General features: G+C 40.0%; 1 protein-coding gene and 1 pseudogene across 6 annotated transcripts; one reads left to right on the top strand and one right to left on the bottom strand.

The window, feature by feature from the left end:
* Positions 1-33,476: 33,476 nt before the first annotated feature.
* RASA2 (RAS p21 protein activator 2) lies at positions 33,477-160,635 on the bottom strand. Of its 6 annotated transcripts, XM_086373592.1 has the most exons (25): positions 148,296-148,509; positions 148,099-148,203; positions 133,632-133,749; positions 127,846-127,949; positions 118,308-118,402; positions 108,300-108,376; positions 87,663-87,746; positions 85,985-86,057; positions 82,753-82,829; positions 80,812-80,913; positions 73,422-73,578; positions 71,415-71,563; positions 69,194-69,308; positions 68,628-68,702; positions 68,064-68,187; positions 65,170-65,276; positions 61,529-61,612; positions 60,997-61,074; positions 56,920-56,993; positions 56,253-56,359; positions 41,581-41,663; positions 40,523-40,731; positions 39,715-39,818; positions 38,130-38,319; positions 33,477-36,546 (listed from the first exon to the last, which is right to left on the bottom strand). In XM_086373592.1, the coding sequence occupies exons 3-25, from the start codon at positions 133,706-133,708 to the stop codon at positions 36,519-36,521; spliced, it is 2,373 nt and encodes a 790-aa protein (XP_086229718.1). In that variant the 5' UTR covers positions 133,709-133,749; positions 148,099-148,203; positions 148,296-148,509; the 3' UTR covers positions 33,477-36,518. The 6 variants fall into 6 exon arrangements, 5 of the variants coding, with proteins under 5 accessions (XP_086229718.1, XP_086229477.1, XP_086229559.1 ...); XM_086373351.1 differs by lacking the exons at positions 148,099-148,203; positions 148,296-148,509 and adding an exon at positions 160,071-160,238 and having other exon boundaries at positions 56,250-56,359; XM_086373433.1 differs by lacking the exons at positions 148,099-148,203; positions 148,296-148,509 and adding an exon at positions 160,071-160,238.
* A 3,854-nt stretch (positions 160,636-164,489) lies between these two features.
* Positions 164,490-165,352, top strand: LOC147379214 (translationally-controlled tumor protein-like; annotated as a pseudogene).
* The last annotated feature ends 54,586 nt before the right edge of the window (positions 165,353-219,938 follow it).

The following is a 219,938-nucleotide window of genomic DNA, read 5'->3' as shown; positions in this document are numbered from 1 at the left end:
TACAGAATTTTGTTGTTTTTTGTCAAACCTCAATATAAATCAACCATAGGTATACATATATCACCTCCCTTTTGAACCTCCCTCTCATCTCCGTCCCCATCCCACCCGTCTAGGTTGATACAGAGCCCCTGTTTGAGTTTCCTGAGCCATACAGCAAATTACCATTGGCTATCTATTTTGCATACAGTAATATAAGTTTCCATAGTCCTCTTTCCATACATCTCACCCTCTCCCCACATCCATGTCTATTCTCTAGGTCTGTTTCTCCATTGCTGCCCTGCAAATAAATACTTCAGTACCATTTTTCTAGATTTTCTAGATTTCTAGACTAGTGCATAGTCTATATATGCATTAGATTATGACAGTTATCTTTCTCTTTCTGACTTACTTCACTCTGTATAATAGGTTCTAGGTTCATCTACCTCATTAAAACTGACTCAAATGTGTCCCTTTTTATGGCTGCATAACATGCCATTGTCTATGCTGCTGCTGCGACAAAGTCACATCAGTCGTGTCCAACTCTGTGCGACCCCATGGACAGCAGCCTACCCGGCTCCTCGGTCCCTGGGATTCTCTAGGCAAGAATACTGGAGTGGGTTGCCATGTCTTTCTCCATCCATTGTCTGTATGTACCACTAATTCTTTATCCATTCATCTGTCGATGGACATCTAAGTTGCTTCCATGTTCTAGCTATTGTAAATAGTGCTGCAATGAACAATGGGATACATGTGTCTTTTTCAATTTTTGTTTCCTCAGGGTATATGCCTAGGAGTGCGATTGCTGGGTCATATGGTGGTTTTATTCCTAGTTTTTTAAGGAATCTCTATACCATCTTCCATAGTGGCTGCATCAATTTACATTCCCACCAAAAGTGCAAGAGCATACCCTTTTCTCCACACCCTCTCCAGCATTTATTGTTTGTAGACTTTTTTTGTTTGTTTGTTTGTAGACTTTTTGATGATGACCATTCTGACTGGTGTGAGGTGATATCTCATTGTATTTTCGATTTGCATTTCTCTAATAATGAACGATGTTGAGCATCTTTTCATGTGCTTGTTAGCCATCTGTATGTCTTTGGAGAAATGTCTGTTTAGGTCTTTTTCCCACTTTTTGATAGGGTTGTTTGTTTTTCTGGTATTGAGTTGTATGAATTGCTTGTATATTTTGGAAATTAATCCTTTGTTCCTTGTTTCATTTGGTATTATTTTCTCCCATTCTGAGGGTTGTCTTTTTACCTTGCTTACAGTTTCCTTTGCTGTGCAAAAGCTTTTAAATTTAATCAGGTCCCACTTGTTTACTTTCGTTTTTATTTCCATTACTCTAGGAGGTAGGTCATAGAGGGTCTTGCTTTGATTTATGTCATTGAGTGTTCTGCCTATGTTTTGCTCTAAGAGTTTTATAGTTTCTGGTCTTACATTTAGGTGTTTAATCCATGTGAAGAGTTGACTCATTGGAAAAGTCTCTGATGCTGGGAGGGATTGGGGGCAGGAGGAGAAGGGGATGACAGAGGATGAGATGGCTGGATAACATCACTGACTTGATGGACATGAGTCTGAATGAACTCTGGGAGTTGATGATGGACGGGGAGGCCTGGTGTGCTGCGATTCATGGGGTCGCAAAGAGTCAGACATGACTGAGCGACTGACCTGAACTGAACTGATGGTGTTAGGAAGTGTTCTAATTTCATTCTTTTACATGTAACTGTCCAGTTTTCCCAGCACCATTTATTGAAGGGGCTGTCTTTGCCCTATTGTATATTTTTGCCTCCTTTGTCAAAAATAAGGTACCCATAAGTGGATGGGTTTATTTCTGGGCTTTCTATCTTGTTCCATTGGTCTATAGTTTTGTTTTTGTGGCAGTACCATACTGTCTTGATGACTGTAGCTTTGTAGTATAATCTGAAGTCAGGAAGGTTGATTCTTTCAGTTCCATTCTTCTTTCTCAAGGCTGCTTTGGCTGTTTGGGGTCTTCTGTATTTCCATACGAATTGTGAAATTTTTTGTTCTAGTTCTGTGAAAAATGCCACTGATAATTTGGTAGGGATCACATTAAATCTGTAGATCGTGTTTGGTAGTATAGTCATTTTCACAGTACTGATTCTTCCTACCTAGGAATATGGAATATATCTCTGTCTGTTTATATTATCTTTGATTTCTTTCATCAGTGTCTTACAATTTTCTGTGCACAGTTCTTTTGTCTCCTTAGGTAAGTCTATTCCTAGATATTTAATTCTTTTTGTTGCAATGGTGAATGGGATTGATTCTTTAACTTCTCTTTCTGAATTTTCATTGTTAGTATAAAGAAATGCAAGTGATTTCTGTGTACTGATTTTGTATTCTGCAACTTTGCTAAATTCACCGACTAGCTCTAGTATTTTCTGATACTATCTTTAGGGTTTTCTATGTACAATATCGTGTCATCTGCAAACAGTGAGAGCTTTACTTCTTCTTTTCTGATCTGGATTCCTTTTATTTCTTTTTCTTCTCTGATTGCTGTAGCTAGGACTTCCAGAACTATGTTGAATAATAGTGGTGAAAGTGGACACCCTTGTCTTGCTCCTGATCTTAGGGGAATGCTTTTAGTTTTTCATCATTGAGAATAATGTTTACTGTAGGCTTATCATACTATGTTGAGGTAGACTATGCCCATTTTTTGAGTTTTAATCATAAATAGGTGCTGTATTTTGTCAAAGGCTTTTTTCTGCATCTGTTGAGATTATCATATGGTTTTTATCTTTCAGTTTGTTAATATGGTGTATCATATCGATTGATTTGCGTATGTCGAAGAACAATTGCATCCCTGGAATAAACCTAACTTGATCATGGTGTATGATCAAGTTGTGTTGCTGAATTCTGTTTGTTAAAATTTTGTTGAGGATTTTTGCATCTATGTTCATCAGTGATATTGGCCTGTAGTTTTCTTTTTTTGTGTTGTCTTTGTCTGGGTTTGGTATCAGGGTGATAGTGGCCTCATAGAATGAGTTTGGAAGTGTTCCTTCCTCTACAATTTTTTGAAAGAGTTTTAGAAAGATAGGCATCAGCTCTTCTCTAAATGTTTGACAAAATTCTCCTGTGAAGCCATTTGTCTGGGCATTTGTTTTTTGGGAGATTTTTGATCACAGCTTCAATTTCAGTGCTTGTAATTGGCTTGTTCATAATTCTTATTTCTTCCTGGTTTAGTCTTGGAAGGCTGAACATTTCTAAGAATCTGTCCATTTCTTCCAGGTTATCTATTTTATTGCCATATAGTTGTTCGTAATAGTCTCTCATAATCCTTTCTATTTCTGCATTGTCTGTTGTAACCTCTCCTTTTTCATTTCTAATCTTGTTGATTTGATTCATCTCTCTTTTTTTCTTGAAGAGTCTGGCTAAAGGTTTGTCAATTTTGTTTATCTTCTCAAAAAACCAGTTTTTAGTTTTATTAATCTTTATTTCTTTTTCATTTATTTCTGCTCAGATCTTTATGATTTCTTCCCTCTACTAATTTTGGGGGGGGGGTTTGTTCTTCTTTTTCCAGTTGTTTTAGGTATAAAGTTAGGTTATCTATTCGATGGTTTTCTTGTTTCTTGAGGTAGGATTGTGTTGCTATAAACTTCCCTCTTAGAACTGCTTTTGCTGCATCCTATAGGTTTTGAGTTGTCGTGTTTTCATTGTCATTTGTTTCTAGAAATTTTTTGATTTCCCTTTTGATTTCTTCAGTAACTTGTTGGTTATTTAGAAGTATGTTGTTTAATCTCCATGTGTTTGTGTTTTTCACAGTTTTTTTCTTGTAATCGATATCTAGTTTCATAGTGTTGTGATCAGAGAAGATGCTTGATACGATTTCAATTTTCTTAAATTTACTGAGGTTTGATTTGTGACCCAAGATGTGATCTGGGTCATATTCCATGTGTACTTGAAATATTCCATGTGTACTTGAGAAGAAGGTGTATTCTTCTGGCTTTGGATGGAATGTCCTGAAGATATCAGTGAGATCTGTCTCATCTAATGCATAATTTACGGCTTGTGTTTCCTTATTAATTTTCTGTTTTGATGATCTGTCCATTGGTGTGAATGGGGTGTTAAAGTCTCCTACTATTGTATTACTGTCAATTTCTCCTTTTATGCTTGTTAGTGTTTGTATTATGTATTGAGGTGCTCCTATGTTGGGTGCATAGATATTTACAATTGTTATGTCTTCGTCTTGGATTGATCCCTTGATCATTATGTAATGTCCTTCCTCATTTCTTGTAATCTTTTTTATAGGGTCTATTTTGTCTGATATGAGGATTGATACTCCAGCTTTGTTTTGCTTTCCATTTGCATGGAATATAATTTTCCATCCTCTCACTTTCAGTCTATATGTGTCTTGAGGTCTCAAGTGGGTTTCTGTAGACAGCATATATATGGGTCCTGTTTTTGTATCTGTTCAGCCAGTCTCTGTCTTTTGGTTGGAGCATTTAATCCATTTATATTGAAAGTAATTATTGAGATATATGTTCCTATTGCCATTTTCTTAATTGTTTCGGTTGATTTTGAGGATCTTTTTTCTTCTCTTGTATTTCTTGACTATATAAGTCCCTTTAACATTTGTTGTAAAGCTGGTTTGGTGGTACTGAATTCTCTTAACTTTTGCTTGTCTGAAAAGCTTTTTATTTCTCCATCAATTTTGAACAAGATTCTTGCTGGGTACAGTAATCTTGGTTGCAAATTTTTCCCTTTCACTACTTTAAATATATCCTGCCATTCCCTTCTGGCCTGTAGAATTTCTGTTGAAAGATCAGCTGTTAAGTGTATGTTACTTGTATGTTACTTGTATGTTACTTATTGCTTCTCTCTTGTGGCTTTTAATATTCTTTCTTTCTGTTTAGTCTTTGTTAGTTTGATTAGTATGTGTCTTGGTGTGTTTCTCCTTGGGTTTATTCTGTATGGGACTCTTTGTTCCTCTTGGACTTGATTGACTATTTCCTTTTCCATTTGGGGAAATTTTCAACTATAATCTCTTCCAAAAATTTCTCATACCCTTTCTTTTTCTCTTCTTCTTCTGGTACCCCTATAATTTGAATGTTGGTGTGTTTGATATTGTCCCAGAGGTCTCTGAGACTATCCTCAGTTCTTTTTATTCTTTTTAGTTTATACTGCTCTTCAGAACTTATTTCCACCATTTTATCTTCCAGCTCACTGAATCGTTATTCTGCTTCAGATATTCTGCTATTGATTCCTTCTAGAGTATTTTTAATTTCAGTAATTCTGTTGTTTGACTCTGCATATTTATTCTTTAATTCTTCTAGGTCTTTGTTAATTGATTCTTGCATTTTCTCCATTTGGTTTTCAGGGTTTTTGACCATCTTTACTTTCATTATTCTGAATTATTTTTCAGTTAATTCGCCTATTTCCTCTTCATTTATTTGGACTTCTGTGTTTCTAGTTTGTTGCTTCATTTGTGTAGTATTTCTCTGCCTTTTCCTTATTTTTTTAAAAACTTATTGTGTTTGAGGTCTCCTTTTCCCAGGCTTCAAGGAAAGTTGAATTCTTACCTTGAAGAAGGTTGAATTCGTTCTTCCTTTTGGTTTCTGCCCTCCTAAGGTTGGTCCAGTGGTTTGCGTAAGCTTTGTATAGGGTGAGATTTGTGCCGAGTTTTTGTTTGTAGCTTGTCTTTCCACACAAGGCTGAGTGAGGTGGTAATCCTGTCTGCTGATGACTGGGTTTGTATTTTTGTTTTGTCTGTTGTTAGATGACGTGTCCGGCACAGAGTGCTGCTCCTGGTGGTTGGGTGATCCTGGGTCTTGTATTCAAGTGGTTTCATTTGTGTGAGTTCACACAATTTGATACTCCCTAGGATTAATTCTCTTGTAGTCTAGAGTCTTGGAGTCTGTGTGCTCACTCCAAAGGCTCAGGGCTTGGATCTCTGGTCAAAAACAAAGATTCCACAAGTGGCATTAAGTGAGATTAAAACAAATATCCAAAAATGAGAAGCCAAAGATGAAGCCCAGACAAATGGCAAAATAAGTCAGGCAAATAATAATTAAAATAATGGAATATATACGTACACATATACACCCATGAGCAAAGTCAAAACAGTCCAACAAAAATAAAGTACAGTAGATTGACCCAGCAAACAAAGGAAATAAAAAATTATATTTACCAGTTAAGAACAAAACTAACTAAAGCACAAACTGCAAAACAAAACTAAAGCAAGGTGCCAAGTGGGGAATAAAGCAATGAAAACAAAACAAATATGCTGTTCAGTTCAGTTCAGTCACAGTTGTGTCCGACTCTTTGCAACCCCATGGACTGCACCGTGCCAGGCTTCCCTGTCCATCACCAACTCCTGGAGCCTACTCAAACTCATGTCCAACGTGTCAGTGATGCCATCCCACCATCTCATCTTCTGTCATCCCCTTCTCCTCCTGCCCTCAATCTTTCCCAGCATCAGAGTCTTTTCAAATGAGTCAGTTCTTCGAATCAGGTGGCCAAAGTATTGGAGCTTTAGCTTCAGCACCAGTCCTTCCAACGAATAGTCAGGACTGATTTTCTTTAGGATGGACTGGTTGGATCTTCTTGCACTCCAAAGGACTCTCAAGAGTCTTCTCCAACACCACACTTCAAAAGCATCAATTCTTCAGTGCTCAGCTTTCTTTATAGTCCAACTCTCACATCCATACATGACTACTGGAAAAACCATAGCTTTGACTAGACAGACCTCTGTTGGCAAAGTAATGTCTCTGCTTTTAAATATGCTATCTAGGTTGGTCATAACTTCTTCCAAGGAGCAAGCGTCTTTTAATTTCATGGCTACAGTCACCATCTGCAGTGATTTTGGAGCCTAAAAAAAATAAAGTCTGTCACTGTGTTCATTGTTTCCTCATCTATTTGCCATGAAAGTGATAGGACCGGATGCCATGATCTTAGTTTTCTGAATGTTGAGTTTTAAGCCAACATTTTTACTCTCCTCTTTCACTTTCATCAAGAGGCTCTTTAGTTCTTCTTTGCTTTCTGCCATAAGGGTGGTGTCATCTGCATATCTGAGGTTATTGATATGTCTCCTGACACTCATGATTCCACCTTGTGCTTCATCCAGACCAGTGTTTCTCATGATGTACTCTGTATATAAGTTAAATAAGTAGGGTGACAATATACAGCCTTGATGTACTCCTTCCCTGATTTGGAGCCAGCCTTTTGTTCCATGTCCAGTTCTAATTGTTGCTTCCTGACCTGCATGCAGATTTCTCAAGAGGTAGGTCAGGTGGTTTGGTATTCCCATCTCTTTAAGAATTTCCCACAGTTTGTTGTGATCCACACAAAGGCTTTTGGCATAGTCAATAAAGCCAAAGTAGATGTTTTTCTGGAACTCTCTTGCTTTTTCAGTAATCAAACAGATGTTGGCAATTTGATCTCTGGTTCCTCTGCCTTTTCTAAATGCAGCTTGAACATCTGGAAGTTTATGGTTCACGTACTGTTGAAGTCTGGCTTGGAGAATTTTGAGCATTACTTTACTAGCGTGTGAGATGAGTGCAATTGTGCAGTAGTTTGAGCATTCTTTGGCATTGCCTTTCTTTGGGATTAGAATGAAAACTGAACTTATGCAGTCCTGTGACCACTGCTGAGTTTTCCAGATTTGCTGGCATATTGAGTGCAGCACTTTCACAGCACCATCTTTTAGGATTTGAAATAGCTCAACTGACTTCCATCACCTCCACTAGCTTTGTTTGTAGTGATGCTACCTAAGGCCCACTTGACTTTGCATTACAAGGTGTTTGGCTCTAGGTGAGTGATCACACCATCGGAATTATCTGGGTTGTGAAGATCTTTATTGTATAGTTCTTCTGTGTATTCTTGCCACCTCTTCTTAATATCTTCTGCTGTCGTTGGATCCATTTCTGTCCTTTATTGTGCCCATCTTTGCATGAAATGTTCCGTTGGTATCTCTAATATTCTTGAAAAGGAAAGAAAGAAAAAAAAGGAAGAAGAGATATGCAAAGTTAAATAGAGGTATATGAAGAAGATTTATATACATTAAAGATTAACTGCAAGGGGAAAAGAACAGCAGGAAAGGCAAACAAAGGAATATATGTAGAAAAAATATAATAGGTTTTAAAAAATTAAAAATTAAAATGATAAAAAAGAGAAAAAAGAAAAAAAAAAAGATGAAAGAAAAAACAGAAAAAAAGGAAAAACACCTCAGAACTGCAAAAGCTCAACATAGAGGCAGAGATTTATTACATTAAAAATTATGGCTGAATATACACATATACATATACATCCATCGGAGAAGGCAATGGCACCCCACTCCAGTACTTTTGCCTAGAAAATCCCATGGATGGAGGAGCCTGGTAGGCTGCAGTCCATGGGGTCGCTAGGAGTCGGACTTGACTGAGTGACTTCACTTTGACTTTTCACTTTCATGCATTGGAGAAGGAAATGGCAACCCACTCCAGTGTTCTTGCCTGGAGAATCCCAGCGACGGGGGAGCCTGGTGGGCTGCCGTCTATGGGGTCACACAGAGTCAGACACGACTGACGTGACTTAGCAGTAGCGTATACATCCATAACCAAAATCAAAACATTCCAACAAAAATAAAGTACAATAGATTGACTTGGTGAACAAAGGAAATCAAAAATTATATCTACCAGAACAAAACTAACTAAAACACAAACTGCAAACAAAACTAAAGCAAGGTGCCAATAGGGTAACAAAGCAATGAAAATAAAACTAACAAATATGTTGAGAGGAAAAGAGAGACGCAAAGAAAAAAAGAATAGATATGCAAAGTTAAATAGAGGTAGGTAAAGAAGATTTATATATGTTAAAGATTAACTGCAAGGAGAAAAGAACAGTAGGAAAAGCAAACAAAGGAATAAATGCAGGAAAAAGTAACATTAGTTTTTAAAAAATTAAAATTAAAAAAAGAGAGAAAGAAAGGAAAATTCCACAGAACTGCAAAAGCCCAACAAGTTAAAACATAAGAATAATAAATGTTTTTCTTGAGTCACTGCTGTCAGAGTCCTTTCCCTCACTGGGAGTCACAGTCCACCTCACCTCCCTAGGATGCCCTCAGACACTGTGGTGATCTCTGGACCTGCTGTGGGGGCAGCTCAGATTCTAATCTGGTCCTACTCCTGGGTGTTCTTGCCTCCAAAATCCACAGCTATCAGAACTAGTGTGTTTTCTTTTGTGGGAGCGCTCAATGACTTTTTGTATATTCCATAGACACAGAGTCTGCCTAGTTGATCATGTGGATTTAATCTGCAGCTTGTAGAGCTGGTGGGAAGGTTTGGTTTTCTTCCTTAGCCACACTGCCCCTGGGTTTCAGTTGTGGTTTTATTTCCACCTCTGCATGTGGGTCGTCCACTGGGGTCGTCCTGCAGCTGCCCTGGAGGACTTGGGCTTGTCCCTGTGAGGGCCAGGTGTGGAGATGGTGCAGCTGCTTGGGTCACAGGGGTTCTGGCAGCACCAGGTACCCAGAGGGGTTGGCAGCTAGGGCAGCAGGAAATATGGTGCTCTAGAAGGGTATGGCAACCAGTATTGGCCAATACACTCCAGTACTCTTGCCTGGAGAATCCCATGGATGGAGGAGCCTGGTGGGCTGCAGTCCATGGGGTCGCTAAGAGTTGGACAAGACTCAGCGACTTCACTTTCACTTTTCACTCTCATGCACTGGAGAAGGAAATGGCAACCCACTCCAGTGTTCTTGCCTGGAGAATCCCAGGGACGGGGGAGCCTGGTGGGCTGCCGTCTATGGGGTCGCACAGAGTCGGACACGACTGAAGCAACTTAGCAGCAGCAGCAGCAGCAGCAGAAAGGTATGGCAACCAGTATTGGCCAATACACTCCGGTATTCTTGCCTGGAGAACCGCCCTCCCTGACAGGCCTGGCAGGCCACAGTCTTCAAGACTGCAAAGAGTCAGACATGACCAAAGCGACCCTGCGTGCATAGACATAAGACTATTTTTGCCTGTGGCAGCTCTGCCCCAGTGAGCCCTGAGCGTGAAGGCGGCTCAGCTGCTTGGCTTGTGGGGACCCTGGTGGTGCCAAGTGTGTAGGGACACAGACTGTCTCCACTGCAGGAGTTATGGCCGTATCAGAGTCTTTTTTTGAGCATCTTGTAGCTGGTGTTCAGAAGGCCTCTTCAGCCAGTCTTTCTCTGCAGCTCCGCCTGTTCAGGTACTTAGAGGGCTCCCTTGCCTGGGGTCCTTCTCTGTTGTTCGGCACATCAGGCACATAGAGGGGCACCCCTGGCTGGGGCCCTACTCTGTAAATCGGCGGTCAGGCATTTAAAGGGGCACCCTGGGTGAGGTCCTATGCTGTAGTTCAGCGCATCAGGCCTTTGATGGACCAGCCTCTCTATTGTTCAGCTGCCTTTGCTGGCGTGTGAGGTGAGAGAGGCTATGGTGATGGCTCCACCCTCTATGTGTGACTAGCAGTACCGCCTTGCTTCCATGGCTGCCTGGCTTTTCTCTGCCAGCATTTCCCATCACGATCTCCTCCCTCACTTCCCCTTGATCTGTCTCTCCGCAGTCAACAGCAGCCCTTGGCCTGGGATTGCTTCATAATCCTGAAACTCGAGCTCCCAACTGCTGCACCTTCCAGGGGTCCCTCGTCCCCGTCTGGGTTTTGTATGGCTGCAGCAAGGACGGTCTGATTCTCATTCCATTTAGGCTGCCACAGATCAGTTGTTTCACTCTCAGCTTTGTTTCTCCTCTGACTCAGACAATTGCCTTGTGTGGGGATTGGACCCCTGCTTCAGTTCCCCCACCCGCTGAGGGCAGGTCCGGTCCTACTAACACTCCTGTTTTCCCCCTAGTTCCTTTGTCCTGCCGAGTTTTGCGTGGTTCTATATATTCTTTTCCACTGGTCAGGTACTCCTGTCCGCTCTCAACTGGTGTTCTGCATGCACTTCTGTGTCTGAAGGTGTATTCCTGATGTATCTGTGGAGAGAGATGTACTCCTCGACCACCTACTCCTCTGCCATCTTTTTCTTCATTCAATAACACTTTTTTTGAATAGACTTGGTGGATATTTAGGATATTAGGATGCTCATCGTCTTCTGCCATTTCACGTGGGGCTGCAGAGAAAAACCTTGTGCATAAGATTTCATGCTCATGTCTGTCTATACACTCATAGGACAAATGTCTGAGTGAAACTTGCTTCATCAGTAGGGATGTATATTCATAATTTGATTGCTATTGCTGAATTACCCTCTGTATCAAATAATTCTTACAGCAACTTCTAAAAGTAATTGTTTCTTTACACTCTAGTGAATATGGTATAAGACTTTAAAATTCTTTTTCAAACTGGTAGGTGGAATATGGTACCTTGTAGTTTGTTGATGAAAAATCAAATAACAATCAAGCTATGAAAAAGGAAAGAGAATTTTGAGTCAAACTGAGGACTCCAACCCAGGAAACAGGTTCTCATCCATGGATCAAGAGTTAGAGATGCAGTTTTATACATATTTGAAATGAAGAAATTATGTATCATACTGACAGGTTAGCATTGTGTAAACAATTCATCAAATTTTTTTTTTTTTGTCAATAATGCATGTACAGACAAGCCTTTGGGCAATGCAACCCCTTATTTCAGATGAAAAAAAAAATACATTAATCATAGAATTATAATGCTGGCACCTGAAGAAAGGGGCCAACTTTTTCTCAAAGGTTGATTTCATTCTCCTGCTTTGAGGTCTGGTTAACATATAATATAGATGCACACTGAGCTTTGGGAAAGGCCTTCCACAAAGGGAGCATGTAATTTTTTTCCCCTTTCTTTTTTTGATTGTCTTGCCATAGAAAATTTATGATATTCTTCATCAAGTTTTAATTTGTATTTTTTATTACATGTGAGATTTAGCATTTCTTCATATATAAAAAAGCCACATTTCCCTTCCTGTGAACCTACTGTACATATCTTTTTATTATTTTTTTTCAATTTTTTTCTTATTTTGGTGTTTATATTGATTTCTGGAAGCTCATTCTATATCAGGGGAGATGGAATATTTTTATACTGAGTAATTAGCAAACATTTGGCAGATACCATCTACTCCCCAAAATGTGTTCTGAACTAATTTTTCAAAGCAATTTCTGTTGTATTGATTGTGATCAAATATAACATATGCCATGTGTTATTGTTTTCCCTCTACAACATAAATGATATAGTACCTTTCAGGAAAATCTAGAACACACCAACAAACAAATCCACCACCCAGTATTTCATAAGATACTTTTCACAGGCATAGAGGCATGCTTTTAAGGCTGTATAATAGTCTAAGTGTGCGAATCCTTGGGGAAATTACTACATCCAACAAAGGACTTTTATGGGTGTCATAGTCAGGCTCTCGTAGAAGGCAAACCCATTGCAGCTAGTATGAGGCAAAAGGCCTACAGGGATGAAGACCGAGTGCAAAGTGGTGCCATCCTGAGCAGTGCAGCTCTGCGGATGTTGATGGCCCCAGAACTGGCGGGGAGGAGCCAGGAAATTCAACTGTCAGCTCTAAGAATCAACTTTTTGGTCCTCCGACTTCCAGGTAGTGCTCTTGGGGCAGCAGTTCCTGGGGAGCAGATCCCAGGCTCTGAAGCATGTATGTCATCTGAGGTGAGAGGGGGTGGAGGTGTAGAGTCTCAGGGGGTTCCGGCATCCAGGGTTGAACGAGGCCAATCCAGAGAACAGCCTGCATGCTGGAGCTGAGACGAGGTGACCACAGCGTGGCTGAGGTCTTTACTGAGAAAGCAACTGAGGGCCAAGAAGGCAGGTGGGAAGCACGGACTTCATAGACTCATGGCCACTAGTGTGTATTAATGTCTGGCTTTCAAGTTTCAGTCCAAGTTGACCCACCATCATCCCAGGGAGAAGCTCCGACAGCAGGAGTTGGCAAACTTTTTCTGTAAAAAGCCAGACAGTAAATATTTTAGGCTTGCAGGCCATCATCTCTGTTGAAATCACTCCATTCTGCCACTGGAGTCTGAAAGCAGCAACCAGATACGTAAATGAATGAACATGCATGTGCTCTAAGCAAACTTTCTTCCTGACACTGAAATTCAACTGATATGTCATGAAATATTATTTCTCTTTCAACTTTTTAAAACCATTTAAAAATGTATAGGAAAGCTACTATCAACAAAAACAGAAAATATGTGTCGGGAAAGATGTGGAAACATTGAAACCTTTGAGCGCTGTGGGTGAGAATGTAAACTGGGGCAGCCACTTTGGAAAACAGTTTGCAGCTTCCTCAAAAAATTAGAAGTAGAGCTATCATATATAATACAGTAATCAACTTTCAGGTATTTATCTTAAAAAAATGAAAATACTAATTCAAAAAATGTATGCACCCCCATGGTCATTGAAGCATTATTTATAACAGACAAGACATGGAAATAATGTGTCCATTGTTGGATGAATAGATAAAGAAAATGTGATATTTATATACAGTTATCTATATATACACAATAGAATGATATTCAGCTATAAAAAAGAATGAAATCTTGCTATTTGCAACAACATGAATGAAACTTGAGGGCATTATGCTAAATGAAATAAGTCAAACAGAGAGAGACAAATACTGTATGATCACACTTACATGTGGCATCTAGAAGAAAAAACCAAACTCAAGCTCATGCAGAACAATTGGAGGTTGCCAGAGGCAGGGGGTGAGACGAGGGAGAAGGTATGGTTATAAAATAAGTAAGTCATAGAGATGTGCTTCCCTGGTGGCTCAGAAGGTAAAGAATCCACCTGCAGTGTGGGAGACCTGGGTTCAATCCCTGGGTTGGGAAGATCCCCTGGAGGAGGGCATGGCAACCCACTTCAGTATTCTTGCCTGGAGAATCCCCATGGACAGCGGAGCCTGGCGGGCTACAGTCCATGGGTCACAAAGAGTCAGACCCGATTGAGTGACTAAGCACGCATGCATAGAGATGTAAAGTACAGCATGGTGACTGTATCGGATAGTACTGTACTACATATCTGACAGCTGCTAAGAGAACAGATCTAAAGGTTCTCATCATAAGAAAAAAGATTTGTAACGACGTATGGTGACGGAAGTTAGCCAGACTTATTTTGATGATCATTTTGCAGTGTGTGTATTGACTAATTCAAGTTATATACTTGAAACAATATAATGTTATATGTCAATTATATAGGAAAACAATATGGTAGTTCCTTAAAAAATTAAAAATAGAATTACATACACATACGTGTGTGTGTGTGTGTGTACTCAGTCACTCAGTTCTGTCTGACTTTTTGTGACCCCATGGACTGTAACCCGCCAGGCTCCTCTGTTATGGAATTTTCTTGGCAAGAATACTGAAATGGGTGCTGGGCTGTGCTTAGTTGCTCAGTCGTGTCTGATTCTCTGCAACCCCATGGACTGTAGCCTGCCAGGCTCCTCTGTCCATGGGGATTTGCCAGGCAAGAATACTTGAATGGGTAGATGCTTCTCCAGAGGATCTTCCCAACGCAGGGACTGAACCTGGGTCTCCCACATTGGAGGTGGTTCTTTACTGTCTGAGCCACCAGGGAAGCCCAATCCTCCCTAATTCAGATAAAAAATCCCATATGGCAAATAATTAAAAATGTCATCCATAAGGAAGAGGGTAGATGAATAATCTTTATTCATAGTGAGTGTAAGAAAAATGTGCTATGTTATTGAAAAGCAGAAATAAACTTTGACACATGCTCTGCAAACATCACCATGGAGAGATCCTTACGAACTTTTCCCTAAACCCGGTGGCCTTCCTCCTCAAGGACAAAAGAGGTAATGCTGTCGAGCCTTTCCCTGTTTTGAGCTGGGATGTGGATGATCTGCCTCAAATCATCAGAGCATCTTTCCTCTTCTGCTTCTCTCTCTGCTATTTTTGAAGACCACTATAAGTTACCAGCTATTGTTTTGGTTCCTTGACAGATAGCATGGTTTTCCATAAAAACAGACCGAAAGAAAGTGATGGCTAAGCAAGTGACTATAATACATCAATTGCATGAAATATTACATATCTCTTTAAAGAATAAATGAGAAGTCTATGTAACAGTATGGAAAACATTGCTCCACTGGTCTAAATAGAAAATAGAACAGTCGGTGACAGACGGCCAGAGTGACTCCAGCTATGTTAAATCCGTGCACACACCTCCTGGACTGGAAGGGACTCAGGGAGTTAAAATGGCCATGCAAGCATTTGGTGGACATGAAATCTGGGTCCACGAACATAAAAAGAACAAGTGTTCCACACACAAAGTGTTCTGAGTTCACATTCTGGCTCTTACACTTCTTAGCTTTGTCATTTGTGACACAAGCTCATCTACTCTTGAGTCTCAGCCTCAGAGAAGAGGAATAATTAGGGGCTTCCTTGGTGGCTCAGACGGTAAAGCGTCTGCCTGCAATGCGGGAGACCTGGGTTTGATTCCTGGGTCAGAAAGATCCCCTGGAGAAGGAAATGGCTATCCACTCCAGCACTCTTGCCTGGAAGATCCCATGGACGGAGGAGCCTGATAGGCTATAGTCCATGGGGTCACAAAGAATCGGACATGACTGAGTGACTTCACTTTCACTTTCCCTGGCGGTCCAGAGGCTGAGATTCCACGCTCACAATGCAGGGGGCCCAGGTTCTATCCCTGGTCAGGGAACTAGATCCCACATGCCGCAACTAAAAAGGATCCTGCATGCTGCAATGAAAATTAAAGATCCCATGTGCCACAACTAAGACATGTTGCAGCCAAATAAATAAATAAAAATAAATATTTAAAAAGAAATTATTAAAAGAAAGGAACAATTAAGTATGTGTTACCTAATAGGTTCAATAAGCAGTAGGAACTACCTATGCTGCTGCTGCTGCTGCTAAGTCGCTTCAGTAAGCGTGTCCGACTCTGTGCGACCCCATAGACAGCAGCCCACCAGGCTCCCCCGTCCCTGGGATTCTCCAGGCAAGAACACCGGAGTGGGTTGCCATTTCTTTCTCCAATGCATGAAACTGAAAAGTGAGAGTGAAGTCGCTCAGTCGTATCCAACTCTTAGCAACCCCATGGACTGCAGCCTACCAGGCTCCTCCATCCATGGGATTTTCCAGGCAAGAGTAGTGGAGTCGGGTGCCAGTGCCTTCTCTGAGAAGAAATTTTCAAGTGTTGTTACCAAGTGATTTTAATAACTTTAAAGACTAAAAGATTTCTGATTAATAGTAATTTATTTTCTTTGTAGAAAGTTTAAGAAGTACACACAAATAAATAAATACCTGTTTCAAATCCTGAATCTGCTTGCCACTCCTTAGGATGTCAGGTATCTCCCTTAGTCTGCTCTTCTGTAAACTGAGTCCAATAACATCTATTCTCAAGGTTGCATGAGTATTAAATAAGGTAATGTACAATGATCAGCCTGGCAGACAAAAAATGCTCAGATTGGTGATGATTAATAGCACAGTTGCTATGAAAGAGATGTATTTCTTCATTCCCCTGCCCCACAGACTCATAAACTCTTGTTCCATTTGTCCTGAAATACATACTCTCTCTCTCTCTTTAAAAAATATCTATTTATTTAATTTATTTGGCTGCACCAGGTCTTGGTTGCAGCATGCAGGATCTTCAGTCTTCAGCATGTGAACTCCTAGTTGCGGCATGTGGGGTCTAGTTCCCTGAGCAGGGGTTTAACTTGACCCCCTGCATTGGGAGCACAGAGTCTTAGCCACTGGACCACCAGGAAAGGCCCCTCACTATTTCTCTTGATGTCAACAAGAATCTATTTCCAGTTTAGCCAGAAAGAGGAGGGACTCTAGCAGAAATGTGACCAGTTTATCCAAGAAACAGTCAAAATTGCCAACCCATATATTTAAAAATTTCACTGACATCTAACTGGTATATAATAGACAGTATATCTTCAAGCATATAATTTGATAAAATTTGACATATGTAAATTTCCCGTGTGACCAGCACCCCAGTGGAGAGGGTGAAGGGATCCAGCCCTCACCAACATTTCTTTGTGGCTTTGTGACCCTCCCCTAGTCCCCTTTCCCTCCCCCAGATAACCACTGGTCTGCGTTTTGTCACTGTAGATTAGTTTGCACTTTCTAGAATTGTATACAAATATATCACACAGCACATTATCTCTTATGACTGGCTTCATTCGCTCAAGACGGCAACTTTGAGATTGACGCCTTGTTGGCTGTGTTGGTTGTTCGTGTCTTCATTTTGCCGGGCAGCGAGTACTCCATCTTTGGGACAGACATATCACAGCTTCGTTTTCCATTTACCTGTTAATGAACATTTCAGTTGTCTCCATTTTTGGGCAATTACACTAAAGCATTCCAATCCCAAAGAAAGGCAATGCCAGAGAATGCTCAAACTACCACATGATGGCACTTATCTCTTACGCTGGCAAAGTAATGTTCAAAATTCTCCAAGCCAGACTCCAACAGTACGCAAACCATGAACTTCCAGGTGTTCAAGCTGGATTTAGAAAAGGCAGAGAAACCAGAGATCAAATTGCCAACATCTGTTGGATCATTGAAAAAGCAAGAGAGTTCCAGAAAAACATCTACTTCTGCTTTATTGACTAGGCCAAAAGCCTTTGACTGTGTGGATCACAACAAACTGGAAAATTCTGAAAGAGATGGGAATACCAGACCACCTGCTCTGCCTCCTGAGAAATCTGTGTGCAGGTCAAGAAGCAACAGTTAGAACTGGACATGGAACAACAGACTGGTTCCAAATTGGAAAGGAATACATCAAGGTTGTATATTGTAACCCTTCTTCAGTTCAGTTCAGTCGCTCAGTCGTGTCCAACTCTTTGAGACCCCATGAATTGCAGCACGCCAGGCCTCCCTGTCCATCACCAACTCCTGGAGTTCACTCAGACTCACGTCTATCAAGTCAGTGATGCCATCCAGCCATCTCATTCTCTGTCGTCCTCTTCTCCTCCTGCCCCCAATCCCTCCCAGCATCAGAGTGTTTTCCAGTGAGTCAGCTCTTCTCATGAGGTGGCCAAAGTACTGGAGTTTCAGCTTTAGCATCATTCCTTCCAAAGAAATCCCAGGGCTGATCTCTTTCAGAATGGACTGATTGGATCTCCTTGCAGTCCAAGGGACTCTCAAGAGTCTTCTCCAACATCACAGTTCAAAAGCATCAATTCTTCGGTGCTCGGCCTTCTTCACAGTCCAACTCTCACATCCATACATGACCACAGGAAAAACCATAGCCTTGACCAGCCGGACATTTGTTGGCAAAGTAATGTCTCTGCTTTTGAATATGCTATCTAGGTTGGTCATAACTCTCCTTCCAAGGAGTAAGCGTCTTTTAATTTCATGGCTGCAGTCACCATTTGCAGCAGAGTACATCATGCAAAATGCTGGACTGGATGAAGCACAAGCTGGAATCAAGATTGCCAGGAGAAATATCAATAACCCCAGATATGCAGATGACACTACCCTTATGGCAGAAAGCAAAGAACTGAAGAGCCTCTTGATGAAAGTGAAAGAGGAGAATGAAAAAGTTGGCTTAAAACTCAACATTCAGAAAACTAAGATCATGGCATCTGGTCCCATCACTTCATGGTAAGTAGACGGGGAAACAGTGGAAACAGTGGCTGACTTTATTTTTTTGGGCTCCAAAATCACTGCAGATGGTGACTGCAGCCATGAAATTAAAAGACGCTTGCTCCTTGGAAGGAAAATTATGACCAACCTAGACAGCATATTAAAAAACAGAGGCATTACTTTGCCAACAAAGGTCCATCTAGTCAAAGCTATGGTTTTTCCAGTAGTCATGTATGGATGTGAGAGTTGGACTGTGAAGAAGGCTGAGCGCCAAAGAATTGATGCTTTTGAAGTGTGGTTTTGGAGAAGACTCTTGAGAGTCCCTTGGAGTGCAAGGAGATCCAATCAGTCCATCCTAAAGGAAATCAGTCCTGACTATTCATTGGAAGGACTGGTGCTGAAGCTGAAACTCCAATACTTTGCCCACCTGATGAGAAGAACCAACTTGTTGGAAAAGACCCTGATGCTGGGAAAGATTGAAGGTGGGAAGAGAAGGGAATGACAGAGAATGAGTTGGTTGGATGGCAGGAATGGATGGATGGACATGAGTTTGAGTAAACTCTGGGAGTTTGTGATGGACAGGGAAGCCTGGCGTGCTGCAGTCCATGGGGTTGCAAAGAGTCAGACATGACTGAGTGACTGAACTGAACTGACATGTCTCTGTGTAAACATATGTTTTTGTTTCTCTCAATCCAATCTTAAAAATCACTCTTATCTCCAAATGCCACACACGTCCAGCTTTACTCTCAAGGATATAGAGTCAGAGGAGGCACCTTGTCTTTGGGTTTAACTTTGCTCATGTGTTTAATAGGCCTTCACCATCACAGGTCGCAGGGGCTCCATTTTCTCTTACATTTAGTGCACGAGCCCTGTGGGTCAGTTGGAATTTTAGGCAGGAGGTTTATGGCGATCACTGTAGGGATCCATACTCAAGGATTTCCTGAGAGCCTGGCTGTAGACAAGGTCAGAGGTCTGAGTCTGCAGTGCATCTGGCTTCTCAGCTCCACCACGAGGCCAAGAAACAAGGCGAAACTGAACACAGAAAAGGCAGTGTGATTTGAGATTGCTGGGCCAGGCACCCTCTGTCAGGACTGCTTGCCTCCTCCCACTGACCTGCTCTTGCTTTTTACTAAGAAGCAAGATGCCTGGAGTGACGTGACTTAGAAACAAATGGGACACGTTGGGATCTTTTTAACCAGAAGGAAATGTCTACATTATTTACCAATTAACTCCTTGCTCCTCCTCAGGGGCAGTGCTTTAGCTCCAGGGTTCTATAATCACGTAGGAAATATTTCCACTATCACGATGCTCATCCAAAAATAAATAAATATCAGCACCCCCACTGATGTTTCCTTATTTGCTGAAGGAAAAAGAAGATAAACACAGTTATTGTGACTCACAATATTTGTGTAAAAGGCACCACACTAGCGCCTTCCTAAGTACTCCCAACAATAATATTTTGGAAACTTTAATTTTTTATCTCTGGTGGCTCCATGCCAAATTGATTCAGCTTCAGGCTTTTTCCCTCAATGTTAACACCTAAGTAAGTCAGAGAACATTGGGGTGTCACCTGGTGCTTCTAGGAATAGCTTCTGCCCCCAGACTTGGACCCCTCTACATGGAGTTGACAGCACTTGAATCTGTGCAGAGCAGCTCCTGATGGCTAAAGCAGGGACTCTCCAACTTGAGTTAACTGTCAGAATCTCCTGGAAGGCAGGTTGACCAGATGGCTGGGGTCTGCCCGAGAGCTCTGACTCAGCAGGTCTGGCAGGGAAGGGTCTGAGCATTTGTATTTCTATTAAGTTTCCAGGTGATATTGATGCTACTGGTCCTGGGTCCTCACTTTGAAAACCACTAGTCTAATGTTTCTCTTTCTTTCCAAAGTTCCCCAAAATGTTAACTCACAGCTGGGGAACTGACTCGCAGAGCCCCGAGAAGAGGTGTTCCTCCCTCCCCTAGGGATTTGTGCTTAAATGGGAGGATTAGTAGGGAGAGGTAAGAAGCTGGTTCCCAGGCCTGGATAAAGGGGGGTTGTCTGAAGGGGCTCAAGAGTCCGACTATGGTCGCTGACCATGTTCTAGAAGGTCCCCAGAAATGGTCACTCCCTGAGAAGAGGTTTATCCTGGACTCTCTCTGGCCATCCAAAGTGCAGGGTGTCTGAGCCAGAGAGAGGAGGGAGCCTGAGGCCTGAGCCTTGGGCCCTAGTCTGTCCGTCTGCCCCAGAATGTGTCCACAGACTGGGCAGGAAGCTCCATCAGTGAGCCAGGCCAATGCATATATACATTGGGAATGTGTCATGGTGGGGAGTCCAGCCCCCTGAGATCTGGGTTTGTGTGGGGATAAGAGGCTTGCCAGGTGGGCTCACTGAGGAGCTGGCAGGCAGGTGTGGGGAACCATAGCTTGAGGGTAGGGGTGACTCAGGCCCCATCCCAGCTCAGTGCCCTGTGTCTGGGCTCAGCAAATGAGGTGTGTGTCTAGCCCTTAGGGTGCTTTGTTGACCTAAGTGCTCTAGGTCCCAGAGCTGCCATCTTGGCCCACCTGTCTCCCTGGATTCTGGCCCAGCCTCCTGATCGCAGATTTTGATAGCACCCCTTTATCCTGGCTGTGGTCCGCACTCCCCCAGGTGCACACAAACCTCTAATGGACACACTCCTGGTATTTCTGAAGTCAGACACCCTGGAGGCGGACCCTTGCTGCTTCCGTGTCTCCCCGTCCGGCTTCCAGATTCCTGGTCCCTGGTGACCCCTCTGGGTCCCTCCCACTCAGAGGCTGGGCAGCGAGCTGGGCCAAATCCTACCTCTTGCTTCATGGTAGGAGGGGACTCGCTGCCACTGAGGCTCTCATCCATCTGTTTTCAAGTCCTGAAGCCTTGAGTTCCAGCTCTACCCACTGGTCTATCGAGCAGGACACCTCTGGACCCACACTTTCCTCCCTGGGCAGGTCCCTCAGCCTCTCAGGATGAAGACTCTGACGTGGTGTCAGGAATCTTGTGAAGATTCCCTAAGAGACTACTCAGAACATGCATGGTAGGGCCTCCTTGGTCTCTGCCCCCACTTATAGCACTGTGGTCCACTTTGACCCCTGTGTCCAACACTAAAACCTTGCCCCCTGGTTGGCAATCTGGAGCATGGGCTGGGTGCTGGGGAGACGTGGGCATTGAGACAGAACCCAGTGAGGCTGAAAGGGTGGTCAGGACTCTCCCCCAGGTTGTGAAAGTTCAGATGATGTGGGAATCTGAAAAATGGTAGAAGATACTCTGAAAATACAATTCCTGGATATAAAGACTCCACAGAGAGGGTTCTTAGACTGGAAGGAACCAGGGGACTGAGGCAGCCATTCTACTCTGAGGGAGCACTAATTCTGGTGACACGCCCCCCAGGAAGATCATCTTTTCCCTTAGAGTTTAAGGGGTCCTGAACCTCTCCCTCAGCTATGGGGCCTCACACTGCATGGATTCTTTGTGTGTATATATGTGCGTGCTCAGTTGCTTGGTTGTGTCTGACTCTATGACCCCATGGACTGTAGTTCGCCAGGCTCCTGTTGTCCATGGAATTTTTCAGGCAAGAATACTGGAGTGGAATTCCATGCCCTCCTCCAGGGGATCTTCCCAACTCAGGGACTGAACCCAGATCTCTTGCGTCTTCTGCATTGGCAAGCAGGTTCTTTACCAGTAGCACCACCTGCACCGATGCTTTATGTTTCAAATGGGGAAGAACAAAGAGTAAGTGGGTGGCCCCTTGCATGGATTGGATTTAGGGACCCAGAGGACAGTAGCCATCCTGACACAGGCATCATCCTTTACCGCTGACCACAGACTTTTGGCCCCTGATGGAAGCAGCACACTCACTCTCCAGTCTCTGGAGGAAGGAATGGAGGCTGATGCCAGCTGGGGACCTGCCTTAAGGGCACAGGCTGGCAAGCAATGGAGCCAGGCTCTGGGATGCACCCACAGCAGCCTGGATTGCTGTTCCCATGCTCCTTCATCTCAGGAAGAATACCTGATTCCATCATCGGAGTGAGGGCTGGGTGAGTCGGTGTCTTTAGCCATAGACTTGAAATTAGGAGCTACCGAGGGAAGAGCACTTCTTCCTATGGACTGTCCTCTAGAGGCATGTGGAGAAGCTGGGGGTGCCACAGAAAATATGGAAATACTGCATGGAACCTACTTACACTAAAAAATTCATTGTAGTTTCACTAAAATCCCAACTTGGATTTCCTGTCTTTTCTCCCCTCCCTCCTTCCTTCCTTCCTCCCCTTAGTGAACATCTTGTTGGAGAAGTCTGGTAGGCACTTGGGTCTGCAGCTGCATGAGCTGGGAGACTCTGGGCCATGAGCCCATGGCAGTGAGTGCAGAGACGGATGCCCCCGTGCCCTGGAGGAGGGCATCACCACCACCACGAACTGAATCCCTGTCATCAGCATCAGTGATCCGGGGAGGTTTCCTCTGGACCCTCAGGACAGAAGCCTGACTCAAAGGAAAAAGGAACCTTCTCTGTCACTTAGTCGGAAGTGTCTTCAGGGGCATCCCAGGAGGCTGCCAGGGCTCTTCCGTAGGGCAACTGGGGGACAGGAACACAGGTAGCACCACGATAGTCGCAGGTGCCACTCACGTGGCATCTTCCAGCCCCCACCTGTTTGTGTCCCTGTGGAAGGAACAGGCCTTCTTGGTAGCATGGGTCAGGACCTTTGGGTCCCAAATGCCTCTGCCTGTGGACAAGAACATCATCATGGGTTCTACCCGTGAGGCTGAAGTCTGGGAGGAGAGCTTCAGGCACTTGGTTGGGGTGGTGGGGAGGGGGTGCTTGCCTGATGCCCTGATCTGTTAAGATGAGGGGCTTATAGTTCAGACAGAACAAGGTGATATCCCCTTCAGAGAGAACCTGAGGGGCTGAAGGAAGTGTCATCAGGGTTTTGGGCCGCTCTCTTGAGACTGAGGCTTCTCAGTCTCAGGCTTCGCAGTCTTAATGATGACATTTGTTTAGAAATGTATCGTGTGCCTAGTTCAGCAGAGGACACAATCGCACAGACCCCCATGAGCTGACCCCTGTGGCATATTAATAATTTTAAGAATTTATTTAAGCAAAAATCAATTCAGATGGGGCTGCACCAAACTGGAAGAGGTTAAGATGGCTCTGCAGACGGGAGCCAGGGAAAGACTTTCATGTCAAGTGCAGAAGTGAAGAAAGGACACTGATTTGTGATCACTAAAAGCCTGGTTGGCTGTTTCTGATTCGTTGTTCTTAGCATTGTCAGGATGCTGAGGCATTTACAGTCTTGGATTTTGGATTGCTTATGTGGATGCCATGGCATTGGAGTCACTTAAATATAACAGACTCCTTGTTTAATTAACACCTTGGTGGGTATTTCCCACACCAGACTGTTTCATTTGTAAATCAGCTGTTTCAATAATGTGTGTGTGCATGCATGCTAAGTCGCTTCAGTCATGTCTGAATCTGTGCCACCCTATGGACTGTAGCCCGCCAGACTCCTCTGTCCATGGGATTCTCCAGGCAAGAATACATGCCCTCCTCCAGGGGATCTTCCCAACCCAGGGATCAAACCTGCATCTCCTGCATTGGTAGGCGGCTTCTTTACCACTGAGACACCTGGGAAGGCCATTAATTCTTTAAAGGATGATAATACTTTAAAGGATGATAAAGGGTCTAACAGGGTCTGCACTGCTGGTTTGGTTCATAATCATGGAGCTTTGGGTGAGAGCTGGGAACATTCTGCCAGGAAAGGGCCATGAAGGAACTGAATTACTGACAATTAGTTGAGGTAGTGGGTGTGTGGGAGGGCCCCCGGGGTTGCCTGGGTATTGAACTTGTAGAAAAACCTCAGGTAACTCTGCTCCAGTCTTTGGCTTGATTGGAGGGCAGTATCCCAGGGGCTCCTGGGTTTAGCAGAGGGCTAAGTGCATAGCAAGGGCCCAATACCTTGTTCTTGAAGATACTTTTACATTTTACATGTGTAGGGAAACCAAACCCCCAAGGGGTTATCTGACCAAGATCATGAAGGTTGTTTCCAGTTGACTCGTTGACTTTCTACCACAGTCCTTGCTTCTCCATCAGCCACAGAACGTCATTCATTCACGGAGTATGTATTCAGTCTTCCTCATCTAAAGGGCGAGAAGCTGTGGGTACAATGGAGGTCCTCCCTATCCTTGGAATCACTGACCATCTAGTGAGGAAGATGCAATAAGGACATAAACTACATGCTGTACTTACCAAGTGATTTAAATGGACTGGCTTTCAGCTCTCACTCACATGAACACAGCTGACTCTCTGGGAAGCCAAGTAACACCCAGAAACGGAGACATGGGGCTAGCGTGTGGGGCCTGCACCCACCACCTGTCCAGTGAGCTGCTGGCTCCCAGCTGTTTCCTCGTTCCCCTCTGAGGGGACCAGGGCCTCCTGGTAGGGGGATTAGCTTTGCAAAACCTCTCCTCCAGCAAGTTCATGTTATAAAACCTTCTTTTAACAGGATTCGTCTTACAGTCCTATTTTGGGAGTCACCTGTGAGACCTGTTGTCCTGATGTGGGTTCAGCATCATGTCACCGGAGCAGCTTTCCTGGGTCACAGTCACCGCTTGGTCATCCACTCCCAGCTCAGACCCAGAAAGTCTCGCCCCCTGAGCCCTATGGCTCTGCCTGGGCACCCACTCCCCTCCTGCCTGGTCCCTCCTTCCCGTGTCCACTGCAGGGTCACCAGGAGCTCCCACCAGCCTGGGGCAGGCTGTCCGTTCTGTCCTTGGGAGGCTTCCGTGGTGTCAAGTGGATGAAACAAGAGGTACCTGTGGGGTCTCCCTCATGTCTCACAGCTGCCAGGTCTCACCTATTGTCCTTCTTTATTTAGATGGGCCCAGGGGTGCTCTGGAGAAGGCAATGGCACCCCACTCCAGTACTCTTGCCTGGAAAATCCCATGGACAGAGGGGCCTGGTAGGCTGCAGTCCATGGGGTTGCGAAGAGTCGGACACGACTGATCGACTTCACTTTCACTTTTCACTCTCATGCATTGGAGAAGGAAATGGCAACCCACTCCAGTGTTCTTGCCTGGAGAATCCCAGGGATTGGGGAGCCTGGTGGGCTGCCGTCTCTGGGGTTGCACAGAGTTGGACACGACTGAAGTGACTTAGCAGCAACAGCAGCAGGGGTGCTCAGGGCCTGCAGGATCTCCTGGTTCTCATCCCATCCCAGCACTGCCCACAGGTGAGTCACTAAGCAACTCTGTGCTGGCTGCAAAGAGAGGCTGCTCATTCACATGCCCCTCCTGTGTACAGGGCTCTCTTGGGCAGGCGTCTCCCAGGATAAGGAGCTCACCTGGGCCGGCACTGAGCTGCCCACGGGGCTCCAGAGGGGAGGCCCCTTCCAGAGGCTAGGACTCACCTGGGCAGCTCACGGGGCTCTTCTGGGCAGGCCCCTTCCAGGGTCCGGGGCCCTCCTGGGTGGGCACCCTGGCCTGGGTCGGCGCAAAGGAACCATGCACAGAGCCCTTCGGCAGAGCACCCCTAGCCCCACCTGCTGGTCAGAGCTGACCCTGAGCAACTCAGAGCAGGACCCAAACTAAGAAGCAGCAGCTCCTGGACAGGTCTGTCACCCTGGGCTTCATTCTGGGTAGCCTCCCTCCTCTGGCTCTTCCAGAGGCTTCCACTGCCCTGGGGCACAAGGCCTGTCTCCGCCCAGCCCCCTTCCTCTCTTGACTCCTGGGATTGTCTCGCAAGGAGTTGCCTCCATTCTGGAAGTTGCCTCCCACTTGTGGGCCAGGTAAAACGATTAGAAAACAAGCCAGAGCTGCAGATCATGTTCATCCTGACCCTCAGAACCCCACACTCATTCCTTGGAGCAGGCCAGCACAGCAAAACCCATTTTCTATAACGGTGAGCCCCTGATGGGTGACAGCTGGCCGACTTGGGCAGCCTGACTGGGCTGGCCAGCCCTTCCCAGGTGTGCCTCCCCGGGACTGTGAGCACCGCCTCCGGGCAGCAAGAGCACCTCCGGGTGCACCTCAAGCCATACTTGCTGCCCCGTCAGCCGTGGATGGGCTGGTAAGGGACCCTGACTGTGAGTGTGGCCTGAGAGGGCCTGTCAGGAGTTGCCCGGCTGCCACCTACCAAGAAGAAGAGGATGTATCGCCTCACCTGCTGCTGGAAGTTCTCGATAGACAGATTCGAGGAAAGAAAAAAAGCAGTGGGGGCGGGGGGCCAAGAAAGGAGGGGTAGCCCAGACAGGTAAACAGAAAATTTCCAGAACACCCAGGCCACAACCATCCGTGTGGCCTGCGATTCAGCACGCGAGCTGTCGCTGGTGTTGCTCCAAGCCCTTTCCTGCAGCCCCTAAGGTCCTTGCACATATTCGGGTGTTTTACCAGAAAGGGGAGATAAGCTTCAGGAACCACTAATTCACGGGTCAGGTAATGTTTACTCAGGGACGCCTCCACACATGCACCAGCTTTCCAATGAGGACGCTCCCTGTGGGGGGCTGCTGGCCCACGTGGGAGAAAGTACCAGAACTCTGACCAACCGCAGAATTCTCCTCAGCATAGCAAGTATCCCGATTGGGTTTTCATCTGTGTAACTGCCTGCTTATTCTTTTCAAAAAATATTCACGCTGTACCAGGTCTTAGCTGTGGCATGCGGGAATCTTTAATTGTGGCATGCAGACTCTTAGTTGTGGCCTATGGGATCCAGTTCCCCAACCAGGGATTGAACAGGGTCCCCCCATTGGGAACGTGGAGTCTCAGCTACTGGACCACCGAGGAAGTCCTGCCTGCCTCTTAATTAGTGATTTGAATGGTAACGTTGAAGGTTCTCAATCAGGAGCCTGAAATGCTTCCAGAAGTCTATAAGGCAGGGCCTGTGTGTGTGGCTATCCTGTGGCTTTTATGACAAATGACAAGCTGGGGTTTTTAAAACAACAGGAATTCATCCTCCCCCAGCTCTGGAGACCAGACCTCTCAATCAAGGTGTGGGCAGGGCCATGCTTTCTGAGGAGGCTCCAGGGAATGTTCCTTCTTGCCTCTACCAGATTCTGGGGGCTCTGGGCATCTCTGGGCTTGTGGCGACCTCCCTCTCAACTCCATCTTCTTGCGGCTTCTCTCTCGGGCTCTCCTGTCTCATATGAGGACACTGGCATTGGATTTGGGCCACCCTCATCCAGGATGACCTCTTCTCAGCTTCTTCACTAAGTCTGCAATGACCCTTTGTTTCGGGTAAGGTCCCTTCATATGTTCTGGGGGACACACCTTTTGGGGCCACCATTCAACGCGCTGTCTTTGTAATAAAACAACCCTTGCATGTTAGACGACTGAGGTCTGTATAACCTGGCGTGGCAGCAGCCATGTAGGTGGGGCTCTGGGGAGAATGAGGACCCTGGAGACATGATGGGGTGTCAAGGCCTTGTGGGGTGAGTGGCCCCAGCTCACTTCTTCCCAGCTCACCTGTGGTTTTTTCACTTTGATGGTGGCACAGGGTTGGCCTTGCCACTGGGTTTTGTTTGTTTTTAAGCAGTCGGATTATCAGTCTTTCTGTGTGGCTTTCGATTTTTGACATATTTGAAAAAACCTTCCCTATTCTGATAATATAACAATTGTTATACCTTGAGTTCTTTTAAAATTGTTACGTTCTTGGTTTCACATATTTGGTCGAGCTGGAGTGTGTGTGTATCACATGTGAGATAGGAGACTTTTTTTCCTAGACAGTTACAATTTTCTCAATAAAGATCCCTCTTTACCCAACTATCTGCGATATTAATCTTTTACTAACATCATGTATGTTTGGAGGTTTACGTATGACGTTTTTATTGTTTTGTTCGTCTGAGAATCCATGAATCTAGATGGAGTTCAAAGACAAAATCAGCTTCATTTTTATTTTTGTTCATCTGAGAATCCATGTTTCACAGCAATTCCAAAGCACATGTCTTTTCACACTGTGAGATCTTTGAATCAGGAGACATCTAGTAGGTCATAGATTAATTGGTTTAATATCAGAGAGTGAGTTTCCTCTAGCTGCTGGTGTCCTTTCTCAGGTTCCCTTAGCTGTTCAGAGTTCTCTGTGGTTTCATACAAATGTCAGGATGGTTGTTTGGTCTCTGTGAAAAATGCCATTGGAATTCGGCTAAGAATTGCATTGAAAATTATATATTCTTTTGGGTGGAATGGACATTTTAGCACTACTGATTGTTTTTCATCCACGAACACAGGATATCATTCCATTTATTTGCATCTTTGACTTCTTCATTAATGTCTCAATATTTTCAGTGTGCACGTATTTCAAGTCCTTAGTTAAATTTATTCCTTGGTATTTTGTTATTTTTGATGCAGCTGCAAACTGATTTTCTCTTTCTGATGGTTTGTTATTGGTGTTGAGAAACACAGTTGATTTTTGTGTGTTGATTTGGTAACTTTACTGAATTCCTATATTAGTTCTAATAGTTTGTTGTTGGAATAATGCAGAAAATTGGAACTGTTAAGAGTTCACTCTTAAAAAAAAAAAAAAAAAGAGTTCACTCTTTGTCACATCCTGGTCATCTGCAATATGGAAGACACAGTGGCTCCTGATATAACCTTCTCACAGTTCCTGTCAGTTACATGTGAATTCCTAGGAGAGCGGTGATGTTTCTTTGTGTGAACTGAAGTGGGTAAGGCTTGGACTTTGTAGAGAATGTTTTTCCCTGTAACGTGATGTTTTCTGTGTTTTCTGGTGTGGTACTGACATGGGGTTTCGGAATGTTACTGACTTCCCAGTAATTTCAAACATAAAACTTTGCATTAACAAAAGAAAGTACTTTTATCTGCATGATTTATTGATTTTTAATGTGATTACAAATTCTTTATAAGACATGTGTTTAGCAAATATTTTTCTCCCACCATGAGGCTTATCTTTTGGTTTTTGAATTTAGTATCCCTAAGTAAAAATTTTTAGTTGTAGACAGTACATGTTATTAATTCCCCACTCCCTTTTCTGTGTGGGCTTTTCATGCTGTACATTAAAAGTCAAAGCTCCTGACCTATGTGACAAACCCATGGCCGTGTTTATTTTCTTCTATAATGTTTATATTTTTAAATGTGTCTGTGGACAATTTTGAGTGATTTTAGGTGTGAGTTGTAAACTTTGTATGTACGTTCATTTCATTGCGTATGGTTTCTAATTGTTTTAGAACTCTTTGAGAAATCATGGGATACTGGCCTCCATCTCTTTGAATTCCCAAAGTATAATAGATTCAGCAGGACTGTCAGCAGGGATCTTGGCCTCCATGGGAACTGTTGAGCGGGTGAGGCCTGCATTTCACAAGTGGCCAGCAGAGGGCGATAAGCCTACCTCTCTTAGCAGTGCAGGACCTGCCTGACTTGGCCGCAGATTTGGCTCTGTGCACAGCTGACAAGGAGGGCTTCCTAGGTGGCGCTAGTGGTAAAAAAAAAAAAAAAAAAAAAAAAGCCACCTGTCGATGCAGGAGACCTAAGAGAGGGAGTTCACTTCTTGGGCCAGGAAGATCCCCTGGAGGAGGAAATGACAACCCACTTCAGTGTTCTTGTCTTGAGAATCCTGTGGATGGAAGAGCCTGGTGGGCTATAGTCCATGGGGTTGCAAAGAGTCAGACATAACTGAAGTGACTTAGCACAGATGACAGGACATGCCAGGGATTTGGTTTCATGACAATTCAGAGTTGGAACCACATTTAGTGGATCTGTTCTTCAGGACCTGCTGTAAGGTTATGCCATGGGAGAAAAAGTGGTGAAAAATTGGGGAGAATCTTCTCTAAGTGGCTGACTGCTGGGGGTCTGTCATTAGAGGACTCAGCAAAGGAAGGGCTTGATGTGCACAGTTGTGTGTTTAGTTTTGTGTGCAAAGCAGATGATATGCAGTGTCCTTTGGCTTGTGATGTTCCATTTTCCAAGCATTTATTGAGGGACATATCCTTAGGGTGTGAGAGTTGGACCATAAAGAAAGCCGAGTGCTGAAGAATTGATGATTTTGAATTGTGGTGCTAGAGAAGACTCTCGAGAGTCCCCTGGACTGCAAGGGAGCAAACTAGTCAGTCCTAAAGGAAATCAACCCTGAATATTCATTGGAAGGACTGATGTTGAAGCTCCAATACTTTGGCCACCTGATGGAAGAGCTGCCTCAAGACCCTGAGGCTGGGAAGGATTGAAGGCAAAAAGGGAAGGGGGCAGCAGAGGATGAGATGGTTAGACAGCATCACTGACTCAATGGACATGAGTTTGACCAAATTCTGGTAGTGAAGGACAGGGAAGCCTGGCGAGCTGCAGTCCACGGGGTCGTGGAGTTGGACACGACTTAGTGACGAACAACATTCTTTGGCTACTCTATGTCCTTTATACGGCAGCTTTGTCATAAATTAACTGACCACGTATTTGTGGGTTTATTCCTGGGCGTTCTCTTCTATTCCTCTGGCCCATGCATCTCTTGTACCATTTCTACACTGTCTTATTTCTGTAGCTTCAGAATATGAAGTCAAGGGCAGAGTTTCCTCCAGCTGCTGGTCTCCTTTGTCAGGCTCCCCTTGGCTGTTTGGGGTCCTCTGTGTTCCATATGAACCTCACATGATTCAACCCAATCTCCAACTGCCTCCTATGCCTGTGAGACTTCTCTCAGCCAGAGCAATCTGAAAAAGCCAAGTCCATCATGTCACCCCACTGCTCAAAACCCTCCCTCATTGCAGGATCTTACCAGACCCTCTTACTCATTTTGTTCTGGCCACACTCATCTCCTTGCTGTTTTTGAGATGGGAGGATCTTTCCCTACATTTCTGTAAGACTCCCTTTCCTCATCTTCCTCAGATCTTGGTTCAAATGTAACCTTCCTAGTGAGGTCTTGCTGGAGAATCTTAGAATTCTAAGTTTATTTTAAACTTAGAATAAACCTGTTTATTTTTAAAATATTTACTCATTTACTTATTTGGCTGTGCCAGGTCTTTCTTCTGGCACACGGGATCTTTGATCTTCACTGTGGCGTGTGGGGTCTTTTGTTGAGGGATGCAATCTCTTAGTGGGAGCATGTGGGATCTAGTTCTCTGACCAGGGATTGAACCCATGTCCCTTGCATTGGGAAAGTGGAGTCTTAGCCACAAGACCACTAAGGAAGCCCCTAATTTTAAACTGTATCCCAGCCCCTCCAGCTCCATACACAGCACTGTCTCCCTTCCCTGCTTTACTTTGCTCCATAATACTTCTCACCATCAGACACATTTTACCTCTTCGTCTCATCTGCCTCCTCTCCTCAGAATGCAAGCTGCAAGGAGGCGGTGGTTGTGGCTGTATTCTTACCTGACACCAACTTCTGATGTAAAGTTTGAGAGACTGGGGATCAGGATTTGGAATTCATGTTAGCCCATATTGCAGTGTTTCCCAAACTTCTAAAAAATGCCCCATATTAACATAAATATTGCAGGCTCCATACTGCAAAGGGCCTCTGGATGAAAACTGTGGTCTCACCTACGCATTTGTATGGGTCAAGATTTTGTTGAGATTTTTCTGTAGTATGAAGTACAAAAACAGGTGTTTGCACTTTCAAGTGTACGAATTTTATTGACTATGCCTTTTCAAACTATGTCTGAGCCCTCTATCTCCTCAGGGAGATTCTGACATGCCTCTCGAAGCATCCCTCAGTCTGCCCAACACCGAGTCTGTCTAAAATGATGGGTGCTTTTTTAACAGTGCAGTGTGGCCTTCTCAGTTCTGGGTGGAGTTGAGAATATGTGTTAAATTTGGAAAACAATGTTGTCTACTCTAGACAGAACTTTTTTTTGATGAGCAAAAACTCCATGTATCTAAGACCATGTCAAAAAGTAGATCAATACAAAGAAAGCACAAAGGCTTTGATAGTATGAAATAAAGACAATTTGAGACAACGCAGAAAACTAAATAAATCCAAATAGGGCTTTAAGCAGGTTATACCTTCTCTGCTGTTAATACCTAGACATAAGCTTAAAACATGGCACCAAATGGCTCACCAAACTAAGATGTCACATGGCAAAACGATAAGCTACAGAGACTTTCAGCCACAAGAGACTAAACCTCAGGTGAAGATGTGAATGAGGAATGAAGACTCATGGTCTCTGGACACGGTCTCTGGTCAGTTTGTTTCTAAAGTACATCAGGTATACCCAAGGCAGGTATTCTCTGAAGGACCACGCTGGCCATTGAGACTTAGGGTAGTAGGGAAACTCACATGGCAACTGCAACAGGAAGGGACTCTGCTTGGCCTCAGGTGGCTCTTATTTTGGAATCATGAAACTTGAAAAGGGAAACCCACCAAAAATATGGTCTCCTCTATCTGAAGAAATAGCTTGTATCATGAATAAAACTTGCATAGAACCTCTTGATGCTTCTATTCTAAGGTCTATTCTTTTCTTTAAAATGATGATTCTATAGATGCCCATTATATCCAGTTGACCGATGGCGAGTTCAACTATGCCCTTACCAGTTTTTCTAAGGTCTGTTCTAATACATGGGCTTATGTGGAAGTCTGGTATTTCAATAAAAAGAAGATGCGTAAGAGATTCAGAACCCTATTCCTTCATCTTTACCAACCTGCAATTCCTCTGGGGTTGCAGGGGCTAGGTCTTATCAAGGTTTGTTTAGAAATAATAAGAGGCTGCTGAGGCTAGTAATGGGGAAGATCCTGGCTCCTTTCACTGGGGGCACAAGTCAGCTCTAAACTGTGGACTCAGATGAGTGGAACATACCCCCACATACTGGACGTGCACGGCTCTCGGGAACGACGGGTCCTGCACAGCACCTGCACACAGCAGGTCCTCCAGACAAGTCTGCTGAATGAACAAACAAGGGCCTCGGTCCAAACAACCAGCCCAGATAAATGCCGCAGGAGGTTTCTGCACCCTTTTCAGATGGCTTGCTCTTCTGTTATTGAGGACTCCTCACTTGCTATTCCCTTCCTAATAGGTGAGTTATGGTCATTCTAATGAGCAGAGATTCTCACATCAGTGAGAAAGTGAGGTCACGCAGAGAGTGGACAGGCTTCTTGTAATTTATTTGTTATTTCCAAGCAACAGCTACAAAAGTTTTTAATTTTTATAATACTCTTGATAAGAAAATAAAATTTAAATAAAAATACATTCTCAACAGTACAACATGGTTACACAAATTCACTACATTAAGTTTTGATAACTTACATTTTCAAACTGGACACTGTAAAAACCAATATTTACTAGCAACATATTAATTTCCAAGTTAATAAAAATGGAAGCAGATAGTATCAATCGAGACTGGTAATTTAGAATGAGTCCTGTAGTTTTCACATACTGTAAGGACACCTAAAAGGCTTTGAGGCTTTTTGTCTTTACAGGATGTACCGTTAGAACAAATTAAAGGTGCTTTTACTTAAAAATGACATCTGTCTTCTAAAACCTGGCATGAATAAGCCTTTCTGAAAAATGAATGAAATTAGGCTTCAGAAACAGAAACAAAAGCTACATCATTCATCACCCTTTTTTTTTTTTTTTTGTACAATTAGCAAAGCCTTGTTTTGACACTTAAATCATTACCCGTGATATTATAAACATACTTCTTTGGCAAAGAAAATAGTTCAATTTGATAAATTATATTCCTGGGAGTAAAAAAATGTTGCTATTGCCTATTATCATATTAAATGAATATTAAAAAACAAAGCTAAACAAAGAACAAACGATGACAACAAAACAAGCGACACGCCACCATAATTTCAAATGATGGAAATGGCTAAACTAAGAACCAAGTCGGCATTTACGGCAAGAGTTCCTCCGGATCATCCTTTGCTTGCTTTCTTGGGGTTTTCACGGCGTTAGGGTAAAGTGAGCTGCCATGTATTTTTCAAGTTTGGAAAAGGGAGAGAAAGCAGATCAGGTAGTAAAAATCAAAGTACTCATAAGTAACAGCGGAAGAATGAGGCCCTTGGAAGCAAGTAGAAGTACCTCGGTTATCTTTGGGTCCCACTGACATGGTCTCTTATTTCAGAAGACTTTCAAAGAAAATCTCATTTCACATTACTTGTTTTTAGGCTGTGCCAAGGTGGTTAATTCCAGTCAAACTGGCTGTTTAAAAGTGAAGAAAAGAACTAGTAACTGAATTCTTTTCAAATTCTGAGTTACATATTCAGACAGCCTTGGTCCCTTTGAGAACACTGTGATCTTTAAAAACAGTCATAACTTGGTATTATGTTACCAAGGGCTTGATATTAGAAATGTCAGAATATAAGTCAAGAAGCCACTGGAGAGCAATGAGTGGTACCTGGCAATGCTCACATGGCCTTTCCAGGCGGACATTCAGAGACTCTGAAAAGGAAATTTCAATCTGAATAAAATTCAACAGTGAGAAATGGATTAAAACAGTAAAATTCTTTCACACTGATTAATCAGTGGAGTTTATGGAATCTACAAATTCATAAAATTTAAAAGTCTTTTTCAAACTTGTCTTTAAAATGGGCCAGGAATAACTTAATGCAGACTAGGACTGATCCTTAAATAAAACTAACTGATTTTTACAAGTCCTTTAGAGAAATACATTGCTTAGTTGTAATCATTTATGGAACTTTGATTGTTTGCCAATGGTCTTTAAAAGTAATTACCCAGTAACGTTATAATTTAAAAACAATTACTCACCAATAACATAATTGGCAAAGTGTATCTTGAAATATAGCTTATGTTCAGGGAAACAAAAAAGCACTACTAGCTAGACTTACATTAATAAGTCACAGTTTTAAACAGAAACGTGTAAAATACTCCAAGGTTCAAAGTACCACATTTAGAAAATGTTTTGAATTTAAAAACACATAGTAAGAGTACCATGGTTTTTAATACTGATGAAGCGAAGTGTATTCCTCTTAACTTCAAGGTGGCCACTTGCTTCGACTGCTTATTTACAGTTGTGATTTTTAGGATAAAGGTAAATTATTAGGGAAAAACAGGATTCAAACAGTTGCTTGCCCAATTCCATTTGGCTAGCAGGCAATAAGGAAACAGCAGTGAAATATAAACATTTTCAAGAAAGCATTATTTCTAGACTTAAACACTGATCATTCAACTGATCATAAAGGTTAGATACCATGGAGTATCTGAAGCATAATCTGGGGTCGCCCAGATGAGTAAAGTGCACCGAGTGACTGTCCTCGAGTTGGATCTCACCCTCACGTGGGGAGGAGGGCGTCCCGTGGTGGCGGCCCTTATAATGACGGGGCAACGAGTGAAGTCAAGTGATTGTACCACCACCTGTCCCCACTGTTTACTTTCTCTTCTTTTTCAGAAGTGAAGTCCTTAGAAGTCACAACAACCTGAACTCTCAAATCAAAAATATGAGTACCTGATGTTTAAACGGTGAAAAAAAATTTAGTGGTCTGGTTGTATTTCATCTGCCATCACTCATCCCACATGTAAACAAGATGCAGACAACAGTACATGTTCCCTGATTTCTCCTATCTGAGCTCTGTTTGCATCTCTAAATGGGTAAAAGGGTCCACCAACTTCCAAGGATACTGTGGTAGTTTCTAAAGTTTCTGTCACTGTCTCTAATGTAATCTGTAATGACCGATGGGCCAAAGGAGATCTTTTTTGTTTTTTTTTGAAGAGGAAGGGTCTAGATGAACTAAACGGAAAGCTCTGAATAGTCATGGATTGAAATTTTCTAGTAAAACACAATGTTGGCAGTATAGAGCAGGCACTAATGGTAGTGAAAAGTCCACAGAACATGGAGTGTTACAAGAAGAGATGGTTTCTTGCTATGGAGGAGTTCTCCTTTTGTTATAAAGCTTCTTTAGGAAGAGTCTTTCTATTAAAAAGAAGTTGCAGAAACATGGCTTTCGACACATAAGATATGAAGGGAATCCTGGGTTTTAAATTCTCTAGTGAAACATCACACCAGAATTTCCAAACAGTTAGTTTCAATTATTAAATATTAAATACAATGTGAATGCAGATGACAGTGAAGCCGATGTTCATTCTTAAATACTATGAACAAAATACACGATGAATTGAAAAACTCCAACTAAAATATCTTCCAGTTCTTCCGAATCAATTGGCCAAACTCTAGAATATTTTCCCGATTGGATTTTCCCTAGAAAATAATAAAAATAATTTTTCAAATGTTGAAGAAAATTGTAAAAAGTAACAAATATCTCATAGTATCCAGTGTCTGTAATTCTCTCTTGCCAAGTCCTACGTCACTGATTCAGCAAGCTTTTTGTGACTACCCAGTAAATGTCAGGCACTGTTTGAGCAACTGTGGACACAGAGGTGAAGACAAATGACAAACCCTTGGCCCTGTGGAGCCTATATTCTGCTACAGAGAAAATAAGATAAACAAATAAAATATTTAGCACAAGAAAGAGTGCTAGGTTTTAAGTGAGAAAAATACAACTGGAAGGGGTATAGTGTGTGTGGGTACGGTGGGGGAGAATACTACTTAGGAAGGATGCCAAGCACTGGCTAGAACCTCATGGAAACCTGCCATGGCTCCAAGAAAACTGCATTACTTTACCGCTGGAAGAGAACAAAATATACTAATGTAGAAAAGACAGTAACAGGATGCTTACAATAACCTTTTTACTGTACTGAGCCTTCCATCTAGGCAGAACACAAATATTTATACCGGTCAAACTGATTTTTACTGTTTATAAAACACAATTAAAATGATCAATCCACGTAAGTTAATAAAAATACTTAAAATGGTTGGGGCCAAGATTCAAAGCCCCCTTATGAATCAGCTCTATGGGTTCCCTGATAGCTCAGTTGGAAAGAATCCGCCTGCAACGCAGGAGACCTGGGTTCAACCCCAACTGTACCTCTGTGCAAACAGAAGCCTGATTCTAGTGCTGGTGCTGGGTAGCCCCCATGGTTCAGGGGAAGCCAGGGTAAATTCAGACAAGGTTTCTTTCCTTTTGAGGAAGAAACAGCTCTTTCTGCTTCTAGACACTATTATTATAAATGTGAACTACTGCAGCCCAGCTGTGACCATAAGGGCACCAGCCTGAGGAAGACAGAAATCATCTTGTTTGATTTCTAATGGCTGAGTGGCTGGATCATCCTTGATGACAGTGTTGAGCTAAACTAGCTAAATGTAGAAATCAGGACTTTTAATTTGTGAGAGTAAATGTTTTCCTATTATTTAAGCCATTGAGATTTTGTTACTTGCTGCTAAAAAAAATCTAATTGATGGAATGTAAAGTACTTGGCACAGTGTCTAGTGGTGAGGAAGAAGGTCCTTAATAACTGTTGTTGCTGTTCCTGTCAGTGTCCATCTGCCTCTGAGATGGATCCAAAGCATCAATTATAAAATACTTCTAGCACTGTCAAAGCTAATTTTTTTGTACTTAGGATGTATAAAGGTACTCTGACAGATAAAGAAGAGGATCATTAAAAATCAAAACAAGAAGCTACTAAGTATTCAATTCAATGATTAAACTGAAATATAACACTGAAGGTGACGATAAGGTACTGCCCCAACACAATGAATGATGCTAGCATTGAAAAGACTCCTGCAGGAGTGACTCCGGAGATTCCTGCACAAGAGAAAGGTTCTAAGTTGGTCTTGAGAGAGGAAGGTAGGCAGGAGACCTGCACTTCGGGTGTGAGTAGAGGGTAGCAGAGGAAAGTGCAAACTGTGTTCAAAAATGTCTGAAGTATCTTAACAGTACTTACTTGCTCCCGTATTTTGCACTACTTGATCTTTTCTTCCTATACTTTTCATGAGGTTCATCTAGCTTCTCTATGACACTTTTTATTTGTTGAATTGTCTTGAAGGTTGTTACAGAATCCTCAATTACAAAGTTGGAATAGTCATCAGGCTCTTTCTGTGGTCCTTGATAGACTGCTATAGTTCCACAAGCCTCTACAAGAAGAAATGAAATCTCTGATCAGACAACTAAATCCATTAAGCATAATCTGTAATATAAATAAAGAACTTTTCAAGAGGGGCTCAAGCTGGGAAAAGCTCCCTTGGAAATGCATAGACAACCAAAATCCATACATTTTATTAATTATAATTACATATGCAAAAACAAAATTTTTATTTAAAGAACTCCTTTGGGAGTTTGTCACCTTCCATATAGGTAACATTTTGATAAATGCCTTTGACTGTGTGGATCACGATAAACTGTGGGAAATTCTGAAAGAGATGGGAATACCAGACCACCTGACCTGCCTCTTGAGAAACCTGTATGCAGGTCAGGAAGCAACAGTTAGAACTGGACATGGAACAACAGACTGGTTCCAAATAGGAAAAAGAGTATGTCAAGGCTATATATTGTCACTCTGTTTATTTAACTTATACGCAGAGTACATCATAAGAAACATTGGGCTGGAGGAAGCACAAGCTGGAATCAAGATTGCCGGGAGAAATATCAGTAACCTCAGATACACAGATGACACCACCCTTAGGGCAGAAAGTGAAGAGGATGAGTGATGAAAGTGAAAGAGGAGAGTGAAAAAGTTGGCTTAAAGCTCAACATTCAGAAAACTAAGATCATGGCATCCAGTCCCATCACTTCATGGGAAATAGATGGGGAAACAGTGGAAACAGTGTCAGATTTTTGGGGGCTCCAAAATCACTGCAGACGGTGACTGCAGCCATGAAATTAAAAGACACTTACTCCTTGGAAGGAGGGTTATGACCAACTTAGATAGCATATTCAAAAGCAGAGGAATTACTTTGCCAACAAAGGTCCATCTAGTCAAGGCTATGGTTTTCCCAGTGGTCATGTATGGATGTAAGAGTTGGACTGTGAAGAAGGCTGAGTGCCGAAGAATTGATGCTTTTGAACTGCGGTGTTGAAGAAGACTCTTGAGAGTCCCTTGGACTGCAAGGAGATCCAACCAGTCCATTCTAAAGGAGATTAGTCCTGGGTGTTCTTTGGAAGGAATGATGCTAAAGCTGAAACTCCAGTACTTTGGCCACCTCATGTGAAGAGTTGACTCATTGGAAAAGACTCTGATGCTGGGAGGGACTGGGGGCAGGAGGAGAAGGGGACGACAGAGGATGAGATGGCTGGATGGCATCACCGACTCAATGAACATGAGTTTGAGTGAACTCCGGGAGTTGGTGATGGACAGGGAGGCCTGGCATGCTGCAATTCATGGGGTTGCAAAGAGTTGGACACGAATGAGCAACTGAACTGAACTGAACTGAATGAGAATCTTTTGACTTTAAGATAATGCCAAAGCAACACTTCAGGTACTGGTAATGAAGGATCATGATTATATAAAAGAATTTTAATTATATACTTACCTTCCATTTTATGCAGCTTAAGTAAACTGAGGGTGAAAAGGGAATAAATTCTTTCTGTTTCTCTGTCTTCATCAATATCTATTTGTATGTCTGCAGGGACACCTCTGTGTAAAAATGAAATAAAACACACTGGAAAAATATCATTTTGTTAACATGCTAAAGACTTCTGACTGTTTGAGACTGAAAACAGAAACACAGAATTTTGTAAAAGGAACCTTAGGAATCTAGTCTAACTTGATAATTAAATAGATTGAGATTCTTAGGTTTGGTCATTATGTGACTATACTCAAAAGGAAGAGGATTTTAAGTGCAATCATTTTCACTACTTGTGCTTCATCATATTACTTTATAAGTCTGTAAAGCTACCATGGCTGTTCCACGCAATTACAACAAGAATGCTAGGCCCTTCTTCCTCAATACCTTGCTCAAGTTTGCACATCTATTTAAACACTGCCCTTTTTTTGACTTGTGAAACCACAATTTACTGAGAATATTTTCATCACCCCAAAAGAATCTCTGTATTCATTAAGTACTCCCCATTGTTCCCTCCCTCAAATCCCTCACAACTGCTAATCTACTTTGTCACCATAAATTTACCTATGCTGGATACTTCATGTAAGTGTTACCCTGAAGTACATGGCCTTTGTGTCGGACTTCTTTTAGCATGTTTTTCTGGCTTTTTTTCAGCATGTTTTCAAGGTGCATCCATGCACGTATCAGGACATCATTCCGTTTTATGGATGAATAATATCTCATTGTATGGATACAGCATTTAAGACACTGCCTTTGTAATCAAAAAGAAACTTACGCAGTACACGGCTTACAGCCGAGAGCATTTTCACTAGTCTCCAGACAGCAGAGCCAGTTTCCATTTAGATATGCGGAGGGGTGATAAGAGCTGAGTCTGTTCTGATTGCATCGGCTCACCCTGCAGAGCACATCTATCCATTCATTAGCTTCTACACAATTATTTGCCTGGACATAGAGTGGTTTCTCCGTGTGTATCACTTGGAACATCTTCACAGACAATTAAGACAAAAAGTTAGTAACAGTCTAAAAATCAAACACAGTACAGAACACAAGAAGGTACGTAGCAGAAATGTAGTCTGCGTGTAGGTAACTGTTGCTCAGGTACATCATAAACGGTTATGTCCCCAGGACTGCTGGAGTTATACGGTACTCAACAGTACAACAGAATATAATGTTTAGAAACCACACAAGTCCTAGGGAAGGGGCTATCATACACATAGGAATAAAGGGAGAGAATTTCAGGTAGAGGAAAACCTATGGGTAAAGACAGCAGTGGGCAAATAGAAACAAGGAAATCATCTTGGTTACTTGAGTGCACTGGTATCTATTGGTATGTACTGAAGGGCAGCAGAGGATTAGGCTGCACAGACAGGCTGGGACTATATTCTGAAGGTCAAGCTGAGAAATTTGATAAAACTCAAGTACTGAGAGAAGTTGTTTAGTCTCTCAGTTGTTTCTGACTCTTTCGACTCCACGGACTGCAGCCCACCAGGCTCCTGTCTATGGGGTTTCCCAGGCAAGGATACTGGAGATGGTTGCCATTCCCTTCTCCAGGGGATCTTCCCAACCCACGGATCGAACCTGCATCTACTGCACTGGCAGGCGAATTCTTCACCACTGAGCCCATTGAGCACAGAATTCTTAAATGAAAAAAGTGCCTTTAACTTAATAGGTGAGGTGGACTATACAAAGCATCAACAGTAATGGACAATTTTAAACAGAGTTCCAGCTACGAATTATAAGATATTAATGATTAAAAACAAATACTAAACTTCTTGTAAAATTTTCAGCTAAGTAATATATGCAGTTTAAAAAACTTTAAATTATATAACTTACATTTTTCTTGTTGAAAGAGCTCTCTTCCAGTTTTTCCACAGCAAGAATGTTTTTCACTGGAATTGTGTAAATTGCATCTTTGCCTAAATTATAAAAGAAGATAAAACTAAAATAATTTTCATCAATTATAAAGGTGAAAGGTTAACTCTATATGGTTTAAGATCATTCTCTTGACGGTGGGTGTGTAAGTGACCTACACATTTCCAAATGGTGCACCATAAATATGTTTTATGGACCAAATGAATCTTGTTTTCCACGATATGACTTCCTCTTTAATTAAAATTAAAACATTTTCATGGAAAAATTAGGGAATAAATTTGATCTCTGTAGAAAATAAAAATATTATTGTACTTTGTAACATTAATTATATGGAGACTGAAAAAATACACAATTTACAATAAAGGCCTACTCAAAACTTGCTGAGACATGGAATTTTCTTCATGGAGTTATTACATAAACAAAGAATCTGACTGTACCTAAGTGGATTTTTCTGCTTCTCCAACCTAATATTTAATTAAGGAACTAACCCTCAAAACAATTATTTGAAACTGAAAAATTGTTCATTACTTTTGCGTACTGTCTGGTCAGCTGACTAGAGCTACCAAATTTACTTTAAGAGATACAGGGAATAAAAGTAAAAATTTTACTTGGTAGAGTGAATCATTAACCTAATTTAAGAATTTGGAAATTTGTTTGCTAAAGGGGCTCCACAATAGCATGAGGCTATGATGCATTTCAACTTAAAATTTACTTGAATAAAATACATTCATATAATCATGCTGCTGCTAAGTCACTTCAGTCGTGCTGGACTCTGTGCGATCCCATAGATGGAAGCCAACCAGGCTCCCCCATCCGTAGGATTCTCCAGGCAAGAGTACTGGAGTGGGTTGCCATTTCCTTCTCCAATGCAGGAAAGTGAAAAGTGAAAGTGAAGTCGCTCAGCTGTATCCGACTCTTAGCAACCCCATGGACTGCAGCCTACCAGGCTCCTCCGTCCATGGGATTTTCCAGGCAAGAGTACTGGAGTGGGGTGCCATTGCCTTCTCTGTCATATAATCATAGAAACTAAGCAAATATAATCATGAACTTTTCTGTCATTTACATTATAAAATGTGGTTCTTAGAAAATGAAAGCTTTGCTTCCCTCCTCCCAACAAACTTCAGTTTAATGACTTGTGGGCTGAAGTGCTGAAGGTGAAGATCTTTTATATTATTCATGGATTAATGTACAGCTTTGGGGTTAAAGACACTAAAAAGGTATTCTTTATTGAACAGAGAAATTAACAAAGAGTATTTGCTAAGCTTAGTTCCTGCTGTAAAATCTAAAATACATGTGATTCAAGCAGATGTGTGATATACAATATACAGTCACTTAATTTAGCTATCACGTTTAGCTATCCTATACCAGACACTATCCTAACCACTTGGGATAGAGCAGTGAATAGAACATATAAGGCCCCTAATGGAGTTTGCATTTAGGTCTGGAAAGACTGACGAGGACAAATATTAGGTAGAGATAAATGCAATAAAGATAGCAACATAAAGTGATGCGACAGGAAGTAATTGGGATGTTACTTTAAGTTGGGCAGTTAGGGAAAACTTTTCTGAAGAAATGACATTTAAATACAACAATTACAAATTATATATACATGTGAAAATAGGAAAAGACTATCAGCGGTCTGCTGGAAACAGACAAGATCAAATTTATGAAGGGGTGAGGGGAGGCGAGGAGGGAAGAAACTGCAAGAAGCCACAGCTGGAGCCGCATGGAGGAAAAGACACATTTGCAAAAGGAGGGCTGGTCAGAAGAGCTTCAAGCCAGTCACTGGACACAGCGAGCTGGGGGGAGGGGGGGGGCATACTTAGATGTCTATCAGGATGACTACGTGGTAAGCTGCATTTGGAGCAGCTGGGTCAATTAGGTCCTCACATACTGTCCCCCTCAACCCGCTTGTACTAAGCAGCAGTCCACAGAGGCACAGTCCCAGGTTGAAGCAGTGAAGATGCATACTGGCTGGAAAGCGGGGTAGCCACAGGCTGCTGACAGTGCCTATGCCAGGGGACGAGCACCAGCACCCCTGCCCATCAGCAGCTCATCCTTTCCCTCCCTTGATCACACTGGCCATGAGCTACTGGATCCTCAGGCAGGTGAATGCACTGTAACACAAAAATGAGCAAATTGCCAAAAAATCACCAAACGGATGAGGAAAATCAGCACTCTGAAGGAAACACGTACAACAAAGAGAATAACATTGGAGGAGATCAGGGGTGTAACACATGAGGGGGCAGAGGAGACATGCCTTTGGGTGCCAATTTACATGGGGCACCACAGGGTCCAGAGAATTTAAAAATTGTGCAGGAAGTAGATTTTGTAGATTTTCAACAACTCTTTAGATTTGTTGAATACACAAAGCATGCCCACATCCTAGAATTGCTGTGTTTGTTCATTTCTGGACAAATTATATCACAGCATACAGAGAGAAAATGCATTGTTCACAGGCACACATGACGTTATTATTATTAGAGTTAACTGAAATTAACTGAAGTTGCTAATGTTAACTTGAATGAATTGCAAAGTGAATCAGTAAAACAGAGGATTGTACTCAGGACTCTCCAAATATATAGTACAAAAGGACAGAGCCATGATGGCTGAATTTAGAAGTTTTGAGATCAGCTGTAACAAGCATTCCAGAAACAATTGAGTTGTTCAGAAGAAAATTACTAATGAAAATGTCCAAGAATAAAGATAGAAATCTTAAGACTGAAAGGACCCATCAAGTGCTGATGAAAGTGTAGGAAGAAAGAAAGGTGATACTTAGACACTGGGCAGAATTTTAGAGCTTGAAGGTTAAAGAAAGTCCAGAGGGTTTCCAAGAAGAATCAAGACTAAGAATGACATCAAAATCCTTACCACCAACAATGGAAACCAGTAAATCGTGGAGAAATATCTTAAAAATCTTATAGGAAATGATTTTAAATCTGGTCTTGCTTATCATTCAAGTGTAAGGGTAAAATACTTTTTTTAATATGTAAGAACTCTGAAAACTTATCAGCCCTAAAGCTATATGGAGTAATTCCTTGAGGACATAACTCCTGCAAAATAAGTAAGAATCCAGGAAAAAGACAAGTATGTTAATATAAGAAATAGTGTTGGGCAAAGACATCAGAAAAACTGATAAGAATGCTTAGAAAAGGGCTTCTCAGGCGGCACTAGTGGTAAACAACCTGCCTGCCAATGCAGGAGATGTAAGAGAACGTGGGTTCGATCCCTGGGTTGGGAAGATTCCCTGGAGGAGGGCATGGCAACCCAGTCCAGTATTCTTGCCATGGACAGAGGAGCCTGGTCGCAAATTCCATGGACAGCATGGTCCACAGGGTTGCAAAGAGTTGGATACGACTGAAGCGACTTAGCACACATGCATGCTTAGAAAAAAATGATGAAAACATAAAAAGGTAAAAGAAACAGAAACTAGTACTAAAATTTAAGATGACTTCATTAGGTAGTGTTAGGAAAAATAAATTTGAAAGCATGCTATGGTCCTTCTCCGCTTGAATGGAGATGGTGATTAACTACAGACAATAAGATGAACACGCAAGTTTAAACCTATCTTTTAACAGTTTAAAAGTAGAAACAGAATGTCCAAATTCTCTCACTAGATAAGACAGAGTGAATATGTGTGGGACTGATTATTCCAATAAAAATGCAGGAAAAAAAAAAACAATCCCAACGAACAGAAGAGCTTAATAAACAGAAAACACAAAACAAAATATTGGTTACAGTAATCACAATAAATGTGATGGTATTAAGTTTCCCTATTAAATGCCAAATCCAGTTTTAGTTAAAAATCACCATCACCTTCTCAAAAAGTTAAACATAAAGTTAGTTACTATATGACTCAATGATTTCACTCCTAGATACAGACCCAAGAGAAGTGAAAATATATGTCCACACAAAAAAGTGTATGTCAATGTTCACAGCGGCATTATTCATAATAATAAAAAACTGGAAACAATTTACCTGGAAATCAGGTACATCAACTGATAAACTGGTAAAATCTGGAATATATCCAATGAAATATTATTTAGCCATAAAGTACTGATTCATGCCATATCACAGATGAACTTTGAAAACATCATGCTAAGTGAAAGAAGGCAGTTACAAGGGCTGCGTGCTAATGCGTGCTCAGTCGCTTTAGTCGTGTCCGACTCTGTATGCCTCTACAGATCGCAGCCCTCCAGGCTCCTCTGTCCATGGGAGTCTCCAGGCAAGAATACTGGAGTGGGTTGCCATGCCCTCCTCCTCCAGGGGATCTTTCCAACCCAGGGATATAACCCACGTCTCTTATGTCTCCTGCGCTGGCAGGAAAGTTCTTTACCACTAGGAAGATGGCAAAGTCCAAAACCTGGGAAGCCCAAAAGGTTACTCTTTAAATGAAATGTCCAGAACAGGCAAATCCACAGAGACAAAAAGCAGATTTGTGTTTGCCAGGGGCTGGGAGAAGGAAGGACAGGGCAGTGACTGTTAATGGGTACAGGTTTTCTTTCTGGGGCGATGAAAATGTTATGTAACCAGTGGTGACTGCATAACTTTGTGAATATACTGAAAATGAATTATATACTTTCAATAGGTGAATTTTACAGTATGTGAATTCTATTTCCATTAAAAAAAATTACTATCTTTCTAAATTCCATATATATGCGTTAGTATACTGTATTGGTGTTTTTCTTTCTGGCTTACTTCACTCTGTATAATAGGTTCCAGTTTCATCCATCTCATTAGAACTGATTCAAATGTATTCTTTTTAATGGCTGAGTAATACTCCATTGTGTATATGTACCACAGCTTTCTTATCCATTCATCTGCTGATGGGCATCTAGGTTGCTTCCATGTCCTGGCTATTATAAACAGTGCTGCGATGAACACTGGGGTACACGTGTCTCTTTCCCTTCTGGTTTCCTCAGTGTGTATGCCCAGCAGCGGGATTGCTGGATCATAAGGCAGTTCTAGGAAGATGGTAACAATAACCCTGTGTACGAGACAGCAAAAGAGACACTGATGTATAGATCAGTCTTATGGACTCTGTGGGAGAGGGAGAGGGTGGGGAGATTTGGGCAAATAGCATTGAAACATGTATAATATCATGTATGAAACGAGTCACCAGTCCAGGTTCGATGCACAATACTGGATGCTTGGGGCTGGTGCACTGGGACGACCCAGAGGGAGGGTATGGGGAGGGAGGAGGGAGGAGGGTTCACGATGGGGAACACAGGTATACCTGTGGCGGATTCATTTCGATGTTTGGCAAAACTAATATTGTAAAGTTTAAAAATAAAATAAAATTAAAAAAAAAAATTACTACCCCAAGAAAAACAGAAGTCCAGCTAGATACTGGTCCTAAGGAACATAGCTGAAATAAAGTAACTGTTAATCTTTTTTTTGATAGTATACTGAGGTTGCATACTTCTATTCCTCAGAAAATAAGTATAAGACTGGGAAAATTATTAAAAACAACCACTTCAGGGTGCTGGAAAATAACCAAACGCAAGTAAAAATCTGAGAAGTGTTCATCCATGAACAACTGCTATAGCATAGGTTAGAACCTGTGGATTTATTGTCTTCCAGGGAGGAGGTGTTTCCATAACTCCTCAGTTCAATGAAAACTCGACAGCTTTACTGGCTGAAGGTTACAGATTCAGCCTAAGGGTGAGATTTTAGAAACAACAGAGCTACAGAAAGGCTGAGATCATAAACACACCACATCCCTGGCTGACTGCTAAAGACGCCTGTATATGGATCATCCCAGAGTCTGGCAAAAGTGGAAAGCTTGGGAAGACTTGTGAATCTGCTGTGCCTTTGAATATGTTCTGATTCAAAAACAGCACAGGCGGTAAAAGGTAGAAGACTTACTGACTTCAGGCATTTGAGCTCTATGCGCAAATCATTGGCTGACCACTAAGCTAAAAAAGCTCAGGTGAGACCCCTAGGGAGGCAGCTAGGATTAGGGAATAAAACAGAACCTGAGTAAAGACAACAGCAGCTATACAATGAGAGAGCGAATGAGAGAGACAGACAGACAGACAGACGCACAAAACAGACACTGCAGTGTGAATCTAGGCAAGCCCTCAGAAGAACAAACAGAATCCAGACACACTTTATTACAATACAACGCTCAGTTTTTAACCAAAAAAATAAGATGTGAAAAACAGAAAAGTGTGACCCATACTTGGGAAAGAAAGTAGCCAACAACCTGAGTCTGAGTGGGCTCAAATGCTGAATTTATTCTATTAGCGAGCAAAGCCATTATTATAAATGTTTAAACAATTTAAGGAAAATATGCTAATGATGACTGAACAAATGTGGACTTTAAACAGGAGAACAGAAACTATAAAAAGAATCAAACAAATTTTAGAGCTGAAAAGCACAATAAATGGAATGACAAATTCATCACATTTAGCTAAAAAGACTTGAGATGGTAAATAAATCAATGAATGTAAATAGAAATTATCCAAGCTAAAGAACAAAGATAAAGAATGAAGACAAATGAACTGAGTCTCACAGAGACCTGTGAAACGGTCTCAAGCATGCCTGGATAAGTATAACTTGAGTCCTAAGAAGGAGAGAAAATGAACAGAAATAAGTGAAAAAACTTTTTTAAGTTTGGGTTTGGTGAAAACCCTTAGCTTATGGCTTAAAGAAACTCAAATCCCAAAAACCTATTGAAAAATTTCAACTGCCAAGCAATACATTTTATGCCCATGATTAGAACAAAAAAGAAAGAAGGAGCAATGATAGAAAGGGGGAAATATGGAAAAGTCTTACTTTAATGAAGTTCAATTTATCTTAAAAAATGTTCAGTGCATTTAATATCCTAAGAAATCATTGCATACTCCATGGTTGCAAAGATATTCTCTTATGCTTTCACTGATCCTCTTATCTTGAATTAAATTTTGTGTGTACTATGACATAAGATGAAGTTCACTTTCTGTGTTTACCCAGTTGTTCCAACACCATTTGTTGAAAATACATTCCTTTCCCAATTGAACTGTCTTGACACTTCTGTCAAAACTAAACTGACCATATGTGTGTGTGTCTTTCTGGACTCTTGACTGTTCACCTCCAGCTTTTATGTCAAAATCTCAGACTTGAATATTGTAGCTTAGTCTTAGTCCTTCAACTTTGTTCATTTTTTTCAACACTGCTTCAGCCATTATAGTCCTCTGTTCCCCCACTGACATCAATTTTAGAATCAATTTGTCAATTTTTACCAAAAAAAACTTGTAGATTTGTAGTGGGACTGTGTTAAAATCAAGATGAACTTGAGAAGTGAATTCTTAAAAAATATCCAAGCTTCAAATCCACAAACATGACACATTAAAGAAAAAAATACTTCAGAGCCCTGTGTATCAAAATGTGTGCTCAGTCCCTAAGTTGTGTCCAACTGTTTCATGACTCCATGGACTATAGCCCACCAGGCTCCTCTCTGTCCATGGGATTCTTCAGGCAAGAATATTGGAATGGGTTGCCATTTCCTCCTCCAGGGGATCTTCCTGACCCAGGGATCGAACCTGCATCTCCTGCATTGGCAGGAGGATTCTTTACCATTAAGACATCTGGGAAGCCCCGTGTGTCAAATTAGGAGCAGGTAAAAACCAAGTATTGAGATTTGTGTTTAAAACATCATGAAAACTTCTTTTATATTGTCCATCGATTATATGAGCTAGAACACAGAGAGCATATGGAAATTGTGTAGGCTCTACATACATATCTGTGTATAAAAGGTCATCCTCAAGTAGACAAGATCTAATCAAATTTGGAGAACACATATGGGATTTCAGAGATGAATTTGTTCATCATATATTATTAGTAAGCTTGGTGGAAATTTTAGAAAGTGGTTCTTAATATAGAAAACAGCATATCTGGAAGACATGGTATTTTCTGAAGAATACCATTTATTACAAATTAATAAATGCCTAATGAGAGCAGTAAAAACATGGTCCTTACCCACTGAGGATCGTGAAAGACTAGGGTGAAAGACATAAAAGTAATGACCACACACTGTGACAGAAGTTACCACTAACATGCTACAGAAATATAGTAAGAGAATACCCAACTGAAGTGGCCAGAGCTTTATGAAAATGACTTCCATAAAGAGCTGACATTTGATCTGAGGCTTAAAGGACAACAAATTACACAGGTAAAGAAGGAAAGAAAGATTTCTCGACAGAGCCAATGCAAAAGCATGAATGTAAAAGAGCACAACTGAAAGGAACTTCAAGAGTCAACCTGGCAAAGCAACATACGGAGAATGCAAAAGATGAGGCTGCACCGAGAGACGGGAAAAGGCTGCAACGTGGATAACATCTGATTACAGCATACAACTAGAAGAACTACTTGTAGAAGATGACCACATTACAGTAGAGCAATATAAAACAGTAATCACAGGCACACAGATCCATCCAAACTGTCAAGGTAACCATGGTGATAGCTGGACGAATGAATGCCTATGATATTCATTTACCACGTTAGTTTTGTGATATTGAAGATTAGTTGCTTACTCTGCTGGACCATGGAAAAAGCAAGATCAGATCAGATCAGTCCCAGTCGTGTCCGACTCATTGCAACCCCGTGAATCACAGCACGCCAGGCCTCCCTGTCTATCACCAACTCCCGGAGTTCACTCAGACTCATGTCCATAGAGTTGGTGATGCCATCCAGCCATCTCATCCTCTGTCGTCCCCTTCTCCTGCCACCAATCCCTCCCAGCATCAGAGTCTTTTCCAATGAGTCAACTCTTCGCATGAGGTGGCCAAAGTACTGGAGTTTTAGCTTTAGCATCATTCCTTCCAAAGAAATCCCAGGGCTGATCTCCTTCAGAATGGACTGGTTGGATCTCCTTGTAGTCCAAGGGACTCTCAACAGTCTTCTCCAACACCATACTTCAAGAGCATCAATTCTTCGGTGCTCAGCCTTCTTCACAGTCCAACTCTCATATCCATACATGACCACTGGAAAAACCATAGCCTTGACTAGACGAACCTTTGTTGGCAAAGTAATGTCTCTGCTTTTGAATATGCTATCTAGGTTGGTCATAACTTTCCTTCCAAGGAGTAAGTGTCTTTTAATTTCATGGCTGCAGTCACCGTCTGCAGTGATTTTGGAGCCCCCCAAAATAAAGTCTGACACTGTTTCCACTGTTTCCCCATCTATTTCCCACGAAGTGATGGGACCAGATGCCATGATCTTTGTTTTCTGAATGTTGAGCTTTAAGCCAACTTTTTCACTCTCCTCTTTCACTTTCCTCAAGAGGCTTTTGAGTTCCTCTTCACTTTCTGCCATAAGGGTGGTGTCATCTGCATATCTGAGGTTATTGATATTTCTCCCGGCAATCTTGATTCCAGCTTGTGTTTCTTCCAGTCCAGCATTTCTCATGATGTGCTCTGCATATAAGTTAAATAAACAGGGTGACAATATACAGCCTTGACATACTCCTTTTCCTATTTGGAACCAATCTGTTGTCCCATGTCCAGTTCTAACTGTTGCTTCCTGACCTGCATACAAATTTCTCAAGAGGCAGATCAGGTGGTCTGGTATTGCCATCTCTTGAAGAATTTTCCACAGTTTATTGTGATCCACACAGTCAAAGGCTTTGGCATAGTCAATAAAGCAGAAATAGATGCTTTTCTGGAACTCTCTTGCTTTTTCCATGATCCAGCAGATGTTGGCAATTTGATCTCTGGTTCCTCTGCCTTTTCTAAAACCAGCTTGAACATCAAGAAGTTCACGGTTCACATACTGCTGAAGCCTGGCTTGGAGAATTTTGAGCATTACTTTACTAGAGTGTGAGATGAGTGCAATTGTGCAGTAGTTTGAGCATTCTTTGGCATTGCCTTTCTTTGGGATTGGAATGAAAACTGACCTTTTCCAGTCCTGTGGCCACTGCTGAGTTTTCCAAATTTGCTGGCATATCGGGTGCAGCACTTTCACAGCATCATCTTTCAGGATTTGGAATAGCTCAACTGGAATTCCATCACCTCCACTAGCTTTGTTCGTAGTGATGTTTTCTAAGGCCCACTTGACTTCACATTCCAGGATGTCTGGCTCTAGGTGAGTGATCACACCATCGTGATTATCTGGGTCATGAAGATCTTTTTTGTACAGTTCTTCTGTGTATTCTTGCCATCTCTTCTTAATATCTTCTGCTTCTGTTAGGTCCATACCATTTCTGCCCTTTATCGAGCCCATCTTTGCATGAAAGGTTCCTTTGGTATCTCTGATTTTCTTGAAGAGATTTCTAGTCTTTCCCATTCTGTTGTTTTCCTCTATTTCTTTGCAATGATAGCTGAAGAAGGCTTTCTTATCTCTTCTTGCTATTCTTTGGAACTCTGCATTCAGATGTTTATATCTTTCCTTTTCTCCTCTGCTTTTCACTTCTCTTCTTTTCACAGCTATTTGTAGGGCCTCGCCAGACAGCCATTTTGCTTTTTCTCATTTCTTTTCCATGGGGATGGTCTTGATCCCTGTCTCATGTACAATGTCATGAACCTCATTCCAGAAAAACATCTATTTCTGCTTTATTGACCATGCCAAAGCCTTTGACTGTGTGGATCACAAAGTGTGGAAAATTCTGAAAGAGATGGGAATACCAGACCACCTGACCTGCCTCTTGAGAAACCTATATGCAGGTCAGAAAGCAACAGTTAGAACTGGACATGGGAACAAGAGACTGGTTCCAAATAGGAAAAGGAGTACGTCCAGGCTGTATATTGTCACCCTGCTTATTTAACTTACATGCAGAGTACATCATGAGAAATGCTGGGCTGGAAAAAGCACAAGCTGGAATCAAGATTGCCAGGAGAAATATCAATAACCTCAGATATGCAGATAACACCACCCTTAGGGCAGAAAGTGAAGAGGAACTCAAAAGCCTCTTGAGGAAAGTGAAAGAGGAGAGTGAAAAAGTTGGCTTAAAGCTCAACATTCAGAAAACAAAGATCATGGCATCTGGTCCCATCACTTCGTGGGAAATAGATGGGGAAACAGTGGAAACAGTGTCAGACTTTATTTTTTGGGGCTCCAAAATCACTGCAGACGGTGACTGCAGCCATGAAATTAAAAGACACTTACTCCTTGGAAGGAAAGTTATGACCAACCTAGATAGCATATTCAAAAGCAGAGACATTACTTTGCCAACAAAGGTTCGTCTAGTCAAGGCTATGGTTTTTCCAGTGGTCATGTATGGATGTGAGAGTTGGACTGTGAAGAAGGCTGAGCGCCGAAGAATTGATGCTCTTGAACTATGGTGTTGGAGAAGACTGTTGAGAGTCCCTTGGACTGCAAGGAGATCCAACCAGTTTTAGCTTTATGCTAAAGCTAAAACTCCAGTACTTTGGCCACCTCATGCGAAGAGTTGACTCATTGGAAAAGACTCTGATGCTGGGAGGGATTGGTGGCAGGAGAAGGGGACGACAGAGGATGAGATGGCTGGATGGCATCACCGACTCTATGGACATGAGTCTGAATGAACTCTGGGAGTTGGTGATAGACAGGAAGGCCTGGTGTGCTGTGATTCACGGGGTCGCAAAGAGTCGGACATGAATGAGCGACTGAACTGAACTGATTACTAAGTGGGCATCAATTTTTAACTAATTTGAGAAAAACCCTTAAAACTGAGAGAATTCTAATTATTTTTCTAGTAAATTAGAAAAAGAATCTTTTATTTGATTCTAAGTGACAGAAATACTTCATTCAGAATATTAGTGTCCAGTAGGAGCAAACAGTGAAGACTCAATGATTTAAAGCTATGTTACAGAATATCTGGGAGGCACTCTTTGAAACACCAAAGTCATAAAGTGTAATAAGAAACTACCTAACTAGCAGTCTTAGCTATGCAGAAAATTGCAAGGAACCAGGAAGTAAGCAAAACATTTGCAGAGCAACCAAAGGGAGAATCCAAAGCCTATGTATTTTAGTCAGAGAGGAAAGTCCTGAAATGTTCAGTCAAAGCCTTTTAATCATATGCATAATTTTAACAAACACAGTACCTACATCCTTACTCACAGTATATTAGCAGTAAAAATGGAATTGGGGGTAAAGATGGGAGTGAGATGTTACATTACCATTCACTGACAGCACAAGAAACTTAAGGTGACAGCCTGAACATAAAGGGGACAATGAAAAACTGTATAAAGCAAACACAGGAACACAAAATAGCACAGCAGTCCAAGGCATGTAGCTGGGAAGTAAACAGCTGCACACATCCATAAGCAGCCCTGAAAACATCACTAAATCAGAGTACTAAATGATAATTAACATTATCAATGACAGCCCCAAGTCATCTAGAAAATGTTAACTTACGTTCAATGAACTCTTTTTTAGAAGGCAGGGAAGCATGTAATACATTTTGGAAAAATCCAACAAAACAGTTAAAAACAAAAAGCATGGGTGCTTAGAACTGTTGGCTTTGGTAAATAATCTCGAAACTTCATGTAACAGAGCTCATTCCTCCAATGCCATTCCAACATGTTAAATTTCTTAAGGCCTGAAAATAATGGAACTTCCAATGTGTCTATTCTATAGCTTAGACCAATCTAATCATTCTACAGAATTTTATCCTCATAAGATCACTGGATAGAACAGAAGTTCCTAAGAACTGTGTATAGCCTCTGGAACTATGAACTTCCTGGAATTATATGTGAGACCTTGTGTCTCTTGTGTGTACATGCATTTTTTTCTAGAGGAAAAGGATCTGAAACTATCATCTGATTCCTGAAGTCTTAAAGCAAAGACTTCAGAATATTGGTTTAGATTAGAAAATACTTTAAATGAGGAGAAAACAGCCAATTTATTCATAGAGAATGACTAACTTATGAAAACATAATCAGCATATTATACCAGCTATTATTAAAATGTTACTATATATGCGAGAGCATTTATATAGTATTCAATATAAACTATAACCACTAAAACTTTAAGAAACGTGTAGCTTAAAGAATGCTGTCTGGAAGTGCAGGGATGCAGCCTGCTGATCTTTAGTCATTAGAATATTCATATTCCACAACAAAACATCTAGGTGCCTAAAAATATAGTGCATCTGGCTTCATATGTCTTACTACTGTATTTGGACATATTTGGTCATTCTGGCTAAAGATTCTAAGGAATTATGAAACAGAATTTCTTTTCACTTTCCTCCTTAAGAATTTCTACTGAAGCACCCATACTTAACTGAAAGGACATTCTCTTGAAAGTATCTTATGTCTAGTGTTTATCATTTCAGAATTTATACCAGGCACTCTTTACCTAACAGATTTGACAGATTAACCAAGACTCCATTTCCTCTGTCAAACATCCTGAGCGATGCTCATGAGACACTGAATCCTTGTGGCTGCTAGGGTTCTATTAAGCTTGTACCCTTTGATCTCCACTGGTTAGGCTGTTTTGATTACAGAGTCCACTAGGTTTGTTCCCAGACTTTATGCCCTTTTTCCATGCTGTAATTATAATTTACTTAACATTATGTAAAGTGACACAGTAAGTGTCACAGTAAGTGTCACACAGTAAGTGACACCAAGCGGCATATATTTATCTGAAAATCAGGCACTCTGAAAAGCTTTTCAAAAAAGGAGACCAGCACCCACACAAATCAAATTGATTTATATGGTTGCGAGACAGTGGCAAAAGCTTAGGGTAACTATTATGACTCTAAAAGGATTCTATAATTGGATCACTTTTCAAATATTTATTAATAATTTCCAGCTTCACTTTGGAGAAATCAACCAAGAAAAGATCTTGGCTCTCTATCAAAAGACTGGTAAACAAACATATAACTACTTAAGCTACGCATGCATCTTTTGTTCTTGTTGTCTTAAAGTGATTCTTGCTTTAACTGACCTTTTTGGCTAAGTGACGCTTTGGGTCCTGATCACTTCAAATAGAAGGGATTTTACTGTATGTGACCTATGATCAAGATACTAAGTTCTTGCCAAGGTATCAGAGGCTAGTGGCCTTCTATGGATAATGCTTTACCCCAAAGGAATACACTCAAAAGGCAGAGATGATAAGTATTATGTCAGTCCACTGAGGGACAAACTTTGCCTCTCTGAAACTCTCAAATCACACTATAGGAAGATGGCTTTCTTTACCCAGAAAGACAATTTGTGCCTTTTCAGGAGGCAAATTACTAGAATTTTCATCTTAAGAGTTAGCCAGGCTAATATAAATGAATGAATGTTTTAACTGAATAGGAAACACTGTCTATGGTATAAGTGTGGGAATTTTTGGCAAACTACTGAAACACTCTCATTTATTAGAAACTGATTCTTGCCAATCTGATTTTGGAAGTTCAAGAAACCTCTAAGTTCTAAAATATCTAACTGTTGTTCTTTATATACTAATTTAAAAAAAAATGGATTTACCATGGGTTTTTAGAAAACAGAGCATACTGTAGGAACATCATTTTTAAGTAACACAAGACAGTCAATGTAAGAGAAAAAATGTTATTTACATGGTGTCATTAGTCACATATTTATTATATTTTTAGGGTGTATGCGTCACTGTAAGAAACCATAAACTATTAACGTTAGTAAAAAGGTTCACTAGTCACACTGAGCAGCGGGAAAAGCCATCTTCACTGGGAAGCAGGAGGAGACCCCACAGAAAAGCATAAGCACAACTACCTGGCTGCTTGTGGTAGGTGAGCTCTCTGCTTGTTAAGCAGAACCACCGTTTCTTGAAATTCTTTTTTCCAATCCGAGTTCTTCCCTGAGCTCTTTTATACATCTCACTGCCAAAACAACAGATGTAAACATTTAGCTACAAATATTAAAAGAATTAATCCAAAACAAAAAAAATTTGCACAGTCATTTCCTCTTTTAATTTTAAATGACATGAACAGTTGTCAAAGACTATATTAAGTAGATGAAACGTCTTTGCCATCTATAACTGCTACATTTATTTTGGCCATACTAAGGGAATAAAATCTTCAAATAACTTAATATTTACAACTGTCCTATCCAGAACTAAAAAGGCCAAATGAGTAATTTTCCCCTTTAACTTCCAATGAAAACACTAAGACTGAACAATGCTGTTACTTTTTTTTTTCAAAGTACTCTAACACCCACCATCTCACTATTTTTGAAAACAACTCTCGCACTGTATAGAAAGAAGTCATGTCCATATGGCATGAAGTTAATAGGACAGTGAGGATGAATTACCTGACTGATGTTACGGGCAGTTTTAGCACAGAACAAAACCCAGTCTTCTTCACTTCTGCACCCATGCTCTTTGTACTTACTTACTGTCTATACTGAAATACGACTTTAATATCTAATTTCATTAAATTACCCTTCTTTCAGGTGCACAGGCTCACTTGTACCACTGGACTCTTTAGTTTCAGTAGATGAAATTTCATCCAAGAACTAAATGAAGAAAGGGGCAAATGTTACACTTTGTGATAAGGTACATCATAAATTCAGTTTATCAGTGTCACAGATAGATAATATCGTGAAGTTCTTCATTAAGGAACAAAGCAAAACACATATTTAATTGTAGAGGAGACCCCAAAATACAGCTTAAAGGTACTTAAAACCCAGAATATGTGTCCCTATAGGAATAACTCAACCCACAATCCCTTAACTGCAACTCTGAAACCTATAAAGTTCTGAGTACACAGACCTTTTTGCTTCTGATTTACAGTAAACTCACTTACAGTAACTTAATGTGAACTGGGGAAAGGCTATTTAAAGCCATTTATCCTACTTAGGGTGGATATTCACTAATATGCTACATAAACACTGATATGTTTGATTACGGGGTGTTATAACATGACCCCCTATAATATATAGCATATACTTATTATCTTTCAAAGCTCTGAAAAACTGAATTCTGAAATACTTCTGTTGCCAAAGATTTTTGACACAGGTTGTGAACCTATATTGTGGGTCAGGGATCATCAAACTATAGTTCAGCAGGCCAGATTCAACTGGTTTTTGCAAGGCCCACAAGTTAAGAACATTTTTAAAATTTTTAAAGAGTTGTAAAATCATAGCGAAATATGCAGCACTGCCTTTACGTGGCCATCAGTCTGAAGTATTTACTCACTGGCCCTTACAGAAAAGTTTGCTGACTTTTATTATATATAATTGACTTCAGCCCGCAGAGCTAATATTTTCAGTTATGACTAAAGTATAATTTGGGTTCTCTGGAATAACCTGGAAATCTAATAACCATTTAGAAACTTCCTATGGAAAACGTGAGAATGTGGTGGCTTAAGAAAATCTGGATTACCCAAATCCAGCAATGGCAAACCACCCAATGAGCAGCATTCAGCTTCATGAATATGTTACCTCAACTGGTCAACAGATTCCTGACATGTGGCCTTCTCTTCATAGGAGAGGAAAATTCAGGGTTCAGGGACAATTCCTGTTCTTAGAAAAGACTCCTATTTTGCCCCATAAGTGAACTATTTGTTTAGTCCTTGTTTTTTCCTTTATACTTTTCTGTGTTGTCCCGCTTAGGGTTTAAAACAAAAACAAAGTACATTCCAGTAAGGACGATAGTGAAAAATCTAAAGCAGAATTTGTGGGCACAGTCATTTTCTCCTAAGACTGGCTATCGAGTGCCCGTGAGAATCTCCATTTGTGGTATTTTCCAGTATAATGTTTACTTCAAGTTCGCTGGAAGAAATCTTGGTAAGTCAAAGAACAAGGACAGAGTTTCTTTTGAAGCATATGTGGGTGACAAAGAAGAAGTATTCAAGGGAACTAAAGAAGTGTCCTATTGCGTCTTCAGTTCTCACAAATGGACCACCCACTAATGGACTGAGAAAGAATTACTTGAATATTTTATTTCTTAGTGTTTGCCTGTGGGCACTGATTTTCTTATTTAATATTTATTATTTATTTATAGTTATTAAGTTTATTACTTATTTGTTATACTGTTAAGGAATATGAGGTAAACCTAGTTATATAAAGCAAAAGGAAACATAATAATTAAGGTAGACTCTAGGCAGGGTGAACATAGGCCTCAATTTGTTCAGGGCCATTCTGTCTACAACTTTGGTCCTGGCATAATCAAAGTACTTCTTTTTATTCTTGAGAACTTTGTAGGTTTGGACACTAAATTATATGGTCAACCTGTTTATAGACCTATTCTGGTATTCTTCCTAGACTTTGTGGAAATTAAGTATAGGATTCAGAGTTATAAACTATTCTCTTCTGGAGCAGTGACCAATGTCATTAGTGAGAGTACTACTAATTAAATAAGAAATTGGGTTTCATAAGCTTTTGCTATTCCTAGTGCTGCACATATCTAGATTTAGCCAGTAAATAATAAAATTCATATGTTAGGGCAAAATATCCTATACAAATCTGAGACAGGAGATGTACCACAGTGATAGTTCACGGGAACGTGAGTGGGTGACTCAGAGCAGATCATGAGCAGACTAAACTGACACCCTTAAATACTTTCTCCACTGACATTACCCACTACACACATTCTGATGATTGTATCAGCAAAAAGAAATCAGATGCTGCCAGAGCCTAGGTCATGGAAATGGAAAAACAGCCCCCAAAACAAAAGACAGTACATTATAATCTTGCCAACAGAAGTCTGCCCACACTGTCCCACAACTGTTTCAACAATGTCCTAAAAATAAAAAAGCCAGCTTGTTCTTTGCATATTCTTTTTTTTTTTTTTGAACGTTTTTTAGTGTGTGTTTTTTTTAAAGGGGACATGTGAGTTACCTTTTTTTCTTTTAAATTACGTATTTATTTTCCATTTTGGATGTGCTGGGTCTTTGCTGCTACATGTGGGCTCTCTTTGGTTGTGGTGTGTGGCCTTCTCGTGGCAGTGGCTTCTCTGTGGCAGAGAATAGGCTCTAGGCACATGGGCGTTAGAAGCTGCAGCACGCAGGGGAGTAGTTACGGCTTGTGGGCTATAGGGTGTGCAGGCGTCAGGAGCTGTGGCGTGTGAGCTTAGTTGTTCCGCAGCACATGGAATCTCCCCAGAGCAGGGACTGAACCTGTGTCCCCCACACTGGCAGGCAGATTCTCACCCACTGTACCACTCTGCATATTCTTTTGAAAGACTTCTTCCTCAAAAGCATTCAATCACTGCTTAAATAAATAAATATATATTTTTTTGGCTGAACTTACATTGTTATTCTAGATGAAAAAGTTCCAACTGGCTTTAATTTTTTCAATAATCATTTTCAGTCATGAGTCTCTGTAAGAATTTTTATTTTTATTTTTTGTGTGTGTGTGTGTAAGAATTTTTAAAGTGCACACACAAAAATACAAACAAAATGTGCTCTTCAACAAAATATACTCTTGGCTGCTGCTGCCACTGCTAAATCGCGTCAGTCATGTCTGACTCTGTGTGACCCCATAGACGGCAGCCCACCAGGCTCCCCCTCCCTGGGAATCTCCAGGCAAGAACACTGGAGTGGGTTGCCTTGTCCTTCTGCAGTGCATGAAAGTGAAAAGTGAAAGTCAAGTCGCTGAGTCTTATCCGACACTTAGCGACCCCTTGGTCACCAGTGAATCACTACAGAACTTGAATGCAATCTTTAAAATCTGACCTTGTTAGTTTGGATTCATTAAGTGAGAATTGTGAAAAATAAGACAGTACTTTCTTCAAGCTAAGCTTAGATATACTTCAAAATAACTTTTCTTTACAAATTTTTAGGGTTTTATAACAATGGCATATTTTGTTTGGGATGACTCAGAACTAAAGACTCAGAAAGTAAAAATCTTCTCAAAACATTCTCAGCTTCTAAGTATAGCAACTGTGGTTTGTTGTAGGCCTTTTGTTAGGATATTATATTCTGTAGGCTTTCATACATATTAAATTAACTTTCCTCAGGTTACTAACCACAAGCCTATACTGTATATGAGATATTCAATAATTCATATATTTTTTCCCGTGTCAATTAAGTGCCCACTTTATACCAGGTACCATTAAGCCTTTCTCCCGAGACCAGAGATCCTCAATCAGAGCCAATTTTGCTCCTCAGGGGACTTTTGGCAATGCTTAGAGACAGACATTTTTAGTTGTGAAAACCTATGCCACTTGCATCCAATAGTAGGGGCCAGGGCTGCTGCTAAGCATTTTACAATGCACAAAAAAGCCCCTCACAGTAAGAATTACCCAAGCAAACTGTCAACGGTGCTGCTGTTAAGAAATCTTAACTCTAGATATTTATAATTAGTGTTGCTAAAACTCATTTAGGTATTTCCATAGCTAAAAAACCCATAGTTATGTATGGAGGGAGAACAGCTGAAAAAGACAGCCTTTTTATATTTGACAGATAGTTTAAATGTATTTTTTTTAACTGGGGATTGGTTCCCAGGAACAATATAAAATGTTATTTCCCTAATGCTATTTGATAAGTTAATATTTCCAGAGTAAAACAATCATTACCTTTTTAACTGCCATAATATATCCTTCTTCTTGAAACATTTTGAAAAATTCACACATGAATGTCTCTTTGAAACTTGACTAAAAAAAAAACACACACACACACAGAACTTATATATGTTAAGTAGAGAACTAAGAATACAGAATATAATGGGCTGTATTTTTAAGCTTAGGATTAGGGCCCAAAGGGGTTCAATCATATATTTCAAGAGAGTTATGGGGTTTGGAGCTAAAGATTTTTCTCAAGAGCTGCCTGATGATTATGGCACAAAAAGATAAAGACACGGCTCTTACATCTGTTAACTAGACCCTCTACCCCATCTTAGACACAATAGTTTAAATGAAACTGTCTTCTTTAACAGGTGACTAAGATAAGACATTTAAAAGACAACTATCGCATCTCTCTCTCTATATACAGTTTTTTGATTTTGCTTTGTTTTTAATTTGGAAGGGAGGGAGCAGTGAGTGAGCAGGGATCATAGGGTTTAACAACATTTAGAAGTGTGAACACAAAGCAATACAAAGTAACACTCACCTTGCTTTTGGACAGACTCCCCCAGCTTCCCAAAGTCTGAATAGTTTTTGAGATGAGAGTTAATGTTCTGATTGTCTGTGGATCCTAAAGAACATAGAAAAGACACAAAAAGTCTTGTTAGGTTTTCAAGGAATAGAATTTGTGTAAAAAGTAGAGTGAATGGGCTACAATGCTCTAAAACAGTGACTCAACAATGTGCATTCAAACAAGTTAAAACATAGCAAAAGATGGGCACAGCTCACTGGACTAAGGAATTAAAAGACTAAAGAAGCCATATGTAATTGATAATCCCTCCTGAAGTAAATATATCTAATGATGTGTTACTTTTGAAAGTCATAATCAATTATTTTTTAGGGAGGGGTACAGTATGGTAGTGGAGAAGGCAACGGCACCCCACTCCAGTACTTTTGCCTGGAAAATCCATGGACAGAGGAGCCTGGTAGGCTACAGTCCATGGAGTCGCAAAGAGTCGGACACGACTGAGCGACTTCACTTTCACTTTTCACTTTCATGCATTGGAGAAGGAAATGGCAACCCACTCCAGTGTTCTTGCCTGGAGAATCCCAGGGACTGGGAAGTATGGTAGATGGGACTACCTAAAAAAAATTTTATTTACTTTTGGAATGTCAATGGCATCTACTTCTTTTTACTTTATGACTTAAAATGGCAATTTCCAAATTTTTTGTACTCAACTCACTTGTAAGCATATTCAATAATCTTATGGCTTCTGCAATCAATTGTTTTCACCATGGAAACAAAAACCTAACTTCAGCTTAGGAAATGAGAAATCATTCAGTTCATGTACGATTTTAGCAGAAAGTAACTATGTGAGTCTACAATCCAAGGTGTTTTCCAGGGCTGTCTGCTAGAAAGAAGTAAATATAAATAAAACTGACCAAACAGTGTTCCCTAACAAATCCTTGCTGCTTTTTTTTTTTTTTTTTTAAATTGAGGTATAATTTACATACAGTGAAATGAACAAATTTTAAATGTATATAGTCTGATGAGTTTTCACACATCCATACATTTTGTATAACTAATTCCTCTATCACTATATAAAAACATCTTTTTTTGTTCTGGAGATTCAGATAAACAGTATCTGCCATCAAAAGCCATATTCAAGAAAATTTAGATACAGAAATGCTTTTGTAAACTAAAGTGGTTGATACTCCTTAATATTTTAGTATCACCGCACTGAAAATAGACAGTGACTGTGAGGTGAAGAGATGGCTAAGGATGTAAGGCAATTCTGAAAAAGAAGGAATATCTGAGATATGATAAGTTATGATATACTTATGAAATAGTTACACACCTTAATTATAGTTATTCAGAAAACATTTTAGCTACAACATCCAGGATTCCATTATATCTATAAAAGGTCCCTCCAATTCTCTGCCTTTGAAGAATATAAAATTCTTAACAATCTGCTAACAAGCTGAATTTGAACTGAATTTCATCAAGACTTCCCTGCTCAAATTTGGGTAAAACTGCATTTATCTACTTATTCCTTAATCTTTTTCAATTGGATTTTCTTCTTTTCTCCTCTACTAAAACTGACTTCTCAAAATTCAAAGAACCCCTAAATGGTGGTTCTCCTCTTCAATCACTCTGTAACTTTCATTACTGGTCCTGACAATGTCATCACTCTCAGGTCACCAGGATTATTCCTTGCTCTCAATTTCTGTAGTATGAACTGTCTGTACTGCTCACCTGGTACTAATCAGGTGCTAGATTTATGCTTGCAGTTTTAGACTGTGTCTTAAGTGTTTGCCTTATTTCCCCAATTAGAAGGAAAGGTTCATTTAAAAACAATAAAGAAATAAAATAAAAACAAACAATAAAGTTATATGACAGTGTGAAGCAGTCCTTCTGGCATACTGATTAGAAAGGTGACCTAAAATACAGAGTCTGTGATCAGAAGGATTTTACTGCAACCCATCTGTTATAGGGATATGCAAATCCAAGTCTGAATACAAGGCAAGGTCACATGTTCAGAGGTAGGAGTTCTGTTTCTGTCCAGAATGCCATCACGCTTTCGCTGCTCCAGAGCTCTGTACAGAACCACAGAAAAGACAAAGGACACTGGTCCACTGCAGCTACTCACAGATCGATCATTCTTTGACAAGAAAAGGTGTGTTACTACCACAGCAGTGTGGTTATACTCAGTTCTCAAGTTAAATGAGTGGCCAATGTGTAGTTGCTAAGAGGAGAGGTGGCCTTCAGAGCCTAGTTTAACTACAAAACCTCTGTGTCTCCCCTACACTGTATTAGCAAGTTTCCTTAGGGGAAGGTGTGTCTTCCTCATCAATGCCTCTCCAGGGCTGAGCACAGCATTGAATACACTGCAGGTGTTCACACACCTGACCTGCTAAGAGGCAGTAAGGAACACGGGTAAGCTCACAGTCTGGGAGGACTGAATGGGTCAGAATTCTCATTTAATCCAGTTCAAACTGAGATCAAATCGTAATATTTTAATTGTACAACCCTAAAAAAATTCTTGAATTGTGGTTTTCTAATCTATAAATGGGGCTTCCCTTGTGGCTCAGCTGGTAAAAAATCCACCTGCAATGTGGGAGACCTAGGTTCGATCCCTGGGTTGGGAAGATCCCCTGGAGAAGGGAAAGGCTACTCACTCCCGTATTCTGGCCTAGAGAATCCCATGGACTACACAGTCCATGGGGTTGCAAAGAGTTGGACATGACTGAGCAACTTTCACTTTACCTATAAATGAAGATTATAACAGAGCCTACCTCATAAGGTTACTGGGAGAACTAAGTTACAACATGTAAAGTACTTAGACCAAGGTGTAGTGCAAAGCAAGCACTAAATAAATGTTGGCTTTTATTATTATTACTTGCTACAAAAATCAGCAAAAAAACAATTAGATAAGATTATAAAATGTTTGGAACATAAAAGGTTATAGACTTAGCAAAAAAATACTGTATGAGAAGGAAAAAGAAACAGCAAAATTAATGAGTTTTAAATGTTAACGATGGGGAACCTGGTGTGCTACAATCCATGGGGCTGCAAAGAGTTGGACACGACTTAGTGACTAAACAACAAAATGTTAAGAAACATGTCAATCTACGTAGTGTTGATTAAGATTTAAGTAAATATGACTTTAGAACAAAAAGATTATATGCCTTAAGTTTTAAATCTCATACATTTATAATATCTCAGGTGAATAAAAAGTAAATATGGAGATACCAAATTACATTCCAATGAAAGTTTCTACACCTTCAAGAAATGAGCCTCTTCAAATGTCTGTGAGATTTAAAGCTATCCGCAAGATTAAACCTACAACTAATGAAAGAAAAAAAAAGACAACCCTGTTGTAAAGAAATTTACAAATGTACACAACAGCAGAGGGAAAAGATGATGAGCTCTCTTCCTGCCCATCACCAAGCTGCAACTAGCACCAACACTGTATTACCCATGTGTAAGTATCTTTTAACAACAAAAATAATGGGACTTTCAGCCTTTTCTGAAAGAATGAAATGGCTAAGGAAAATAACCAGTTAAATTTAAGTACTGGTTATAAGAAAACACAGCCAAGTGCAACTGGCCTGTTATTTTGTTTTTTCTTATTTTAATGAAAATAAACAAAAATGGAATAAAGCTTTGAAAAGAACAACACTTACTGGATGATGAGGTCGCAAATGAAAAGTATGAGGTGATACTACTGCTACAGCAAAGAAACGAAGAAATACAAAGCTGCTCACTGCAGAATACTGAACATGAGGGTCATCTGCAGGAAAAAAAATGGTGAAATGTCATGCACAAAACACTGAATTACAAAACGAAGATGACAAAAAGTATTGGAAAAAAGCATGTAAACTTAATAGGAGATAAATATAACCTGGCTAGTAAGAACTGAATTGATGAAATGATAGTAATGGTTATGACCAAATTAAAGGGAAAAAATCCTATGACTAAAAAAATGAAACTTGAAAAAAAATAGTAAGAAATAACAAAGAAAATGAAAGGCAAAGCTGCTAGGTTGTGAGAAATAATTTAATTTGGAAAAATACCTCTTTCCTCATCTATAAGAAGAAACTCCTGAAATTACAACAACAAAAATAAAAGTAGTATCTAGTACTATCTAGTACTCTTGCCTGGAAACTCCCATGGACGGAGGAGCCTGGTGGGCTGCAGTCCATGGGGTCGCTAAGAGTCCGACACGACTGAGCGACTTCACTTTCACTTTTCACTCTCACACACTGGAGAAGGAAATGGCAACCCACTCCAGTGTTCTTGCCTGGAGATTCCCAGGGACCGGGGAGCCTGGTGGGCTGCCGTCTATGGGGTCGCACAGAGTCGGACACGGCTGAAGCGACTTAGCAGCAGCAGCAGCAGCACTATCCAGTAGTAATAATTAAGCCCCTAAGACTAGGACAGGAGATTGTCTTCAGTTTCGGGATACTGTTTCAGTTCCCCCTCAGAAATCTTGATAAAATCAAAGGCTGGATAACAAAATAATTAGAAATCTTTACTTTTAAAAATCTGCCAATATTACCTATAAAAATGCAGATGAACTGAGACAACTTGTGGCTTTGATCACTCAGCTACAGCTGAGTAGCTTTCAGACTGGAGTCAACACTTAACACAACAATCAATCAGATGGCAGAGACGCAGGTGGTGAGGGAAACAATGTCTGCATTTGGTGTGAGTAACTCTTCTGAGCCACTCAGCACGTAGTCACCAAGTCATTTACTATGTAGTTCTTTACATAATAATATACTAATATACTTTATGGGCTTCCCTGGTGGCTCATTGGTAAAGAATCCGCTTGCAATGCAGGAGACCTTGGTTTGATCCCTGGGTTGGGAAGATATCCCCTGGAGGAGGGCATGGCAACCCACTCCAGTACTCATGCCTGGAGAATCCCCATGGACAGAGGAGCCTGGTGGGCTGCAGTCCATGGGGTCACAAAGAGTTGGATATGACTGAGCGACTAAGTACAATATACTTTATAGTAATATAATAACGTTTGCTTCCGTGACTGCTTCCTCCCCGCTCCCCACCCATCTTTCCAGGATAGTTAAGTACAAATGAGAAAATAATGCAAATACTTTATGAGAACAAAACTATCACTACTGGGGTCTATAGAGAATAGGAAGACACGTTAATATTTCAGGACAACAAAGAGATAGTTAAGGAAATACATTTACATTTATTTAAAATATTAAAAAATGTATTTTAGATTATCCATATAAACAAGAATTAAACAGCTAATGCATATTGAAGGTCAAAATCCCTGGGTAGACTACAGTGGTTAGTAACACATTGGAGTGCGTTGGGCCCAGGTTTGAGACCCAGCATGCCTGCTGGCCATGTCACAGGCCATTTGGCAAATCACTTGACTTCCCTAAACCTACGTTTCATTAACTGATGAAGGAGAACGTCCCTGCTTCATGTGGTGGTGTGCAGGTGAGAGAGGAGCTAATTCAGGCTAGCACTGTCCTGCTCACTAAGCCCTCCATATGGTTATTATGGTCTAACTCACTATTTAAAAATAAAATCTCAGCACTTCACCCTTCTATATTTTAATGTCTCTGCCCACCCCCCTGCCTCCGATATTTGTTACAAAGTCTGGGTTTAGTATGCTTATTTCAGGCCAACTGTTTACAGCCTTACTGTAATTAGTAAAGACGTCTAGGGCTGAATTTATCTACTTGTTAGGTAAAGAATTCAGGCTCATTTTAGCTTTAGTGGAGGGGCAGATAACTGCAAACACCTGTGTGCACATGCACACTTGAAAAATATGATAAAGTAGCAAAATCTCTTTAGATGGTTACAGAAATAAACTTATAGTTTCACACAGCTGGGTAAGACTGATAATTTAAGTAGCTGCCTTATCTCCTTTACCCTCCCCCCATTACAAGCAGATCAGGAAAGAGCCATAGTAAATAAGTTTATTTACTTATCAGAGATGCATATAAACAGAATAATTCCAAGTGTTGACAACCAGAGGTAGCAACTATTAATTTTATGAAATGTTGCTAAGCAAAGCTTGGACACAGCTGCTCTTGCAAAATTAAAGCATGACAGTTATTGATATATGTACCTCAAAATTCTAGGTATATTGCAACGGAGATGTTTCTAATGTCTAAAGTCATTTCTGTAAAAACCACTCACCAATAAAACCTTAGCATTCTCAAACTGTCAAATCTAGTCAGTTGTATGGAACTAAAAATTCTCACTATTTTGAATGCGTGCAAGTGGAAAATACAGCTGGCACAAATGACAAAGGTGTTTTTATCTATCATATTTAATAGTCTTATAAGCACCCAGTATAAATGTTTACTTATATAATATGTAGTTTGTAATCTTTGCCTTTCTTAAAAATAGTGGTGATTCTGATTGGCATGTAAAAAGTTGCCATTAAATCATACATTTCATTAATGAGCTAGAACTATTTTTAAAAACAAACTGTACTTAAAACCTTAAACCTTTTACATAAACCAAATACATAAGTCTACATAAAATCATACAGTAAAAGAAATGGCATATTTTAGTAAAACAAGGCACTTACTAGGAAATCTTTGAGTAGCCATTTGCCTTAGAGAATAAAAGATATCACACATTACAGTGGGGCAGCTCATACTTGATTTGACAATTGTACTGAACAACTTGTCTACATAGTAGCGCAGATTCTCCTGCAGGGTTTAAAAAGGTGAACATTAAGATTTTGACTTTTACACATATTCAATACCCTTTATGGAAAAAAATGCAGTGAAAATGAGATATACTAGTCTATCTAGTATTCTAAAGCTTTGCTTCCCTTCTATAAATTCATTCAGTGAAAGGACAATTTTCATCCTGACCTCATTTAATAAGTTAGATTTAGACTAGTTAGATACAAGAGGTGAATGTATAGAAGAAAATTCACAGGAAGCAACAGAGAATAAAACGATACAAAGAGAAATCAGGGAAACAGCATTCTGAAAACTAGACGGAGGCAATGCTGCTAATAGTATGGGCATCCTGTAAGTAAAAGCACTGCTTCCCTCCAAACAGCATTACTACAACACAAGTGAGAGACAGATACACCATTAAGACCAATTTTAACGCAGTTGTAAAGACAGCAAAGGCTTACCTTATTATTTTCTACATTATCTCCCTCTTTCAATTTAATAGGATCAATTTCACAGGATTTTGAGGATTCACATATCTGGAAAACAGGTAATTTTTCATTTAATGCTCTTTTCTAAATAATTTGGAAAAATGAAAAATTCATAGTGGCCAAAAAGTTTTTTTGGTTTTTCAATTAACAGCATAAGGAAACTTTCTGGCCAACCCAATAACTATTATTTTTCTGATCATACAAATTAATTATAAAAATTTAAACTGTAATCAAGTTTAAAACCCTCATCCAGAGATAATGTAATACACCTAAAGAACTATATCAAAAAAACTTTCACATATTTGAAACTCTAGCTACTATAAATCTGGTAAGGAATAAATAATTATGTAGAGTACATTATAATGTGCATTCAACTAAAAATACATTAAAGGAAAAGTAAATCATTTATTTTACTTTAGTGTTCAGCCTTATGTTTTCAGTAATGTATGAATGGATATGTCATTCATATCACCAGATCACTTGATGGAAGACACACTATAAGAATGACAAAATATTACTATCTGAGGTATATTCTGTACCTCATCTAGAATAGGTTTTAATGTTACTTTCAGGTAGTGCCCTCCCACTATTTTCATCATCTCATCCAGGCATCGGGTAGCCAAGGAGTTTCCTCTAAAAATTGTGTTTGCATCTCTGAAATACAAACAGAAACAAGGTAAAACCAAGCGCAATAAACAAAGGCTGTAAAATCAATAACCAGGCATTTGACTTTGACCGTGTATACAATTTTAATAATTTTTACCAACCATTTAAAAGTTTGCTACTCTAAGGATTTTCACACTTATAAAAATCCCTTAACAAAAATATAAAAAAACAAGCTAACAAGAAAAGCAACCTGTATTTGAACTACAAAAGTAGTGTGTGTCTCTAAACAAGTGTTAGACTTGATAGAACGGGAAGCCATCTGATGGCTTTTAATAACACATGTGCATCAGTTCAGTTCAGTCGGTTAGTCGTGTCCAACTCCACAACCCCATGAACTGCAGCACAACAGGCCTCCCTGTCCATCACCAACTCCTGGAGTTCACTCAAACTCATGTCCATCGAGTCGGTGATGCCATCCAGCTATCTCATCCTCTGTTGTCCCCTTCTCCTCCGGCCTCCAATTCCTCCCAGCATCAGAGTCTTTTCCAATGAGTCAACTCTTCCCATGAGGTGGCCAAAGTATTGGAGTTTCAGCTTCAGCATCAGTCCTTCCAAAGAACACCCAGGACTGATCTCTTTGCAGTCCAAGGGACTCTCAAGAGTCTTCTCCAACACCACAGTTCAAAAGCATCCATTCTTCGGCACTCAGCTTTCTTCACAGTCCAACTCTCACATCCATACATGACCACTGGAAAAACCATAGCCTTGACTAGACGGACCTTTGTTGGCAAAGTAATGTCTCTGCTTTTCAATATGCTATCTAGGTTGGTCATAACTTTCCTTCCAAGGAGTAAGTGTCTTTTAATTTCATGGCTGCAATCACCATCTGCAGTGATTCTGGAGCCCAGAAAATAAAGTCTGACACTGTTTCCACTGTTTCCCCATCTATTTCCCATGAAGTGATGGGACCAGATGCCATGATCTTTGTTTCCTGAATGTTGAGCTTTAAGCCAACTTTTTCACTCTCCTCTTTCACTTTCATCAAGAGGCTTTTTAGGTCCTCTTCACTTTCTGCCAAAAGGGTGGTATCATCTGCATATCTGATGTTATTGATATTTCTCCTGGCAATCTTGATTCCAGCTTGTGCTTCTTCCAGTCCAGCGTTTCTCATGATGTACTCTGCATATAAGTTAAATAAGCAGGGTGACAACATACAGCCTTGACGTACTCCTTTTCCTATTTGGAACCAGTCTGTTGTTCCATGTCCAATTCTAACTGTTGCTTCCTGACCTGCATACAGATTTCTCAAGAGGCAGATCAGGTGGTCTGGTATTCCCATCTCTTTCAGAATTTTCCACAGTTTATTGTGATCCACATAGTCAAAGGCTTTGGCATAGTCAATAAAGCAGAAATACATGTTTTTCTGGAACTCTCTTGCTTTTTCCATGATCCAGCGGATGTTGGCAATTTGATCTCTGGTTCCTCTGCCTTTTCTAAAACCAGCTTGAACATCTTGAAGTTCACGGTTCACGTATTGCTGAAGCCTGGCTTGGAGAATTTTGAGCATTACTTTACTAGCGTGTGAGATGAGTGCAATTATGCGGTGGTTCGAGTATTCTTTGGCATTGCTTTTCTTTGGGACTGAAATGAAAACTGACTTTTTCCAGTCCTGTGGCCACTGCTGAGTTTTCCAAATTTGCTGGCACATTGAGTGCGGCACTTTCACAGCATCATCTTTTAGGATTTGAAATAGCTCAACTGGAATTCCATCATCTCCTCTAGCTTTGTTTGTAGTGATGCACATGTGCATATCAGGGTGATATATATATATAATGGATAAGGGGAAAAAAATCTTCTGTCCTGGTGTTTTATTTGTGACACATGAATCATTACAATGACAAAGCAAAGATCAGGAACAGGAAATTTTGACACTAAATGGAAAAAAAAAAACTTCATTACTTGTTAAGTTTACTGTTGGCGGACACTGCTTGTTAACTTAAAGAACTGCCTTTTATTACTTGCTTCGTAGTCCTTTTAGACCTCTCTACAGAAAGGCTGGTCAATATAAAAAAACTGAGACTGTGAAAAATTTTGTTAAATTAAGGCCCAATTTCAGTGGTGCATAATTAACACTTAATAAAATAAAACTCTTACTGTGTTTCCTTCAAGTCTAGTTCCGCCACTGCAGTGGCAAAAGGAACAAGTTTATCATGGTGGAGCAGCAGTCGTACAAGGGGCAAAACAGCATCATTTTTATCTCGACATATTTCACCCAAAATGTAAGCAGCTGAGGCAGATATTGGCTAGAATACAGAAAGGTGGAAAACAAGCACAAAATCAGAGACGCATGATTAAATGTTCAATCACTATCCATTAAAAAGTAATTCAAATATGCTCATTAACTATAATTATTATATAGCATAATATTAAATTTTTTAACTTAAAAAAAAAAACTTTATTTTGTACTGGGGTATAGATGATTAATAAACAATGTGATAGTGTCAGGGGAACAGCAAAGGGACTCAGCCATACATACACCCATTCTCCCTCAAACTCCTCTCCCGTCCAGGCTGGCACATAACATTGACAAAAATAATTTTCTAACTTTTTATCAGAGATGAAATTTGGAGCAGATATTGGTATATAGTACTCTGGTTCAAATAAAACACACAAAAACATACATACGTGTAGAGTATGTGTGTGTATATCTAGACACACATATCAGTTCAGTTGCTCAGTTGTGTCTGACTCTGCGACCCCATGGACTGCAGCATGCTAGGCCTCCCTGTCTATCACCAACTCCTGGAGTCCACCCAAACCCATGTCCATTGAGTCGGTGATGCCATCCAACCATCTCATACTCTGTCATCCCTTTTTCCTACTGCCTTCAATCTTTTCCAGCATCAGGGTCTTATCCAATGAGTCAGTTCTTAGTATCAGGTGGCCAACGTATTGGAGTTTCAGCTTCAACATCAGTCCTTCCAATGAACACTCAGGACTGATCTTTAGGATGGACTGGTTGGATCTCCTTGCAGTCCAAGGGACTCTCAAGAGTCTTCTCCAACACCACAGTTCAAAAGCATCAATTCTTTGGTGCTCAGCTTTCTTCACAGTCCAACTCTCACATCCATACATGACCACAGGAAAAACCACAGCCTTGACTAGATGGACTTTTGTTGGCAAAGTAATGTCTCTGCTTTTGAATATGCTGTCTAGGTTGGTCATAACTTTCCTTCCAAGGACTAAGCGTCTTTTAATTTCATGGCTGTAGTCACCATCCACAGTGATTTTGGAGCCCCCCCAAAATAAAGTCAGCCACTGTTTCCACTGTTTCCCCATCTATTTCCCATGAAGTGACTGGAGTGGAATTGCCTTTCTTTGGGACTGGAATGAAAACTGACCTTTTCCAGTCCTGTGGCCACTGCTGAGTTTCCCAAATTTGCTGACATACTGAGTGCAGCACTTTCACAGCATCATCTTTTAGGATTTGAAATAGCTCAACTGGAATTCCATCGCCTCCACTATCCACTAGCTTTGTTCATAGTGATGCTTCCTAAGGCCCACCTGACTTCACATTCCAGGATGTCTGGCTCTAGGTGAGTGATCACACCATCGTGATTATCTGGGTCATGAAGATCTTTTCTGTATAGTTCTTCTGTGTATTCTTGCCACCTCTTAATATATTCTGCTTCTGTTAGGTCCATACCATTTCTGTCCTTTATTGAGCCCATCTTTGTATGAGATGTTCCCTTGGTATCTCTAATTTTCTTGAAGAGATCTCTAATCTTTCCCATTCTATTGTTTTCCTCTCTTTCTTTGCACTGATCGCTGAAGAAGGCTTTCTTATCTCACATATATATAGTTTTAATAAAATTTGATACTCTGAAATCTTTTTCTCATCATTTATAGAATTATTTTAGCCTTTTCATTTTGGGCTTCACAGGAGGCTCAGTTGGTAAAGAATCTGCCTGCAATGTGGGAGACCTGGGTTTGTTCCCTGGGTTGGGAAGATCCCCTGGAGAATGGAACGGCTACCCACTCCAGTAATGTGGCCTGGAAAATTCCATGGACTTCCCTATAGTCCACAGGGTCACAAAGAGTTGGACACAACTGAGCGACTTTCACTGGACTATTAAGTAATACACAAGATTTTTAAAGTACCTGAACATCTGGTGATTTTAGCAGCAGTGTTTTCAAAGGACCATAGTACTCTGAAGGAAGCACATAGTCTTCTGTATAACATATATTCAATCGAAGGGACCCCAGGTCATCAGTTTTAGATGACTTGTTTCCATTGTCTCTTGGTTGTAGCAAGTACCTAAAGAAAAAATACAATCAATTCTATGCAATGATAATGTGCATCAAAGCTAGAGAGATAATTAAACAGCTAAGCTATAAAAAAGAATCAAAAAAGTCAGTATTTAATGTTAGGATAATTCATTAAATAGCAGAGTATTAATTTTCAGAGGCTAAGTGGTAGCTGTAAATGGAACTAGAAAACTAAAAATAGATTTTTATCCAGGAAACAAAAAAGAAATAGATAGTACAAAAGTCAATATCTCAAAAGGACTGAGTAAGAGTTTGATTAGCCTGCAGGTTAGGAAAAATATTATAAACGATTTAAAATCCAATGTATTATCAAAAATAACTTTTCATTAACTAAATTTAAGAAAGATACATTTGGTTAAAATATATAAGACATACTATAAGAAGATGTAAGTGATCTCATTTTAAAGTAAATCCTATATTGTAAAAATTTGAACTAATTTTTTAAGAGTAAGTGGTTGAAGGTTTATAAAGAGTTTTTTATATTGTTAAAGGATTAGCACTGCAACTATATTGAAAATGATTTCAGCTGCAAAAATTGGATTCACATGAATTTGTAGGATCAAAACCAGAAATCTAAGTTAAAGACTATTTGTCATGGAAATTTAAAAATCATACAAAAGTAAGAAGAGCAGAATACTGAACTTCCATGTACTCATCATCTAACATTATTGATTATCAGTTCAAAGCCATTATTGTTTTAGCCACATCTCTACTCACTCCTCCCATCCCACTTATTATTTTAAAGCAATGTACAGGTGTTTTCTAATTTCATCTATAAATATTTCGGTATATATAACTACATTATCCAGTCAGTATTCAAATTCTCCTGAACTTACTGAACAGTTTTCTAATAGTCTATTCAAATCCAAGTTCACAGACTGTAATTGGTTGATGGATTCAAGCAATTAAGAAATCAGATAATTTATCTATAGAATTTTCCAGTCTTAGGACTATGTTAACTCTATCCCTATGGTATCATTTAACATATTCGTCTGTCTCATTTCCTGTATCCTGGAGTATATTGGATACTGGAGTATATCTAGGGGCTTGGTTAGATTGAATTTGATATTCTGGTAGGAATACATTGATAGTATTGTGTAGTTACACCAGGAGGCAGTGATGTCATTGTTTTCTCCTTTTTGTGATATTTGCAATTATTGATGATCACTGCCAAGAGTCATTAATCTGCACAGGTTTCAAAATGATAACTATAATTCTATCATTCCTCCTTCAATCATTAGCCAGAATGTTTTTTTATAAAGAAGTCAGTAGTTCTGATATTTACTCCTGACATTTACCACTTATGTCCTCCCCTAATACACTAACTTGATTAAAAATAGGAGAGGAGGTTTTAACAGAATACTAGCTTTGAGAAAGATATGATAAAGATAAATGAGAATAGAGAATTAACCAAGCAACATTTAAAAAATGAAGGAATGGTAATATAAGAAGAAATTATATAGAAATTATAGCACTACCCACAAAAAAGGAATTCCTGTTTCAGAAAATCAAGCTTCAGAACTTCTACTCTCTGATTTGAGAAATAATGATGTAAATAATTTGCCTATGGAAATAACTGGAAATAAGCCTGTCAGCAAAGATGACTCTGAAGTGCCTCCAATGGAAGTCTAGGTGGCAGATCCCCATTCTGGCGTGGGCATCACTTTGGTCAATTTCCCACAGTGTAATATGTATGTGTACATACATACACTACACAGTGTCGTGCAGTATGTTCTGTAGCTCTGCAAATTCAGATACCTAGTTCAATCAGCAAATCTAGAAGTGAATCTGAATCACAATGACGGAGCAGAGACCAATATATTTAAAATAGAAGGCCAATTACTAAATTTATGGCAAGAAATACTGCTGACATGCAAACAACATGGGTTCAAACTACACAATTCCTGGAATACACAATCCCCCACGAATACAGAGGGAAGACTGTACCGCATTCGAGTGGCAAAGATACCTGTACTTTATCGTGACTGATGTATTTTATTACGGAAATGTTAATTCACAAAAGTAGGGAGAAGAGTGATACTATTAACAAGCAACACCCTCACCATCAACCCCATGCATTTATCACCTGGCTTAACTATTATCACCATTTTCTACAGTGTTTCATCTAAATCTCTCATTTCAACTAGTACTATTTTTTACCTGTTAACATATAGTTTTTTATGTTTGGTCAATACATTTTTTTACCTACTGGCAAGCTATGTGGAAAGTCAAATTATCTATCAGAAGGTGTGCTGTGGTGACTACAGGGACATAACACAGAGATTTATGGAATTTAATCTCTCAGCTAAGACAACTTTGCCAAGGAAAGAACAATGCTTCTAGAACAGATTGCTCTTACCCCACGACTGGGCTTGAATGGGCAGTACTCACCCATGTTTGCCTCTTTGGGAGCCTTTTTTACTGTTCTAGATTAACTGCCCCTTCTATTCTAACTCCTGTTTTTCATATATGGTAGAATAAGATTACTTGTATTACAGTTAAAACCTGCTTCTGCCTCCCAGGGACTGCATCTACCCACTCTAAACAGTATCCTCACACTCTAATCAGGTTTACAGACTCTATTTTGGTTTGTTCTATAGAAATTATCCTCAGAGTATATTATTCCCTTATCTCCAAATTGCTGGGGGAAGGAATGCCTTATCCCTCTGGTATTCTCATAAAACTACAAAATATCCGCAAAATAGGTCTACAGTCCTAACAGGGAGGGATTCAGGCAGTGATATGACAGTTACTGATTTTTATGTATACACTGTTTTAGGATGCTCAGGAACTCCAGAAGGGCTCTCTCCGGACACTCTTTTTAAACTTGCCTCCTTGGGTTTCTTTGGCAGGAACGGGAAATTCCTATGGACAAAGTATCTCATCCATGTCTACTGGAACAAAATACAGAATTACAAAATTGTCCTACCCATTCCTTGAAAAGATCTTTTTTTTTTTTTTTAAATGAGAAGGGATCACTCACTTGATTTCTTTTTTAATAATATTAAAAGGGACACTCAAATATTTGCTGGCAATTTAAAACAGAGTATTTTTGAGTCTTAAACATACTCAAAAGCATTTAGGTGAAAAGTACTAACTTATTATAGTATACTGGTTAAGAGCACAAACTTTGGAGTCAAAAGAATTTGGTCCAAATTCCAGGTCTGCAACCTTGGGCAAATTGCTCAATCTCTCTGTGCTTGCTTCCTTATCTGTTACATAAGGAGTAAAAATAGTATTTAAATGATTAATCCTTATAAAAACCCTAAGGAGGTTATATAAGTGGAGCACTTAGAATAGTGCTTTGCACATAGTAAATGTGATTTATAAAACATTTATATACATATAACTGTTACCACTTAAAGATGAAAAGTTATTTATATAATTATGTAAATGTGATTAGTTGTTTCAAAATACTGTTACAAAAAGCTCAGTTTCAACCAACTGAAGGATCCCTTGTGAATTAATCAATCTTGTATGAATTAGAGTTAAAGAGAAAAACCTCAAGATTTGTTACATTGAGGGTATCTGGTGTGTCTAAGGTCTAGGGATACAAAAAAAAATCTCAAGTATATTTTTCTTCAGTTTTTAAATGAACTGTTTCAGTTTGAAAGAATAAGGAACAGGAATTAAAAAGAAGTTATTAACTGAAAAGGGCACTCAGTTGCTCACATTTTTTTTTTTTCCAATTTATAGTTGGGCATAAAAGCAATTCTAATGATCTCAAGAGTCAGCCTTTTAAAAGAAAAAAAAAAAAGCATTTGAAAGTTTTAACAAGGCTGTATAATTAAAATTGAGGTATGTAGACAAAGATTACCATTATTTGTGAATAATGCTGCCTAAGCTGGAAAACAACTGTTCAGAGGCAGCTTTTCCAATACGTGAATGTCACTTCTGGTTTCAGAAAGATAATCACTGTCAATGGATTTTTACCAAAGACAGGTGGCAAAACTAGCAAACTAGAAAACCAATTCATCTTAAGTAAATATTAATCCAGTTTTATATTTGTATAAAGTGCTTATGTTGAAAAAAACCCTCCAACCATGTGCTTTATTTCTATTCGAATTTTACTTTCAAAATTAAAAAATTATAACATGAAAAGATCTTTGCATCAATTTCCTTAATGTTCATTTTGGATCATCTAGGAGGAAATGATTGTACCAATATATACAATCACACAAAGGTTTCGCACATATTAAGTTCTCTGACACCAGGTTACTGGTAAAATAAGACAGAACTATATTAGCACTAAGGTTCTCTTCATTTATACCATTTCACACCAATGGAATACTGGTACCAAAGGAAAAAAAAAGATGCAGAAATTCTGTATGTACTGATGCAGAATAATGGTGATGACAGCAGCAATAACTGTAATGATGAGTGTGAGAGATACCCATGGTCACAGCACTTACTTTATGTGAAACCAATTCATCCTCTAGTGTTGGGAGGCAGGTATTAAGTGTACCACCCCCATTCCATAGCCAAAGAAAATAAAAGCATTCAGGTGGAACACCTTGTCAGGGATCAGCCAGGTAGTTAATGACAGAGATGGGATTTGAACCACGGTAGTCTGATTCTAGAATCCATACTCTTAACCACTATAAAAAGTCAACAAATACTTAATGAAGTTCTACTAAACTGCTAACTGAAAAAAAGGTATAGAACATGATACAACATGTGTCCATTCATGTAAAGAAGAGGAAAGATGGACATATCCACATTTGCCTGTATTTACATAAAATATTTCCAGGAACTCAAAACAGGGGCTGCCTCAGAAGAGGTTAGCTGCGGGACAGAGGCAGGAGATAAGATTTTTATCTTCTGAACTGTGAACCATGTGAATGAGTTCTGTTGTTTACATATGTGAAAGTTAAAACTAGCTAATAGCGATAATAACGAGCTAATCCTAACACTTTAACAGAAGTTTCAGAATAAAGAATACACACTATCACTAAGGAACTGACTAGTTAACAAAGGAAAGGGAAAGTAACTGAATCATGTCATAATTTGAGAACAAAATTGAAACCACAAAAGATCAGTTTTCAGGGGACATCCCTGGTGGTCCAGTGGCTAAGACTCCATGTTTCCAATGCAAGGGGCCTGGGTTCCATACTTGATCAGGGAACTAGATCCCACATACCACAGCCAAGATCCAGCACAGCCAAATAGATAAAAATAATAAATATTTTTTTGAAAAAAAAAAATCAGTTTTCAGGAAAAGACTCTAATAGTAAATGCTAAATAGAAATAATGTGGAAAGGGAAAGCAAATGAATACTTCTCAAACAACAGAATTATATTACTGATAATTACTTTCTTTCCTACTATTAAGATTAGAAAAAATACACTTGAAATCCTGAAGGTAAAGCTTTTCTTGAGTTTTCATTTAGTTACTAACAACCCCACAAGGGGACGCTGCAGTTCTACAACTGACAAAGGAGATTGTGTTTTAATCTGACTTAAAAGGAAATTGCATTCACATTTTTATATTTCCTCACGTATAGGGAAGTGTAAATGAACGAGCAGGATGTTTCTATTTCACGCTGCATAAATTTTAACACATACTTCTGGCACGTCACCTTTAACATATTAGTGGCCAAAAATAAATCTATAGGAATAAAATTAATTTCTGTTAGTGCTCATACATCCTGACTTGGTAGTTCGACAAACTGTTGCCAAATTTGGAGGGCCTGTTTGGAGACATCTTATTTAAAATACAGGCTATAATGGCGCATTTCAAGTTCACTTGGAGGAGCCTTGGGAGGCACAACAACTTATCTGTTATTTTGTACCAAGCAGCATGCTATGGACTTCCCTGGTGGGTCAGTGGTAAGTCTGCAATGCAGGAGCCACAGAATCCCTAGGTCAGGAGATCCCCTGGAGGAGGGCATGGGAACCCACTCTAGTATTTTTGCCTGGAGAATCCCATGGACAGAGGAGCCTGGTGGGCTACAGTCCACAGGGTTGCACAGAGTCGGACACGAATGAAGTGACTTGGCACACATGGCGTATCACTTTAAAGACAATGAACTGAGTTCAGAAATTTTCATTTAAAAAAATGTATGCTAACTTTATATAAGGTGGAAGAAGTTCGGCAGGAGGGAATGACAAGCCTTAAATGTTAATAAAAAAAATGACTTTTTTTTTTCTTTTTTTCCCCCCATCTATGGACACGTTTTGGAAGTTACAGCATATAAAACGCCACCATAAAGACTAATCTTAGATCTGCATTAGCAAAAGGTAAAAAATAAAAGAAAAATTTTGAGACTACACAGACAAAACTGAAGAATGCCTGACGGCAGGCACTCAGGAGAGGCAGGATCCTGCAGACAAAGGAGACTGCTGCCCGCAGTAAGAAAACATCGGAACAGTTGGTTTCAAGTCCTCTTCCAGGCAACTGAAGCTGAGCACTAAAAGGGGGCCTCACAAGGCAAATGAGAAAGGCATGTTGTTTTATACTCAGTTGAAACCCAAGTTTAGCATGATGGCTACTGGGCAACCTACTGGAGGGGAGAGGACATACCTGCTCTTATGTGCTGTAGACAGGGGGAAAAAAACAATAGTTTCACACTGATTTTGCTAAGGAAGCTAACATCAGTTTAATGTCTGAACATTAACATGAATTTAAAAGTTAAGAAAAGGTTTAATACTGTAGCCAATACTGAGCCACCAGAACCCCTGAAAAGCTCATTAACTGAATGAGCTCAACATCTAGATCCCAGACATTAAGAAAATAACACCAGAGCCAGTCACAGTACATTTCAATGGGGTTTGGGGAAGAAAAATCACTGGTGAGATTTCATAACAGCTGAATCTCTACAATAAACCCTTTGCTTTCAAACATTCACAATTCCCGTGCCTGTTAATAAAGTTTTTGAACTACATATGTTGATCTGTGATCAAACTTTCTCTCACAAGAGCAACTTTTATGTAATGTTTGAAATGTTCTACATTTTTCCTTCAGAGTTAAGATTAAGTTTTTGAACAGGAAAATATTCCAGACAATTCAGTTCTTTTATCTCAGTACCAGAGGGCAAGTCATAAAACAAAAATAATTGTACTTCTATTTCTGCGACAATAAATTAATGGCCAAATCAGTGTTAATGACTTTGGGCTTATCCATTCAAAACTTAAAATATGCTTAGAAGAACCGTTTATTTGCATAGACAGTGAATGAAAGGGGCTGACCAATGTGTAGTTCACTACAGCATCGGTCTTCTTACCAGGCTTGGTGAGAGGCATCATTTCTTAATACATTCACAGGAACCTTGATTTCACCGAGGAAAACATCTTGGACCAGGTTTCCATTGTTCCACAAGTCGATCCTGAAAATTTTCAAGTTGGCTTGATTTTTTTTGCAAACAATGTGTAAGAGAACAAACATGACCAAATAGCTTCAAACTACTATGATTTGTATTATAGCATTAATTTAAGGTTCTGAGTACTTTTGCCATAAGCACCTTTGCCACAGACATCTTTCCCTCAAGCATTTTTGCCACACACATTTTCACCACATAACTAACTGGTTATAAGGCAATTCTGTCATAAAAAGATAAAGTAAATAAATAAAAGAGAGACATTACAAAAGACACAAACATAAAAAATAAAATTAAAAAGACTTCATTGCAAAATACAAAATTTTAATACATTCAAAAAATGTATAAATTCATGGCAATAATTCATAAATAACTGACTTTATTTTGTGGGCTGTACCTAAACACTTGTCTTCTAAGTCCTTCGTTCACAGTATTTTACACATTGTTTTTATTTTGGCTTATTGATTGGTCTCCTTATTTGGCATTACACTGTTTTGCTAAAATTCCTTCCTTTGTTAAGAGAGGTGTCCATTTCCAAACACTACTTGCTTCTGAGCTTTGTACTGCGTTGGGAAAGCCATCCACACTACTGTTCATTCTTGGCACAGTGTCCCATGTCTATTGACAGATGTTTCCAAGTTCTATGGGAAATGTGGGTTCAACCCTCTGCCTCTGAGGCCCTCAGACTCTCCTCCAATGTGGTGTGTTTCACATAAGAAACCAACTCCTGGGGCAAATCATTGTCACCTGTCTGATCAATAAAGCTATCAATTACATAGATAACTAGAAGAAACACTAATGTAGGTCAACCAGTTGAAACCAAACTGTCAACCAGTTATTTTATTTTTCACAGCGAAGTTGACTTATAGCCAATTAGTTATGTGGTGAAAATGTCTGTGGCAAAGATGTTTACAGTAAAGGTGCTTATGGCAAAGATGCTTACGGTGAAAGTACCAGACAAGTAATTTCACATGCTTAAAAATAAGAGATGTTAGCCATACACCTCACTAGCTAAACTAAGACAGCAGAATACTACAGAAAACTATACTAGTTTTACTTAAAAGCACAGAATTTAACTATCTTAAACAATTTCTTAGTTCCAAAATCTAGGTTTTATTTTAACCTGTAGAAATAAGGACTACAGAATTACATTTTTGAATTTGAGAAAAGAAACCAACACAAGACTATAGTTTCTTTCTCAAAACCAGTTAATATGTAAAGATAGGTGATTTTTAAAAAATACATTACCTGATCATTCCAAACATGTGATTAATACACCCTTCAGATGAACACACTGTTAACACCACACCTATACATGCATTTACAAAACTTTCACCTCCCAAACAGCATAGATATTTAAGACCTAGGAAATAGCACAAACTTCAAACACATGCACCTGATGGGTTATCTTACAAGACTTCTTACCTCACTGAAATTTCTGTTAGACAGCAGATATGTTAAGAAGAATAAAAAAATTATTTCTAAATTGGCTAGTATATAATTACTTTTCTATATATTCTTCGCATCCATTATGTTATGATTTAAAATTTTAAGGAGCAATTAAATTTGGGAAAAACTAAAAATATAAATAGGTAAAAATAAAATGGGTGAAAATAAGGTCATTTTTAAAATAAATACACCTTGACTACTTCTGCAAAGAAATGAGATTTTGAGAAGATAATTTGGATTTAAATTAGAAGATAATTTAAATTTAATGCACATTCCTCTAAGTTTCATTGATGAACTTGCTAAAGAGAATTCTGTTAAGCTTGAGTCATCTTTTTCAGTTAAATTTAGGATTTTTCTTTTGGCACAGAAAACAGCAACTCTAAAATCCAATTCACATACCTAATTTCCAGCTTTTCAATGTCTTCCTCTTCTACCTGGAACTGGGACTTTCTGGTGTAACTACTGGATCTCGTCACCTATAAACAAAAAATTTTAGTAAAAAAGTTTTTAATGTTTTTCCTACACAAACTTTAAAAAACCATCCCTAAAGTGTTTGTGTTTCTTATAAACAGAAGAAAATGCATATGTAATATCTGACCCCAAATCTAAATACACAAACAGCTATGGAAGTAGCAGAGAGAGGTAAAGATAAGGTGGTAAATAAAACATCAAAATCAACTTTACCTCCATACCCTTCCTTATCGATTCAATATGTAGGAACACTGGGTTCTCTGGTTCATATGTATCTGTTGGTGACTCAGAGTAAAAGTGTTCTATTTCAGTGAAACTGCATAAGCTAGGAACTGTTTGAAGACTTTCCCACATTTCTCAAGATAACAATGCCACCCTCACACTTCCTTCTCACATTTTTACTGAAAATATCAAGGCCATTGACAGGAACTTCCTCAACTACTGTCCACCTGAACACGTCCATTCCCATAGAGGCCTGTTTCCTGGATGACTTTTCTCACCCTTTTCTGAATCAGAGGGTGAGATGATCCTCCTCTTTTCTGAGACAGCTCCACCCCCACATGGTATGCAGTAAACACGCAGTCAGCATTCGATCTATTTTAATTGCAGCTTTCTTGACCAGACTGTTCACCTCATTCAAGTCTAAGAAAAATTCTCCCTTTAAATTATGGTTTTCCTATCTCTTTCCTTTCACAGACAAGTATCTCAAAACTGCTACCCATCCTTACAGCCTCCACTTCCTCACCACCCACTCACTACAGTAACTCCTTATAATCTGGCTTCCTCATAGATCATCCTCCTAAAACCCCTCTCTTAATCATCAAGTCTGATGATGAAATTTTGAGTTCTCACCTTCCGTGACCCCTTTATCTGAATGAGTGACCATACAAACATCCTCCATTTTCCCAGAGATATTCTCTTCTCTGAGTTTACCCAGCACGATCCTGGCTACCTTCTGCTCTCCTTGCTTCTACCTCTGCCATTACTTCTTCCTCAGAACATACAAACATGGGTTTTCTCCAGGGTTTTATATTTTATTTTGCTTTAAGCTACACAGGGCTGTATGGTTAACAAAGTGCTTTCATGTTCATTATCTTCTGTGTTCATCAGAACACTGCTCTGAGGCAGGCAGGGCTAGATTTATTATCCTCATCTTGAAAATGAGGAAGCTAAAGTACAGAAATTAAGAAACACATTCAAAGTCAAATATTTAATATGTGGCAGAACTTAGCTGGTTCACTTCTCTCCTTTCTTGCATACCTCTACGCCCTTGGCTTGCTTTCTTGACTCACTGTAAACAATTCTTGAATCTTTATCTACAGTCATCACCCATCTTAGTCATGAAGTTCTTATGGGAGGATTTTACATGTCAGAGCTCAAGCTCATTATGCCCCACACTGAACCACTTGTTTTCCTTCTTAACTTTTCCAGATTTGAAATCATGAGGACAACATCTGACTCCTCCTTTTATCTTTTCTTCTGTAACCAATTTGTTATCTTGCCATTTGTAGTTTCTCATCTTTCTCTTCCGCCCTGTTTCCATATTACTCTCTTGAGTCAGACTCTTCCCCCGCTTTTGCTTTTTCCTTTTTTAAAAAAAACACCTAGACTACAATAGTCTCTTGATCTCTGTTCTCTCTCGCAGCCATCTGGCCAACAGATCATGGTTAATTCTTCTCAAAATACTTCATTACTCTTGTTACCTCTGGGCTCAACAATATTCAATGTCCAATACTCCAACCTGCTCTCAAGGTCTTTCATTAGTTGGTCCTACTTTATCTTTCTAAGCTTAACTCCCTTTATTCCCTTTCAGTCAAATCACTACTTGCTACTCTTTGGACATAACTTTCTATGTCTTTGTTCAAAATATTCCATCTCTAATACTCTTTCCCCTGGCTTAACTCAGTGGCAGCAGAGCTCCCCAGCATCTACTACTGCATTTTACTGCTGCATGTCTGCATGCGTGTGCATGCTTTGGGTCTCTTATTCTAGCTAGAGGACAGAGACTGAACTTTTATCTTTATAATCAACTCAACAAAAGGGCCCTTCGAATGAATGTTTTGAGGCTTGATATGCATGCTTGCATATACCAAACAGGTCAGGTCTTGATTTTCAAAGGACCATCTGCTTATTGCTACATGTTGCCCCTTCTTGGATTTTCTTCAGGCTAGATGTAATAGCCATTTTTAAATACGGAACAACTGAATTAAATAAGTCCTTGGCTGGAAAATGGAAAAATCTCACACTGGTACATTTTCTTTTGTTTTTCTTTTTTCCTTGCCTCCACCCCCACAATTCTTCCTACTTCAATTCTGGCATTTCTTCAACTGTGTTCCTTTATTAAAGCACAGTAATCAGGCATGGCTAGATGTGCCCTCACTCTCTTCACTTCGAAATATCAAAAAAACAAAAAAACCCATGTAAAAAAAAGGAAAAGCACAAAATGTAACTTAAAAAAACCAAAAACAAAACTTTCCTACAGGTTAATTTCAACTGCAACATATCCTATGGGCAGAACACAATCTTTTAGAATAGAGCTTAATTATTTTTGTTTTTTCCTGTCGTTTTCTAATAAGAAAAAGGATTTATTTAACAATGCTCCATAGTAAGGAACTTCAAAGCCCTGTATTTTGGGCAACTTCAAGGCAGCTGAAGTTCTCTATGAAAAAAGCATGTGTCCTTAGAGTGATTTAGCTAATAACAAGGCCTTAATCATATTGTACTTTATAATCTCAAAGCATTTTCCCATTTGAACCTCATAGAAACTCTATGACTTAGGTTGGGATGCTATTGTTCTCTCTGACAAAATTATCCTTTCACAAGAAATTTGAGTCTCTCATGTAGTGATCTGTCCAAACTCAACTGGGACTAGAACCCAGATCTAACAAGTGGATGTTGTACTTATTTCACTAATGGCTTTCAAGCAGTATTCTGCCAAAGAGTCCTGGGGGGCTGGATAAGGTGGGGTTCTGTGTGAAGTGGGGTGTGATACCACGGCTGACTGAAGAACGGGTGTGGTCCTAGACCTCCCCCTCCTCAAATTAATCAGACTCTGCCTTCGTTTTATGCACTGGGCCTCCACTGTGTCACACCATGAACCCACAGTTTTCAGGGAAAAAATGCTTAGTTGTATTAACATTTAAATAAAACAAAAAGTTACCTCAAAATAAAAGATTTCATTAAACTGCGGATTGCTTGTTTTCTTCTTTACTTTTGTCTTCTTTTGGTCATTCCTGTTCCAATGTGGTAGAGTTTTACCTTGTAGAACTTAACAGTACACAATTATAAAACATGCTATTTCCAACCAGGGAGCCAGGCCTCTTTCTGTTTAACTGTTAGGATGATTCAGGGAAGGCAGTAGCTTTAAACATTACTTGAGGGGAAAAACTGATGTGTCTCTAAAAACTCAAACCAAAGAAGATACAAATTTTGTATATGTGATATATGCCAAGATTTTATTATTCCATGGCTATATTAGATTGACTGCCAAGTTTCCTTCAGGGGTTTTTAAATAACACGTTCCATTATATAAGCAACTCAAATAAATAGCAGAAGGAAGACAATGAGATTCAAATACCTTATTCTATGTTGAAAAATACCCCAGGAACACATTTAACTCAGTTTACCTCTTGGACTTTGGCTACAATGTGGCTTTTTTTTTTAAAAACTTTTTACTTTGAAATAATTAGAGATGCAGAGGAGGCTGCAAAGAAATGTACAGGGAAGTCCCATGGAGACTTTGACCAGCTCCCCAACAGTAACATCCTCCACAACCATAGCACAGTATCAAAACCAATAGTGACTTTTTAAAACAAACTCAGATGCTAAACAGTTTCTATCTGTACATTACTAAGCATTTACACTAAGGAATCTGTTGGGCACTGATTATAAACAAGAACAAAAACCAAGAACAATTCCACTAAACACTTGAAACATGGAGAACTAAATCCCTTTGACAGCATGAATATTATACAACTGAGTATCTGCTTTTAAATTTAAAACCATCTTACTAATAATAGGATACTATTGCTTGAGACCCAGTAAGTACCAGGCATGGTGCTTTACATACCATAGGGACAAATACATTTTTCAAAGTGACTTACTGGTTATTTTCTTAAAAATAAGATACATAGTGAGTTTGGGGCTGGGAAGAAGCAGTACATGTATGTATGTATGCGTATGTATATATATATATGTTTCTGTGTGGCACTATTATGCTCTTTGTTTCTTGATTCTAAGCCTTCAAGTTGTAGACAAATTTCAACTAGTCAGGCTCTGAAAGAAACCATAATGAAATTATAAAATAGAAAATACTAAAAATTGCTATAGATGTTCTATAAATTATTGTTAAGTAATTTAAATCAATGATACAGTGTGCATCACCATGTTCTGGAATTCTCTCTGAACAGCACAGATGGCACAAGCAGAAAAGGTATTTTTAGTCCTGAGTTGCTTTCTAGATAAAAATATTGAAACTTCCTTGCTATTTTGAGCTAACATTTCTTAAAACAGGATTCTACCTGCAATAAAATCTAAGACATTTGAAAATAAGAAGGCTGATGATGAAAGAAGGTCAAGTTCATGTTTTAAAGTACATTTTAAATACTGTAAAAGAGGTTGCTCCCCATAGCCTAAGAGTCTGGCAGATTTGAAATGGCACTTGTTTTCCTTCATAAAAGAAGAGTTGGCTATTTGCAAGTATATAACAGAACTGAAGATTTTTCTTTCAAAAAGCATTCATTAGTCTATTTCATAAATAGATATTTAATATGTTCTCTTAGAAACTTAATTTGTAATTTTTAAACTTAAAAATCTAATACTAATTCAATAAACATTACCTGGAAGGGCCCACTAGAGAAACTGTTGCATAAGGGTCACAGCTTTGTCCATTTATTAGAGGCAACCCATGGCACGCCTTGACACTAAGGAAGAATAAGGGAAAATTAACATTATTACACTCAGGTTAAACAACATAAAACATTATCTTTAAATACAAGTTAATAAAGTCAAAGGGTTAAAATTGATTTTCACATGTCTAAAGTTGTATGCTGCGATTCATGGGGTCACAAAGAGTCAGACACGACTGAGCGACTGAATTGAACTGAAAGTTGTATGCCTATATATATATCACTTATCCCAAACATATGTATGCATGCACTTATTTTTTTTAGATTTTTTTGGATAGTATAATTGCTTTACAATGTTGTGTTAGTTTCTGCTGTACAACAACATGAATCGGCTATATGTATACATATATTCCCTCCCCCGTGAACCTACCACCCCTCCAACCCCCACCCCTCTAGGTTATCACAAAGCACTGAGCTGAGCTCCCTGAACTCATTTTCTTATGCTATACTTCCAAAACAGGACTAGACCACCACAATTAGTACTGAGACTACCAAGTAATATTTAGCACACAAAGCATATCCAACAAGGTACATGCTGTGGTTTGCTAATACATTAAAACGACTGTGGCTTCTAAAAAGGAAAAGAAAAGGGTGTTAACCTTAAAGGAGAAACTACAAACCAAGTCAAATCTGTAGCATCATATCCTCTGCTAAAGCATGAATGAGAAACAAGGAAACAACTGTGGTTTCCACTTAAAATCTGATTCATAAATAAAGAGCAAGCCACATACAGTCCTGCAAGTTTTATTCTGACTCTCAGTAACAGCTCCTGCATCATTCTGCAGAAAATGATTTAGACCATAAAAACCAAGATCATCTCATCTACTTCATGGACAATGGTCACTGGTATTTACAAAGAACACTGAATCTGACTTAATGACCTGCTCCTCAAATTTTCTCTTTATTGAGGTTCACAATTCAGTTGACCATCTAAGGGTGTACATTTCCCAGTGCCTACAATAAATTCATGACTGTTGGTGAAAAGCATTCTTGGCTGAAAGATATGAGCTACTGAACAACATTCTAATTTCTCTCTACAACCCACAGATCATATATGTGTGTGAAGTGCAAATGGTATGCTGCCGAGTAAAGAAAGAAATGATAATATGACTCATTTCTATTAAACTGGGTATCAAAAATCAAATTAAAAAAATTTCTGAAACTAACTGATGAAAAGTACAGGTCAAGACAACAATTCTGGTTATTAATGTCAGGCTTGGGTATAGTCAAATTTTCCCACTGTACATACTGTTTAAAATGTATACTTCTTAGGCTCAATCTCAAAATGATACCTGATTTTTATACAGTTTTTGCAGTTTACTATTTATTTTCACAGAATGCACCTAATTCTCACAACTGTCTTTGAGAAAGGTATAATCATGTCATTTTAAAGAAGAAAGTAAGGCTAAAAAATTTATGTGAGAAAATAACAAAATAATGCTTAAGAGGTAAAACAACTTGTAAGAAGTGGGACTCAACTTCTACTTTCTTAACTCCATCTCTAAAGTTCAAAGTCCTCCTACATTCCCACTGTGCCAGAATATACTGTATTTGCTTGGCCACAAAGTTTGTTTGGGTTTTTCCGTAACACACTAAGGAAAAACCCGAACGAACTTTGGGGCAACGCATACTTTCTTCATAATACCAAATTTATCTGATGTAAACACTAATTATGAGAAATCTTAATTATAAAAAGTCACTATAATTTTATGAAGTATGAAAATAATGAGAAAAATGCTTTTCAGTATACAAACCAAAAAAACACCCATAACCCAAAAATATGAGTCTATAAAAATCATCAGAAGTACTCTTAAATAATTTTAAAATATAAGTATAAAAATTAGGTTTTCTGACAAACAAGTAGTAGTATTAAATACAGAATATTTTATTTGCTACATATATTATGAAATATTTTCCTATTTAACTACACTTCTAATTGGTAAATCAAACAACTTCACATCGTAAACCATGAATGAGTTAAAATTAATGTTAAAATAACCTTACTACACCAAATTATCTTGTATTTTATTTATATATGACATATAAAGCATTAGATAATGACACATTTTCTAGAAATTACAACGGAAAATAAATTTAGTTCAAACTTGTTTATAAAAGAGAATGATTTGATTCTTTGCCTAGGATTTTTAAACTAAAAGACAAATATTAACTTCTACATATATTAAGAAGAGGTGGCAAGAATACACATAAGAACTATACAAAAAAGATCTTCACAACCCAGATAATCATGATGGTGTGATCACCAACCTAGAGCCAGACATTCTGGAATGCAAAGTCAAGTCAATGGGCGTTAGGAAGCATGACTATGACTACGAACAAAGCTAGTGCAGGTGATGGAATTCCAGTTGAGCTATTTCAGATCCTAAAAGATGATGCTGTGAAAGTGTTGCACTCAATATGCCAGCAAATTTGGAAAACTCAGCAGTGGCCACAGGACTGCAAAAGGTCCATTTTCATTCCAACCCCAAAGAAAGACAATGCCAGCAAATGTTCAAACTACCACACAATTGCACTTATCTCACATGCTAGTAAAGTAATGCTCAAAATTCTTCAAGCCAGGCTTCAACAGTACATGAACCATGAACTTCCTGAAGTTCAAGCTGGATTTAGAAAAGGCAGAGGAACTAGAGATCAAATTGCCAACATCCTTTGGATCATCGAAAAAGCAAGAGAGTTTCAGAAAAACATCAATTTCTGCTCTGCTTTATTGACTATGACAAAGCCTTTAACTGTGTGGACCACAACAAACTCTGGAAAATTCTTCAAGTGATGGGAATACAAGACCACCTGAACTGCCTCCTGAAAAATCTGTACACAGATCAAGAAGCAACAGTTAGAACTGGACATGGAACAACAGACTGGTTCCAAATTGGGAAAGGAGTCTGTAAAGGCTGTATATTGTCACTCTGCTTATTTAAACTTATATGCAGAGTACCTCATGCAAACTGATGGGCTGGATGAGGTACAAGCTGGAATCAAGATTGCCGGGAGAAATATCAATAACCTCAGATATGCAGATGACACCACCCTTACGGCAGAAAGCAAAGAAGAACTAAAGAGCCTCTTAATGAAAGTGAAAGAAGAAAGTGAAAAAGCTGGCTTAAAACTCAACATTCGGAAAACTAAGATCATGGCACCCAGTCCCATCACTTCATGGCAAATAGATGGGGAAACAATGGAAAGAGTGAGAGACTTTATTTTGGGGGGCTCCAAAATCACTGCAGATGATGACTACAGCCATGAAATTAAAAGATACTTGCTCCTTGGAACAAAAGCTATGACCAACTTAGCATATTAAAACGCAGAGACATTACTTTGCCGACAAAGGTCTGTCTGGTCAAAGGTATGGTTTTTCTAGCAGTCATGTATGAATGTGAGAGTTGGACTATAAAGAAAGCTGAGCACTAAAGATTTGATGCTTTTGAACTGTGGTGTTGGAGAAGACTCTTGAGAGTCACTTGAACTGCAAGGAGATTCAACCAGTCCATCCTAAAGGAAATGAGTCCTGAATATTCATTGGAAGGACTGATGCTAAAGATGAAACTCCAATACTCTGGCCACCTGATGCAAAGAACTGACTCATTGGAAAAGACCCTAATGCTGGGAAAGATTGAAGGCAGGGGGAGAACGGGACGACAGAGGATGAGATGGTTGGATGGCATCACTGACTCAAAGGGTATGAGTTTGAGTAGGCTCCGGGAGTTGGTGATGGACAGGGAGGCCTGGCATGCTGCAGTCCATGGGGTCGCAGAGTCAGACACGACTGAGTGACTGAACTGAACTGAACTGACAAACAAGAGTATGTAGTAGTACAGGGAGTTAACATTTATCCTCCCACTTCAATACCTTTAAAAAAAAAAGCGTAATTACCAGAAGTTCAGGACAGTAATCTCAAGGGGATAATAAACAAGGTGAGCCCTCTAACTGTCTCAGCCTACTGCTAGATGGTCTCCTTGAGAAGGAAGAGAGAGGCTGTCAGTTGGGGAAGGCCAAGGTGACTAGAGTACCCAGGACAGAGTACTGGAGGAAACAGAGCTGCACAGAGTGAAAGAAATCGCCAGAGAGCTACAAAATTACCCACACCACCTGCCCATCCCCAGTCTTCAGCTGAGTGCTGATAAACACATACATGTGAGGAAACTGTATGTGCTAATAAGCACATACATGTGAGGCATTGGGGGGGAGTTAGAAAGAACAGAGGGGACAATTCCTGAAGCCTACAAATGACTATCAAGAGATCCCATGGGCATGGTAAAAAGCTGGTAATTTATGGGTGCTGGCCTCAGTAGTGGGAAAATATTAGCCACAGGCTAAAAGGCCATTCTGGTTCCAGTTAACAAAGCTTAAATGTAAACCATAAATGAATCAAACTGTTTCCAAATAATTTAAGTCTTCAAGTATATTCATAAGCATACAAAAGTATCCAGCAACTTCACAATGTCTAGCATCCAACAGAAAATAACTAGAAACACAAAGAAGTCAAGAAAATACAACCCAGGATGGAAAAAAGCCAAATCAACAGTAACAGATCCAGAAATGACACAGATGATAGAATTAGTAGATGAGGACATAGAAAAAGTTATTATAACTATATTTCATATGTTTGGTAGAAACACAGAAGACATTAAAATCTGAACGTCCTCAAGTTCTGATATGAAAAATACTGAGTAGGATTAATAGAAGGTTAGAAATGGCAGAAGAAAAGATTAGTAAACATGAAGGTAGAGTAAAAGACACATTATACAGATATGTAAATGGTCTAAACATGTCAACTAAAGCATAAATTTTCAGATGGGACAAAAAAATTATACTCTGTCTTTAAGAAATTCTTTTAAATATAAGATAAAAATAAAAGTAAACAACAGAAAAATATATGCCATGCTAATACTAACTAAAGGAAAGCTGAATGAATGAGTAATGACAATCCAAATACCCATTAGCAAGGGTCTAGCTGAATAAATTATGGTAAATCTATACAATGGAATTCTACATAGTTGTCTAAAGAATGGAGTAAATATCTATTCTCTGATTACACTGATTATGGAGAGATCTTCAGTATATATTCTTAAGTGAAGAAAGAAGTTACAGAACTCTATACTTTGTATAAGAATGGAATGGGAAACATTAATATATTTTTATTTATATCAATATATGTGCATAAATCTATTTGCTTGTATTTGTAAAAATACTAAAAAGACTAAAATTTGGGAATGGGGACTTATTCAGATATATCTGACACAGTTTTGAGTTTGCAAACATAGAAAACTTTTACATTTCAAAAGTGAAAATAAACTTAAAGAGAGAACTAGAATTAGTTCAAAAGACTAGAGCACAGTATTTGATTCTAATCCATAGTGATATACAGTCTTAGAACAAATAGAACAGTTAAGACCTCTAAAACTTCATTCAGTAACCTAATCATCAGTGGTAATACTGGTATTATTATTTTGAATCTACTGTCTCTATTTTATAAAATAATGTAAATAAATAATCATATTGTTAAGTATATAATGTTAAGGATTAAGATTTTCAATGTAAGAGGAAAGAAATACAAGTATAAAATCAAAGTTGGACTAAAAATCTTCTAGTATTAAATTTAAACTACAAACGTGAAAAAAGGAAGAAAGCAAGTGAAACAACCAGCCACGGAGCCAGAGTGGGCATATTAATATCAAACTAGATTTCACAATGAAGAATATTACCAATATTAGAATAAAGAGGGATATTCTATAATAACGAGTTCAATATATCAAGCAGACATAAAAATACAATATAAAACAAAACAAACACACTCCAGACCCAGATAGCCTCACTGGTGAATTCTTACACTAATCATGTAAAAAATAAATTACATGAGTTCTATAAAAACTTGGAAAACTGAAGAGGAGAGACTATTTCCCAATTCATCCAAAGTGACCATTAACATCCTGATTACAAAACCAAAGACATTATAAGAAAACTACAAACTAATATCTTTCATGAACAGAGATGCAAAAATCCTTAACAAAATTTCAGCAAATCAAAGCCAGAAATATGTAACAATATTAACACAACATGACCAAGTGGATGTAGTTTAAACATTCAAAAATCAGTCAACAAAATTCACCATTTTAACAGATAAAAACAAAAAATAAGTGTTAAGATCATCTGAATATCCATCTCTGGTAAAAATTCTCAGTAAACTAGGAACAAAGGGGGAATTTTCTCAACCTGATGATGGATAGCTAACATTGTACTTGGTGGTTAAAAAATTGAAAAATTACCCCCTAAGATAAGTAATAAGACAAGAATGTTTGTTCTCACAACTTCTATTCAACATTGTACTGGAGTTTCTGGCCAGTACAATAAAGGAAGAAACAGACTGAAAAGGAAGAAGTAAAGCCATCTATTCATAGATGACATAACTGTCTGTGTACAACATTGAATGAAATCTATTTTAAAAAGCTAGTAGAATTAATAAGTGAATGTAAAAAGGTTGCAGGATATAAAACAATTTTTAAAATTTTCATATACCAGCAACAACCATATATTCAATTTGTCTCAATTTTCCCTCCTGAGGTTCTTTACCTCAGTCCGTTTCTCTAAAATAAAAATTACTGCCTGGACCTCAAGTCACTTTGCACCTATCTAATTTTTCTATTTTCACTCCCAATTTCTTGACCTCCTATTCACTCCTTCCCTTACTGAAATCCAGTTTTTTCTGTTTTTCATTCCATGGAAACTCTCCTCATTAAGGTCCCCTGAGTGTCAAATGCTATCCATATTTTTCAGGGGTTTTCTCACTGGATTTCTTGGCAGCATGCAATATTCCTGATCACTCTCTCCCTGAAACTCTTTTCTCTCTTGGTTCCCTTGACCCTAACTTCCTTTGTAACACCTATCTGTATGCTTCAGGTTTTTCGCACATGTTTTTGTAATTCTAACTTCTGGAAAAAACTGAGTGTTAGTTGTTCAGTCGTGTCTGACTCTTTGCAACCCCATGAACTGCAGCCTGCCACGCTCCTCTATGAGATTTCCCAGGCAAGAATACTGCAGTGAGTTGCCATTCCTTTCTCAAGATGATGGAGATCATCTCGACCCAGGGATTGAATCCAGGTCTCCTGCACTGACATTGGCAAGTGGATTCTTTACCATCTGAACAACCAGGGAAGCCCTCTACTGCTGGATTTGCTAGCAACTGCTCTCTTTATGCTACATAACCTCCCTTAAGCCTACTACAATCTATCGCATCTATTCTTATGGCCACAACTATCAACAATACACTTGAATATGAGATCTCACCACAGAGTTAAAGATTTCTGTATCTGAATGTCTGATGGAAATCCCTACATAGATGTTCAAGAGTGGCTAAAACTCAACTCACTACCATCTACTAAAGCAGCTCCTCCTCCAGTATTTTTTCTTAGTTGTATATACCACCACCACCCCCATAACACAGCTAGAAATCTAGGAGCCATATTGGAATAATTCCTCCTTCCTCACTTTCTATATCTAATCAATCAATACATTTCAGTGATTCTACTCTCTAAACATTACTTCATCTGGCCTCTTTTCTCATATCTGCAACTATTGTTCTGGCACAGAATCCACTCTCACTTGGATCTCACAAAGTAAATCCAGTACCCCTTTATTGTTATTGTTCAGTCGCTAAGTTATGCTCAACTCTTTGTGACTCCATGGACTACAGCACGCCAGGCTCCTCTGTCCTCCACTATCTCCTGGAGTTTGCTCAAATTCATATCCTCTGAGTTGGTGATGCTATCTAACCATCTCATCCTCTACTGCTCCCTTCTCCTTTCGCCTTCACTCTTTCCCAGCATCAGGGTCTTTGCCAATGAGTCAGCTCTTCGCATCAGGTGGCCAAAGTACTGGAGCATCAGCTTCAGCAACAGTCCTTCCAGTGAGTATTAAGGAATGATTTCCCTTAGGATTGACTGGTTGGTTTGATCTCTTTGCAGTCAAAGGGATTCTCAAGAATTTTCTCCAGCATCAGCGTAATATTCTTCAAGTTCACCTCCTAGTTTCTATACTTACTGCTCTCACAAATCTGATCTTTCTAAAATGCAAATCAGGTGCTCGCTTTGGCAGCACCAGATACAAATCTGTCCACTCTCTACTGTTTAAAACCTTCCAATAGTTCCATAAGCTCCTAAGTTTTATAAGTTCATATGGTACATAAAAGCCTCTAAGAACTAGCTCCAGCCTATTTCATCAATTTCTGATCAATCTCTGACTCAGTGTTCATATATCAGGCAACATCAAACTGCTTTTAATCATACACATACACAAAATACCATGCCGTTTCTTGACTTTGTATTTTTGTTTGTATTATTTTTTTCCTTTTGGAAAAAAACACTTTTTCTAGACAAGCTACTTTCTATTCATCCATTAAGAAGTCAAATGTTAACCCTTCTTCATTTACCTGTTTTAAAATGTATTTAGTGCCTAGTTAAGTGCCAGATGCTGGGGCCATGAAGTGAGTAAGACAAACACAGCCCCGCCCTCATGGAGCTTAGAGTCTGCCTAAAGAAAGAGATGACAAGCAACAACTGAAAACTAATAATAACTACAAATAGTGGCGAGTGCTGTGGAAGACAAAGAACAGTGTGCCCTATTTTACGGTAAGTGACATTTAAGTTGAAACTTAAAAAACAAGAATGAACCAAATACAAGAATAATGGGCATAAGGACATTCCTGGGAAAAGGAAAGGCAGCTAGAAGAGTAATGTCACTCTCAGAGAACTGAGAGAAGGCCAACAAGCATTTTTATACGAAGTATGCAACAAAACAAGATCAAAGAGGCAGGAGAGGTTGCTGGATCTATGGGCCATGATAAGGAGCCTGAATTTTATTCTAAATAAATGCACTGCAAACTCAAGTGTCTGAGCAGGGGACTGCCATGGTCTAGTTTATGTTCCAAAAGACTGCTCTGGGCTGCTTACAAACAGAATGGACTGCTGAATGGAAGAAGAGTTAAAAGATTATTGAAATAGTCAAGGTAAGAAATGATTGCTGGTCTGAAATAAGGAGATGTCAGTAGATATTTATTAAACATTAGAAAATTCAAGAAAAAATTTTATAGAACCGATAAAAAACAATCCTATCTGTGGTGGGGTAGAGGAGAAAAAGTTTTAAGTGACTTTAGATTTCTGGCTTGATCAGTCGGGTGGATGGTGGTACTATCTGCTAAGGCTGTGGGGAAGAGTTAGATACTAACAGATATAAGATTCAATATTGCAGTTTTAAATGTGTTAAATTTGTGTGCTGTGAGACATCAAAGTGGAATAGCCAAAAAGGCAGGTGGACAATGAGTCTAGAGCTAGAAAAAAGATCTGGGTGGGATGCACAAGTTGTAGACAATTTTTAAAACTTTTTATTTTGAATTAATTTTTGACTTTCAAAAAGCTGTTAAATGTTTGGAGTTCCTGTATACCCATCACCCAATGTTAACATTTTGTGTAATCAGAGTAGAATTATAGAAACAGAAAACAGTCATTGATACGATGTTAGTTAATAATAAAGTTAACTAGTCTACAGACATTACTTAAATGTCACCAATGTCCTTTTCCTGGTGCATGATGCAACACAGGATCTCAAATTGCATTTAGATGTCATGTCCACTTAGTCTCCTCTATCCAAAATGGTTGTTTGCTCCATGAACTTGCCAGTACTGGCCAGTTATTTTGTAAAATATTCCTTAAATTGAATTTGCCTGATGTTTGCTTATGATTAGACTAAGGTTATGCATCTTGGTATCCTTCTTAATGCAACTTACCAGGAGGTACTGAATGTCTCATTATTGGTGACATTAGTTTTGAGCACTCAGTTAAGATGGGGATTCCCAGCTGGTACAGTAGGAAGTAACCTGTCTGCCAAGCAGGAGACCTAAGAGACGTAGGTTTGATCCCTGGGATGGGAAGATACCCTAGAGGAGGAAATGGAAACCAGCTCCAATATTCTTGCCTAGACAATTCCATGGACAGAGGAGCCTGGGGTTGCAAAGTGTCAGACACAAGTGAATACCACCACCAGTTAAGATGGTATGTACCTATCAGACATCTTACAGTGTTATTCTTTGAGACTATGCATATATGCTGTTTGTCATTACACTTATGCCCACTTATTCAGTATCTATAGATAATCTGTCCCTGCACTAATATTGTAGTACTTGCTAATAGTGATTTATTTCTATCATTTGTCCTATATTCACAAATAAGGAAAAGCAGTCCTTTCTCTACCATGTACTTGTTACATCAGCATTGGCTCACTGATATTTACTTTACAGACTTTAATCTATTATTATCATTATTCATTTTGATGCTCAAACTGTCCCAGACTTAGTTATTTGGAGCACTTTCTAATTGACTTCAACATCCTTTCTACACGCCCTCATTATTTTTTGAGCAATTCCTTACTTTCTGACTCCATAGATGCTCTAGGCTCATCTTTTATATTTTTCTCTGTTTCAGTGACTCTCAAACAAGTCACTACTTCAAAAAAAAGTTCACCTTCTTTTCACTGGAGTATGTCTAATAGGCAGCCAGTAGCCACATGTGGCTATTTAAATTTTAATTAATTACAATTAGACAAAACTTAAAATTTAGTTCTCCAGTTGCACTAGTCGCATTTCAAGTTTTCAATAAGCCACACAGCTACTGGCCACTAAAATGAACAATTAAGACAAAAGACATTTTCATAATTACAGAAAAATCTAGTGTACAATCCTGCCTGGAGAATGTTATTCAGAAATCAAGTATATAGGAAGTAAGCATATTCACTGCTACTGGGATGATACTGCCTACAGTGAACAGAGCTAGTATCCATACATGCATGCACACACACACACACACATATAACCCGCGCCCCACCCCCACCCCCGCCATATCTATTAGACAATCTTACTTTGAGAAGTCTGCCTTCAAAGGACAGCAAATAAACAGGAATGGTAGTGGGAGAGGGGACTGGAGACGAGGCCTGGGAACACATGTCTTTTAGAATAGGAGATTCTAGAACATGTTTATACGCTACTGAGAATAACCTAAAAAAGCAGATAACACTGATGAAACAGAAGAAGGGATAAATGAAGGGGCAAAGTCCTTTAGTAGGATGAAGACAGAGAACCCAGAGCTCAAATGGAAGAATTCACTCACAACAAGATAAGGGGCACCACATCTACTAAGTGTTAAGGACAAAGAGATGGAGGCCAATCCAGGTTTGCAGATTTGGATTCAGGAAGCTGTGACCAATTTACAGTTTGCAGAGATGGAGAATCTCATAGGTATAATGAGAAGCACAGTAAAACTCCACATTAATTGTTAAGTACCCATGTGAGGTTTATGATCATGAATTTAAAGTAAAATTAGTCTTTCTGTGTGATTTTTCTCTAGCAATATTCAGGTGCACACTGAACATAAAGGAAGAGGTTGAGTTCATTTATATTAAAGGGAAGAGAAGGGCAGGGGAGTTCAGGTAACCTGTAAGAAAATAACTAAGGTGACAGATCATGGAAAAAGGCCTAGAAGAAAGTAAAATAGGAGAAGAAAAGAATGTGGTAAAGATCAGTGGATGGAAGTCTTATTGAAGTTCAAGAAACGCTACAATGGGGAGCTTTCCAGGCCTGGATATGAAACTTTCCACAGACCTCTCCCCAGAACTGTTAAGTTCAGCAAGGAGCACAAAGGAAACAGCACAGAAAGCCATGGTTTGAACATTACTGAAAAAAAGAAAATACTACGAACTTCAAAATACCTCTTAAGCTGAGAAATCAGCAATAAACTCCACAAAGCTACTACTGGCGTTCCATTGTTCTATGGACGTTGAGTATGGACAGTGAAGGCTTAAGTGAAAAAGGCAAGGAAAAAAAGAATGCAGATCAATATATGTCCACATACAGACCTGTTTGTGAATACTTAACAGCAGTTTTCTTTATAACAGCCTCAAATGGGAAACAATTAAAATATCCATTAACTACTGAATGCGTAAACAAATTCCATACAAATGAATACTATTCTTAAATAAAAAGAAATGAACTGGCTTCCAATTCTAGGACAAGATGGAGTAGATGCCTATCTCCCTCTTCTTCCCAACAAGCATGGCTAAAAGCCCAGGATGTTGAACAAACATAATAAAACTAAAAAGTCAAGAGAAGAAGGCAAGTCAATCAGAGATCTTGGAAACCAACAAAATTGGGACTTAGAAGTGAATTCCCTAGGTTTTCTTGTTATCCCTTATACATCCCAGACTGAGCACCAGAGAAGCTACCAATCCAGAAGTACCAATGGGAAGAGACAAAAAGTGCCCAGAGAAAAGCCAGCTTTCTCTAGCCAGCTTAGCAAGATAAAAGCCATTTTTAGACAATAACCATCTATTCCAATTAAACACCATGAAAAATACTGGCTCTACCCTCACACCCCCATCAACAAAGGCCTAAAGTCGAGGTGAGAACCTAGACTTCAACCTCTGACAAGTTGTAATAAGCCCTTATTCTTGTGGAGTCAGCAGAGACCACATGAGGCGCCTGGATTTCCATCACCACCAAGTCTAACCATTCCTCCTCCTCCATGTCAGGGTGGCGTCGGAGAAGGCTGAGCGGGAAGGTTAGACTTTCACCACTTTGTAGGTGTAACTGACTCCTCCCAACCAGGATATCACTGGAGGCCACAAGGAACAGTAATAAGGTACTCCTCCCTGTCCCAGTCAGAGTGGTAACAGGAAGAAGCAAAGGGGAGCCTGAACCAGCTCTCATTCAGCAGTTATAAGGAACTCTTCTCCTTCCTCCAGGGGTATCAACAGCAGTTGACCCAGAACCTGGGCTTCTATTTCTACATGATAGTAATGAATAAGAATTCCTCTTCCCCCACCAGCAGAGAATCAGAATCTGGCTAAAACAGAAGATTTAATAAGATTCAGAGTCTCATTACATAATTCCTAAAATGTACAGGATAGAACTGAAAACCATACAATCTCCAGCTTAAATGATAAAAGACAATCATTAGGACAACAACACTGAGACAACATGGATGTTGAACTTATCTGATAGAAAATGTGAAAGCAGGCATCATAAAAATGACTCAATGAGCAACTATGAACACATTTGAAATAAATAAAAACATAGAAAGTTTCAGCAAAAAAACAAAAAAGTAAGTCCTACCGAAGAAATAAAGAACCACCAAGTGGACATTTTAGGACTTAAAAATACCATAACCAAAATAAAAATAACTCCATAGATGAGTCCAAGACTAGAACAGACAGAACAAAGGATCAGTGAGCTTAAAGAAATAACCTAATAGGAACAACAGAGGGAAAACAGACCAGAAAATAAAGAGAGGGGATGGTGGGCAGAGCCTCAGGTTATGTATGGGATAATAACAGATCTAACATTCAAGCCACTGGAGTCTCAAAAGGACAGGGGAGAAATCTAGCAGGGTTGATAAATGTAACAAGAAAAAAATGACTAAAAATTTCCTAATCTGGCAAAAGATATAAGTATGTAGGTTCAAGAAGCTGAGCAGGATAAACTCAAACAAATCTACAGTCAAACTATTAACACTTAGACAATGAAAGACAAAGAAAAGATCTTGGAAGTATCCAGAGGGAAAAATAGGAAAATCTGCATAGGAAAAAAATTTGAACGATAGTGGATTTCTCATCAAAAATCATGGAGGCCAAAAGGAAATAGTACATTTTTCATGTGCTGAGGAAAAAAAAGAATTATCAACCAAGAATTCTATATTCAGTGAAAATATCCTTTAGGAACGAAGAAAAAAAATCAAGACATTTTCACATAATGAAAAACTAAAAGAAAGTGTAACCGGTAGACCAATCCTAAAAATAATGGTAAGAGAAAATTCTCTAAACATAAAAGACAGTGATAGAAGAAGGGATCCTGAAATGACAGGAAGGAAAAAACACGGAAAGAGCAAATATGTAACTAAATACAAGAGACTTAAAATTTTCTTCTTTTCTAAATTGTGTTAGATAGCTGAAAGACTGTAACACTGATGGAGGTTCTTACTGTTGTACAAGAAATACTTCAGACAATTATATTACAAATGGTGGAGGACTAAAAGAAGGTAAGGTTTCTACATTTTATTCTCACTGACAAAATGTCAACACTAGTAGACTACAAGTTACACATGTATAATGTAAACCTAAAGCAAACACTAAAAAAAACTAAACAAAGAGATACAGGGTAGATTTTAAAAAAATTATAGATAAAATTAAATTCTAAAAAATGTTCAAGAAACTCACAGGAAAAAGAAAATAGGGGACAGAAAATAAAAAATAAAATGGTAGATTTAAGCCTAACAGATTTAAGCCTGGTAGATATAAGCACTAAAGAATTGATGCTTTTACGGATCAGAAGAATCAATATAGTGAAAATGAATATACTACCCAAAGCAATCTATAGATTCAATGCAATCCCTATCAAGCTACCAACGGTATTTTTCACAGAGCTAGAACAAATAATTTCACAGTTTATATGGAAATACAAAAAAACTTGAATAGCCAAAGCAATCTTGAGAAAGAAGAATGGAACTGGAGCAATCAACCTGCCTGACTTCAGGCTCTACTACAAAGCCACAGTCATCAAGACAGTATGGTACTGGCACAAAGACAGAAATATAGATCAATGGAACAAAACAGAAAGCCCAGAGATAAATCCAAGCACCTGTGAACACCTTATCTTTGACAGAAGAGGCAAGAATATACAATGGATTAAAGACAATCTCTTTAACAAGTGGTGCTGGGAAAACTGGTCAACCACTTGTAAAAGAATGAAACTAGAACAATTTCTAACACCATACACAAAAATAAACTCAAAATGGATTAAAGATCTAAACATAAGACCAGAAACTATAAAACTCCTAGAGGAGAACATAGGCAAAACACCCTCCGACATAAATCACAGCAGGATCCTCTATGACCCTCCCAGAATATTGGAAATAAATGTAAAAATAAACAAATGGGACCTAATTAAAATTAAAAGCTTCTGCACAACAAAGGAAACTATAAGCAAGGTGAAAAGACAGCCTTCAGAAAATGGGAGAAAATAATAGCAAATGAAGCAACTGACAAACAACTAATCTCAAAAATATACAAGCAACTCCTACAGCTCAACTCCAGAAAAATAAACAACCCAATCGAAAAATGGGCCAAAGAACTAAATAGACATTTCTCCAAAGAAGACATACAGATGGCTAACAAACACATGAAAAGATGCTCAACATCACTCATTATCAGAGAAATGCAAATCAAAACCACAATGAGGTACCATTTCACGCCAGTCAGAATGGCTGCGATCCAAAAGTCTGCAAGCAGTAAATGCTGGAGAGGGTGTGAAGAAAAGGGAACCCTCTTACACTGTTGGTGGGAATGCAAACTAGTACAGCCACCATGGAGAACAGTGTGGAGATTCCTTAAAAAACTGGAAATAGAACTGCCTTATGACCCAACAATCCCACTGCTGGGCATACACACTGAGGAAACCAGAATTGAAAGAGACACGTGTACCCCAATGTTCATCGCAGCACTGTTTATAATAGCCAGGACATGGAAGCAACCTAGATGTTCATCAGCAGATGAATGCATAAGAAAGCTGTGGTACATATACACAATGGAGTATTAAGTATTACTCAGCCATTAAAAAGAATATATTTGAATCAGTTCTAATGAGGTGGATGAAACTGGAGCCTATTATACAGAGTGAAGTAAGCCAGAAAGAAAAACACCAATACAGTATACTAACGCATATATATGGAATTTAGAAAGATGGTAACGATAACCCTGTACGCAAGACAGCAAAAGAGACACAGATGTATAGAACAGTCTTTTGGACTCTGTGGGAGAGGGAGAGGGTGGGATGATTTGGGAGAACGGCATTGAAACATGTATAATATCATGTATGAAACGAATCGCCAGTCCAAGTTCGATGCATGATACTGGTTGCTTGGGGCTGGTGCACTGGGACGACCCAGAAGGATGGTACAGGGAGGGAGGAGGGAGAGGGGTTCGGGATGGGGAACACGTGTATACCTGTGGTGGATTCATGTTGATGTATGGCAAAACCAATACAATATTGTAAAGTAACTAACCTCCAATTAAAATAAATAAATTTAGATTAAAAAAAAAAGAATTGATGCTTTTGAACTGTGGTTTGGAGAAGACTCTTGAGAGTCCCTTGAACTGCAAGGAGATCCAACCAGTCCATCCTAAAGGAAATCAGTCCTGAATATTCACTGGAAGGACTGATGTTGAAGCTGAAACTCCAATACTTTGGCCACCTGATGTGAAGAACTGACTCAGTGGAAAATACCCTGATGCTGGGAAAGACTGAAGGCAGGAGGAGAAGCGGACAACAGAGACTGAGATGGGTTGGATGGCATCAACAACTTGATGAACATGAGTTTGAGCAAGCTCCAGGAGGTGGTGATGGACAGGGAGGCCTGGTGTGCTGCCGTCCATGGTGTCACAAAGAGTCGGACACAACTGAGCGATTGAATTGAACAGAAATGAAGCTTAACATCAGTAATTATATTAAAAGTAAGTGGTATAAATTCACTAAATAAAAGACAGAAATTGGCAAAACAGATTTTAAAAACTGTGCACAAAAATTGGCTGGATCTGATTGGGAAAAAAGCCAATCTCAAAAGGTTACATATTATAAGAGTCCATTTACATAACATTTTTGAAATGACAAAATTTTAGATATGGAGACAGATCAGATGTTGCACGATTAGGGATGGTGGTAGGGGAAGTGTGGGTGTGACTATAAAGGGCTAGCATAAGGGAGATATTTACAGTGATAGAATCATTTAGTATCTTGATTGTGGTGGTGGTTATACAAATCTACACACGATAAAATGATAAAATGTATACTCTGCAATGTCAATTTTCTGGTTTTTATATTGTATTTATAGTTACGTAAGATGTAACCACGGAGGGAAACTAAGTGAAGGGTACCGAGGACCTCTCTGTATTTTGTAATTCCCTGTAAATCTATGATTTATTTCAAAACTAAAAAAAAAAAAAAAAAAATCAAACTGCCAGAGTTTAAAACCAGACTCCACTCTTCCTATATGAACTTGGACTTATTTAACCAATCTGTGCATTGTTTCATCACCTGTAAAACAAGGACAACAGTATCTACTAATAAGTTATGACACGAAATAAAAAATACCTAAAAAAAGGATGCACTGCTGATATATAATGTGGATATATCTTAAAAGCAGTATACTAAGTAAAAGACACAAGAGATTATATATTATATAAATCTGTTCATATGACATTCTGTAAAAGGCGAAAACTACAGGGAGAGAAACCAGATCATGGATGCCTGAAAGTCACTCAGTCATGTCTGACTCTTTGCAACCCCATGGACTATACAGTCCATGGAATCCTCCAGACCAGAATACCCATTGGAGCGGGTAGCCTTTTCCTTCTCCAGGGGATCTTCCCAACCCAGGGATAGAACCCAAGTCTCCCACATTGCAGGTAGATTCTTTACCAACTGAGCTATCAGGGAAGCCCCTATGGTTGCTTAGAGTTGGATATAAGGAGAGGGGAATTTAACACATCTCTGAGTAATGCCTTTTGGTATAGTTTTGACTTCTGAAGTCATCCAGATATTCTACATATTCAAAAAATAAAAGTAAACCAACAAGGATGGGGAAAAACAACATTAAACTAAATACAAACAAACCAAATCAATCCACTTAACTGTGTTTCACGTGTACAACATAACCAAACTGAACAGAGTCAAGAGAATAGTGGAAGGCGGACTAATCCAAATACCTTCACTATACGCTCTCGGTCTAGAAGAAAAACTATAAACAAATCTTAACTGTTTTCAGTAGGCAAATCCAAATTGAGGAATATCTAAAAAAAATAACTGGCCTGTATCTTCAAAAATTTCAATACCATGAAAGACAAAAAAGCTAAAGACTGCTTACTACAGGTTAAGGAGATTAGAGACATTACAACTAAATGTAACACATGATCTTGGACTGTGTACTTTTTTGGAGAAAAAAAGATGTCTAAAGGACATTATTGGAACAGTTGACAGAAGTAAAATGTAGTAACTGTAAAGCACTGAAATATAAAAGCTATAGATAAAACTTTTATTGTAACAATGTTACACTTCCTAAATTCAAAAACTGAAATAGAGTACATTTAAATATTATATTTATAATATTTATAATACTGTCATTATTCTTAGAAAACGCACACTGATATATTAAGGATTATGGTATGTGCAACCTTCTTTAAAAGAGTTCAGAAGAAATTAACTAAGTAAGTAATACATCTAGTATTTTATGTGTGTGTAGACATATATAAGTACATAATATAAATATATATTTATACAGAAAGAGAATACATCAAAGGAGCTGGTTTTTTTTTTTTTTTTTTTTTAGGAGAACATAGTCTGGAGCAGCAGTATAGTATATGTGTGGCTCAGTCATGTCTGACTCTTCATGGACTGTAGCCCACCAGCCTCCTCTGTCCATGGGATTTTCCAGGCAAGAAGACTGGAGTGGGTTGCCATTTCCTCCTCCAGGGGATCTTCCTGACCCAGGGATGGAACGCAAGTCTCTTGCATGTCCTGCACTGGCAGGTGGATTCTTTACCACTGTGCCACCTAGGAAGCCCATTAGGAGCAGCAGTAGAAGAGTACTATTGACCCTACTCCCTGGCCCCTAGAATACATAGCCTCAGACTGAGAAGGCAAGAGGAATCAGAGATCAAATTGCCAACATCTGCTGGATCACTGAAAAGGCAAGAGAGTTCCAGAAAAACATCTACTTCTGCTTTACTGACCATACCAAAGCCTTTGACTGTATGGATCACAACTGTGGAAAATTCTCAAAGAGATGGGAATACCAGACCACCTGACCTGCCTCTTGAGAGACCTATATGCAGGTCAAGAAACAACAGTTAGAACTGGACATGGAACAACAGACTGGTTCCAAAGTGGGAAAGGAGTCTGTCAAGGCTGTATACTGTCACCCTGTTTATTTAACTTATATGCAGAGTACATCAGGCGAAATGCTGTGCTGAATGAAGCACAAGCTGGAATGAAGATTGCCGGGAGAAATATCAATAACCTCAGATATGCAGATGACACCACCCTTATGGCAGAAAGTGAAGAAGAACTAAAGAGGCTCTTGATGAAAGTGAAAGAGGAAAGTGAAAAAGTTGGCTTAAAGCTCAACATTCGGAAAACTAAGATCATGGCATCCAGTCCCATCACTTCAAGGCAAATAGATGGGGGCACAATGGAAACAGTGACAGACTTTATATTGGGGGGGGGCTCCAAAATCACTGCAGATGGTGACTACAGCCATGAAATTAAAAGATGCTTGCTCCTTGGAAGAAAAGCTATGACCAACCTAGACAGCATATTAAAAAGCAGAGACATTACCTTGCCAACAAAGGTCCATCTAGTCAAAGCTATGGTTTTTCCAGTAGTCATGTATGGATGTGAGAGTTGGACTACAAAGAAAGCTGAGCGCCGAAGAATTGATGATTTTGAACTGTGGTGTTGGAGAAGACTCTTGAGAGTTCCTTGGACTGCAAGGAGATCAAACCAGTCCATCCTGAAGGAAATCAGTTCTGAATATTCATTGGAAGGACTGATGCTGAAGCTGAAACGCCAATACTTTGGCCACCTGATGCAAAGAACTGACTAATTGGATAAGACCCTGATGCTAGGAAAGATTGAAGGTGAGAGGAGAAGGGGATCACAGAGGATGAGATGGTTGGATGGCATCACCAACTCAATGGACATGAGTCTGAGTAAGCTTGGGGAATTGGTGATGGACAGGGAAGCCTGGCATGCTGCAATCCATGGGGTCGCAAAGAGTTAGGCACATCTGAGCAACTGAACTAAGAAGGCAGCAGAGGGAACAGTAAGTACTTCAGGCGATATTCATTACGTATCAGTTAAGACATAGAGAAAACATTCAGAAGTCAGGGATATTCAGTTGTTCATTGACAGCCCAGAGGAAGGGTTTTGGACAGAGGGAAAAGGCTGAAACAGATTTACTGAACAGTTAGAAGATTAGAGTCTGGGTGATAAAAATGAGTTAAGAGCAAAAGTGTAAAAAAGGAATTCAAAGCAGGTAAGAATCAACACTGGTAATCTCAAGGTACGCATTCAGTTTTAGCCCTAAGGGTCCCTAACGCCCTGCTGGGTTTTATCTATTGGAGTTTCTAGAGGCCATCTACTAGGAAGCTTTTCCAACTCCTTCCTGTTAGGTGGCTATACATACATGTTTATCTGTGATCCTATGAAAACCCCCTACCTCTATCATTTAACACACATTAAATAAATTATTGGTTGAATGAATTAATGACTCATATATAAACTGAGTAGACTAGATGTGAGAAAATAAACTGGAAAACAAATTAATATAGGAATAGCATAGCAGAGTTCATTTCTTAAAAAAAAACTTTTGAAGTATTTAAAATAAGGAGTTGTCTTAAGAGTCAAATAATACAAGATGGAGAATTATTTCTAGTTGATTTTGGCAAAAGAAACATGCTTACTGTACAACAAGCTGCTGGCACACAGTTCCATTTTCTGTTATCAGTTCATTCAGTTTTAATTCAAGGTGAACTTTACCCTATAAAGACAAAAAAAAAAAATCACAAACTGAGAAGTTTACTTTACTGACAAAATATTAAGTAAAGGTATATTCTTTTTTTTAACTTCTTATTTTGTATTGGGGTATAGCAGATAAACAGTGCTGTGGTAGTTTCCGGTGAACAGCAAAAGGACTCAGCCATACACATACATGTCTCCATTCTCCCCTAAATTCTCCCCCATCCAGGCTGGCACATAACACTGAACAGAGTTCCATGTGCTATAAAGGTATGTTCTTTTTCAAATGGCAGTCATAATATTTAGTTATCCACTAACCAAATTTTAGTGATCCTTAGCACATGGCTTTGTCTACATCAAGTATGTGTTAAATGACTTATAACCAACAATGCAGATCAAAATCTGAGAGATAAGCAGTCAAATGCTTATATCGAACATGGTATTCAAATCTAAGAATTCTATGCCCTATTCAACAAATATTTATTTATCTCAATTACCATGAATTAGGAAGATAACACACATTTTAGGCAAGTTTGAATTTAACAAATTCAAGACACAGAATGCTTTTTCCAGAAAAGACAAGTATAAAGATAGTATCATACAAGGCTAAACAATAAAAGTAACTTAAAACTGGTAAGATTCAATTTGTCACACTTAGTTTTCTCAAATAATTAAGATTTATGGAATATTTACTATATTTTAGGAGACACTGTAGGAGCGGGTAGGAATCTACATAAGTATAAAATAAAGTCATTGGGAATTCCCTGGTAGGCCAGTGGTTAAGACTCTATGCTTTCTCTGCTCAGGGCCCAGGTTCAATCCCTGGTCAGGGAACTAAGATCCCAAAGCCATGCGGTGAGGGGAAAAAAAAAAAAACAGGTAAAACAAAGTCACTGCTTATAAGAACTTACAATCTAGTTGGATAGACAATAAACAGGTGAAGAACACTGATGAAAACATAGGATGCTGAGAACGAAAATAAAGGGCTACTTTCTTAAAAAGCCATTAATAAATGGACTTTTAAAAAATTTAGTAGTAAAAGTTTAAAGCAAACTATCAACTTCTCAAGAAACAAAGGCTTAGGAACAATATAATCCAGAACTTGATTATTTCTACCCTGCCACCAGTAATGAGCAACTCTAAACTGGTTATGAGCAATTCAGAGCTGGTTAAGAGCTGGTGCTAGATTACCTCCACCCAGCTGACATGACAAACTGTCACGCTGCCAAGTGAAGATTTCAAGGGTGTGATATCTAGAGACTAATGACGTAAGTAATTTCATCAGAGGATGGAAAGTTTATTATCTAGTTACTATTCTTCTTTGAAACAAGCCTTTAGACATATGCAGAAATCTAACCTGAATCAGCCTATTTTTAATGAGCATATTTTATATAAGAGAGATCCTGAGGTTCACTGACTATAAAGCTCCAGGGATTGAGCAATAAGCACAACATATTGTGTTATATGTTGATGTATCTCAACATAAAAGTCTGCATAAGAAAGTTAAGCTCTAAAAAACAAAGGCATCAGTTGCCATAAAATTAGCAGTTAGGTGGCTGCTGCTACTGCTGCTAAGTAGCTTCAGTCGTGTCTGACTCTGTGCGACCCCACAGACGGCAGCCACCAGGCTCCCCCGTCCCTGGGATTCTCCAGGCAAGAACACCAGAGTGGGTTGCCATTTCCAATGTGTGAAAGTGAAAGGTGAAAGTGAAGTCGCTCAGTCATGTCCGACTCTTAGCGACCCCGTGGACTGCAGTTAGGTGGAATTGGAACTAGATCTAGCAAACCTTCCACTAAAAACCTAGATACAAATTATTTATAAAATCATATGTGATTTATAAAACAGGTCTTTCATTCACCAGGCATTTAATATTCACAATCCCTACTATTCAAGAGTGATCTCGAGAAGGTCCATGATATGCAGTAATTTATGACTCAACTAAAATTCTGAATCCTATTTGCTGTCACACCAGCATCTGTGTCGCTTGACTCACGAGTGAGCCTAGCCAACTGCATCAACATTTACGTCTCAAAGCAGTTGTACCATTTTAACATGTATGTATTTTATGATAGAAACTGTATACTAGCAAGGCACTCCCAAATGCTTCTCAGAAAATGTCTAGGATCTACTCTATTTTGAAAACAATAAAAACTATTAATAAAGAGTAGAAAAACAGTATAATAATTTCACTGACAGAAAAATGTATCATGCACTGTATCAAATGTATTGAACACTGTATCAAGTCAAGACTAGAAATAAAAAAGATATTTAACGGGGTTCTAACATGAATCATTGCCATTGAGTCAGAGCCTACCTAACATGTTCATTACTTCCACTGGCTGTTAAACAGAACATTCTTTTGGTATTAGTCAACAATAACATAATTACGTATTAACCTGGTCAAAAAAAGAGTGGAGAGAGAACAAGCATACACAAGATACATACTACTAGGGTGGAACACTGAAATTAAAAAGCATTATGAACCGAATTAAGGAAACGAATTTCTAAACTGTAAGGTACTACCCTCATTATATACTTTAACATGGAAATACACACATATATATATGATACTTAGTAAAAGAAACAAATCACAAAATAGGGTATATAACTCAGAGTTAATTTGTAAAAATAAAACATACTACATGTATTGTTATATAAAATTACTATAAAGCTCCCTACCAAAACATTGATCAAACTTTGGTTGGTAGGATTTCAAGTTTTTTCTTTTCTGTTAATCTAGATTTTTAAAGTTTCTACTACCAAGGTGTTTGCTTTCTAGTTAAAAAAAAAAACAAAAAAAAAGAACAAAAAGTTTAAAAAATTATTTGAAGGTCCTTTTTAGTGTTAGAAACCCATATTTGAAAACACGAAAAATCTGGTATTCCCTACTATATTCACCTGCAAGTTCAGTTTTATTTACATCTGTCACCATTTTATAAATCTGGAGAGTATTAAAACAAGTTTATTTGGGGCTGAGAGGGGGGAGGTTTCAGTAGAACATTAGGAGTTCAGCAAAACAGTTCCTAGTTTCCTTTGAAGCCAGGGACAGTGGCTAAGGTTAGCCAAAAGATACAGTTCTGGCCAATGAGGTGTAAACAGAAGCTGCCGGTAGAGCAACCAAAGAAGCTGCTGAAAGGCACTCTCTAACTTCAGCAGTGGCCTGAAAGGCTAAAAAGCTTACTCAAAACTTTCTATAATCTCATGCTGGAAATGATAAAAGTGGGAGCCCAGGGCCCACCAAGATAGCGAAGCCCTTGTAAACACCCAGGCTTTCTGTTGGCATCTTTGAAGGCCTATGCTTGAGTAGGAAAGGTGAACTGTTAACATAGATCAGCCTTACGATGAGTGAAATCTAGCCTGGAATCAGCCAAATCCCTAACTGGATTAAAGAGATCAGCCTCTAGCCTAACCACACGCCAAAAGCAAATTTTTCTGGAGGGAGGAAAAAATATCCAGAGCTTCAAGTTATCTCTAAAATATTTCATATTTCAATATCCAGCATTCCATCAAAAATTATGAAACATGCCATTAGACCAAACACCAACCCCCCTCCACGAAACCCCAAAATTCAAAACCTGACAAAGAGGATCAGATTCATGACAGACATAGACAATGGATTTAACTGACAGAGTTTGGTTTTGGGTTTTTTTGAGATAGAAAATGAAATGAAAAACTGAGCAAATACCTGGAAATGCTAAAATATTGTCAAATGAAAAATTTAGAATTAAGCAATAAAATGACCAAAATGAACATGTATTTAACCACAGATTAGCCATAGCTGAAAAGAGGACTGGTGAAATAGATGATAGATTAGTCAGAGAGGAAGAGCGCATAAGAGACATATGAGACATAGTAAAATGGTCTATTATTCATGTAACTGAAGTCCCAGAAGAAAAGAGAAAGAACAAACAAGGGGGAAAAATGGAAAGAGATAATTGCCTGGAATTTTCCTAAACTGAAGACAGACATCAAGGCACAGTAACCAAGAGCCCCTAGGAACACCCAAGTAGGATAAATATAAAGAAAACCACACGTAGGCAGGGCATAGTAAAACTGATGAAAACAGAAGATAAAGAATCCTAAGGCGACTAAAAAAAACAGGGACGGTACTCACAAAGAAATAACTGTAAGATGCTGACAAGAAACTATATCTGGTGATAAATGTGCAGTGTGATTTGATCCACCATAGCTTTCTTATTATCCATCCTCATTAGGAAGGTTCAATAACAAAATAATATATCCTTTATATGTGAGGAAATAATGGAAGATCAAATATCTGATCATCTTCTAAATTCTCATTTAAAAAACAAATCAAATTCTTAGAGGGCATTATTCTATATATATTTCAGAGCACTAATCATGGTAGGTTAATATAAGCAACTATATCACATTAATATGTATAAGCAGCATACTTGAAGCTTATATTACTCTGGTACTATCTGAGGGTTTATATTCTAACTTTATTTCAGCTAGTATTATAAAAATTTCACATACAAAAATCTGGGATTATTTTAATTTTTTAGTACATACATTCTCATACCATATAGTAGATATTATGTGAATTTTTGCATACAGTTTGGGAAAGTCAAATGAATACAGATATTTGGGCAAAACACAATACATACACTTAAAAACTGCATGAGTCTAAACTTTTTTTAGTTTTCAATCACAAAAACACTAAATTTTAACAATAATCTCACAGAACTCAGTAATTTTCAACTGATGAAAAATTTTCTTCATCTGAAGGAAACTTCTAGATTTCTGATCAATGTTCTTTTATATAATAATTAATTCTATAAATCATTTTGGACACAGCTGCCTAGCTGATGTAAAAATAAAGGCTGTACTTAATTATCTTCTATTTACAGATGGATTTGTTTTCTCTTTAAAAATTATTTATTATGATCTAGAATGACTCATTCCTTTATTAGTCCATGTTTATAAATTTACAATATCTACAGATGCAGTTTTTAAAATACCTACATACTCATTATGTCTTAACTGGACATGTTTAAAGAAATCCTAAAGTATGCATTATTTGCTATAATCACTGTACTTTTTAGTTTTTATTTATTTTTAAAAATGTTTTCTATAAATTTATAACAAAAAACATACACATAGTTGCATATAAGAATACATTGTTACTGTATTTTTTTTAATGCTTGTTTTAAATAGATAGGGCAGAAGCCATATTACCACCCCCGCACACACGAAAAAAAACCTACAAAACAATCAATAACTTATGGCATGATCCAGAAATTCAAGATAAGCTTGTTGGTAAAGACTTATTAACTAAGCAATTACAGCAAAAGGATGTGACTGACACTGCATCTGGATTTACTGCTTGTACAAGTTGTGTTGAGACAAACACCCTTAATTAATGAGAACTTCTCCATATGAGCGATTTGGTTTAATCAGTCATATCAATATAAAAGCATACTTTTTAAATCATAGCACTTGAAAAATAAAGAAAGGAAAAATACTTAAGGAGTTTGTGGTGAACTCCAGGACCAAACAGCTTTAAAAGCATGGCTGCAGATCACCTTAGCCAAAAGAGAATTTATAGGAAGGGGTACCAACACAACTCATTAACTTTGTTTAGGTGGCAAAGAATACAGAGAAAGGACACCAAATGAAGTACGATGATAACCAGAACCAGAAATTAAGGAAGAACATGCTTCAAAAACAGGGAGCAGTCAACAATACCAAAAGCTGCTGAAAGACCATGTAAGAGGAGGACTGAAAAATGACCACCAGACTCAGTAACACAGTAACATTAGTGAGAGCTGTCCATGCATTCCCTCCAACCCATTGTGGGGTCTGAAGGCAGGTTAGAGTAGGTTGAGAAAAGAACAGTTCAAGCCACAGAGGAATGCTGCAAAACAAAACAAACAAACAAAAAAAAAGTATAGAAAAATGCACTCATGAAATATTATTTATCTTGAATGTTTGAAAAGAAAACTGAAAAAAATTAACATTAACAGCAATTAATAAAGCATCTGGGAAATAATTCAAGGTAAGGGGTTAAGTGTTCTTAGCAATTTTTGAATTGTTTTGATAAAAAATCTATCTTACTACTAAGGGAGCTTCTTATTTGAGGGCTAAATTATGTTTCTGCATGTTCCCTAGAACTTTAGCACTGAAAGGAATCCTATCTACTGAAGAATGAGTGAAGTTCTCATGCACAGTTGAAAATCTTTAGGCAACAATAACTTAGCAACTCTTTTGGGTACAAATGCCAATTGGAGCTAGGAAATCAAGTATCTCCCCTGGAGCAGGTAAATCATTTCCTCAACCCTAATCCCTTTCCTTATGGGACAAGCCCAAAACTTTACTCCCCAATCATATCAAATTAGACTGCAGTGGGCTAACCCAAGTCTGCCAAATTTTCCCTCTAAACTGTGGCAGAGAACTGAGTCAGACCTTAGAGGTCTTAGGGTGAGTGGTCCTTTAGGGGTCTAAAGGCCTGACTACGGCCCTTAGCATGACAGGGACATATGGTCAAACAGGCTTAAAGACTGATTTGGCATTTTTTTAGCTGTCAATAAGAAATTAGAGTGGGTTTATGGAGAGAAGCAGAAGGGGGAGACATGTAGTCTCATCAGACATATAAAAGGAATACAATGGAATCTCATCATTAAACAATTTTTTTCTCTTTCCTCTTCATTTTACAAAGTGAAAAGTTATTAAAACTAGAGGAGAAACAGAAAACATTAACTATTCACTTTACAAAATAAAAGGGAAAGAAAAAAAACACTATTTAAATAATAAGCACTTATACTCAATGAGCACAATAAACACATGATATAGGGAGAAATGCATCAGTGAGTTTCATTCCTATGTCCCTTCTGCAGTACCTACTGCTGTACTGAGAGAAACTCTATGCAGCATGTATTTTTTATCTGCCATGGCACCAAATGCAGGCCAGCTATTTTATGCAGTGGTCAACCAAAAACAAATAAACCACCCAATATTTTAGTGTACTTTATGAGAAATTAAAAACAATATTTTAGTGTACTTTATGAGAAACCTCAAAAACAATTTTGACTATGTGAACTGTATCTGGTCTGTTAATAGTAAAACCTGCAGCTCCTTTATAACTGCCTGACAACTTTCTAGCTCTCATTGGTCATATTAAAGTTCCTATAATCATACTCCAAGGAGCTCCCTAGGAACTTTCTAACATCCTTCCCTTTTTTCTTTGAGCTAATTTGGTACACTTCAGTGCCTTATACTCAGATTTTCCTAAGTGATTCTCCTAATAATCTGTTGGAGTCTTTTTCTGACCAACAGTACAGAAAAGTGACAGGCAGTAAAACCATATGGTTAGGAATTTAAGAATCAGATAAGCTCTTTATAGGAATCATGGCTCCACCACTTAATAGTTTTGTAACTTTGCAGACATCATTTAACCTCTATGAATCCATTTTCTACATCTATAAAATGGACATAATGCTACCTACAACTCACAATGCTAATCTGAAGATTAAGTTAAATAATATGTTAAATAATATAATTATTTAACTTATATTAAGTTAAATATTTTATTATATTATTTATATTATATATTATTTATATTATATAATATATATTATATTGTATATTAAATTATATTATTAAGTTAAATATATTATTAAATAATATAAGTCCTTAGTACTGTGCACGGTATATGCTGTTCTAATTACTAATGGTGATTATTAGCTTAAATTCCTGCTGAATTCAACCTGTTTCATTGCTTTCTCCTAAGGCTCCACAATTGCTCTTATTTCCATGACATTTTTACAAAATTTTATAAAACTTATGCAAGAAACAAATTTATTAACAAAATAGAATTTGTATGAATCAAGCTGCTTTTCTATCTTTCTCAGACTCACAAGGTTAATTTAATATTCCGAGATCCATCTGGGGGCCAAACAATATTTCCAATGTACACATTAATGTGATCAGTGTTATGCATCCCTCCCAACCACTGAAATACTCTTCCTTCTAAAATTTATTTTAAATAGTGAGCGGATCTTACAAAGTAACTATCATTTAAGACAAAAGAACTGTAAAGGTTAATAACTCAAGGTCATGAAAATTATTCATAGCAAATAAAACATATATAACAATATCTAACAGTTAAATGCTATTTTCAGATTTTCATGTTTTGGACATACCATTAAATATACACCATCAAATAAAAAGTCTGTTTCCCAGTACTGATCTCTAATACTACCTCCAATAAATTATATAAACAGTATTCTACAGAAATAACTAACTTTGGAGAGCTGGGTCCCTTAAATCCTTTAACAAATCACATTAGTCATAAGAAAAACACTGGACTTTAATAAACTACATTTTAAAATAATCCTCAAACTTCCTTTTAGACCAATTATCAAAGTCTTTTCCATATCTTTTTTTGTTACAACTATTAAAGAGAAAAATAAGCACTTCAAAACTTTCGGTCTGCCTTCTGGTAAAGGCATATCAGGGAAATGAACACCTGACTGACTAGCGGTAAACAGACATTTTACATTTGTATAGCTATTAACAGCTTCTGAAATACTCTTAAAGGTATTTCACTTAATTCTCATAGTCATTTGAGTCAACATGGTAACTTTCATTCCCATTTTACAGAAATAAAATTCAAGGTCAGTAAAATAACCACATATGAAAATTAGGACCTACATTTTTACACTTCAAGTTTAAAACCCTTTCCATATCATCACATTGCCTCTCACCTGGATCATTTACCAAATTGTATAACTGGGATAAGAATAAAAGCTATTGTCAGATGTAAAGAAAAGAACATTAAAATGGGATAGAGTGAGGAAAGGAGAAGTTTCAATTATACTTTATACTTAAGAAGGGGTTTTAGCAAACCAATACTTAATTTTTTGAGAATTTAATCAAACAGAATGCTTGAGAGGTTTTGAGGAAACAGAGACATGGGCACTTTATTTGCAAACATCTGTGGGTGTGCATGCAGTACTTTTTTCTTGCCTTAAACTTCAGTTTGAGTCATAGTGGTAAATTATAACTTCTTTTAAGAGAGGAAGAATTCTGCTTGCAGTTATGCCCTTGGGAAACAATTTCACAATCCTTACCATATTTTATAAATAAACAGGGTTACCAGAAAAAAGAAAAAGGATTCCCTTTAGATAGAAATAACAATTTCGAAGAGCAGCTCACACTTTTCAGAAACAAATACAAAGTTAAGCTACACAGCCAAACATATTTCTTTACTCACACACAGAATCTTTAAGATCTCTCATTTTGGCAAGAGGAAAGACCTCTTATTTAAAGCTAGAGCTTTGAAATGAGTAATGATATCCTTTCAAATAAAAAGAAAGGTGAACAACAGGAAACACGGTGGGTATGAAGGCTCTCCATGGTGGGCTTAGGCATGGTTTGAATGAATAACACTGGCCCAAATCTAGTTTATTCCGCAGTAAAGAGAGCATCTGGAAAAGGAAACGGCAACCCACTCCAGTGTTCTTGCCTGGAGAATCCCAGGGATGGGGGAGCCTGGTGGGCTTCGGTCTATGAGGTCACACAGAGTCGGACACGACTGTAGTGACTTAGTAGCAGCAAAGAGAACATTGTGATCAGAACAGATGAAATCACACACTTCTAAGGATTCTCCTCTGAGTTAATAAAACATATCTTTTTCGTTAAAACTTCTTCCTTATCTAAAAAAATTACTAATTTGCTACTGTGACTCAAACAAAAGAACTAAGGCAGGGAAACAAATGTCCTCCTAATATAATCCCCCCAAACACATATACATACATAAATTATTCTTGATTTCATGTGGTAAGGCATTTTCTTCCAGTTATATGTCACCCAGAGATGTATAATGCATGGTCCCAGAAATTAAAATAAGTATGATAAGTTCTCTCTGTATGAACGAGTATAATCAGTTCATTTTTCATTCCTTTTCTTCCATTACTTATTCCTTAATGTTTACCTGAACCTCTGAATTGGAATCAACAGGCTGTAGCGAAAACCAAGTTTCTTTGCCACTGTGGTTACACAAGTCTTCTTTTTTGATGGCTACTTTTCCTATAATAAATAAGTAAAACAATGAGGAAACATATTTTCTATAATCATCACCACCATTACATATTTTTTAAAAAAACATTTAAAAATAATTTTTATCTGCTGATAACAAAATCCATTCTTATAAAGCAGTTTCTGTATTTTAAAGAATGAAAAGGTGCCTCATTTTCCTCTACCGCTTGGCTGACCCTTCTCTGTGCCATTTTGAATTAGGGGATTAGACCAAAACTCAGTTGTATTTATATACAATTGCACTTTTTAGTGGAAAAGGCAATGGCACCCCACTCCAGCACTCTTGCCTGGAAAATCCCATGGAAGGAGGAGCCTGGTGGGCTGAAGTCCATGGGGTCGAGAAGAGTCGGACACGACTGAGCGACTTCACTTTCACTTTCCTGCACTGGAGAAGGAAATGGCAACCCCCTCCAGTGTTCTTGCCTGGAGAATCCCAGGGACGGTGGGACGGTGGAGCCTGGTGGGCTGCCATCTATGGGGTCGCACAGAGTCGGACAAGACTGAAGCGACTTAGCAGCAGCAGCACTTTTTAGTACTTATTCAGATTCACTTTTTTACCCAGAGTACACTCAATATAAAAAGCAATGTACAATGATTGTCCAATGACAGCGCAAACTAATCCTCCCAATTCTTTAACACTGTGAATAGACTATGTGTTTTGTCTAAACAGACATATCTGCACTTATAAGCTTCAATTAAGAGAACAGAAAATAACAATATCATATAGTCATTAATAATTTTGAAAACTGACTTGAAATTACGAGATTAAAATAATTTTACTGAAAATTTGGTTTTATCAAAACACTGTAAACACTGCTTATGTTGCTTCAATGCATTTAAAAAAAAAAAATCAAAGCAGTTCCCTAAAGAGTTTCTATGTCTCAGAAACAGACACAGAGCAATGAACAAAGTAGTATGAGAGGAAGAAACAGAAATGTTCTTATTATAATGAAGTATTTGCCATGTTGGTTACAAAGCATTTCCTTCCTCAATTCAAGTTTTAAGAAGGAGATAGTTTTGCATATGACTGACAATTTATTCCAACATTCAACACAAAAACGTCAACAAAGGATATACGTTAAAGTAAAAAATAGCTCACTTTCTTTGATTTTACCAAATAAAAATTTTCATTTTAAGTGCCCAAATTATACTTCATATCCTTTCACTTTATGACCTAGCTTGGTCTTTCAGTTCAACATTTGAAAACTTACGGAAAACAGTTAAAAAAAAAAAAAAATGTTTTCTGTCAAGATATATCAATTTTAGTGTATCAAGTGAAAAGAAAAGACATAACAAGAAAGCAAACACAGAAAAACTGTCTTTAAAATTTTATTCTGGAATTAGATTAGTAGTAATGGTTGCACAACTCTATGAATATACTTAAAACCACAGAACTGCATGCTTTAAAAGGGTAAATTCTATGGCATGTATATAGCACATCAATAAAGCTATTAATTAAAAAGTAATCATATAGACCCTATTGGACAATTTCCGGGATTTTTAGTTTTATACATAATTTATGAATATGTATGTAAGTGTACATATGCATGCATGTACAATACATCCAAACATTACTAAAGCAAGCCCTCAACTTAAAAAAAAGGCTTTTTAGGGGGCTCCCTGGTGGCTCAGCAGTAAAGAATCCATCTGCAATGCAGGAGCCGCAGGAAGACACAGGTTTGATCCCTAGGTTGGGAAGAATCCCTGGAGGGCACGGCAACCCACGCCCATTAAAAAAAAAAAAAAAAGTTTTTTGGGAAATGTACTGGTTTGATGGATTCATTTACTCATTCAACAAATAATCACAAAGACACTATATTTTAAATGGTAAGCTGATTTTCAGAATTCTTCAACTAAAGGCTGCTGCTGCTGCTGCTGCTGCTAAGTCGCTTCAGTTGTGTCTGACTCTGTGCAACGCCATAGATGGCAGCCCACCAGGCTCCCCTGCCCCTGGGATTCTTCAGGCAAGAACACTGGAGTGGGCTGCCATTTCCTTCTCCAACGCATGAAAGTGAAAAGTGAAAAGTGAAGTCGCTCAGTCGTGTCCGACTCTTTACAATCCCATGGACTGCAGCCCACCAGGCTCCTCTGTCCATGGGATTTTCCAGGCAAGAGTACTACTTAACCAATAATGCTTCTAAAAACTAGAGTAGAAATCTAAGAAATACCTGTTCTATTCATGACTCACAACACAGATCACTGGAAACACATCTTTGTTACAAGTGCCTAACCAAAAGTTAGTTCAAAGGTTAAAAAAAAAAAAGCCCAGAAGAGAGGACCCTCTTCTCTTACTTCATGTCTCATGTGTCCATGGTACCCACTGTCATAAAAGAATTGAATGGCTCATATCCCCTGGGAGAAAAACCCTTTTCTGACTAGCTGTATAAATAAGCCATTTGTTTTTAAGTTGAGAAAAACCTGCAATTTTATTGCCAGCTCTTACTCTTATCAAGTTCCTTTTAAGACATCAATTTGTAAAATGTGAAGATTTGGTTGCAAGAGACTAGTCAGTCCAAAGAAGCAGGGAAGAGCACAGGATCTCAAGAAGTCAAAGAAACTGACAAAGCACGACAGAAAAAGAAAAATATTTGAAGTCATTAGGTATTAGGATACCAGCCAACACATTCAGCATTTCATTGGGCAATATAACACTTGAAAAAGAAATGTCATCAGCCTTAGGGAATCAAACAGGATAGAGAGGAGTTATGAAGGGAAGGAGGGAAGGTAAATAAATGAATGAATGAATGAGAAAGGTTGGAGGGTAAAGGAGAAGGGAACTCAGGGAAGGAAGAAAAGAGCAGGGAAGGGAGGAACAAGTTTCTGAAATACAAGTAAGACCCAAAAAATCGTTCCTCATTCTTGTTGTGAGCTATCCTTAAACAGGTTATATGGCAGCTATTAAATACAAAATGTAAGCAGCCTGATTATAGTGGAATGAGCACCGAACTGAAAAGAAAAGCCAAAATTTATTGAATATCTACCAGGGAGTAAACATTCTTACACATTTTGTTTAATCTTCATAACAATCTTGAGGGTAGATGGTGTATTACAGATGAGGAAAGCTGAATGATACTAAAAACCCGCACACGAATGAGTGCTAGAGCCCGATTTCAAAACCAAGGCACTCCTGTTCAGGTTTCTTCCAACGACACTAATTCTCAGCCGACTGTCAATTCTGTTACTTATTAGCTGTGTAATCTTGGGTGATTTATTTAAACTCTATATCTCATTTACCTCCTCTGTAACAACTTTCAGTTCCAGTGATCTTAAAAACTTATTCTGTGCATCCTCATGGTCTCCAACAGCATTTTAATGTTTACTATTTTAAACAAAGGTAACTCATTATTTCACTAGCTATGAGATCAGCAACATCAAAAATAAATAACTCCCAATGCTTCACACAAGATATGTCTGGAAACCATGTTTCTTGACACAACTTTGAGGAACTGGGCTCTTTTGAAAATAACTTTTATCCAGTCCTATTCTCTTTCTGACAGCAAATTTATGTCTTTGGCAAACACTGTTTATTTAAGGAAGTATATGGTAAAATCATGTATAAATTACGGAGTAGTCATTTCAACAGTTGCTTAAACTGGGAAATATCTCTTAGGAATAGAACTTTTGATTAAACATTTGCTTGGCTCTAAAACTCAAAAAAATAAAATAAAAATAATTAACCAGTCAACGCAGGAACCAAATACAAAACACATTATTTAAAGGTACTATTTCATTTCCCCACTATACTGACAAACTCATAGACAGAAAAAGTTTAGACCACATATACACACATTTATATACCAGATGCTGTATCAGTTTCTTAAAATCAGACAAGGAGAGGAAATACAAAAAAAAATGAAGGAACTGTGGACACAGAAACCATCCTTGTTGGTCTCTAAGTAAAAAAATATATAAATATTCTTAGCTTTCCAGTACCACTTCTAGGCAGCATTTTCTTACCATCTGTAAAAACTCTGTTCTACTAGGGCCCCGTTTTTAGATACAACATATTCTTAGAAATTTCATCCTGATACAGATCACCAACTGGCAACATCCTGATGGCCTGGTTCCTACTTGATTACTAGTAGAAATGATGAAACGGTAGATAAATGTAGGGATAAGTGTGACTGCCTATACAAGATGAAAAAGAACCAGAGGACTAAACAGATTCTGGCAGCATCAATAACAGCAACTCAGTCAATGGCAACACTTAGGTACCTTAGTGTACAGGGTTTAGATGATTCCTTTTGGTTTCTGTGGCAGACTGGTATATTAGTAATGGCTTTCAAAAAATCATACTTCCCTGTCTATGCCACTGTGTCGTCTCCTCCAGCACTGACTCTGAGTTTGGCTATGCCATTACTTTTGCCAATGGATACCAGCAAACGTAAATGCAAGTAGTCTTAATAAACATCTGCAGTAGGACTTGCCCTCATCATTATGTGGAGGGGGAGCACGTGGCCAGCACCAGCCATCAGACACATGGATCAGATCACTCAGCCCAGTCAATTTCCCAAGTAACTGCATATTAGTGACTCCAGGGAAGACCAGCAGAAGAACCACCCACTGAGCTTGGCCCAAAGTGATGACCTGCAGGACCATGAGCAAATACAGGATTGCTAAATTAAGCCACTAAGTATTAGCGTGATTTGTTATGTAGCAATAGATAACTGATACAGTTCCTATGCAAACAGACACAGAAGTGTAGCCTTAAGCTATTTAAACAGTAGGTTTGACCTAAGAGCTAAGTAAGTGCCAGCAGAAATGACAATTCTAATGTTGAAAAACACATTAGCTGTCTTAAACCCAACCTCATTTAATAGGTGAACAAGGCTATGAAGGTACAGTGATTTGCTTAAGCTCACAAAGCCAGTGAGTGATAGAGTCATAAATGGAATTCAGGTCTCTGATATCCTAGTGAAATTCTCTTACAACATTCTGAATCAAGAGGTAAGAAATACAAGTTAACCAGTCTACCATGGTTCAATTGTTTGAGCCTAGATCCCTCTGAAAACTAAAATAATTAGAAAATATACATTAGAAGGTAAAATGTATATGTTTAATATTACTAGGATCCTTACTGGAAATGGAATTTTTTGTTAACAAAAAGTTTTTCTCTTCTCTTCTCCCTTTTTAAGGGAAGAAGACACTATATCATAGGACAACACATCACACAATAAAAGACTTTCAAAGCCTTACTTTTACAATTTCCTATCTTTTTCTAACATGGTTCCTCGGTCTCAAGTTTTCAATTAATCTATAATCAGTTTTCATCCTAACTGTTCTGGCATATAAAGGTTTCTAATACAAAAAATTATGCCTCATATTAATAACAGTTATCACTTCCAGGAAGGGGACTGGGGGGGGGGTCAGTGACCAAAATTAATTGTCTGTAATATTATAACTAAAAATTTTCTTTTACAAAAAGAAAAATATTCTTTTTTTTTTTTTAAAGGAATAACAACTTATTCAGAAAGGCGGCAAACTGAGAAGATGGCAGACTAGTATCTCAAAATAACATCTAATCAGGGTTTAGATGCCAGTTTCTTTTTTTTAATTAAATAGAGCACAGGCGTCTCAGTGCACTGGCTTCTGTTGTGGAGCTGGAGCACAGGCTTTAGAGTCTGTGGGCTCAGCAGCTGAGGCACACGTGCTTAGTTGCTCTGAGGCACGTGGGATCTCCCAGGACCAGGGATGGAACCCATGTCCCCTGCTATGGCGGGCAGGTTCTTAAGTACTGGACCACCAGAAAAGTTCTCCATGTATTATCAAACAATTAAAAATAAAAAACAAACAAGTTCTTAAAGCTATCCAACCAGTACACGTTTTTAGATCTTCTTAAGTTTAAAAGATGGTTCTCTCAATTCTAGCTCAAATTTAATTCCCAGAAAATGCTATGGTACTATTTAGCCTACAACTGGGCAAAGACTTGTAAAATAAGTGAAAATATCAAGATTACCTTCCAATTTTAAAGGCTACATATGTACTTTACTTTAATAAAAGAAAAAACAAAAATTTCTACATTTAGTAAAGATTTTTTTTTTTTTTTTTACAGTTCCTACAGCAAGTTATGACCTTCTGATACCACTCCACGAAGGACTGATTTTTACTTTAAAAATTAAAAAACAAAACAAAACAAGCAATGTTTGGAAATAATTATAAACCTCAACTAAAGGCCTTTTCAACAAATACTATATGATGACTATGAGTAAATAGATGATGAAAATTACAAAACATTTTCTTAAAAAGTCAGAGTAGTCAAAGATACACACTCTCTCGTGTTGCTAATAATCACCAAAAGCCTCTATCAAATCTTGTTTTCCCATTAAGAGATCTCCTTGCTTTCCCTCCTCTCTCTCTTCCAATCTTCCTGATACACTTCATCAATCTTCACTAAGGCCTCATTTCCCCTATTAAGCCTCCAGAAGTGCTCCTAGGGCAATTTCATTCATTCCAACAGAGGCTTCAAGTTTCACATAATGCTAATGATTCTCAATATCACATCTCCAAACATCAAATTCAGATCTTTTCTGTGAGCTTCAGGTCTGTGTTTCCAACAATCAACAAACATGTCCACCAAGATGCTCCCCAGGTAATGCAAGTTTAACCTGTTTGTAACCAAAGTCATCCTCTCCCTTTCTCATCCTGAATGCTCTTTATCTCAGTTAATGACAGCAATTAAAACAAGCTTATTTTTAACTCTTTCCTTTCTTATATCCCCCCTTTATCTCCTCAGTCCCTAAATCCCATGTGAAGCTATTCCTGTGAAGGACATTCCCTCATCTGCATTTCCACTGCCACTGCCCTATTCATCTCATCTGATAACAGCCTCCTTGATGGCCTACTTGCCTCTAATCTCTCTCTATTCTAAAACATAAACCATACATGATATATTTAAACCAGATTTTTCATACTTTAAAAATATGTGTATATATAGTTATATATATGTATACACATTTTAAATATGTTATCTATGGACACTGAGTTTATTATTGTTCAGACCATAGGAAGTTGTTAAAATACACAAGTATATTCATATATACAGTTATACATAATTTTTAAAAGGTTCCCGATTCTTAAAAGGTTAAATTGTCTACAGAGTGAAGTCCAAATTCCTTAGCAAGGCTTTAAGTGTCCATCACAACTTGCTCCAATTTACATTCCCAGATTCACCTTCTACCAACCTTGGCCTAAGTAATTTACGTATATCAGCAGATACACCACAAATACGACTCACCTTTTCTTCTGTGCTTCTGCTAATCCCTATTATCTTGAAACTTCTTTCTTTTCCTACCTAGGTAGTCTCTGTTAATTCTTCACCAAACAAAATTAACTCTTCTTTCCTCTACGCTCCCAACTACTTTGTTCCTACCTCCAGCACTGCTAGGTCACTTCAGTCGTGTCCGACTCTGTGCAACCCCATAGACGGCAGCCCACCAGGCTCCCCCATCCCTGGGATTCTCCAGGCAAGAACAATGGAGTGGGGTACCATTTCCTTCTCCAATGCATGAAAGTGAAAAGTGAAAGTGAAGTCGCTCAGTCCTGTCTGACCCTCAGCGACCCCATAGACTGCAGCCTTCCAGGCTCCTCCGTCCATGAGATTTTCCAGGCAAGAGTACTGGAGTGGGGTGCCATTGCCTTCTCTGACCTCCAGCACAGACCCTATTAAATATATTAGTATTAATCAGCCAGATAACCTGGGAGCAACTTGAAATTTATTCACCTTAATATTCCCACCTTTTGTACACCACATAGACAAGTGTTTAAGGATGTAGCCTTGGGATGATCCATAATTAAGGGTTTGCTGGACAGAGAAAAGTCTACATATAAGTAAAGCAGAAGTCAGAAGGAAGATAATTAGGAAAATACAATAATATTAAACTGCCTTTTCCTTGGCTTTCAACAAGTTGAATAAGCAATCCGAAGAGTTTAATGTGACACAGAGGCAGATGAGGACTGAAAACTATGAAATGCCTTCTGCGACAGAAGAAAAGTATTTGATATGCATATAGTTGACAAAAGTTAATGGATTTATCAAATATGGAGGCAGAAGAATAAATAAAATTCCACCCAAAAGAAAAATAAACAAAAGAACTAATTCACAGAAGAAAAATGTAAAAGACCAATAAACATATAAAAATTCCTCAAATTCACTAGTAATCAGAAAATACAGGTTTAAAAAAATCAAATATTACTTTCACTGATCAAGTCAGAAAAAAATTTTCAGTAATATCCAAGAACAACAAATTTTCAATGATAATTTCCAAGGTACAGTGAAATGATTATGCCCATGTCATGTTTGAAGGAATGTGAATTAAGTGAAAGAGGAAAAAACAGCTGAATAAACAATACAGTATAATAATATAAATGCATGAAGTAAAGAATGAGAAGACACAAAGCATTAACCGTAGCTATTCTTAGGCAGAATCATTACCAGTCCCTTAAAACATGTAATAATTTTAGAATTAAGAGAAAATATTACTGTTTTTAAAAAGGTATTTTTAAATGACTTTGGTAAACTTCAAAAATGAAGTCAGATTACAGTGAATTAAAAAGAAATAAGTAGTAAGCAGAAAGATATAAATCACTTGTTCAGGAGTTCAACAGTAAAAGCAGAAGCAAATTAGATGGTAGTCAAGAGGTCAAAGTTAAATAAAGCTTAATCATTTAAACTGCAGGTGATGAGTATATTTGAAACTGGAAAGGAGAGATGGAGATGATGAAACTCAGGACACTAAAAACGGAGACTAATGCATGTAAGTGAAAGACCTCTATCTGTTATTCAAAGACAGTGGTGCAAAAGCCATAAATGTGACACATATGTGGTCAGTTAGCTTTGTCCAAGTTGATGCTCACAGATCATACCTCAGGAAATTATTTAAGAAACAGAGTTACTGGTCACCAATACAGCCAGAGAGAAAACATGTGATCAGATTAAAGTGAATTATTACTTCTATTAGAAAAACTTCAAAAACAGCTGTTCTTTGGTAGGGATCAAATACTGTAATCTTTGTATAAAAACATTCTTTGAATCATTCAACGATTCTTGTACTGATCATTCACCAAATTTAAGGCACTCTGGGAGTGACAGTCTCTGCCTTCATAAATATATATATTCAACTAGAGCATCTAGACATTAAACAACAAACTGATGAACAAATATAATGAATACTACAGAAAAGGGACCCATCAGGCACTACAGAAATATATGGCACCATGACTAGAGGGAAAATGGTCATGTCAATTCCCTGACAAAGTGTCGCCCAAGTTGAGCATACAAATTAAAAATCAGATCCGCAAATGAACATGAAGTCTAGAGGGAAGGATTAGAAGTTTGAGAGTATATTATTCTGTTGTTTTCAATACTTTATACTTAGAAAAAGAATGAATATAAACACCAATGTTGTGATTAAAAGATAATTATGAATGGTACATACCTATACGAAGGTCTCTTTGTAAAACATTCTTATCATAAACATAGAAAGACAAATACTGGAAAGTTCTTGGAATCTCAAAATAAAATTCTTCACTGAAAAACGGGCTAGAGAGAAAAGAGGGAAAGCTCATTAAATTTAAACTCGACAGTGTCCTCATATTTTATTTTCAATAAAATAAAATTATAGATTAAACCATAAAGAAAAACATCAAGAATTCCAAAATAATTCTCTATACTAAGTTTCAATTAAGCCTGTACAAACTAAGCTGAATTTCTGAAAGGACCTTGACTGCCAGGTTGGGCTCGGAAGATTTTCTGGAGTCCTATGGACAGAAGATCCAGTAACTGCCTGAGGTCATGCTCACCTTAAAGTGGACACAGTTGAGAGCTGAGGACAGTGTCATTCACACCATTATCTCAAAAATATGTAAATCACAATAATATATAATACCTAAAATGAATATGGTTATGTAAAATGTTATTTAAAACATATTTTTAAAAACTGAATTAGGTTATTTTTAATCAGCTTTATTGAGGTACAAATCATATAACATGTAACTTAAAGTACAGAGGTTACTGACTTGTGATAAATTTACAAACCTGTGTAGCATCCATCCCAATCAAAATATAGGAACATTCTAACTCCCCACAAAGTTTCCTGTTGTTTCTCTGCAGTTACTCCATCATACGTGCCACAGGCAACCAGTGATCTGACTTCCGTCATTAAAGATCTATTGTAAGATTTCCTATAAATGGAATCAAATAATATGTACACTTGCATCCAGCTTCTTTCACTCAGTTTAATACCTATGAGATTTTTTTCCATTTTGCTGCGTATATCTTTAGTTCATTTCTTCTAATTGTTGGGACAATAAAATATTGAATTGTTGAATACTGACTGTTGAATATTCCACAGTCTATTCTCCTAGTGATGTTATCTGAGTTGTTTCCAGTTCAGGCTATCAAAAATACAGCGGCTATGAACATTTTTATAAAACTCTTGAATGCTTTCAGTTCTTTTGGTGAGGTAACTAAAAATAGAATTGCTGAGTTAAAAGGTAGGTGAGTTTTTAATTTATGAGAAACTGTCAGACTGTTTCCGATGTGGCTATACTATTTTACACTCCTACCAGCAATGTGTGACAGCTCCAGCTGTTCCACATCATTGTCAACTTTTGCTACGGGAAGTTTTTTTAAATTAGCTACTCTACAACATTATAACTCAACTATACATCAGTTAAAAGTCATTTTGAAAAAAACTAGCTATTCCAGTGAATGACATGATAAATGCTTACACCTGTGTAATCTCTACCCTAATCAAGATAAAGAACACTTCCATCTCCCTAGAAAGTTCCCATGTGTACTCATTCCCTCCATACTGTCACGGGAACCAGTGATCTGATTTCTATCATGACACATTATGTTCAAGACTGTATGGAGACAAAAATATACAAACTATACTTCCCTTATGAATAAGGATGTTGAATATCTTTTCATGTGCTTGCTGCCCATTTGTATATCTTATTTTAGGAACTGTTGGAGTCTCCACCACAGGTTTTAAAAGGTTTGTCTGTTTTCTCATCGGGTTTTTTTGATTTTTGTTTTAATAAATTCTGGACACAAGTCTTTTGTCAGAACATTTCTAGCAGGTGTGGCCTGCCATTTCATTTTCTTGACAGTATCTGTTAAAGGGCAGAAGGCTCTGATTTTGACAAAATCCAATTTATTATTTCTCCTCTTTTATGACTGATGCTTTTGGCACCTAAGTAAAGAAATCTTTGCCTTCCCCCAAATTGCTAAGATTTTCTCCTACGAAACAGCTTTTCTAAGTTCACTGTAAGAATGCTATTTTGATATTTAAATTCTCCTACTAAGACATGAATCTCTGAAACACTAGTCAACATCCTTTATCAAGAGTACCTCTTTCCTGGTAATGTTTAAAGAATTAAAAAGATATTTTTAAAATGTCACCATAACTTACAATCTCTTCAGGATGTCACAACTTAAAAAGAAGATGAAATGCAAACTAAATGTCTCTTGTGCTGTGCTGTGCTTAGTCGCTCAATCGTGTCCGACTCTTTGCCACCCCGTGGACTGTAGCCCTCCAGGCTCCTCTGTCCGTAGGGATTCTCCAGATAAGAATACTGGAGTGGGTTGCCATGCCCTCCCCCAGGGGATCTTCCCAACCCATGAATCAAACTGGATTCTCTGGCATTGCAGGCGGATTCTTTACCAGCTGAGCTATCAGGGAAGCCCAAATGACTCTTAAAGAAGTCATTTCTGACCCTATCCAGGAAACAGTTGACTCAGCTTCTCAGTTATTATAAAACCTGGTCAATTTCTGTCAATATATTTTTCACTTCAAATTCATTACAACTGCACTTCAAATTGTAACCAAAATAAACTTTTAAAAATTGGTCTGTCAAAATAGTCTTCTGAATTAGTCTCAACATAGAAATTAATATAAAACAACTGTTAGGCAAAGATGCGTAGGTATTGTTTTCTCTTTTGTGTCACTTTATAAAAAATGATAAAACTGAGAATTTCCTTCTTTGGAAGGAATGATGTTAAAGCTGAAACTCTAGTACTTTGGCCACCTCATGCGAAGAGCTGACTCATTGGAAAAGACTCTGCTGCTGGGAGGGACTGGGGGCAGGAGGAGAAGGGGACGACAGAGGATGAGATGGCTGGATGGCATCACTGACTTGATGGACGTGAGTCTCAGTGAACTCCGGGAGTTGGTGATGAACAGGGAGGCCTGGCGTGCTGCGATTCATGGGGTCGCAAAGAGTCAGACACGACTGAGCGACTGATCTGATCTGATTTGATCATGTATCCACTCTCAAATACTATTTTTAAAACACATTCTAAAGCCAAATAAGAACAAGATGAAAATTATTCACTAAGTCACCTGTATCACTGTATCATCACAATCTCAACAACCTAATCCCCACATCTGGGTGCCCACATCTTTATTTTATAAATAAGTAAGGTAACTAATCAATCCATTTGAGAAAAGTTTTCAACAAGGTTGGTGAGGAGCCATGACAAGACTTATACTCTACCGTTACCACTGACCCATGATTATGCATATCACTCCCAAGGAAATTCCTGGTGGGGGAAGAGAAGCACAAGGTACAAGAAGTATTGCTACTTAGTTTGTTTATAGGTCTCCTACTTCTCAGAAGGATTGAGACAGAGATTTAGGAGCTATGGATTCCACATGTGACTCCTACTTACCTGCTATGAAAATTCTGTAAAAACTGTAATATTCAGAACCCATAACAGATCTAAATGATATCTACTGTCTTTTGACTTAACAGCTTATCACAACATTCAGAAGAGTAGAAACACTGAAATGAAACCACGGTGAGCAAGGGTTCATACTACAGATTCTTTCACCCTGTTCCGAAAGAATGCTAGGAGGCACCTAGAATCCAAAAAACATCTAGCCTAATTGTATTGAAATGACCTAAGGTAACCATCGGAGATGGCAATGGCACCCCACTCCAGTACTCTTGCCTGGAAAATCCCATGGACGGAGGAGGCTGGTGGGCTGCAGTCCATGGGGTCGTGAAGAGTCGGACATGACTGAGCGACTTCATTTTCTCTTTTCACTTTCATGCATTGGAGAAGGAAATGGCAACCCACTCCAGTGTGCTTGCCTGGAGAATCCCAGGGACGGGGGAGCCTGGTGGGCTGCTGTCTATGGGGTCGCACAGAGTCGGACACAACTGAAGTGACTTAGCATAGCATAGCATAGCATAGCATAGCAAAGGTAACCACTGGAGAAGGCAATGGCACCCCACTCCAGTACTCTTGCCTGGAAAATCCCATGGATGGAGGAGCCTGGTGGGCTACAGTCCATGGGGTCGCTAAGAATCAGACAGGACCGAGTGACTTCACTTTCACACACTGGAGAAGGAAATGGCAACCCACTCCAGTGTTCTTGCCTGGAGAATCCCAGGGACGGGGGAGCCTGGTCAGCTGCCGTCTATGGGGTGGCACAAAGTCGTACACGACTGAGGCGACTTAGCAGCAGCAGCAGCAGCAGCAGCAAGGTAACCACTGACAGCCTTAAAATAGCTTCCAAGTGGCTATGAATCTAGAAAAATAACTTAAGGTGGACAGGTAGCTCAGCTGGTAAAGAATCCGCCTGCAATGCTGGAGACCCCGGTTTGATTTCTGGGTCAGGAAGATCCCCTGGCGAAGGGATAGGCTACCCACTCTAGTATTCTTGAGCTTCCCTGCTGGCTCAGTCAGTGAAGAATCCACCTGCAATGTGGGAGACCTGGGTTCGATCCCTGGGTTGGGAAGATACCCTGGGGGAGGGCATGGCAACCTACTCCAGTACTCTTGCCTTGGAGAATCCCCATGGACAGAGGAGCCTGGTGGGCTACATTCCATGGGGTGGCAAAGAGTTGGGCATGACTGAGCAACTAAGCAGCAGCAAGAATAATTGATTTTATCATTTTCCCCAACACAAACAGCTGGCAAGGCAAGGGCTTAAAACAAAAAGTAAGCTAATTTTAGTTTCTCATTTACGAGGCTATGTAGTAGAAACTAAAACAAGTATTCAACTTATTGAAAATTACTAGTTTTATATATCACTGATTTTTATGTGATATGTAATCAACATACATTTAGAAACAAACAGTTTCAGGTTCCAATCTCAGTTTTGCTTCTAACTTCCTTTATTAAGTGTGCAAATTGTTCAGTCTTTTGGTGACTCAGTTTCATCATTTATGTAAATTCTAATAAAGAATTACAGAATTCTAATAAAACAGGGCAGGTGATTTATGATTAAAGATGTGAAGTATATTCAAATCTTCTTGGGCTACTAAATATTTCATCCATCATATGTTCATTCCAACAACTTCTGATTCCCTTATTTTAACTTTTATCTCTGGACAAGACTGTATCCCTCCAGCACAGCTCTGCACTAGAATTATATCCTCAGATGCTATTAAAGGGAAGAGTGGCACATTTCAATTTTATGAATTAAAATTTACTGATACTCTTGCAGTGCTACTACACTTTCAAAAAATGAGAAATCTACCTAAGAGCTCATTCCCTTACACTGCACTACTTTAGTTAAGTGACTTGTATAAACGTTAAAGGGTAATTTATTCTCAAGAGAAATAAAATTATGATGTACTTTGAGAAAAGTTCAAATAAGTGGGCAAAATTTAGCCTAGAGAAAAAAACTGAGGTATTGGTGGTTGTTTTCAAAAACTTCAAAGACTATCATGTGAAAGATGGATTAAACTTGTTCCCCATATATTCAAGGGACAGAATTAGGAACAATTAAAAGGAAGACACATTTCTGAGGCAATGAGAAGCCACATGAAAGCAAGTTCTGTGTCCATCTTGTTCTCGTGGATGTATGAATATATAGCGCCTGGCAAGTGCTTGGCATACAGTAGGTTTTCCTTTTGATAGACATTAATCAACTAAATCTAAGAGTCAGAATAGTTCTAAGACCTAACAGGCTGCTTAGGAGGCAGTGAAATCCTTGGTCACTGGAATATTAAGCAAATGCCAGATGACGACTTGTCAAAAATAATTGTCAGGAGGAACTAAGCATAATGGATTTAGTCCAGCTCAATGAACATTAAGGCTCCTTCAAACTCTGAGATTCTGTAATTCTAAAAATAAATTCAGAAACGAAAAGGAAAATAAAAGTTTCAGATGAAGAAAGACTTCTTGATAACAGTCAGGAAAACATATAAAAGCTATCATTCAATACATATCGTATTAGTGATAATTTACTAATTTTTTACAAACCTTAAAGATTTTTCAACAACTTGGGTACGATAAACTTCTTCCTGGTCCAAATTTATGGTGCAGAAACAATCTCTCATCTTGTTGGGTCCAAGATATGGCAATAAATTTTTCGCTTCACCTGTTGGCACAAAAATTAAAACTGGTGTTAAATATCACTGGCTGCTTCATGCTAAACCTTATATGGGATGCATTAAATGAAAAAGAACATATAAGATATAGCACAGAAAATAGTATTAGTGATTACAGAAAGATAATAAACTTGGTCAAAAATAGTCTGGTGAGACGGAGGTGAGGAGCTGTGTGTAACGGGGCACGTGAGATATGTTATACCACTGGATCCCTGGTCCCAGGAAAGAGCAATACCCCCAGCTTGTGCTCTTACCCCATCCCACCGGCACCACCCCAAGGACTTGCCTCCACAACTAATCCCTCTTTCCTGTATCACTAACTGTCCTCTCTACTGGATCATTACCATCAGGTCATAAACAAACTCTGGTATTTCCCAATTGTAAAAACAGCACAAAAAAGAAAAAAATCTCCTTTGATTCCACCTCCCCCTCATGACATCATTCCATTTCTAGACTCCCTTTCACAGCAAAACTTCTCAAAAGCAAACATCTACAGTCACTGTTTCTAATTCCACACCTTCCATTCATTCTTCCATCCAATCAGCTTTTAACTCCATGACGACAATGAAGCTACTCTAGGCAGGGTCACCAATGCCTTTCATATTGCCAAACCCAAGGACATTGCTCTGTCCTCATCATACCTGATCTGACAGCACTGTTTAATGTAAGTGAAGGCTAACATCTCTCCTTAAAACTCATTTTTTCTTGGCTTCCATAACACAGTATTTCTGGTTTTCTTCCTACATCACTGGCCCTCTGCTGACATCTTTCCCTCCTCACCTATAAATGTTGCAGTGCCTCAGGGCTCAGTTCTGGGCTACCTTCTCTTCTTTCCCTAAGCAAATTCCTTCAGTATATGGTGTTAACGCCCATGCCTCTCAGAGGCCTGAGGTCATTTCCAGGCCTGATTTCTCCTCCTCAACACTAGATGTGAATATTCAACTGCCTCTTCGAATATCCAGTAGAGTTCTCAAATTTTTTAAGTCCCAAACCATCTGATTTCCTCCCCTAAAACCCACTGTTTTCCCCAGTCTACCACCATCTTCCTCTTTTTCTCTCACCTGTTCCCCATACTTCCCACTCCCACATCCAGTCCATCAGTAAATCCACTGAACTCCATAATAAATCCCAAATGAAATCACTTCTCCTTGCCTTAATCAGTATAATCCTACAATTCACTCATCAAGGAGTGTGATCTTTTAAACACAATATTCAGATCAATCACTCCCCTACTCCAATACCATTTGACTTCACCGGGGCTTCCCCAATGGCTCAGAGGATAAAGAATCCACCAGGAATTCAGGAGACTCAGGTTTGCTCCCTGGGTTGGGCCGATGCCCTGGAGGAGGAAACTGAAACCTACACCAGTATTCTTGCCTGAAAAATCTTGTGGACAGGGTCACAAAGAATCAGACACAGATTTTTTCTGAGCAACTAAACAGAGAACAGAAGTCAATCCATTTCTAAATTCCCCTGGTCTACCCAGCCCCACTCAACTGTCCTCTCTTTGACCTCTTTCCTCCCACTCTCCCCAGTGTTCACCCTCTTTCCATTCATCAACCATGTCAAACTTGTTCAAGCTTAGGACCTCTGTCTGGAGTCCTCTAACCCATCTTCATATGGCTGTCTCTTCCTCTCATTTAGGTCTCAGTGCAAACGCCACTTCCTCAGAGAAACCCGTCCGTACTATTCTATCTACAAAAATAATCCTGCTACTATATTCTATTTCTCTCTTTTCTTGATAGCATTTACAACTATCTGAAACTCTTCATTTTTATATCTGATTCCCTCATTCTTAGGGAGTTCTTAGCTACCTCATTCAAGGCCTGAGAACTTAACTGATCTTCAGGATCTCAAATAGTGACTGTCAACTATTGAGAAATATGTGCTGAATGAATATTAAAGAATCAAGTAAGTCTAGTTTTGAAGTTCTTGTGAGAAGCGGGTGCTGAAATCAGACACCCACTAAATTAGGAAAAAAGGTGGTAGGCATTAGGGAAAGAGCGTTTCCCTGAGAATCATGAAACTAAGTATTTCCGTATTACCTTTGGTACTAAGTGGCCAAATGGCTTCAGACAAACCTGGGAAGAACAAGTTTTCCTGACAAAAAAGTCTGGGCTGGATAAACCCAGGTCTCTTTCTGCTTACCAACTTTAAAACAAAAGGCCATTTGAACCAATTTACTTTAAAGAAGTCTATCAGAAACTTAAGTACCCGCGAAAAACTCAATACACAAATGATTTTTTTTAATTGAAATTAGAAAAATCAGGAAGTCCCTCAGAGCCATCTGGGAGACTGTCTCTCCGGCTTAAGTCCTGAGTAAGTCCACTGAATAAAACATACTTCTCAAAAATTAAAAGTAAAATTAGAAAAATCAATGGAAGAGCACCAGTAAGATACTGTTACTTAGTTCATCGCTGAGAGATTAGGAAAAAAAATCAAGTTACCATGTCACAGAATAAACATATTCATTTCAAGTCAAAATAAAGGAATCTAATCTTTTAAATGACCCCTAAATTGCCCAATATGGGTTGGCCTTTACAAATGCACTAGTTTTCTAAAAGGCAAAAATACTGTACATCTGAATTTGTATCCATCTAGTCTCCTCTTCCTCAGAAGATTACATGTCCGCCCTTATTATCCACAGCTTATCCCTCTGCTGTGTTCTCTCATCCCCGTTTCCTCTCTCTCACTCTAGCACACTGCCCAACAATTTTCATTATTTTCGACTTTCTCCTTTAAGTCTTTCCTTTTTTGCCTCCCCTCTGTACAATCCAGAGGGTTTGAGGGTTTGTTTTTTTTTTAGCGAAAAATCCACCTAGGTCACCATAAAGGGCTTGCAATATAAACAAATTTGGAATTAAAATCATAATAAACATGCTCCATATCTAATGAGGGAATCTGGAATACTAAATCATTGCCCTTGAACATGTTGCTATTTCATTCACACAAGCGCAACTTGAGAAACTACACTGTATAAATGTACACATATTCCGCCACCCACCTTTTTAAGAGGGAAACGGGATTATTTTCTCTGCAGAATCCAATGAAAGTGACATTATTAGATATTTACTTAGAATAAGGAAAAATTCAAATTCTACAGAATATTTAAATTTAAAATGCACTCAACATCACTTCCTAAAAAAGTTGTTCATAATCTTTGAATATCTGTCACTGCTGTTCAAAATAAAGTAAAATCATCTAATCAATGCGAGATCACCAATCGACCATGCTAATAGGTTAAGTCAACTTTCGAGTCTTTAAACTGTACCTTCAAACTGCAGCAGTAACTAACTGGCATTAATCAAAATAATTAATTGCCACATTATTTAAAAAGATCAAAAGTGAAGTAACTAAAGGTTAGAGAATTCACAAAAATAATGTTGCACTCCATACATCTCTAAACAAAAAGATTATTTTAAGAGCACACTCTTTATATTAAGCTACACAAAAAGAAATGAGGAACTTGAGAAGATACCTGTCCTGCATATGGTATTTTCATAGGGCCTCACTAGTTCTAGTAAATTACTGTATATAAATAAGTAAGTACACTGGTCAAAAAATAAACAAACAAAAAACTACTGCTCCTTAAAAGGCAAGCGTCTGGAAAACTTATTCTATAATCTCTGCTCCAATTCTTCCCCTCCTACTCACAGCCTGAATCTGCAATTTGGCTTCTGAACCTATTTCTTTACTGTAACTCCCAAGAACACTAATAATATTTGTTGTTGTTTAGTCACTAAATCACGTCTGACTCTTTGCCACTGAGCCACCTGGGAAGCTCTGCTAATAATACTGTGCGTGTGGATGTGTGTGTTCAGTTGTTCAGCTGGGTCCAACTCTTTGTGACTCCATGGACGGTAGCCTGCCAGGCTCCTCTGTCCACGGGAGTTCCCAGGCAAGAATACTAGAGTGGGGTGCCATTTCCTTCCCCAGGGGATCTTCCTGACCCAGGGATTGAACCCACGACTTCCACATTGGCAAGCAGATTCTTTACCACTGAGCCACCTCTGTGGTAATAATGTCAGGAAACTTTGGGCATACACAGACCATTAAATTCATCATACAGGTGGAGAACCAATTTCAGCTATTTTTTTAATGTTTCATTATAAAACAATAAAAATATACTAAAATACAAACTTACAAGCTTCTCAACATTATTTCATGGTATTACTTGCAATCTTTCTCAATTTATCTGCAGCCTATTTGGCGATGGTTGGCCTTCAGGAAAATCAGGGTCTGTATCTGTGGTAGATATGGTGGGTCAGTATGACTTCCTGTACTGCAGAGACTAGAAAGCTAAAAACTACATTTCCCAGCCTCTCGTGCAGTTAGGGTTGTGGCTGTGATTTAAATTCCATCAATTAGATGCTCTCTGGAAATTTGGAGGACAAAAGAGAATGGAGGTGGCATTTAGGTTGCTTCTACTAGTAAGCACTGTCATGGAGATGTCTAGGTTTTCTATAGCAGCACTTGCTGCAGTCCTGGTATCCAGTCACAGGTTTCACAGGTATCAGGAAGGATACACAGCATCCATTCTGTCACACAGGTCGTGTGCATGACGGCAGCAGCACGAGCCAGCAGCAGTGACAACCATTTACTTGTCGCCGGCTGTTTCCTAACAGTGGCAGACTTCTGATCATGGCCCAGGTGACAAGGTTCTAAAGACTAGCAGCTAAAAGTTACAATTTCCTAATTTTTCAGGCACCTTTCTGATCCTAAAAGAGGTGGTAACTCCCGTCATGGCCCCGATGCAATGTGGCTTTTGAACATTATTTTTGAAAGTTTAAGGGCTTCCCAGATGGTGCTCATGGTAAAGAACCTACTTGCCAATCAGGAGATGTAAGAGATATGGGTTCAATTCCTGGGTTAGGAAGATCCCTTGGAGAAGGAAATGGCAACCCACTCCACTATTCTTGCCTGGAGAGTCCCATGGACAGAGGAGTCTGGTGGGCTACAGTCCTTAGGGTCGCAAAGAGTCGGACACAACTAAAGCAACTGAGCACTTAAAAGTTTGACTAAAGTGTGTTCCTTCAGTCTTTCCAACAATTCTATATAAGTCACTTAAAATCATTTATTAAATCTCTTTCTGCTTATACTAGCTAGAGTTGATTCTGTAACCTAATCCTGACTAGCTTCTTTTCTTATCCTTTCTATCTTTTCTAAAAAATCTAAGAATCCCATTTCATATTACTGGTCATCAGAGCTTGGTAAATTTTTCAGCTATTAATAGATGTGGCTATCTGGATCAAACATGGACTCAGAAATTATAAAGTAATATCTCACTGCAACGACTTTTGTGTTCCATTAGACAGTGAGCTGAACAGCACAGCACACCCAAAAGGTGAAAGTGTCAACTTGGAAATGGGAGAGGGATACAGCCTGACTCTCTGCATGGTTGTTACTATCTGCTTTCAGAGAACACTTCTGCATTTCTTATTGTAGCATTTAGATGTGGTTTTTAAACAGTATGTACTAGCACAAAAATAGAAATATATATCAGTGGAACAGGACAGAAAACCCAGAAATAAGCCCATGCACCTACCGCCAATTAATCTCTGACAAAGGAGGCAAGACTACCCAATGCTGGAAAGACAGTCTCTGCAACAAATGGTGCTGGGAAAACTGGACAGCCAAATGTAAAAAAGTGAAATTAAATAATTCCTTATCTCTATACATAAAAATAAGCTCAAAATGGATTAAAGACCTACACAGACACTATAAAACTCCTTGAGAAAAACATAGGCAGAATACTCTTTGACATAAATCACAGCAATATCGTTTTCAATCCATCTCCCAGAATAATGGAAATAAAAACAAAAATAAACAAATGGGACCTACTTAAGCTCAAAAGCTTTTGCACAGCAAAGGCAACAATAAACAAAGCGAAAAGACATCCCACAGACTGGGAGAAAATATGTGCAAAAGATGTGACTGATAAGGAATTAGTCTCCAAAATTTACAAACAGCTTATGATGCTTAACAGTATCCTGAAGACACATTTCTCCAAAGAGGACATACAAATGGACAATAGGCACATGCAAAGCTGCTCAATATTGCTAGTTATTAGAGAAATGCAAATCAAATATTTGCATTTGATTTGTGCAAATTGGTGTGAGGTATTACCTCACACCAGTCAGAATGGCTATCAGCAAAAAATCCACAAACAATAAATGCCAGAGAGGGTGCGGAGAGAAGGAAACCCTCCTACACTGTTGGTGGGAATGTAAATTACTACAGCCACTATGGAGAACAGTACGGAGGTTCCTTAAAACACTAAAAATAGAGCTGCCATATGACCATATGCAATCCCACTCCTGGGCATATATCCAGACAAAAGCACGATCTGAAAGGTTACACTCATCCCAATGTTCATTGCATCACTGTTTACAACAGACAAGACATGGAAGTAACCTAAATGTCCATCAACAGAGGAATGGATAAAAAAGATGTGGTACATATATACAATGGAATATTACTCAGCCATTAAAAAGAATGAAATAATGCCATTTGCAGCAACATGGATGGGCCTAGACAGTGTCATACTGAGTGAAGTAAGTCAGAAAGAAAAGGAGAAATATCGTATGACATCCCTTATATTTGGAATCTAAAAAGAAATGATACAAATGAACTTATTTACAAAACAGAAAGAGACTCACAGACTTAGAAAATGAACTTATGGTTGCCCGGGGAGAAGGGAGAGCTGGGAGGTTTGGGAAGGTCATGTACACACTGCTATGTTCAAAATGGATAACCAACAAGGACCTATTTTATAGCACACGGAACTATAATCTATTATGTGCTGGCATGGATGGGAGGCGGGGTTCAGGAGAGAATGGATACATGTATATGTATGTATGTCTGAGCCCCTTTGCTGTTCACCTAAAACTACCACAACATTGTTAATCAGCTATATTCTAATACAAAATAAAAAGTTTTAAGTTTGAAAAAAAATGTGATTTTTAAAACATGCTTGATAATACAATATCATGTCTCCATGAATTTGGAACTCCCAAATTCTCAATATGTAAACCATGTGCACTACTTTGTGTACCTCCATCTTATCCTTAAATTTACACATCCTATTTTAACTCTATTAAGATTAAAGTGTTCAAGACATTCAATAAATTGCTAAGATACAACACTTGAGCAAGATAGCTGAAATAATGGAAATAATTTTTACCTGCATTTGAATGAAAGTAGGAGATGTTTTTAGCTTAGTCTTTATTTTAAAAATTTTGTGCATACACAAAGGTAGGAACTTGTCCTATAAAGGCAGATGTATTATTGGCCCCACAGCAAACAGTATAGATCTGATTACATTTAGAAGTGTCGCTATTTCCTTCAACAAAGAATCAATTATCAGGAGGCATATTACTAACAAAACAACTGTTCCTCTATGAAGAAAGGAGCCTGGCCTTCAAGCACAACATCTTTTACTCTGTAATAAGACCATTTCTTGTTGAATTCATAACTGGTACTCTTTAAGAGGGCTTCCTGGTGGCTCAGTGGTAAAGAACTGGCCTGCTAATGCAGGAGATGACAGTTTGATTCCTGGTCGGGCAGATTCCCCAGAGAAGGAAATGGTTACCCCACTCCAGTATTCTTGCCTGGGAAATTCCATGGACAGAAGGAGTTTTGTGGGCTACATTCAGTAAATGAGGTCGCAAAAGAGTAGGACATGCTTAGCAACTAAACAATAGCTCTTTAAGAGCTTTTCTAGTCTACATGCCTTACAACGTTAATTGTTAACCAAATTAAAAAAAAAAAAAAAACCAACACATTCTCTCTTAAAGCAAGGGTTTTAGAGATGAACTAATTATCCACCGGGCATTTGTTTCTTCCCCCTCACAGATGGGCTGCAAGTATGCCAAGAACACCTTCATATGACAGACACATCACTGGTTTTGTTCAACCATAAAATGAAACAGCCGCCTGTTCATTCATGTGATAGTAATTGTTTCTCTGCATCATTGAAACCTTATAACATCAAATACACAGCATGTAATAAAATGGTATATTTAGCTTGGATCCCCATCCTTCACACTGTTGCTAGTTCCTTTTTTTAAATACGTTACATAGCACTCCTGCTCAAGCCTTCAGTGGTTGCACACTACCTACCACTGCCCGCCTTGCAGGATAAAATCTAAAACTCCTTAGTCTGGCATATAAATGCTTCATGATCTGGCACCATCTACTATTTAATCATAACCACACAAGTTATGCTCCACAGTACTGCACTTTCAGTTCCTTGAAAACACTGTATTCTCTCATGCCTCTGGACATTTACAGCGCTATTTTCACTGCATGAGATGCTCTCACCTGATCTTTTCCCCCACAAAGCTCTGCTTAAGGCATCTTTGTACAATCTTCCCTCAACTCCTAGGTAGTCATGTCACCTTTTCCTCTCTTTCCTACTGCATTGTATCTGTACTTCTACTATAAGGATCATATTGTATTGCACCTGTTCTGTTTCATTTAACATATTAAGTGCCTACAGGATGCCAGGCACCTTTCTAAATACTGGGAATATAACAATGAATAAAAAATATAGGTCTTTGCCCACATGGAACCATTGTACAATCTAGACAGTGGAAACAAACATCATAAACTCTTAACCAAGTATATAATATTTATTGCCATGGAAGAAAATAAGGGTAAGAGACTTAGGGAGTGCCACGCCCAGAGGGGAGAGAGAGGGAGGACAGCAATGCTATTTTAAACGAGGAAGGCCTTTATATGGAGATATTCGAGGAGATATTTGAAGGAGGTCAGTGAGGGAATGAGTCACCCAGATACCTAGGGAAAGACACAAGCAGAAACAATAAAATATGCAAAGGCCATGACAGAGGATAATTTGGCATACTGAAGGAACAGCAAGGCGGCCAGTATGGCTGTAAAACAATAAACAAGGTAGGAAGGAGGAGGAAACAGTAAGAGATGAGATAGGAGTGGGGAAGGAAGCAGGTTAAATAGGGTCTTGTGGCCAATGGAAAGTCTTAGGCTTTCCTGAATGAGATGGGAAGCTATTGAAGGATTATGGGCAGAAGAATGGCATGATCTAACTTTGTTCTAAAGAATCATGGCAGAAGGTAAAAGGTGGAAGCCGGAAGCTGGACAGGAGGCTACTGTAATAATTTTGATTACAGTTAACTTAGACCAGACAGGCAGTCTTGGCATGCAAAGAAGTGGCCAACTGGTCATATAATTTGAAGATAAAGCCAACAGGATTACGGATATTTTGGATGTGGGTGTAAGAGGAAGGGAGTCAAGGATCACTTCTTAAAGAGTTTCAGCCAGAGCAGCTGGATGAACAGAGATGCCACTTCCAGAGCAAAGAGCTTCTTGTTGGCAAAGAGAGTATGCTAAGTCTGAGACGCCTTTAAATATCCAAGTGCAGATGTGCAGCAGGCAAGGAAGTGCTGGCTAGAGACAGAACCTGAGAATCATTAGCAACTACATAGTATTTCTCAAACCATAAGACTATCCAATTACAAGAACAGTAAATATGGAAAAAAGAGAAGAGATTTGACAACTGAGCCTCAGAGTTCTCCATCATTTTGCGTTAGTAGAGTTAAGAAGGAACCAGCAAATGAGACTGCTGTATGTCTCTTTGCTGAATATAAACTCACCGAACCAATTCTTAGCACCATGCTTAGCTTATAATAGATAATGAAATATCTACTAATGTGTATGTTTATAACTTTAGCATGGGCAAAGAAGAGGTTCTAACATCACATCACAAGTTACAAAATTGCAAATAAACTTCTTTTCATATGTTTGATATAAGCTGATCCATGTCAGTTGCTCCAAAGGTTTAAAAAGAAAATGTCTCCTGTATAGTTACCAAAAGCACTAAATTTAAAAATCTCCATAGTACGAAAACAGAGACATCGTACTGAAAATAAACAAAACACTCCTGAGATGCACACATTCATTTATTGAGTGCCTACTAAGATAGTAAGGACACATGAGTGCGAAAAACACACAAAAACCGTGTCCACACTGAGCTAGTAAGATGGACAGATAATAAATAAATTAAATGGTATGTTAGTATTAAGAAGAAACAGGTACCACATGAAATGGCAGAGGGAAGGGTGCCAAGGAAGGCTCCACCCACAAGGTAACTTCTGCATAAATATCTGAAGAAAAAGGGAAGCCAAGTAAGTATTTTACAGAAAATAGCTTTTAGTCATTGGCAAAAAGTAAACAATTTAAACCAAGAAGATAAATATCACTGGAAATCAAAACTGATAACCTAGATTAACAGAAATAGAAAGATGGCCAACTCTATGTGTACAAGATCAGTGATTCTATGCAAAGGTCAAAGGGCATAAATCCAGATCCTACCATATAATTTTACCTAAATCTAGAATTCCAAATATCAGGGTACTGGGAGAGATTCCAGTGTATATGCTTCTGGGCATGAATGCAAGTATGCACATACGTGTTTATGTGGATGTTTTGCAGGGACTATGTGCATGCATTTTATCTGTAGGTTTGCATGTGTGTTTCTGCGTCCTAGAGGGAGACATTACTGGGATAAGTAAGAATAGAAGACAAGTATTTCTCAAACAGTTGCATGCTCCAAAACAATACTAAACATTTTCTAAAATATCCCATTTGGTTGGTACAACCACCTTTGACATAAGCATTACTGTTCTCCTTTATAAATTGAAAAAAAAAATCATAGTTACACTGGCAGTACAGTGAATTGACAAAAATCAAATTCCAAAGCCTAGTCTTTCCATTCCTATTCATGTCTTTCTGAACAGAGAAGTGCCTAGAGGAACAGACAGCTATTCCTTTCTGAAACTATCCTAAGAGATCCTGTAGGATCTCCAATCTATTTCAAAGGATACCTTAAACACAAAAATAAGAGGTTCAGAATGTGAATAACTCCCAAGAGAAACTGCAAAGGGCCAGGGTCCTGGACAAGATGATCCTAAGAAAAAGATTACCTGCAGTGGGAGGAACGCTGAATCATAATAATAGTTTCCATTTATCAAATATTTACATTATACACACACACACAGATGATGTTTCTTAGGGACTTCACATGTATGTCACTTAATCTTCGTAATAACTTCTTCCAAGTAATTTTTTTTAAATAGAGAAATTGGGGACGGAGGGATAACACTGCAGGGGTAAAGCATAACAGGAACAAGTTCAGGAGGTGGAAACAGCAGGAGCACCTTCAAGAAAGCAGTTAACAGTACTAACTGACTCAAGCAGAGAGAGATGAAAGGGGAGTAGAAAGGATGCAGCTGTAAAAGAAAGGTGGCACTGCACAGAACCTGTGATGTCAAGCCAAGGAGTTTTAATTTCATTCAGCAAGCAACAGAGTCACTAGAAGTTCCCGTGTGATCAAATCTATGCTTCAGGAAAATCACTGATAGTTACAGGGCCTAATCTAAGGTAACAAAGGGGCAATGGAGGAAAAGAAATATGGAAGAGATACTGCAGAGGGAAAATCCAGAATTTGGCCAGACTCAGGATATGATGTTCTAATAACTGGAGTATCAACCTAAGCAGAGGATTAGAACTTTAGATGGGGGGAAGATATGAAAATATGCAAACATTATCATTTATGTACTCAACCAAAAAATGGAGTGAAGGAATCAAATGTACACTTAAAAACATAAGTTTCGGTGTACACAAGCTTAGAATAAAACGCTATTATACCATCTAGTTATAGATACATAAGACAATCCTATATAATTTTTTTTCTTTTTGGCCACACCATGCAGGATGTGAGATCTTAGTTCCCCAACCAGGGATCAAACCAGTGCCTCCTGCCGTGGAAGCACAGAGTCCTAACCATTGGACCGCAGGGATGTCTCAAGACAATCCTATGTAATGTTAACATATAAGATCTTTCAATTTTCATATAAAGTTTAATTTTAACTTTCCCAGTAAGACAAAAGTTGAAAATAATTCTGAAAACATCTACAGTACTGCCATAGTACAGCAAGTTAGAACAAATTCATTTTGGAGACGGGAGTTTCAGTGTGAGTTTTGTACTTAATTCTCTACATGCCCTAGTCTCAACCTCCTGTGTAAAAAGAAGTCATTACAACGCTTCAAGGGCTACTGTGGCCATCAGCTGAGTAAGTGAAGTGAAAGTCGCTCAGTCGTGTCCAACTCTTTGTGACCCCATGGACTATATAGTCCATGGAACTCTCCAGGCCAGAATCCTGGAATGGGAAGCCATTTCTTTCTCCAGGCGATCTTCCCAACACAGGGATTGATCCCAGGCCTCCTGCATTGCAGGCAGATTCTTTACAGCTGAGCCACCAGGGAAGCCCAGCTGAGGTAAAGCACTTACCATAATGCCTAGAACAAAATAAGCACTCAGTAAACAGTAACTAGCAGTGCCCTTCCTGGTTACAGATCCCTAAGAAACAGCGTCTGTACACAATTCCCTTCACTCAAGCTACTAGGTCTGACCAAAGATAACCTGTAATTTAATAACTGGACACACCAGAGGAGCTCATTTTTTTAATGAACTTCTATTACAGAAATAATGCATTTCTATTGGAAGAAACAAATGAAAAACACCTGGCCTTTCTGTATCTCAGGCTCCAAATCTCTAAAATGAGATGCCTGAACTCTTTCAGATGGAGGGGGAGGACAAAAATTGGGGGTCAGCCAGCCAGAGATTTGTTTGGCTTGCACAGTGTTAGGAAAAATGTAGCCAACATCTAGAACTGGAAGAGTTAATAATAAATCAATCCACATTTCTGGTTTCTCTTTAACAATCAGAGTCCTGGCAATGAGGTTCTGAATGGAAACTGTAGACAAGATACTCTTTTGAAATCCTAACAATCCCCACCTGGCTTTCCTTCACTATGCCTGGTGGTCTCTGTAGACTGGAGTTTGCAACTCCTTAATTAGTTAATCCTCTAAGTTCCCCTAACTTTAAGATCCTGAAAAGTTGTAAAAAGAGCACATGGCAACACTGATTTCAAATGTTTTTAGATATTGCTACCCTGGGCCAGGTGAATCTGATAAACACTATAAGAACTAGATACACATTTATGTTAAATAAACTGTTCATCAAGAAAACTATGAACATAAACTTTACCAATTCTCACTTCTACTCACGTTACAGCCAGCACTTAACTGAGCACAATGTGCCAGGTAGTACACCAAGTCATCCAATCTTTTCATAACCACTCTGTAAGATGAGAATAACTACTACCTCCAATTTATACAAAAGGAAGCTGAAACTCAGAGAGGTTAGGTGATTACTAGAAAAGTAGAAGAAAATTCATGCTTTCAACATGCTCCATTTTCATTTATCATTCAACCAATTTCTATATACCTAATCTAATAAATACTTTCTACAGAATAAAGAAATCTGACACAAGAGCTCTCTCATTTATTTCTCTTTACAGCTTTCAAAGAAGAACAGAAGAGAAAAACCGCCAAAAAACACCTTTCGAATGGTTTCTCAGGCACCCTCTTCAGAGTATGTCAGACTGCCCCAGGTGTACAGTAACCAACGAGGAGGTGGGGCGCCCAAGAACTGTTGCGTTGTTTAGTTGCTAAGCCATGTCCAACTCTTGTGACCCCATGGACTGTAGCCCGCCAGGCCCCTCTGTCCATTGGATTCTCCAGGCAAGAACACTGGAGTGGATTGCCATTTCCTTCTCCAGGGGATATTCCCGACCTTGGGATCGAACCCAATTCTCCTGCATTGGCAGGTGGATTTTTTACGACTGAGACACCTTGGAAGCTCACCTAAGAACTACTGAAGAGAGACAAATGTTACACAGCTATTACTTCCCTCATCTTTAGTTGTCACTTTAAAAGCACCACTGAAAAGATAGACATTTATACTTGTGATATTATTCAGGCAGAGAATGAGTCACAAACAGGCATATGGAGACTGCTGGGATATCTAGTAAGTAGGGTTTTCCAGTGTCTAAAATTAACATGATTAGAGAACTGGATTGTCAAGCAGCTTTTCTCACTCCCAGTAAATGAAAAATTACCTTTAAAAAAAAAAAAAAAAGTCATCTGAGATTCTATAATCCCATTCAACTGGCAACCTTAAAAAATCAACACATTACATAATTATTATCATAAATCCGATTCTACCTAAGAATGGCCATTATGATATTAACCTAGGACCTGGAGGTTAAATAAATACAGAATAATAAAGTGTCACTAACACTGCACTCCTGCTCCATCATGGAAATAAGGTACTGTGCAATTCCTAGGAAAACACAAACAAGGTAATAGCACTGAGCAAGCACTTGAGTGGGCAAAGGACTCCCAGAATCCAGCACAGTTCAGGTGGTGAGCCAAGAACTGCTTGGTGGTTTTAATACCTGAACAATTCTTGACAAGGCAGAAAGCCAAGGTTAAAGCGTGAATTCCATGGCAACTCCTCAGAATGTCCTAGTAGTGAAGATGCAGCTCTTCAGTGTGAAAATCTACAGAATGTAATTAGAGTCCGATTGTTTTACACAAGTCATGTGCACAATAATTATCATACAGTTATCTATATCACTATCATATTAATCACCTCTGACTGCAGCTCAGTCCAGAACCAACGACTGTACATGAAAAGACAAGTTTCGCAAGGTACTGCCAGGAAACGTCCATGGGTCATAGAGCAACGTCACCAAGTTGCAGGCAGGATCTTCCTGTGGTTTGCCTTACCCACTTCTGGTTTCAGTTGTGAACGTGTGCTGATCCCAAGCTTCTTACAGCCCCCTTCTCGAGGAGCAGCCCAAACTCTGAAACACATATGGTAGAAAGCTCTCCTAGGATAGACCCATGGTCCCTATGGTGACATGAATCTTTAGAGGCTTTTGAGCTGACCAGGAGAGCCTCCTATGGCAAGTAAATTAAAGGCCATAGCCAGGTGGTGGCAGAACTAAGGGCTACTTGGACAAGTCATACATGGGATAAGGCTACTATTTCTAGTAACAGCATCCAGGAAGGTAAAATGGGATTCAGTCATGACCTAGTGTTTTTTTAAAAAAAGAAAAAGATATAAAGAAGCTGTACCACACAGGTCAATGTATGTGAGTATTGTGTTCTAAGAGAACAATTAACATGCAGAAATTCACATGAGCATAGTCAAGCTGATGGACGAGTAACATTTTTTTGTGATCCTCAAAACAGAACTAAATATAAATTTTTATAGCATTTCAACATTTTAATTTTACTGACTATCCATTACTTTAGACAGAAACCAATCTAGGGATAATTATCAACTTCTTGACAAAAGAAATGTACTCATCAGCTCTTCCCAATATGCCATGACAGGCAACTTGACAGAGAAAAAGACATGGCTTTTGATGTCTTAAAAGCCATTCTGAATACCTGGCTCTGCCCCATTGAACCCTGAGCAAATAACCTTTCTGTGTGCTCCTTTGCTAAAACTGGAATTAATCACAAATTTCTTCATGAAATTGAATTAATGAAACAATTTACAAAATATCCTGGAAAGTGCTTGGAAAAGAGTAAATAATAAATATTAGTCCACTTCCCCCATCCACTAGGAAAATTTTTTTATAAAATAAAACTGTCCAAATTCAAAATGAAAAGGTTTTGTACCACTCACATGTTAAAGTATTTTAAGAGATTGGAATATTCTTTTTACTACATTCCTCTGAAACACTGAATTTTTTTAAAGTCAACTTTCTGAATGCAAACAACTGTTGAAAATAGGCAGAGCAAATAGGAATTCACTATATTATTCTTACAGTTTTGTGGGTGTGAAGTTTTATCAGTTACCCAAAAACTTCAGAGAAAAATTGTCTTTATGTGCACTCAAAATATTATCCAACCTAACCTTTGGTTACTGTTTTTGCAGACAGAATACTCTTCAACAGTTAAAGAAAGAGAGGCTCTTACAGCATAAGATTAATACTAAATCAAATTCATTTATACAAATAGTCATTTTTTGATAACATAGCTCATACATAAATATAGTTCCTAGAAAAGTAAATCATTATAAGGCCAATTTTCTTTGTCCACCACTGACAACCCATGGTGTTCATCTTTTCAAACATCTTTCTGTCTTTTTTTCCATATACATATAAAGAAGATAAGATACATATAACTATACATATCACCCTAAAGACAGGCTTCCTTTTTCCACAATAATACTTCTTGAAGTTCTTTCCTTTCACATTATAGATACATCTCATTCTTTTTAGCTGTTATAAAATATGTACATGAATATACTATTTAGTCATTTTCCTACTGATGGACACTTAAGTTGCCTCTGTTTTGTTTTACCAACAAGGTAACAATAAACATCTTTGTATATACCTCTTCTGCAAATGTTTAAGTGTTTCTGTAGGGCAGATATGTAGAAGTAGAAATATATAGGGTGTGCTGTGCTGTGTTGTACTTAGTCGCTCAGTCATGTCTAACTCTTTGTGAACCCAGTCTGTGGCCCTCCATGCTTCTCTGTCCTTGGGGATTCTCCAGGCAATAATACTGGAGTGGGCTGCATGCCCTCCTCCAGAGGGTGGGAGGAGGACCGAACCCAGGTCTCCTGCATTGCAGGTGGATTCTTTACCATCTTGGCCACCAGGGAAGCCCAAGAATACTGCAGTGGGTAGCCTATACCTTCTCCAGTGGATCTTCCTGACCCAGGAATCAAACCACGGTCTCCTGCATTGCAAGCAGATTCTTTACCAGCTGAGCTACCAGGGAAGCCCAATACACATTTAAATTTTTAACAGATATTGGAAAAATGCTCTCCAACATTGCTTTCCAATTTAAACTCAAGCAACAGTGAAGAAAGTACCTGTTTTCCTAAACTTTCACCAAGTACTGAAATTAATGAGCTTTTATTTTTTCACAAACTGATGACTTTTTAAAATTTTATTTCCTTGATTAATTTTTGTTAAACCTTTCCAGTATTTTCTTATGTTTATGGCCTTTTGTATCTTTTCTGTGGAATGCCTATTTATATTCTTTATTTTTCTAATGGCCTTTTCCTTTTAAAAATTTGGATGAACTTTTTATATATTCTGGATATGAACATATAGGGAGCATGGACAGTAGGTTAAGAGTAACAGAGCCAGTCTGCCCAGGGCTCACTAGCTGACAGATCTTGGCAAGTTACTTAGTTTAGCTATTCCATGCCTCAGTTTCCTCATCTGTAAAAATGGGGATAATAACTGTACTTACAGTCACCATGAGGGTTAAGTTAGTTGAAATACTTAAAGTGCTTTAAAACAGTGCTTGGCACACAGGTTAAGTGTTATATAAGAGTTTTCTTTTTGTCTGTAGAATTTGTTGCAAATATCTTCTCCCAATCTATTGTTTATGTTTTAGTTCCTGTTTACAGTAAGTCTTCACTTACTTTTCCTCAAACAGTTCTTTTTCCATCTCTATTCTAATATCAGAAATTATTTAAGTAGACAAAACCAACAAGACCCCCTCATTGTATCTCACAACCAACTTCTCAAGAATACAAGCAGACATCAGCCAAGACATCTAAATTTAAAAAATCTTTCCACTAAAGAAATCTAACTTCCTTACTAGCATAGTCCCCACAAATTAGTAAAAAGACTGATAATTCAGCAGGAAAAAAGGCAAATCAAATCAACACCAAAAAATGGAAATAAAAATGACTCTTAAAAATATGAAGAGATTCTCAACTTTGTTTTAGAAGTGTAAATTAAAACTAAAAATTAGCGTTCCTTTTCATCTTACAGACAAACAAAGATCAAGAAGTTTTAAAATACACACTATCCAGGTATAAAGAAATAGGCATTCATACATTGCTGATGGGAGCATAAATTGTTAGTTTCTATGAGAAGCAATTTGGCACTGTCTTTCCAGAATAAAAATGCACATACCACTCAATTCATCAACTTAATATCTAGGAATTTATCTTATAGACACATGCAATCATATTAAAAATAACATACCTATTTATTTATATATTAATAAACTTACATATTTTTAAAAATATTTAAAATAACATATTTATTTATTCAGTAAAGTTTGTAATAGCAAAGATCAGAAAAAATCTAAATGTCCATCAATAGGGGACTGGCTATATAAACTGTGGTGTATTGAGATGATGAACTTTTATGCAGCTGTTAAAAAAATGAGGTAGTTTCCCTCACCTCCCCTCCTTCTCCCGCGTGTGTGTGTGTGTGTGTGTGTGTGTGTGTGAGAGAGAGAGAGAGAGAGAGAGAGAGAGAGAGAGAGAGAGAGAGACCACTCAATTCATCAACTTAATATCTAGGAATTTATCTTATAGACACATGCAATCATATTAAAAATAACATACCTATTTATTTATATATTAATAAACTTACATATTTTTAAAAATATTTAAAATAACATATTTATTTATTCAGTAAAGTTTGTAATAGCAAAGATCAGAAAAAATCTAAATGTCCATCAATAGGGGACTGGCTATATAAACTGTGGTGTATTGAGATGATGAACTTTTATGCAGCTGTTAAAAAAATGAGGTAGTTTCCCTCACCTCCCCTCCTTCTCCCGCGTGTGTGTGTGTGTGTGTGTGTGTGTGTGTGAGAGAGAGAGAGAGAGAGAGAGAGAGAGAGAGAGAGAGAGAGAGACCACTCAATTCATCAACTTAATATCTAGGAATTTATCTTATAGACACATGCAATCATATTAAAAATAACATACCTATTTATTTATATATTAATAAACTTACATATTTTTAAAAATATTTAAAATAACATATTTATTTATTCAGTAAAGTTTGTAATAGCAAAGATCAGAAAAAATCTAAATGTCCATCAATAGGGGACTGGCTATATAAACTGTGGTGTATTGAGATGATGAACTTTTATGCAGCTGTTAAAAAAATGAGGTAGTTTCCCTCACCTCCCCTCCTTCTCCCGCGTGTGTGTGTGTGTGTGTGTGTGACAGAGAGAGAGAGAGAGAGAGAGAGAGAGAGAGAGAGAGAGAGAGAGAGAGAGAGAGAGACACCTCACATAAATGTGGGGCTTCCCAGGTGACTCAGTGGTAAAGAACTTGCTCGCTAATGTAGAAGACATATGAGACGCCGGTTCCATTCCTGGGTCGGGAAGATCCGCTAGAGCAGAAATTCTTATAGTATTCTTGTCTGGGAAATCTCAAGTTCAGAGGAGCATGGCAAGCTATAGCCCATGGGTCACTAAGAGTGGGACAGAACTGAGCACACATGCAAAGCAAATCATATATATGTATACATATATATACACACATATATACACACACACACATTTATTTGTGAAAAATCTTCAGATTACCATTAAGTATAAAAAAGCAAGATGCAAACCATGTGTATATTTTGTTGTGATGTGTATACTGGTGAGAGGGAGATACTAATACTCATACATTTAAGTGTAAGTGCCTAAATAAACTCTGTATGGATAAACAAGAAACTGGTAATGCTTGCTTCTGGGAAGGGAACGGCTAGAGGATAAAAGAAGTCTCAGTTAACTTTTTAATGTATGCCATTACTTACCTTTTGAATAGGGTACCAAGTATTTGTACTATCTAATCAAATAAAAGGAAAACATTTAAAAACAATCAAATGAAAACCTCCCTGTGATCACACTGACATTTCTACTGGTATCTTTTAAACAGTCACACACAGCAGGTTGCTATCATTCAAGTAGTGGGTGGCTAGTCTGTTCAATGGGTAAACGCAGAGGCCCACCATTCTAGCTGCCCACCCTGCAGAATGTTTTAAACCGACAGATGTCCAAGTACCACTCCGAGACTCTGAGTCAGTAGGTCTGGGGTAAAGCCTGCGCATCAGAATTTTTTTAAGTTCACAGGTGACACTGATGGACAGCCACGTCTGAAAACAACTGAGTTAAGAGCATGACACAAACAGGTAAACGTCCAGGCTCACTCTCTACTTAAATTACAAACACAGTTTCACTGCTAACCCTAACCACTTCACGCAGTTCTTAAAAAGGAACAGATGAGAGTGTGTAGATGGTACAGTGAAAATCTATTACTACTTCTGGATATTATCAGTAGATAGTGTCATCTTCATATACTAAACACAGTACCTTTGCAACATTCACACTAATGAGTTCATCCCATGTAGCATTTTAGCAAAAACTGATAGCAGTGGACTAATACCCAGCGGGCCGTTAATGGGGTTTTTGAGTGTCAACCTCTTCATCTGTAAAGTGAGAGGACTGAACAAGATATGTTCTCCACTTCCCCCACCTAACCTTCTATAATTCTCTAAGAATACAGGTGTTTAAAAGAAACTATCACTTTAGGATAAACTAGTAAGAACCTTTTTTCATCTCATTTACCGCTTAGGCCCATTTCATAGTCTAGTAAGCTAGGGTCCTCAAAGAAACTTAGATATGCATTGAGTACTGCTGAATAAAGTAACAGTCACAGAAAAAAAAAAAAAAACTGTTAGCATTCAAACAATCTTATCTAGTAAATCTTACATAAGTTTTTAAGTTTTTAAAAATACTAAATATCATACACAGTAAGTATACTAAATACATTTAAGCACTAAAATAAAAGCGCCTGATGTACTATCTCAAACTAATTGGTTCAAGTTAAAACGCAACAATCAAAGACGCAGTGCTGGAAGGGACGGGAAAGACCACATCCAGATCTCTCATTTTACAAGTAAGAAAACAGAAACTCAGCAAAGTTAAAGAATTTGCCCAAACTCATTCTGTCATTAATGATATTCTTAAACCAAGTTCACAGTAACAAATTTATCAAGTACTGTACACTCATGTTTGCATGAGTTGTACTAGTATAACCTTATAAAGTGTAATTATTTTAGCTAGGGATTTTTGGTGACAATGACATACAAAACTAAAGATTATCATAGAAATTTCTTTATATACATAAAAGTTTCTGAATTTGCATTAACTGATTACAACAAAACTGTTAGCAGCTCTCAAAAGCACACACAATTTCATTAGTACAGCAGGTAAAACATAATCTGCTATTACAGTCAAATAATTTCATAAAGCACATTAACAAGAAATAGGATTAGCATCTACGATTAAAGGATAAAGCAATAGTTTTATTTTAGCTACATTAGTTCCACAGTCTCTTAAGAGTCTATTCAAAGAGTCCTAAGTTAAAAAAGAAAAATTCTATGAACTCATTGAGGTTTACCTCCTGTCTTCCTCAGAGCAAATGATTAGCAGACTGCTCTGTGAACTTTTACAAAGAACCCTTTTCTCTCATTTCTATCCATTTGAAAGATGGATTCTTCCTCCATCGTAAATAACTCATCATCTCATTTTAAATTTCTGACAATAATGAGTTCTTGGCATGAACAAACCCTTTTAACCTCTCTCTTTCTACTAACTTATTAAATAACTCATCTCATTTCAAATATCTGATAATAAAAAATTCTCAGCATGAATAAACTTTTTAATCTCTCAATTCTATTGCATGGTCAATAAATTGTCTTAGTTTTGTATTTGATTACCAAAAAAATTAAACCTGCTATGACAAATAAAAACATCTAATGTGTAAGGTGGGATTATGAGATTTTTCTGTTACAGGGTCAGGACCAATTAGTAACAATATTCATGGAATACAGTCAGATAACAATATTCAATCCCCTAATAACAAGCAATCTGAGCATTTAGAAACATTTAATACTTTTCCTAATGCGGTAACTTTGGCAACAGTTCAAACCTAAGGTCACCTGGCACTGTGATTTTGAAAGGGATGAACTTCCTGCCATAGGCCCATGTAGTTTTCTTTTAAGAATACACTAGTTTGCTTAGCTGTAAAATTTACAGAACACTTTCATGTCTAGCATGTATCTAAAATCTCCCTCAGGATAATATAGAGAAGTAAGGCATTTTCTAAAGGCTGATTTTGTTCTAGGCACCATGCTGACACCTGGATAGTTTTTAAAAAAAAAAAAAAAGAGAGAACATGAACAAGAATGAATTCTACCTTGGAAGAATTCACAGTTTAATGGAGGAAATAAATGATTTCTATAAAATGTGCCGTAATAAGGAAATCAACAACAAACTGTGATCCCCCAACAGTACAAAGGCCTAACATAGTCTCTCCAGGAATGAAGGTAGCAATGCTCCCCCAAAAGACTCTAGTTAGGAGATCACATGGAGAAAGCTTCTGAAGGATGAGCAGGGGTTCCCTGACATAAATATGGGGTGGAGGAAAGGAGAAGGCACTCCCAAGCAGAGGGAACAACAAGTAAAAACGCCTAGTGATGAGGCATTTATTTCCATTTTAAAGATGACAGAGGTAAGTGAGCTGCCTACAGTCACATGAATAATAACTAACAGTGTATGAAACAGAATTCAGGACTCTCGATTCTAATCAGCTTTGTACATCAGGAAATGCCAGCACATACTGTACAAGAACATAAACGTTTATTTTTATTTATTACTTTACTCCTTCCTAAGAGATGGTCCGAGTCTGATTCACCTCCTTGGGAGGAGAAAGAGAAATGATCAGAGAAGGGGTTTTATTTAATCCTCACATCAATCCTGTGAGATAGACGTGTTTTTATTACCCCCACTTTACACACAAGAATACAGAGACACACAGAGGTTAACAAAAGTCAGAAATTAAGTGAAGAATCAAACCTAGGCGACTCCCCTGACCAAGCATCTAAACTCAAGCACTTAACCATCCTACTCTGTCAAACAGTCCTAGGTCATTCTTCATCTGAAGATACCAGGGAGAACATGTAAGTTCTGGGACATATCACGGTCCCACAGATCTCAAACTGTACAAAACATCTCAATATTCACACAAATTCTCATTGGCTCCCTTATCAATCTGGTCTCCCCTGAGCAGGTAAATCCATGCATAAGGTGGTGTGGGCTCTTTGAGTAACATTTTTACAACATGATTTAACTGGATGAGAGCAAACTTCACAAAAAGCACTAACCAAAAAGGAAGACATCACACAATAAGAGCGTGAAGACTTGAGAGTATAAAGGAGAAAGCCCTAATCCCTATCTTTTACTTATGTATGCTGTTTTTAGAGGGCTGGGGCCAAAGTGCTTCTAGAAGTCTAACATACCAGTCACTCACTGCACAGAGTTCAGATGAAAGGATGGAGTCTGGAGAAGCCTTAACTTTCCTGTATCAAAGGTTCATACGACAACTCTAGGACATCCAACAACCAAACCTGCTCCCTGATTATTAATATTTGGAGCTTCCATGGTTTCCTACTGCACTAATATGACCTCAGGGAACTGGGGATCAGCATATAAGCTCAAACACTATAGCAACCCTGGATTTGCAAATGTAAGTTGACTGTTGGAGAGTGACCACAAAATGTCATTTCACCTTGAGGAGTATATGGGAAATGCATGTGAAAATTATATGGGATGTGGGAAAATTAATAAATACTGGAATGAAATGTCTAAAGATCCATGGAATTTTGCAGGCAAGAATAATGGAGTAGGTTACCATGCCCTCCTCCAGGGGATCTTCCTGACCCAGAGATGGAACCAGCATCTCCTGAATTGCAGGAGCAATTCACGGGAATTGCTGAGCCACTGGGGAAGCCCCCTAAATATATACATACATGTGTGTGTATGTGTGTGTGTGTGTGTGTATACATAAACCCATTCCTCCTCACTTTATGCTGGCACAATTTGGAGTTGAAGGGTCCAAGTCCACGAAAAAGGACATTTCCTTTCAGGCTCACTTTCAGACCTATGAATCTCTAGTTCCCCAAGTCAGAGACTCTCAATCAGCACTTTGCAATCTGCCACCACATCTCCAAGCCAGTGGCTCCAAGGTCTCTTAGCATTGTGAAGAGGAGAGCTGACAAGCTTACCCCCATCCCCAAGCTGCTTAATATCTGCACTGTCAGAACCACTATCATCCCATTTCTGTGACTTTAGCACCTGCTAATAATGACTCTTCCAGCCCCCCAGCCCCCAACCTGCAAAACCCACATGTCAGTTTCAGGGAAACAGAAAACTGCATCTCTTCACAGGTTCTGAAGGTCAACCGACCAGCTAAAAGGAGGGCAAAGAAAACAGAGAGGGAAATAGAGAGAACCTTCATAAATAAATGTCCTAATACCTTTTTTCTACGCAACAGACATTCCATGACGTGAGCTATAGGCTGAGCAATTCAAAAAGCAAGAAACTGACTTGAAATAACAGATGTAATACTTTAACTATGGCTAAAGAGGTAACTGCATTCTGGGCAATAAGATGTTCAATCTCCAAGTCTGGGGGAGTGGAGCTGCTCTCTCCCATAGAAACAAAGTTGTGTTTTTTTATTTGTAGGCTAGAGTTTCACTCACAATGTTATCATTTACAGTGCTACCTTTGCCATGGAGGAGGTGAGAATGTGGTGCCGGGCAGCTAACTCCTGGAAAACGGCCCAACTCTCAACTCCAAGACATGTGTATATGTAGTTCCACGGTATAACATGCAGCTATATAAATCAGCAAGGCTCCAATAGATGCTGCCTAACATCGAGTGCCACTAAAATATAAAGCAGTGAAAATCTGAAAAACTAGATCAAGAGAGGTGCTCTACCCATTCATTTATGCTGCTGCTGCTAAGTGGCTTCAGTCGTGTCCAACTCTGTGCGACCCCATAGACAGCAGCCCACCAGGCTCCTCCGTCCCTGGGATTCTCCAGGCAAGAACGCTGGAGTGGGTTGCCATTTCCTTCTCCAATGCAGGAAAATGAAAAGTCAAAGTGAAGTCCCTCAGTCGTGTCTGACTCTTAGCGACCCCATGGACTGCAGCCTACCAGGCTCCTCTGTCCATGGGATTTTCCAGGCAGGAGTACTGGAGTGGGTCGTCATTGCCTTCTCCGACCCATTCATTTATAGTTTTCCCAAATATTAGATTTATTAAGTATTAAGCATAATACTTAATTTGAATACTGAAAACATTTTATATCCTAGAAGGTTATGTTGGTAACTCAGATACTGACAAGATCTTCTTCTTTGCTGTCATTTTTTTCAGGTTTTGAGAACTGTACTCTCTTAAGAACCCCAGGATTACTTGTGGAAATAAAAAGGTGAGAGAATTTAAGATGTCTGCTTCTGAGGTTTAATAAAATCCTAAATTCTTGAAAGGGGGAGCAACTTGAAAAAAATAAAGTGGGGAAATTTAAGCTCAATTAATAGTATCACTATTAGGAAAGAGGAAAATTTTACACCCTGTGCAAGAAAGAGCATTGTTAACCATATTAAAGCAATTTGATTTTCTTCAAGGCAAAAAATACTCATGACTAAGGGCTATTTAAATGAAATATGAAGCATGTTTCCAATCTGAGGATACAGAATCAAGGAAGCAAAGCTAATTATCGACCAAAGCAAAAATATGCTGTATTTGATATAAATTACAAATAGCCCCCCCCCCAAAAGCGTTTCTTCTGAATAAACTACTATGAAAAAAAAACTGGAAATCGAAAGCCAAAGGGTCATTTAAAAAAATAAATAAAGTCCAAATGACTGAACTCAAATAGTCTGTCTATTACTCGGGGCCTCTAAGTAAAAATGTGAAGGCAAGTAGGTTGGCTTACTCACAAACAATTAAATGCATGAGAAAGAAAGGAATTAAGTGGGTTAAGTGAGGGCTGGATGACTGTGTTTTGAGACCTGCTCACAGGAAGCCACTACATCCTGCCTCAAGAACCTGTCAGTCACGCTGTCTCTCGATTCAAGTCCCCGCCGCAGCGAGGTGGGGCGAGTACAGGTGTCCGGCCCCTGCCCCTCCCGGCGCTCTCACTCTCGAGCGCCCGTGCGGCCGCTGGAGTCCCGGGGCGTATCTCTTCCTCCAGCTCTGGGCGCCTTCTCCAACCTCGAGAACCCAGAAAAACAGGCAGCCCCCTCCCCTCGGGCCAGCCCCACTTCCACGCCCTCCTCCTCCGGCCGCGCCCCCCGGTAATTACCGCCCGGCTCCCACCACGGTGCCGCTCCCGACGCCCTCAGCCGCCTGGAGGCCTGCGTCGGAGGACAGCCGGAAGCTCCTCACGCCCCCGGCCCGCGCCCCCGGCCGCACCCCGGGCCGGGGCGTCCCCTCGTCCAGGCCGCGCCCCAAAGCCAAGCCCCTCGCGCGGGCGCTGCCCCAGCACTGCCTCCCCCCCCCCCATCCCCGTCCCCGGCAAATTCCCCGGACAGGGGCAGCCTCAGTCCACGCCGCCCCGTCTGAGCGACGCCTCCCCCAACACACCCCCACTTCCAGCCTCTTGTGCCGGCCCTCCTCCCGGCCACCGGCCAGGCCCCTCTCGGCCCCGCGGTCCCGGCGCCGCCACCCCCGCGCGCCCGCCGCCCCCCTCAGCCCCGCGGCCGCCGTCGCAGCCGGGTGGGTTCCCTCACCCCGGCCCCCGCTTACAGATCTTGCCCCGCAGGCTCTGCAGCACTCGGACCTCACGACTGTCCTCGCCTCCGGCCTCTGGCTCTGCCGTCGCAGTCGGAGCCGGCGCCTCGGAAAAACCCGCAGGAGCATCAGGCGCCGCCGCCGCCATGGTGCCGCCCGGCCTGTGCCGCAGCTCCGCCGCCTGCGTAGCCCGGCGAGGCGGAGCCCAGCCCGCGGCCTCCGCGAGGGCGAGCCGCGCGCCTTGCTCCGCCCCGGGACCTCGGCCTGGCTAGCCCCGCCCCGCCCCGCCCCCGCCCCACCCGCGGCCCCACAGTCACCGCCCCCGCTCCACCGAACCGGGACAGCCCGGCGCGAACCCACCTCGTGCGTTTCCTCGGCTTAGCCTTGTAAAAGCCAACACTCTAGCCAAGTGTGGCTCCAAGTCGTGGCTGTGAGCAGCCTTAAAACCCCACTGAGAAAACCCCAGCCCTCCCGAGATTCTCCAAACCCTTCTGGGAATTGGTTTCCGCAACCCCCCCTCCCCGCCCCTCAGCGGATTTATACATCTAACGCTCAAGGGAAATCCCTGCGGAAAGAACATAGAATGGAATTTGACAGTTGCCACTGGACCTCAAAGCTACGTTTTTCAAAAGGAGCCGAGGTGCCTTAGAGACTCCCCCACTTCCCCAGTGATAGCCACATGCCCTCACCCTGAAGCTGGACCACACAGAGAGAAATTCTTACTTTCAAGTAAGAACACTGTTTACTCTGCGAAAGCTGGCTCAAAAAAAGGTCCATACTCCCAATCACAACCTGAGCGCAGCGCCTGAGACCCTCCCAAAGAGGAATTTTGAAGAGCCTCTACCACCACTTGTATTTTGAAAACAAAGAGCAAAGAAGGGTTTCATTCCCCACACCCCAGCCCAGAAGTGATCTGTTGGAAAAGTTGATTGACACTAGGAAGCTCGTAAATCTTTGACTAGTTGTTAGCTTTTTTTCAAGGGAAATTTTTGCAGTGAGTAAACTGCATGAATAATAGCCTGGTATGTGAGGAGGAAGATGATTTCCTAGTCTTGAGGTTAACTGCACTGTCCTAAGAAGGAAGAAACTGTGACTTAACAGGGCAGGGTAGGGTTGTTTTCTAGGGCAACAATAGCAATCAGTCAGGCTGCCAACAAATATTTTTTGAGGGTCAGACTTTAACAATAGATACCTTCAGAGACTGCACAGTGTCAAGGTGAAGACAGCCCCAGCCCTCCAGCTGGTCAGTCTGGGAGGAGACGCAGAAAAGGACAGAGGCACTGGGAGAAAAGAATTAAGATGATTAAACTGGGGAGTCAGGGAAGGCTGTCCTGGGAAATGGGCCTAGGGATGAACTGAAGATGGAGAGAGGTAGAAAGGTGCCAAGGAGCAGAAGCCGCCTGTGCAAAGGCTGGACAGCCAGAGACAATGGCCTTGGTGTGCATCTGTGGCCTAGGACTGACACTTTACATTCTGCGTGGGTTGCCAGTGGCCTCTATGTGATTTTTACACATGTTGGAGAAAATGAACCTGCCTCCCCTTGTATGAATGTTTTGCTGTCATCTCAAAAACAATAAACCCTCAACTTAATTCCTTATCTTCATTTGCAGATCTGAGTTCACAGCCGTGTTGTGTTATCTGAACTGGAAACTTAGACTCTTTTTTTGAATCCCTTATCCCCTTACAGTTTTCAGTTGCCACATACTTCTGACTCTGCTGAAATCTCTTCTCTCTCTTCCTTCCTTTCCATTCCCTGTCATTGTCCTTATTAAAACCATCGTGTCCTCATTTGAGTAGTGTCAATGTGTTACAGTGTTTGTGTGTGTTTTCAAAAAGAAGGAGCTTATGAGACAAACTTGGGTTGGAGACTAATTCTATCACTTTTACACGTGTGACGTTTGGAAAGTTATGCAACCTTTCTGAACCTGTTTTTTAACAGTAAAATGGAAATTTCTGTCCTTATTCTTCCTTCTTCAAAGGGTGATTCTCGGGATTAAATCATTATTGAGAATGTATGTGTGAAGCATCTAATGGAGTATTGGGCACAAAGTAGGGTTAACTCAGTAAACTTTTAGAATAGATCTCCCATCCTCCTCCCTCCTACACACCACTTAATCTTTTTAAAACAAAAATTGGAGTTTGTCGCTTGTCTGCTCAAAAAAGCATTTCAATGGCTTCATTCATCCCTTCAGCCTGCAGCAAGCTACACTACAGGTCATAAAGAGTACTAGAAATGAAGAGTAAAGTTCAGATTCCTGGAGCGAGTCTTCAGGGTTGGTCCTGGACCAGGCCTACCTGACGCTGCATCCCTCACCACCCTGAGCCACTTTTCCAACCAGCCTGACTCTTTTAGTACGGTTCTTCCTCCTCCCTGACCAAATGCTGCCCCATCCATCTCTTTTTTTCTCTCAGAAAGAGGTTCTCTTGGACAGAGGTTCTGATTTGTACCTGTTTGTGGCATTGATCGTTTTCCACCTGGTGTTTTGTTACCTGTGTACTTGTTTATCTCTTCTTCTAGGTTCATTTTTTTTTTAACTCTCCCAATAAATATCTTTTGAATGAATGATTTGAATCATATTAGCTCAGTTATTCCTCCACTCTGCAGACTTGAAATGTTCCTGTTTGGGAAATTCTTGATTTGTATTTATTATTCCTTTTCATACCTGTCCAAATAGTTAAGATAAGAATGGGACACCTTAATAACAACCTGTAATTTTACATTGAAGGCTAGTTTTTCAAGGTTTCTTCCTTTCTTTAAAATATTGTCTGTACAGATTCTCTTAATTTTCTGTCTTTCCACCAGTTTAACCTCAAGTGCATAGCTCTATCACTAAACTGTTTGAAAACAATTTTACATAAAGTGTAAAAGTACCCTCTTTCCCTCCCAGGCAGACATCCTGTTGCAGATTTCAGAATTATCATACTATTTCACTAAAACTCAAAAACTCCATTTTTTTCTCCATCTGAAAGTATTCCTAAATTACTCTATTTCTGAATAAACATTTAAGGACATTACTATTCTTTTGCTAGTACTGGTCTGCTTTGCAGAGATTTTTAGCAAAGTCAGTGTTTCCTTAATGTAAAATATTTGGGAAATAAGGTTCTGTCAAGATTTACTCACTATGACAAGAAGCCTGTTGTATCCCCCTCCCTTAATGGCCCTTGCATTGTGTTTTAAATTCAACTACAGTTCCTCTCATTTCTTCATGATGTTTAGTAACTGGAACAATATTGCATCATACACAAACTTGCCCTTCACTTCCTTCCTCAAATTATTAATGAATGTGTTTAAAGGCCCTCACTCCTATCTCTACCCCCTCCATTCACTACTCTGCCCTTTCCTATTTCTTCACAAGTTTTTAACCCATTCAGTCATTTCGCCATAAGTTGGCTGGCATCATGGTGGCTAAAGTAGGGGAACTCATTAAGAATATGCCCTGCAGCTAGGAACTAATCCCTAAATAGAGGAGTGTTTTGAGTCAGCACCCACCAACCCATAACAGCAATATAAGGGCTACCTCCTGGCCCTGAGTTATTTATTTGCATTCTTTCTGGTGAGTCATGGGGAAGAGAAATGTGCTTGTTTTTAATATTGAAATGTAGATCATTTCCATAGGGCTGTACACTCATTAGGCAGAATTAGTGGAGAGGCAAATTCCTTTGGTCATTGATGACTTGCTTTCCTATTCATCTCACTTGTATCTCAAGTATTATGCACTCGGTTACACTGTACAACTTGCCTCTAAATGCAACTGGCCTTTTTCTTTTTGATAAGTTACAGTGGTGAAAGGTGAAGCAATACCTTTAACATTCAGAATATTTTGCAGAATATTCAAAACGTTCTTTTAACAGTTTACCTCAAGATCAAACAGGGCCATGACAGGGATGTGTTAAAAAACACATGCCAATTTTTATCCCAAAGCCTCTAGCTCCTCCATTAAAAATATTCTCGTGTTTGCCCAGCTTCCAGAACAGGACCTTGAAGGCCAGAATGCTGGAGCATGGCACAGTCTATGCCCTTAAGCCTGCCTGACTTCAGTCACTTCTTAGCCTCCTTCCTTTTAAACTGTGATGGTATATCCACTCCGCCTCCACTGCGGACAGTGACTTTTCTTGTCATTTTATTTTTTACAAAGTCTTTACTGAATTTTTTACATTATCTTCTTTTTTTTTTTAATGTTTTGGGTTTTGTGGCCAGGAGGCATGTGGGATCTTAACTTCCCAACAAGGATTGAACCTGAGTCCCCAGCATTGGAAGGCCAAGTCTTAAACACGGGACTGCCAGGGAAGTCCCTTCCTGTCATTTTAGACTGATACAATAATGGGTCTGAAAAGAAAACTGGAAAGTTGAACAATCATGCACTTGTCTCATCTCCTACTCTGTACTCAAGAAATTTCTGTGTTTGTCTGGGTATATTTGTCCATTCACCCTGAACACTGGAAGCATGCTCTATCCAGTTGGCAAGACCCAGAGCAGGGCCCAGCTGATTTTCATGCTCTGAAGACATAGCTAAGGTCTTCTGAGGCCAAGAACTGTGTCACTTGCCTGCTTGGTACACATTTGAGTTTGTACCTCCAGTGGTCATCAAAGAAGGATAGGACTTTTCCGCCCACTCCGCTGCTGTCCCCCATCTCACTCCAGTGTTTCTCGGGCGGCACTGCACTAGCTCTGAGCTCTGTGCTCATACTAAGCTAACACCACCAATGCGTCCCTCCAGTTGCTACCATGACAATCTACCGGGACCTTATCAGCCACGATGAGATGTTTTCCAGACATCTGTGTCTGGAGGAGTGGGGAGGATGGTCAGGAGGACAGAGGGTAACATTGATGACTGGCTCATTGGTGGAAATGCCTCCCCTGAAGGCCCAGAGGGCAAAGGAACCGAAAGTACAGTAAGTAATCATTGGTGTCGATGATTGTCATGAACCGTCCCTTCTAGGAAACCAGCTTCACAAAAGAAGCCTACAAGAAGGCCATCAAAGATTACATGAAGTCAGTCAAAGGGAAATTTGAAGAACAGAGACCAAAAGGAGTAAAACCTTTTACGACAAGGACTGCAGAACAAATCAAGCACATTCTTGCTGATTTCAAACACTATTAGCTCTTTATCGGTGAAAATGATCCAGATGGCAGGGTTGCTCTGATGGACTACCCTGAGGATGATGTGACCCCATAGATGATTTTCTTTAAAGATGGCTTAGAAATGGAAAACATTAACAAATTTGACAATGACTTTGGATCTCTCACCATGATCATAACTGACTGCTGCTTTTCATCCAGCAACACCAGGACTTAGACAAAGGAGACTGATGTCATCTTAAGCTCTTCATTTGTTTTGAAAGTTGATTTGTTTGGAGTGGAGGCATTGTTTTTGAGGGAAAAAAAAATCATAACATGTAGGTTGTTTAAAAATAAAATGCATTTAAACTCAAAAAAAAAAAAAGGTTGGGGCTGGAGACCCACCAGGCTCTACTCATGGCAGGTTAAAGATCGATGTGTCACCCACTGGCTCATCCCTCCCCAGGGCTGTGGGAGAATAATGCAGTGGGGCTTCAGTACATGATACCCTTGAGTTCTTCCAAACCCTGAGAAAGGAGACTTGGGTAGCAGTAGAAAGGAGCTGTGGAGAAGAGCCTGGCAACCCACTCCAGTATTCTTGCCTGGAGAATCCCCATGGACAGAGGAGCCTGGTGTGCTAGAGTCCACGGGATCACAAAGAGTCGGGCATGACTGAAGCGACTGAGCATACACGCACTGAAAGGTGCTGGCTACAGAACTGGCCCAAAGCTTCCTCCGGCAGCAAAGCTCAGTGGTGGAGAGATTCAATAACAAAGGAACTCTTCTGAAAAATATATCTATTTTCCAGCAAAACACAGGAACTAATAGTGCCCTGTATTGAGCCAGTCTCTTCATATGAACCCACACAGGTTGATATGATTGTTGCTTATTATTGCTTTTGTAGTTGTAGTTATTCTGCATCTCTGAGCACAGGATGGTTTTTAAAAAGTCCCGCAGGTCAGACAGCTAGTAAATAGGATACCTGGGGCAGGAACTGATGCAGCTCTGACCACAGTGCACGTTCCCAGTCACACCACTCCAGGGTCATCCGAGGAAGATACATCTCCCACTGGGCAGTTTTCTAAGTGGTGAAAGTTTGGGAGACCCTGGTTCTGAAAGGCAGTCAGTCACTCCTGATGGTGAGAGTAACTTCTGAGCAGCTTCCATGGTGTTTTGGAGGTGAAAAAGCTGTTTGGGCATTTAATTCCAAAGCAGCAACACCAGCTCCAGAAAAGAACCCTTAGGAGAATCTTATCTGAACAAAAAAGGGAACAGGAGACAAAAATGACTCCAGAAAGAAAGGATCTGACTGGAGGAGTGCGTGCATGCTAAGTTGCTTTAGTCGTGTCCAGCTCTGTGTGACCCTATGGACCAAAGCCCAACAGGCTCCCCTGTCCATGGGATTCTCCAGGCAAGAATACTGGAGTGGGTTGCCATGCACTCTTCCAGGGGATCTTCCCAACCCAGGGAAAGAACCTGCGTCTCTTATATCTCTTGCATCGGCAGGCAAGTTCTTTACCACTAGCACCACTTGGGAAGCCCAGATGGAGGAATCAGATCAGATCAGATCAGATCAGCCGCTCAGTTGTGTCCGACCCTCTGGGACCCCATGAATCGCAGCATGCCAGGCCTCCCTGTCCATCACCAACTCCCGGAGTTCACTGAGACGGAGGAATAGGAGCTAGCAATTCCTGCCTGCACTGGCCATTTTATTGCATAAGCTGAATCCTGTGTGTACAAAACAATTTTATTTCTGATTCCAAGTGCTTTTCTCCCTGCTCTGGGTCTCCTGTTTCAGCCCGGGGTGAAGTGTCATACAGGTTCTGCTGCTTGTCTAGTCACTTTTAGTGACCCAAACTGTCTCACGACAGTAATTTAAGTGTCTAGTTCAAACTAATAATCCAAACTTCTCACTTCAGTATCAAGCCTTCTTCTCTGCCCTGATTTAGACCTGCCCCAGGCTGAATGTGAAGAGTGGACTCACTGGAAAAGATCCCGATGATGGGAAAGAGTGAAGGCAAAAGGAGAAGGGGGCAACAGAGGATGAGTTGATTAGGTAACATCACAGACTCAGTGGACATGAATTTGAGCAAACTCTGGGAGATGGTGGAGGACAAAAGAGCCTGTTGTGCTACAGTCTACAGAGTGGCAAAGAGTTGGCTTAGTGACTGAATGACAACAGGCTGGAAGGTTGTCGAGAGGAGGGAGGATGAGTTTGACTTCTTGCCTTTTCCTGAGCTCCTTCTACACTCAGTGTGGTTGCTGACTCCTTAGGGATAGGCGGGGTCCAGGGGAAGGGGGATGGAGAATGACACGGTCTTAGATGACCTGTCCTGGCATGATGTGGCTCTGTGGCTCTCTGAGCCTGATGATGTTCAAAGCAGCCTCTTTCTTTCGTGGACCACTTAGGTGACTTTCTTGGAGATTCTGTTCTGAATCTCAATTCTGGCCATGTCTCTTCCAGCCAACAGCTGACAACTCCAAACATTTGGCCCCTAGATTTCCTCAGCACCCCTCTCTGCTAGGTCAATCCCTCTGGCACCCCCCACTTTGGATGAATCCCTTAAGAGATGTCTCTGGTCAATCCCTCCTGGGAATCGTGTGCCCTCTCAGTAGACAGAAGCTCCCTCCCACTGCACCTCATCCCAGTTTCCTCCTTCTCCCTCACTCTGAAACCTTAGGGCAGTAGCCTCAGCCTCTTGCCTTTAGATTTCTCAGATCTGTCATATTGCATCCCCCAGGTGCAATGAGGCATCACTTGGAGGTCACTTTCACTTGTCTTAATAAGAAATGCCCTCCTTATCTTTGCCCCCTAGAAGGGCGTGGAGAAATGCCATAGGCCAGATACAACTCTTTTGGGTATACTGTTCTAGCCTCTTGCTGTTATAGGCCAGAATGTGGAGACAGCCAAAGCCTGCCCACAGAATGGGTCTCCCAGACTCTTGTGGATCCTGCACAGATCTGACCTCTCATATAAGGATGTGAGGAGGCACCCATAGTACTGTCCTGTCACACCAAGAAAGTGAGACAAGAGAGACTGATCAAGCCACTCATCACCCCCAGACTCCAAAAGAAAGTGATGGGCCTTTACAGAGACTGGCTGGGGAAGGTTTCCTAGTTCTTGGGAGGGAATGATCCAGAGACTCTCTCTGACTTCTTATGAGGAGGATAGTCTGAAAGGATGGGACATAGGGATGATGAGCTTGATGAGGCTGGAACTCTGAGACTGACCCAGGAGGACAGCAGGTGAAGGATGCTCCCTCCAAGAGGCTGTAGGTCCAGGGGACTCTCAGCCCAAGGGCACATGGAGTCTCAGAATCTGAATGACTAGCTGTTCCTGGGGAAAGCAGAGTGAAGGCCTGAGAATGTGTATCTTCCAGGGAGACTGCAAAGGGGCATGGGGGAGGAAGGACAGATGACGTGAACCCAGGAGGTGAGTTTGCTAAGGGCTCACTCTCTAGGAATGGAGGATGCTTACTTAATAAAAAATGCACAAAACTCTGATAACTGCAAGCACCTACATCTAATTTGTTGAGTCACAAAACGTATTCTTTTAAAACACTTTGTCTTTAGATATCATTTTAGGCTCATAGATGAAAGTGAGGGTGAAAGTTATTCAATCATGTCCGATTCTTTGTGACCGTATAGACTGTGGCCCACCAGGCTCCTCTGTCCATGGAATTCTCCAGGCAAGAATACTGGAGCGGGTAGTCATTCCCTTCTCCAGGGGATCTTCCCGACCCAGGGATTGAACCTATGTCTCCTGCCTGCCTCTCCTTCATTGGCAACAGGATTCTTGACCACTTGAGCCACCTGGGCATACATCCAAATGTGAATACAGTTAATATTAATACAGGCCAGTCATTTAAAAATATTTGCTTTATGGCTTTGCCATTCTCTCTGAATCTCTCTCTCCTCACCTCTCTTCTATCCCTCCCTCCCTTTTCCCATCTCTTGCAACCATTTTGGGGTATGTGTAGTGCCTCTACCCCTAAATATTTGCATGTATATACCCTAAAACACAAGGCTTCTCTTATATGAGTTAGTGCAATGATCAAAGTCAGGAAATTAACAATACTATATATATATATATAAATTTATTGGAGAAGGAAATGGCAACCCACTCCAGTATTCTTGCTTGGAGAATTCCAAGGACATAGGAGCCTGGTGGGCAACACCATCTGTGGGGTCGCAAAGAGTCAGACACAACAAAGTGACTAACGCATTCAAATTTCACCAACTGTCCCAACGATGATCTTTATTGAAAAAGAAAATCCTGGATCACAAGTTGCATTCAACTGTTACATGTCTTTAATCTGGGAAGGTTCTTTGATTTTACCTAGTCTTTCACAACCTTGACATTTTTTATTAATACAGGCCAGTCAGTTACTTTACAGACTATTCCCCCAGTTTGTGTTATGCGTTTTTGGCAGGAACACTACATAAGCAATGCTGAGTTCTTCTCTGTACATCTTTTTGGGGAGCTCCTGGTGACTACCCATTTCACTACTGGTGACATTACCTTTTTGATCACCTGGTTAAGGTGGTGTCTGCCAGCTTTGTCCTCTGTGAGACATTCTGTTTCCATGTCATAAATAAGTACCTTGTGGGTTGATACTTGAGATTTAATAGAAGTGAATTTCTTTTTCTCCCCACACGTGTTCCTCCTTACATATTCTGCTTGGATGAATTACATCTTCACTTGGCCAACTGCCCAAGCTAGAAACTAGACAGTCATCACTTTCTTCTTCCTTGTCTTTTGTATTCAGTAACCAGATTCTGTAGATGCTGCCCCTTTAACTCCTTTCAAATTGGTCTTCTCTGTTTCTACTGCAGCTGCTTAGCTCAGCTTCTCATCATCTTCCACTTCAGTTACTGAGATACCCCTAAGTAGGCTCTTTACTTCCTATCCCTCTCCCATCCTACCTGCTTTACCACCAGAGCTGTCTTTCAAAAATGCCAATTTGCATTTTCCTACCTAAAAATCTTTAATGAAGTAGTTGCAATCTGGAGGTTTTCAGGCATTGATGGGAACGATGTGACACATGTACTGCACCTCTGTACCATAACAAAATGCCACAGACTGGGTGGCTTAAATAGCACAAATTTATTTTCTCACAGTTCTGGAGGCCAGAAGTTCAAGATCAAGATTGTGGTCAACTCTATTTCTGTCAAGAGCACTCTTCCTGGCTTTCAGATGGTGCCTTCTTGCTCTGTCTTCACACAGCCTTTCTTTGATGCTTACACATGGAGAAAGAGAATGAGCTTTCTGGTGTCCCTTCTTGTTCAGTCACTCAGTCATAGCCGACTCTCTGTGACCCCATGAATCGCAGCACGCCAGGCCTCCCTGTCTATCACCAACTCCCGGAGTTCACTCAAACTCACGTCCATCGAGTCGGTGATGCCATCCAGCCATCTCATCCTCTGTCGTCCCCTTCTCCTCCTGCCCCCAATCCCTCCCAGCATCAGAGTCTTTTCCAATGAGTCAACTCTTCGCCAAAGTACTGGAGTTTCAGCTTTAACATCATTCCTTCCAAAGAACACCCAGGGCTGATCTCCTTTAGAATGGACTGGTTGGATCTCCTTGCAGTCCAAGGGACTCTCAAGAGTCTTCTCCAACACCACAGTTCAAAAGCATCAATTCTTTGGTGCTCAGCTTTCTTCACAGTCCAACTCTCACATCCATACATGACCACTGGAAAAACCATAGCCTTGACTAGATGGAGCTTTGTTGGCAAAGTAATGTCTCTGCTTTTCAATATGCTCTCTAGGTGGGTCGTTAACTTTCCTTCCAAGGAGTAAGCATCTTTTAATTTCATGGCTACAGTCACCATCTGCAGTGATTTTGGAGCCCCCAAAAATAAAGTCAGCCACTGTTTCCACTGTTTCCCCATCTATTTCCCATGAAGTCACAAATTCTATTGGATCAGGGCCCCTCTCTTATGACCTCATTTGACCTTAATTACTTCCTTAAAGGCCCCATCTCCAAACACAGCCACACTCCATCATATATATGTTAGGGCTTCAGTATGAATTTCAGGGAGACACAGACATTCCGGCCACATGTGCATGTGTGTGCTCAATTGTGTCTGACTCTTTGCAACCCTGTGGACTGTAGCCCACTGGGCTCCTCTGTCCATGGGATTTTCCAAGCAAAAATATTGGAGTGGGTTGCCATTTCCTGCTCTAGGGGATCTTCCTGACCCACGGATGGAATCTGCATCTCTTGCGTCTCCTGAATTGGCAGGCAGATTCTTTACCACTCTGCCAACTGGGAAATTCTCAGTCCATAATAAGCTCCCATATTTCCCTTTTTCATACCCATGGCATACTCAGTTAGAGCACTCTTTTCTGTAGAATTTGGTGTTTGGGTTTTTTTGTTTTGTTTTGTTTAGTTGGTTGAGGGTTATTTTGGCTGCCCTGTGGGACCTGCGGGATTGTAATTCCCCAACCAGGGGTCAAACCTGTGCTCCCTGAGGTAGAAGTGTGGAGTCTTAACCACTGGACCACCAGGGAAGTCCCTCTTTCCTACTGAATTTGAATGAGTCTCAGAACATTGTGTCCTACCTTCTCAAGGTCAAAGTCTCCTTTCAAACTGGGATGCAGTTTCCCCCAGGGAGCTTTAGCCATGTGTGTTAGTCATTTAGTCTTGTCCGACTAAGGAAAATCCTGAAAGAGATGGGAATACCAGACCACCTGACCTGCCTCTTGAGAAACCTGTATGCAGGTCAGGAAGCAACAGTTAGAACTGGACATGGAACAACAGACTGGTTCCAAATAGGAAAAGGAGTATGTCAAGACTGTATATTGTCACTCTGCTTATTTAACTTATATGCAGAGTACATCATGAGAAATGCTGGGCTGGAGGAAGCACAAGCTGGAATCAAGATTGCTGGGAGAAATATCAATAACCTCAGATATGCAGATGACACCACCCTTATGGCAGAAAATGAAGAACTGAAGGAGAAGGCAATGGCACCCCACTCCAGTACTCTTGCCTGGAGGATCCCATGGACGGAGGAGCCTGGCGGGCTATAGTACATGGGATCACAAAGAGTCGGACATGACTGAGGGACTTCACTTTTATTTTTCACTTTCATGCATTGGAGAAGGAAATGGCAACCCATTCCAGTGTTCTTGCTTGGAGAATACCAGGGACGGGGGAGCCTGGTGGGCTGCCGTCTCTGGGGTCCCACAGAGTCGGACACAACTGAAGTGACTTAGCAGCAGTAGCAGATACTTTCAATGCATTTGTTTCCTGCTTAAAGTAGTTAGGGTGGGCTCTGTTTTTTCTACAACAAATAAAACTGAGGCATTCCTGCACTTTATGTGCTGATATGTCAAACTCTTTGCCATTTCCTAAATGTGCCAGGTAGTTCTGTGCAGATCTGCTGTACTCAACTGTGTTCTTTGTCTAATATTCCCTCCCTCCTTCCATCATACTAAGTAGGAGGTGTTTGGCTGCAAGTAACAGAAAAACTGTCAGAAAATGGCTTAAACAATTACAGGTTATTTTGTCCATAAAAAAAGAGTCCTATGGGTCCTCAAAAATTTTTAAATAGAATTACTACATGATCCAGCAATTCCATTTCTGGGTATATACCCCGAAGAACTGAAAGCAGAGTCTCAAAAAAATGTGTATACCCACGTCCATGGCAGCATTAGTCACAATAGTGAAAAGGCAGAAGCAACATAGATGTCCACTGATGAATGGAAATTTGGTGAATGAATAAACAAAATGTGGTATATACATATAATGGAATACTATTCAGTCTCAAAAAGGAAGATAAATCTGACATGTTACAACATGGCTGAACCTTGAGGCTGTTATGTGAAGTGAAATAAGCTGGTCATAAGAATATATAAACTGTATGATTCCACTTTTATGTGGAACCTAGAGTAGTCAGATGGCAACCCACTCCAGTGTTCTTGCCCGGAGAATCCCAGGGACGGGGGAGCCTGGTGGGCTGCCGTCTCTGGGGTCGCACAGAGTCGGACACGACTGAAGTGACTTAGCAGCAGCAGCAGCAGAGTAGTCAAAATCCTACAGACAAAGTAGAATGGTAGTTGCCAAGGACTGAGGGGAGAGAGATGTGGAGAGTTATTGTTTGATGGGTACAGAGTTTCAGTTTTGCAAGATGAAAGGAGTTCGGGAGATGAATAGAGGTGACGGTTGCACATCAGCATGACTATACATAAACGGCTGAATTGTACAACCAAATCTATGGTAAATTTTATGTTATGTGTATTTACTACAATAAAAATTGGGGTGGAGGATAGTCAAGTACACAGCCCCGGGATGCTTAATTTATCAACACAACAATGTCAAGGTTCTGAGTTATCTTCTTTGCCTTTTTCTTACTTCGAGCCCATGGGCACAAGATGACTGCTGCAGCTCCAGATATCTCATAACCAATGACAGGAATGAGCATTTTCTCCTAAAATGTAATTTTTATTTTTTATTAGAGGGGAAAACCCTTCCCAGATTTTTTTTTTGCAAGTCATCCCCACCATACTCCTTCAAACCGTGACCAAGTTTCTTCTCCTTAACATCTCATGATGAATGTATAACTGTCTTAGTCTAGTCAACATTAATACCCCTGAATCTGGAGATGGACTTTCCTTCCCAAAATGCATTTCTGCCTGAGACCTGAGACCTGAGACCTGAACAAAATTAGTGTTGTGACAAAAAAAGGAGGAGAAACAGCCTCAGAACAGGCAGCCAGTTCTGTGCATCACACCAACATACCTATTTATCTTTCAATAATAGGTTCAACTGAAAATATTTCTGTAATACATGGACACCTGGGATTCATCTGGCTTGCCCTGTAGAACTGGCCTCTTCCTTCTTGGTTCCACTGTAGTACGCTGCGTGTACATTCACTGTAATGCCCAAAACACATTCACCTTTCCTATTTGTTCACCTCTATGTAAGATTCTCAAAGACTGTGTTACCACATCTAAGTTTGTTCCGTAGACAAGTTGTTGGGGTAAGGAATAGCAACTTTATTCAGAAAGCCAGCAGACCGAGAAGATGGTGGACTAGCATCCCAAAGAATCATATTACTGGAGTTTGAATTCAGACTTCTTTTATATTAAGAGGGGAGGAGGTGTTGGTTGTTGCAAACTTTTTGGTGTCAGTATCCTTTGTTCTTGCAGCTGTCCACCAGAGGTTAGGCTATGAGGTTCCTGTAAACCTGCAGCAGCACAAAGGTTATTCTCTGTCTATACTAACGGAAAAATGTTACACAGTTAAAGGTCAGAGCCTTGACAACAGGCTATCCTGTATATTTCAGACTATAGGCAACACTCTTGTAGAAAAAGCAACAGAATAAAAAGGTTAAAGTTAAAGAAACTGATCTAATATTGAGTCAGATTTGCTTTTTCCTATTACAACTGGACAATATTTTATTTCTTTGCCTCTCTTACACATAGAAAACACAGGAGAACACCGAAGGCAGTTACTCAATGATTGCTGAATGCTGAATGAATGAATGAGCAAATGAATGAGATCGTCTGTTCAGAGAAGCTGTTAACAAATGAGCTTAAAATTCTGAATTTAAAGCCCACAAAGGAAACCAATCAGACCACATAACCATTGCAGAAAGCTTAGGTGCAAAGAAAAGGCAACATCTCAGAAGTCAGATGAGGAAGGCGGAAGGGAAGGAGGTAGGGTCTGGGGTTTGCAATCCTTCCCCTGAGTTGAGGCTATGTATTTCACAAGCAGCTAATTTTTTTCATTTTTGGCAGAGGTAGGGGAGGAGAGCAGAAGCTCATGGGTCGTGAACTGTTGTCTAGTAGTCGGCTAGATCTAATCATCTTCTATTTTTTGTGAGTTGTTGTAGAAGCTGGAAAATTAATTTCAAAGTTTCAAGTTGTTTTCATGCTTGGTTACTATGGTGAGATCTCCAGAGGCCTTTATCAGCTTGTGGCTACCTCCTTACCCCCAATAATCCATTTTAATAGATGTCTTATCTGCAATGACACAAAAGAAATTTATTAGGGTCTCAGTGAAACTGTCCTGAGGGGAGGGATGGGAGAAGAGCTAGATTCTGAGGATTCAATTTTCCTGTTGTTCAGTCACTAAGTCATGTCTGACTCTTTGTTACCCCATGGACTACAGCATGCCAGGCTTCTCTGTCCACTATCGCCTGGAGTTTGCTCAAATTCAGGTCCATTGAATAGTGATGCTATCTAACCATCTCATCCTCTGCCACCCGCTTCTCCTTTTGCTTTCAGTCTTTCCCAGCATCAGGGTCTTTTCCAGTGAGTCTGCTCTTCCCATCAGGTAGCCAAAGCTTTGGAGTTTCAGCTTCAGCAATAGTCCTTCCAGTGAATATTCAGGGTTGATTTCCTTTAGGATTCACTAGTAGTGAACAAAAGATGGAGAGTAACCATGACTACTCATATTGATCACATCTAAAATGTGATAGTTATTTAATCTGGTGTGTTAGTTTTGTATTTTTATATAAAGAATAAAAAATGTATAAGGACTTTTCATGAACTTTTTAGAAACCTTCATATTCAACTCTATTTTTCCATAGGGTGTGAAATTCTTCAATGGACCCTCTCCCATCCTAAATGTTTCAGAAATATGAATTCTATGATTTGGCTGATATAACTGTGAGTAAGTAGTGCATTTTAAGAATTAACATTACAAAATGTTTAAAATGAAAAAGAAAAACTGTCTTTCACTTGGTCTTTGGGAATAGAAGAGGAAAGGAAACAACGGCCCCTTTCCTCCATTTTCCTGTATTGGGTTTTTTTCAGCTGTGGCTCTATTGACATTTTGGCTGAGAGAATTTTTTGCTGGGGGAGGCACTGTCTTGCACATTGTAGGATGTTTAGTGGCATGCCTGGCTAGATGCCACTAGCATTTTCTCAGTTGTGACCATCAAAAATGTCTTCAGACATCACCAAATGTCATTTCAGAGGCAAAATCTATATTAATGCATCTCTTATATAGTAGCAGGGTGACTGTGTGTGTAAGTCAGAGACCTGTCAAAACTGAGATCCACATGGTCTAGGCCCTAAGTGGGTGGGGTTCCAAGAAGCAAAGTCCTGATAGGATTTACACATTTCATCTCAAGGAATATATATATATAAGCCCTGGTGGCTCAGACAGTAAAGAATCTGCTTGCAGTGCAGGAGACCTGGGTTTGATTCTTGGGTTGGGAAGATTCCTTGGAGGAGGGCATGGCAACCCACTCCAGTATTCTTGCCTGGAAAATCCCCATGTATAGAGGATCCTGGCAGGCTGCAGTCCATGGGGTCGCAAAGATCTGGAGACAACTGAGAGATTAAACATTTTATATATATATAATATACATAATTAATATATAATATACATATATTCCTATTTATGGCTGTGTGAGGTCTTTGTTACTGTGCGACCTTATCCTCTAATTGTGGCACACAGCTTTCTCATTCTCATTGCAGTGGCTTATCTTGTTGCCCAGCATGGGCTCTAGGGCACCTGGCCTTCAGTAGTTGCAGTGTGTGAGCTCTGTAGTTGCAGCCCCTGGGCTCTAGAGTGTGGGCTCAGTACTTGTGGCACACGGGCTTAGTTTCTCCGCACCATGTAGGATCTTCCCTGATCAGGGATCAAACCTGTGTCTCCTGCATTGGCAGGTAGATGCTTATCCACTATCCCACCAAGGAGGCCTCTATCACAAGGAATATAAATGAGGCCCCAGTATGGAATCTAGAGCAGTTTTTATCAAAATATCTTTCTTTTTCTCTAATACCCAACCCTCCATTCTTCACTCTCTCTCCCTAGATTAGCAGCTCTCACCCGCCCATTCTCTCTCTACATCCATCTGCGGCCCCTGCTCACTTCCACTTGTTGCCTCTGATAAAGTCATACCCCCACTCTCGATTCCCCCTTAGAATCTACCCCTGTGACTTGTACTCTATCCCTTTGCCTTTTCCCTGATTCTCCAATGATGTAATCTGGACCTTCCCAGCTCTTCTCCACAGTTGGATGTGGGTGGATGGGAGGGACTGAACGGCTCAGGCTATACCAAATTTAGCAGCCAGGAGGAGGACAGGGAGAGCTGGCAGCACGCACATGTGTGAAGAGTTGCAGAGTTTTTCACCCTACTCACAAATGTGCAAAGAAGACATAGCATTTCATTTCTCCAAAATTGTTCTCATCTTTCCTACAAGCTTCCAACCACTGAATAGAAGGAGAAATATTCTGGCACAATTTAAATTGACATTTTAGGTACATGGTATTTACCTTTAGGTATTATCATCTTTTTAGGTATTAAAAAATGCTATCTCTTAGGCAACTGCATCCTCCTTTTTTGAGATGGTGTCTGGGTTTTTGGTGGAATTATGGCTGACAACCCTGGAGGGACAGAGAGAAGAATATGGAAACCTCAGACCCATGTAGCATCTTCTGCTTCCTTGCTGATTTCTGTTGTCGGGGGCAGGGGTCTGGACTTTCCTGGGTTGTATCTACCCCTTCCCTGGGAGTTCAGTGAGGACTTGCTGCTGAGGCTGTGCTTACAGTAACTGTGGTCTGAATCCTCCTGGCTTGGAAGCTCACTGATGACTCTGTCTCTGCTCTGGCTGCTGCTGCTTCAGATCCCTCATCCTCCACCTGGCTCTTGCTGAGAATGTTCACCCTGGGTCTTGCTGCTGACTCACCTTCCCTTGAGGGGTGAGGTGTGGTCTCTTGGCTCTCAACTCAGTTACTCCCCAGGCCTCTTCTCTGGACCAGATGGAAGCTCCTTCACCCAATTTATTCCTGGGGGCAGCCCAGGAAATTAGATTCTGCCTCTCTCCCTGCAGAATCATGCCATGCTACTGAGTTCAGTTGGGATGTAGCCACTCCCAGGGTGATGCCAGCCAACCTGCAAGGTGAGCCCCTCCCAAAGCCCCAAAGAGGAAGACTTCAGATGCCCCTAGCCTTTCCCCCACCTACTTAACAAACCTGCCCACTTTGGGTGGAATCAGGGAAAGGGAGATTAGAGTCATCTCTGACAATCTAGTACTGATTGGGTGGGGGGTGGGGAGGTGGGGGTTCCTCTTTCTTTTCCTTCTCTACTTCCCCGTGTAAAGCTCTATGATCAAGTTGACTTTTGTTTTAGTTTTGTTTTATTTAATTTATTTTATTGAAGCATAAGTTGATTTACAATGTTGTGTTAGTTTCTGTTACAGCAAAGTGACTCAGTTTTACATATATATATATTTTTTCATATTCTTTTCCATTATGGTTTATCACAGGGTACTGAATATAGTTCCTTATGGGACCTTGTTTATCCATTCTATATGTAATATTTGCATCTGCTAATTCCCAACTCCTAATCTGTCCCTATCTCTCCCTCCCCCATCTCCCTCACCCTTGACAACCACAAGTCTATTTTTTTTTTTTTAGCCAGTGGACAAACACATGTCTTTATGGTATCAATCACTTACAGATTCAAAACTCCAAGAGAAAAAAGTGCTAAAGGAATAAGCCACCATGTCACTAAAGGAAATATGCAAAGTACCAAAAAGTTGGGCATGTTATGTATGAAGCATCAGAGGACATTTTTTTCTGTGCCTATTCCTATTTATTTGACCAATTCGATTTTATATGCCTGGAGAATCCCAGGGACGGGGGAGCCTGGTGGGCTGCTATCTATGGGGTCGCACAGAGTTGGACACAACTGAAACGTCTTAGCAGCAGCAGCAGCAGCATAGGGAATGAGGCATGTCCCCTTTACTTTTCTTTCTTCTTTTAAAATCAGAGTATAGTTGCTTTACACTGTTGTTTCAGTTTCTGCTGCACAGCAAAGTGAATCAGCTATGCATATACATATATCACCTTTTTTTGTACTTCCTTCCCATTTAGGCCACCACAGAGCACCGAGTAGAGTTCCCTGTGCTATACAGCAGTTCTCACTAGTTATCTGTTCTATATGTGTGTGTGTGCTCAGTTGTGTCTGATTCTTTTCAACCCCATGTAGCCCACCAGGCTGTAGCCCACCAGGCTCCTCTGTCCATGGAATTTTCCAGACAAGAATACTGGAGTGGATTGCCGTTTGCCACTCTAGGGAATCTTCATGAACCAGGGATCAAACCCATGTCTTCTGCATCTCCTGCATTGGCAGGCAGATTCTTTACCACTCCACCACATGGGAATCCCCATAGTATATATGTCAATCCCAATCTCCCAATTCATTCCCCCTACACTTTCCCACTTGGTATCCATACGTTTGTTCTCTACCTCTGTGTTTCTATTTCTGCTTTGCAAATAAGATCATCTTTACCATTTTTCTAGATTCCACATTTTTCTAGATTTCTAGATTAATACATTAGTCATTCATTGAAAAGTGGAAGTGAAAGTGTAAGTCGCTCAGTTTTGTCTGACTCTTTGTGATTCCATGGACTATACAGTCCATGGATTTCTCCAGGCCAGAATATTGGAATGGGTAGCCTTTCCCTTCTCCAGGGGATCTTCCCAACCCAGTGATCGAACCTGGGTCCCCCACATTGCAGGTGGATTCTTTACCAGCTGAGCCACAAGGGAAGCCCTGAAGTGGGTAGCCGATCCCTTCTCCAGCAGATCTTCTTGAACCAGGAATCAAACTGGGGTCTTCTGCATTGCAGGCAGATTCTTTACCAACTGAGCTAATTATATGATTATTTGTTTTTCTTTTTCTGACTTACTTCACTCTGTATGACAGTCTCTAGTTCCATCCATTTCTCTGCAAAGGAGACAATTTTGTTCCTTTTTATGGCTGAGTAATGTTCCATTGTATATATGCACCACATCTTCTTTATCCATTCCTTTGTTAATGGACATTTTGGTTGCTTCTATGTCCTGGCTGTTGTAAATGGTGCTGCAATAAACATTGGGGTGCATGTATCTTTTTGAATTATAGTTTACTTTGGGCTTCCCTCATAGCTCAGTTGGTAAAGAATCTGCCTGCAATGCAGGAGACCTGGGTTCAATCCTAGGATTTGGAAGATCCCCTTGAAAAGGGAAAGGCTATCCACTCCAGTATTCTGGCCTGGAGAATTCCATGGACTATTCAATCCATGGGGTTGCAAAGAGTCGGACACAACTGAGCGACTTTCACTTTCACTGAGCGTATATCCAGTAGTGGAATTATTGGGTCATATGGTAGTTCTAGTTTTAGTTTTCCAAGGAACCTCCATACTGTTCTCCATAGTGACTGTATCAGTTTACATTCCCATCAACGGTGTAAGAGGGTTCCCTTTTCTCCACACCCTCTCCAGTATTTATTGTTTGTAGATTTTTTGATAATGGCCATTCTGACTGGGGTGAGGTAATAACCTCATTATAGTTTTGATTTGCATTTCTTTGGTAACTAGTGATGTTGAGCATCTTTTCATATGTTTATTGGCCATCTGTATAAATTATTTGGACAAATGTCTATTTAGGTCTTCTACCCATTTTTGATTAGGTTATTTGTTTCTTTGATATTGAGCTGCATGAACTTATTGTATATTTTGGAGACTAACCTTTTGTCAGTGATTTTGTTTGCAAATATTTTCCCCCATTCTGAGAATTGTCTTATATTGTTTATGGTTTCTTTTGCTGTGCAAAAGTTTTTAAGTTTAATTAGGTCCCATTTGTTTATTTTTGCTTTTATATTCATTAGTCTAGAAAGTGGGTAAAAAGGGATCTTGCTGCAGTGTATGCTAAAGAGTGTTCTGCTTACGTTTTCCTTTAAGGGTTTTATAGTGTCTGGCCTTAAATTTAGGTCTTTAATCCATTTCAAGTTTATTTTTGTGTATGGTGTTAGGGAGTGTTCTAATTTCATTCTTTTACATGTAGCTGTCCAGTTTTCCCAATGCCTCTTAATGAAGAGGCTGTCTTTTCTCCATTGTATATTCTTGCCTCCTTTGTCATAGACTAGGTGACCATAGGTGAGTGGGTTTATCTCAGAACTTTCTATCCTGCTCCATTGATCTATATTTCTATTTTTGTGCCAGTACCATATGGTCCTGATTACTGTGGCTTTGTAGTATATTTGGAAGCCAGGGAACTTGTTTCCTCCAGCTCCATTTTTCTTTCTCAAGATTGCTTTGGCTATTCAGGGTCTTTTGTGTTTTCATACAAATTGTATAATTTTTGTTCTAACTTTGTGAAAAAATGCCACTGGTAATTTGATAGGGATTGCATTGAGTCTGTAGATTGCTTTTGGTAATATAGTCATTTTCACAATATTGATTCTTCCAATCCAAGAACGTGGCATATCTCTCCACTTGTTTGTGTTGTCTTTATTTTCTTTCATCAGCAGCTTATAGTTCTCTGCATACAGGTCTTTTTCCTCCTTAGGCAGGTTTATTCCTAGGTATTTTATTCTTTTGTTGCAATGGTAGATGAGATTGTTTCCTTAATTTCTCTTTCTGATCTTTTGTTGTTAGTGCATAGGAATGCAAGAGATTCCTGTATATTAATTTTGTATCCTGAAACTTTACTAAATTCATTGATTAGCTCTAAAAGTTTTCTGGTAGCCTCTTTAAGATTTTCAATGTATAGTATCATGTCATCTGAAAACAGTGACAGCTTTACTTCTTTTCCAGTTTGGATTCCTTTTATTTCTCTTTATTCTTTGATTACCATGGCAAGGAATTCCAAAACTGTAATGAATAATAGTGGCAAGAGAGGACACTCTTGTCTTGCTCCTGATCATAGAGTAAATGCTTTCAGTTTTTCACCATTGAAAGTGATATTTGCTATAGGTTTGTCATATATGACCTTTATTATACTCTGTGCCCATTTTTTGGAGAGGTTTTTTTTTTTTTTAATCATAAATGGGTGTTGAATTTTGTCAAAAGCTTTTCTGCATCTACTGAGATGATCATATGGTTTTTTTTAACAGATACACTTAAAAAAATGATTTACCTTGTATTTTTGGTGGTGTTGGGTCCTAGTTGCTGTGCAGGCTTTTCTCTAGCTGCAGTCAGTGGAGGCTGCTCTCTAACTGGGGCATGTGGGCCTCTCATTTCAGTGGCCTCTCTTTTGCAGAGCATGGGCTCTACACGTGGGCTTCAGTAGTTGTGGCTTCTGGGCTTTAGAGCACAGGCTCAGTGGTTGTGGTACATGGGCTTAGTTGCTTCATGGCATGTGGGATCTTCCTGGACCAGTGATTGAACCCATGTCCCCTGCATTGGCAGTTGGATTCTCTACCGCTGAACCACCAGGGAAGACCCAATCATACGGTTTTCATTCTTCAATTTGTTAATGTGGTGTATCACATTGACTGATTTGCATGTATTGAAGAATCCTGGCATCCCTGGGATAAATCCCACTTAATTATAATCCTTTTAAGGTATTGCTGGATTCGGTTTGCTGGTATTTTGTTGAGGATATTTGTGTCTATTTTCATCAGTGATGCTGCTGCTGCTAAGTCGCTTCAGTCGTGTCCGACTCTGTGCGATCCCATAGACGGCAGCCCACCAGGCTTCCCGTCCCTGGGATCCTCCAGGCAAGAACACTTAATTTTCTTTTTTTTGTGGTATCTTTGTTTGGTTTTGGTATCAAGGTGATGGTAGCCTCTTAAAATAAGCTTGGGAGTGTTCCTCCTTCTGCAGGTTTTTGGAAGAGCTTGAGAAGGATAGGTGTTAGCTCTTCGCTAAATGTTTGATAGACTTCACCTGTGAAGACATTTGGTCCTGGACTTTTGTTTGATGGGAGTTTTGTAAAGCACAGTTTCAGTTTCAGTACTTTGATCAGTCTCTTCATGTTTTCTGTTTCATCTTGGTTCGGTATTGGAAGTTTGTGCTTTTCTAAGAGTCTGTACTTCTTCCAGGTTTTCCATTTTATTGGCATATAGTTTTGTAGTAGTTTCCTATGATCCTTTGTATTTCTGTGATGTCTGTTGTAACTTCTTTTTAATTTTTAATTTTATTGATTTGAATCCTCTTCCTTATTTCCTTGATGAATCTGGCTAAAGGTCTATCAATTTTATTTTCTCGAAGAACCAGCTTTTAGTTTCATTGATATTTGCTATTGTTTTCTTCATTTCTATTTCATTTATTTCTGCTCTGATGTTTATGATTTCTTTCCTCTTACTAACTTTGGGGTTTTCTTTGTTCTTTCTCTGTTTGCTTTAGGTGTAAGATTAGGTTATTTGTTTGAGATTTTTCTTGTTTCTTAAGGTAGGATTCTATTGCAGTTCCCTTTTAGAACTGCTTTTGCTGCATCCCATAGGTTTTTGGTTGTTTTCATTGTCATTTGTCTCTAATTTTTTAAATTTCCTTGTTGATTTCTTCAGTGATCAATTGGTTATTTAATAGCATATTGTTTAGCCTCCATGTGTTTGGGTTTTTTTTACAGTTTTTTCCCCCCTGTAATTGATGCCTAACCTCTTAGCATTGTGGTCAGAAAAGATGTTTGATATGATTTTAATTTTCTTAAATTTATCAAGGTTTGATTTGGGACCAAAGATGTGATCTACCCTGAAGAATGTTCTGTGTACACTTGAGAAGAAAGTGTATCTGTTGCTTTCAGATGGAATATCCTATAAATATCAATTAAGTCCCTCTGGTTCAATGTGTCATTTAAGGCTTGTGTTTCCTTATTAATTTTCGTTTTGATTATTTATACATTGGTATAAGTGGAGTGTTATTGTGTTACTATCGATTTTCCCTTTTACAGCTGTTAGCATTTACCTTACATCTTCAGGTGCTCCTATGTTGGGTACATAAATATTTACAATTGTTGTATCTTCTTCTTGGATTGCTCCCTTGATCATTATGTTATGTCCTTCTTTGTCTCTTGTTTATAAGTCTATTTTGTCTGATATAATTATTGCTGCTCCAGCTTTCTTTTGATTTACATCTGCATGGAGTATCTTTTTCCATCCTCTCATTTTCAGTCTGTATGTGTCCTAGGTAGGCAGCATATATAAGTTATTGTTTTTGTATCCATTCAGTCAGTCTATGTCTTTTGGTTGGAGCATTCAATCCATTTACATTTAAGGTAACTATTGATATATATGTCCTATTACCAGTTTAATTGTTTTGAGTTTGTTTTTGTACTTCTTTTTCTTCTCTTGTGCTTCCTGCCTAGAAAAATTCCCTTTGCATTTGTTGTAAAGCTGATTTGGCGGTGCTGAATTCTCTCAGCTTTTGCTTTTCTGTAAAGCTTTTGATTTATCTGTCCAATCTGAATGAGATCCTTGCAAGAGTCATCTTGGTTGCAGGTTTTCCCCTTCCATCACTTTAAATATATCCTGCCACTCCCTTCTGGCATGCAGAGTTTCTGCTGAAAAATCAGCAGATAACCTTATGGGGATTCCCTTGTATATTATTTGTTGCTTTTCCTTTGTGTTTTTAAATATTTTTCTTTGTATTCAATTTTTGTTAGTGTGATTAACATGTGTCTTGGCATGCTGCTCCTTGTGTGTATCCTGTATGGAACTCTGCACTTCCCGGATTTGGTTGACTATTTCCTTTCCCATATTAGGGAAATTTTCGACTATAATCTCTTCAAATTTTTTCTCAGACCCCTTCCTCTTGCTCTTCTTCTTCTGCTTCTGGGACCTCTATAATTGGTACACTTAATGTCGTCCCAGAGGTCTCTGGGGTTGTCCTCATTTTTAAAAAAACATTCTTTTTCCTTTATTCTGCTCCACAGCATTTATTTCCACCATTCTGTCTTCTAGCTCACTTATCCATTCTTCTGCCTCTGTTATTCTGCTGTTGGTTTCTTCTAGGGTGTTTTCTAGTTCAATTACTGTGTTATTCATCAATCCTTGTTTGTTCTTTAGTTCTTCCATGTCCTTGTTAAACATTTCTTGTATCTTCTCAATCTGTGCCTCCATTCTATTTCCAAGATCTTGGATCATCTTTACTAACACCACTCGGAATTATTTTCAGGTAGTTTGCCTATTTCCTCCTTATTTGGTCTTGTGTGTTTTGTTTTTTTCACCTTGCTCCTTCATCTGCAGCATAGTTCTGTCATCTCATTTTGTCTAATTTACTGTGCTTATGATCTTTCCCCAGGCTGCAGGAACTATGGTTCCTCTTACTTTTGTTGTCTATCCCCCAGTGAGTGAATTTGGTCCAGGGGCTTGTGTAGGCTTTCTGGTGAGAGGGACTGGTGCCTGTGCTCTGGTGGGTAGAGCTGAATCTTCCTTCTGATGGGCAGGGCTGTGTCAGATGGGGTATTTTGGGGTGTCTGTGAGCTTAGTATGACTTTAGGCAGCCTGTATGCTGATGAATGGGGCTGTATTCCTATCTTGCTAGTTGTTTGGTATGAGGTGTCCAGCATTGGAGCCTGTAGTCAATTGGGAGGAGCCAGTTCTTGGTGTTGAGATGAATACTTCCAGGAATGTGCAAGTCAGTTAATATTCCCTGGATCCAGGAATTCTCTGGCAGTCCAATGTCCTGGACTTGGCTCTCCCCCTCCAGCGGCCCAGGCCTGACCTCTTTTTGGCTGGGGAATCAAGAGCCTACACAGTGCAGCCAGAGAAAAAAGAAAGGAAAAAAAAAAACAAACAAACCCAAGACACATAGCAAAACCAACAAAAAACAAAAACACACAAAGAAAATTAAAAAAAGAAAAAAAACACTGCACAAAGAATTTAAAAAATGGAAATAATCAATAAGGACTAAACTAATAAAAACACAAAAATGAAAAAGAGAACAAAAGCAGAAAGCAAACAAAAAAAATCAAACAAAACATAAAACAAACTTATAAAAATAATAATAAAAAGTGCAAAAGCAAGAATAAAAACAAAAAACAACCATAAAGTTAAAATAGAAAAATAAAAAATATTTTAAAAATAAAAGCAAAATAATAAAAATAACACTAACAACTGAACAAAGCAAAACAAAACAAAAAGAATAATTGTAATAAGAGTATTTTCCTGGGGCCTCTGCTATCAGTGTCTGTACTCCCATGGTGAGTCATAGCCAACCCCTGCCGCCCCAGGAGACCCTCAGGGTAGATATCTGGACCTGATGTGGGCACTGTGGGGCCAGATCAGACTCGGAGCTGGTCCAACTCCTGTGTGTACCTGCTCATAAAGTCCACTCCTGCTGAAGTTAGACCATTCTCAGTTGTGGGAATGCTTGCTGTCTATTCAGATATTCCAGACACAGGATTTACCATGCTAATTGCGAGGATTTAATCCATGGCTTGTGCAGCTGCACAGAGATTTCCATTCCTCTTCCTTAGTTGCACTGCCCCTGAGGCTCAGCTTTGGTTTCAGCCCTACTTCTGTGTGTGCGCCACCCTCAGGCATCTGTTCTCTGCCCAGACGAGAGAGAGTAAAAGAAGTGGCTGACTGGGACACACTTGCTCACTCAGGCCAGGGAGGGGTACGGTGGCCACGTTGGGCTATGCACAAAGCGTCCGTGGCGGCAGAGATCCGCAGGCAGTTGCAGCAAACTGGGGCTCGCTTGCTCTGGTGGGAGTCCCCTTCCAGAGCCTGTGGAGGCAGGGTCTGGTGTGTAGGGGTGGTGGTGGCCCTACCCCTCGTGTGTCACTCAGCACTGGCACCTCATTTCCTAGGCAGACCACGCTTCCTCTAGGGATATTCCTGGCCACGGAGCCCCTCACTCCTGTCTCCTCTGTGCTAGCTGAACAGCCAACAGTGGTTATTTCCTCAGATCTGCTCTCAACCTGAGAGCTTCAGCACTCAGTCTCCATCAGCACAGATCTGTTCTCTTCTCCTGAGAGCTTCAGCACTCAGCTTCCACCAGCACTGGCAAATTCCCATCCCAGGCGGGGGACCCCAGGGCTGATTCCCAAGAAGGCTTTGGGATAGGTGGCTTTCAGGACTCCAGAGCCTACACAGACAGAGGAGGCCTTGCAAGCTATGCCAACAAGAGAAATCAAGGAATCTAGAACGTATTTTATTTCTTTTATGAAACCTAGCTTTCAAGATTATCTGGCGGAAAAATCCTAAAATCCTATTTGGAAGCTGATACTTAACTTTTTTTTTTCCTCTTTCTCTTTGTTCCCTTCTGTAACAACTCTAAACCTCCCTGAGGCAAGTAGAAAGTGCTAGAAATATGAAGCAGGGGGAAGGGCAGTACAAGGAAATTAAAAAAAAAAAAAAAGAATCAGCATATTTGGATATTCCAAAATGAAATTATCACCGTTATGAATTTGATCATTTTTTCTATCACATGTTATGTTCTAATGTGGTTGTTCCATAGAGGCCTGGAAGGCCAAGACCGCAGCCTGTGGGTAGACCGCGTCTGTCCGGTGAATGGCCGGAAAAAGATGTAGGTCCTCAGACAGGAAACCAGAACTCTGAGGGCAAACCTGAACAGAAAGGAGATCTGTTTACCATCCATTAAGTTCTCTTGGCCTGGAATCACAGGGCCTCAGGACTAGGACAGTTCTCCCATGTGTGGGATGATTTTCTCTCCCAAATGAAATTGGGCCAGAGCCTGCCAAGGGAGACTTCTTTGTAGGGCTGTGCTTCCCAGACTCTACAATTCAAAAGATCAGTGTAATAAAATATTTTTAATGAGGGGACTAGCATAGAGTTAACGATTTTAAAAATACATTTGTTGAAATATAGTTGATTTATTATGTTGGGTTAATTTCTACTGTATAGCAAAGCGACTCAGTTATACATCTATACACATTCTTTTCCAAGCTCTTTTTCATTACAATTCATCACAGGATATTGAATATAGTTCCCTGTGTTATACTGTAGGACCTTGCTGTTTATCCACCCTGTATACAAAAGTTTACATCTGCTCACCTCAAACTTGCGATCCGTCGCTCTCCTATTTGCCTCCCCTTTGTCAACCACAAGTCTGTTCTTTATATCTGTAAGTCTGTTTCTCTTCCATAGATAGGTTTGTTTGTGTCATATTTAGATTCCACATGTGAGTTATCAACTTTTACTTTGCCAAGCAAGTATGTTTAAAACAAACCCCCTATTCCTATCCTCATGTTTCCTTCTTTTTTTGTGTGTTCAAGATTTTGTATTAAGTGATAATATTTTGAGAAAGATTTTATTTGCTTTACACAACAGTAAAAATTATATATTATACATTGTGTGCATGCTAAGTTGTGTCTGACTCTTTGTGACCCCATGGACTGTAGCCCACCAGGTTCTTCGGTCCCTGTCATTTTCCAGGCAAGAATACCGGAGTGGGTTGCCATTTTCTACTCCAGTGTCTATTTCTTTTTAAAAAGGACTTTCAACACCTAAAAAGCCGGTGGTTTTCTTTTAAGGAAAACATCATTTATCGATAAGAAAGAAAACCACACAAATGCCTGGATGGTAAGGAGCAAAGGCATGGAACAGAGGCGGGGGACAGAGATAGGCAATGTCTATCCCAAGATGGTAGGTATACTAAGAAATGCCTACAATATTTGTAGAGGGCCCAGTGGGAAGCAGACTGAAAGGAAGTTAGAGCATGTCATGGAGATCCTTCTGTGAAGTGATGAGAAACTGGAATGTCAGCTTTGAGGGAGTCAGAGCTTTTGACTCTTTCATGAGAAGAGAACCAATATTAAGAAAACCATGTTGGAGAAATTTAAGTTGTAGGTTATATGTAGCCTCTGATGGAATTAGTATATTCCAAGGGAGAAAAGCTAGAGGAAGGGAAAGCCATTTAGGAGAGAACATATGGAATTACCCCAGACTTTGGCTGAAGTGCAGTCTTTAGTGGGAGATGAACGGGACAGTTCTCCATGCCTGTTGGTTATTGGGTCTACCGGTTACCATGGCAAGGGTGGCGGATGATTCTGAAGAGTGCTATTTATCCTCCTAATAATAGATCGTCACGGGGTAGATTTGAACATTTTAGACAATTCCTGTTTCATTCTTTGCAGAATTTCATCCATATTTGTGCAGCCTTTCTGCCTTAGTTCATCTTATCCTGGTGTCTGTACTGTTAAATGACTTGTACTTTTTCCTTTGGATCACTTATCGTAATTTGTGATGAGTTCCTTAAAGTGAGCATTTCAGTAATGTCTGTGTCCTCCACTAAACCATAGGAATAGGGTCCATGTATTTTCTTCATAATTATATCTCCAGCCCTAAGCATGGGGCCCACCTGATATTTGAGGGTCACACAATAAATATTTATTGACTATGTAAATGAGTGAACAAATGAGTGAATTTAGGAAGAATGATTGGAATCATCCTCCACAAATACACAGATACACTTATGAAGTGCTATTCTATGTGTGGGCCTGTGCTAGGTTATGCTTTATGACAGAAGGAGGTTCTTGAGGGCCACAGTCAAACATAAATAACAGATCCCATGATCACTGCTACAGGAAATGGGCTTGGTGGTTTCTGGTGGCCTTTCCCCAGCCTGTGTTCATGCGGCAGGCTGCTAGAGTAGTGCCACCTGTTGGAGAAAACAAAAAGTCTAGTTTTTTGCTCAATCATTTTATTTCTTTAAACACACTGAAGTCCCATCTAATTTTTGCTGATTGAGGATCTTCTCTGTCATTTACATTTTCTTCTTATACATTAAAAACATTTGGCTTCATTTCCTCAGCAAAACTTACCATTTTTAACTCTTTCTCTGTTAAATAGTAGCTTTGTTTAATTCCATTCACCACATTTCAGAGAAAGAAATCTTCTATAGTAAATAGTAAAATTTCCATTACATATAAGGAGTGTATAGTAGAAAAAACAGTGTATGTATTAGTGACTTTAAGACACAGATATCTGTGATAGCAATACATTCTAGAACAATGGTGTGACAGCACTTTTGTTGATGAAGGATTATTGAAAGGAAACTTCAAGAACATGTGGTGCCTTGGTCATTATTATAAACACCTGTTATTAAACTGGAAAAGCACAAACATAACAGTTAATGGAATTCCAAACAAAGATGTTACTAATTATACTTTATAGGGACACATATATTTTCAAACACTATATGTCAAACACATGTGCACATCTTGGCCTATCTGTCCGTTTTAGGAGAAATGTGTGACTTAAATGATGCTGAGTTCCCAGGGGCCCCTGTCAGTGGTCTCATCATGTCAGTGTGGAAGAGGAAATGTTCACTTGCCAGTCTGGACAGATTTCCTAACTCTCTTTTAAAGTCCAATGTTTTGGTATTTGATATTTTATCTTTTTCTTTTGCCTTTTCATACTTTTCACGGGGTTCTCAAGGGAAGAATGCCAAAATGTTTTGCCATTCCCTTCTCCCATGGACCAAGCACAAACTGGAATCAAGCTTGTGGGGAGAAATATCAGTAACCTCAGGTATGCAGATGACATCTTCCTTATGGCAGAAAGTAAAGAGGAATTAAAGAGCCTCTTGATGAAGGTGAAGGAGGAGAGTGAAAAAGCTGGCTTAAAACTCAACATTCAAAAAACAAAGATCATGACATCTGGTCCCATCACTTCATGGCAAATAGATGGGGAAGCAATGGAAACAGTGACAGACTTTATTTTCTTGGGCTCCAAAATCACTGTGGATGATGACTGAAGCCATGAAATTAAAAGATGCTTGCTCCTTGGAAGAAAAGCAATGTATTAGACATTGTATTAGTGTATTCAACCTAGACAGTGTATTAAAAAGCAGAGACTTGACTTTGCCTACAAAGGTCTGTCTAGTCAAAGCTGTGGTTTTTCCAGTAGTCATATATGGATGTGAGAGCTGGACAATAAAAGAGACTGAGCACTAAAGAATTGATGCCTTGGAACTGGTGCTGGAGAAGACTCTTGAGAGTCCCTTGGTCTGCAAGGAGATCAAATCAGTCAGTTCTAAAGAAAATCAACCCTGAATATTCACTGGACTGAAGTTGAAACTCCAATACTTTGGCCCTCTGATGTGAAGAGCTGACTCATTGGAAAAGACCCCTGATGCTGGGAAAGATTGAAGGCAGGAGGAGAAGGGGATGACAGAGGATGAGATGGTTGGATGGCATCACCAACTCAATGGACATGAGTTTGAGCAAGATCTGGGAGTTGGTGATGGACAGAGAAGCTTGGCATGCTGCAGTCTGTGGGGTCGCAAAGAGTCAGACATGACTGAGCAACTGTTTGAACAACAACATTTTATCTTTTATTTGCTTTCCTGATTCCAGGTTCCATATCAGAAGTGGAACCTCTTTATGATTCTTTTATTTGGGGAGGTGGGAGGAGAAGCATGTTTTCTTCTTACTGATTTCTAGGAAATAGTTATATACAGCAGATCTGAACTATGTATACAGCAGAACTGTGGAGTCCTAGCCCAAGGTCACAGGTGTGAGCCCTTGTACCAAGGCCACAGATGCAGAGCCCAGTCACCTCTGGAACTGATTGAGGCCCACAGTAACTGCGGCCAAAAGCCCCTCAATCCTTACCAGCCCGTTTCCTGACCCTAAATTAGGCAAAAACGCCCACGCAGGTATTCACCATACAGCACCCTAACCGATCACCTGATGCCATCCTGCCAGCAGTAATTTTCTTTGTCTGAAGGCTATAAAAATTGGCTACAAACACACAAAAGGGGCCAGCTCTCCCTTAAGCCAGCCTGCTGTTTTAATGGTTAGCTCTCCTTGGTCTATCAGGAGGTCAGTCCGCTGCGTTTGCAGTGCCCTTATTATCTCTGCTCCCTGCTCTTAATAAACTCACCCCTTTCTGAAATACTCTGTGTCTGGAAATTCGTTTCCAACCAATGCTTGGACTGCCACTATGCAAACCATTTATATGTATATGATGTGCTGCTATTTTCTCCTAGTCTCTGTGTGTGTGTTTGTGTGTATAACCTTCTCTGTAATATTTTCATAGAAATTGTCAGTTTTTATGGATCCAAATTCAATCTTTTCCTTTGTGATAATTTTTATCACTTTTGTGCTCAGAATATCTTTTCTGACCAGAGACTTAGGCATATGTGCATTTAGTTTTTATTTTGTTTTTCTGATTTTATTTCTTTTTAAAGATTTTTATTTATTTATTTTTGATTGTGCTGGGTTGTCGTTGCTGTGCACAGGTTTTCTCTAGTTGCAGCGAGCAGGGGCTACTCACTAGTTGCCATGTGTGGGCTTCTGATTGCAGTGGCTTCTCTTGTTGCGGAGCACAGGCTCTAGGGCATGCAGACTTCAGCAGTTGCGGCACACGGGCTTAGTTGCTCCCTGGCATATGGGGTCTTCCTGGACCAAGGATCGAACCCGTGTCTCCTGCATTGGCAGGCAGATTCTTTACCATTGAGCCACCAGGGATGCTCTGTTTTTTCTGATTTTATATTTTCCATTGCACTCCTTAATTCATTTGACACTGAGTGCATCGCTTGAGCCAAGTTTCACATATTTCTTCCAAATAGGCAGTAATCTCGACACCATTTGTTTAACAGGCCAATTTCTTTTCATTGGTTTCTGTTCCTTCTTTTATTACAAACTGCATAATCTTATAGGTAAAAATCAGTTTGTGACTTATTTCTGTTTCTTCAAGCAGTTTATCCATTATTATGTCAATACCACACATATTTAACTCCAATAACTAATAACTTTCGACATCTAAATCTTCTTTATTACTATTCCCTTTGGAATTGTGATTACCTATTCTTGGAAGAAAAGTTATGACCCACCTAGATAGCATATTGAAAAGCAGAGACATTACTTTGCCAACAAAGGTCCGTCTAGTCAAGGCTATGGTTTTTCCTGTGGTCATGTATGGATGTGAGAGTTGGGCTGTGAAGAAATCTGAGAGCTGAAGAATTGATGCCTTTGAACTGTGGTGTTGGAGAAGACTCTTGAGAGTCCCTTGAACTGCAAGGACATCCAACCAGTCCATTCTGAAGAAGATCAGCCCTGGGATTTATTTGGAAGGAATGATGCTAAAGCTGAAACTCCAGTACTTTGGCCACCTCATGCGAAGAGTTGACTCATTGGAAAAGACTCTGATGCTGGGAGGGATTGGGGGCAGGAGGAGAAGTGGATGCCAGAGGATGAGATGGCTGGATGGCATCACTGACTCGATGGACGTGAGTCTGAGTGAACTCCAGAAGTTGGTGATGGACGGGGAGGCCTGGCGTGCTGTGATTCATGGGGTCTCAAAGAATCGGACACGACTGAGTGACTGAACTGAACTGATTCTTGTTTTCTCTTCCAAATGAACTATTCAAATGATCTTGCTCTTTCCCCAAATACAACTTTAGAACTTTGATTCACCCCTTTCCATCCTATTCAACAAGTATTTATTGAGCATTGATATGAAGGAACTAATACACATTGACCAAATAACAATGGCATCAACATTGAGTGTACTTCCTATGTTTGTAAGATGCTTTAAATATTTTAAAGGGTATCTCCTTTCATATTATTCATCAAGGTCTTTCAGAATACTTGAACACAAGACAATTAAGGCAGCTGTAAAGAGGGGGAAAATCTTTTCACTGATTATTTAAAATGTGTTACTACTTATAATTCACTTTCTAGTAACTGTGAAATTCACACATAATACCATTCACTCATTGAAAGTGTACACCTCAATGGTTTTTAATATATTCACAGACTCATACAACCGTCATCACGATTAATTTTACCATATTTTCCTCACTCCAAAAAGAAGCTCCAAGCCTATGAGGAGTCACTTTCCACTTCCCTCCAGCCAGCTCTTGGTGATTATGGATACTCCGTATCTTTACAGATTTGCCTATTCCGGAAATTTTATATAAATGGAGTCATGTAACATGGGATCTTCTGTGTCTGGATTGTTTTTAACTTATTAGTATGTTTTTAAGGTTCATCCATGTTGTAGTATTAGTACTTCATTCCTCTTTATGCCAAATAATATTCCACAGTGTGGATAGACCACATTTTATTTATCCCTTCATCAATTGATGGGTATTTAGGTTATTTATACCTTGAGGACATTATGAATGGCCAGATGCTGCTATGAACACTCGTGTACAAGTCTATGTAGACATATACTTTCATTTCTTTGGGTACATACCTAGGAGTGTAATTACTGGGTTATATAGTAATCCGATGTTTAATCTTTTGAGGAATTGCCAGATTGCTTTCAAAGAGGCTGCAACATTTCACACTGTCACAAACTGTGTATGGGGGTTCCGGTTTCTCAGCCTTCTTCCTAACACTTGCTGTTATCTTTCTTTCTTTATTATAGGTAGTCTACTGGGTGTGAAGGGGTGCTGTACTGTGGTTTGGATTTGCATTTCCGTGATGATTAATGGTATTGAGCAGCTTTTCATGTACTTGCCAGCCATTTGTGTGCCTTCTTTGAGAAAATGTATATTTAGATCATTTTCCTATTTTTAAATTGGGTTATTTATCTTTTTATTATTGAGTTATCACTGTATTTTATATATTCTGGATATAAGTCTGTTATCAGGTAAATGATTTTCAAATGTTTTCTACCATTTTGAGGGGTGTATTTCATTTTCAAATGATGTCCTTTGAAGCAAAAAGTTTTTGATTTTGATAATGTCCAATTTATCTATTTTTTTCCTTTGTTGCTTTTGCTCTCATATTTAAGATATAGTTCACTTTTAAAAGTTATCATGATATGAAAATAGATGTTAGTTGTATATGTGTGTGTACAGTAATTTAAATACCTTAAGCTTATATGTACATTCTTAGTGACTGGAGGTCCAGAAAACAAGATGTGACCCTAGGTTCAAATTCCATTGAAGAAGAGAGGCATTTTCTCTCCTTTCTCTCTTTCTTTTTTTTTAAGGCTGAGCCACGAGGCTTATGGGATCTTATTTCCCTGACCACGGATTGAACCCAGGCCCCAGGCCCGCGACAGTGAAAGAGTCCTTACTGGACTGCCAGGGAACACCTGAGAGGCATTTTCAACCTCAGACATTTTTCTAAAAGTGGGAGGAGGATGAAGTGGGACTGAGGAGATGGCAATACTCATTAGAACAAGAACAATAAATGTGGGAAACATTTCTTGAGCTGCTGTGATATGAAAATATTTATTATCTGGGAAAGTATTAAGTCCAGGAAGCACCATGAAGAGGTTTTCCAAGATTGGTGCAGGGTAGGGGGGAAACAGTTTTACTCACAGGTATAAAACTGACTAGGTGAATTCTTCAAACCCAAAATCAGTTGAAATTTGTTTTTTCTTAGGATTGGACAGTAGATGTCTCAGTTACATTGAGTCTGTAACAAGAAAAGAAGAATTAATTAAAAAGAATGGCACAGATAAGTGAGCTATGTAATCTTGTATATGAAGTAGCTTCTTATTTGGGGTACTAAAAATTTTTTTTGGCCACATGTCGTGTGGGATCTTAGTTCCCATGTCCAGGGATCGAACCCATGCCCTCAGCAATGGAAGTACGGAGCAGTAACCACTGGACGACCAGGGAAGTCTCTAGGGTACTGAAATTTAATTTCAGTTAAACTTTCTTTGAAAGACTATATTGCTGTTGTTTAGTTGCTAAGTCATGTCCAGCTCTTGTGACCCCCCATAGACGGTAGCCCTCCAGGCTCCTCTGTCCATGGCATTTCCCAGGCAAGAATACTAGAGTGGGCTGCCATTTCCTTCTCCAGGTGATCTTCCTAACCTAAGGATTGAACTCATGTCTCCTGCTTGGCAGGCATATTCTTTTTTGAGCCACCAGAGAAGCCCTTGAAAGACTATAGGTATTACCTTTAAAATTCTTAACTAAAAACTCATTGAAACATCAGAAATGTTCTATAATTTCCTGGATGAAGAAATAAAAAGAAAGATATTTAGAGGTTTGTTGAAAGACTTAGATGAAAGTAGAATTAGAAATCAGGGTACAATCAAAAAATTATCAACTCCCTATATTGTTCCCTAAAAAGCAGCTATTTCCACTGAATAATTTACAGGAAGATTTTTGTTACTGTGCAAAGAGAAAGTGCTCCAGATGAGACATATATATATATAACAGGAATATGATGTGGAGGAGCCCAAACACTTGATTTTTTAATACTGAAATCACTACTTTTATTCTCAAGATGCCATCCACTCAAATTCCCTTCATCCGGGTCTCATTTTCCTCTAGCACTATGGGGAGTTCAACATTCTTTTCCTGAAGGAATAATTCAAGAACCAAAGGAATTCTCATTACTACCATACAACTCACAATTTTTTTTTTTTAGTAAAAAGTTTTAGTTTTTACTTTGCCAACAGAGGTCCATGTAGTCAAAGCTATGGTTTTTCCAGTAATCATGTATGGATGTGAGAGTTGGACCATAAAAAAAGCCGAGTGCTGAAGAATTGATGCTTTTGAACTGAGGTGTTGGAGAAGACTTTGGAGAGTCCCTTGGACTGAAAGGAGATCAAACCAGTCAATCCTAAAGAAAATCAGTCCTGAATATTCATTGGAAGGACTGATGCTGAAGCTGAAGCTCCAATACTTTGGCCACCTGATGCAAAGAACTGACTCCTTGGAAAAGACCCTGATGCTGGGAAAGATTGAAGGCAGGAGGAGAAGGTGATGACAGAAGATGAGATGGTTGGATAGCATCACCGACTCGATGGACATGAGTTTGAGCAAGCTCCAGGAGTTGGTGATGGACTGGGAAGCCTGGCATCGTGAAGAGTCAGACATGAATGAATGACTGAACTGACTGAAAAACTTTTAAAAATGCATGTCTATTAAACCACAAAATGTTCATTTATCCTGAAATAATCTTGGGTGCCTCTAGTGGTTATATCCTGTTCTTGGAGGAAGTGGACTCCTGACTTTTCTGCAGCCCTGTCTAGAAACAAGGAGAAAGGATGAGAGTAGAAGCAGGAAGTGGATGAAGTTTAAAAAGAGGCCCAGAGAGCACATGACAATGATCAACGAGCCAGCATATACCTGTTCTTCTGCCCAGATGATCTCATGGGCTCCTCCCAACCCTGGGAAGGAGGATAAAGTGTGGTACCCTGTGGACCCAGGGTGATCCCAGGGGTGGGGGGTGGGTTAATTACAACAGGTGCCACTTGCTCTCTGGCCCTCTGGTACTGCTCACCTCCCTCTCACTCACACACACATACCCAGCTCCTGATCTCTAAGACACACACACACACACACACACACAATGCAATCAGGGTAGCCTTGGTCCTGCCTCCATAACTGCAGAGAAACGGTGGAAATAAAAGGCGAATTGTTAGTACATGAGCCTCTTAGGTGACATTTTTGGTACTTCCCAGGAAATCACCCCTTGCCCTCAACCTCTGGCCCTCCCAGGGTCATTGCCCACCCCTCCCCCACGCCTCCTTCACGGGGCCATTTATCCCGGCTCCTGTGGGTGTGCTCTTGAGGCAGAGCTCACCAGGGAAGTTGAAGGGCGCTCAGCTCTGTTCCCAGGCTGCTGAGTTTCACTGAGAAGGAACAAATGATGACTGTTCTGTGAGGCCATACAATGAGCGGCTTTCTCCCAGAGCTGTGACCTTTACCCAGGAAGAGGCCAAGCACACTTATTGAGTCTCTGCATTTGCTGGAGACAATCTGTGGTAAACAGAGCAAGAAGGCCCTCATTGTCACTGAAGGCCTCCAGAAGCCACCAGGGCTTTTTGCACAGAGCCCTTGGCTGCCTGGTCCATTGGCTGTCATCCAATTTTACTATGGAAATGGATTATTTAAAGTTAAAAAATAATTTATTTAGTTCAATTTGGCTTGACCTGGATGATTGCCAATAACTGCCCATGTGGCTGTGCTGCAGCAAACAGGTTGGTTGCTCACTCATAACTCATTTCTTCTCCTTCTGTGCTCAAAGAATCCAGGTTTCCAGCCATTTGGTGACCATGAGCCCAGTTTGCAGGATAACACTCATCACAACCATCTGTTTCCTCTTTACCGAGGATTAGCCTAACTTGTGGACTACTGAGAGACTTGGAAGAAGGGAGAAAGGCCTTGCCACGCTGCCCTTTCTTCTGGCTCTTGGTGTAAGGCCTGATGCTTGCACTGGCTTTGGCCATCGTCTTCTCTCTTTGAGGGTACACACTACAACGCTGACAGGTGTGAATCAAGGCCTGAGTCCTTGTTGACACAACCAAGTTTCAGAATTTCTTGTCAAGTTGGTTTTTTTGTAGATAGCTCTCCAAAGCATCTTAACTGACATATATCCCCCCATCACAAGGGATCTAACATTATTAGGCATAAACCCTTCAGCAAACAATTTATACACACTCTGGTTTCATTATGATTTAAAGCAAGATGCTGGACTCCAGAGAATTTCCAGGGAGTTTGACTGCACAGTTACACTGCAGAGGAACTGGAAATTGATTTGGAAATAAACATCAGGTGAGATGGCCAGGGAATCCCTTTCCCGTCAAGACAACAGCCTGCTTACCTTAGGATCATCTTTCTTCTTTTAGTCCTTTTCCTCTCCCTGAAGGATTTGGAACAGAGATTCATCCGTCCACCTGGTAATTATGTATTAAATTTGTGTGTGAGCATTTGCTAGGATGGCTGTGACGGGGGTGCCTGGCTCCCCTTAGCCAGGCGCTGTGAGCACTATGACGAGTGTGGTAGTCCCTATGGGCTGTGGGCTTTTTGGTCAACAGGCTCCTGCTCCCGAAGCTGGGCTCTTCTGGAGGCAGTGTCAAGGTGGCTGTTGGAGGGAACTCACCCTAACAGGGATTGATCCGGGGCCAATCACACAGGGCCCCTGCGTCAGGTGTGGGGTGAAAGACACTGCCATCAAGATGGAGGTGCTGTTGCATCAAAACATGCAGGATAGGTGTCACTGGCTTGGAAGAGGTCTCTGAGGAGACACTTAGGAAATGCTCCCGCACTTTCTTGGTAGAAGAGGACACACACCCAGAGAGGAGGAGTTGCTTGTCTTACATGTTACATCCATCAAGCAACTGTACACTTGAAATTTGCACTTTAGTTTGTGTACGTTTTTTCTTTAAGAAAAAAAAAGCAAAAAAGAACAGAAGAAAAAAATGACCCTTCATATGTATTTTTTTAAACCACCACTCAAAGAAAGAGATAAAGGCAGAATTTTGAATAAAGGGAAAATCAGAGACTTCCCCTCACACATTTTTTAAATGTGTGAGACTTTACACATTTAAATTAGTAATCATGGGAGTGATCCAATTAATTTATCATTTGTCTCCAGCTGGAAGCTCTTCTAAATCTTGAGCTGAAGTTTCAATTTCAGTTTCAGTGAGATGCTTCTAAATATATGCTGTTTTCTGTGGGAGATACGCAATAGAAATGCTGGTATCTTGGTGTTGATCTTAGAGTTCAAATTCATACCTTGAAGTTGTTGGCTCCCACTCTGGGGTCAGGAATGTTGATCAAGATTGAAAATGGCATGGATGTTTGTAAGAGAACAACTTCTGGTGACCTTTCGAGCCTGAGGAGCTTGCCTCAGCTGCCTGGATTTATCTCGGTTCCACCTGCATATCAGGAATCCTTAGATGTCAGAACTTGCTCAGAGAACACCCATCTCCTCTTTCCCACACCAGGAGAAACAGGAATGCTGCCCTAAGGGGTACAAGGGGAGCTCTTTGCCTCGCTGGAAACCCAGGAGTAGCACTGACTTCAGATGTGGCTGGACTCAGATGTGGCTCAAACAATGTCATCAGGACTCAACTTCCCTCCATCTTGAGGTTCTTCCATTGAGACAGTCACGATCTCAGGAGCTCAAGGTGGCCACGCTCAGCTCCAGGCCAGGAGGAGGCAGTATCTCCAGACTCTATCTCCTCAGCTCCAAGTCTAGTCAGGAGAGAATCACCTCTTCTCATTTACAGCATTTCCAGGAGTCACTAAGTCTCCCTGGCTCTGAGTGGGTCACGTGCACATTGCTGATCCAATCACTGTGACCATGAAAATGCAATGCATTGATTGGCATAGGCCTAGCTCATGTACTTCTTCCTTTGAACTCTTTCCAAATGGACAGCTTCCTCCCATTCCCTTAAGGCTTCCTGCTGCCACAGGTACCTCTGTATTTCCTTCTGGCTTCATGAGACCATCACACATCAATTGCCCAGTGACTGTGAGGTGCAATTACCCAACTGTCTGCATGGGAAACAGACCACATATCTTAATGGCTTACAAAGCTGGTATTCTCATTTGGCCTCAGAGGCTGGCAGCATCTTAGCCTTGGCCAGTATGCAACATGCGTGTCTGATTCGTCATGACCCTGTGGACCATAGGAGGCCAGGCTCCTCTGTCCATTGGATTCTCCAGGCAAGAATACTGGAGTGGGTTGCTATGCTCTATTCTAGGATATCTTCCTGATCCAGGGACCGAACTTGCATCTCTTACGTCTCCTGCATTGGCAGGTGGTGTTCTTTACCTCTAGTGCCACCTGGGAAGCCCAGTAAGTCGCTTCAGTCGTGTCCGACTCTGTGAGACCCCATAGACAGCAGCCCACCAGGCTCCCCCATCCCTGGGATTCTCCAGGCAAGAACACTGGAGTGGGTTGCCATTTCCTTCTCCAATGAATGAAAGGGAAAGGCGAAAGTGAAGCCGCTTAGTCGTGTCTGACTCCTAGCGACCCCATGGACTACAGCCCACCAGGCTCCTCCGTCCATGGAATTTTCCAGGCAAAAGTACTGGAGTGGGGTGCCATTGCCTTCTCTGAAGGTAGGTGGTACCGTTCAGCAATTCAATGGTTTTCAGGTGCTCTATTCCTTCCCCCCCGATTCTGCAAATGCAGTTTCTTCCTTTCTACCCTTTATGGGTAGATGACCCTTGGTAGCATCTCTTTGTTCTATTGGTGGCCACTTGAGAATGCAGGCAAGCTGGTCCATGGTCTGTAGCAATTGTCCATGGCTAGCTTTTGGCACTGGAGAAGGCTGCCGTCTATGGGGTCGCACAGAGTCGGACACGACTGAAGTGACTTAGCAGCAGCAGCTTTTGGCACACACATGGCTCATAGATGCTCCTCATTCTTTTCAGGCCATCTACAAACACCTCTTTTTACCCTTCTGGGAGCATCATGCCAGTCCATACCGTGGTGTCTAGCCTTGCTCTAGGGGTTTTTGCATGTAACTTCACCCTGTGTGTGTATGTGTGTGTGAGTGGGTATGTATGTGTCTGTGTGTGCATGTGTGTGGTGGGGTCACCTCCCAGTCTTCCAGGTAAGAAGTAAGTATAACTTGTTTCTAGAATGGGAACACTTGGTCAAGTACAACCCAAGGTTGAAGCGGAACTTGATGTCCTGTTATTGTTTGTCTCATTCTGCCAGGCTCCTCTGTCTATGGGATTCTCCAGGCAACAGTACTGGAGTGGGTTGCCATTTCCTTCTCCAGGGGATCTTCCTGACTCTGATATTGAACCTGCATCTCTTGTGTCTTCTGCATTGGCAGGTGAATTCTTTACCACTGCACCACCTGGGAAGCAGACTGTATTAATGTTAACCTAAAAACTCTCCATCCTAAAGGAGATCAGTCCTGGGTGTTCACTGGAGGGACTGATGCTGAGGCTGAAACTCCAATACCTTGGCCACCTCATGCGAAGAGTCGACTCATTGGAAAAGACCCTGATGCTGGGAGGGATTGGGGGCAGGAGGAGAAGGGGATGACAGACGGTGAGATGGCTGGATGGCATCACTGACTTGATGGACGTGAGTCTGAGTGAACTCCGGGAGTTGGGTGATGGACAGGGAGGCCTGGCGTGCTGCAATTCCTGGGGTCACAAAGAGTTGGACACAACTGAGCGACTGAACTGAACTGAACTGAAAAACTCTGAGGTTCAGGATATCAAGGGAGGTACTACTGAGAAAAGTTGCTGTTAGCATGCAACAGGACAGGGGCTGTAGAAGGGGCAAGCACAGCATTATTGGAGTGTACTGTCCTGCCAAGTCGCAGCTGGAGCATCAGTGACCTCTGGTGGTAGGATTTTCCTCTCTGGTCCTCACGGTGTTAGCATCTCCTTCAGGTCTGTGTGTCTGGTTCAGTGTTCAAAGAGATGCTGCAAGATTGATCTCAGAGTGGGTAGGGTAGACTGGGTTTTCATGCTAAAACTTTTACTAGGGGGTCAGAGGTGACACAGTCAGGAATTTAAACACAGATCCTATTCCTGCCTCCATCAATTTTATCTGATGAGGACAGCTTATTTACAAAACTCATATTCCAGATATAAGCATGTTTTCTTTCATTTTTAAAAATACTTTCCCCCTGGAGAAGGAAAAGGCAACCCACTTCAGAATTCTTTTCTAGAGAATCTCATGGACAGTGGAGTCTGGCAGGCTACAGTCCACAGGGTCACAAAGAGTCAGATGTGACTGAGAATGCATACACAGGTATTATAAGTAATCTAGAGATTTAAAGTATATGGGAGGATGTGCATAGGTTATGTGCAAAACCATACCATTTTACATAAGGGACTTGAGCATCTGCAGATTTTGGTATCCTAGGGGTGGAGCGGGGGAAATCTTGGAACCAATCCCCCATGTATAATGAGGGACAGCTGTACATTCAAGGTGTATTATTCAATGATTATGCTATTTGCAAAACATTCAAATTGGTGCAGTTTCATTCACCATACACATGCATTACTAATGCAGTCTTGATTGTTTAAATATTTTGGTGTAGCATACATATTTATTGGTTGACAAATAAAAGATGTGTTCACACGCTAGTAAAGTAATGCTCAAAATTCTCAAAGCCAGGTTTCAGCAATACGTGAACCATCAACTTCCAGATGTACAAGCTGTTTTTAGAAAAGGCAGAGGAACAATAGATCAAATTGCCAACATCCGCTGGATCATGGAAAAAGCAAGAGAGTTCCAGAAAAACATCTATTTCTGCTTTATTGACTATGCCAAAGCCTTTGACTGTGTGGATCACAATAAACTGTGGAAAATTCTGAAGGAGATGGGAATACCAGACCACCTGACCTGCCTCTTGAGAAACCTGTATGCAGGTCAGGAAGCAACAGTTAGAACTGGACATGGAACAACAGACTGGTTCCAAATAGGAAAAGGAGTACATCAAGGCTGTATATTGTCACCCTGTTTATTGAACTTATATGCAGAGTACATCATGAGAAATGCTGGGCTGGAGGAAGCACAAGCTGGAATCAAGATTGCTGGGAGAAATATCAATAACCTCAGATATGCAGATGACACCACCCTTATGGCAGAAAGTGAAGAGGAACTAAAATGCATCTTGATGAGAGTGAAAGATGAGAGTGAAAAAGTTGGCTTAAAGCTCAACATTCCGAAAACTAAGATTATGGAATCTGGTCCCATCACTTCATGGCAAATAGATGGAGAAACAGTGTCAGACTTTATTTTTCTGGGCTCCAAAATCACTGCAGATGATGATTGCAGCCATGAAATGAAAAGACGCTTGCTCCTTGGAAGGAAATTATGACCAACCTAGATAGCATATTAAAAAGCAGAGACATTTGTCAACAAAGGTCCGTCTAGTCAAGGTTATGGTTTTTCCAGTGGTCATGTATGGATGTGAGAGTTGGACTATAAAGAAAGCTGAGTGCCGAAGAATTGATGCTTTTGAAGTGTGGTGTTGGAGAAGACTCTTGAGAGTCCCTTGGACTGCAAGGAGATCCAACCAGTCCATCCTAAAGATCAGTCCTGGGTGTTCATTGGTAGGACTGATTTTGAAGCTGAAACTCCAATACTTTGGCCACCTGATGCAAAGAACTGACTCATTTGAAAAGACCCTGATGCTGGGAAAGATTGAGGGCAGGAGGAGAAGGGGATAACAGAGGATAAGATGGTTGGATGGCATCACCGACTCAATGAACATGGGTTTGGGTGAACTCTGGAGTTGGTGATGGACAGGGGGTCCTGACGTGCTGTGGTTCATGGGGTTGCAAAGAGTCGGACACGACTGAGCAAATGAACTGAACTGAACTAAGTGTTTAAAAAAAATACTTTCCCCCAAAAGAACATTGAAAACACAGGTTTCACATTCCCTGGTGGCTCAGATGGTAAAGTGTCTATCTACAATGTGGAAGACCGGGGTTTAATCCCTGGGATTATCCCCTGGATTAATTTGGGAAGATCCCCTGGAGAAGGAAATGGCAATCCACTCCAGTACTATTGCCTGGAAAATCCCATGGACAGAGGAGCCTGGTAGGCTACAGTCCATGGGGTCGCAAAGAGTTGGATATGACTGAGCGACTTCACTTTCACTTTCAAAATGTCTTAAGAATAACATGTTTGCATTTGACAAAGTGAGGTGAAAACACTGTCAAAATAAGTTCACTTTTTTTAGGTAAAGAATGAGGTGTTTTTTACAAACACCTCCATCAAATCCCACACTTCACCTTGCCACGTGTCATCTCACCCACAAAGACCTGTGAAATGCTTCTGCTGGATGAGGCCTGAGCCTACCTCTAGCCAGGCTGACTCTTTAATAACTGTGTATCTGTATTGGGAGACTGGAGTAGAGAGCTGGGCAGCAAACTCATAAGAAGTCATACTTGAGAGTAGAAGGACTACTCTGGTGGCCCAGAGGTTAAGAATATGCCTTGCGATGCAGGGGACGCAGGTGTGATCTCTGGTCAGGGAACTAAAATCTCACATGCTGCGGAGCAACTAAGCCAGCATGCTAAAACTTCTGAGCCTGCGCTCTCCAGAGCCCTGGAGCTCCAGAGCCCATGCACCACAACTAGAGAATCTGCGCCATGGCAGAAGATCCAAAGCAATAACAAGCCTGTGTGCCGCTAAGACCTGATGCAGCCTCATAAATAAACATAAAAAACAGAGTAGAATGGGGTCACCAGGGATTGGGATGGGAGTAAGTGGGGAGATGTTATTTCGAGTACAAACTTTCAACTAATAGATAAGTTCTGGAGATTTAATGCACAGTATAATGATTATATCAACACTTCTGAATTAGAAACCTCAAAGTTGCCAAGAGAGTAGATCTTAGTTGTTCTCACCACAAAAAAGAAATATAATAATATAATAGAGGTGTTAGCTAATGCTACAGTGATGATCATATTGCAATATATAAATGTATCAAACTAACACATTGTATACCTTAAGCATATACAATGTTACATAGCAACTCTATCTCAACAAAAAATTGTTAGTAAAAAAAAAAAAGCTGAGCAGCAAAATTGAAGCAATCATGACAGTTTTTTAAAAAAACATTATTATTAATTTATTTATTTGGCTGCACTGGGTCTTAGTTGTGGCATGCAGGGTCCAGTTCCCTGACCAAGGATTGAACCCAGGCCACTTACACTGAGACCTCGGAGTGTTAGCCTCTGGACCACCAGGGAGGTCCCCATGATAGGTGTTGTGAGATACTCTGATGCAGTGATAGAGTAAGCAGCTCTTGTCCCCATGGGGCATGCTGGGCACTTGAAGGCCCCTCCCAGTCAACCCGCCTTCTCTGACCTGGTTTGCCTTCTCTGATCATGGTTTGCTCTCAGGGTTGGGCCTCTGCAGCCACCTTCTAATAGAACTCCATCCCTTTAACTAGAGTTCATTCCATCAAGAGTAAACTGAGGAGGGGAACCAAGCCCTTCAGTGGGGAGTAGGGGAGGGTGGGAATTAGATTTCCTTTTCCAGAAATTGGCAATTAGAACACAGGCACAGCAGACAGTCTCTGATGGAAACTCTGCCTGTCCTGCAGAGATGGCCAGCATCTTCCACTGCAGGCAGGGAGAGGCAGAGAAGGCCAGTCAGCGCAGAGAGGACTTAATAAAGGTGACTTGAAGCAGGCACAGATATAGGGTGACAAGGAGAGAGAGAAGGCTTCTACTTCCTGATTCCAGTTTTCATCCATCCTCCCTTCATTTCTGTCTTATACCTTTATCTTCCTCCCATATTCCATTTTGCTTAAACAACAAAAGACCTGTAAGACACGTGCGCTTCTCTTTAATTTGCAATCAATTCAGAGCAAAATGATTCTGAAAACTTTTGCTTGAGAGCTCGGAATTTGAATTATGTTGATTCAAACTACCAGGAATACTTAGGATGGAATGAGATCTCTTATTAGTTGGATTTTCCAGGTAAATGAGAGGTAAGCAGAAAACTCTTTTTCTGTGTGTCTCCAACCTTTGTTATAAAAATCTGCCTAAAATGCTTGTGTAAAGAAAAGATTGGAAACAACTTAATGTCTATCAGGAGACTGGTTAGAGATTCACGTAAGGGAAGAGTACCATGCAGGTCTTAAAAGAATAAGACGGATCCGTATGTCCCACCATGGAAGTTTCTCCATGATATACTATTTAAAAAAATATATATTCTCTTTTTTTAGTAATTTTATTTATGGGTGTCCTGGGTTTTTCTTGCTGTGCAGCCTTTTCTCTGATTGTGGCAAGTGGGGGCTACTCTCCAGTTGCGGTGCGTCAGTATTCATTGTGGTAGCTTCTCTTGGTTTCAAAGCAGGAACTTCCAGCATCATGGCTGACATTCAATCTCTACTAGTAGAGACTACGCACCTCCTTCTAGGACATATTGTAGAAGAATCAGTCAAAAGGACCACGAAACACACAGCATTCAGCTAAGACTGAGCTGGTGACTGTGCCATAAGCTTTCGTCTCTATTCCTCAGAAGTACCTGAAAAGAAGGTATTGTTTTCATCGTTTAATAGATGCAAAAGGCATTCAGCTAAGACTGAGCTGGTGACTGTGCCATAAGCTTTCGTCTCTATTCCTCAGAAGTACCTGAAAAGAAGGTATTGTTTTCATCGTTTAATAGATGCAAAAGGCATTCAGCTAAGACTGAGCTGGTGACTGTGCCATAAGCTTTCGTCTCTATTCCTCAGAAGTACCTGAAAAGAAGGTATTGTTTTCATTGTTTAATAGATGCAAAAGGTCCAGGTCCAAAGCCGTCACCTCTCTGATGAGAATCCACACAGAACATAAGAACCCAGATTGCTGGCAGTTCCTGGAGCTCCGATGGATATCAACTTGCTGGTATTCAAAACGACCCCTGCACCTCCCTCTTCCCTCAATGCCTTTGCTCTCTTTGAAGACTTTTTTGAGGGGAGGAAAACCTTATTCCATTCAGCATGGACATCTTGCCATTAATCACAGAGAACCACCCTGAGACTAAAGCCAGAGGAAAGCAGAGCAGAGAGAAAAGGGTGAGACAGAGGAAAGACAGGAGTGGAAGAGAAAGAATATCATTTAGCTTGAGCCCTTGGATCCAGTTTTTCTTAAAGCCAAGTATTCTGTCTACGGCAATTGAGAAGATCCAACTGACAACTGGGTATGGCGGTTGACTCAGTTTTATTGTTCTTATGTTAAGATGTAGAAACACAGTGTGCGTGCGTGCCAAGTTGCGCGGTCATGTCCAACTCTTTGAGACCCTATAGACTACTGTAGTCTGCCAGGCTCCTCTGTCCATGGGCTTCTCCAGGCAAGAATACTGGAGCGGGTTGCCAAGCCCTTCTCCAGGGGATCTTCCTGATCCAGTGATCGAGTGCACATCTCTTTCATCTCCTGCATTGGCAGGCAGGTTCTTTACCACCTGTACCACCTGGAAAGTCCAGAAATACAGAGTGCTAGAAACCAAATCTTTTGTTTCCCACCTATCCAGGCCCTGCCCCACACTCCCACCCCATCCCACTCCCATGGTCTGAAGGCAGGATTGGGGAATGAAGGATTAAGGGGTGGTTTCTAAAGGAAATTCAGATGCTTTAACCCCAAAAACAGAAAAGAACTCAGCAGGAAAGCCCATCCACCACATTTGAAGGACAGATGCGGGATGGGGGTTGGGGGCGGGGAGAGGGCTGGGAAGACTCAGTCAGACTATCACGGCTCCTTAGAGCGGACTCTATGAAATCCCTTGTGAGGGCATCTGGAAGCTGCATGATGAGCTGGTTTCCCCAGAAGATCCTTCAGAGAAACCAAAGACTCAAGGGGGGTCTTTGTGAAATAATTAAAGGATTTTAGGAGGAGTTGCCGCTATTAAAAATCCTCTACTTCTTTAAATTAAATGAATAATTATTAACTGGTGAAAAACAGGATTTTCTCTCCAGGTTCTTCCAAAGAATAAAGATGAGGGCATCTTTAACCATGGTTGCCCCTCCATTCTGCTAGCCCAGACCTGCACAGCCTGGCTAGACGTCTGCGTGCTCTGGAAATTTCCTCATGGCTCAGGGGTGGGCGGTGGAAAGCCAGCAGTCCTGTTCGTTGTTTCAGATGGACACTGGCCACTTTGTTGTTCATGTGTGCTGGCTGCTGATGTCCTGTTTCTTTCTGGACTTCTCCCCCATGAAGGTGACCCATCACCCTGGTCTTCTCAAGGCTATCTTGGTTTAGCACCGCGAGACCTGCATCTTGAGAAAAAGATCCTTCCTGGATGCACCGGGCATGGCTGGTCACCCTAGAATGGAGCTCTTGATAGGTGACGTGTGTTTGAGAGTGCTGTTCTGATGCTGTCTACAGGGAGCTAAATAAGCCAGTTCTGGGCTCAGCCTGGAGGGGCTGGTTGTCTGATAGCAGGGCTGGAATATAAAATGATGATCTCAGATTGCTGTGTGGGGCCAAGGGGAGGGCCAACAGAGGTGTGAGGGGCTGTCTCCCCCAGTGCTATAAACAAGACCCTTTTAAAGGGGCTTTTTATTTATTTATTATTATTAAAAAATTTTTATTGGAGTATAGTGTTCTTGCCTGGAGAATCCCAGGGACAGGGGAGCCTGGTGGGCTGCCGTCTCTGGGGTCGCACAGAGTCGGACACGACTGAAGCGACTTAGCAGCAGCAGCTTATTTATAATGTGTTAGCTTCAGACATACAGCAAAGTAAATTAGTTTATATGTGTACATATAGCCACTCGGTTTTAGATTCCTTCCCTATGTAGGCCACTACAGAGTACTGAGTGGAGTTCCCTGTGCTATACAGCAGGTTTTTATTAGTTATCTATTTTATACATAGTAATGTGTATATGTCAATCCCAATCTCCCAATGTATCCCTTCTTTGCCTTATCCCCTGGTAACCATACGTTTGTTTCCAACATCCACAACTCTATTTCTGTTCTGTTAATAAGTTCATTTGTACATTTTATATTTAAGTATGTACGATATATTTAAATATATAAAATATATTTAATATGTTAAATATATTTAAATATTTTAAATACACGAATATATTTAAATATATATACATATAAGTGATACTATATGATATCTATCTTTCTGTGTCTGACTTGCTTCACTCAGTATGGCAATCTCTAGGACCATCCATGTTGCTGCAGTAAAGGGGGCTTTTGACCTAGATATCGAGAAATGATTATGCCTGTGGATAAGGGTGGGGTAAAGGTGGGTACGGACATTTCAATACATCCCAGAGCTTGTACACAGACTTTGTGATGGAAAGGCAGGCATTTTAAGGAACAGTGACAGCTACACCTCCCCCGCCCCAAACATTTGCAGGGTTGAGGGTAAGAACATAGACGGAGGTCTAGATATCAAAATATTTAAAAGTTATAAATCAGCCTAACAAGCACTTAATTAAATACACTCTATTCTCTTCCCTTGACAAACACACTCTCCTAACAACCTGAAAGGTCGGGTTTGAATTTGCAGTTCCTGTTTCTTTATTGTTTCAGACTGGAACAAGACAGCACAAGGAGGACTGGGCCCTGGTCTTCCTCCCATTGCTTCCTACCCTCAATTCTGCTCCTTACCTCAAGGCTGGGGACCTCACGTGGACCCTAAAACTACATCCCAACTCTGTCCACATGCCCTGCAAACAGCTGCCCCTTACTGGTCCCTGGGGTCCGGGGTGGGGGGGTGACACTGGCAGAGAACAGGCCTGAGCAGATCCTGGAAGGGGACAGGGAATCTTAGGTCCTGCGTGTTCAGAGTGTGGTGTGCGGGATGGCTCAGACTCTGGGCAGGCCCATCTCTGCTGGCCCTTCAGACTCTTTGCCCTAAGGGGAGAGGGCCTCTTGCCTGGTATAAGAACAATGCTGAGTGGGTGGTGAGCGCTTTCCAGTGCCTGGAATATTGTCATATCAGCCTGAGCAATAGCAGAGGAGGAGCTGTGCTGGTTCCCACTGTGATGAGAGATGACAGAAACTGTGACCCGGAATTTTCGCCTTTGGTCTTTGGGAGGAAAAATATCAGAAAACACCTAAGAATGGCCCACTGCTTTTCCCACTCACCGCATGTATACAGGAACTGGGCATGTCACAGTCAATGTACGACCAGGCCTTTTTTAAAAAAATTTTTGGCTGTGCTGCGCAGCGTGTGGGATCTTAGTTCCCCAACCAGGGATTGAACCCTGCATTGGAATCATGGAGGTTTAACCACTGGATGGCCAGGGAAGTCTCAGACTTAGCCTTATGACCAAGTAAAACTGAAAGTGAAGTCGCTTCAGTTGTGTCCGACTCTTTGCGACCCCATGGACTGTAGCCTGCCAGGCTTCTGCCAGGCTTCTCCGTCCATGGGATTCTCCAAGCAAGAATATTGGAGTGGGTTGCCATTTCCTTCTCCATCTGATTAAAACTGAGAAGCTAAAAATTAATAGGATGGATTTAAACAATACATTCTTTCAGGTTGTCAGAGTTGGGGAGAAGAGCTACTTGGGAACGAATCAGCTTTTCTCTGGCAACATCTCATTGCTCCAGTGAAATGAGTAAGCTTTTTGAAGTAGGGATGTCACTTTCTTGTCCTTCCATGGAGGGGCCAGGATCTACCTAAAGTAAGCGATGATGCAGATTTTCAGGGCTGTGACATGGTACAGCAGGGGGCGCTGAAGGGGCTTGGGAAACCTTCCTGAGGCTGCTCTGCTGTGTGTGTATGCTCAGTCGTGTCTGACTCTTTGGGACCCCATGGACTGTAGCCCACCAGGTTCCTCTGTCCATGGGACTTACCAGGCAAGAATACTGGAGTGGGTTACCATTTCCTCCTCCAGGGGATCTTCCTGACCCAGGATTGAACCTGGGTCTCTCGTGTCTCCTGCATTGGCTGTCTACACCTCAATTCTAACTCTCTGGTCCCAGCTGTAGGCTCCCTTTATGTCTGATTCTTTTGAGTTGATATGTAACATTTTTAGATTTCAACTACTTATAGGAAAAAATAACACCTACAGACACACACACACACACACACACACACACACATTTCCATTTCCTGATTGGAGGGAGACAAGCAGAAGTATGAAATCTTTCATTTGCCTTGGGCCACACAAGACCATATTTTCACCCTCAACATAAAAAGAGCCTTGAAATTTGACCCAATTTTTACTCTCCTCATTTCTTTCCATTCATAGTATTTTTAGAATTTATTCTCTCCCAAATTCCTGAGAGAGCCCCAGGAACTCTCTGGTTCTACCACGGATAACTCTGTGCTCTTGACCACCACAGCTTTTTTTGTGAGAGGTTGTGCTGTGCTCTTGGGCCCCTTTTGCCTCTTCTAGCAGGCTCTGGAATTCAGCTGCCTGGGATTAACTCTGTTTCTCCACAGTTGGGAAGCTGTAAGAGCTTGAGTAAGTGATCTAACTTCTCTGTGCCTTGGTTTTCTCACTGGGAATGATCCCTTACAGTAGCTTGTCTCTAAAGACACCTGCCAGCAATTCCTTCCCTCCCTGTACGTGACTGCCACTCCGCTATCGAGACGTGGGGTCCAGTCCTTCACCCTATTGGATCTGGGCTGGGCTGTGACTCCTTTGATGCCCAGTGAGGTCAAGCCCTTAGCTGATTCCACCCTACCACCATCTGATTACAACTGCATGGGAGGCCTGTTCAGCTGACCCCAGTCAAACTACAGAACATGTTAAATATTAATAAGTGGTTGTTTTTTAAATTGAAGTATAGCTGATTTACAATATTGTGTTAGTTTCAGGTATACAGCAAAGTGATTCAGTTATATTTCTTCGGATTATTTTCCACTATAGGTTTTTGCAAGATACTGAATATTATTCCCTGTGTTATATAATAAATCCTTGTTGCTTATCTATTTTATATATAGTGTGTGCGTGCGTGCTAAGTCACTTCAGTCATGTCTGACTCTGTGACCTTATGGACTGTAGCCCTCCAGGCTCCTCTCTCCATGCGATTCTCCAGGCAAGAATACTGGAGTGGGTTGCCATGCCCTCCTTGAGGAGATCTTCCCGACGTAGAGATCAAACCTGCGTCTCATGTCTCCTGCATCGGCAGGCAGGCTCTTTACCACTAGTGCCACCTAGGAAACCCCTTACGTATAGTCGTTTGGATCTCTTAACCCCGTACTCCTAATTCATCCCTTCTTTTCCCCTTTGGTAACCACAGGTTTGTTTTCTATGCGAATCTGTTTCTATTTTGTATATAGTTTTATTTATTTTTTTAGAGTCCACATGTAAGTGATATCATATAATATTTGTCTTTCTCTGTCTGAACTACTTCACTTAGTATGATAATCTCTAGGTCCGTCCATGGTGCTGCAAATGGCCATATTTCATTCTTTTTTATGGCTGAGTACTATGCCCTTGTATATGTTCCACATGGTCTTCTTTATTTGTTCCTCTGTTGATGGGCATTTGGGTTGTTTCCATTGGCTATAATAAATGGTTGTTTTAAGCCACTAAGTTTGGTGGCACTGTGCAGCAAAGTGACTATACTGAACATTAATGGAGATAATAACAATTGTGTCTCCCTCACAGGATGGATATTAGGATTAGATGAGTTAATATTTGTTAGAGGCTCAGAATAGTGCCTGGCAACACTAATTGCCATATGAGAACATACTGAATGAAAAAGTGAATGACATAGGCCCCTGAAGAAATGTATTATAGTCTCATGCTAATAAACACCCTTTTTGAGGAAAGCACAATAGTTACCATTCCAGTCCTTGGTCTTCCAAAAAATACCTTAGTCAGTGTAAAGTCTGTTGATGGTGTAAACAGTATCATAAAAGCCCAAAGGCTCAGTGTTTGTCCCATGATCCTGAGCCTGAACAAGTCGCTGGCTTTCCCTATGCCTCCATGGCCACAGCTTTTAAATGAAGACAGTGGTCACATCTACCACAATAGGACTGATAAGAGGGCAGATATGAAAATGGTTGTCAAAGAGTTTTGAAGAACATAGATTTTTTGCTGTTGTGCAACAAATATTTATTAAACATTGCTATTTGCTATAAACCCTGTTCTTTTTAAAAATTAACTTATTTTATCATCTTCAGCTAGTGGTTCCCTCGGCTTCCTTAATTTAGGGCTTCCCTGGTGGCTCAGATGGTAAACAATCTTCATGCAGTGCAGGAGACCCGGGTTCGATCCCTGGGTCGGGAAAATCCCCTGGAGGAGGAAATGGCAACCCACTCCAGTATTCTTGCCTGGAGAATTCCATGGACACAGGAGCCTGACGGGCTACAGTCCATGGTGTCACAAAGAGTCAGACATGACTGAGTGACTAACACTGTCATCTTCTATTTTAAACTGAGGTACAACATTGTACTAATTTCAGGTGTACAACGTAACGATTCGATATTTATACTATTAGGAAGGGGGAATTTCACCCCCCTGCCTCTCTTGAGTTCTGGTGGCAGGACTGATAATAAAATTGCCCTAACAAAGATTAATCGGAGAAGGCGATGGCACCCCACTCTAGTACTCTTGCCTGGAAAGTCCCATGGACGGAGGAGCCTGGTAGGCTGCAGGCCATGGGGTCATGAAGAGTTGGACACAACTGAGAGACTTCACTTTCCCTCTTGACTTTCATGCATTGGAGAAGGAAATGGCAACCCACTCCAGTGTTCTTGCCTGGAGAATCCCAGGGACGGGGGAGCCTGGTGGGCTGCTGTCTATGGGGTCACACTGATTCGGACACGACTGAAGCGACTTAGCAGCAGCAGCAGCAAGAAAGATTGATAGGAGAAAAAGGAACAAATTTCAATTCATGTGTGTGGAGGCCTCATAGAAATAGGACCGAAGAAGTGGCCAAAATGGACAGCTTTTATACTTTTTACATACAGGACAAAGAAACTTGGGCTTTGTGTTCTCAGTGAAGAATCTAAATGGAGTTCGAGCTTGGAGAAGGGAATTTAAGAAGTGACAAGGTTTGCTTACACACAGGCTTCAAGGATGGAGTTCCCTGTCTCCAGCAATAAGGTTGTCCTTTTACCTCCAGACACAGGGGGTGCCCTTCTCACTTGAGAGCTTTATTTCCTGCTTCCAGGGAGACAGAGAGGAGGATCAGCACGTCCCACTTGCTTTGGCTGTTTCTTAAGTAACTTTAATTCAAAATAATCAACATGCTATTGTGGCTTATTTGGGGATGGCCTGTCCTGCGCTCAGCAGTGCATACAGCAAAATGATCATCACAATAAATCTAGTTACCATTCATCACCATACATAGTTAATTTTTTTTTCTCATGATGAGAACGTTTAAGATCTACTCTTGGGACTTCTTTGTGGTAGTCCAGTGGTTAAGACTTTACCTTTCATTGCAGAGAGGTGAAGTTTCAATCCCTGTTGAGGAGCTAAGATCTCACATGCCTCACAGTCATAAAACCAAAACATAAAACAGAAACAGTGTTGTAACACATTCAATAAAGACTTAAAATAACATCAAAAAATTCTTAAAAAAAAAAAAGATCTACTCTCTTAGACCATGTCCGAAGCACTGGAGACACAGCAGTGAAGAAAACAGAGAAAACACCTAGAAAAATATTAAAACCTGGAAACTTACAAGTCTAAGCATTCGCTAAGTAGAACATAGATTCTTTAACCTTTACTGAGACACCCCATGTCTGACCCTCCATTTGTGTTTATCAGACACTGAGGTCTGTATTTCTTTAAATTAAACCCCAGCTCCACAGTTGTTAGGCTTCCCTGGTGGCTTAGTGTTAAAGAATCCACCTGCCAATGCAGGAGTTGCTGGTTTGATCCCTGGGTTGGGAAGATGCCCTGGAGAAGGAAATGTCATTCTTGCCATTCCAGTATTCTTGCCTGGGAAATCCCATGGCATGCTATCATCCATGGGATCCCAAAAGAGTCAAACACAACTTATCAATTAAATAACACCCACCAGCATGCTTCTTGGCTATAACCAGTCTCTTGCCAGTCTCTTCAACTCCCTTGCCTCCTCATCCTGTTCGACTCAGGTGGAATCTCAATCTTCAGATCTTAGTTGCCTTTGCCTGTTTTTCTTCTCCCCTTCAGAGCTAAGCATCTTGACAGAAGAGCCTCACTCACTGTCTGCACCCCCATTCTTGCATCCACCCCTCATTCCTGCCTGCACCACCACACTGGAGCCACTCATGTCAAGATTACAAGTTGAGACCCTAGAGCAGGCTCATATCTGCCACCAGTGACATCGTATTGGTGGCTTAAAATCATCCACTGTGGGCGTATTTACACCACAGAAATTGACACATATTATAAATCTAGGACTTCCCTGGTGGCTCAGACGGTAAAGCATCTGCCTACAATGAGGGAGACCCGGGTTCAATCTCTGGGTTGGGAAGATCTCCTGGAGAAGGAAATGGCAACCCACTCCAGTATTCTTGCCCGGAAAATCCCATAGACGGAGAAGCCTGGTAAGCTACAGTCCATGGGGTCGCGAAGAGTCGGATACGACTGAGTGACTTCAGTTTCACTTTCCCCATTAAAGAGCCAGGGTTACCATTTACCAGGACATCCCTGCCAGTCACCTTCCTGTTGCTGAGGGTGAAAGGGCACTTCCTAGACTTTCCTTACTTGGCTTTATATTCATTCGACACAACTGACCATGCTTTCCTTTCTTAGAGGTTCTTCATCTCTGGCTTCCTAGCTGCCACTCCCTCAGTTTTCCTCTGACTTCTCTGACACCATCTTTGCCTCAGCCTCTTATAATAGGCTCTTACTTAACTCATCTTTCACATATTGGTGTTTTCTGAGATTCTGTCTTTTCCTATAGAAGCATTATAGAGGACATCTTATATTCCCATAGTTTCTACAATTATGAATTCAAAAGGTTAGCCTTACTCCTTCTTAGCCCTCCTTCCCAGACCAGTCCAACAAGCCCTGCTGATTCTGTCACCTAAATGCAAGTGTTAGTTGCTCAGTTGTGTCCAGTTCTTTGCGACCCTATGCACTGTAGCCTGCCAGGCTCCTCAGGCCATGGGATTTCCCAGGCAAGAACACTGGAGTGGGTAGCCACTCCCTTCTCCTCGGGATCTTCCCAACCCAGAGATCAAACCTGGGTTTCTGCATTGCAGGCAGATTCTTTACCACCTGAGCCACCAGGGAAGTCCCTCAATAGCTCTCAAATCCTCCCCTTTTCTATCTTTACTGTCTATATGTAACCCATGCCATCATCTCCAGCTTGGACCATGGCAATAGCTTCCTAACTGCTCTATTCCTGCTTCCTACCCTCCTCCAGTTTGTGCTCTACATTTCAGTGACAGTGACTTTTTAACAACACAAAACTGATGACAATACCTCCTTTTGTCCCAATCTGCTGGAAACAGATCAATGGTTTCCCGCTGATCTGAGTGTAAGATCAAAGTCCTTAGTGTGATCTGGGAGGGCCATGTGGACTGGCTGTGGTCCTCCAGTCTCATCTCAGATCCATCTCTCTTGTCTTCTGGCCACCACTGGTTCCAGGGCACCCTGTTCATTCTAGAGGCAGACTTTTGTATTGTATTCCACCTGGAAACTCTCTCCCATTTCAACTCTCATTCATCCCTTAGACTTCAGCTCAGAAATTACTTCCTCAAGGATGTCTTCTCTTGAACTCCCAGACTTGGTTAGGTCCCCCCATCAAATATCCCCATAACAATATGTATCTATTCTTAATAGCACTTACCATAGTTGTAATTATTTAGCGTATTATGTTTTTCACTAGATCACAAATTCCAGGGACCAATGGTTTCACCCACTCTAGGATTCTCATTACTTGGCTCAAATATGTTTTGAATGAATGAAACATAACTTGCAGATACATACCTGAAGACTGTCCTCTGTTACAAACTTCTGATCTGTGTATCTAGTTGTCTATTGGCAACTCCATCCTTCCAATTGCTCAGGCCCAAAGCTCAGAGTCATTCTTGACTGTTCTGTTTTCCTCATCCACTTAAATGGATTTAAGTCCATTTTCAGGACTTAAATCACCTGCAAATCCTATCTTCAGTACATCCCTAAGCTCAGCTGGACCATACAAACCTCCCTAGGAAGTTGTCTTGCTGCTTCACAGGTACTGAGAAACTCTTTAGGATCTAATTTCCTCAAAAATAAATTTCAGGGACTTTCCTGATGGTTCAGTGGTTAAGAATTCACCTTGCAATGCAGGCAACTCAGGTTTGATCCCTGGTTGGGGAACTAGGATCCCACATACTGCAGAGCAACTAAGCCCAAGTACCACAACTAAGACCCAGTGCAGCCAAATAAATATTAAAAATAAATAAATTACAAAGGGGGAAAAAGCGATGGGGGAACCAAAGATTAAAAGATACTTAGCTATATCAACCAGTTGTAGTGTGGGACCTTATTTGGATGCTGATTCAAATTGTAAAGACGATTACGACAATTATAAGATATTCAGAAATTTTAATGAATGAATTTGATAATATTAAGGAATATTATTTTTGAAGGTGTGATAATAGTATGGTTATATTAGAAATGCTTATTTTTTTTAAAAAAAAAGATATATTCTGAAATATTTCGACAAAATAGTATGATGTCTGGGATATGCTTCAAAACAATACAGTACAGAGGGGAAGCAGGCGAGGGTATAGGTAGAACAAAATTGGCTACGAATGGTGGATTGTTGGAGTTGGATGATGGGTAGATACACTGGAGTCCACCATACTATTCTACTTCTGCATGCTTGAAATTTTTTAAATTCAAGATTAAAAACAGTCTATCCAGAATGTGACCTAGTCCGTTTTCATTGCTCCCATTCTTGTCCAGGCTACTGTCATCTCTCCTGTGTGCTGTCTCAGCCTCTCATCTGATTTCCCCACCCCAACCCGTCCTGTGGTCTGTTCACTGAACTTCGGGAGGGTGAGCCTTTAAACACATCAGATGGTTTCCTCTCTGTTTAAGCCCTGCAATGGCTTCTCATCTTGCTTGGACCTGTGATTCATCTCTCTGACTTCATCTCCTAGCACTCAGCCCCTCATGGGCTCCTCCAACCCCCACTATGGCCCTTCTGCTTTCAGACAGAAAAAAAGAAAACAAACCACTCTTTGGCCAGACCCATGAGGCCCTAGTGATGTGCCCTTAGCACACCTCTCTTGACTCACCACCACAAAGGTGATGAGTCACCACCCAGGCTTTTGGGGCAAAATACATTCACTCCTAGCTCTTTTTAATCAATTCTACTTGGACCTGCCCACACTAGGAAGCCCAAGCTCTGTAAGCCCCAGCTCAGTGCCAACGCTCCCTGCTTTGGTTCTGAGTCCCTAGGAGCTCAGGGCTTATTTTGTAATCAGCTATTGCCTCCTTCCCTGGACTCAGATTCCTTGAAGTCACAAGTTACCCCTTTTATCTCTGTAGCCGTAACCTTGACAAAATCCCGGATACTGAAAATTAAACATATTTTGAATAAATGAAATAAAATTCTTCATAAAATTCTTCTTTACAGCTTTTAAATATAACAAAGTGTCTTGTAACTGGAATAAAATACTCCTATGATTCCCAGGTGGTGCTAGTGGTAAAGAATCTTGCCAATGCTGGAGATGTAGGTTTGATCCCTGGGTTGGGAAGATACCCTGGAGAAGGGAATGGCAATTCACACTAGTATTCTTGACTGGAAAATTCCATGGACAGAGGAGCCTGGTGGGCTACAGTTCATGGGGCCACAGTTGGACATGACTGAACATATAATGACACAGAAAGTCATAACCTTAAAAATTATTGAAAAAGATGCTCTTCTCAGTAAAACATACTAAATAGAATTAGTTGGTATCTCAGACGTCATAAAGGAAATAATAAAAACGTAATCCCATTTCTGCTATAAACAGTTTTTCCAAATCTAAATTTGGAGTATTTAGTTTTAAAAACTGCACACCAACTCAACTCGCCTGCTCACTTGCTTGAATATTCAGGGTCAAAGGCTGCAAACTGGGGAGGGAAGAAGAAAAGGAGGGGCTAAGAGGGGTTAGATTAACAGAGGCCACAATGCGGGTGTGAGTTGAGGAGTTTTCAGATAAAAGAGCTTGAAATGGGAAGAACTATTGTCCCCACAAAGAGGAATAGATGGAAACAGGGAGTGGAGTAAAATCAATCAATCGGAGGTAAGAAAGAGGAAAGTGAGCAATAAGGATAAAAAGCCCTGAAGTCATTAAAAGGATATGTACAGGGGCTTCCTTAGCAGTCCAGTGGTAAGACTTCACCTTGCAAAGCAGGGCATGTGAGTTCGATCCCTGGTCGGGGAGCTAAGATCTCACATGCCTCAATGCAAAAACAAACAAACAAAAAAAACTACCCAAAACATAAAACAGAAGCAATACTGTAACAAATTCGATAAAGATTTTTAAAAAATGGTACACATCAAGAAAAATCTTAAAAAGGATATGTACAAACAGGACTGCTTTGTGTGATTTGTTTTTATGGTTTTAATCTAGTTTCTCAATGGTTACAAATGCTTTCAATATTAATTCTTCTGTTTTGATAGATAAAATTAAGTTCCTTTTAGCAGACAATAGTTATAGAATTTTTGGAGAATTTGGTTTGGGTTGCCCTTCAAATACAAAACTGATGCTGTGGACCAGCAATCAGGGCTGGACACTTGAGCTGTTTTCCCTGTGCTGCTGATGGGTTATATTGCCTGAGCCTCTGGCTCTCCTGTCACATTACCCATTGTGACTAATTGCCTGTATTTGCAGATAAGTAGCTAAGGTTGACGGAGAAGGCAATGGCAACCCGCTCCAGTACTCCTGCCTGGAAAATCCCATGGACAGAGGAGCCTGGTAGGCTGCAGTCCGTAGGGTCTCTAGGAGTCGGACACGACTGAGCGACTTCACTTTCCTTTTTCACTTGCATGCATTGGAGAAGGAAATGGCAACCCACTCCAGTGTTCTTCCCTGGAGAATCCCAGGGACGGGGGAGTCTGGTGGGTTGCCATCTATGGGGTCGCACAGAGTCGGACACGACTGAAGCGACTTAGCAGCAGCAGCAACAGCAGCTAAGGTCAGGAGTATGATCTGCGATGAC

This window comes from Bos grunniens, chromosome 1, assembly GCF_055505025.1.
Source record: "Bos grunniens cultivar Pamir isolate PY7600 chromosome 1, Bosgru_T2T1.0, whole genome shotgun sequence".
Classification (NCBI taxonomy): domain Eukaryota; kingdom Metazoa; phylum Chordata; class Mammalia; order Artiodactyla; family Bovidae; genus Bos; species Bos grunniens.
Note: the sequence above shows the minus strand (reverse complement) of the source record. Positions and strands in the feature narration are given on the sequence as shown.

Bases quoted from the DNA above. Each gene is read 5' to 3' on its own strand.
- RASA2 (XM_086373693.1), bottom strand. From the start codon at position 160,635: ATGTTCTTTCCGCAGGGATTTCCCTTGAGCGTTAGATGTATAAATCCG. The intron at 108,377-118,307 runs GTAAACATTAAG...TTGTCTTTATAG, and splicing joins ATTCCAATTCAGAGGTTCAG to GGTAAAGTTCACCTTGAATT. The intron at 56,994-60,996 runs GTAATGATTGTT...TTCTTCATTTAG, and splicing joins ATATTATGGCAGTTAAAAAG to TTCTTGGATGAAATTTCATC.